Source organism: Acomys minous (genome assembly GCF_964271855.1).
Source record: "Acomys minous genome assembly, chromosome: 4".
In the NCBI taxonomy this organism is placed as follows: domain Eukaryota; kingdom Metazoa; phylum Chordata; class Mammalia; order Rodentia; family Muridae; genus Acomys; species Acomys minous.
In genome coordinates, this window is record NC_140486.1 from 21,743,258 (window position 1) to 22,015,074 (window position 271,817).

The 271,817-nt window shown below is 44.0% G+C and overlaps 1 protein-coding gene and 1 pseudogene across 3 annotated transcripts; one reads left to right on the top strand and one right to left on the bottom strand.

Annotated features, from left to right (window-relative positions):
- The first annotated feature begins 3,906 nt into the window (after nt 1-3,906).
- Nucleotides 3,907-242,133, top strand: CCBE1 (collagen and calcium binding EGF domains 1). Of its 2 annotated transcripts, none has more exons than XM_084779950.1 (11): nt 3,907-4,907; nt 5,352-5,432; nt 203,884-203,936; nt 216,354-216,488; nt 218,684-218,836; nt 226,398-226,504; nt 230,359-230,479; nt 235,823-235,986; nt 236,096-236,131; nt 236,797-236,832; nt 237,576-242,133. In XM_084779950.1, the coding sequence occupies exons 1-11, from the start codon at nt 4,774-4,776 to the stop codon at nt 237,807-237,809; spliced, it is 1,254 nt and encodes a 417-aa protein (XP_084636076.1). In that variant the 5' UTR covers nt 3,907-4,773; the 3' UTR covers nt 237,810-242,133. The 2 variants fall into 2 exon arrangements, with proteins under 2 accessions (XP_084636076.1, XP_084636077.1); XM_084779951.1 differs by having other exon boundaries at nt 3,909-4,907; nt 235,823-235,962.
- On the bottom strand, nt 146,931-152,508 carry LOC311595745 (alpha-actinin-4-like; annotated as a pseudogene). Its single transcript has 3 exons — nt 152,475-152,508; nt 150,238-150,509; nt 146,931-149,084 (listed from the first exon to the last, which is right to left on the bottom strand). The product of its transcript is annotated as an alpha-actinin-4-like (transcript).
- Nucleotides 242,134-271,817: the final 29,684 nt, after the last annotated feature.

Consider the following 271,817-nt stretch of genomic DNA (forward strand, 5'->3'; position numbering starts at 1 on the left):
TCTGTGACTGTATTTCTGGTGTGTGCAACAGTGATTGGTTTTTGCAGTGTGGGGGAATTGAACCCGGTACTTTGTGCATACTAGGCAAGCATTTTACTACTGGTGAGACTTTCCCAACCCCCGCCCCCCCAAGATGAGAAAGCGCTGCATCAGCATTCTTGTTACCTGTCAAATTGACTTGATACTTTGAGAATCCTGTAGGGCTCAGTAAGTGTTAAGTACTCCTTTTAAAAAAATGAATGAAAAAACAGAAGCACGGGGGTGGGGGGGTGGGGGGGTGGGGGGTGGGGGGGTGGGGGGGGTGGGTCAACTCTGTAAGAGTGACACAGTGGTGTCGCTATTGGCATGGCAGATCCTGGTGTGATGCTAATGCTGTTTTCTAGGAAGCCACCAGACTTTACAGCGCGCCTCTGCTGTTGCCTCCTTACTCCTCCTTGTTTATACTTCTGTGAAGCACATACCCCAGTTACGCACCCTGCAGCTACAATTAGTGGATAAGGAGCTGCAGACTGCAGACACTTCTTAAAACCGAACTCCCTGTTCTGGTCCTACAGCTCTGACAGGCCATAAGAGCCTCTGACCCTTATAGCAGCAAGGTGGTTTTCCCGTGGAAGCAGCTTTGGGCTCCTAGACATGAGATGGTACAGAGTATATGTGCATGCATGTGTACATGTGTGTGGACAAGAATAGATACATTGAAGAACAAGTATGACACATGAGCCACTGTTCTTAATATTCTGAAAACTAAAGCATAATTGGTCTCTCGCTCGCTCGCTCCGCCCCCCCCGCCCCCCCCCCCGTGTCTACAATTTTTTTTCCTCTAGTGGTCTAATTAATATTTTAAACATTTTGCTTCAAAATTGGCCAGTAATTGGTTCCATCATAGACAGAGGAAGGTGGCATTTCTTTCCATTTTTGGAGAAGCTTCCAGGCTTAGCGCTTCAGTAAACCTTTAGAGGCCATGCAAGTTAAAACAGAGGCTGGCTTAGTGCAGGGAGAACGAACACACCCCAGACCAGGGCTCCAGCATTAAGTGTGTTCTGGCTGTTCTTGCCCCAAGCAATCCCTCACAATGGCGCGTAGACAAGAGCACTTTTACACTTTTAAGGTGTAACCCCAATTCTCTAAGTAGACCTGGCTGCATGTCAATCAAAACCAAAACTGAAAGACAGCTCTTAGGGCGATGTGCCTGTCCTAGGCACACCTCATCCTATGCCAGTTGTTCGTAGTACACAGTGAACCTTACTTTTCTTATTTTTTATTTTGTCTTGTTTCTATGAAGGAGTCTCCACCTTATAGTTAAGTCATCCCTGCTCCATTTCAGGGAGACATGTGTTTGTGTGATTCATTGTTTTTTTTTAATTAAAATTTATTTATTGGGATTGTGTTTCTGTGTGGATGGAGTTCAGTAGCCAATTGCTGAGTACATTCCCTCTTTCCTCCTTTGCAAGGGTTCTGGGGGAAAAACACACGTCTTCAAGCTTGAATAACAAGTGCCTTTATCCCATGAACCATCTCTCCAGACCTGTCATTTTCTTTAAGCGTTTCCTTTCCGTGACTCTTACAACTTATCACGCAAGCACCCTGACTTGGCTTCTGGGGGCCCAAGGCTTACTTGTGATCTGAGGTAGTGCGGGGCTCTCTGTGGTTGCTGTCTTCTGGTCAGCATTGGTCCAACTTCATTTTCAGTCGCAACTTTTCCTTTGCCTGAGCAGCTCCTGGGCAGGCATACAAGGAGAATACACACACCTCTCTCCAATGATGGAGTTCTATCCTCTGTAGGAACGTATCTCCATTAGCAATGCCCCATTCTAATTCTACGTTAGTTGTGTTTCCATAAGATGTTGGGATTCTTGAAGACTGACTCCCATGGCTTCCTTTGAAAGAGTGTGCTCTGCCTAGCTTTTCTTTTCTTTTCTTTTCTTTTCTTTTTCTTCACATTCAGAGTGCTGTCCTCTTTATTCCGCAGTTAGAATCGGCTCCCAGGACACTCTCTGCTTTGCTGCTGAACAGATACCTCTTCTGCCTGAGCCTTGACCTGTAGCACAGAGTGTACTCTCAAGCTTCCTCGCCGCCCAGGCCCCTAGGATATAGTAAATTGTATAACTCTTCCCTTTCTGGTTTGCTTCAGGGAGGTTGACAGGTCTGTATGGGAAGCACTGCCAAGTGGTGCGCTGAGAGAAACAGCCACACAATTTTCTCCAAGGTACATGAGGGCCCCATCATTAATCTCTACAACGCTCCCATGTAGGAGGCCATGGGCAAGTTCTCTTGTGCCAGCTGTGTGCAGATGAGGGAATGGGGCAGACCAAGGGGGGGGGGAGGTTGGTGGGGTGGGGCGTGGCCTGAGTTGTGCAGGGTGGTGGAAAGAGTATGAACCCGAGGAGAGAACACCTAAGACTCCTGAGCTTCCCGCCACTTGCAAACTCAGTTCTGAAAACTTCCATGCAGGCAGGCTGCAACCTGCACGAGGCCAGGCTTGACTTTGGCAGGACCGTTCAACTGTTCACGGACTGGTGTTCATATATGGCCATCCGTATGCCCCTTCCCGTGACCCAGCACACCAAGCTGGACAAACTTCAGGCCTGCAGGGAGTGTTTGAAAGGTCTCGGCTACAGCTTTTCTCTTGGAGAAATGTTCTGACCACATACCATGACATTCTCCCCCAGGCCAGCATGCACTGTGTGCTTGGCTGGCATCTTCTCAAGGCTCCTCATTCTAACAGATGCCGGGGAGCACGAGGTGGTAACAGCATAGGCTCTGCCATCGGCATAGTGCATACAGCGGACACACCTTTGACTTTTTCTTTGTTTGTTGTTGTTATTGCTTTGGTTTCTATATTTGAGACAGAGTTTTGCGCTGCAGGTAGCTCAGGCTATCCTGGAACTGAATATATATATATTCCCCCAGCCATCCAAGTGCAGGGATTACAGGTATGTACCACCACACCTAGCTGTTTTTGTCTTTTTAACATTCATTGCCTTCCTTGAAAAGCAATTTGCCTATGCTTATGGTTTAGTACATGCTATTACATACAGTAGCTGACCAATCTCCTATATGGTAGTCTACTGCTTGTGGAACAGCATCCAGGACGCAACAGTGGAAATGTCAAATGGGTAGAGATGAGAAAGAAAACAAAACAAATGATCAAAACAGAGGACTTGGTAAGAAAATACAAATGTAACCTTCTACCTACAGCTTGGCTCTTTTCCTTCCATCTGATTAATGTTAATGATTTTGCATTCACCTTCTTGCCTTTCTTAACTTATTTTTGGGCCACAACTTCTTTGGCCTTGTAGTTCACATTTCTGTGAACTTAAAAAATGTTATTGGGGTCCCTTTCTTTTTAGTGTTGTGGTAAACAGGGCATCAGGAGCTAGTGGGTGGATAGCCTCGTGATTTACACGTCTTCTATGCAGTGTCAGGTGACTTCCCTGACCACCGAGACACATGGACCCAGGTGTTTTCACTGATTCCCCCAAGGAATTTTCTGCTCTGACGTTGTGTGCTGCAAGGAAAGCAAATCAGACAATAAGACAAACATCCTGGCAGACAGACAGATAGGGAAAGGGGCCATAGGTAAACAATCAGATGACAAACTCCTGGCTTCTTCATAACCCAGAATTAAGACTCTCCTCACACCCCTGCTACCCGGGAACCCGCCGTGGACAGGGGCTGCCTTCTGGCTGACCTGGGCATCTTTTCCTTTGCATGAAGCCAAAACCCTGTCAGCCACCCCCTCCCCCTTTTAAGTTGACAAATGGGAAATGATGCGAGGAAGACCAGACCCGCACTCCCATCCTCCCCCACCCCCACCCCCACCCGCCACAAGCGGTTCGGAGAAGCCACTTGTGGGGAGTCATCCCCTGTGGGTGTGTGAGTGCTTCTTCAGTTTGAACGCGATTGCTGCCTGCTGCGCCTGAGATTCTTCCTGCTCTGCTCTTTCCTTAACTGGCCAAGAAAACGAACCTAAAGACCCCCTGCAGAGTAGTAGTTAGATACAGGCAGCGGGGTTCAAAACCCTCAGGTGAGAACTTCTCACTTGTCCTGAAACTGCACTTACCAAGAAAATCACAGCAAGGATTGGAGGAGAATGAAACGACCGAATTTCCTCTAAAGCGGGTTAGGTAGGATTGACTACACTTTGCGGATTGAGCTATTTCACGTTTGGAAGGGCGACACAGCAGACCCCCAGTAGCCGCTCTTTATTTCCTCATATTCTAAGAGGAAACCGGGGTAGAGGAAAAGCACGCAAGACGGCCCCCACGAGCGAAAAGCAAACATTGGCTTGACCTTTCGCTGTGGAAGTTAACTGACAACAGGAAGGAAACTATTAACCCTGCTCCTCTCCTCCTCTTGCCCTGGTGACAGCCGGCAACTCCTCCTCCTCCTAGGCTGAGACCTTGGAGCAAAAAAGCAAAGGGGCGCCTGGCTGCCTCAATTCTGCGCTTCTCTTCCTGGGGAGGAAGAGGGAAGAGGAGAGGGCGCAGCCTGAAGCCAAGTTCAGCTTGTTTGTGACTTGAGCCTGAACGTCCAGAAGAAGAGATTTCCAGGACTCCAGCATCCTCCCCGCCGGCAGCGCAAGGCAGGAACCCGGTTGACAAGCTTGGGTCACCTCCGACTCGCCCCAAGTTTGAGTGCCGCCCGCAGGTGGTGCAAGCGCCCCAGCTCTCCGGCGCCCCCTGCTGGCGAGAGGTAAGGAGGCCGCGGCTGCGTATCCTCTGGGCACAGCGCAGGGAGAGCTCTGCCGGGGAGAAGCCAGGAGCTTCCTCGATGGTGCCGCCGCTTCCTCCGAGCCGGGGAGGAGCAGCCAAGGGGCAGCTGGGCAAGAGCCTGGGGCCGCTGCTGCTACTCCTGGCGCTGGGGCACACCTGGACCTACCGAGAGGAGCCCGAGGACCGCGACAGGTAAGGGCCACCTGTCCCGGGGGAGGACGCGCTGGGTGCGCTCAGGGCTGGCTAGCGGGGTACAGACTGCCCCAGGTGGCGGATTCACAGGTCCCTGCTCGCAGGGTCACCGGCAGGGAGGTTAGCTGTTCCAGGTGATTTCTATCTCTTGCGGGAACCGCCTCGGGAGCTCCCAGCTGTGGGTCGGGACGCTGAATGCCCTCCTCCCGGCTTTCCTGGCGCGCTCTGGTGCCGACGTCTTTGGCTTTTCTTGTCGCTTGGTCCTGGGATCGCCTGGTGCTGGGACGCTCTCCTGTCTCATTCTTGCTGCTGAATCCTCCCGGGAACAGTAGCAGTCGGTGCGTCTGGACGCAGAGCCCAGCGAGTACTGACTGCTCTTCACTCTCTCGCCGACCTTCAAGGGGGTTTCCTCTCCAACTTTTCCCCCACTTCTTCTTTCCTTAGAGAGGTGTGCTCGGAAAACAAGATCACCACGACCAAATACCCTTGTCTGAAGTCTTCGGGCGAGGTCACCACGTGCTTCAGGTAAAGTCGGGGCTCTGCGGAGTCTGAAGGGACAAGGCGTCGCTGTCAAGTAGGCAGGGCTGTGGAGACACGCTGGTGGAGCCCGGGGTGTCTGTGCTCGGGTTAGAGGGGGGGGGCGCGGTTGGGGTCGTGCTGAGTGCTGCGCTCCTCTGTGTGAACAGTTGTACTCTTGGGCCAGAGCAAAGCCCTGAGCAAACTGAGTTTGCAACCAGCGTGTGCCCGAAATCTGTGAGCGTGTATCGTTCCGCGAAAAACGTGCACGGTAGAGGTTAGAGTGAAAAGGTTTTCAAGTTGATGAGAGAGGATTGGATTGTGGGTGTAAACTTGGTATAGAGGAATGGTTTCCTGCGCGTTTGCGTTTTGTTTTGAAAATAGAGCCGGCAACAAGGAAATACTTGGCACTCGGCTGGCTTTTGACCTTGTGTTGGGACAGAGTGTACCACTGTCATGGTCTCTGTGGGCAAAATTATAGCAGGGAGGACTGTGGGTAGCTGGGATGGTTGCCATGAGTGAAAACGAACGACAAGGTTATTAGACTCAAGAAAAGCAATCGTCTTTAAGAAAGCATGTTCATTCTACCTGGGGGATTGGCAGACACTTGGGGTCTTGTTAAAATTAAACACACGTAGGAACAGGAAATGTCGTTTTAAAATGTTTCCCAGGTGAGTCCTTTGCAACCGGGCAATAAGGACAGGTGGCTCTTATCCCTCAAGGAGAGGATCAAGGCTCCCTGCTTGTGGGTAACAATTGACTTGGGTTTTGAATTTGGCCTTCTGCTCCAGTCTCCCACAGGATGGAGGTGACACCTATTCCTAAATGTTTGTTGCTCATTTGAGTTTTTAAGACACTTATGCAAAGCACTGGGTTAACAATTTTACCAGACTGAGAGCCTACCTGGGTGCTACAAAAGAAAACAAATCCCAGAAAGAACTCAAAGGGAGTTTGTCTTCGCTGTGCCACGGCCAAGCAGCTAATCCCAATGCTTTCTGTGCAGCAAACTTCCTTACATCCAAGGCTCAGGTGTGAGGTGCTCCCAGGGCAGGGCAGTTGGATTCTATGGACGTACCATCAGTTGTATCATGCTTTCAGACCAGCCATCGGCAACCAGGATGGACTGGCGTCAGCTGCTTCCTTATCTGAGCTCCAGAAAGGGCTACCTCCTCCTACGCATGGTGGTTGGGAGAGCTGCACAGTAGCCTAGATTTGAGGGACGCATTTCATTGGCAGGCAGAGTCTTTGGGAGGTGCGGTGGGTGAGCGAGCTCATCCGCCTGGTGAAATTGCTGCAGCCAGTGTGGCTTGCCTGGTTCCAGTCTGGTGTTTCATCCACGTGACCACATGGACCTGCACGGCCGAGGACATGCTGTTTTCCTATCACCGCTGTATAAAGCTTCTAATTTAACATGGAGCGTGTTCCTAAGATGGTTTGCTCGTTTGTTCAGTCCCCAAAGGTCAGATGCCGCATAAATCAGTGACAGTTAGGGAACGCGTGTCCGGCTTTTAGAAACCATCGGCGGCTGATTATTCTATTTGTTACGCTCTTTTTGCCAACTTTTCCAGATTTCTTAAAGTCTTGCGGTGTTTCAGAGGCATTGGCAGTGGCTCTGGATACATGTGTTCGCTAGCCACTTAACTCCATGAGACAGCCTGTTGGACCTAATGCTCTACCAAGGAAAAGAATAAAAATTTTAATTTGTATGCTGGGAAGGGCTGTTTCAGTTTGAGAAATCGACATCAGTCTCCGAGTACCCTAATAGCATTGCTGTCCTAGTTTTGTTTTTAAGGCAGGACCTCACTGTATAGTCCAGTCTAGTCTTGAACTCAGCACCTTTCTGCCCATCCAAAGTGCTGGGATGGAGGTGTGTAAAGAGCTACCTATGCATGGCTGACAGGGGTTATAAATTTGTTCATTTCTTTATGGAATTCAAGAGTTCTGTGATTATTCTGTTAGCCTCATTCTACTTTTGGGCTATTTGAGACAGGGTCTCCCTCTGTAGCTCAGGCCAGCCTCTACTTTCACATTCACGCTATGTTCCTCTTCCAACCGCCTGGGTGTATGCGCGCCGCGGAGGCCAGATAGTTTTATAATGGAAGTCATTTGGAAGTTTCCTCATTTGTCTCTTGAGCTTCAAGAGTGACAGAATGCTGTGAGACCTTGGGGTATGGCCCTGGGGTGTGGCCCTGTAGTTCCTTTTGCTTTCTAGAGTTGCCAGCCAACTCTTATGGCATTGCCTAGCCATTGGGTACACCAGACCCCCCTGATGTCCTTTGAACTGGATCTGTGTCTTAATGAGATGTATGTTGAAGTCTGAGGAACACCACATAGAGCAGCAGGGTCTTCAAACCCCGGTGTAAATGAGTGGTGTTCTCTTTCTGTGGGTCTGTGATGCCTTTGCTGGGCCTCTATCTCATATATATATATATAGCAAAATTACAGTTGTGAAGTAGTGACAAAAATGGTTTATGGTTGGGGACACCACAACATTAAGAACTGTATTAAAGGGTCACAGCATTAGGAAGGCTGAGAACCAGTGGCACTGTAAAACATTTTGCTAGATCCTCAGGGGCATGGAGGCTTCTGCAGCTGAGCAAGCATCTTAGCGCGGCACCCTAAAAGGAGAGACATCACCACCCCACCTGGAAAGCACACGCCCCAGGCTTTCTGTTAAGCTACAAGCACTGTGGCACCTATTGGGAAAATACCAGTTTTCCAGATGTCTAGTGAATTATTTTTAGCACATGAAAGGATTCAGAACTTGCTGAGGGTTTTTTTTTTTTTCTTTTCAAAAAAATCAATGTTGGCATGGGGAGTAGATCTGGACATATACAAAACAAACAGAGGTATGAGATAAACTTGATTGGTCGCTGTGAAATTTAGAGATGAGGTGGGCTCAGAGGAGTTTTTGTTTTGGACACCCATGTGTTTTTATGACTTGAGCTAAGCAGCACTAATCTGGTTCTCAGCATTTGATGTCAGATATTAAATAACAATAATTTGAAGACTACTTTGGACTTGGCACGATCCTGTGAACTTTGTTTACATTGTCTATGATGCATAGAGCCACCTGTAGCTTTTCTATTATTTCAGTTTTGCAGAGCAGGAACAAAATAACCAGAGTGTCACGCCACCCCAGCTCTCACGGCTAACACACACAAGCACCATGATTTGAATCCGGGTTTGTCTGACTTCTAAGCCCTGGGCTGTTTTATTGTCTTGGAGAAGTAGACAGGTAGGAATGTAAGACTGGACTCCACTGGCTGGATGTTTCAGACAGTTCAGGGGAACACTAATACCCTCAGTGACCTTCATGGAGCCCGTTGCCCTTGATTTCTAGTTTTGGACAGTTGAATTTAAACAACCACATTATATACAAAACGGGTTCACGCACGTCTAGCTTTCCTTCCTTCTAGTACCTTCTCTCAATGTTGGGTCCATGTTTCTAGAATTTTTGCTGTCAATGTGCATACTGCCAAGCACCCGAAGTTTAAATACTTTTTTTTTTGTTTTTTTGCCTGAGTGCCAGTGACAGCTTGATGAGTCTAACATTTGCCCAGCATTATAATCAGCACAGGACAGTCTCTCACCAGTAGTTAAGCTATCAGAGCCTGGGCACGATTTATCTGAAGTAGGGGCTCATGACAGCCAAGGCGAGCATATAAAACAGGCACAGCAAGCCATTATGGCGTTACAGTCCTGGAGCTACCATTACCACCACCCCCCCTCACCTCCACCACAAGTTGATTTTCCTTTTTCCAACAATGCCGTTAGCATTGTTTGTTTGTCTTTCTTTTGTTATGTTTCCTATCAGTAAAATGATGTGTTAAAATGTATATATGTAGAAAAAAAAAAAACAAGCCAGCCTTTATTGGGTGAGGCTGTGCCCAAGAAACATTAACTATTTTGATTCTTTAGTCAAAGATTTACATATTTATTAAGAACTTAGAGCCCTTCTAGAGGATATTAGCGTATATAAAAAAAAAATAAAATACAGATAGTCTAACGGCTTGATTTTGGACAAAAGCTTTTGTAACCAGAGCCAGTACAGAGCTGTTCAGATGGAATCCTGAGCTGTGTCGTTCACACAGTGCCAATGAAGGGAAGGTACAGCAGCAGCTGGGAACGGTTTCTCAGGCAAGAGAAGCCTTGGTGTTGTTTCTCAAGGTGGCTCCTTACCACAGACTGTATTCCTGAACACAGTTGAGAAAACCATCTGTGATTTTGGGTCTTAGCTCCCTGAAGCTCCAAACAGAGTGCGCTGCTGTGGACTCCCAGCCTCCCTGTCGTTGCACGCTCACTGGGGAGTGCTCTAGCTTAAGGTGGCTCAGGTTCCCATGGGAAAAAAAGGGACATGGGCTGCAGGAACTTCCACTTTCCTTCCAGATAGTACAACCCACGTTGCCAAAGCCTGTGGGAATGTGGGGGTCCATGTGATATTTCCGCAGATGTGTTTACTTAGAACTTGTAGAGCAAGAGGGCCACTTAATTAGGGTAGCACTGAGGGATTGACAGTGCTGAGGTTTTGGCTGAGGATCATCTGCAAGAAGGCTGCAGACAGCATTGTCCTGGCAGGCTGCCGATTTCCCACTGAGGGCCTTGGCAGTGTCAGAACACACACGGTCTCCCAAACTCCTTGCTCCTCTTTGAATCTCAAATCTCAGCTCCATTCTTCCATTTTTTTTTTTTTTAATTTTGACCTTGAACCACTTCTTAAGGTCCAGGCTTTCATTTTCTCTTTTGGAATCTCCAGATCGTTTTAAGGATGTTTAGAGCTGCTGTGGGCTTCGCAAATGAGTTAGCATGTGTGATGTGCTTTGAGAAGTTCAAGATCCGAGGAAAGTGCTGAGTCAACGTCACTTCCTGTCTCACACACACACACACACACCCTCCCCACTTCAGGTGTGACATGGAGGTGGCTTGAAGAAGTTGTGCAGTGGAAGCTCACTGACTTCTGTGATTTTTATAATTGAGATTTATAAAAAATATATGTATTTTAAATTCATTCTTGATTTCTTCATGTCCTGTGACCAAAATGTGTGGTGTCACTAATTAGAGGTTATCAAGTTCTGGAAGATAAACCAAGAGCCATGATAAGTGCCTGTATTGTTGTGGGGATACCTCTGGCCAGCAACTCCAGGGGAAGCACCCCATACTTGGCCGTGGAATTTTATTGGGCAACCTATGGCTCCTGGGAGGAACCAGTAGAGATTTTTGAAAGTAAACCTAGACCAGACACACCAGTGGTGTTTCTCTACCGGTCAACATGCCTTGTTTCTAGATGCTTCTCTAAGTGTAGGGTAGACCAGAAATCTAGTTGATGTGGGAAATGCCACTAAGCATCTTGCAGCCCCACCCCACCCCCACGCCACCCACCCCCACCCGACCACCGAAGGTTCTCTGCTCATGACTGCAGATGCACAGCACATCCAGGTTGAATTGGATGCTGACATTACTTTAAATGACTAGAGAAGTTTGCTTTTGGCCCAGGGTCATGCATGGTGGTCTTTGCAGAAATAAGACTTGAGGTTCTTACCGTGTTGGGTTTTTCTTTCTCATGTGTATTTTGCCCCTTCCACTGCCTCTGTCCTATGGCCTCCTCGCTGAGGAGGAGGGAACAGGAGAGCCCTGAGAATGACTGTGGCGCATCCGGGACACGTGGGTCCCCTTTCAGGAAGCATGCTTTCCCAGCCATCATGAGCCGTCATTTGAGGAAGAAATGGAATACCACTGGCAAGAGAAGAGCAGGGCCTGACTCCCACGCAGGGAAGGCAGTCTCCCTTTCTGCACGAGGCTGTCTTTAATCCTAGGCTGTCAAGGCTCGGAGGCCATGGATTATCTGTTCTCACACTCACAGCCGTGACCCCACAGGTTAGCTCCGTATTGGAAAGGAGCGGTCCGCCCATATGTTCTTGTTAAGTGACCAAACGAATGGCTTAATGTGAAAAGGAAAAGACCAAACTTCATTTAAATGTGTTGAGTGTCTCAGGATTCCTCTTGCTCCTCACGTATGTGTCCCGTGCCCTTTAAAAGCTGGGTGAGGGGCTGACAGATGGCTCAGTAAGTGGACAGCCCTAACGACCTGCGTTCCACTATTGGGACCCAGATAGTATGGGAGAACCCATTCCTGCAAGTTGTTCCCTATCAACCACACACGCTGTAACACGAGCATGCCCTATGCACGGGTGCGTGTGCGCGCTTACACACACACACACACACACACACACACACACACACACACACACACACTTAAACTAATAAAAGCTGAGAAATGGAAGAGTGTTTTATTTAACCTTTTCAGGAGAAGGGTTCATCTCATTGTATTATTTAGCTCAGGCTGGCCTTGAACTCACTGACTTCCTACCTCAGCCTCCCAAGTTCTGGAATTCCTGGAGTGTTGCACCAAGCCTGAACGGAAGGCTGCTGTACAGAGGAGACAACTGCTGCTTTGAAGCGATACCACTGTCTTCATTGGTTCCTGGCCAGACCTGCTTCTCTGTCCTTGTCCTGTGTTAGGCATGCGGGATCTGGCGATTACAGTCTCATTTCCAACTTGCTATTTTAAATTATCCCCCAAAATGACACATGGGCTACTTTCCATCCCCATGTGATGCAGCCAGTGGTTTGAAGGGCAGGGAGGCAGCTTTGAGAGGGATCCCTTTCCTTCCTACAGGGGTGGGTAGCAGAAGAGAGGAGGCAGAGGCGAGTGGTGGGCAAGGTGAGATTTGTGTATCGCTTTTCACACCTTCTGGGCTCACAGTAGAACTAGCCCGCCTCCTGGCTACGCTTTCATCACCTCGTCCTTGGAGATCCGATCTTCTCACTACTGCTTGTCGCTGAAATGGTTGCTCCCTGGCTTCCTGTGGTCCAGGGCACTTCATCTTTTTCTAAAAGAGGTTGGGGGTGGCACGCCCTCTTTATTCTAGCGGCTGTGTTTTCTCAGGAGAAGGTTTTCGTTTCGCTTTTTCCAAATCCACATTCAGCGTCCCCAGATCTCCGGCTTCCTGCTCAGCTGGACTGGGATGCTTTTATGAATGAGAGGCTGCTGCTGCATTGTCAGAGCTGCGCAGTGGGGCTGGGGAACAAAGCTCTCATTCTCTTCCATGGTCTCGCCTTTACTTTGGGAATGAAAAAGCAAGCGGCTGTAACATCTGCAAGGCCTCTTCTGCCAAGTTAGGCCCTTCCTTTTTTTTTTTTTTCCTATGAATCTGTTTGCTAATTTTAAAGTCTTAGCACTTCTTATTTAGCCAGCCCATGTCAGTTGGGTGGTTATGTTGTGCCAGGCTTGATTCTGTACATGTAAATTACATTTGAAGGGAATAGGCAAATTTCTGTTCTGATAGAATTTGCGAGTTTTCGTTTATTTCTGGGAAAGAACGTTCTAATATATTTTTGGTGCACATCTGAGTAATGTCATATTTTTAGGACTAAGATCTTGAGGTTTCTCATAGCCTATATGTATCTTTTCAGAAAAAGCGTATATCATAAGTTTCTTTCTTATTTCTTTTTTTGGGGGGGTTGTTTTTGTTTGTTTGTTTGTTTTTGAGACAGGGTTTCTCTGTGAGTCCCTGGCTGCCCGAGAACTCACTCTGTAGACCAGGTTGGCCTTGAAGTCATAGAGATCCACCTGCCTCTGCCTCCTGGGTGTTAGGATTAAAGATGTGCACCACACTGCCTAGCACCACAAGTTTCGTGCACCTAACAATTTCAATAATGGAAAAGCATTGTGGGCTGTGTGACTGACAGGTGAGGTGAATGGCAGCAACTGAATTATACAGCTAGGGGCAAATCAGTATATTGTTACCTTGTGGAAGGTAAAACCCAAGCCAGACTCAGCTATGTCCAACCTGTAGTCTGCAGGCCACATTCAAACAAGGACAGCTATGAATTTGGCTTGAGACAGAATCATGAATTTGCTTAAAACAAGAGGTTTTTGTTTGTGTGTTTGTTTGTTTTTGTTCTCTTTCTCTTTCTTTCTGAGTGTTTTATGGCAAGACTTCCCATATCGGGTAGCTCTCACATAGTCTGTCCAGGTACGTGTCAAAATTGAGCAGTAGGATCAGGACATATATATATATATATATATATATATAATATCATATCATATATAAGATATATATGTATATATCCATATATATCTCAAAGACAGTATATATATATATACATACACACACACACACACACACACACACACACACATACACACATATATATTAAAGATGTGTGTGTATGTGTGACATTTACTTAGTGTGGAAGCTTTTAGCCTGGCAACATGCCTGTTTTAACTGATTGAGCCACAGTAGAAGATAGAGTTCAGAAAGGGTGACAAATTTACAAGCATGAAGTTATGTAACCCTTCATGCTTGCCTACTACTGTATCTTTAATTTTTTGAGATTATGTACATGAATACTATATTTTTATCATTTCCACCCCTCCCTTTCATCCATCTAACTCCTCCTGTGTCTTCCCACCCTCTTGAATTCATGACCTTTTCTTTCTTTTTACTCTCTCTCTCTCTCTCTCTCTCTCTCTCTCTCTCTCTCTCTCTGCGTGTGTGTGTGTGTGTGTGTGTGTGTGTGTGTGTGTGTGTGTGTGTGTAAAGCCTAATAGAACCATTCAGTGTTGCTTGTACGTTCATGTGTTTAGTGTTCACCTGTTGGGAAAGGATATCCTATAGGAGCGGCTTGTCTATGGGAAACTGACTCTCCCTAAGCAGCCATTGGTTGTTTATCTAGGAGTGTGACCTTGTGAAACTTCCCCCACCCACATCAGCATGTCCTAGTGTCATTGTGTGAGTCTTGTTTAGAAAGCCACATAGAGGTTTCATGGGTGCAGGTGTCATGGCTAGTTGTGCTGACTGAGGCTGGGCACCCCAGAGTCACTGACCCCTTGCATTTTGGCCTACTGTGGATCTCTGTGATAGTCTCTATGTGCTGCAGAGGGAGCCATTCTTTGGTGAGGGTGAGAGCTACACATATCCGTGGGTACAAGGGTAAGAATTTAGAATTTAGTTAAGGATAATGCTGTTCTAGTAAAGTAATGGTAGCAGGTTGTTGTCTAAGGCCCATGACCTTACTAGCCACGTGTAATTGGCTGGGTTTCCAGTACCAGGAGTGGTTTCCCTCCTGCTGAACAGGCCTTATATTAAGTCCTACTAGACAGCTGTTGGCTAGCATCAAGATGCAAGTGATAGTACTGCACCTTCACAGATATCGTACCAATGGTGATTGCTACTGTGGCTCAGAGGCTTCAGATCTGGGAGGAGCTATGCGTTGCTTCCCTCCCTTGGGACTCTGGCTGGGACTATGAAGGCTAGACCTCACAGGTTAGAACCAGCTTGGATCTTCTGCATTCTTTTTTAAATTTTTATTTATTTATGTTTATTAATTTTAACACGTACATTTATATTATTACACATGAAAAAATAAACTATATACAGCAGGAAGAACCATGAGACAATCAGGAATTATATAAACGTTACATTCATAGTGATTTGGCCATTTGTATTTGTCAAACTTGAAGAAAGCATATTTCCTATCTTGTCGGGTCTAAATTTCTGAATGAAAAGCAGTATCTATCATATCTCATCTCTATTAACTTAAGATATCTATCTTGATCTAAAAATAGCTTAACCCCTATCTAACTAAGCTTAATTGTAAGACTAAGCTTTCTGGTCTTCAACACTATTAGAGACTTGAGAAAGGATAAAACTTAAATACCTGAGTGAACCGGAAGTGTAGGTTAGCAGCTTCCAAAATGAAAAAATGACTGAGACAGTTTACTGACTGAACAGTCAGTCACCCAACACTCTAAAACATTGGAGTATCATCTTTGGCCTTCTAGCCCAATATCTCTGACAGACTTATTTTTGGGGCAGGAACTATTGAGGACTTGCTTACCCTGTCTTGGTAGAGTTCAGCCATCGATTCTACCTGCATCTAAGCTTGACCATTTTTAGGCAGAATTCTGTCTGTGGCAGAAATGAGGACATTTTGCCCAGTGGCTGGTTTGCTATATTTGAAGCCAACTCCATAAGGAGGTTCTTTGATGTTGATCATCTTCTTTGAGATAGGCTGGGTGTTGCCAAGGGTTAACTTGTCTTGTCAAAGAATCTTTAGAGTAATAAAAACATCTTTAAATGCCATTTTCTATAGGTCTCTGAGGTGTTTGAAGACCTTATTTAACTATTTTATGTGTCTATGGAATCATATCTATCTGTTAGACCTAGGCTATATATTCTTGTGATAAAATTATGCTAGTTTTTTATATGACCATGATTTGCATCAATATACAAAATTCTATACCAATGAACTAAAAAAACCCCTCATTTGTGAGCAACAATTAGGGCTTGAGTTGAGGAGTAAATTCAATAATCTACATTATGAGCTATCATCCCTCTATATTTCTATATCCCCTTTTTTAATTTTCAGATCCTATCTCCTTGTCTATGAAAGAAAGATAAAGGAAAAGAGAGACATCCCTGAGTACAACCTAGTTTTTAATCTCTGTCTAAGACCAATAATAACTAAAAACCAACTCCCGATGAAAATAAGCATCTGTAGCCCAAGAGAGCAAACAGAATCATATCCAACCCCCTTAGAGGAACTGGGATATTGTTCTCTTAATCAGTTTCTTCAGGCTGATTTAGGGTGAATAATATTTTTGAAGGCCCCCCAAAAATTGGGGAAATGATTAAGTAAGCCAGGAATAGGATTTGTGGTCCAGTTTCTAAATGTTGAGAAATTCCAGGCTTAATAAAAGTCCTATGCGGACAGTCAGAAATTCAGGACCAATTGGGATCAGATGCTTTCTACAACGCTGTCCTGGAAGCTGTCCAACTCTGATGGGTGACAGCAACTGAGGCTCCTGGGGCTGGAACCTGGAGGATGCAGGATGTCAGCATGCAGCAGGCTGAGAGGAATGAATCCTGTCAGGTCTGGTCCAGCATCAGTGTGCAGTTCTTTTGTTCTGAAAACATAATTTCTCACAAGCATTATACAGTTCTAGCATTATAATTGTATGAGGTTTGCAGGATGTACAGAGTAATTAAGGCCGGTTCTCTGCTCATACAATGAGCAGAAGTAAGATATCTGTAAATCTTCCATCACGGCATACTAAGAATGGGCTCTAATGATGTCATAGAGAATCTGTGACCAGCAAGAGGCCTTGTCTATGCATAGACATTCATGTCTCAGCCAGTCTCAGAGCTATTCCCATGTAGTGGGCTTAGCAATATAAGTTGCCTGCTTGTTCTGCAGTTTGAATTCTTTACATCCTGATTGCAGCCTTCTCCCTCATCACCTCCCGATCCCATCCCCTCCCTCATCCCCTTTCCCTCCCTCTGCTAGTTCTTAGAAAGGGGAGCCCTCCTCCCCTAATGCCTGACCTCAGTTTATCCAGTGTCCTCTGTACTACATGTAACCTCTTCCTCTGTGGCCTGGCAAGGCCATCCTCCAACTCTCAGCATTCTGACCAGTGTCCAGCTTCGCGTCACAGTAACTGTCCCTCTCCCCCGCTGGGTGGAGTCTCTCAGAGGACATCTCTGTTGGGCTAAAATCCATTTATAAGTGAGTATATACCATGTGTGTCTTTTTTTGCATCTGGGTTATCTCACTTAGGACGGTCATTTTTAGTTTTATCCATTTGCCTGCAAATTTCAAGATTTCCTTGTTTTGAATAGCTGAGTAGTATCCCATTGTGTAGATGTACCACAGTGTCTTTATCCATTCTTTGGTTGAGGGACATCTAGCTTGTTTCCGGATTCTGGCTATTTCAAACAAAGCTGCTATGAACATAGTTGAGCAAATGTCTTTGTTGTATGGTGGAGCATCTTTTGGATATATGCTAAGGAGTGGTATGGCTGGGACTTGGGGTAGAACTATTCCCAGTTTTCTGAGAAAGCATCATATTGATTTCCAAAGTGGTTGTACAAGTTTGCAGTCCCACCAGCAGTGGAGGAGTGTTCCCCTTTCTCCACATCCTCTCTGGCACGTGTTGTCACTCGAGCTATTGATCTTCACCATTTGTATAGGTGTAAGATGGAATCAAGGTCGTTTTGATTTGAATTTCCTTGATGACTAGAGATGTTGAGCATTTCTTTAAGTGTTTCTTAGCCATTTGATATTCCTCTATTGAGAATTCCCTGTTTAGTTCTGTACCCCATTTTTAATTGGATTATTTGGTTTGGTGGTGTTTAATTTCTTGAGCTCTTTATATATTTTAGATATTAGTCCTTTGTCAGATGTAGGGTTGGTAAAGATCTTTTCCCAATCTGTAGGCTGTCACTTTGTTCTGTTGACAGTGTCTTTTGCCTTACAGAAGCTTTTCAGTTTCATGAGGTCCCATTTATTAATTGTTGATCTTAGAGCCTGAGCTTTTGGTGTTCTGTTCAGGAAGTTGTCTCCTGTGCCAATGAGTTCTAGGCTCTTTCCCACTTTTTCTTCTAACAGATTTAGTGTGTCTGGTTTTGTGTTGAAGTCTGTAATCCACTTGGACTTTAGTTTTGTACAGGGTGATAAATATGAATCTATTTGCATTTTTTCCAAGTACACATCGAGTTAGACCAGCACCATTTGTTGAAGATGCTGTCTTTTTTCCATTTTATAGTTTTGGCTTCTTTGTCAAAAATCAAATGACCATAGGTCATTATGTGAATTTATTTTTGGGTCTTCAATTAGATTCCATTGGTCAATTGGCCTATCTCTTTCTTTCTTTTTTCTTTTCTTGTTTTTTCTTTTTGGTTTTTTGAGACAGGCTTTCTCTGTGTAACCTTGTCTGTCTTGGACTCGCTTTGTAGACCAGGATGGCCTCAAACTCATAGTGATCTGCCTGCCTCTGCCTCCCGAGTGCTAGGATTAAAGGCGTGCGCCACCACACCCATCTCCAACTGGCCTATTTCTGTGCCAATACCATGCCATTTTTATTACTGCTGCTCTATAGTACAACTTGAGATCAGGGATGGAGATTCTTCTGGCAGATCTTTTTATTGTATAGGATTGTTTTAGCTATCCTGGGTTTTTTGATTTTCTATATGAAGTTGAGGATTACAGGATGTTGCCAGATGTTGGAGAGTGTAATCTATTCTAGCCACCTCCAGCCAGATAACACTCATAGAGATGAAGGCACTGGAGTCCTGGCCCCAACTCACTGAGTCAGAATTCACACCTGGACAAAGCCAAGCAGGCTTTAAGGTGCTAAGTTTCACTGCATCTCCCACTTGGCAGTCAAATTGTACTTGCAAGGCAGGGGTGGCTCTGCATGCACACTGGAAAGACTGGAGATGAGTGAGTATCCCAGCATCCAGGCTGTGGCCCAGAGGAGCTCTTTTATTGCACAAACTCTGGAGTGGGTAGCAGACCCAACTCCGCTGCATACCACAGGTTGACCACCATGGAACTTGGAGCATGCAGGAATAGCATGCCTACTTCAGCAGACACCGGGGGGCTAGTCTAGTTCTCATTGGTGTGGGCATGAAGTCTAGGTCCCTCTCATTATTTTATCAATGACTACAAAGTCTAGAGCCCTCAATGGAAACTGAGGCTATAGCATGTGCTAGTACCACCATGGTGCAGTCCCTTGTCTCCCGTCATTGGGTCTGCTGTGGTACCCCTTGCATCTGCTTTCTGCCACCAGCTGGAAGGTTTGTGGGTCGTCAGGGCTGTGCATTGAGTTGAGGTGGATCAACTGGAGAGCATTCTTTATGAGATCGTCTGAGTTTAAGCTGATCAGATCCAAATCCCATGCTTCAAATTCCACCCCTTTCCATTTTATGTTGTGGCTCTTGGCTCGGGGTCTGCAGCTACTTGGTGACCTTTGGTGCATTAAAAAAAAGTTTTGCTTTGTTGCTGAGCTGCATGAACTTTCTCAAGATATAAACACAGCTCAGAGTATTATAAATGAAAGCTGTAGTGTCAAGCTGTGTTATTCTTTCCTTGTGAGAATCAAACACAAACATTTTCTTCCATATAGTACATGCTACTGCCATTCTCTCTCCACTTGTCTGTAACCACACTGCTCTGAAATCTTCCCTTCTGACGGAGGAGCCCAAAGCCCTCAGGCCTGACAAACACAGGGCTGGCTGTGGGCTTTAGTTAATGTCATACAACATAAAGCAATACAATCTACACTCTGATTGGGTATTTCAAATGCAAGCTCTACTCACTGTTGGTTTTGAAGACAGTGCCCAAGAACACAGCTACACAGCAAGTGCTTATGCATGTACAATTACATCATCACCTTTTTTTTTTTTAGTGTTGTAAGAGTGATTTTTTTCTGACAAAAATTATAGAGATAAAAATGATTTAAGTCAAGAAATAAAAGAATGTAGTTATACATTTTTATAGAAGTGTCTAAGATTCTTCATAAGGGATTTCTTTTAATTTGAGGCTGGAGAAATATGGTTCCTAAGTGACCTTTGGGTTTTTAAAAAATGTTTATTTTCCTACTTATATGTCCATGTGAGATGTTAAGACTCCTGGAATTGGGAATACAGATAGGTGTGAGCTGCCATGTGAGTGCTGGGAATTGAACCCAGGTCCTCTGGAAAAACAGCCAGTGCTCTTAACTGCTGAGCCATTTCTCCAGTCCCAACCTCTAGGTTTTAATACAGCTTCAGAGTTTAGTATTCACAGTACATCATTGTAACAGATGCATAAAGTAAAGACAGGAAGGAACTCAAGTGCATGTCTACATTAGTCAGTGTTCTCTAGAGGAACAGAACTGATGGATTGGATCTGTTAAATTTATCTATCTATCTATCTATCTATCTATCTATCTATCTATCTATCTATCTATCATCTATAGGAGATTAATTAGAGTGTCTTACAGGCTATGGACCAGCTAGTCCAACAATGGCTGTCTACCAGCAGAAAGTCTAAGAATCCAGTAGTTGTGCACAGGACTGAGTGTTTCAGCTGGTCTCCTCTGGAGTCCTTTAGAAGGCAGCTTTAATACCAGTGAGGGGATGAACTTTTTAGCCAGAGTGAAGGCAAGCAAGGAGAGAACACGAGCATCCTTCCTCCATGTCCTTTATATAGGCTTCCACCAGGAGGTGGCCCAGATTTGAGGTGGATCTTCCCACCATGCAAGATTTAGAGTTAGGGTGGGTCTTCTCACTTCAAACAAGTCAATCAAAAAAAATCCCTCATGGACGTACCCACCCACTTGCCTTTTGGTTAATTCTAGATGCAGTCACATTGGCCACCAGGAATGGCCATCCCGATGTCAGACAGTCTCATGGCTATCCTTGTTAAACTCCCAGCTTTTGGTCCTTTCCCAGAGGCCCTCAACTTTGGGGAAGCACATCTGCAAGTCTTGAAACATCTGTAGATCCTAATTGGTGGAACTGACAATTGAAGTCCATGGAAAGGGGCACCTGGCCTGGGTGGAGGAGATCTGGGGGTCCTGCTGCCATCCTGCCATCCTGGGACAGGGGACCAGGAGCTGCCTCTGTATTACAGCTCTTGTGGGGCTGGCTGAGGCGAAAGTTTGTTTGTATGCTTCTCGTATGAGCTCTCCAGCATTCCCCACTCCTGTCTACCTGCTTATTATCCCCTCACTGCACATCTCGAATGCCCCAGCATACAGCTTAGCAGATGACGCTCCTCTGTGATCTCAAACCACCAGGTTAACATCTGTCAAGGGGTTGGGTTTTGGCTTTTCCTTCCTGGCCTTGTCTATGCGCATATGGGCAGGCGCACTTAGTAAATACTTGTGAGTGGATTTTTTTCCCTGCAGGATTAAAAAAAACAATAAAGAGGGGTTAGTTATAGTGTGGAGTGGGCTCCACATTATTCTAGCCTGACACCCTTTGGGTAACGTGGTAGGGCTGCACGATACGTCATCTGTTCAGCCAAGAACTGTAAGGAAATTAGCAAATATTAAGAGCACCATTTGATTCTTTAATTTAAAAAATTATTGTATTGTAAATATATTTTTATTCCTTGAGAATTTCACACATGTTTAGGTTTTAAACTCAAGTGCCGATTTCACGTACAGTTAGAACATCACAGCTATAGTTTTGGCTTTACTATGAGTTAAAAGTATTCAGGAAAAAAGTTTACCTGTCCTGAAAATGTAATTTTGTTCCTTGAGCCGAATGGTGTGACAACCATTTATCTATAGCATTTTCATTGTACTAGGTAATATGAGTTATCTGGATCACTTACAATACACTTGAGGTATACAAGAAGATGCACTGCCTTATCCTCATGTGCAGATGCTATCTCACTTCTTGCCAGGAACTTGAGCATCTCTGGGTTTTGACTCTTGGAGCAGGGATGCTAACCTTGTCAAGATGAGCCATGAGACGACCTAGTCTACTCAGATCACGACTTGCTGAGCACTTGGGAGGCACACTGCTAGTGTCCCACCCTTTCACTCTGAGAGGTTTGTGGCTTTGTGGGTTCTCTGACGCCCTTGGTCTCTGTCTCTGAACCTCAGGGGAGTGTGGTGGGTGGAGTTTTAGATTTATTTCTAAGGCTGACAGTCTGACTGATCACTCCCTCCTCCTCAGAGAGCAGCATGAACGGAAGCAGGCTTCCTTTATAGCACCAGGGATTAGCTGGATATCAGGGCGAGCCTCTTGCCTGTGAAGATACTGAAAGAGGCTCTGACACAGTTATCTCTAGACAGCTTTAAAACAAGATACCATCTGCAACTCTCTCAGATGCTTTTGACAGTTTCTTTTTACCCTAATTGGATATGTAGAGAGAAAAATGAAGGAAAACAACAGCAAGCAAAAACCAAAACCAAAACCAAAACCAAAACCAAAAAACCCCAAACCCATGCAAAAACCAAAAACCAAATCACCACCACCAACAAAACCAACAAAGCAGCCTAGCTAACTCTTCTGGCATCTGCGTTTGCCAGTAGGTTCCACGCCTACTGCAGGCTGGTGCTTTGTGAACAGAGGCTTAGCTCCTTCTCCGTGTGGATGTCCTGCCTTCCTCATAAAATCCCCTTCCTGTTCTTTATCTAAACTACACATTTACTTATTTTTTCTTAATTGCAAACTGACATTTCAACATGTGTAAAACGTTTTGAATTTATTTACCTTATAGGGCAAAGTAACTGGCCATTGATCCAAGCATCTCTGGAGAAGCCTGGGCACACAGCAGAACCTGCAGACTGCCCCTGCTTCCATTACTGCCCAGTTTTTTTGAACCCTCAAGGGAACTGGAGAAACAAGACAGTTAGCTATGCCATTTTGCTACATGGGTTTTTGTTTTGTTTTTAAAAAGAAAGCTTCCTTTCTTCCAGCCAGACTGCCAACATAGAACAGGGCTACTCTCCACTTCCCCAGATAGCTATCAGATTTTCTTTTCTTTTTTGAAAACAGCTTCCTCCAAGCACTCTGCTATCTTCAGTCAAGTTTCTCATTTAGTCAACAGTTTGCTCCCCTGGAAGTATTTTCACTGCTTGGGGTTGTACGATGAATGATGGAGAATACCCAGAATCCTTTGCTTTCTGTATGTTCTTTATATACCTCATGGTCATAAGGACTATTGTGACAGCAAAGAAAAGGCAGTCAGATTGTCTCTCACAAGGCAATTTTTTTATTTATTTGTATTTGATTTTAACTTGGCTCCTCTGGAGAGCAACTAACATTAGAAATCTTATTTATATATACTTAAGGCATCTATAAATATCTTCAACTGCCTATAGCTCCTCTCCTAGGGGCGTGGCCATTGTGAACCCTTCTCCTATAACTGCTACAATTTTGAGTGGTTTGATCTTGTGTGGGCAACAATAGTAGCAGAACAACAGTTGTAAACTCCTTACTCCTCCTTTGCCCTATGACCTCCCCAACCGTGGGCTTTTGAGCATATTTATACCAACTGTTTGTTCTCTCTCTCTCTCTCTCTCTCTCTCTCTCTCTCTCTCTCTCTCTCTCTCTCTCTCTCTCTCTCTCTCTGTCTCCCTCCCTCCCTCCCTGCCTCCCTCTCTTTCTCTCTCTCTCCCCATTCCCCGTCTCTTCATCTCTTGTTTTTTTCTTTTCTTTCTTTCTTTCTTTCTTTTCTTTTTTTTTCAAGACCGTGTCTCTCTCTGTAGCCTTGGCTGTCCTGGAACTTGCTCAGTAGTAGCTCAGGCTGTCCTCGAACTCAGAGATCCACCTGCATCCGCCTCCCAAGTGCTGGGATTAAAGATGTGTGCGCCGCCACCACCTGGCTCCCACTGTTCTCTTGGTTTGCTGATGTTCTTAGACCCTAGTCTCATGTGGCAGCTTGTGTCCTCTTGACCTGTACAGCAGATGCCCTATACCTGACCCATACAGAAAATCCTCTCATTGCCCTTTAAACAAAACCCACACCTCTACCTGCTTTGTGAGATCCTGCATAACCCGGCTTCTGCTGTCTCTCCCCCATCTGTGTGCCATCCTTCCTCAGTGCTTCGTCCTGTTGTCTGTACCAGACTCCTTCCTGTCTTGAGCTCTTGCCCGTTCTGTTCCCTCCATGTGACGACCGCCATCTGAAGTAAAGACAATATAGCCACACGTCTTACTTACTGACTTAAGACTGCCTGGGTTTATTCTAAACATGTAGCACAGCAAATATAAAGTAGCATAAGTTAAAGAGGAGAAAAAAATAAGGGAAGATAAATAAGGCAAGAACTGCTGGTAGAGCCAGGATCAAGGCTAAGAACGCATACTGTGCAGAGCCATGGGCTCGCCATGGGTGGGCCATTTGGTGCTGAGTTTTCTAGTATCCAGTGAGGAAGGATCAGTTACACACAGCCATATGGTAAAAACAGCACGATACCCCCTGAGAACAGCAACTGCTCTCAGAGAACAAAGAGAAACGTCTTTACCTGAGTGTGGCTGTAAAAAGAATGATGTGCAATGGGAGGGTCACCCCATAACAACATGGCAAGTCCCACGGGAGCTATTCTTCCAGTGACCTTCTAGAATATGGCTGCACCCTGCTGGGAACAGCTGGTTAATTCTGATGTACAGGGCTGGGGTGGGGGCTCTAGGGTGCTGTCCAGCACAGGGTTATCACTGCCGCTGGCTGGGCTACTGCACACTTTCCTGACTTTATGGACCCAGGCCTGGGCAGGGCAGGCGTGCTTCCTGGCTTTTGATATAACTCTCGGTCTCTGTCTTAACCAAGTGCTGCTGACTTTCTGCCATGGTGCTGTTTCTCTTCGCTGCTGTCAAATTCTTCAGAAGCCCTGCTTTCCTTTCATTTCTCTTTCAGTCTCTGCTGTTAATTCCTTCTCTCTCACCTCTGGGTTTGATATATTCTCCCTCTATGAGCAACTGCTGGGACAGTGGGTTTTTTTTCTACCTGTGGCTTGTGGCCCCTCTGGCAAACCTCTGTCTGCAAAAATATTTATATTACAATTCATAACAGTAGCAAAATGACAGTTATGATGTAGCATTGAAAATAATTTTATGGCTGGAGGTCGTTACAACATTAGCTGTATTAAAGGGCTGCAGCATTAGGCAGGGTAAGGACCCCTGTGCTAGGTGAAGGGGGCTGATTAGATTCCTGGGGGCTATTTTGGGAATGGCTAATCCTTGCTTGTGCTCAGTCAGTTGGGTCCAGTCTCGGCCTCAGTTGTCTTTGTCTGTGTCTCTGTCTCTGCTACCCTCCCTTTTCTTGTCCATCTTCCTGGAGGACAGGGTCCTGACACATACCTTAGCCTGGCCTGGACCTCATGACGCTCCTGCCTCATTCTGTCAAGTGCTGGGATTTTTGGTGTGCACCACCACCACACCCAGTCTCCTTACGTTAACTGGAGTGATTTTCTAACCTCTCTTATGCTTTTCTTGTTTACCTCCTGCATGTCACTTGGCTGTCCTTTAACTCAGCAATGTGTAGGTGTTTACAGTCACTGGGAATTCTAAAAGGAAAGGAGCCAGGAGACAGATGTTGTTTTCCTTAGCTGCATAGAAAGTCTCTTCTTGTGGGAGCTGTCCGCTTAAAGTAGCTGCTTCAAGCAAAGCTGACTTCACTGACCACAGATTTCCTAAGGGCACAAGTGGTCCTCTGTCTGTACATGTGTGTGACAGGTTGAAGTCACTGTGGGCTTCAGTTATGGCTCCTTCCCGCCCCTCCTACCCCCTATATGTAGCGCCAGGTGAAAACAGTATTTAATGCACCAATCACGGTTAAAGAAGACATCCAAGCTCATGGAATTCACTTGGTACCACACTCAGGCTGCGGTGTGGGTGTGTCTTCTGCAGAGCCCGTTTCCTCACCTCCACCATTTGGATCTGGTAGAGATTACAGACCATGGTTTCCTTGAGCCCCACTGATAACAAGGCTTTCATCACTGGGCACTGGCACTGCTCATGGGGACAGAGGTCACGGGTGTGACGCTCAGCTTGCGCAGTTGACAGATTGGCTTTTGTTCTTCCTTGCAAGGTTCTCTCTCCTGATCCCGGCTACAGTTTTATTTGAATGCCGAGGTTTTTATTAACCATCCTGTTTCTATTTTGTGCTTTATGACAAGCCATGGGTGATGAAGATAAGGGTGTGGGCAGCTGAGCGAAGGTTAGCCTTAGAGGGGCCAGAAAGCGAAAAGCCTTTCGAGCAAAACCTGGATATGATTAACTGCTGGGTTTGCCCAGGGATATTTAGTTTTTTTTTTTATGGCTATTGTTGTTTATTAAATTCTTGCAGAAAATAACTTTTGTGATAAATCCAAAACTTTATAGGTCCTAACCCCCCTTCCCCCAGGAAGGCACTTATTTTTATAGTGTAGTTGCCAATTACACAAGATTCTTTAGAAGTGTAAATATTTTGTAAGGGCAAGAGAGATTATGCCTGTTAAAAATTTCTGGGAAGTGCCAAAGGAGCATGTAATAAATCATTGATTTTTGGTTGTGCTAAAAATATTCTTATTGACTTTGTTTTTTTAATAATAGTTATTATAAGTGCACATCGAGCATTCGCGACATCCTAGGCTATGCGTTAGCAACATATAGTACAATATTATCTCAAATCTGGAATCATTTTAACCCTCGTTTTGTCTCACAGATTTGCCACTCAGCTTTCTTAAAGTCTTACAGCTTATGCATTGGTAGGTGTGTGTCTCCGGCTAGACTTGACATCTTTATTAGAATTTTGCCCTGATATCTGCAGCTCTCTGATAACTGTATTGGTTAAACTGGTCTCTTCCAGTCCTAGTGTCCCCATTTTGGGCAGGGTTGAGGAGGACCTCAACTGGCAGGAGGACCAAACTGGCCTCATTGTGATAGTTTTGGCTTTTGTGTTGGCTGCCAACAGGATGTTTCATTCTTCTCTGACTGGCCCTTTCCCACCTTGTCTCAGCATCAGCAGTCTGGGTGGGACTTCCTTTCATGGTGGTACAAACCATTCAAGAATCCAAGATGGAAGTAGTCACAGGGAGAGATTCTCAAGGCCTGAGACTCACAACGTCAGCGCGGCCATAGCTCTCCAGGCAGAGTGGCACAGGCCAGTTTGGTATCCATCAGATTCTGTCTCAAAACCCACAAAACAAGACAAAAAAACTAGCACAGGAAACTCTCTCTCACTACATACTGCTGCTCAAAATAAGAAGCCCGGAGAAGTGGTTCAGTGGATAAGTACTTGCTGCTCTTCCAGAGGACCGGAATTTCAGAACTCATGGTATATGGCTCATAAATAGCTGTAACTCCAGCTCCAGGGGATCTGACAGCCTATGGCCTCTGTCTACATACCCTCATGTGTATACACACACACACACCCACACACACACACGTAATGGCTTTTCTTTTTTTCTTCTTTCTTTCTTTCTTTCTTTTTTTTTTTTTTTTTTTTTTTTTTTTGGTTTTTTGAGACAGCATTTCTCTGTGTAGCCTTGGCTGTCCCTGGAACTTGCTCTGTAGACCAGGCTGTTCTTGAACTTAGAGATGTGATGGCTATTTTTGGTTGTCAACTCCACTATATCTAGAATGAACTATCATCCAGAAATGGAGGGTACATCTGTGAGAGATTTTCTGCTTGGTTTCAAGTGGGTGAGTCTACTTCTAGTTTGGACTTTTGAGGCAGGAAGAAACATGCCTGTAATCCAAATGTTGAGGGAGGAAGACACACCTTTAATTTGGGTCATACTTGCTGCTAGAAGTCTGTATAAGGGCAGAGAAGAAGGAAGTTTGCCTGCCACTTGTTAGCACATCCATTCCTTCACTGGCATTAGATTCCTGCTTCCTCAGGTTCCAGCATTCACTGAGGACCAGCTGAGACATCCAGCCTTGTGGACTGAGTAACTACTGGATTCTTGGACTTTCTGCCCAGAGCCAGCCATTGTTAGATTAGCTGGACTGCAGCCTGTAAGGCATCCCATCAAATCATGTGTGTGTGTGTGTGTGTGTGTGTGTGTGTGTGTGTGTGTGTGTGTGTGTGTGTGGTGTGTGTGTAAATATCTATGTATATCTATATATATATATTCATTCAGTCTATAAATTCTGTTACTCTAGAGAGCCCTGACCAATACACACACACACACACACACACACACACACACACACACACACACACACGAAAGAGTGCTGCTGTCACCTCACATTGGGATGACATACCTGTATTGCCACTCCCCACTTTCACGGATTCTAGGGATTTGAACTCTACTTCTCATGCTTGTATAGCAAATGTTTACCCACTGAGCCATCTCCTAAGCTCCTTTTTTTTTTCTTAAAGACTGGGTCTCTCTATGTAGTCCAGGCTAGCCTGGAACCTCCTGCGTCAGCTTCCTAAATGCTGAGATTACAAGAGACATTGGTAACATTTGATTTTTCTCTTTCACTAAAAAAATTTTTTAACTTATTTTTTGTTTTTGTTTTTGTTTTGAGACAGGGTTTTTATGTGTAGCCCTGGCTGTCCTGAAACTTGCCCTGTAGACCAGGATGGCCTTGGACTCAGAGATCCACCTGCCTCTGCCTCCTGAGTGCTGGGATTAAAGGTGTATGCTACCACTATCAGACTTAGCTACCTGTTTTTTTTTTAATTTTATGTATATGAATGCTCTGCTTTTCATGTACACCAGAAGAGGGAATCAGATTCCATTACAGATGGTTACGAGCCATCATGTGGTTGCTAGGAGTTGAACCCAGGACCTCTGGAAGAGCAGTCAGTACTCTCAACTGGGTGAGCCATCTCCCCAGGACCAATAGTTGTTTTTATTTTATACACATTAGTGTTTTGTATGCATATACATCTGTGTAAGGGAGTCAGACCCCTGGAACTGGAATTAAAGACATTTGTGAACTGCCATGTGGGTATTGGGAATCAAACCTAGGTCCTTTGAAAGTGCTATTAACCACTGAGCCAGCTATTAACCCATAGCATCTTTTTTCTCCTTGTTTCATTGAGCCCTCTTCTTTTCCAAACAAACACCTCTGAGTACTTTAAAGCAAACTCCTTTCACTTCTTCCTCCTTTATTTCTGTAGGCAATGATTTAAAGCCTTTATCTCTTCGTTCTAGTCCAGTGTTACCTATTGACTCACTTCTTGTGAATAAAGACAAGAATCGGGCCATCAAGAGGGCTCAGCCGATAAAGGGACTTGCTGCCAAGAATAAAGGCCTGGGTTAGATCCCTCGGTTACCACATGGTAGTAGGAGAGCATCAGCCCTCCCAGGTTGCCCTCTGACTTCTACAAGTATGCCACTGTATGCATGTGCACACACAAGTGCGCACACAATAAATAAACATAAAATAAAAACTGAAGTTACAGTGTGTTTGCATGTGGAGAAGGGTAAAGGCACCACGGCACGTGGAGGCCAGAGGGCAATTTTCAGGAGTCACTTTTCTCTCTCCTTGCTGAGCCATCTCACTGACTCCCAATGCTTTTCAAATAATAGAAAAAGACGCCCCTCAAACCCAACTTATGCCCTTGCCCTACCTCTCTTTTCATGAAGTTAGCAAACATTTTGTCCTTACTGTGGGGAGCTCATTGCTATCACCTTGAAACTAGCATTTTTTTCCTCATTTGCCACGTTCTCCTGGAATGAAGCTGACCCTTTTCCTACTCCCCAGCCTCCCTGCTATTTTTCTCTCTGATTGGATGGAACAGCTTTGAGCACACTTCTTCTCTTCCCTGAATCCCCACGTTCAGGCCTGTATAACCCCATCCTTCACATGATAGGACCGTTCAGAGAGGCCCCTCTCCCAGCCTTATTGCTTCCTGCTCCTCCTGGTCTTTCCACAGCAGCTGGTCTCAGGAAATTCCACTGAGAAGAAACCTACATCTGTCACTTCCCTAGGAGATCTCTTCCTCCTGTCCTCGCTGCTCACTGCTGGGACCTTGAACCCTTGCACGCCTTTTTGGCTTCCCCCAAACTCAGTGGAATATTAATGAGTCTCCTCCAATGTAATCATAAGCCTGCTCCCATGTAATTGTGAACCCCCCTCCAGTTTGACTATGGAAGTGAATTATTCATGGCCCCCCACCCCCACCCCACAGAGCTCTGCTTGAGGCCAAATTGTGGCGGCTTTTACAAGCCAGTCTCAGGTTAACACCTTATTTTGATGAATTTAAAAAAATACTTTATCCAGTGGAGTGATTATAAATCACACAGGATTATAGGGTGGGTTCACTCGCTAGGAGGGAGCCATCAGGTCATCTTGAAAGCTCTGCTCCAGGGCGTGGTTGTGCAGTATATATTCAGTAAGATGCGGGCTTTCTCATTATTGGGTGTGAATGTGTCCCTGCTGTACAGAGCATCATCCTGTCTCTCCTGATACCAGGCTGGGCTCTTAGGGTCCTGCTGTGGCAAACCCCTGGGTGCCTCAGCCCTGTCTCGGTTTCCCTAGCCCTTTGTAAATAGCCCTCACAAAGCATTCCTCTGGGTCCCAAACGAATACATCTGTGGATTCTAATCCCTCTGCTGGTGACCATGTATTGCTTACAAAGTCGAGAAACATGCTTTGTGGCACTGTAGGAGACACAACGCCAGTAGCAAACCCTCTTTATACATATGGTGATGCATCTTTCATATGCTTGGTGTGACACTTTTCTGAGCAATCACAGTGGCTAGTCATGCTGCCAGGCTATTTCTCGCAGCATGCCATTGGCTCTCAGCTTGTGCCTTTTGTCAGCCATTAAAACATGATCTCCCCATGGGTAACCTGGGCTATTCACTCCCCATCATTCTTCAGACTACCCCCTCCCCCAGCTTATTCATGAATGCTTTGCACAGTATATAATCCCACCATGCTGGGGCTCCCACGGTGCTCCCTGCTTGGCGAAAGCCAAGCTCCTCAGCTGATAGTAATAGAGAGACAGACAGACAGATGTTCACTCCACACATGCACTCTGCTGCCTGGTGAGCAAATTGCTTTTCAGCGGGGAAACGCTTAATCAGCAAGAAGTTGGCCTCAGGTTTATGCATCAACTTGGATCTATAAACACTGCTGCGCTGGAGTTCACTGCTTCCTGACACGAGATGCTGTTAGCTTTTCTTTTGCCTTCTGAGGAGAAACATGCTTTCCTTTTATTCACACATACAGTGAAGCTGTTTTTATGAACACGGAGGCATCTCAACCGGAGCTAGAAAATGTGAATTGGTGATTCAGATTGTGTGCTTTCCCCTTATTTTGCAGTTTCACACCACCACGGCTTCCTCTAGTAAGCTTAGGAATGATTATCTAACCCCTAAAATGGAATTAAAAGAAATGCTTTCTGGCTCTTTGTCCTGATACCTAGTCTAGCACTTCAGGTGCCAGGAACTATCTGGGCCTTTAATCATATACACAGAAGAGACCATCACCAGTGGAGCTGCGGTTGGCATGTTGTGGAGGTGAACCTTCTCTGTCACCTGGAGATTCAGCTTGTAGCTTGTAGCCTGTTTGTTTGTTTGTTTTGTTTGTTTTGTTTTTGTTTTTTGTTTTTGCCTATGCCCCTAGAACTAAGTTTCTGTCTCAGGAGAGTACCCTGGATGATCGTGGTGCACAGCAGAGGGCAGGCCTCTAGGAGCAGACCTGGGTTTGTAGATGATCACACATGCAGCAGAGAGATTCCAGCTGGTACAGGTAACTTCGTTGGCCTCGGTGAACAGTCCATACAGACGAGGGCAGGGGCCCTAAGCAGTAAGCTGCAGTGTGACGCATCTAAGTCAAGGCTGCCTTTTGCTCCTGGACCTACAGAACGAAATGTAGCTGCTGTGTGGGAGAATGCAAGAAGGGCAGCTGTGTTGGCTTGCAAGAGAACAGCTTCTATAAGCTCATATATTAGAATACTTGGTTCCCAGGAGGTAAAGCCATTTGGGAAGGATTAGGAAGTGGGTAGCCTTGTTGGAGGAGGTTTGTCACTGGGAGTGGGGTTTGAGGCTTCAAACACCCATGCCATTTCCTGTTAGCTCACTCTGCAACATGCTTGTAGATCACCATGGATACGCTCAGCTAGCGCTTCAGCACTATGCCTGCCTGCACTCTACTGTGCTTCCCACTGTGATGGTGGTAGACTCACCCTCTGAAACTGTAAGCCCCAAATAAACTCTTCTATAAGTTGCCTTGGCCATGGTGTCCTATCACAGAAATAGAAAAGTAACTGAGGACACTGACCTTGCTTGCTTGCTGGTCAGCCACTTGCTTCTTTATCAGCTAGAGCCTTTAACTGGTTCAGTCAAGGGACAAGTAACTCCTAAACAGGATGAGGGTTTTAGCTGCGGCAGCCTAATTTAAGGGGCTGGTGTGGAGTTGGCTGGTGGGTTCAGGTTGAGGTGCTGTTAATGTTAAATGTTTATGTTCTTTGTAGGGTTGCATGCTGGATGGGTCTTGGGGGACAGCTAACGCTCAGGGTGTAAGAGTGGGTGTCTTCTTATTTTGGCTGTGGTCACCTTTGTTCCCACTTATCTTGTCTCAATTGGCAGATGCAGAGGGGCTGTTGTGTTCCCTCTCTGATGCTCTGTCACTTGCTGCCTGTCTCTTTTTAGGAGCCCTTGCTAACGGCTGAGTATGTGGTCCAAGTTCAGGTGGTGGAACTGTCTGTAAGGCAATGGTATGAAAGGACAGGACTTTGGGAAATAATCAAGGCTCTACCCTCATGAGCGAGGTTGGCAAATGTCCTCACAAGTGGACCCCAGAGAGCTGTTTTATTTATCTTTCCCCACATGAGGACTGCGAACCCGGAGACTCTCACCAGAACCTCACTGACCTGTCACTGTGAAGTTGAACTTGTAGCTTCCAGTCCTGAGACACCAAAGCTCCTGATACTATAAGTTTCTTGGTTTATAGTATGTTGTGATAATAGCCACATAGCCTGAGACAATGGCAAAGCTTTACACATACCTTCCTCCTGCTCTGGGTACCGGTCCATTCTGTATCGCAGTTCTTGGTTCCTGGCTTCTTGTTAAAGTCCCAGTCTTCTAAATACAGCCCTGGGAGTTATACTTCCCCTGTCTTTCAACCTCCACCATATCTATCAGGTTGATTGCCTGGTACTTCAGAGCCTCACAAATTAGGCCTCTTCTCCTCTTGCCCATTGCCCTTCAGTTTAGTTATGGCCCTCCATAACATGCTATGGTATTTGCTGTATATTCCTAGAGCTTTTAAAATATTTTTTGTTTTATGTATCTATGTTTGCCTGCATGTTCATGGATGCACCATGTGTGGGCCTGATGCCTAAGAAGGCCAGCAACCCCAGGTCCCCTGGAACTAGTGTTATAGATGCTTCTGAGCTATGTTGTGGATGTTGGGGACGGAATCTCGGCCCTCTGCAAGAGCAGCCAGTGCTCTTAACCACTGAGTCTTCAGCCCAGCCCCTGTTTATAGAGCTTTTACGTCATGCAGCAGTCACATTCAGTAGCAATGTTTGTAGTTGATTATGAGTTTAGCTTCCCCTAGGGCCTATTAGTACAACAGGGGAGGAGACATCTGGATATCTTTTGTTCCCCAGTGGTGGCATTGAGATAGTAGATAGCAATTAAAGCATAGTTGATTTTCATTATTTGTAGATTACTAATCATATGTAAAATTGTACATTTGAAAACTCATCCACTTGGAGAACTTAATCTGTAACCACTTGATGTCTTGTAGTTACTTAGGGACATGTGTGTAGCAGTGAATGGTTTAGCATCTTTGTGTATGTGTCCCCAGCTGAAGGGGAGGAAGGCAATGTTCTGTTTCATTTTAACTATCATACTGTGAAACGGTTTTTTTTTCTTTTCAGTCTGAATAGCACTATGCTTTTTGTGTTTTTTTATTTTGCCAATGATGTTACAGTTTAAAACAGCCCCTAAGTGTAGCATGAAATCTTTCAGTAGTGTTTCTTAGCCCAGAAAAGGGTGTGACATGCCTCGCAGAAAAGGCTATATGCTCCATAGGTCTTGTTGACTGTGGCTTTGACATTAATGAATCAGCAGTGCCTGTTCAATAAGGTCTTTGAATGGAAACATATATAATGAGGTAATGGATTGAAAGTGTTATGACCAGAGCAACCCTACTCAATTCCATGAGTATTTGCAACATTATAATTACTTGGATAATGGGGATTGACTTGATATAATGCCTTTTTATTTAATTATGAATATTGAAGCTTCAAAGATTTTATGTTCAGTGTATGTGTACACATATGTGCACATGGAGGTGAAGGACCAACCAATCTCAATGTTGTTCCTCAGGTGTTGTTCACCTTGTTTTTGAGACAAGGTCTTTCCCTCAGCCCAGAACTCAGATTGGATTGGCTAGCAAGCCTTAGTTATCTGCCTGCCTCAGTTTCCTCAGTGCTGGGATTGCAAGCATGCACATCATGCCTGATTATTTTATGTAGGGTTTTGTGGGTTTGTGTGTGTGTGTGTGTGTGTGTGTGTGTGTGTGTGTGTGTGTTCCTCATGCTTGCACAGCAAGCTCTTTCTCTACTGAGATATCTTCCTACTCTCATTTTGGTCTGGTTTGTTTTTTTTGGGGGGGGAGGGGAGAGGTTGGGGGTTGGGTTTGTTTGTTTGAGGCAGAATCTTACTACTATGTTGGCCTGAAAGTTGGGACCCTTCTACCTAAGCCCACAAACGAAAGCTCCAAGGAATTGAAGGTCTTGCAACAGAGCAGTTGGCTAATGAGCGTTAACTGAAACTCTCATTTGTTCAACAAATATTTATTAAGCCTCTACTTTTGAGCCAGGCACTGTGTACATTTGGGTCTCTGGATCCTTAGCCTCCAAACCAAATGCATGTGAGCAGAATCCTGACGTCTCTGGTGAGTCGTTACAAATACACTCAGTTGTACAAATCGTCAACTCCTTTTGAGTTTCACCAAAAATATTTACTGTGTGCTTTGGTCTCCGGTCTGCAGGCCCATAGAGGCGTCTGTTAGATGTCTGGGATGTTTTCTTAAGTTGCAAAATTTTCCAGATGAATTCCACAATGGGGATATGTTAACAGTATATTGTTGGAACATCTCCAGGGAAAATAGCTTTGGTCAAGGAAAAAAATACACATTAACCCACGCCCCGCCCCCCAGGCCCACTGAAGAACCAGACCCCAAAACTCAACCCAATCCATGGTCGTAGGAGGAAATATTTTGCAAAGATGTATTTATTTATATTTTCCTCCTCATCCCAAAGTTTGCTCTGTGGTGGGATGTCTGGACAAAAAGGGCATTTGTAAATCTGTGGTTGACCTTTTGGCCATATAAGAGGATTGCTCCAGCTAATTACTTCTAAGAATAAATTTCCAAATATTCCTGGGTTACTTCACATCATCTTTTTTTTTTTTTTTGCAAAGAAATTGTGTTGGAGGTTCATTTACTTGAGCCTTTGCGTTGAGTGGACGTTGTGGTACATATTTTCTTCTGAAGGAAGCCGTGGTAAGAGCAGAGACTGTAACGTCAAGGCTGAGCGCGTAGCAGTATTTGTGTAGCGTGGTTCAAATACATTGTGTAGACCAGATGCTTAATTTAGGCTCAACAAGTGTTTGCCCTATGCACAGACATGCCCAGAATATCACAAGGGGAGGATGTTGAGAAGAGTAATTAAAGTTGATGTCTAGGAACTGGAACACTGTCTACTGAGAATGACGATTAGGGCATGTCTCTTTCCCTTGGGAAACAAGACCGGTTCTAGTGTAAAATGGAGTGATTTGAGTTCTATAAGAAATCAAGCCAGGATTGATGATGCAGTCCTATAACCCCAGCAATTCAGGAAACTGAGGCAGGAGGCTACCAAGTATGACATCTGCCCGGGGTTGTCTGCAGAGGGAGTCTAAGGTGGGTCTGGGAAACTGAGAGATGCTTGTCTCAAAACTCAGAAGGCTCTAACTCGCTGGAAGAATACTCACCTCGCAGGCACACCATCCCAAGTTCAATACTTAGTGCCATTTATCAATTTAAAGAGCATTTATGGGCCAGAGTGACAGCTTAGTTGGTAAGTTATTTGCTGTGCAAGCTTGTGGGTCATGACAGTTTATAAAAGAAAGCATTTAATTGGGCTTATGCTTTTAAAGGGTTTCAGAGTAAAGCCGTGGTGGTGGATACAACACAGAGCTTACAATTTGATCCACAAGTAGCAGGCAGAGAGAGCTAACTGGAAATAGTGTGAATCTTTTGAAACATCAGAGCCTGTCCCTCAGTGACACACTTCCTCCAAAATGGACACACTTTCTAATTCTTCCCAAACAGTTCCACCCCCCGGGACCAAGTGTTCCAGTACGAATCTCTGGGGACCCTTCCCATTCAAACCACCACAGAGACCCTAAAAAATAAAGTGGCCAGCAATCGAGAAAGACACATCTAAAACAAGCTTCTGGCTTTGCACACAAGTAAACACTCGTGTGTGTGTGTGTGTGTGTGTGTGTGTGTGTGTGTGTGTGTATGTGTGTGTGTGCGTGCGCACATGTATACACATACATACACACAAAGCATTTACTTTTTCTTTTATAATTTATGGGTTGGACTGAATTATCTTTGGCCGACTTAGTTTTATAGCCTTTGAATTTGGGAAAGGCTCATGTCCTCAGGACTGCAGCTGGTACCAATGATGCTTTTGCTGGCATTGAGGAAGAGTATCCCCTTCTCTTGCCTGATCTTAATCAGTGCACACATCTTTGTGTGCCCCCAACGAGGGAAAGGCTACATCATTGTGCATAGAGGTTCTGAGCTCTGAAGGAGCCATAGAGTGATCATCTGGACAACACTCAAGGGCTGTTGTAAGCTTTTTCGTCAGTGACCTGCTGTAAGAGCACAGCTAATGAGAAGCCATTTTGCAGGGAGTCCTAGGGATAAAAAGACAAAGAAATGTAGAGCTAGGAGGAGTGTCTGTACTCTGCTCTGCCTACGCAACCTTCCTACTTCACATACGAATCAACTCTGCATGCTTACAAGGCTTCATTCTGTGTATCTTATGCAGCTGAGTAGTGGTAAAACATCTTTGCCTTATTCAGCTCAGAGTGGGCTTTCTCTCTCCTCCCTGTTCTCCTCAACACAGCTTTATGTTCATGGGCTAGGTGGCATAGCCCAGTTGTGTTTTAGAAATTTTATTCTTCAGCCAGATACAATCCTGGCATTGCTCTCCTTTCTGGATACACATTAAGGAGGCTTGACAGATTTTTTTTTTAACTCAAATGGCTAAATCTTTGACCAAATCAATTCTTGCAACCACTTTGGAGTTGTAGGAACAGGTTTACACCTTTCCCAACTCTCTATCTTCTGGTGTTGGAGGGAAGGCATAAGGTAGCATGTCTAAGAATTAGTCACTGTGTGTGTCCTGTTTTTTTGTTTTTGTTTTTGTGTTTTGGGTCAACCTGATACAAAATAGAGTTATTATCTGGGAAGAGGAATCTTAATTGAGAAAAATGTCTCCATCCAGATTGCCTATAGGGCATTTTCTTGATTAATGATTGATTTGGGAGGTCCCAGCCCATCTGGATGTTGACTGGTACCACCTTGGGTAGGTAGTCCTGAGTTGTGAAAGAAAGCAGGCTAAGCAAGCCAGTGAGCACTCCTCCATGGCCTCTGCTTTGGTTTCTACCTCCAGTTTCCTGTCTTGAGTTCCTGCCTTAACTTCATTGATGGTGGGCTGCGATGTGGAACTGTAACTGGAAATAAACCTATTCTATCCTAACTTCCTTTTCGTCATGGTGCTTTATCACAACAATATAAGCTCTCTCCAAGACAGTATGAATGCAATAGAGGCCATTTATGCTTTTAGAAGTATCAATGCCTGTCCTGGATTTTCATATCCAAATTGCTTCATGTAAATTATGAGACTACATCCTCCCGATTTAGATATAAGGAACACTTATGAAATGCTTCCCAACTCCATGGTGGGAGACCCTGTTTTCTTATACATTTTTTTTTCCAGTAACAATCCATACTACTGAACTTCTTCAAGGAGGTGAGAGCACTTCCGGTCTTTACGTCAGGATTCTGCAGTTATGATGTAGGTGGAAGCCCCTCAGGAGAACACATGGCAGGCATGGGATACACTCATCTCACTCGTTTTGAAAGACTATTACCTGCAGAGGGATGGGCACCAATACAGTGCTGGTGGACATGTACATGGCCAAGGCTCTCTGATGATACAGCCCCAAGTCATGTTTTAATGGTATAAGAAAGCTAATGGTCTCCAGTAATAACCCCTGAGTGCCTGTGTCCCTCATATTACTCAGCAGTCACATCTAACTCACTCAGCCTTCACAGTAACCATGAGTGCTCAGTGGTTCTGTCACACTGTTCACCTTCCCCAGATCATAAACGGACAGAGTTTTTGATTTGTAACTTTTTTTTTATAATAAAGTTTAAAATAAAATTTGAAGGTTGCCTTTAATATTTCTATTATTTGAGAATTTTAGAAATTGTAGTGCATTATATCCATGCTGCCCATCTCCTCCCAGATATGCCTCCCAGATTCTCTACCCACCAGACTTTGTGTCCTCCTTTAAAAAAAAAAAACCCACCAAGTCCCATTAGCGCTGGCTGTATACTCTTAGATGTGTGGCATTGACTGGACCCTGTTAGCCCTACCAGGGGCCATGGCTGTAAGAAAGCTAACTCTCCCTCTCTTGTTATCAGTAGCTCCTCAGCTAGGAGGGAGATTGTGCCTCCCTCCTCCTTCCAGGCTGGGATTTAGTCTGGCTGGAGCTTTTGAAGGCGCCTGAAGCCCTCGTTACTGCAATAAGACAAGCGGAGGAGGCGAAGGGGGATGCACAGGAAGGAATGAAGTCACAGTGTCCCTATCTGAAGGGACTAGGACTCTACCCACAGATGACCCTAAAGACTCCGCTGGAAAACTCCTACAGCTTTATCTTTTGCAAAGTCACAGAATGTGAAGTTAATACACAGGGCTAGTTTCTTTTCTTTTCTTTTAAGAAATAATTTCTAGGTAGAGCTTTAGGCTGTGAAAGGCTAGGGATGAAGATGTTTGGGCCTATGATCTATATATTCCACTGGCTGTGGGGGACAGTCTATGAAGCTACTTAAGCCCCTATCCATTTTTTTTTTTTGCAGATATAATCACTTTTTCTCTCTTCTGGGATCTCTCAGCCAATGAGATGACAACCCATGGTCCTTTGGACACTTGCGCATCCTGATAGATATTTTGACCTTCTCTCTGGAACCAAAATTTGTCTGTTTTAATAAACCAACATTGAGTAGTTTCTATAGAGGGAACATGCAAAAAAGAGCATTTGGTTTTATTAAAAACTTTATTCTTTAGACAATAGAATAAGCCTTGTGTTTACAGCTCATCACTAAAATGCTGCCCACTTAAAATAGATCAATTAGTCAAATAACTGCCCACTAGATACATATGGTGGTAATTAGGCCCAGCTGCTGTACTTGCCTATCAAAAACCTAAAGCTAATGACCTGGAATTCATATGCTTAGAGCTGTTGTGTTCTTAAATTCCTTAGGCCAATTTAAAGCACTGGCTGTCTGGAGGCAAATTAACCTCCTTCCATTTAAAATATGTTATATACCAGCAATTACCACATATGCAAGAAAATAACGCAGTGTTCATGTAGTCATTTGTGCCCCTAAAAGCTTAGTATAATTCAAAATACAGAAGCCATTTTTGAGTGACGTGAGACCCAACTATGAATACTTTCTAGAGCTTTAAAGAAACAGCCCGTATGTTTATAAATAGTAGAAAGTATATATTCCTTTTTTTCATTAGGTCAGCTAACTCATGTGCTAGAAATCCTACCCCATCCTTCTAAAGTGAGCACTCTTTTCTCTAATTGACCAACCCATTCACAGCCTAATTGTAAAATTATAGTGTGCCCGTATTCGCCTTGGGCAGCAGTCATTAGTCTTTTGAGGGACTGACAAGTAGAGGTCCTGTCCGAAATACCTTTCGTTCTTTGCCTGGCCCCCTCCCCCACCCATGCCTGAGCAACCCTGGTTATTGTGTTCACAATGAAAACACCACATAGAATAAATTGTCAGAGCACGTACAAGTGTGTACAAACACCCCAGATCTGTCTCAGGCCGCGTGAGAAGTGTGCATGGTGCTCTCTTGGCTTTGTGAGAGGTACCATTCATCTGCTCCTCTCACTTAGAGCTTTAGTGCTGGGTGTGTGGCAGCCGGAAACGCACCAGTATAAACTGGGAAGCCGGGGTAGCCGAGCGAGGGTGGACTTGCCCAATTGATGCTGTCAGTGGGTTCTGCAGCCCTCTCAGCTTCCTGCAATCGGTACTGCGTGCAAAGACCCCCACTCCTGAGAGCTCACAAAGCCAGCTCGTGGGCTGAGCCTGGCCATGCCCGTTTTTACATGGAGTTTCATTGGAGCACAGCACATCCCTTCTTACCCTGGCTGCCTATGGCGGCACTCCCCCATGATGATGGCTAAGTTATTATTACCAGAGACGTCATGGCTGTAAAACCTAAAAGGTTTGCTGTCTGGTCTTTCATGGAGCATTCACTGAGAGAACCCCATTCAAATTGTTTTGTAACATCTTCCTCCTAGCTAGTCATGGTGCCTGCTTGCTTTCTGAAAGATGCAGGGGTAGTAAGAGGGAGAGAAGCTGGTCAGGGTCACATGACTAGGTTATTGCTGGCAGGTTTCCTTTGGATCTTCTTCTCAGAGTAGGGTATTTCTGCCACCCTTCTGCGCATGCCCAGACAAAACAGTCTCAGTAAGCTTTTATTTCACAGTGTGAATATACATATATATATAAATTTGACATTAATTAATAGAATAAAAGTTTTAAAATTACTGAATATTCATCCTGCATTGTTTATCCAGTCAGTTAAATTAAAAACATACTGAATATTCTAAGCTGTTTCTCTCATTATTGTTTATTAGTCATCCCTTAGCTACTGTGCTGATTGTTTTTTGTTTGTTTGTTTTTTTATCAACTTGATGTAAACTAGAGACCTAGGAAGAAGTAGCCTCAATTAAGGAGTTCCTTCCATCAGATTAGCCTGTGGGTGTGTCTTCTGGACATTTTCTTGATGATTGATTAATGTGAGAGATCCCAGACCATTGTGGGCAGTGCTACCCCTGGACAGGTGGTCCTGGGATGTGTAAAAGAGCAGGCTGAGCAAGACATAAGGAACAAGCCAGTAAGCAGCATTCTTCTGTGGTTTCTGATTGGTTCCTGCCTTCATTTCCCTTGATGATGGAGCATAAAGTAGAAGATGAAATAAACCATATTCCCCAAGTTGCTTTTAGTCATGGTGTTTAGCCCAGCAATGTAGAAGCGAACTAGGATATCTACCACAGAGTAAGATGTGTAACACTTCTTGTCAACAGTTATAATGCCTACTAGGTAGCGTTAGTGTTAAATGTTGTGACAAAGCATTAGGCTTCTTTAGTGGTTATTTTAGCAATATTCACAGTCATGTTTATGTTTGTAGATTTCACTTTTATTAATTACTGTTACTCATTGAAATTTTGCTTGTGGTATATTTATATGCATTTTATGTTTTGGAAATAACATGCAGTTATCACATAAGCCATATTTGATGTGATTTCCCATTTTCTCCTCCTCAGAGTGATCACTATTTGTAACTAACATTTAAACTTTTATTAATAATTCAAAATCAAATCTTAGAGTAGTTTAAAAAAAAAAGACTATTTGGTCTTGTGAATTTTGTCTGCAATCCTGTTGTCAGCATGAGATCTTTTACCCCACTGGGCCCCTAGTGCTGCTTGGCGTGCAGTGGAACTGGCGGATTACTGGTTGACCTCGGCATTGTCATGCCACTCCCGAGCTTATCCATAAAGCGGAAACAGCGGCACTAACCTCACAGCGTTGTTGAGAGGAAAATCAGCAGAGCCTGCAGCGAGCTCACAGGCCCCTCTCTCTCTCACACACAGGACACATCACTAGAAATCCTGGAACATTGTAATTTGTGAGTTTTGTATAGTCAGCAGTGAGCCCTTGCATGTGTTGGTATTGCTAAGCAGGATTAAAACAATAGTACCGGGTTAAATGGACTCATTTTTAGGTCTAGAGTGTTTGCTGTCACTCTGCTTCCTGGAAGGAAGGATCATCAGACGTGGTCTGGATTCATAGAAAGGCCTTATGAGGCTCTCTCTGGACCCCCAGGGACAAGAGGGACATGTGCCAGCTGTGGTGAGGGAAGGAAGAAGAGTAGCCTCCCTGAGAGACGTGGAGGACTAAGATGCCAGCGGGAGCGTTTTGTCAAGGCTCCGGCCACAAGCTTACTTGAGTGTTTTGGACCATAGCTGAGGAGCAGCAAAGTGAGGTCATTACAGCGAGACAATGCTGCTGTATGGGGCACTCCTTCTAAAGGCACTTTCAGTGCAGGCTGGTATTCAGCTACACTGACTAGACAGAGGTTGCTCCCTGCAACCAGAGAACCTTCTTTTCCACTTGGTTCTGAGTCAAAGATGGATTCTACATGATTTCAAAGTAGAGACTCTCTCTCCTCTCTTTTATCCTACTTTTAAAAAGATCCAAGCTTCTAAAAGGGATTATAGCATTTTATTCTAGGTTATAGCCCTCATTTTAAAAGAGTCAGGGCTGCAGAGATGGCTCAGTACTTAAGTGCACAGCGCTCTTGCAAAGGGCCTTGCAAAGTTTTGTTCCCAGCACCAAGGTCGGGTATTTGACAACTGCCTGTAACTTCAGCTCCAGGGGAACTGATGTTTTGTTTCCAAGTGTTCCTGTACTCATGCAGACATACCCTCATATATAAATATATATATGTGTGTGTTAATAATAATAATAATAATAATAATAATAATAACAACAACAACAACAACAACCACAACAATAATAATAGCAGCAGTATACGCTCAATCCCTGTCAATTGCTCTCCATCTCAGGAATAAGCCCTGTGAAAGCATGCTGAGTCATGTTTAGGGTTTTTGATTCTCAGAAGGAAATTAGCAGAGCAGAGAAAGCTGGATTTCACTCCATGGCTGATTGGAGCCTAATCACTAATAAAAGTGAACTGCCTTCTAGGTAACATCCTAACTGAAGAGGCTGTGGCCATTTTCCTCTTAGAAATGCAGAGTTTTGCTTCTGAGGCGTGCTCTTTCCTGGACACTTGAAAGAAAGCCCTCCTGGTCTGTCTCCGCGTATTACGTTGCTCAGAGGACTCAATCTGATGGGAAGTTGGGGCAACCATAGGTCTTCCCTTTCTGTAGCCTGGGTTGGACTGATTTGTTTATGTCTTTGGAGAAAGAGAACAGAGTCAACCCATCACACTTTGGGCTGATGTTAAACCCGTCCTATGTTCAAAGTCAATGGCTGGCCATAACCTGGAACCAGTCTGACCATGGTAAAAATTCTTTAGCAGATTGGGTTTCTTTAAAATTGTTACTTTTATTTTTATTTAAAGATTTATTTATTTATGTATGTACATTGAGTGCTCTATTTGCATGAAGCCTGCATGACAGAAGAGAGCATCAGACCGAAGAGGATATCAGAACCCATTACAGGTGGTTGTGCATGCTGGGAATCAAACTCAGGCCCTCTGGAAGAGCAACCAGTGCTCTTAACCTCTGAGCCATCTCTACAGCCCCTATTTTTATTTTTTACGTGTATGGCTGTTTTGTTTGTACCACAAGTATGTCTGGTGCCAATGGAGGCCAAATAAGGCACACCCTGGAGCTGGACTTACCAGTGGTTGTGAGCTACTATGTGGGTGCTGGGAATCAGACCAAAGTCCCATGGACCAGCAGCCAGTGTTCTTAACCACTAAGCTATTTCTGTTTCCTTTACTTTTTAAAAACCACACTTATTTACTTGCATCTACACACATGCATGCATGCTATAGTGTGCATGTGGAAAAGAGAGGACATGCTTTCAGGAGTCTGGTCTTCCCACCATGTAGGTCATAGGGGGAGGGCTCAGGTTTGGTCTCAAGCACCTTTGCCTTCTGAGCCATCCCTACAGCCCATGCGATTTGGCTCCTGGACCCATTTCCTGGGTGCTTCTCTCTGGCGTCTGTCTCTGCTACATTCTCAGTTTCTTTGCAACCCGTCTGTTCCCATTGCCGGTGAACCACCCAGGATGAGCCCTTGTCCTGCAGCAGAGCTGTTTGCCCAGACAGCTCCAAGCTGTGGTGGAGAGGCATGTGTTTTCAGGTGAGACTCCCAAGGCAGTGCAAGTGCAGAAAGCTACATCACCTGAGAAATATGTCAGGAGGAGACGAGTGGCTCTGGAATGTTGGGCAAGTTTTCCCAGAGCATCAGAAATGCTTGGCCACTCAAATTCCAGCTGGGATAATAACTTCAGAGGAAGTATCATGGAGTACAAGCTGGTGCTAGGTGCTGGTGTTCTCCAAAATGATTATCCTTTGCACTAAAAGGATTAGGCATCTTTTAGCATTTTTGGGACACTCTGAAACCTGTTACATCAGGGAGTAAGAAAAGGCCAGAGGAATGGGAGGATAGTGTGACCCGTACAGGGGAACCTGGCTACTCTGGAGGTGCAGAGCCTTTGTTTTGCTTTGAGTACACTGGGCATGGTCTGTCCATCCACTCAACTTGGTGTCTGGGCAGAGGTGGACACCAGGCCTCTTTGTCTTCCACTAGGCATTTGTTTTGTTGTTGTTTTTTGTTTTTAAACCAGGTCCTCCAATGTGCAGAGTGAGAAACCGTGGAACCCTCAGTTCTAAATGGGTAAATGAGCTGTCCTCGCCAGATCTGTCTCCTCTGCAGAAGAGAAGGTAGAAAGATTGTAAGAGCCAGAGGGAATGGAAGACACCAAGAAACTGTGTCTTCCAGACACACTAGGACCGATTCATACATGAAGCCACAGTGACTGTGGCAGAGTGCACACGGCCTGCGCGGGTCTGGCCAGACAGGGTCCTAGTGCTGAGAGAGAAAAGTGAACATGGGCCCCCACCTCTAACTCAGAAGCTGCCTCCAACTGATAACTTCTGGTAAAGGAAAAATTAGTTTTCTCTGATGGAGTCTCATTGGGTATACAAACCATGCTTAAGAGCAGGTCCCATACCCAGCAAAAGATGGCCATTATAAAACAAACTCAATAGTATTTTTCGAGATTTTTTTTTGGTCTCATATTGCTTTGTTTGGACATTTTTTAAAACCGCTTTTTTCATTTTGGTTATTTATTATGCTTTCTGATTTTGTGTTTTTAGGTTTTGTTTGTGAATATCTTTGTATTCCTTTCTTTTGCTTTTTTGTTTTGTTTTATTCTTTTTATTTTTGTGCCTGTTTATTTCTTTTTTTCTGTTTCCGAATATTTACTTATCCATTTGCTGTTTCTACCTGTCACTTTTATTGAATGAATAATTTGTTTTCAAATAAAAACATTATACTAATTGCTAAGCATATTGATATTTTTATAACCCAATAAAATACTAACCCGCAAACCAATTTTTAATCTGAAATGCATGGAAAAGTGAAATTTCTGATTCCCCAGGTCCCTCATGAACCCACCCATTAAAACACAGGAAGCAACTGTGATGCATGCTTATTTTTATTTTCTGTTTCACTGAAGCAAACAACATTTAAAAATTACAGATGCTTTTGATCTATTTGGATGCAATTAATATTATTCTCTAAATGGCAAAAGTTTTCCTTTTACTGAAAGTGGACTTTTTGTTTCATTCAACAATGTACCATGATTGTGGTTTTCCCTCCCCTACTCCTGGTTCCCGCCCACCTCTCCTCCATTCCAGATCCACCAGTTTTGGTCCCTCATTAGAAAACAAACGGGCCTCTAAGGAAGAATCATAAAATATAAGGAAAAAACAAACAAGGAAAAGAGCCCAGCAAAAGAGCAAGAAATATAGGTACAGAGACCAATTGGCTTACACATTCTAGAATCCCATAAAAACACTAAGCTGGAAGCTATAATACACATGAGACAGAGCTATAGGGTAAAAGTATAGAAAATGAATAAATGAATAAATATATAAATAAAATAAAATACAAATTAAAAATAAGACAAAATGAAGAAAAAAATGTCCTGCATGACGTTATGTGACAAGAACCCTCCAAAGATGCCCTGGAGCTCATTTGTGTTGGTCATCTACTAATGTTGGGCATGTAGCCTGACCTTAAGAGAGGTTTGTTTCTCTACTGAGACTCCCTTGGGAAAAAAAATTAATTTTCATTTCCAAGGGGTTATTAATTGTATAGAGCTTCTGGGTTAGGGATGCGGTTATGTGCCCACTTCACCTTTCAGTTCTAGGCCCCTTTCTGGTGCAGAGATGTGCAGGCCTTGTGCATCCTACCTCGGTCTCTATGGGTTCATGTGTACATTGATTTTGTTGGCTTAGAGCCTTGTTTCCTTGGTGCTCTCCATCCCCTCCATCTGCCTCCTCTTCGGCATGATTCCCTGAGCCCCGAGGGGAGGCGTTTGATGGAGACATCTCAATTAGGACTTACTGTTCCAAGGTCTCTCTCATTCTCTGCACATTGTACAGTTGTGAGTTTCTGTATTTGTTCCCATCTGCTGCAGGAGGAAGCATCTCTAATGATGACTGAGCCAGACACTGATCTATGAGTGCAGCAGAGTGTCATTAGGAGTCATTTTATGATATGTTCCTTTAGCAAAACAGTAGCATTTGGTTTTCCCTTAGATCCTGGGGCTATCTTGTCTCAGATTCTTGGCCTTCTAAGTCGAGGGTGGGGTCCATCTTATAGAGTGAGCCTTAAATACAAGCAGAGAGTGCTTGGTCACCCTTAACAAGCTTTGTGCTATTATTGCACCATTGTATCTTGCAGACAGGTCACCATTGTAGATGGTTTGTAGCTGGGTTGGTGTCTGCCTTTCTTCTCTGGTAGTGTTCAGAGTGCCTTCCAGTATCATGAACCAGTACAGGTGAAGGCTCTGGGTAGGCAGCAGCTCTTCTTTGTTGTGTTCAGTGAGACTCGTAGATGTTGTCTTCAGTTTTATGGAGCGCAACTAATAGCCTTGGCAATAGCATTGCTTGGAGGCTCCCATGAGGTCCCTTTCACCACCAACTGGATGGCATGTAACTCATGCCCAGAACTGGAGGCTTCATCTAGTGACGAGAGATTCTAGTTGGGGCTCTGTCTCCCCCCATTAGTTGGCTATTTTATTTAGCTGCCCTTCACATATGTATATATTTTAGGAAGCTTCTATTCTTTTAGGTTTCCATATAACTCCTCAAATGGTCTTTAGTTTTAACTGCTCTTTCCTGAATTACTTTCCCTTGCCCCCTTTTCCCTCTCCATTTGATCCTCCTGTTCCAGTCTCCTGCCACCTCCTGCCCCTGGTTCCATCCATAACTACCTATTCCATTTCCCTTTTATAGAGAGATCCATCCCTTCCCCCACACCTGTACTCTGTACCTAACCTCTGTGGAAATACAGGCTATAACCTCTTCTCAGGACTTAACAACCACACATGCGAATATGTACCATGTTTGTCTTTTGGGGTCTGGTTTACCTTACTCAGGATAATTTTTTTTCTAGCTCCCTCCATTTACTTGTAAATTTCATGATTTATTTTTCACAGCTGAATAATATTCCTTTGTGTAAACACACCACATTTTCTTTATTCATTCACCTATTGACAGATGCCTAAGCTGCTTTAAATTTCTCTCTATTATGAACAGAGGCCATAGAAACCCTGATATATAAGTCATAAAAAGACCCAAACAAAGAGACAGGATTACAGACCAATTTGCCTTGTGAACATAGACCCTAAAATTCTCAGTAAAATATTTGCAAACAGAATCCAAATGCAAAAGATCATACACCATGGTCAAGTAGGTTTCATCCCAGAAATGCAGAGATGGTTCAACATACGTGACTAGATAAATGTAATCCACCATACAAACAGACTGAAGGACAAAAACCACATGATCATCTCATTAAATGCAGAAAAGGCTTCTGACAAAATCCAGTACTCCTTCATGATAAAAAGCCAGAGAAAGATTAGGGATACAAGGGACATGCCTTAACTTGATAAAGGTTATTTACAGCAAGCCCACTGATGGCATCACCCTGAATGGAGAGAGACTCAAAGCATTTCCTCCAAGATCAGAAACAGGACAAGACTGTCCATTCTCTCCGTACCTATTCAGTATGGTGCTTGAAGTCTTAGCTGGAACAATAAGACAGAGGTCAAAGTATCTTCCTTTGCAAATGATATGACTGTATACATAAGTAACCCTAAAAATAACCACCAGGAAACTCCTACAGCTGATAAACACTCCTAGTAATGTAGTGGGAAAGAAAATATAAATGACAGATATTCTGAGAAAGAGATCAGGGAAACAATACCTAAAAAAAGAAAAAAAGAAAAAAAAAAACAAAACCCAAACCAAAACACTTAACTCTAACCAAGCAAGTGAAAAACACGCATGGCTTCTTCTATTGTGTCTTCAGTGCCTGAGAGTCTCTCTTCTCTCTCTTGTCCTCTGTTGGTGAGGCGTGTCTCTGAGGCTCTTGTCCGAGTTCCTAAATTTTTCATTTCCAGATTTCCCTCAGTTTGGGTTTTCTTTATTAATTCCATTTCTACTTTCATGCCTTGAACATCTTTTTCATGTCATTCCAATGTTTGCGTATTTGTAGAGTTCATTAATGGATTTATTCATGGCTTCTTTAAGGTCCTTGAGTATATTCATAATAGTTATTTAGGAGGCCTTATCTTGTGCTTTGGCCACCTTGCATTTGTCAGGGTCTACCGTAGTAGGGTTGCTGGGCTTTAGTGGAGACAGCTGTCCTGGCTGTTACTGATTGTGCTTTCACACTGGCTTCCAGGCATCTGGGTTTGGACTGATTGTTATTGTCAGTTCTAGGTGCTGATGATATCTGTCCCTTTTTCTAGGTGGGTTCCTTGGTTTCTGTTGCCCTTTTTTGTTCTTAGGAGAGGGTGGTGGCTGTGGGTTGCATGGTATGGCTTCTGAGGGTCCCAGGGAAGAACTTATTTCTAGGTATTGGAATCTGATTCTCAGGGCTAGGAATGTGCTAGAAGTGGTTTCAGAGGATCTGTGCCATGAGGATCTGTGTAGTCCCCTGGGAATGGGGGTAGATGGATGAGGGGTTGGGGGGAGGTTGGGGGATTTGGGGGGGCAAGAGATCCCAGCAGGTAGTCTGCAACAGGACTGGGGATGAGCCTGGGCAATTTGAATTGGAGAATGGGAGGACATGACAAAGAGTAAAGACAGCCTGCCCGATTCCTGGACCCAAATGGCCAGTGGGTTTCCAGGGAGTCCCTCAGGGTGTTGGCAGCTGAGACAAAAACAACAAAACAAAACAACCTCATAAAAAGGCTCACACGATGCACTCTGATCACAGTTTCCTCTCCCTCCTTGCCTCCCAACCCATCCAGCTCCACACCGTCTTTAAAAGGAAAAATCCCAAACAAATTAGAATAGAGCAAAACAAACAGAGGAAAAAATAAAGAAAAAGCACAAGAAACACATATACATGTAACATATGTGGACACACACATGTAAGGGGGCAGAGGGAGAGGGGACAATGTACAAGCAAAGACCAGTAAGGTTAAAACAACAACAACAACAACAACAACAAAAAAAAAAACAAGAAAAGCATTATGAGACAGAAACCAAACCAAACCAAAAAAACCCCAAACTTCTAAAAATACTATTGAGTTTTGTGTTGGACATCATATACTTCCGGGAATGGAACCCACCTTTAAGTGTGTACCAGTGTGGCACCACTGGAGAAAACTCATTTTTCCTTTGTGAGCATTTGTCAATTGGATGTAGCTTCTTCATTAAGGGTGAGAGGTCATGTCCACTCTCCTCCTCCTCTCAGTGCTGGGACCCTATCTGGCACTGAGCTGTGCAGGCCCTGTGTGTGCTGCCACACAGTCCCTGTGAGTTCACACGATGTGTCAGTCTGTTTGCTTGGTGTCTTCCATCCTCATTGGCTCTTACAATCTTTCTACCTCCTCTTCTGCAGACTTCCATGGATGGCGACATCTCATTTAGGACTGTTATTTATTTATTTATTTTTTTATTTATCTTCTCTCATACAATGCATTCCGACCACAGCTTCCCCTCCGCCCCTCTCCCCCAGATCCACTGCTCCTCTGTTTCATTCAGAAAAGAGCAGGCCTCCCAGGAACATCAACCAAATATGGCAGAATAAGATGCAATAACAATAAGACTGGGCATAAATCCTCATGTCAAGGCTTGGTAAGGAGGAAAAGGGTCTCAAGAGAAGAGAAAAGAATCAGAAATAGTCCACACTCCCACTGTTAGGAGTCCCATTAAAAATCCCAAGCTAAACAACCACAGTGTATATGCAGAGGACATAGTGTAGATCCATTGTCACTTCAGTCTCTGCGAGCCCCTATGAACCTCTATGAGTCCCCATGTACCCTGCTTAGTAGATTGTGTGGGCCATTTTCTCCTGGGGTAGGACTGGCTGTTTTAGGCCTCCTACTTCCTGTATATTTTTGTCAGGCAGATTTTAAACAGCATCAGCAAATGAGAACAGTGGGTACTGATTTCACAACTTGCACCTCCTCATGTCTGAGAGGTGCTGAACTTGGGGATGAAAAAAAGAGAGGGTGTAGACCAGAACTTGATCTCCGATCTCTGTTGTGGAGTTGTTTTGTGGTCATCAAAAGTAGCCCTGTTTCAGCTTGGTAAACTTATTAATTATTTTAATTACTGTGACCAAGTACTTGGCGACAGGGAACCTGAGGGGAGGTGTGAGGCTCATCCGTCAGACTCGGTGTTTAGAATACAGTGTATCCTGCTTGCAAGCATGCCTGTGTAGCACGAGACAGGGGCGCCTCGCTTCTTACATCCTGGTAGAAAGGGAAGCAGACAAGGGAAGATGCCACTGCTCAGATTCTTACCCACGCCTCTCTCCCGCTCTTCTTTAGTCCTAGACCCTGGTGCCATGCGCATTCAAGGCAGGCCTTTGCTCCTTACTTAATCCTCCTGGAAACACTTTTGTAAGCACACCTCAAGATTTGCTTCAGTGATGCTATAGCCATTTCTCTGTTAAAAATAGATTTTATTTATTATCCATGTGTGCATGCAAGTGTGTGTGTGTGTGTGTGTGTGTGTGTGTGTGTGTGTGTGTGTGTGTGTCCCCGTCCGTGCCACAGCACATATGTGGAGGGCACAGGTCAACTTTGTAGAGTGGTATTCTTCTACAGTTACATAGGTTCCAAGCACCTTACCTTGCTGGTTTTACTCTAAGTGTTTTATTCAGTTCAGATTGATAATCAGAATTAACCACCACACCTGGATTTACAGAACCATTTGCCAAGCAGGATCTCAGCCTGGATTATCTTCTACAAGGTTCCATGAGGCCCAGCCACCTGTTTCTCCCAGCATGTGCACATTAAGGTCTTTAAGAGGTCTTCTTTCTTTTTTTGTTTTACCATTGAAATCTGTCTGTCTGTCTCTGTCCGTTTCTGTCTCTCTCTGTCTCTCTGTCTCTGGCGCGCATGTGCATGCATGCGTGTGTGTGTGTGTGTGTGTGTGTGTGTGTGTGTGTGTGTGTGTGTGTGTGTGTGTGTGTCTAAGCAGATGGATGTGGCTGGAGTAGTTCCAGGTGTGTTACAGCTTGAGTAGCTTCTAGCTTGGGCTGCTAAGTGAGCTGTTCTCAGTCAGGCTGTCTGGGTTGTATAGTAAGAGCAGACACAGGGCAATCTAGATTTCCCACTGTTCCCACATTCATCTCACTGCGACTCCTCTTTGCCTACACTCAGTCAGTTCTTAGCTACCCAGTTTTGGTGCAGGGACCTGCTAGTCAGCAAGTGAAGATTGCAGTACATGTTAAACTCAGAATACTGTGTGGCCTTTGAGAACAGCACAGCGATGCCTTTGTGTCATGTGTGGATGCACATCTCACACGTGCACAGTGTGCGAAGACTTTTGGAAGTAATTTTATACTCAAACCATTGAGTTTGTACACAAACCATAGAAAACTTTATTTGGAACATTGAATGGCAACAAAACAAATGATCCATGGAGCAAGCAATGGAAGAACGTGAGACTCCTGTCTGTTCTCACAAACCATCAGATAAAAGCTCCTGAATTGGGCTTGTTTGCTGGGAAGACCAAACAAACAAGATGAACTGTGTATACTTTCTTTGACTCCAGAATCCGTGCTGAGGTGAAGGGTTTTCTGGTAATTCAGTTTGTCCATAGCCTTTTAGAAAAAGTAAGAAAGCTTTATTTTTTGAGGGGGTCTGTCCTCAATGCAACATACTCATTAAAAATAACTGTATATATTATGCATTATTGGATCAGAATAAACACATATCATCAAATATTTATTTATAGTGAAAATATTCAAGACCCTTTCTTCTAAGTGTTTGAGCTGCACAGTGCACTGTGGGCTGTCATTGCTCTGCCGAGCTAACGCACACCAGAACGTCCTACTCTTGTCTAATTGCAGGTAAGTGCTCGCTGGTCTTTTGTCTCAGTTCCAGTTATGTGGTGGACATTTCCCACACCACTAATTATAGTCATTAATACTTATATTTTGGGATCACTTTTAATAAACTTGATTGCACATTTAAAACTTTCGAGGCAGGGTCTCACTATGTGGGCCTAGCAGGCCTGGAAGTCACCTTGGAATCCAGACTGGCCCTAGATCCAGAGATTTGCCTGTCTCTGTCTCTCAAATGTTGGGATTAAAGACAAGCACCACCATTGCCTGTCCACTGCACATTTTATGGCTCAACTGAACCTATTTTTTGTCGAGTCCACATGAAGATATGACATAAAGGCACACATCAATAGAGATTAAAGAAGTGAAGCCTGGGAAATAGTTTCCAGGGTTCTTGCGAAGACTCTAGTATGAGGTGTTTTTTGTTGTTGTTGTTGTTTTTGGTTTTGTTTGTTTGTTTTTTTGTTTTGTTTTGTTTTGTTTTGCTGTAGTCACCCTTTTTAATATTAGCTCCAAGCAAGTCAGCACATTCCTTCAGCCTGGTTACCCCTATCCTGAGGCCCGAGGAATGACCAGAGAGCCTGCTGCATGCTGGAGGGCTGGAGGTCCCCTGTGCCTGAGCAGGGGTTGGAACGGACTTGAAACCAGCCATCTGGAAGGAAATGTTTCAGGGCCCTGGTCATTGTCTTGGGCTCCTCTGTGTTCACTGGACACTAATGGTCCCCTTCACAGCTGGACTGATGTGGGAAACAGATGGGCCAGTGCTTCATCAGCGAAAGATGGGCTGTACATCAGGACCTCATCAGGCCAGGTCACTAGGAAATTGTTGCCGCATTAAGTCTTGTCCGATCTCAGAGGAGGGGTTATTTATCCCTCTTAGGGCAGTAGTTTATTTTTCTGTTTGCTTATTGTTAAGAAAAGATTTTGCTATGTAGTCAATCTTAGCCCCCAAACCATCATCTTTTTCCTTCAACATCTGAGTGCTGGGATTACTGGCATGTGCCTCCAAAGCTGCCTATGGTAGCTATCCCTAACCATGTTGTGTTGAAGGGCTTTTCTACAGTATTGTCTTTTTCCTTTTTAAAATTAAGATTAGGCCTGGAGAAATGTCACAGTAGTTACAAGCTGTTGTTCTACCAGAGGACCCAGAATTCAGACTCCAGCATCTGTTAGGCAGCTCATACATGCACATATGCACACTGACAAATAAAATACATCTTTAAAACCAGTACCACTGTTGTATTTTCTTTCACTCACCCTCATATCCAGTATTGGTTATTGGGGGCCTCTGCTCTTCGTAATTTCTCAGAAGCCCAGATTGTTAGAGCCACCACTGTCACCAATGCTGTTGGTCACCATAGCAGAAAGTAAGCAAGCACAGGTAAATAATGCAATGACTCTTTACATTTCCACCTAGACACAGTCACCCCTGCATCTCACACTGGCCGCACACTGACACACGTGCAATGGGGAAAGGTATGATTTGATATTTGCATACAACGTGTAATCATCAGATCTGGGTAATTAGCACTTCCATTCCCCCCATTATCATTTCTTACTTAGGAACTCTTTGGGCTCTTTGAGATTCTTCGAAATATATGACAAGTCACTGTAGCCTGTAGTTAACTTGCTGTACCATGAACACCACAGCAATCCCTACCTCTGCTTCTCCCCTTCCCAGTCTCTAGTGTTGAATGATTCCCTTTCTACTCCCTTCTGCCAAGGCTTTTTTTTTTTGAGTTTCCACAAATGATGTCTTTCATTTTTCTGATTCATCAATGAACACCCTGGTTGATCCCGTGTGAATAGTTCTTATTATAAAGGTGCTGGATCTCTTTGATATGAGGCTTCCCCACCCCCACTTTTTTTTTGCATTTATTTCTAGGAGTGGGATTATAGAGTATTTCTATTTTTACAGGTTTTTTTGTTTTTGTTTTTGTTTTTTTTTTTTACAGTGGTGGTGATCGAACCCAATGTATTGTGTGTGCTAGGATCATGGTCTACTGCTGAGTATACACAGCCTTAATATTAGATTTCTTTTTGAGGAATCTCCATACTGTTTTGCATAGTAGCTATGATGGTTTGCTCTTCTATCAAGAGTGTGCAGGTATTTGTTGCTGGTGTCTGTGGGTTTGGTCTGGTCTATGGCATTAGATTGGGTTTGGTCTGTGGCGTTAAGGATCAATCTCAGAGCCTAGAACGTGCTGCCAAAGCACTTGACTACTGGGCCACATCTCCAGCCCTGTGTTATATGTTTACTATTAATTAATTGATTTAACTTATTTACTGGTTGTAATGATTATGCTGAGGTAAGCTATCTCATCATTTGGGTTTGCAGTTTCTTGATTGTTTCATACACATATTAGTCACGTGTACATTGTCATTTGAGAAGTTATACTTGAGATCAATTGCACATTTCTTGCTTGGCTCACCTGATCTTTGAATTCCTAATGTCCTAATCACTTATTAGATGAGAGGCTTGTTAAGTGGGCCCATTGAGTTCTCTTCACTCTCTTTTTCACTGCACTGTGACATTTCTTAGTTTGACGTAATGTTTGTTTATTTTTCCTTTTGTTATCTGAGCGTTTAGGATCTTATCCTTAAGTTGTTGCCTACACCGTCTTGTAGTTTCTCTCCTCTGCTTTCTTTAAGTCCCTCTATTGGCTGTGTCTTTGTTTGAGTCTAGTTGCATTATTTACCATATGTGCACCCAGTTTTCTCAGTACCATTTGTTGAGTAGACCATCCTTTCCTCTTGTTTCCTTGGTACCTTTGTCAAGAATTGCTACAGGGAGTGGAGTCAGGGGGCACATGTGGAAGGCCAGTGTGGGAGGAAGATGATTTAGGACAAGGTGTAATGGCATGTGCATGATGATGCCATAATGAATCCCATTACTTGGTATGCTAACTTGCCAAAATAAATTAGACAACGTCATCTGGCTGTGTGTAAGAGGGTTGCTTTCTGAGTGTTTCTTCCCTTTCCATTAGGCTATGCATCAGTGTTTGTGCTAGTATCAGTGTTTTGTATTGTACAACATTCTTGCTTATGGATCTTCTTGGAGGCACCTGCCTTCCAGAGACTGTGTGCTACAGGTTTTCTAGACAGAGGACATTGGGGCTCTGAATTCTAGTCCTTATGCTTGTGTGGAAACTGCTTTTACCAGCTGAACTCTCTCTCCAACCTTGATTTTACCCACCATGGATTTTCACACTAATACATCGTCAATGTATATGTTAGAGACTTATTTTCTTAGAAATTATTTTTAAATGGTATGTTTCTATGTTTGCCCAATGCATATGTGTACATGCACTTGAGCACTTGAATGGAGGTACCCATGAGGCTTAGCTGCATCAGATCCCGCTGAAGCTGAGGTTATAGGTGGTGATGAATCACCAGACATGGGTGCTGGGAACCAAACTAGGGTCTTCAGGAAGAAGAGCAGGACACACTGTCAACTGCGGAGGCATCTCTCCGGCCCCCACAGAAACTTCTCTATGTTGTATTTCAGTAAGGAGCGTACAGTTTTAACTAGGTTATAAATGCTTTGATTTATATGTTTCGTCCTAATCCCCATCTGAGATAGCTCCCAAAGCTTTATAGTTTTGACTTTTTAAACCCATCTGGCATTTATTTGTATATAACATGAGGTATGAATCCAACCACATTTTTCCTTTATGGAAAACCAGTTGTCCTGGCCTTTAACATTTCATCTGTATGTCATATCTCGTAATCAGGTTTTTATGTGTATGTAAATTGAATATGTATATACATGTGTATTTTTTGCAAAATGTTGAAAGCTCTTTTGTTTGATTTAGTTACAAAAGATTAATATTTTTGTACTATTATTTATTAAGAATATATCTTGAAATGGTGAGTTGTAATCATCCTTTCTTCAGTTTTGAGATACCATGATGTTTTAATTTAACTCCTGTATTTATAGTGTGGAGCCAGCCTACATCATGACTTATTTTTCCAGGAAACTGCAAGATTCAGCTTGCAATATATTGCAATACATATTGCTAATAGATATATTTTTATCTATACTATTCAGTAAGGTTTTCCTTAATTTTCTTTCCTCCTAGGATCATCATTTGATTTTATTTTCCAGGGTATTTTCACAAACATAGTTTGAAGCTGTTACTACTTTTTATGTTTCAGAAGAATATGAATTTGAATGAGCGGTCTCTCGCAGGCTCTCTATAACTTACTGGAAAGTATCCAGGCCAGCTTTTCATCTTGTGAAAAGATTCCTTATTGGCTTCAGTTAACTTCATGGTTATAAAAATACTCAGGTATCTGTTTTAGGATAACTTGAGTTATGTTTCACAAGGATTATATTCATGTTACACTCAATGTATAGGCATAAGCCAAGTGTAGTGGCTTTTCCCTGTAATCCTAGCACTCAAGAGATCCAGGGAAAGGCTAGTGTTCAAGGCCATCCTTGACAGTGGCTGTCTAGCATGAACTATTAATGAGACTTCCATCTCAGAAAACCAAATATGTATTTATTTTTCATGAGATCATATTTATTTTTAAAATCTGTATCTGAGTTTATAACAGATTTTTCTGTCCTGGTCTTGTTTGTCTTCTGTCTTGCTTCCTCATTAGTCTCGACAGAGGCTTCTGCCCTTTGTTTTTTGTTTTTGTTTTTTTTAAACAAAGAACAAAGTTTGTTTGCCTTAAAAATGTCTCATTTCATTTTCCCCTTTTCTTTTCCCATATACATATATATCTATCTCTACATATATCTGTCCGTGGTCTAATTTTGTGATGCTCTCCTTCTGTTTTCTTTCCCCCTTTTTACACTTTTCATACTGGTAGATTTAGAAATGGAAAAGTCCATTAGCAAGCATTAGTTTTTATACTTGTTCTCTGTGTTTTGCGTTGGTGAAACTTGTTAATTTGGTTAGGCTAAAAGAATAAAATCATTAAATATTAAGGTACAAGAACCTACATGCCCAAGGAGACAGCTAAATAGCATTAAGGACAGATAAAGTATCATGAAAAATTAAGGTCGGTCTATACTGTTCGCAGTAGGACAGGTATAGCTGGTTCACAATTGAATGGTTAATTACAACTGTTACCAGGATTTAACCTTGTGAGTTGTGTAGGCCTGGCTGTTTACATAAACTCTGCCCTTCATTTTTCCTTTTAAAAATGTGTCAAGGATTCCAATGTATACATGTACCGAGGTCTGATACCTACTAACAATGAGTAAATTGCTTTTTTTTGCAATTAAAAAGATTAAGCGTGTGGGTGTCTTGCCTGCGTGTATGCCTGGTGCCTGCAGAGGCCAGATGAGGGCACCTGATGACTCTGAAATCGGAGTTACAGATGGTTGTGAGTCACCATGTGGACGCTGGGAATTAGAACCCAGTCCTCTGCAAGAACAGTCAGCACTCTTAACCCTGAGCCATATCTCCAGCCCCATGAACAAATAGTTATTTCTCTTTCTCAATAATGCAGAGAATTGTTAGACTGTAGGAACTTGGTAATCCCTTTCTAGTATATCAGCAATAATCAGTACTTTTTACAACATCTGTTCCAGTCTCCATGCTAAGCACATTTGTTGAACTGTTGATAGTATTTTGTATTACCTTATCAGTTCTCCGTCCTTTCTCTCTTGTTCAAGACAAGGTCTCGCTGTGTAGCCTAGGCTAACCTCAGGTCTCAACCCTCCTTCCTTAGCTTGGCAAGTGCTGGATCACAGGTGTGTGCCATCATGCCTAGCTGTTTTACCTCTTCCTCCCTGCCCTCCTCTCCCAATATCTCTTTTGATAATTGACTTTTCTGATGAATTCTATCATTGAGAAATTCCCTTGGTGAAGCTGTTCACATTTAACTTTCTTACTTTTGTTTTTTGGTTAAAAATTATAATTTGCCTATTTCTTGAATACCAGATTGGCCATGTACATGATTCTAGATTGGTGATAGCTATGGCTGCTATTGTGAACTAACTGATCAGAAGCTTAACGGTGAAGTAGTTTCAGTTGGTCTTAATAAAATCATTAGACTTGTATAACAAGCCTGTGCAGAGTGCTGCCCTGTCCCTCAACTATTGTTTAGATCCACCATTGTCAGTCATTTCTGTCAGTTATTTAGAAGGCCTTCTACCTGATGTCTTGAAGAAGCACTTTCTCCTATCAATGACATTATTTAAGGACAGTATAGGTCAGACCAATTTCAAAAACTGTAATTTTCTTAGTTAGGGTTACTATTGCAGTGATGAAACACCCTGACCAAAGAAGCTTGGGGAGGGAAGGGGTTATTTGGCTTGTGCTTCCATATCACTGAAGGAAAACAGGACAGGAACTCAAACAGGACAGGAACCTGGAGGGAGGAGCTGATGCTGAGGCCATAGAGGAGTGCTGCTTACTGACTTGCTAATTACATGGCTTGCTCAGCCTGCTTTCCTATAAAACCAGGACCACCAGCCCATGGGTGGCCCCACCCAAAGTAGGCTGAGCCCCGTCATATCAATAACTAATTAAGAAAATGCCCCATAGGCTTGTGTATAGCTGACATTTATGGAGGCACTTTCATGTTAGAGGCTTTCTCCCCTCTCATGATGACTCTTGCTTGTGTCAAGTTGACATAAAACTAGCCAGGACAATCATAATCTCAGGAGTGAACGTCTGACTTGGTCTTATGATCCACCCCTTGGCTTTCTCCATTCCTTTGTGTCTTGTAAACTTGTCCAGTCACATCCCCCAACTATATCACAGAGAACTATTAATCATTGCTCATTTTGATGTGCTATGTAGTATTTGAGACTTTGTTTTTCTTAGTGAATGGCTGTGGATGACTTTTTTTTTTTTCCAAGACAGGGTTTCTCTGTGTAGCCTGGGCTGTCCTGGACCCGCTTTGTAGACCAAGCTGGCCTCAAACTCACAGAGATTCCCCTGCCTCTGCCTCCCTGAGTGCTGGGATTACAGGGGTGTACCACCGCGCTTGGCTTTGCAGGTGGCTTTTATAGTGCTAGGTCTATAAGGCATTCCTACTGTCCTTTTAGTCTGTGGCACACAGAAACACAACAATTCCAGGATTGAGTTTTTCATTCTATTGTATTCAACCTTAAAGTTTGTATTCTTGCTTCTCATTAAGATTGAAAGACTCTGGGCCTGTGTGATGGCTTAGTGGGTGAAGACTTGCCACTAAGAGGCCAATGATCTGAGCTTGGTCCCTCGCGGGTACACATCACACACACACATATTCACTCACTCACTAAATAAATAAATGTGATAAAGATGTGAAGAGTCTTATGGATATGTATGATAATTTTAACTGTCTCTTAATGACAAAGCTAGTGTTGAATACATAGTAGTTACTAAATAAAGAATGCTATCCAGGTGTTTGCTGTTTACTTGCACTTCTTATTTTTTCTCTTTCTAACATTCCACCCATCAAGAGTCCTAATTCTTTTTTAAAATATATTTTATTAATTTATTCATATTACATCTCAATTGTTATCCCATCCCTTGTATCCTCCCATTCCTTCCTCCCTCCCATTTTCCCCTTACTCCCCTCCCCTATGACTGTGACTGAGGGGGACCTCCTCCCCCTGTATATGCTCATAGGGTATCAAGTCTCTTCTTGGTAGCCTGCTATCCTTCCTCTGAGTGCCACCAGGCCTCCCCATCCAGAGGACGTGGTCAAATACGGGGTACCAGAGTTTGTGAAAGAGTCCTAATTCTTGCCAGCCTCTTTGGTAACACATTTCTGCCTCCTTGATGCAGTGGTGCCACCTAGTGGGAGAAGCTGGAAAACTGTAGACTGTTTGGCACCCATGAGCTTTAACCCCTTGCAGTTCTTTGGTTTAAGGAGGCGAGAGTTGGCTGAACAGCTGGAGCAAATCCACAGGAACCCATAAGGCTAAGGCAGATATCACAGAATGCTCAGTACCTGGTGTGACTGGAAGGAGGCCAGGCTGGGCACTACTCTTCAGCAGTCCTTATCTGGGAGGTCTCTTATGTCTAGCTTCAGAGGTCCGTCCATGCTGCTTGTTCTATAATAGATCCATTAATCAATATATTATGTTTTCTTGTCTCCTGGGTTGTGATTTTTAGAAGCAAGGTGAAAGAAACCCAAGCAAGATCTTTTTCAATCAAAAGAGGACATTTATTGTTTGATATACCTGGACATCCCAGAGGTAGGTTGGCCAAGGTACATAGCAAACTGGAGTCCACCTCACTCACCTCTGCCCCCTCTGATCACTTTTACTCCTGCTCTTTTGCTGTTGGCCAAGGTACATAGCAAATTAGGGTTCAGTTTAATCACTCCCCCCAGCCCTTGACTCTCTCTGATTTTCTCTCACTCTGCTATTTGATCAACTTCCTGGTTCTGTTCCTTATCCTTTTGGACCCTCCACTCCATCCTGTATTCTTGCTGTATGATTCTTCAAATCATATAAAAGTGCTGGGATGTATGCCTTTTGAGCAGTGGGCCAATGCTTGACTCACTTGTGATGATGAGGTGGAGAAGTCATTATATTTTAGTTGGCCAGCTCTAGGTCACAGACATGCCTAAGACCTATGAAATGCAAGAGGGAGGATAGACCTCAAGTAAGTTGGAGGTTCCATTCCCTGGAGAAGGAAACTCTAATGTGTGTGAGACAAGCAAAAGCATACTTGTCCATCACCTTCATCATTCTGTTTGTCAATCCACTGCAGGAGGCATGCTGTTTGCTTTGATTTCTGCCAGCACTTGCATATTGTCATGCATGATTGAGAAACTGATGCAAAGGCCAGTAAGCACCACAAAAACCACCGGGTACCCAAGAGAAGCGTGGGCAACTTGAAAATTTTGTGGTTGCACCTAGAAATGATGGCATAGCAGTTTTAAAAACGTGGCTGCAACATTTTGAAATTTCTACTGTTGAGAGGCAGAGATCCGTGGTCCTGTCTCTTTAGTCAAGGTGGGCTTGCAACTGGGTCAGCTGAGGAAATATTAAAGAAGTAGTACTCTGAGAAGTCAGGAAAGATCATGCAGCCTCCTCCACTGGGATGCTCGGTCTTGGACCCTGGAGCCACCAAGTAAGTTTAACATGATTTTACCATGTTGAGGGGCCACAAGAAGAAGGCTCAGATAGACAGTACCAGCTGATCCTTGCGTCCTAGCTATCCTTGTAAAGAATCATCAGAAGAAAATCGATCTCATCCGCAAACTGAGTGGCAACTTGAAACCTCTACTGATGCCACACAAAACACAAGAGTGGTCGTGCTAAGTCCTGTGTGAAACTCTGAAACACACAAGTGTCAGATAGGATAAAATAGTTGTGGTTGTAAGCCATCAATTTGGGGGCATTCCTATGGCAAACGGCTATCTCTTCAATGCCGTAATAAGAAAGTGACGATCACACATGTTAAAAATTACTCTGGCTATGATCTCAATACAAATGTGTTTATATAAAAGATCTGTTTATGAAGAAAAATTAACTGATATTTTCCCCAAAGGCTTTCAAATGATAAATCTTCCTCCTGCCAGCAGCTGTTGGCAAGTTCTCCCTTTTATCTTAGGGAGTCAAGGCAGGATAAGTAAGAGGCAGAGGCCAGAGTCACTTGTCACAGCTTTGCTGCACATGGTGGCTTACAGGTCCTTGGGGATCTGAAGAACTTCTGTTTCCTCATGGAGACGGATCTTGGCAGGCCAGCATAAGTGCGTTCTATCAACGGTATGGCAGGATTAGAAGTAGGCTCCCTTTCTGGAAATTTTGTTCTCCTTTGTTCTGCAGATGTCTTAGCAGCTGGGGAGAGAGAGAGAGAGAGAGAGAGAGAGAGAGAGAGAGAGAGAGAGAGAGACAGACAGACAGACAGACAGACAGACAGACAGACACAGAGAGAGACAGAGGGAGGGAGGGAGGGAGGGAAGGAGGGAGGGAGGGAGAAGCATGCTACACAGCCCCCTGGCCTTTTCTCTATATCCATTGGATCTTCCTCCTACTCCCAAAAGCTGCCCAGAACAGCCAGACATATCACACGCATATGCACATGCATTTTTGAGAACCAGCAGTTGCCCCAGGATCTGTGCCCCAGCCAGGGCTCACTGAGACTACTCCTACAATGCTGCATGATCTAAGTTAGCAAGAGTAGTGACTTCTTTCTGGAAAGAATATTTGGAGCGGATATGATTTGCTTAACTGCTCCCTCTTCATCTAATCAGATGCTCATGGAGGTTATTCTGTGCTGGATAGTGGTCTAGATTCTGGGAGTGTGTGGAATTAACCCTGTAATGGTGACAGAGGCAATGGATTATAAGCACAGCCAATAAACAGAATGTGCCATATATAAGAAGGCTGTGGATGAAATGAAAAATAGAACTGAATTAGAAAGGAGAGAGGCGGGTGGAGATGCTGGTGTGGTCTGAGGAGGCTTCCTTGGGACTATGGTGTCTGATTAAATAAAAAAGAGAGAGTCAGCTACATGATGTGATGGTTGATATTGTCAATTTGGCAGGATTTAGAATCACGTAGGAGACAAGCTTCTGGGCACCGCCTGTGAGGGAATTTCTCGATGAGTTTAACTGATACATAAAGACGCTGAGAGGCTCCATCCAGCAGCGGATCCAAACAGATGTGGAGAGTCACAGCCAAATACTGAGGGATGCAAGGGGAGTCTTGTAGAAAAGTGGGGGGAGGACTTGGAGATGACAGAAGACCAACAGAACCAACTAACCAGGGCCCAGAGCAGCTTGTGCAGACTGAGGCACCAACCAAAGACTAGGAATAGAATGGGCCTAGGTCCCCTACACAGATGTAGCAGATGGGCAGCTCAGGCTTCATATTGGTCCCCTAGTAAGAAGAGTGGGGGCTTTCTTGGACATGGACTCTGTTGCCTGCTTTTTGATCACTCCTCCCTGCCAGGGCTCCCTTGCCAGGCCACAGGGGAAGAGGTTGTGCTTAGCCCTGATGTGACTTGAGCTGGGGTCGGTGGGTGGGTGGGGGTGGGGCTCCCATTTTCTAAGCAATAGGAGAGGGGGAATTGGGGAAGAGGAGGGGAGGGTGGGACCAGGAGGAAAGGATGGAGGAGGCTACAATCAAGATGTAAATTAATTAATTAATTATTAAAAGACTCACTCTAAATATAGGCGGCACTATTCATGAACTGGAGTCCTAGCCTGAATTAAAAACAAAACAAAACAAACAAACAAACAAAAAACAAGCCTAGCACCAATACTACTCATTTTCCTGTCTGCCTGCTGACTCTGGGTGCAGTGTGCCCATGCTCCTCCCTCAAATTGGGAGCTCCAATATGCCTTTCTTTGATTCTTGTCAAACCTTCTGTCTCCACGTGGTATTTCAGGAAAGATCAATTTTTGAAAGAGGCTGCCGTTAATGGAAAGGCCTGAAGGTGGACACCAAGCTTGGCTGGGCTTCTCAATGTCATGAGAAGATGCAGTCAGAGCAATGTGAGGGTCACTGCTGAGACATCGCACTCAGAGAGTCTTGGAAACCATTGTACAGTTTGAGCAAAGAGATGGTAGGATTTGATTTATCTCCTAGACACATCTCTGGCCACATTGGAAGGTGCTGGTGAATCCAATCCTGGGGGACTGTTATAGATTGACTATGAAGTGTCCCCTATGAGATCATGTGCCAAAGAGTTGGTGCCCTGCTGGGGGTGTTATCTTGGAAGTGCTGGAAACTTTAGAAGGTTGGGCCTATAATCATGACGTAGGTTTGTGGGGGCTTATTCTTGGGTAACTCCATCCTAGCTTTCTCACTGCCATGAGGCAAGCAGCTCTGGTTCACTGTGTTCTGCTGCCATGATAGGAAACAGTAGAGCCAGCTAGCATGGGCTGAAACACCTGAGACCATGAGTTGAAGCAACCCCTTCCTTGAGTTTGCTTTCTCAAATCTAAGATGAGACAAAAGTGTGAACAAGAGATCCCATAGATGAGAGATCCATGAGAGAGAATGAAGACTGGGCCACAGGCAGTTGAGAGAAAACATGGCTGCATTTTGAGTGCATTTTCAAGGTACAGCCAATAGGATCAGCTCATTTTGGCTGAAGAGGAGAGGAGAGGTCGAGGATACCTTCTGAAACCTTTGGTATGCTACTGGAGTGGGGTGACTGACAAAGCAGAATTGGGAGGTCCACAGTCAATGTGGGGCCGCATTATATTTTAGGTGTGAATTAGGCATCAGAAGAGAGGTATGGGTAAGATTAAGGACTTGTGAGTCTGGAGTATGATGGAGACCAGACTTTAATAGGGTAGCCCCTTTTGAAGGTTGTCAGCTTAGCTTAGGTGGCCTGACTCTGTGTGTGTGTGTGTGTGTGTGTGTGTGTGTGTGTGTGTGTGTGTGTGTGTGTGCATATATGTGTGTTGCACAGCCTTTTGCCAGTATTTGAACCATGTTTCTGTTCACCATGGCTGCCATGGATTCCACAAAGTTGTAGGCATTGTCACGGTGACAGAACACAAGAGGTTGTTCGGTGCCATCAAGCATGGTTCATGGCAACGTTATTGACCTGGAGCATGGACTGGATTATCGGCATCATTTGGCAAAGGGCATTTTATTTGATGTTGTGTCAATGTTGGAAGGCTGTGAAGAGTGCTTTCGATCACCTCTTGTCTTGGGGGTGGGGATAGAACAAGAAATAAAAGCCACATTTTGCACATTTTGTTCTAGGGGAACAGTAAAAGAAGAAACATCTTCTGTTTTATTTTTCTTCCAAATGAAAAAATAGTAACTTTACCCTTAGACAACTCTTTTATAATGTTTATTAGTAGAAACTATCCCCAAAGACAGAAATTGGAATCTGGGAGAAGGACGTGAGAGGGTAATAGGGAGTAAATGTGGCCAAAATACATTGTGCACACGTATGGAAATGTAATCATGAAATCCATTATTGTGTATAATGAATATTTGATAGTAGATTTTTAAAACTTGCCTCCAATTGGGTGACTTAAGAAGACAAATAGGGTGGTAGGGCATCTGCAGGGCCAGGCTCCCTCTGCAGGCTCAAGGGGGTTCACTCCTTGCCTCTCCCAGCTTAGGGTGCTTGCCAGCAAGCCTTGGTGGTCCTTCCAGATGAGTCCCTCCAGTCTCTGTTGTTGTAGTCACACGGTGGCCTTGCTGGGTGTCCAGATCACCCTCTTGTGTAGACACCAGTCATTGGATCAGGGCCCAGTATAGTCTAACATGATCTCATCTTAATGTGAGTGCATCTGGGAACTCCCTGTTCCTAAATAAGGTCCCATTTCCAGACACTGGGAGTTAGGATGAGAACGTGCTCCCTCGATTAAAATAAGTAGCTGCAGTGTAATGGATGTTTCTTCCTTACTCCTGTAAAATTTAGATTTCAAATCAGCTTTAGCTTTTGTCAGGCTTTTGACATTGAAATTTAAGATTTTGATGGAATGTAATTAGGCACAGATAGGCACTGTGTTGGTGCAAGGGTTCCTCTAGACATTAAGGAAGGCTGGGGACTTTCAGAACATGCTTAAAGAGGTGACTTTTTCTAAGATTCTTCTGTCAAAGCTAACTTTACTGTAGGCCATCTGTCATGTGTTTGAATGTGAACCGTCCTCCATAGACTCACATATTTGAACACTTGGTCCCCAGCTGGTGGCACTGCTTGTGAAAAGTGTGGAGCTGGAGCCTCGATGAAGGAAGTAGATCACAGTAGGCGGGCCTTGAGGCTTTAGAGCCCAGCTCCACTTCCTGTTTTCAAGGGCAGATTCTGTGTGATCTGCCAGCCTTCTCGGGCTGCAGCCACATCTTCCCCGACATCAGGGACTGTATCCCATGTAGACCTAAAAACCCCTTTTCTCCCTAATTTGCTTTTGCTGAGGTATTTTATCACAATGATAGAAAAATAATCAATGCACTGTCTTTTGAGGGATTAATTGCATGCATAAACTGGAATCGAATTAGAATCAACATATTAAATGTCTACTGCTTTTTTGTCCATTGTGTAGCTTGGACCCCTCTCCTCCTCCTCTTCTTTACAGTTATTATTTCTTTTATACATGTGGTTATTTGGCCTGTATGCATGTGTACATACCATTTTCCTGCCTTGGGCCAGCAGGGGCCACAAGAGTGTGTCAGATGCCGTGGACCTGGAGTGCTGGGAATCCAACCCAGGGATTCTTCTATTCAGCACTATAGCCCACAGAACCTCCTTGCCCAGTATTACTGCCTTGGTCTGGTTTTGATGCTATACTGAAATGCCTAACACTGGGAACCTTTGTTAATATTACTATCTACCCATGACAATAGTTTCCTTTTTAAGGTTAATTATCTTTCTAAACAAGTAGGTAATACTCTGAGTAGTTTCAGGAGTGATTCAAACTGGGTGTTTGGCCAAGGTAACCTGGCCAGTCACTACAGTGTCTCTGAGTTGTTGAAGGCTCATTGCTGCCTTTTCTATGTAAGGATTCTCCTCGGTAGCTGAGGAGGTGGCTCAGTTGGAAAACGTTTTAGTGTGTAAGCAGGAGGACCTGAGTTCACATCCTCAGACCCCATGAAGAAAAACCAGATGCAGTGGCATGTACCTGTAAGCCCAGTATTGGGGAGGTAGAAACAGGAGGATTCCGGGGACTTGTTGGCTAACCAGTGAGGCTGGATCAGTGGCCGCCATCTTTAGTGAGAGCCTCTGCCTCAAAGACAAAGTGGAAAGTGAGGAGGACACTTGATGTTTACCTCTGCACCCCTCCCCCAAAGATGCTTCTCATCCTAGCATCAACTTGTGTGTGTGTGTGTGTGTGTGTGTGTGTGTGTGTGTGTGTGTGTGTGTGGTGTTTGTGTTAAGAGGAAACTGAGGCTTCTTTGGATCTGGTCACCATGTTAATCCTCAAACCTAGGAAGCCTGGACTTTGTGTTTTGTCATCCCAGACCCTGGGGATTGCAAGCTTGGAAAGTAGTGCTCACTAGATATCTACAGTTCCAACCATGACAAATATATCTTAAAACTTCAAAAAACAGCTTCAAATTATTGCATGCCCTGATGTCTACCTTTTCCAACCCACCTCCCATGGTTTCCTCCTTACACCTCTGAGAAGCCCCTGCCCTGGCTGTCTGCAGAGCGCCACTGTGCTCACACAGTCTTAGCCTCAGAATGCATTCAACTGCAGGCCGGAGCAGTGTAGGCTGACCTGTCTCTGGCTAGCTAATTAGGAGGAAATAATACTAGAGCTCCTGTCCAGTCTGTGGCCCTGCGGGGATGGCAGAGGGAAGCCCAGGTGAAAAAAAAAAGTTCCTTCACTAGAATTTAGGCTCACAAAGCAGGCGACAGCTACAGGTCATCTAAAATCGCATTTGGGTGACCTCAGTAGGCACCTGACCAGACTACCCTCCTTTTTGTCTAGAAAAGTAACGCTGTTGCTAAGTTTAGTCTTGCCCTCCCCTTATCGCTGGGAGGGGTGTATTCCTAGTGGCCTTGTGGTTTGGGTCGCTGCACGCCCACGGATCATCACATTTAATGAGAACCATACACCTTGATGGTCTTGGCCCCCTTCTCTTGAGCTGAGAAGCTGTTTGTGACTTTTACCCCCTACTTTCAGGGGTTTGGTTTTTTTTCTTGCAAGATTGGGGATTCCTTTGCATTTCTGTGTGTCCTTAAAAGCAGAAGAGCTGGGAAGCAAGAGGCCAGTGCTCCCACTTGGCAGCCAGTGGGCTCAAAAAGTCTTGTTGCTTCAAGACAAAGGTGTAGCCAATCCCCCAGCCCCAAGGGTACTATTTTGCTGCAAAGGTTTCTCAGCTTGAACCAAACGTGACATGAGAGTTTGGAAGCAAACCTGTCCTAGTTTGTCTATGGTCTCACCTCGGTTTTGCGTCCCCAGATGTGGTCTGGAAGGCCATCACCCAGGAAGGCATCCTCTATTGCATCTTCTCCTTAGTAAGTCCCAGGCTAAGCCAGGCAAATGGCTTAGGGAATCTGGTAGATTTGCTCTGCCACCTTAAAGTTCTGTGCTTTGGACAAGTGTCTTGGCCACTCACCATGCTGTGGTTTCCCTTTGTAAGGTGAGAGTGACAATCACTGCCTGCTTGACTGGAGTGTGAGGCAGTTTTCAAAGGACCAGGTGTGGACACTGGCTCATAGCAGCTATTAGTGGACAGTAGGTGACTCACATTAGTTAGCCAGTCCGGAATCTAGTTTTAGATTCATAGAGAAATTGAAAAGGCTTAGGGGAATTTGCTTCTAACCCTGACCCCATACACATATGCACATGCCCTGCCAGAATGCAGTTCTTGTTAAACTTGTGAATCCAAGAATGAACCCTGACAAAAAAAATATGGACTCTGCCATGGCAGCATGACACAGGTTTTTCCTTTTTCAGGCTGCTGTCATATAGTTGACGTTATCTACTATACGTCGGATTTGTGCCACTTTTTACCTCCCAGTCAGTACTGCATACTCATCCATTTCCCCCCTCACTAAATTTGGCTTCTTGTCTTTTACCAAAATGTTGGAATACATCTAAGTTTCAGGGGCTGAGGTTATTTAAAAGAATGTCATCATGTATAAGAAATCCCGGGAGACAAAATCATCATAGTCCCAGGGAGGAATTTTTAATGTACACACACAGCTGCTTAACATGGCTTCTTGGAAGAACAGGATGCTTGTGTGGGTGGAGCAGCTAAAGCAGTGGTTCTCAACCTGTGGGTCACGGCCCATTTCGAAGGTTAGAATGACCCTACCTTGGGGGTAGCATATCAGATACCCTGCATATCAGATATTTACATTGTGATTCATTTTTTTGAACTTTTTTCTCCTTTATTAATTTATTCTTGTTACATCTCAATGGTTATCCCATCCCTTGTATCCTCCCATTCTTCCCTCCCTCCCATTTTCCCCTTATTCCCCTCCCCTATGACTGTTCCTGAGGGGGATTACCTCCCCCTGTATATGTTCATAGGGTATCAAGTCTCTTCTTGGAAAGTAGCAAAAATTACATTTATGGAATAGCAGTGAAAATAATTTTACAGTTGGGGTGGGCGTCATCATGACATAAATTGTATTAAAGGCTGGCATATAGCATTAGAAGGTTGAGAGCCATCAATCTAAAGGTCTCTGGCAATTGTTTAAGCCATGCAGGACTTAAAACAGGCAGCCTGGCATCAGCCCTGCAGGCAAAGGCTTCTCTAACAGGCAGGGGAGTGGGGACAACAGATGGAACGTGTCCTGTGAAGAAGGATGGGCAGGTGCAGAGATGGTGGTACCATGCTGAGAGAGAGAAAGTGGCTTTGAGAGCCAGGACATATTTGGGTCAATTTCTTTGCACTATTGTTTTTGAGGATGTCCAGTGGTGCTGGGCACTCATTTACACAGATTGTGAGGGAGAATAATTCCACAGCTTGACTCCAGCCAATGGTGATGCAATGCTCTGGTGAAGCAGCCCTTTCCCAAGGCAGTGAATTTTTTTTTGAGGGGGTGTGTGAAGGGGGAAGGGATTGGTTGGGATCTAATGCAAAGGCAGATAATGAAGACAGTGGCTACATGCTAAAGCAACAGGCCTTCTCTTTCCTCCTTTGGGGTCACAACTATACATGTTAGTTGCTTTTGCGTTGCTGTCAACACAATGTCTGACAAACATGGTGGGGGATGGTTTGTGCTAGCTCACGGTTTTGGATGGTTTTAGTCCATCTGGGAAAGCATAGCAGAATAGCTCAGTTCATGGCGACATGAACCCATACTAGAGGCTGTTCACATCACTGTAGTCAAGGAAATAGTACTTCAGGAGCCAGGGGCTAGGCATAAACTTCAGAGGTCTACCACCCTGGTCCCCTCTTATGATTTGCTCTGTAGTGATGAGGGCCAGATGCACAGATGATCTGCTACCTGGGTATGGGCGTCTGGCTTGCTGCTGTTTATCTCCGCACCTGCACGGAATAAGAATGGACGGCTTTCTGCTTCAGTGATGTAGACCATGAAGAGTCTGTGAAAACAACTCCATCAAAGACAAATCCAGCTGGAATGATTTAAGGCCTCCCCATTCCTTGTGAAAATAAAGGCGGTTTAAAAATCTATGGTTTTAAAAACAAACCTAAAAGTCATTTGGCACCATAAGCCGGTGAGACTGTGAGAGAAAATTCCAAATGAGAATTATGATACACAGATAGTCTGACCAGATAATAAAAAAACACGGCACTAAAAGCACTTTTCAGTGTGTTGGCCAAAACCACGTATGTGGGTCAGGATAAATCAAAGGAGGGACCTTAGGTCTGAGACGTCATTATTACAGAAAGCAGGTGTCATGAGTTCTTTATGGTGCTTAGAGCAACAGGCTTTGAATTTGAAAAGAGAATCCGCACTCCTCCTCCTATGATGCTTCACACAGTTAGAAGTTGAGGAGAAGTAACATTTTAGGATCTAGGTGCACGTATAATCCATGACACTGCCACTATTTTGGGAGTTATTTCCTATTTTCCACTAATATTTTTAGGTGAATAAGAGAAAAGTTTAATTTCTAAATGCTTTTTAAAAATCTGTATAAAAGCTTGGTAGATGATCTGTGGTCACAACCACTTATTTAACAGTCCTAACAGAACATTGAAGTACAGTTAACTACATGGCACATAATTCAAAGGACAGCAAATGTCCCTTCCCTGTCCTTTCCATCATTATCATTATATGTGTAATTGTGTAGTGTTTCTCGGCCTGAAACCTGTGGTCTCTCTACTCAGGGGGCTGAGTCAGAGGATCAGGAGTTCAAGGACAGTCTGGGCTGTGTAGAGAGACCTTGTTTCAAAACATCTAGAATCTGGGTCTCTCTCTCTCTCTCTCTCTCTCTCTCTCTCTCTCTCTCTCTCTCTCTCTCTCTCTCACACACACACACACACACACACACACACACACACACACACACACACGACTCCTGAGAGCTTTGTTTACCTCAAGCAATAGAGACTCTTCTTCCGCCTTTTAATGGCCTCTATGTTTAATTTCAAAGATGGACTTTTATGAGGAAAGTGTCTTAGGTGTGTGTGTGTGTGTGTGTGTGTGTGTGTGTGTGTGTGTGTGTGTGTGTGAAGGTCACCCTGTTAATTTATTGGGAGTTACTTCTCTGGCTAAAAGTCAAGATTTTTACATCCTTAAACTGCACACAAACCACCATAAATGGTTTTTCTTTTGTTAAAAACAGACTTTTCATGCAATATATTCTGATCATGTTTCCCCCCCTCTCTCCTCCTCCCAGTTCCTCTCCATCTCCTCTTTCATCTGGACCCACTCCCTTTCTGTCTCTAGTTAGAAAACAAGCAGGCTTCTAAGGGATAATAATAAAATATAAGATAATAACATAAACAAACAAGCAAATCAGAACAGGACAAAACAAAGAAGCAGAAGGAAAAATACATAAGAAAAGGCACAAGAAAAAGATATAGATGCCAAGATCCACTTGTTCTCACACTTAGGGATCCCATAAAAACACAAAGCAGGAAGCCATAAAATATATGCAAAAGACCTGCAGGGTAAAAATAAATAAATAAATAAAATAAGAAAATAATAATAAAAACCCTTATATGACATAGCAAGAGCTGGAACCTCTATAAAGATGCACATTTGTGTTTATTTTCTGTTCAGCTTCTACTTAAGAGTAGGTCATTTCCAGAGGGAGCCTCCTTGAGTGAAAACTAAATTTTCATTTGCACCTGGTTATCAGTCAGAGACAGAGTTTAGGGATGGGACATGCGTCTACTTCTCTTTTCAGCTCTAGGACCCCATCTGGTGCATACCTGGAGGAGCTGCGCATGCTGCCTCAGTCATTGTGCATCTGTCCTGCTGGGTTTAAAAGACCTTGATTTCTTGGTGTCCTCTGTCCCTTCTGACTCTTATATTCTTTCTGCCTCCATTTCCACAGGGTTCTGAGGAGAGGGACTTGATGGAGACATCCCATTTAGGGCTGAGTGTTCCAAGGGCTCTCACTCTCTGCATGCTGTCTGGCTGTGGGTCTCTATTTGTTTCCATTGACTGCGTGAAGAAGCTTCTCTGATGGTGACTGAGCAAGACACTGATCTGTGAATATAGCAGAATGACGTTAGGCCATTATTTCATTTTGTTGCTCTGACCCTTTAGGGAAACAGTGATATTTTCTTCACCCCTATGTCCCTGGCACCCAAGTAGTGTTGTTCTAATGGGTTCTATCTCCTGGAGTGAGCCTTAAGTCAAATAATATATTGGTTGGATACCTCTACAGTCTTCACGCCATCATTGCACTAGCATATTTTTGCAGGCAGGACATCACTGTAGATCAAAGCATTTGTAGTTGGGTTGGCATTTACATTTTTTCCTTTGGCAGTGTGCAGAACAACTCCTGGTACACTAGCCCATAGAGATGAAGGCTCTAGGCAGGCACCAGCTTGACTTCTCTGTGTTTAAGGAATTGTGTAGGTGTCTACAGCAATAGTCCTTGATGTCAGCTTGTGGAGAGCAACCCATGATGTTTGTAATAGCTGGGGTCATTTGGGGGTTCCCATGGTACCCCTTAGGCAAACAGTTCAATTAGATGTAACTCATTAGCCATACTGAAGCTTCAGTTGGTGGCAAGAGATGGCCTCCAGTTGGCTCTGTCTCCTTTGTTTGGTGACTTCATTTAAATTGCTTTCATATTGCTATATATATTTTAGGAACATTTTACTGTATTAGGTTTCCATTCTTACATTCAAATGGCTCTTGATTTTAACTCTCTCCTTGTATTCCCTCCCTTCACCCCCCCTTTCCCTTCCCTTCACTGTTTGATCACTGTTGATCACTATCCTATTTCCATTTCCTAGGGAGATCTATCCCTCCTTCCTAGTCAATTACTCTATACCTAACATCTGTGGTTCTGTGAATTGCCTATCACTGACATAACAGCTAATATCCACATATCAATGAATATATATCATAGTTGTCTTTCTGAGTCTGGGTTACCTCACTCAGGATGATTATTTTTTTTTCTAGCTCCATCCATTTACCTATGAAATGATTTCATTTTTTAATGGCTGAGTACTAATCCATAATGTACCACATTTTCCTTATCCATTGACAGATGTCTAAGTTGTTTCCAATTTCTGGCTATTATGAACAGAGCGGCAATGAACATGGTTGAGCAGTGTCTTTGTGGAGTGATGAGGCTTCATTTGGGTATATGCCCAAGTGTGAGGTAGCTGAATCTTGAGGTAAATCAAACCCTAGCTTCCTTAGGAACTGCCACAGTGATGTCCATTGTGGCTGTACAAGTTTACACTCCCACCAGCAGTGGATGAGTGTTCATCTTACTCCACATCCTCACTAGCATGATCTGCCATTTGTTTTATTGATCTTAGATATTCTGGCTGGTGTAAGATGAAATATCAAAGCAGTTTTAATTTGCATTTCCCCAATCACTAAGGATGTTAAGCATTTCTTTGAGTGCTTCTCAGCCATTTGAGTTTCCTCTTTTGAGAATTCTGTGGTTATAGCTGTGCCTCATTTTTAATAGGGTTATTTGTTTTCTTGATATCCAGGCTTTTTTAGTTCTTTGTATATTTTAAGTACTAGCCTGCCTTAGGATATGTAGATGGTAAAAATATTTTCCCATTCTGAAGGCTGCTGCTTTGTCCGAATGATGGTGTCCTTTGCCTTACAGAAGCTTTCCGGTTTCATGAGGTCCCATTTATCAAATGTTGATCTTAGAGCCCGTGCTATTGCTGTTCTGTTCAGAATGCCTTTCCTATGCTAATGAGTTCAAGGCTACTCCCTGAATCCTGCTTTTATCAGATGTAGTGTATCTGGTTTCATGTTGAGCTCTTTGATCCATTTGGATTTAAGTTTTGTAAATGGTGACTCTTCTACATGCAGCCATCAAGTTTGACCAACACCGTTTGCTGAAGATGCTGTCTTTTTTCCCCTGTGTGCACTTCTGGTTCCTTTATTTAAAAAAAAAAAATAGCCATAGCCACATGGCCTTATTCTAATCCATTGAAGAATATATCTTTTGTTGTTGTTGTTTTAATACCATGCTGTTCTCATATGGTAGCTCTATAGTACAATGAGGTCTGGGATAGTGATACCTCCAGCAGTTCCTTGATTATTCAGGGTTGTTTTGGCTATCTTGTTTTCTTTTCTTTGTGTGTGTGTGTGTGTGTGTGTGTGTGTGTGTGTGTGTGTGTGTGTTCATATGAAGCTGAAAACTGTCCTTTCAAGATATGTGAAGGACTATGTTGGAATTCTGATTGGGATAGTGTTGAGTCTGTAGACTGGTTTTGGTAAGATGGCGTGAGATATCTCTCCATCATCTGATGTCTTCTTCACTATCTTAAAGTTTTATCACACAAGTCTTCCACTTGCTTGGGTAGAGTTACCCCCAAGATAGTTTATATTTCTTGAGGCTATTGTGAAGGGTGTTGTTTCTCTGAATTCTTTCTCCATCTGTCATTTGAATTTGGAACAACAACTGATTTTTGTGAATTAATTTTGTATCTTGCTTCTTCGCTGAGAGTACTTATCAGCTCTAGGAGTTTCCTAGTGGAATTTTTAGGGTCACTGATGTATGCTACCATATCATCTACAAATAAATATACCTTGACTTCTTCCATTCTAATTTGTAGTTTTATTGCTGTAGCTCAGACTTCAAGTACTACACGGAATAGGTATGAGGAGAGTGAACAACCTTATCTTATTCCTGACTTTAGTAGAATTGCTTTAGTTTCCCTCTATTTAAGTTGGTGTTGGCTATGGGCTTGTTGCAAGCTGCCTTTATTGTATTGAGATATATATCCCTTGTACCCCCAATCTCTCCAGGACTTTTATCATAAAGGCAAACCACCATAAGGTTAGCATATATGATTAGTCTATAGTATAGGACATTTGATTTTAGTATGGAAGTAGGTACAGTTAGATTACCCCTTAGAGCTTCTGGATTTTAAAACTACTTTCAAAAGGTAGAATGCATCCCAGATCCATACTTTCAAATCTTAGTTTCTAAGAAGTGGCAGAACTTACTAGTTAGTTCACAGTGAGCCTGACGATTCTGCATGGCATGCGAGCTACACCTCGAGCTGAGCAGTCCAGGCACTGCATTCTGCTCTCCCCAGTCCACAGGGCTTCAGAGAAGTGTTGCCGGTGATGATGAGTGTGGGCCAAGCCTGGCCTCAGACTCTCCGAGGCAGGTTAATTGGCTTGAAAAGTGTTTCTGTGAATTCAGATGGACAAACCTGAAAATTACAGCTGTTACGGTAAGAGCTCCAGGCAAAGGTGCCAATTGGGAGTCAAAGGCCAGGCGGGACAGCGCAGGCTTTGCTTTCAACCCAAGAGAAGTCTGAAAATGTCGCCCGGAGCAGCCCCTGCCTTCTGCTTTCATCCCCTCCCACCCTTACCTTTGCCCTGTGACCTGTTCCTGGCCAGACAAAGGCCAGCAGTGGCGGCCCTGTTGGAAATTGCATTCTCCCCATTTCAGTGCAATTGCAGGGCTCACATTTCCTGTCCCGGTCCTCTGAAGCTGACCTTTGGGTTAAGAAGGGAGTTTAAAGATAATGGCTTAGTCGTGGGCTGGGCTCGTGGTCCTGCAGGTACCATCCTCAAAGGCAGTCTGCTGAACAAAGAATCCCAGGCTAAATTTGGGAGCATTTCCAATTTCCCTTTGTCATCAAAGGAGGTAATGAATGCATTATGTAAATGGCATTTAATGTTCACAAGCGGTATAAATGTTCAGCAGAAAGCAGTAATGAGCAGAGGGCCAGAAACTGTTTTCTTCTTTCTTTGCACAACACTTGGAAAACACTCACTCAACTTTTTCCCTATTCCATAAAATATATGATGTTTTCCTGGTAGAAATTAGGGGCTAAATAAATGCCTGCCTCCCAAAGACCCATCAGTCTCAGAACTTAAGAACTTTTCTGGGTTCCTACATGGTGATGGAATGTGTACACGTTTTATTTTGCAAAAGAAGTTTTTCCACTCACCTGATTTTTACCGTTTAATGTACTGCTGGTAACAAAGGAAAATGCAGGAGATATGTGCTCTGTGCAGCTACAAAGACTCAGACTAATTCCAAGCCCCCAAATCGTGTGAGTCACACATGATCCTGCCATGATTTGTGTTGACTGTTGTCATCTTTGTCATATTGTGAGTTGGTGTGGCACAATGGGCCCTACTTAGACAACTTATTCTAGTCTTTGGGAAGCTTTGTAAAAATGAAATGACTTATTTATTTGTATTTTATGTACATTGGTGTTTTTACCTGAGTGCCTTGTATGCATGAGGATGTGGGATGTCCTGGAATTGGAGTTTCAGACAATTGTGATCTGCCATGTGGGAGCTGGGAACTGAACCCCAACCTTCTGGAAGAGCAACCACTGAGCTATCTGTCTCTTCAGCCCTGGGAAACTTTTTTTTATGGCGGCTGATAGTTGGGCCCTAAAGAGTCAGATGAAATTGGATCAGGATGAGACATGGGAAACCCAGTTTGTACCATCAAGGTTGGGAACCAGGAGTTTCACGGTACCATGTGAGACACACGCGATAGGCAGTAGTACTGGTCCCACTTCACAGCTGGGAAAGTCAAGGCCTGGAGTGATCACAGCATACTTGCCCAGCATGGACATGGCCAGCCATCGACAGAGCTCACCTATGCAGATTCAAAAGGAAGTTCTGGTCACTGTTTATCACATGGTGGGCATTGTGGGAAATCTTTGTTTAGTACATTAGGGATCTGTTTCTGGGGAATGTAACACACACTTAATCATGGAAATGCTCCCCTGATCCTCCTTAGAGACTCTTGTCTCTGCACCCAGATTTCTGGGGCTGTATGGAGGAAGATGAAGGTGAGTGGGTTTTGGAGCCAGGACTGAAAGAGTGGCCTTGGCCTTTAGTCTGATCTTTCATGAGAGACGAGTTCCAGCCAGGAGAACACTGCCTCCTTCCAGCTTGGAGACCTGTTTCCTTCCTGGGGAGGCACATTCTCTGAAAAGAAAGGGAAGGGGTAGATTCTGAGAGTTGTGTTCTTCATATCTGCTCTTGAAGTCAGTCCAACTTTCTGCATAGTTCAGATAGTACTGTTTAATATGACTGTCTTACCTCAGAGTTTGTATCAGCCCATTTGAGTGGAGTGGGGGTGGGGAGGGGGGAGGTGTCTCTTAAATCATGTACCCTTCGTTTTGCAGACCCTCCTCTTTTATTTTCTTTTTCTGTTCTGCCAGCTTCCCATTTAAACCAAGCATTTCCCTAGGCTGTTGTCTGTTTCTTGGTTTCTTTCTCCCTTCATCCAGGACTGAATGTTCTCACTCATAACACTGCTGCACCCTGGCTTGTTGAATGAAGGTGTGCACCCTTGGCACCTCCTCAGAGGGTCTCTTCTCTCTCCCACTGTCCTTTAGCACATTGATCAGGGCGGGATGGGAGATAGGGGTTGCGGTTGCGGTTGCGGTTGGGGTGGGGAGATCTCTGGAGCATGCACTGGATGGTTGGAGGCCTGTGTGCATCTCATAGGATCGATGACTTGTTAACAGAGTTTTCTCTGGCTTCTATGATGCTTGTAGCTATTTCTCTGGGTCCTGAGTTTTCTTTTCTTTCTTTCTTTCTTTCTTTCTTTTTTTTTTTTTTTTTTTTTTTTGGTTTTTCGAGACAGAGTTTCTCTGTGTAGCCTTGGCTGTCCTGGACTCACTTTGTAGCTCAGGCTGGCCTCGAACTCACAGTGATCTTTGCAACTTATCTTTAATAGAAGTCTCATTATTAACTATTCCCTTTTATCAGTACAAGTTTGCTTACTTTTGTCTTACAGTTATCTTTCCTCATTTTCTGCAAATATCAGGCACCTGCCATGTACATGGTTCCTGCCACCAATGAACACGGCAAAGTTCCCTCAAGGATCTAGAGTTCTGGAGTTGGTGGGGTCTTTGGGAGGCAGGCATTTATTTAGCACCTAGTTTCTGCCAGGAAAACGTCATATACTTTATGGAAGAAGGGAGAAGTTGAGTAAATATCTTCCAAGTGTTGTGTAGAGAAAGAGGAAAATAACCTCTGGCCCACTGCTCATTTCGAATTCAGGAGAAATGAACTTGCACTGTGGTGAAATGATGGTGCCTACGGGTAATGAAGAGACAGTCTTCTGTTCTGCCAGCTGGGCACGACGGGCTTGGCATAGCACACTGGAGATGACCTTGTGTGGTAGATGGTATCTGATGAGTGGCCAAGGAGAGGAGTGTAGGCGAGTATCCTGGGCATGAATTGTTCCAGGAAGCAAAACAGATCAAGGGACTCTGGCTTGGAATGAACTAGAAGTAAAGTCTTGAGAAAGGGTCATTGAAACATACTCTGCGGACCATAGGGAACCGTCATCTAAATCTTAGTGACTGATGCCATCTGAGTTGTGCGTTCACTTGGAAGAGTAGAGGACACATGTGGGAGAGGTTGGGTAGGATGCCGAGTCACTGAATCTTCTAATTAAGACTTAAGATTGGACTCCAAGGATACCATAGAAGAAAGAGGAAGTGTGAAAACTGGACAGAGGTATGACATGTTCGTAACTGGATGTATTAAGAGACAAAGAAGTCGAGCTCTCTGAGGTGTCTGTCTCAGACACCTAGACACACCTGTCACTGAAAAGTAGAATGTACTGTGGCTTGTTAAGGAGGTGCCAGGGAGTACAGCTTTGTTTTTAAGCTTTGTTAATTTTTATTTTATGTGTGTAGGTGTTTTGCCTGCATGTATGTCTGTGTGCCATGTGTGTAGAGTCCTGGAGGTCAGAAGAGGGCATCAGATCCCCTGGAACTGGAGTTGCACATCGTTATGGACCATTATGTGGGTGCTGGGATAAAACCTGGGTCCTCTGAAAGAGTAGCGAGTGCTTTTTAACCACTGAGCCTCCTTTTCCAGCATCATTCTCAAATAACCTGAGATGCATGGAGGTGGCTAATGTCACCATGTCATGCAGCAAGTGAGTGTCTTCAGCTCAGATTTAGAACTGTGACCAAAGAGGCGAAACCTGGAAAAGAAATGGGCTAAAGGCCACAGAAATGAGAACCACATCCTAGAGTGAGGGCTTGTTAGTGGCAAGTCCAGAGTTCAGACTCCTCAGACTAAGATGTGTGCAGCAAGCCGGAGTGAATGTGGGGGTGTAGTTCTGGATGCATTAACTTGAAGACCATGACAGGAATCTGAGTAAAACTGCCCCAGATGCTGGCAAGTGTGCAAATGCAGCCAGTTGAAAGGGGTCCTCCCAAATAAGCTTGGATTAGGCACTCAAGTCACCCAGGAAGGCTGCTTTCTTTAGTGGGCAAGTGCTTTAGATTTAAACTAGGTTAAATTTAAAAGGTAACTTGAGCTCTATTCTTAGATTCATAGATTCATCTATGTGCATTTATATTTAAATACTAGTGCTACTTAACATTTTATAGACAGTTTCACATTGAGGAAATATTTTTATGCTTTAATTTTTAAAAATTGAGAATTTCAGGTATAGGAACATGGGAGACACTAAAAAATGAATCATGTTGATAAAATTCATTACAATGCCATTAAATCGTTCGGCAATCAAGTACTTGAAAAATAATGGAGTATTCAGAATATCTTTTAAATGTGTTCTTCACTTACCGGGAAACTGAGACAGAGGGGAGGACATTCTAGTGGGACTCTAGATGAGAGAAGCATGGGAGAATGGCAAAGTAGAAGGATCCAGAGGGTCCTAGAAGCCTACAAGTAGAACATTATGATAGGCAGATTTGGGCCCAGGGATCCCGCTCAAACTAAGGCACCAGCCAAGGACAATACAGGCGGTAAACCTTAAACCCCTACCCAGATCTAGCCAATGGACAGAACACTCTCCACAGTAGAGTGGAGAGTGGGATATTACTTTCTCACATACTCTGGTGCCTCACCTTTGACCATGTCCCCTGGAGGGGGAGACCTGGTGGCACTCAGAGGAAGGACAGAAGAGACTTGATACCCTATGAACATATACAGGAGGAGGTAATCCCCCTCAGGAGGAGTCATAGGGGAGGGGAATAAGGGGAAAATGGGAGGGAGGGAAGAATGGGAGGATACAAGGGATGGGATAACCATTGAGATGTAACAAAAATAAATTAATAAAGGAGAAAAAAATAAATGTGTTCTTTGGTTTTGGCATTTTTATTTGTTGGGGGCCAGGGATATGCACACCACAGTGCAGCATGTGGAGGTCAGAGAATAACTTTCAGGAGTCCCTTCCTTCCTCCTTCTATTGTATGTGCTCTAGGAATTGAACTCAGGTCCCTAGGCTTAGTAGCAGGTGTCTTTATGTATGTGCTTCAGCATGGACTATTTTAAACTTCTGAATGCAGGTTTAAAGATGTTAAAAATTTGCTTGACACCAAGCATTGGTAAGTTGAATTTTAATTTTAAGGAGGAAAGTAGAGCTCTGAATTAATTTTAACTTGAATCCATTGAATGAGTAACTTTTAAGAGAAGACTGAAAGTAACCTTTGAATAATTTCTCTCTATAAGAAGCCCCCTCAAAGGCATTATAAAACTGCACCGTGGGCACTATATTTTATTCTTTGTTAACATTACTTAGAGCGCAGTAGACCCCAGTGCCTTGCTGCTACTGTGGCTCTCTGGTCATCCTCACCTAGCACTCGCACATGTACACACACACACACACACACACACACACACACACACACACACACACACACTCACACTCACAAATGAGTACACATCTGCATTCACTTCAGTTGTTTCCCCGCTAGTGCGAAGGCTTTTACCCTCCCTCACCCACCCCACTGCTTGCCTCCAGCCCCTAGTTAGGGAGCTTCCTCAAACCCTGTGTCCTGTCTGAATTCCTCAGGCTCTAAAGTCCATGCCTTGCAATTTAGCACGTAATTATATGCTCCCTTGTCACAGTCTCTAATTCTTCCAGGGTCTTGTTTTCCAAGCAGACCAGGAATTATCTCTCCCTTTCCTCCCCACATCTTGATTCCAGATCTCTGATGGCTGTGCTCAAAAGGAAAGCAAGAGATTACCTCTCAGCCTGACTGGCCTTGGTTTACATTCCCTTCCTTAACCACCTTCAGGGACAGGAAGTCACAAGCGTGTACCGTAAGGATTCCCGTGTCCCATGGTTCCCAAGCACAGCACAGCACTGAGCTGGAACCTTGGAGTACCTTGGCATTCACAACATCTAGCTGTGATCCTGGCTAATTGATTTCATCTGTCCCAAGCCCAACCCGTAATATTCATGATCACTGGTAAAGTCAGCTGGCCAGAAAGTTTCTACTTTCTAGGGAAGAAAGGAATAGCTCAGTCTCTAGCTAGGGCTGTTTTTTTTTGCCTCTGAACACTCTGGATATTAGAGTCTTGTGTGGAGCACGTGGTCCTTTTCCTTTCTCAGTCTCCCTAGTCACAACCAGTACTCTTGTTTTTAAAATCCTCCCTCAGTGTGTGTGTGTGTGTGTGTGTGTGTGTGTGTGTGTGTGTGCCCCAAAGAGATCAAAGAGATATTGGCTCCCTGTTCTAGCAGCTGTGAGCTGCCTTATATGGGCGCTGGGGAGTGAACTTGAGTCTTCTGCAAGAACAAATGTACTCTTCTTTCTCCAGCTCCCCAACTAGTAAGTACTCTGGGCAGCCCGAACAGAAGCAGGGGAAATGCTCAATGTCATAGCAGAGTGACACATGATTGCCCGCTTAAGATGTCAGGATGTCTGCTCAGATGCTACTGTTTGCACACTGGAGGAGGAGAGCCAGCCGTGAGATAGGCCAGCAATGGCTCACTACTGAGCTGGAATAGAGAACCCCTAGTTTCCTGTGAACAAGCAGGTGGCTCCTCCCCTGGTTGTCTCTGTGCTGCTGCCTAAGGGAGGTCCCAGGCAGGGACAACAACTCAGCAGGCCAACTGAACTGACTCAACGGGTAGGGATGTCTCGGTTGTTGATGGCCATGCACAGGAGAGCTCTGCCCACAGCAGACTTGTGCCACTTACCTGGTGGCAGCCAGTGGGTCCTCAAGGGTTTTGGTGGAGGAAGGCGAGTCTAGACCTTGAGATTCACACTGGTCACTCGCTGAGGAGACAGTGTGCCACTTGCCCTTTGGGTGGCGTATAGAGCTCAGTTAGGTATGTGTCCCTCTGGATGTTGGTTTCATGTTTGGAGAGAGCTTTGGAGCACTCCTGGGAAGGGAATGGAGGTGCCAGGGTGCCCATCTCAATTTAAAGACAGGTTAAACATATGTAATTGCATAAAGTGTACATAACAAGAACTCCTCTAAAAATGAGAGTTCAAACAGTCTTGCCAGAGTGCTTTATGTTCCCATGGATCCCAACATCTTGTACCGCTTTAAAGCATTCTTCATCTGTAAATTCCAGCGGCCAGAGAGTCTGGGCTGCATAGGTGCCCAATTTGCTCACAGCTAAGTGAATCAGGTGAAAGGTTGAGTCAATGAACGAACAGGAGTGTGAGTACACTGGTGTCCATCCTTGGGCACCAGGGCACTGAAGCCTGAGTTCCTTAGGCATTAGGCAAAGTTCTTACCTATACATGGTAAATACTTGGTTTATGTTAAAACCTGGAAAAGCATACGGTCTAGTCTTCAAAGTTTCGCTGGAATCTTTAAGTATGATGACTACTTGACAAATTGAGCATTGGATGAAGAAATCCTCTCCAGAAGATTCTATGGCCAATAAGACATTTTTGAATTAAGTCACACTCTTGTGCTCCCCTGGAACATGTCTCTGAGGCAGGGCAAACTCCAGTGTTAGCTCTTTTCTTAGGTGCTATTAAAGCAGGAATGCTTTTGCGTTGTTTTGTATCAAGTATATTAAATAGCACCTTTTGGGCCGGTGAGATAGCTCAGTGGGTAAAAGAGCTTGCCACCAACTGTGAAGACCTGAGTTCCTCTCTTGAGACAGGGTTTCTCTGTGTAGCCTTGACTATCTTGGAACTCACTCTATAGACCAGGCTGGCCTTGAACTCACAGAGCTCTGCTTGCCTCTCCCTCCTGGGTGCTGGGATTAAAAGTGTGCGCCACCATGCGCAGCATGGCCTGAGTTCTTGATACTTTGGGTCTGCACGGTGGAAGGGGGGAACCAACTCCTGCAAGTTGTCCTCTGACCTCCAAATGAACACCCAAGGCACGTGGGCACCCACGTGTATACACACACAAAACTAAGATACAGATGTAATAACATGTTTAAAAACTAGTCTGCTTATGGTGTGTCTGAAAGGGGTTTTGTAAATAAGAGCAGTTTATTACACACCACGTGTTAAACACTGTACTGACTGGCACTTTTTTTTTATTTTAAAGAGGAAGCTTCTCCCAGACACATACCACCATCACATCCATTTTGCATATGGAACTCGCACCCTGGGGGCAGAGGCTATTAATAACATCTCATGCAGTGAATGGTTGGAACTTGAACCTGAGTCAAGCCCAGAATCTATCTCTCCATTTGGTCACATTAGCTCTCAAGTCCCAGCGTGATGCTGTGGGTGAAATCTGAGGTCATGGGGGGGTGGGGGGAGGAAGAATGTGGACATTCATTTATGGGCAGATTTGGGTCACCTACAGAGCTGTGAAATTATAAATATAAAGTCCCGATTATGTAAAATCTGGAATGGGCATACGGTAGGAAAACCCAACAGTGGTCAGGTCTCCAGGCTGCTCACCTGAGTCTATAACTTGGCCTGTATCTTGCTCATGGGCCATTAGATATTGAGAGTCTAAAAATGCTTTCCTGCACACATGGACTCTGTGCCTTTCATCTGTGTGCCAATCAGCACACACACAGCTAAGTAGGAGCCTAGAGCATACAGACTTAAAGGAAGAATGCTGCAGTTTAAAAAGAATGCATTTTTCTGAACAGAACTTTTTTGGAGGGGGCAACCCCCTCACCCCAAGAACAAGTACTATGCTTTTCCTTTGTCAGCCTGATTAATACAGTGTACGTGCTTGTGGCTTTGCACTTGGAATGTGGGCATTTATCAAAACTTTCCTTAGCAGTGGGGGAAGATATAAAGCGAGATAAATTCGTACACAGTGGTTCTCAGATAAAGCTGACTGATTTTTTTTCCCCCAATCTAAAAATAGCTGGGGTAACCAAAGATCCAGGATTAAGGCACAGCTACTAGAAACTGTTCCTGGTGTGTCCGCTGACACCCTCCAAAGTTTGTTGACGTGACTGGCGCACAGTGGGAAGGCTCAGTTCATTAACGTGAGGATGGCAGGGGTTTACATCTGGCTCCTATCTCTGAGGAACAATCATGTATGCTACTTCATCCCAAGACAGTTTGTAATGAGATGTCATAATTGGCTTCTTCACTATGTAGATAATGAAAACAGAATCTGACATATAAACAAACCCTGGGGTGGGGTGGGGGGTGCACCAGGAAGTCAGCATTTTGCGTGTGCACTTTGTGGTTTGCTGTGTTGGACATTTCTTTTGTCACAGTCAAGCGCCTTTCTGATTTCCTTGACAGGGTCACAGTGTCCCTGTTATAGCTGAAAAATTCCATCCCAAGGAAATTTAAAAAAAAAATTAACTTGTGGCAGATCTCATCCGAGGGCTGTCAGAGAGCATGCAAAAGATTCAAGTGTGATCTGTGCCCCCGGGGGCTCTGGAAGTTGGCTCAAGTGAGCAGTCAAGAAAGATTATGCTACTAAGAAAACAGAGCATGCGTGACGGTTGTGTAACTTGAGGGTAATTGGGGGCTTAGCCGGCAGCACCATGAGTGTTGTCAGCATCACAGTGAGTGTCTATAGTAATGTGCTTCAGGTGGGGAGCTGGAAAGGTCATTGCTAGAAAGGGTGATAGCTCATGTCCACTTCATCTTCCTCCCAAAAATCCTGTCTAGGGAGAAGGATCCCAAGCCTGCCTCTGAGCAGTTGTCCTTGGAAGCTTTCCTTGGCTCTTCTGGTGACCTGGTCTATTTTAGAATTCGGTCTGAGGGTGCTGCTGGTTTGATTGTGAATGTCCCCCCACAGGTTTGTGTATATAAACATCTGGTTCCCAGCATTAATCACAGGATAAGCTGGTGGAAATAGGTCACCATGGACAGGCTTTGAAGAGTATACCCACTCTTGGGGTCTGGTTGAGTGCCCCCCTCCACTCCACCCCCCCAGCCCCTACTGGTCTATGCCATATAAATAGCTCCTGCCACAATGGGCCACCAAGTGGTAAATTACCTTCTCTAATAGCAGCAGGACACTACAACTATGAGGCAAAGTCTATGGAGGCCATGGTCTCCAACCCCAAACCATGATATAGGATCTGACAAATTAAAGATGGAGCTCAACACTTAAGGAACATGACTGAGAATAAGTGATGTGCTTTAGGAGACAACTAGGCCAGCACAGTTCCATTAGAATCAAGCATCTCGTCTAATACGTGTCAAAAGTATCCTTATAAAGAGTAGCAGCTTAAACTGACCACAAAGTAAATGTATACTAAAACAGTCAAACAGAATGCAGTGTGTGTGTGTGTGTGTGTGTGTGTGTGTGTGTGTGTGTGTGTGTGTGTGTATGTGTGTGTGTGTGTGTGTGTGTGCAGGTGAATGTGGAGATGAGGAGTCAACCTTGGATGTCATTCCTCAGGCACCACTTACCTTGTTCTCTGGGACAGGATTTCTGACTGGTCTAGAGCTTGCTGGCAAGCCCCAGGATCTGCCTGTTTCTACCTGCCCAGAGCTGGGATTACAAGTGCATGTTGTCATGTCTGCCTCTATTTTTTTCCCCCTAGGCGGATCTCAAGGATTGAACACAGATCCTTATGCTTGTAAGGCAAGCATTTTACCAAGTGAGCTGCTTCTCAATTCCCTGTAGTTTTCTTCTTTATTAACTCTCCCAGATCAGCTTGTTTTTCTTTTTACCAAAGTAGATGAGGGAGTTGTTTCTTCTCCTTTTAAGTACAAGTGACTCTAATTGTTCACTAGTGTGTCAGCTGATGTGGAAGGAATAGAGTGTGACCTTCTGTTGTATCTGCCCGGTGCCAGATGTGTGTGTGTGTGTGTGTGTGTGTGTGTTCGTTCCACCCTCATCCACTTGTTTCACGTCCCACCCCAGCTGGATGCTGCAGGGGCCCCTCCTGTGATTCCTTTGGCCATTAGCTGTGAATCTCTTGCAGAAAGGAGGAGTCTTATCCACTTTTTCAGTTTCTTCTGTCCTCTTGCTCCATAGGAGCCTTCTCACTTCTCTGCCTGTACCTTGAAGTACTGGAAAGGTCCTAGAAACCTATAAAAAGAACAGATGGATCTAGACCCAGGGAGTCTGCTCAGGCTACTGCACGAACCAAGGACAATATATGCAGTAAGAATTGGACCCCTGCGCAGACCTAGCCAATGGACAGCACATTCTCCACAGTTGTGTGGAGAGCAGAGGCTGACTCTGACATGAACTCTGGTGCCCCATATTTGACCACTTCTCCTTGGTGGGGAGGCCTGGTGGCACTCAAAGAAAGGATAAGCAGGCTACCAGGATGAGCCTTGATAGGCTGTGACCATATGGTGGAGGAGGAGGTTCCCTTCTGTCACAGGCCTAGGGGAGGGGAATAGGGTGAAAAAGGGAGGGAGGAACAGGAAGATATACGTGAGGGGATAACCATTGAGATGTAATCTGAACAAATTAATAAAAAGAAATGGAAGGCATCTCTTCATCACTTCCTATTTACATAAAAACAACATCACATCCATTGAGTGCTAAGCATCCTACTTCATTCCCACAATAGCCCTAGAGGATTGTGTCTTTGTGACAGCAGAAGCCGAGGCACGCAAAAGTTGAAGACCTCCCACCCACCTAGAGCAGGAGATGCCGTGCTCAGGCTCTGGGTCAGACTCCAGAAACCCTTCCGGTCTGAGCTGCCTTTCTCTCTTCTGGTAACTTACTGGCTCAGTCGACCGACAGTAATTTCGCAAGGCTGAGGGGTCATGTTTCTCCTAAAACAGGACCAGTGTGTTTCTTCCCAAAAGATAAGCATTTCCCGGGTGGGAGTGAGGACCAATAACAACTTTGCAAAAGGGAGAGAATGCTGATTTCATCCCATCCTCTGTTTCTCCTGGACTTAAAGGGGGTGGTGCAAGCACAGTAATCAATTCAGCAGATAATTGCATAATTACTTAAAGTTGAGCAAAACCTTGCAAGGGAAGGTTGTGGAGCAGGGTGCTAGTCTCCCTGGAGGGAGATGGCCAGAGACTCTTTCTGTCAGTTGTTTTGACTGAGAGATGAGCTGTCCTTATCTCTAAAGGCCAAATTCTGCCTCCTCCTCAGGCAGAGTCAAGAAGGATTATGTTAGAAATAGTAATAAAACCTTTATTTGCTAAAACCTCTTATCCAAGGACATTTCTCTCATTTCTGTGACTACTTCCTTGGGGACCAAACTTTGTGCCCTGACATTGGAAGCTGCTTTTTTTCTTTTTTTTCTTCTAGTGGTCGTTCTGGAGTTTTCTGAATGACTGGTTAACATTGCCTATAGTAGACTGTAAATTTGTTTCTTAATTGCTGTGACCAAATGCCTAACAACAAGTTTAAAGGGTGGGGAGTTTTCTCTTGGCTTGCTGCAGGGGGGATGTGGTCTATCATGGTGGAGAAGGTGTACCTGCAGGAGGCAAGATGTGGTCACTTTTTATCTGTACCAGGAAGCAGAGAGAGGTGAATATCAGTGCTTTGGTTAGGGTGGGGCTTGGCCCACCTCCATTAGCCTAACCTAGAAACCCACTCACAGGCACGCCCACAGATGTGTTAGACCCTGTCAGGTTGACACTATTAACTATCACATACCCTAAATCTGTTAAAGGATAGCTTCAACACAAATGTTTTGTCCTATTAGTCTTCCATGGATCCTGATTGCTTACAGGCATAAGTATTATTTCCTGGAGGCATGTGAAAGAAATTTCAGCTTTGTCGACTTTAGGTCCACATTGTCCCCATGAATAATAATTATCATCACTTTCTCTCATGGTTCAAGTCCATAAGGCCCAGAGAGGGTTGGCAAGCCACTCGAGGGCAGTAAGCCTCTAAGTGTGAATAAAGGTGGAATGAGATCCTAATTCTGAGGAGACAGGTATACCCTTCTGAGAGCACTGTCTCTAGTGACCTGAGGCCTTCCCACTGCTCCCCATCTTCTGCAGGTCCCACAGTCTTCCATTTCTGTCACCCTGGGGACCAAGCTTTCCAACACACGAACCTTTGGGCAGGAAGGGAAGCAACAATATTCAACCCATCACAGCAACTCACCCAGTGTGTTCGTTGAATTTATACTCTGCACGTGGGTCATAGGAGTGCAAAGGAACCACAGAAAAGAAGGTAAAGCCAGGGCTTTGAATGGTTAGCCTGGTCCTAATGGGCCGTAATGGATGAGGAAAAGACTACCCGTGGGCGCTGGAAGCTGCTGTATGCCCGCTCCTGACATGGTAGTTGACAGATACAGACTGAGGAAAGATGGATTCACGAAAAGCCATGAGTGATGTTTCTCCTCTTGTTCTCCTGGTGTTTTCTTGTTTTCCTCTCAAACTTAGGGGGTCTGGATGGCAGAAGTTTGAACATTTATTTGGTCCCCTGAAACTCCTGAAAAGCTGTCTAGCGGTGTTTGTGAAGGACACCAGCTGGGACCCACATCTGTAATAACAAATACCCTTGCAACTGGCAGGCTCTCAGGTGATGCAAGTAGGGCCCCTCCCGAGACTTTTTCTACAATCTGCCTGTGTCACTGTTTGTAAATGGTTCCTGTCTGTGGAGATACTTACCTTTCTACACAAGCAACGTGACCGGTGGTTGGATTTGCTAATAATCTGAAGAGTGGCAAAGCGGAAGTGAAAAGAAAAATCTCAAAGACTGAATTGAAATACCTGGCTTAGCAAAAATTGAAGCACCGCTAGTCTACCCCTAGTCTATAATGATTTGGACTAGACGTAAACTTCCTTCCTATACTTTTTGCTATTGGACGAAGGACAATTAGAAGAAAATCAAAGCACAACTAATGAGATGGGCTCTTGTTTAAAAGAATAGCAGCTTCTTTTCTCTCTTTCCACAGGGGAAATTGGCTGGAGCAGAGATCAGCACAAGTAAATAGCCCCTTAAGGCAAGGAAGGGAGTCAATTGCTGGGGCTGACCTTTCTGCCAGCTATTTTGTTTATTATTCTTTAAATAGTTCATATCTGTGTCTTTGTCATATCCACTAGATCCCTCTCACCACTTCCCCCATCCCATAATACATCTCCCTTCCAACCTCATGTCTTAATAGTTTTTAAAAGTAACCCACTGGGTCCAATTAATCTTGCCTATATGTGCATGGGAGTGGGGTTAAGCCTGCCAGTAGCAGCCTCTCCAGAATAACAGTGGTGCTCCATCAGCAGCCATCAGCTTTAAGTGGATCCTCACCTAGGGGTGACAGTTTTGACTGTAGAGCTGACACAATGTACAGTCATCTAGGAAGGGTGTCTCAGCGAAGAATTGCCTGGGTGAAGTTGACCTGTGGGCATGCCTGTGAGGGATTTTCCGAGATGGGTCAAGTAGTGGGGAAGACCCACCCTGAATGTAGGCAGCACCATTTTATGAGTGTTGCCGTGGACGGAAGGAAAAGGTGTGTGCATGTGTCAGTGCACCGTGGTCTGTTTTTGACTGGACAGAGTGCACGAAGCCCTGAGTGAATGTGTGCTGTTTGACAAGGCCACCATCACGTCAAGGACCCCAGTGCTTCAGTCACACAGGGGTGGCAAAGCCTTCCTCCAAGGTCTGAGTCTGAATATTGACAATGAATGCAGAGAATGTCCGCCATAGCTTTTCCTCCAGATGTTTAAGGCCTAAAGACTGCTTCGTTGCAGAGATGTCTCCTAGCATATAGAGATTAGCTCAAGCTGCCTCCTTGTTCAGTTGTGTACCATAAACCTTGGCTCCATATTTTTCTACATGTGATAATCATGTCTTCCTGATCAGCTGTGGAAAACCCCTGCTTCTCTCTTCAATTGTGTATCATAAACATGCTCAGTGTCCAGGGTGCTGTGGTTTCTCGATCAGAGTGCTCAGTCTAGCTCCTCCTCCATCCCAGTTGTTCTGTGCCTGTGTGTCCATGTGTTCAAGTTTTTTTTTTTAATCATTCCCTCATTACCCAAGTGAGGTCAAATCTGTGGAGCCATGCAGGGACCCAGGACTTGATTGTGGATGTCATGTGACCAGCAGTTTCAGGTTCCTGATGCTTTGGTTTTCCCACAATGGTGAACTGTAACCTGGAATTGTGAGCCAAATAAACCCTTCTCCCTTAAGTTGCACTTGTGGGAGTATTTTATCAGAGGAACGGGAAAGGAAGCCATGATGGCTTATCTTGCTTGTCAGCCTGACTGCATCTGCAGTCAACTAAAACCCAAGCTGTTGTACACCTGTGAGGGATTTTCTTTGTTGGATCCTTGGATGTAGGAAGACTCACCCTAAATCAGGGCCATGCCTTCCGGTGATGGCTCACATGAAAGGACATGGAAGATGGGATCTTCTTGTCTGCTCTCTCTAGCAAGTTTATCTGCCTGCTGCTGAGACATTCCTTTGATGGCAGTAGAACCTGCTTCATAGAGACTTAAGACCAACTGAGACATCCAGCCTCAGGGAATGAAAATGTATCCACTTCTTGGCCTTTCCACTGAGAAAGAGCCTTTGTTGGATTAGTCAGACCACTGTGTGTGTGTGTGTGTGTGTGTGTGTGTGTGTGTGTGTGTGTGTATGCATGTGTGCATGTGTGTATGCATGTATGTAAGTGTACATACACACACATATATATGGTCTTTCTCTGTACCTCCCACCTCTTTTCTTTGTATACTTTATTCTTGCTTCTTGTATCTACTGTGTCACCAAGGGGCTCACAGAGCTAAGGGAGGAGAATGGGACTAATCTATGACATCAGACAAATAGAAGCAGAAGAGGGTAGATGGGTAAATCAAAAGAAGCATGAGGGGAACAGTGGCAGTACAATGTCACCCAAGTAAGTGGATGATCCTGCACGTCTGGCTGGATTCAAAGACTCAGCTAGCATCATCAGGACATGCTATTCTATGTCTCTGTCTCTATAATGGCATCAGTCACAGGTCCATTTGGCACATTCTTATAGATTCAGATAGAGCGAAAGAGTGGCTTCCTAAGTATCATGGCATTGAGCATAATCCCTGGCTTGGTTCAACTGTCCATCTAAAAACCTGTCATAGAGTCCGGGGGTGTATGGAATGAGGGTGGCCATGCATGGATCACATGCTGCCCTTGACTGTAGAAGCTTGGCCATTCCTGCCTCAGCAGCCTAGATAGACCAGCATGCTGCTGGATAGACTGGCTGGCACAGCAGGATGACTTCAACTTTCCCTTCTTCCAGCTGTTGGACACAACATCTCCAGGTGCCTTCTACCCGGGATCCTGCCTGGGCTTTATATCCTGCATGTCATCTGCATAAAGATGACATCAGGCGAATGACTGAATTCAGAGCAGCTGATGCAGGCCAGTGTGACTCAAGATCCAGCAACTTTATAACACGTAGCTTCTATCCGCAGTAGGTCCCTGTCTAGAAGAGGAGGCTTGGACAACTGGGGAACACCACCGTCTGCCTGCCCATGCCCCTACCCTCCACTGCTCTGACTCTGTCTCCTCTTTCTTTAATTACATTTCACCCCAAACTCCTCCATTCCATCTAAAATTTCAAAGTGTGACAAGTTCGAAGAAGCACGCTATCAGTCACTTTCTTCAAGGTTATTAGATACTCCAGACTTGGTGCCCTGTGGGCTGAAGGTCTTGTTCATATAAAAGTAGAGGGGCCACCCCAGCTCCACCTGTGGCTTTTGTTGCAGCTGAACTCTATTTTTAAAAATTATAATTTTTACGTTTCTCTGTCTTCATTTTTATTTTTATTATTTCTCTTGAGCTTATAATTACATTATCTCTTCCCCTTCTTCCTTCCATCCCCTCCCCCCCCCACTGTCCTTTTTTTCTCCTTTTCAAATTCATGGCCTAGTTGTACTTAAGTTTTATTACATTACATTATATATATGTATATATGCATGCATGTATGTATGTACACAAATATTCCTGAACAGAGCTGCAGAACAACTCTTGCAATCTAAGGCTCAGGGATCATTGAGGACAATGGAGCAGAAAGACTGTAAGAGGCAGAGGAGTGGCGAGTTTGCTGAGGTTGTGCCTCCTAGGAATGTCAGAAGCCACACCCATTAAAATCTTACCAACAGGACTCTGCACGAGGGCAACCACAAAGGAGGTGCTAGCTAGGTCGCAGAGAAGCCCCAGGGGCCTCAACCCTAGGCAAAGAACTATAGGAATTTAAGGAATGCTGAAAGTGGGAGAGAGAGTCTTCCCCCGGGAAAGAGCACATCAATTGGCTATTCAGTAACAAGTCTTTAGCCTTGAAAATGTACATACAAGTAACACTATTCAGACTGGGCAGGTTATATGTATATATGTAATACATTTTAAGTTAAAAATATAATTACATCACTTGCCCTTAACACCATCCAGTCCCTTCCATGCCTCCTTCTTCACTCTCAAATTGATTGCATCTTTTTTCTTTGATAGTTCACACACACACACACACACACACACACACACACACACACACACACACACACAAATATGACCTGCTGAGTCCATTTTTTGCTGTGTGTATATGGTTTTAGGGTTTACTGTTTTGTATTGAGAAACCAATTATGGGTTTCTAGGGATGGAACCCATGAGATTGTGCCCCTTCTATATTAGCATGCCTATAGATATTGTCATTGTTCTGAACTTGTTCATGCATCCATTTGATAAAAGATTTTCACATGAGACATCTTGGTACTCTGACTCCTACAACCTTTCTACTCCCTTTTCTGCAATATTCATTGAGCCATAGATTCAAGAGCTGTGTGATGCAACCATTAGGGCGTAGCTCCCTGCTCATCTGTTGACTTCTGCACTGTGTCTGGTTGTGGTTTTCTGTGATGGTCTCCATGTGCTGGAGACAGAAGCTTCTTTGATGATGATGTGTGTACATATGTATGTATAAATAATATTATGCATGCAGTTGTGTGCACTGTGTGTAATTTAGGATAAATATTAGGTTCCTTGAGGCCTTACCAAACCATCTTGATATGAGACACAAAATCCCATAGCATTCTAGTTGAAGGCCTCAGCCCCCTTTTAATTCATTTAGATTTCTTTCTGTTTGTATTTTGCTTTGGGGCCTTGGGCCCAGGGCCTCAGGGGTATGAAGTATGTAGCTTGTGCAGCTGAGCTCCAACCTTTCACCCCACCCCAGTGCTTGGCAAACAGTGGTTAAAAGATGATTAAATTAACCTAAATAGCTGTGATTTATCCAAAGATACCCTTCATGTCTCTCCCTTATGTCACGGAGAAAAAAAGCACACACTATCAACTTGTGATCTGGTCTTCCTAAGTGAGGGGCTAGGTAGCCATTCAGTGTGTTGGCACTGCGGTGTAAGCATCATCGCCAGCAATCTCCAGATGTTTCTGATTCTTCCATCGGACACTTCATACCAGGAAGCAGTTACTGAGGAGCTTGAAGCCATGGACCCCACAAGCACCATCCTGTTTCCTGGGTTTTAGGCAGTTGACTTATCTCTGCCTTTTACATTCTGCAATTAATTTTTTGTTTGTTTGTTTGTTGCATTTAACACAACGTTTCAGGCTCCTCGTCTGCATGCCCCACATTTGTAGAAGTTAGAGGAAAGTGGCAGGGCAGACCTGGGGGAAGCAATTCTTGCCTTTCGAGCTACAGGGCTATGAGCACCACGAGTGGGGAGAAATGTGGTATTTTTCCCAAGGTCACCTTGCCCGATGAACATATAAATGGCTCTGGAACTTTCATCTAGATTTCTGGACACTTTGGAAGACGGATGGAGCAATTCTGCCATTTTTTTTTTAAGGTATTCACGTTCTGAATACACAACGTGAGCGATAATGAATTAGGCTGTCACCCTTGGGACCGGAAGGCCCTGTTGGAACACGGAACCATCCAGGCACTCGTTAATGTGGCTCCTTTTTCTTGTTGTTCTGAATCAGGGCCTCACACTGTAGTCCAGGCTATCCTGTAGCTCACTATGTATCTCAGGCTAGCCTTGAACACTCAAATATGCCCCCGCACCCCAAGGGCTGGAATAATAGGCATGGGCCATGAGGCCACCAGGACCTAAGTGTGGTTGCCCGTGTAACCAGACTTAATCGGTTCACACAATTAACTGATCGAATCTTGATAATATGAACAGTTTTGATTTTTACTTCCCCTTCCCCAAGTTAAAATACGTACAGAAATCAAACTTAAGGATAGTCAAGCCAAAGTTGCCCTTGGCTAGTATTATAAAGATTACAAACATGTCCAGGGAATTCACTAAACTTTCAGAGCTTTTTATACATAAGGGCAGAGAGCTACTTTCCCTGCATTGTAGATGTTTCCTTGGCATAATGGGGCTCTACTTTCACTGTGCTACTGGGTGAGGATGGCAGTGCAAGATAATGTGAAACAGCCCGTGGAGCCCACAGCTTAGGATCTGTGCGTGGTGTGGAATGCATTACCAAAGTTATTGTTGGCAGTACTTAAAGCCTTCTATTCGTGTTTCCCTTAAGCTAATCTGCAAATTAGAATGCATTCTTTGATCCTGTACATCTAATGGAACATGTTACGGAACTGGGCTGAGTGGCAGGAAAAAAATGCTAGCTCAAGATTTAAGGTATGTGTCTGCCTCTTAAGCCCAACAGGGCAGCGAGAACTGGACAGAGCGTGCCAGGTTTTCCATCTTCTTCCTGAAAGTTTTGTGCCAAAGTGAACGCTGTTCCAGAACAACCCCAGAACAGCTGCGCAGCTTTGGAATGCCGGACACATTTGGAATTAGCACCCGGGTCAGATGCTCAGCTTTGCCAACGACCCAGGGGTCTTTCCATAGCTACATAGTTTATCTAAATAATTAAAAATATATAGAGTTTTATTTATTTAAAAGCATCTGTGTGTAGGTGTGTGTATATATGGGTATATATATATATATACACACACACATGAGAGAGACCTGTGCCATGGTGTGCACTTGGAGTTCTGAGAACCATTTTCAGAAGTGGGTTCTTTCTCTACTATGTTGGAGACTTTTGGACAAGTGGCTTTACCCACTGAACCAGCTCACCAGGCCCAGAAGTGTTATGTTTAAAAATACACACCATATCTTAAAACACAAATGTTCCATCCTTTTCAAAGCAACCACCCTTTTGATTACCTCCTTGTATTTGGTAATTTTGTCACCTGTATGTACATCACTGGCCACTAGAATTTGCCCGTCTTTTCAAATTCATATTGTCTTCCAAGATCTCATTCAGACCTGCCTTCCTTCTGCTCTCACTGTGACTGCCAAGATCCTTGCTTCTCATGTTTGTAGAATTTCCCGGGGTTTGAACTCTGTGGATGGCGCATCATTATGGAGGGGATTTTTGGATGTGAACCACTAATATGGTTCCAGCAGGCAAAACTGCACAAGAGGCAAAAGCCACACAAGGAGGGACTCCACACTCAAGTTTCCTTTCCCCAGTTCTATTTTGTTGATTATGAGTCTTCCTTAGGGAAAAAAAAGTAAATATCACGAATCTCTATATAGCTATATTCCTTTCATCCTCAAGTTAGAATCTGGCATTCTCTTACGACATGCTTTCTGCACTTAGTGCCATCAAACCCATCAGTATTTATTTTTATTTTAAAATTATATTTATTTATTTTGTGAGCATGCGTGTATGTGTTTAGGCACACATATGGTCACTTGCAGTCAGTTCTCTCTTCCCACCATATGGGCCCCAGGGATCGAACTCAGAACATCAGGCTTGACAGCGAGCACTTTTTAACTTGCTGAGCCATCTGACCCAATAGGATCTTTGGGTTTGGGTTTGCTTATAAATAGCCACAGAATACACTGGGCATGGTGGCACATACCTTTAATCCCAGCACTCTAGGAGGCAGAAGCAGGCTGATTGCTATGAGTTCATGGCCAGCTTGGTCTACAAAGTGAATCCAAGACAGCTATGGCTACAAAGAGAAACCCTGTCTTGAAAAACAACAACAACAAACAACAAAACAAAATAAAAAAGCCACAGAATGCCCCACTATGTAACTCTGCTGTATTTGTTTGCATGCCCACTGGTTGGCATGCCTGGTCGCTAACAATGACATGGCCTAACAAAGACATGCTTTTTAGCTCTTTAACTTTTCAAATCTGAAATAATTACTGGTATTTCAGGAACATTTAGTTTACTTTTAGATAAATTTAGATCTCTTTTAACATACTTAAGGACCATTTGTGTTATATATGGTCTCTTTATGAGTTTTATTTATTATCTTATGAGATTTTTCTTTTTCTAATTTTAAAGTTTTATGTATGTAGATACAGTACACACACACACACACAGGCACACACACACACACACACACACACACACACACATCCCTCCCATCTTTTCATTCATCATTTGTTACATTATCACAGTATATTTCTCTAAGCAAAGGTTTGTAGGTGGTCAAAATTCTTGATCCTTTAAAAACTTGTATCTGGGTGTGTGACTTATTCTCTGATCTTAGTACTTAGAAAGCTATGGTAGGATTGAGTTGAGAGGAGCCTGAACTGTACAGATAGACACAGAAAAAACAGCAGCGCAAGAAAAACTTGTACACAGAATTTGGTCATACTTAGACATGTTCTTTTCATGCCTGGGGTACAGAGAAATCACCTCATGCTTTCTTCTAGTACTTTTGTGCTTTAAATATTTCCCAGTGTACCTGAGATCCATTTGGAGTGTGTCTTGCATCGAGTAAAAGATACATCCACTGTTATCTTTTTTTTTTTTCAAATGGCTGGAATACCATGTTGAAAACACATCTCTGCCCTGTAATTTGACATAGCACATCTTCCAAAACTATGTTTCCAAGGTAACCAGGTCTCCGCCTGAGTTTCTGATTCTACTGCTGTCTGTGTTTGTGTGCTAGCACCACCCTGTTTCAATTTAAAGAGATGCTGTGCTGTGCTTTCATTTCTGGCAGGGCTGTTCCCCGGTTTTTCTTTTTTAGTGTTTTCTTAACTATTCTTGTCTGTTTGTTTTTCCATATGAAGTTTAGTGTCACGCTTAGCTCCATAAAACCTCCAGAGTCTGCTGTTTTTATTGGAGTTGGTAATTTTATTGGAATTTATAAATTAACCTAATCAGAAGTGACACCTTTACGATGCCGCCATACTATCCAGGCAAGAACATGACACAGCTTTGACTTTGTCCTCATCTGTTTGTTGTCCCTTTAATAGTTTTTTAAAGATAGTGTATCTACAAGTTTTACAAGGGTCCTAGGCTCACTTCTAGGTATTCTCTGTTGCTGTTTCATATACCACTTTGGGGAGTTCTTCTACCGAGGACATACTTTGTCCATTGGTTCCTTGTTTCCCCGCCCCCACCAGGCCTTCTAGCATCTTCTATACAGTTTATTTTTCCAGTTCCCTTTTGCCTATAATCGATTTATGTTGCTTCACCAAGTTTGCTAAGGAGGGTAATGTTAAGTAATGATGAATTACATAATGGCAGGGGTGTTGTATTTTGTCCTTAACTGTATTGGCTATGTCTCTATTGCTGTGACTGAATACCCCAAGACAAAAACAATGTAAGGAAGAGAGGCTCTATAATCTCCCCAAACAGTACCACTCACTGGAAACTGAGTGTTCAACTACAGAAGCCTATGGGGGACATTTCTTTCTTTCTTTCTTTCTTTCTTTCTTTTTTTTTTTTTTTTGTAGTTCAATTCATTTACCTGTAAATTTCATGACTTTATTTTCTTTAACATCTTTTTTTGTATTTTTTATTAATTTATTCATATTACATGTTTTATGTAAAGTTTAAAAATCAATGTGTCCAATCCCAACAAAAATTTTATTATGGATTAATGAAGTCTGAAACAAGCTCAACAGGAGAATTGGAGGACTGCTGAGTGCAGAACACGGGGCACCCAGCTCATTTCCAGGGGCTCTGCATCATCACACTTTCGATGTAGCTCAGTGATTTCTATTTTCTTTGCAGAGTCATCTTCTCCAATTTAGCACTAGCCATCTACTTGGCATTTTAACACTATTTAAGCAGTGTCTTTACAGCTTTCATCCAACTAGATACCTCTTATCAAGACACAGATTTACACTTCAGAACTGCAGTAAACTCGCTTTTAATGCTAGTGACCTTGGGGTGACTTGGATTTTGTCTTATAGTCTTATTTTGATTAATGTATTTTCTTTTGGGCAATTTCCACATCTCTTATTGCTTTTTTTTTCTCCTCCCAAAAGTCAGTAGCCAAGACTTCTAGAAAAGTACTGAAAATCTGTGTCACTTCTTGGAAGTGAGCTGCACTTGAAAGGCCTGTAGAATCCAAGCAGACTTCTCTCAGGCACACTTGTGCGTGTGAAGTGGCTGAGTCTCTTTGAGGTAGTCCTTCCTGGAGCCCATCCATCATCTTCCAGCACAATCAGATGAGAGCCATGCTGTGCCTCGCTTCTGAAGCATGTTATCACTCATCAGTGTTGACTCCTACCCAGCACATTCTGGCACCGGAGAGGCTTGTGTGATTTTTTTTGTTTTCTTCTTTAAACTATGACTTCGACAAGTTACATTCATTGTTTGCAATGTTGTGACAAATCTCTGATCAAAAACTCCCCTGAGATGGTCTTGATATGGTTCTTTCTGTTTGTTCCTGGGCTTGGCACCATTAGCATGTTGTCTAGAGTTTTCCACACTGATGGCCCTGCTTCCTATTGGGCTCCACTCTCAGAATTTCATCTTTGCCAGTCTTTATTCCGAGTGTCCTAGGGAAGTATTTCATCTTGGTTCCCAAAGCCTCTGTGCACTGGGAGCCAACAAGCTCTGTTTGCATTTGGGAGAACTGCCCTCTACCCCCAACCCTATCACCCAAGAAATATACTTTATTTCAGAATTCTTTATTATTCCTTCTTTACCCACTTGTACCAATGACCGCCTTCATCTTCTGGATCTATCTGGTGTTTCTCGTGGGGTCTTCTGCTAAGCTTATTAGTTCCCAGGCAAGCTCTCTTTACATGCTTCTGTGGCTGCCTCTGTCCAGAGTATAGGGTCGTACACTCCCTATGTACACACACTAATCGATGGTTCTAAGCTTATGCACGAAGTATGGGCTTCCTCATCCAAAAAGAAGTCTATGAGGCTGGTGTTACAGTATTTTGTATCCATTCGGCCTACAAAGCAAATAACTGACACAGAGAGACTAAAACATACTTTAAAGCTGCCAGCAATTCACTGGGCAGAGTCTGAATGATTCTAAGCTACTCATAAACTAAACAAACTACTCTAAACCTTATAACATACATATATTCCAAACACTTGCCACTATGACCCCTGGGCCGGTCCGCGTCCAGTTTCCACCTCCAACCCTCCTAAAACCCTCTCCTCCAACCTTCAAATTTTTCTCCTCCCTTCCAGGAAGTCCCGCCTTCCACGTCCTGTCCTTCTGCCCAGCTGATTGGCTAAACAGTGCTTTACTGATGGCTGATATATTCACTTAGCATTCCTCCACAGTTGGTGATAAGGCTCAGTTGGTAGAGTGCTTGCCTAGCGGGGGAGGGGGGAAGAACCCTGGACTTGATCCCCAGTTACTGCATGAGCAAGGAATCGTATGACTCAGGAGGTGGAGGCAGGAGGATTAGAGGTTATAGGCCACCCTTAGTAATACAATGAACTCAAGGTGATCCTGGACCGCATGCATTAGGGGAGAAGGAGAGCTCCATGCTGGATACTGTGACCCCCTTCTGTGTTGGGCACACGGCTACAGCATGTTCTTAGTGGAGAATGTTAAATCTGAACATATTGTAGACCTAACGCAGCCTGCCCCTGGCTCATTACTGAGGAGCCAGGCTCTAGTTGCATCCTGAGGTATGACTGGCTGTGTTTCCTGACTACAGGGGAGTCCACTGGCTTTTTACAAGTTGTTTGTATCCACTAAACTTTTCACTGTAACTAAGATATGAGCTCCATCTCCTGGTTTTCAAGTATGCTTGTTCCTGGTTCTGTGTCCCCTCTCCCCATACAACATTGATGTGTACCTGTGTTCCCTGTGAATGGAAGGACAGATATCACCCAGGAGCGCTCTGTCTTTATTGGCATCATGTGACTGTCCTTAAAACTTTCTGTAGTGTAATTGGACTCCAAACAGAAAAGGAACCTTTTATCTAAAATAAAACATTAAAGTTGGATGAAGCATTTCAGTTTCCACAGGAGTTAGATTTCTTGTGTCACTTGAGATACAGAACATTATTTCAAAGTTTAAGTGAAATTACTGGAAAGACAATAGTGAGCCACTGAATTTCCTCTATTTTTATGTCCACCATTCAATAAATAAAGTTTATGCCTTTCAACTCAGATTTTTTTTATTGCTATGTTTTTAAATATTATGGGTATTAGGTCAGGAGTATTAGTTGGAATACAAGTGTACAGTTACAATTTTTCAATGGGAGTACATACCTATAATCCTAGCACGTGGGAGGCAGGAGAATCAAGAACTTGAGGTCTTGCCTCAGCCACAAAGCAAACATAAGGCTACATGATATAGTCACAAAAATCAAAATATGACACAGTCTTCTCTTTTCTCCCTTGCCCCCCCCCCCATTCTTTTAGACAGGGTCTCACTATGTAGTCTTGGCTGGTCTGGAACTCACAGAGTCCCTCGGCCTCCTGAGTGTTGGCACTGAAGGTGTATGCCACCATGCCCGGTAAGACAGTCTACTCTTACTAAATGCTTTTCTTCCGACAATTTGTAAAGAATAGAAAGTCCTATGCATGTGCTGCGAGCCGTGTGACCTGAAAAGTGAGGGTATGGCCCTGGGTGAGCACTGACTCCAGCTGTCAGGCATCTTCTGCACTTATGTGTAATTTTCTCTACACACGGATTTAAAAGACCCAAAAAGTTGTTTTATTGATGTTAAAGAAAATGTGATATCCTGCCTCTGGAGATGCTAGATTTTGAGGTGAGTCTAGGCAATTTCTAAAGGACTTGCTTCTTTACTCATCTTCCAGCTGTTCCCTGAGCTTCTGTGACATGCCAAACCCTCAACATAGTGCTGGCAATTTACAAGTGTTGACCCACCACAGCTGGCAAATAACCCACAAACAAATGCTTCTGAAAAGCACTGAGGTGCTGTAAGGACATTCCATGGGACAGAGTGGGCACTAGACTGGAGTTTCCTGGTGAAAGGATGTGGCTGAGATAAGAAACATGAGTAGCGCCGGGTGTGGTGGTGCACACGTTTAATCCCAGTACTCAGGAGGCAGAGGCAGGTGGATCTCTGAGTTCGAGGCCAGGCCAGTCTACAAAGTGAGTCTAGGACAGCCAAGATTAAAAAAAGAAAGAAAGAAAGAAAAGAAAAAGAAAGAAAGATGAATAGGGGTGTCTATGTTGCAGGCACAGCATGGAGAAAGGCGCTTTATGACATGTGGGGGACACCACACTGGAGATGTCACAGGAGGACCTAGTGGATGGCCAAGAGTGGTATATGCCACAGTGCATCTGTCAAGACAGAGGGAGGGCCCAATCTTCCTACTGAGTGTTGATCCTTTGCTTTTTAGCAATAGCAGGGAGACAATGTGGTCAGAGTTGCCTTTTGAATGGATTTTTCTGGCTACTTATAAAGGTCTTGATTTTTATTCCAAGGGTCCCACAGAGAATGTGGCCAGGCATATAGTTGGGACCAAAGAGTCTCTTGCTCTTGTCTGTGTGGGAAGGTGTCTGCTTTTACCAAGTAGTCTAGAACCCACAAAGGGCAGCGAGGGGAATGAAGTCTGTGGTTTATTTTTAGGGGAGAAACATTTCCTTTACCAATAAATCATAGGGATTAAAAAAAATAAGAATGAGTATTGGCTGTTTAGACAAGGAAAACAAAAACACAAAACTAAAACCAAAGAACAGAACACATTCCTGTCTTCCTCTGTATCTCAGCTTGGGATAGCTCTGCCCTCTGCCCCCAGGAATGAGTTATGGTCAGATATGCGGAAGAAATCTCATAATAGACAGCTCTAAAATAGGCAGCAGGAGATGCCTTGAAGCTCCCTTTTAAACCCCTGGGAATCACGCTTTTTATATCTCAAAAAGCTTAGGAAAAGTTGTTCATGTATTTTTTTATTCCCTCACCTCTCCCCGACACACACAGCAGCCCCCGGGGCTTGTAATCAAAGCTGCAAGCATACCTTTCAATTGAGGTAAAAATGCTCAGCTGAGTAAAAGTATGCACGTGCTGACCTCACGTGACAAATCCAGGCTTAGAGGCCAGCTTAGAATGTGATTAGATGCTAGCAAAAGCTAGGCCGTTTCCCTTATAAAGATATGTAACTACTTATCTATTGGAGTACTAACTTCTACTTCTAGTAAAAAACTTTACTTTGCCCCAAGAGCGAGCAGAAGATCAAGCTGAGGCAACCTGAATCCAGAGAGGGCCACTGAGCCACATTGTCTGGTAAAGGTGCTGTGGTCCTTCCAGGGCCGTGATCTTGCTGCTGTCTCCCTGTGAATCTGCCCTCTCCCTCCATCCCTGGCTGGATGAAGAACTCCCAGGAGCCAACAGTCTCTCTTGCCTCCATCTGCGATGACAGTCTATGAGTAATCCCTCAGGGACTGAATATACAGCACATAATTAAAATTTAGTTTTGTTTTTAAAGCAAGCGTTTAGCACTGATGATGAGATGGGCTGGTTACCAGAAGAGCGGAACCTCGGAGGCCGAAGACGTTGGAATCCTTTAGTGAAAAGCCAGCAGGGACTGTGTGAGCTCTGGGCCTGGCTTCCTTTTTCGTTCTTTGTAGGAGTTTAACTTCCTCTGTAAGTGAAAGGAGAGACAGTGCTACAGTTTGGCTCTCAAATGTCAGCTGGCCAGTCAAGCTCAAGGGGTCTGTTTTTGGAAAACCCAAAACATGGGGCTGACAGGGCTGATGAGGCCTCATCACATACGAAGCCTTCTCAGAACACCATGAGCTGGCTGTGGGGGCGCACACCTCTAGTCCTAGCATTCCGGAGGTGGAAACTAGGGCACTGAAGGTCTGTGGTTGTTTGAAGTGACATAGTGAGTTTGAGGCTGGCTTGGGATACATAAGACTGTCTAAACTACCCTTCCCCCAAGAAACAAAATGCAAACTATCGAGATGAACAGCAAATGAAGATGGATAAAGCAGAGCATGGTGTCTTTCAACCAGGACGTAGGGACCATTGGTCCATTCAGGGGACATTTTAGCCCCCACAACATAGGATGGACGTTTTGACATCTGGTAGGGAGAAGGCAGTAGTTCTCAGCATCCTACAGAACACAGGATAAAAGCCTCCACCTACAAAACAAGTGTTTGGCCCTAAACACCCATAGTTCTGAAAAGAGAATGCACTCCCAATTCATGTCCTTAGAGGGACCAGGACACCTCCCTTTAGTCCTTGCTGTTTGAGTGACTTAAAGATGAGCAACCATGAAATATTTCTAAGCCTAGGAAGATGAGAAGACAGTGTTGCTTACACAGTGACTCCGCCAGCTGCTGTTAAGCAAAGCTCTTACTCCCATCTCCAATAGCTGCCCCTCTGGGGCTTTTCTTTTCATGAGAGTGGAGGGCAGCTGAGAATGCCTTGAAGTGCTTCCATAAGAAACATAATGTCTGCCCAGTAACTTTGCTTTTTCTCCTGTCAACATATACTCTTCTTGGCATCTCTTGTTGCTGAGCCATATGAAAATTTGTCACTTCTTCCTCAAACACCCTGGCAAGTGTTGCCCCAATTAGAGGAAATAACTAACACGAACCAAAGGAGATGGCAGAGCTCTGGTCTTCTGCTCACCCACCGGGGAGGTGGCGTCTGATGGAAGGATGCTGAGGTGGGGTAAGCCTGCAGGCTGGGCTTGCTCAGCATGTGCCAGTTATGCTGTGAAATCCCTAATCTTTAGCTGAACCATGATATCCCAGCAAAGACAACATCTCTTCTTCCTACGGGTATTTGTTCTCTTCCTTCAAAATCAGATGTGACCCATTCCCTATGAGTTCAGGGCAACAACGGTGCTTTGGAGCAATTCTTGCACTGTTCTCCTCCCCCCTCTCATCCCAGAAGCACGCCACCTCCACAGGTGCTCAGCATCCCCAGCAGTGAAAGTAGTTGTAATCATGGATTCTATTTTGATGGGGGAAAGTGTGTATTGCTGAGACATCCTGGAACAGGGAATACAATGCTGCTGTTGGGGACAGGTGTGCCCCCCCCCCCCCGCCACTGGCAAGAACACTAATGCCCATACAGTTCTCTCTGCTGGCAGCTTCCAGGGTGGTGGATACCATGGAATAACGCAAGTCCTCTAGAATTATGAGATTTCTGAGATGGACATGCTTTTGCGGTGAATGTCAACAAATCCATCATGAAGGGGGGTCCAATTAAAACTGTCCTCAATTGGAACCAGAAGAATGTTCACCATTCTCAACCCTGCCAGCAAACAAATGAGGGGACATCAAAGCACCCAGTGCCCCAGTAACACAGGAGAACCTCTCAGTGAAAGGCACTGGCTCCCTGGAGTCTAATTGCATGAGACCCCATGATTTCAGGGTTTAGCTGATATGGGAGATATCTGCTCTCGGCAGGTATCTTGTCAGATGTGTGATCTATCTCCAATTTATATAAGTACGGCTTTGTAAGCCATTGCTCATTTTATGTCCACACTGTATTTCCTTTCCTTTTGAAAATGTTTTAATAAATGCAGAGCTTAATTAATGGCATTTGTCCAACAGGCAATTACAGTGATTGCCAAAAAGAGATTAAAAAGTTACCAAAAGATAGCCCACACAGAGCCTCATCAGAGGATTCCTTCCTCCCTTCAATTTAGCTAGAGTCTGACTGTGTGGCCATGGATGGCCTCTCTTTACTGTGTAGTTGAGGCTGACATTAAACTCATGATGCTCCTGCCTCAACCTCCTGGGTACTTCAATCACAAAATGTGTAAGACCACACCTGGCTTGGCCATAGGGTCCTTGTGTTCTGAAGGAAGGTGAAACAGCACAATATTTGTCTCTGATGTCAGTCAGGGCAGCTGAAGCTGACCTGCCTCTAAGCTGGCATCGCCGTCCTATGGTGATGTTAATACCTTCATGTTCTTGGTAATAAAAGCAAGCCTCTCTTTAAGCTGTTCCAGCCCCATGGGCCAGCTCTCTCCCCTGGGATCAGGTCACTTGGCCAAATAAATCACAGACTTAAAAGAATTATGTCTTCTCCTAGCTCAATGCAGTAATAGAACCATTGAGTTGATACGTTGCTCCATCGCTGTACATGGCTGTGCATCAGCGCCTGCGCCCAGGCTTGTGCGATAGCTCTGCTTACTAAGTCAGAGATCCATATGGGATTGATTCTTCAAAGCCCACACATTCTTATTAGCACTTTTTTCTACTGGAAAACACATTTCATCAAATGTGATGTACAGGGTTTGAGGGAGACTTTGTTATGACTCAGCTTGAGGAATTGGGGATCGCAAAGGTGCCGTCAATCAAGGCAGTCAGTCCCCCCGTGTCCTTCCATCAGGCTTTCCTTTTACAAAAATTAATCTCCAACCCCCCCCACCCCCCACCCCACTGCACTGACAGACTTGGCTCTCATTGGAGAGAAAACCAACTCCAGCTGGGCCTGCAGCACGGAGGGGGATGCAGGGCTGCCTCCCACATCGAACTGCCACGTCTCGTGACCCTGGAACCACTGCTCGGCCAGAGTGTGCCTGGCCCCACGTGTGTCCTGACTGCTCACACTTTCTCAGACATTATCCCTTTCCTGTCCTCTGACAGATCCACAGCAAGCATGGCTAAGTTGAGTGACAAGTCCCACCCCAGTCACTGCTGCTTCCCCCACAGTTATGAGTTCACATGAGGACCCTCCTGAGAAGAACGCACAGTCTTGTATTCTTTTCATGTGCAAGCCAGCAAGCCCTATAGCTTGCTACCAGCAGCTCTGTTGGCCCTGAGCATAAAAGCATATTCATGACTGGTATTAGGTTTAGAGAGAACAGAAACCAGGGAGAAGCCAAAGAAAAGACTTCTTTAAGGGGGCTGAGGAGGTTTCCCAGTTGGTTAGATCCTTGTTGTGCGGGCAAGAGGACCTGAGTTCCTCCCTCAGCACCTATGTATGTAATGTAGGGTGTGGTAGCATGTGCTGGTAATCTCAGTCTTGGGGGAGAAAACGCAGGAGGATCTTAGCTGGGGGAGTAGACGCAGGAGCATCTCAGCTGGGGGAGTAGACGCAGGAGCATCTCAGCTGGGGGAGTAGACACAGGAGCATCTCAGCTGGGGGAGTAGATGCAGGAGCATCTCAGCTGGGAGTAGACACAGGAGAATCTCAGCTGGGGGAGTAGAGGCAGGAGGATCTCAGCTGGGGGAGTAGACACAGGAGGATCTCAGCTGGGGGAGTAGACGCAGGAGCATCTCAGCTGGGGGAGTAGATGCAGGAGCATCTCAGCTGGGAGTAGACACAGGAGAATCTCAGCTGGGGGAGTAGAGGCAGGAGGATCTCAGCTGGGGGAGTAGACGCAGGAGCATCTCAGCTGGGGGAGTAGACGCAGGAGCATCTCAGCTGGGGGAGTAGACGCAGGAGGATCTCAGCTGGGGGAGTAGACGCAGGAGCATCTCAGCTGGGGGAGTAGACGCAGGAGGATCTCAGCTGGGGGAGTAGACACAGGAGGATCTCAGCTGGGGGAGTAGACGCAGGAGCATCTCAGCTGGGGGAGTAGACGCAGGAGGATCTCAGCTGGGGGAGTAGACGCAGGAGGATCTCAGGAGCTTGTAGGCTAGCCATCCTAGATGATGAAAGACCCTATCTTTAAAAGCAAAGTGAATGGGTTCTGAGAAACATCCACGTTTGTCCTCTGGCCTCCTTATGTATATGCCTGCACATGTGCCTACACATACCTGAGAACACAGACATGTAAAAGAACTCCTAACTAGGCAGACTCACTGGCGTCCCGACTTCAACACTGAGCAAACATCACGGGGGGAAGGTTGCAGTCTGAATGAAACCCATGGATGCGTTTCATCTCCTCCGGGCTTTTGGAAGCCATCACTCATTTGGTATGAAAACAGAAGCGTGGAGGAGGCACTGTGTGGGAGAACAAGTAGGAGGGGAGGAAACTGGAGCGACGTGTCCAGGGAACCATGTCTTGGCCCCACTCACAGCTCCTAGCAAAAGCGATTTCGATCTCACATCTAATCGGAAGCAAAATAAACATAGGAAGAGGCAAGCTTTAATTGTAACTTCAATGTCCTCTATAACTTAGCTGCACTCTTTTGCCTTACTCGTAGATAAATATGTTTATGACAAGTCAGACATCTTTGCAAGTAATGTTGGTCTTTCTGGTGAAGTCACCCATTAGCTGACTTACTATAACCTTTCCTAGAAACTGTTATAACACAGTGAGGGAATTACACAGCTATATTATGGCATAGTCGGCATCATTTTAAAAATTGAAAATCTATATTTTTTCCATACAGTATATTCTGCTTACTCTTTCCCCTCCCTGTACTCCTTGCAGTTTCTCCCCATAAAAAACACAAAACCAGAAGCCATCATATATGCACAAAACTTTTAGGGTTAAAAAAAAGTTAAATAAAATAACAGTAAAGGTAAAAATAAAACCTGCCCTGATTATGAGGCAAGGAATCTCCAAAGATACTGTTGAGTTTGCTTTTGATTGGCCAGCTACTGCTGGGCATGAGGTCTGCCCTTAAGCGTAGATTGTTTCCTCAGTGGTTTTCTCCAGGAGAAAACTAATTTTCATTTGTAAGTGCTTATTATCTAGAGATCACTTCTGAATTAGGGATGGGGGGGCCTTAGCTCTAGGACCCCGTTTGGAGCTGGTCTGTGCATACTTCTCCAGTCTCTGAGAGTTCGTATGTACACCAGTCCTGCTGTGTTTAGAAGGCCTCATTTTATGGGGGAGTCTGCCATCTCCTCTGGCTTTTTTATACTCTTTCTGCCTCTTCTACAGGATTCCCTGAATCCAGAGGAGAGGGATTTTACACCTGAGCGTTCCAGGGTCTCTGCATAGTGTCTGCTGTGGGTGTCTATTTTTCCCATCTATTGAAGGAAGAGGCTTCTCTGATGATGACAGAGCAAGACACTGATCTTTGAGTGTAGCAACACATCAGTAGGAGTGAATTTATTGCTGTGTTCCCATTCCTTTAGTAGAACAGTAGTATTCAGTTTCCCCCTAGGTCCCTGGGCTATTTAGTCTAAGGTTATTGGTAACCCAAGCAGTGTCATCAGTGGGTTCCAACCCACGAAGTAGGCCTTGAGTCAAGTCAGATATTGCTTGGTTACTCCCCCAACCTTTGTGCCACTATTGCACTAGCATATTTTTCAGGCAGGACAACATTATAGATCAAAGGGATTGTGGCTTAGCTGGTGTTTACGTTTCTTCTTTGGTAGCATGCAGAGAAGCTTCCTGTGTTGAGAACATTATCCAGTAGTGATGAAGGCTCTAAGTGAAATAAGAATTGTGTAGCTAACTCCAAGGTACACATTTAACACCTGGCTCCCTTTCTGCAATACTTTAAAGTCTAGCTATTCTTTGAAATGATCATATTGTACCAGATGAGATATTACTTTCTAGTACTATGTAAAAGTCTTGACCACCAATTGCTGAATACTATACTACTGAAGTTACTTTTATAAAAATAAATTCTGTTGGTGGCTGCCAGTAACAACCTAGGAAAGGCACACCTGATTCCTTTGACCATATCTGCTCTTTCACCTATGCATGTTTTGGAAGCATAAATATGCATTAATTTTGTAGAGATGCCATGACAAAATGCAATGAAGTAGGTCACTGCGTAAGAGGCATCTGTCATTTGTCACTGTACAGTTCTGAAGCCCAAGTGTGGTTTCTCCTGGGGCAGAAATCTCTATAAGTTTTATTTTACACAAGTAAAAATGACAGTTGCAGTTTGACTAACCATTTCTTCAAAAATAGGGCATAGAGCCATAAAGGTACATTTTTGAGGAATCAATATGTATAATTGAGATGAAAAAAAAACCCACTCTTTAAAGGATGTTTGTGAAACCTGTTTTTGGTTTTGACCCAATTTTAACAAGCTCTGTTTGAGTGGTAGAATTCCTGCAACAGTGTTTTAAATACAGACCTGTTTCCTGACACACAGCACCGGAGACTCATTTCTTGCAAGTGTGAAATACTGAGCAGTGAGATGGTTTATGCTGTAACTGAAAGTGTGTGCTCCATAGTTCAGTTTACTTCAACTCAAGTCCTGTCTGCTGCAAAGAAATGACTCTGGGTAAATCTTTCTGCTATAAATTCTGATAGTGTCACACCTGGGATCGGGCTCAAAAAGCACAGTGGTTCCAGACTCCCTGAAAGAACCATCCATCACTACTGAAATCAGATGGCTTTGGTGACACTGCTGAGGTCTGGGGGATACTAAATTCTGAAGTTAGTTATAGGTCCCTATAGGCTCTCCCTCATCTCAACTGATGTTTCATTTCTGCCCAGAGGCTCAGATAAAGCACACTGAACTTGGAGAAGGCTATGTGTGAAGGATCAAAAAAGGCATTTGAATGGCTTTCACTTGGGAGATTTTTGGCTATTTGCTTAGCAAATGATAGCACATACTAAATTAATATTGTAAAAATAGCTCTTGTTCAGCCTGCTCCTTGACAATTTTATACATGTGTGTAACACATTCTGGTTACGCTCACGTCCCCAGGCCTCTCTGATCTTCCTACCATCTCTGCCATCCTCCCTCCTCCCTGCAAGTCCATTCTCACATTCATGTTGGGTTTTTTGTTTTGCTTTTTTTTTGTACCCACTGTATTTACCTAAGGTGGCTGTGGAATCCAGATTTGAGCTAGCCAATGGAATCTGGCTCACGCATGGATGTTTATATGATTGAAAATGATGACTTCTCCTCCCCTAGGATCCATTAGAAGCCAATAGCTCAGTAGGGAAGAGTTGGGCCTGTGAGCCCCTCCACAACTCATGATTACTGTTGACAGCCCCAGTCTTAGGCAGGCCCAGTGTGGCCACCATAGTACCTACGAGATCAGGATTGAAATGTCTCTGTCATACCCAGAAGACAGTATCCAATAGTCCTTTCCCATATCATCTGCCTCTTACATTCTTTCCACATACTTTTCTGCTGTGTTCCCTGAGCCCTAGCAGAAAGCTGTAAATGTCCTGCTTAGGGCTGAGCATGCAGCAGGCACTTATTCTTAGCGCCTTGACCTGCTCCGAGTGTCAACAGCTCCTCATTGCTAAGAGGAGCTTTTCTGAATAAGACTGGAGTAACATTTGTCTGTGGATATAAACCTAAATATATAGAAGTCTAAACAAGTTCTGTCTATAGCATAAGCCTTCTTTAGCAATGGGCTTTTTATTAGGCATGAAATCCATTTTGTGTAGCAGACCTTAAATCCAGTGAGAACATTGGTTACTCCCATAATAGCAGTGCCACTAGTGCCACCTTTGCACCAGGAGTCACATCTCGCTTGGTCTTGTAGTTCATAGGGTTTATTGTTGGATAAGATCATTGTTGCTATTTTCTCTTTCATCAACTCTCATCTTAAGTCCTCTGTATCTTGCAATGAATGTATGTGGTGTCTTCAGCAATAGGCTCTTTTAAAATATTTATTTTCCATTATGTACATGTATATCTATGTCTTTGTGGGATGTGCACGTGTGAGCGCAGGTGTCAGCAGAGTCCAGGAGGAGGTAAGGCCCCCTGGAGCTGGACTTACAGGCAGCTGTAAATAGCCTGATATAAGTGCTGGGAACTAAACTTGGGTTCTGTAATAGAGCAGCCAGTGCTCTTTTATCTCTCCTACACCCTTCTTTCTTTTAATGATACAAATTTTATCTCTAATTTTGTTTCCTTTTTTAATTAAAAAATTAATCATGACATGATTATATTGTTTTCCCCTCCACCCCTCCTATGGCTTCTCCTGCCAATCGCTTTCGTTTTCCCCTATTCGTTCCCTCTCAAATTCATGGCCTCTTCTTCTTTATTATTGTTACACATATATGCATATATAAATGCATGGACATAAACATAACCTGTTGAATCTGTTAGTGTTGCTTGTATGTATGTAATTTCAGAGCTGACCACTTGGTATTGGATAACCAACTGGGGACTCATCCCTGGGAAAGATTTATTCTCCCTCTCTTGAGACTCATTAGTTGCCTTTAGTTCTTTTTTTTTAGGGCTGGGACCCTTGAGATTTCCTCCATCCATATTAGCACATTTTTTGGTATTGTCACTCACTGTTCAGGTCTTGTTGAGGCCGCCATCTTGTAGAGGTTTTTATGGATGTAGCATCTCTTTGATTCTTAGGGGATGAGCTCATAGAAGACATTCTGGTCTTCCACTCTGTCTTTTCATACCTTCAAGTTCAGCTAGACATCTGCTGAGTATCTAGACATCAAGATATGAGTGCCACTGTTGCACTCGTCTTGCCATTTTTAGGGCTATCTTGCCACACTGGTCGTTGTTGTAATTCATACGTATCATAGCTGGATAGGACTATTATTATTTCCCTGCCTTGCCAGCTTGCATAGCACCTTCTGAAAGCTGGACCTCAGGGCTGAAGCTTTAGTCAGATCCAGCTTGAATCTCCTGAGTCCTGTACCAAAGTGCATGGTGTCTTCCTCAATAGGGGCTTACTTCAACTTTTGGGAGGCAAACAAATGTAATAGCAATCGTCTATTGTGTTGAGAGCATCTTGGTTGCTTCTGATCAAGAACATGAAAGGAGGTTTCTGATGTCTGATATAGAGGTTTTGTAGATAATCTATGGCTCTTGGGAAGTGGCATGACTTCATTGTAACTTTCTCATTCTTGTTTTTCTCCCTCCCTCTCTCCTTCCCTCCCTCTCTCCTTCCCTCCCTCTCTCCCTCCCTCCCTCCTTCCCTTGCACTTTCTTTCCCTCCCTCCCTCTCTCTCCCCTCTTCCCTCCCTTCCTCTCTCTCCCTTTCTTCCTTCCTTCCTCCCTCCCTTCTCTCTCTCTCTCTCTCTCTCTCTCTCTCTCTCTCTCTCTCTCTCTCTCTGTACTTACATAAGTACAGCCATCTGATATTTGACAAAGAGGCCAAAACATACATTGGAGAAAAGATAGTTCATGCTACTTGGATATGGGACCATCCATTGGAATGTGGTCAACCTATCAGGGCCTACATCCTTAAAGATAACTGATTCTTCTTCCCACAGAAGCCATCAAGTGTTTACAGTTCCTCAGTTAGGGCCTCATGAACCACTTCCCACTCTATGCTAGCATGTTGACTGGCTTGCTCTTGTGCAGGCAACCATGAGTTCATGGCTACAACAGCCATGTTGATTTCTTCAAACACTATTTTGCTCTGATCCTTCCTGACCTCTGGCTCCTACAGACTTTCTGCCTAGTCTTCTTAAACAGTCCCTGTGCTGGGAGTGGGAGTGTAATATGGATGTCTTATTTATTGCTGACTACTCCACTACTGCTTATTCTTTGCACTCTGGTCAGATGTGAATTTTTGCATTGTCTATCACACAGAGAAAGTTCTTGGATTAATTCTGAGAGCTACACTCATCTGTGAATGGAGGGATCTGAATTCAGCAAGCAGTCTGATAGTATGTGAGTTCATTAGCACAGTGGTCCTAGGTTCATCCTTGAGGTGAACTCCACAACCATGGGTTGCTGGTTAAGTTTATAGTACCAGGAATGTGTTTTCTCCTATGGAGCAGGCATTAAATCTGATTAGAAAGCAGTTGGTTACCCCATAATATCCATGCCCCTATGGTCCTCACGGGTGTACCTTGTCACACCATTGGCCAACAACTCTTAAGGAAGTATCCTACATCTAGTACTGGGTTTTTGTTTAATAAGCCATGGCTTTCTGGAAAAAAAAAAACAGTAACCCTTCTACTTTGTAAGACAACTTAAATTTTTTAAAAAAAGATTTAGAAGGTAGATATTCTGCATGAATATGTTTTATACAATTTAGACATTTCCCTGTCTTTTAGAATAGCTTATTTAAATGTAGTAAAATGAGGTAGTAAATAGGTGACTTATGTAAACTAGAGTATAGATGAGGTCATGTGAGATACTGGTAAATGCAGCAGCAATTCTGACTTCTTGTGATGACAGCAACATGTTATACTTGAGCTTACAGCACTTGGGATTTAAAATAACTCTTAGAAATTCATTGATTTGTTTTTTATCTCTGCAATTTGAGCCATAGTATTTCAACTGGAATGGTGAGAATAAAAAAACTAATGTGAATGTTTTTTTAAAAAATAATTTATAATTGGGAGGGATTTTCCGACAAAGCCAGAAAACCTGCTAGACAAATTCAGAAAGAGCTGTAACACTTACTAATGTGGATGTTACGAAGACTCTGACTCAGAAGTTTAGGGCTACATTGGTCCAGGTTCCTCAGTTAATTAGGGCCACCAGCATACGATCATCTCTCCGTACCCTCGCGGCTGTTGGCTTCCAGATTCCTGTTGATACTCAAGTCTGAACAAAGCTCAAATCCCTTACATAATATGGTACAGTATGTGCATACAACCCATGCCTATATACTTTAAATTATCTTTAGTCTCCATGTAACATCCGCTACATTGTAAATGTTATGTAAACACTTGTCCAACTACATTGTTTAATATTTTGAAACGTCTCATAAATTCTGTGTAAACAATTGTCATTTTGTATTCCTTAATGTTTTGACATGTCTCATAAATGCTATATAAACAATTGTCCAACTGTATTATTCAGGAAACAATGGAAATGAAATCTCCTGTAAATGGTCAGTGCAAATGCAATTTAAAAATATTTTTGATCTGTAGCTTGTCAAACCCCCTAACATGGTACCTGAAGATGTGGGGGCTGACTTGTTATCTAGAGCAGAGGTTCTTAACCTGTGAGTCATCACTCCCTTGGGGTCAAATACTTTTACAGGGGTCACCCAAGAGCATGGAAAAACACAGATATTTACATTATGGTTCATAACAGTAACAAAGTTCAAAACAGTAGTTATGAAGTAGCAAGGAAAATGATTTATGCTTCCCGGACACCACAACATGAGTTACCGCATTAAAGGGTCCCAGCATTAGGAAGGCTGAGGACTGCTACTCTAGAGGGAGAGAGAGGATGAAAGAGGCTGCATTATTGGCTCATAATATTTTGGAGTGGTGAACCTGAAATCCATACCCATGGAGGTGAAGACTGCCAATAAATCTCGCATATGAAAGCAAGAATTGTGTTGACTTTCTATGCTGCAGTCTGAAGGCTGAATGCGTTCTATAACAGACCGTGAGTTTTCTCTGTAGGAGAACAGCAGGTCTTCCCTGATTATGTAAGACCTGTCCTCATCATTAAACATAATCTGCTTTGCTAAGGGTCTTGTTTAGACGTTAATCTTCAAAACTGTCTTTTAAGCAACAGCTAGCCAGGTATCCATCCATATATCTGGATGCCATGACCTAGCCGGGACAACACATGTAATTAACCACCTAGAGGCACATACATGTTTACTGTTCACCATCTCGAAGACCTTGCATCCTAAATGAACAACAGGCCTTCAAAGGTCATGGTCCATGTTCCTGAAAGCTTGGATTTTTAGCAACCTGTGATGATGGCTGTCAATCCACAAGATCTGTGGGCCACCTTGCTCTCTCTGCAAGTGAATAAGGTCATACTAGGCAAGCAGTATAAATGATGGAGATCAGCTTACATATCGCAGAGCAGACATTTTTGAGCAAGACGGTGTAATAATAATGAGGATATTAAAGCGGGGAACTGGAAGGGACTTTCCTCTTTGACATGTGTCATTTGGAAGCATTGTCAAATCAATGAAGTAAACTGTACTGAAGTGTTTCACGTGTGTTTAATTATGATACAAGAAAAAAGCCCCACATATTATTCTAGCATCTCGAAAAAAAATCAATCTGTAATAACAGGAAATCCGGGGCCTTTTATTTAGTCTCTCTGTTACAATTGGTTCCAGCTTCACAGGGCAAGAGGAAGGGGAAAAAAAAAACCATAAAACTTGTGACAGCTACAATAATACTCCCCAGCTGCACTGAGCCCAGGCACAAGCTGATTGGAAGATTGATTTGATGCCGAAAGATGTTTAAAAAGCATGCTCATACTGTTGTGGGCATCATAGTTTCTTTCTTTTCACATTCAGCAACCAGGAAGATGCCAGCAAATGCCGAGAGGATTCCAAGCCATAAAGTTCTTTTCATTTTTCTTTTACCCCCCAGAACAATTGCCAGCCACAATAGACCGAGTTCAGTGTCAGTCTTAGAACTCTGGGAAGGAGGTAGAGTGTTAATGGGTTTCTCTCATGACTAAAGACTAGACTAGTCTAGACTCCTCAGGAGTGTAAGAGTGAGCTGTGTTCAGTGTCTAGACAACATTTACACCCAGCTTGTTGACATCCACAATGCTGAGCTCCACCCTGGTTCAGATTCAGTAGTTCTGGGAGGGAGCAGTAAGAGCCCCATTTCCAGCCCATTTTCAGGTTGAGACCAGATTTTGAGATCCACGTGCCTGTATGCAATCAGTGACAGAATATGCTAAGAAGTCATTGCAAAGCGTTATATATTTCTGATTGCTTTTCCATCTGTTAATTCACTTGTTTTATTATCTAATTGAGAGTTATACACACACACACACACACACACACACACACACACACACACATATATATATATATATAAAACTGCCATCAAAGGTCTTCCAAATTGACTTTTAAATTTAAAAATAAAAGAAAGCTATATAACGGCATAAGGTAATGATATATATCTGTAAGCCAAAGATCTCAAGGCTTTCCAATCCTGTCAATAACCCCATCTATAAATTGGAAGGGAATTAATGTACGCTCCCCTGTACACCAGGAACAAAGGAGCCTGTCTACTGGGGCAGCCTGTCACTGTCTACAGAAGTGCAAGGGTGGGTTCCTGGCTCAGGCTCAGACATCGTAGCGTCGTAACTCAGCACTCATCTTGCTCTTTTGATGGAGCATAAAATTGAAGCAATATGGCTCCCAAGCTGGAGGACCAGATTTGTGGGAACTGGGCCCAGGACACTGCTAGGGGACCATGTGAATGGAGAGAGGCCTGGATTTTCATCCTGGTTGGTGGGCGGCCTCAGCCTGTCAGTTCTCCTGGAGCCAGTGGGCTGGGGGCTCACTACAATTCCAGGCCCAGTGGCAGTTGCACCCTTTGTCCTTTCTCACATGCAGGGCTGCCTTCATCCCATATGATGGCCTGCCTCAGGGCCCTGGGAGGGAGGTTCTGGTCTCTCAGCACTCCCCTTTCATTTTTATGGAGGTCATTGGCCTGGCCATGTTACACAGGACTTTCCTGCCTTAGCTATGATCTCAGGGAGCCTAGTAACAATCATGTTGACTGCTTTTTGAGTTTCATCCAAGAGAATGTATGCAGAGCCTTCAAGGAGCCAGAAACACTTTGACCACCAGTGTGAGGCCAGGCACGCCTTTGACTTCCTCCATCAAAAACCTTCAGCTCACATGTGCTCACACAGAATGCCCTCCCGACCCCCAGGATGGTTTTTAATGCTGGATTTATGGCCTGCCCTCTGAAGTCATCCGCCCCTGCCCCTTGGAGCTAGTGAACTGTTCCTACAGAGAGCTCTGCTTTGCCTGGATGAATGCCCCCTCCTTTGTGTGTGCTCAGGCCCCAGCAAAACAGTGCTCACTCCTAGCAAAGTCATGTTCAGTGGATGTGTTGGTCAAGGGCACACAGGTTCCTCTCAACCCTAGATCTCAGTGGAGTGGGGAAGAGGGCCCTTTTGCCCTGCTAGGGTCCTATTTTCCATTGGAAATGACCACACTTTGCCCTTTGCTGGCTCCCTCTACACTTGCCTCTGGGCAGGGCTCAGATTAAGAGCACAATAACTAAATACTTCAGTGACAGGACCAAAGAGTAGTGACAGATGTTAAAGTGAAATTGAAGTCACTCTACCTGGCTTGCTGGAGACTGAGAGGTTTTGGAGTCTGCCATGATGCAGATGGTTGCTTTGTAAGAAGAAAGCCAAATTGCTAAAAAAAAAAAAAAAAAAAAAAAAAAAAAAAAAAAAAAAAAAAAAAAAGAATAGCATTGTATATAACTGTTTGTAACACTGTATAAGCGAGAATTTGGGCTTTGCGTTCACTACCAGAGTGATTTTTAATTTATGTTATCAGGTTACTGTTCCATCATTTGTTACATGGCATCCCCCCACCCCCACCCCCAAATAGTGGCACTGGGGAAATCACAATAGTAGGCAACTCACTACTTTCTAGTAACATGTTAGTAAGCTAAGAACACACCCAGGCAGTAGAAGCCTGTGGAGAGCTTTGTCTTTGGCATTCTAGGTACAGCAAAGGGCTGAAGACTTTTCCACCGGGCACAATGGAATCAGCAGGTTCTACAGTGTTTGGGACAGGATTGCTGGCAGGGGAGAAGGCTTGGTAGAGAACTACTTAGGCAAGGTGTGCCTCTTCTAGAACAAATGGAAAACAGAGAATCAAGCATCATGAGAGATGACCCAAATTGAAGTGCCCCACGGAGGAGAAGACAGCCAGTGAAGGAGGTCTGTCACGTAATGTTCGGGGACACACAGACATTCCAGAGTGTGGTGACAAAGGAGTGGTTTAGTTTGTGACAATGTCTCTCCATGGAGAGAATCCATATCCTGTCTGAGAATCAGTGTCTGTGAGGAGGGGGCAGTCAAGGATGCCCCAAGAGCAGGTATCTAGTTCACCCTCTTCCATAGGGGCAGAGATGTGAGGTGCCCATCTGCTCCGCCTGCCTAGGCCCCACTAAACCCCTCCCAAGAGGGAAGGAATTTTTCCAGCAAGGGGTTCAGGGCAGGTCCAAACTTCCCACAGTGGGCACTATTTCTGTCTGTGTAGGTGAGCCAGCAAAGTTCCACCAGTCTTCCAGACCAAGCCTGGCTCTTGTGTTTGGCCATCTTCTTGGTTCTCATGGTCAAGAAAGGGAGAAATTGAAGGCTTATATCATTAGAGATTTTCTTGAACCCTTACAAAGTGAAAACATGAGCTTGGGTTGATTTTGTTGCTGGCCACATGGGTAGGGAGGCGTGCTCAAAAGATGGTCCATCCAGGCTCTATACTAGCTCCTTTCAGGAGGATCAGTCCTCCTGCCCACCACTGTCCCTGGCTGCTTTCACTGCCTGCGCAGTCACCTGTCATTGCCCAGAGTGGATCTGGGGACTTGAGAGCACCATCCTTGTGAGTGGCTTTAAGAACACAGCACCATCAAAGAAGAACCAAGTTGGATGTTGTATGGGGAATAAGGACCTCTTGGTTCTATCAAACAGCTTGGGAAGTCAGCATTAGGAGTTTAGAACATGTCAGACAGACAAGGGGATGGACTTTTGTCTTGAGAGGGACTGTTTTCTAGTTTTAGGTTTTTTGCTTGTTTGTTTGTTCTGTTTTTACATGTGAATTTAGACCTTGAAAGTTAAAACTACTGATATAACAATTCTTTAAAAACCTACCAGCAAAACAACAACAACAACAACAACAACAACAACAACAACAACAAAAACCAAAAACAAAAACTATCGGCAGAACATTAGAAAATACCTTAAAAAATAACAGTAATGACACAGGAGGTGTGCGTACTAACAAAACCATCAACAATGGCTTTTTATGCACTATGCTCTCCATCTCAGCTGATCTGAACAGTGCTGACACAGAGATGCAAGTCTAGAAACTTCCAGAAGGTTCCAGGCAGAATCTAGAATAGCAACAGCCCTAGAAAGTGGCAAGTGGAAGGGTTACTGGTGGCCAGCAGGGACATTGTTCCTGGAATCCCATGCTTCATGAGTGATCTGCTTGGATGGCAGTACAGGGTGGGTCTCTGCCGAAGTCACAAAAGTAACTGGAACACAGTCCTCTGCTTTCTACCCTGCGATGCACCTGTTTGTGAATGGGAAGATGCACACAAGCACGAGATGCTCCATGGAATAAAGAGTGAATGAACAGAATGTATCTGATATCTCCATGGTGATTCAGAACACCAGAATGAGGAGCCTTAGCACTCAGCCATTCTCTCACCTCTCCAATTTCACGCCACAGGACCATTCACAAAATGATTTATGGTGTTATGGTAGTAGTCTTACAAAGCTCTGTTCTCTTAAGCATCAGCTTGTTTTAACTTCTCATGTCATTTTTTTTTTAAATCTTCTGTGGTTGTGTCTGTGCACATGCAAATGTGGATGCACAGGAACGTGTGTGCACAAGACAGGATCTGCCTGTCTCTTCTTCTCCAGTGCTGGGATTACAAGCACACACCACCATGGTCTTTTTACGTGGGTTCCAGGCATTGAACTTGGGTCTACGTGCTTGCCTAGCAAACACTTTATTGACTGAGCTATCTCTCCAGATTCTCCTATTATTAATATCTAATCAAGCTTTAGAGACAATTTAGTAGCTAGGCATTGTAAGGAGGAGACTTTTTTTTTTAAGAGTGGAGAAGGAGGGGAAGGGTGGTGTGTTAGGATTACTGTTTCTGCAGTAAAACACTCGATCAAAAACCAAGTAGGGGAAGAAAGGGTTTATTTGGCTTACACTTCTATATTGGGTACTCTATCACTGAAGGAAGTCAGGGCAGGAACTCAAACAGCGCAGAAACCTGGAGGCAGGAGCTGATGCAGAGGCCATGGAGGGTGCTGCTCACTGGCTTGCTTCTCATGGCTTGCTCAGCCTGCTTTCCTCTAGAACCTAGGACCGCCAGCCCAGGGATGACACTACCCACCGAGAGCCTGGGCCCTCCTCTCTCAATAACTAATTAAGAAAATGCCTTATATCCAGATCTTATGAGGCATCTTTTCAACTGACCCTATCTCCCTTCATGTAACTCTTGCTTGTAGATATAAAACTAGCCAGCAAAGGAGTGATGACATTTCTTGAGAAATGTCAGTCAATATCAGTGGTGAGATCTTCTATTGTGAAGAATTCATTAATATGTTCAGGTACAATTAGCAGTACCCACAAACAGGATCCATTGCCAATCTACAACAAGCCAGAAAAGTTCTATTCCTGTATGAAAAATTCTTATGAACTCTTTTTTTTTAAACAAACAAATATGTGAAGAGACTGGAGGTTGTAACGAACACGAGATAGCCAGTTATTTGATAACATACTACTCCAGTTTTACAGAATCTCTAAGAACTACTTTAATTAGTGATAGGTAAATTATTTATTCAACCAATAATCTACTCTATTCTGCTTTATGACTTTTTAAAAAGTATTTTCATTAGTTCTTTAAAAATTTTAAGCTGGGCAGTGTGACATACACCTTTAATTCCAGTACTCAGGAGGAAGTGGCAGGTGGATCTGTGAGCTTGAGGCCAGTCTGGTCTACAGAGCTAGTTTCAGGGATTACACAAAGAAACCCTGTCTTGAAAAACCAAAACCAAAAAAAAAAAAAAAAAAAAAGTAGATGTTTGATCATATTCATCTCTCTGCCCCAGCTCCATCCAACCTTCCCTTCCCACCAGACCTTGTGTTATTTTTTTCCTCTTCAAGGCCAATTTATGCTGCATAAATGTTCTTGGATATGTGGCGTCCCACTGGAATATTGGTCAACTAATCAAAGGCTATGCTCTGAGAGAAAACAGATCCTTCCTTTTCTATCAGCTAACAATTGCTAACAGCTCTTCAGCCAGGAGTGGGACTTTGTTCCCAGCTCTCTCTCTACATGCTGGAATTTTGTCTGGCTTGGGCTCTTCTGCATGCTGTCACAACCACTGTGAGTTCATGCATGTAGCTGCCCTGCTGTGTCTAGAAAGAAGACACCTTGTTTTCTCCTAGAAAATTGTCCTCAAAGATGATCAGAGAGACCAAAGGCTGATTCAGGAGCCCATTTAAAAAATAATAGAACAAATACATCAGGAGTGGGCCTGCAGGGAGTGTTAGGTGTGTGTTGCCAGATGAAGAACACTTGATCCTTATGAGACCTCCTAGCTCTCATAGCTGTGGGTTCATGTCCTGGATATTGAGTAGGTTGCTAATTAAAGCTTTTTTCCCCTATTAGTCAAGACAGAAGAATCTGCTACTGTGGCCTTAAAACTGGGCTCTTGGTCGACCAATGGTCAGAAGTAATGACTGAGAGGAGAGCTAGGTTAGGAGGTTCCCTGGGCATCAGCCTAGAAAGTTCACCTTAGGTGGCTTTATGCATTCAATTGATATTTGTATTTGATTTTCTTTGAGGAGAACTTTTGATTGTCCAATAATCTGTCAAAGAGTTAACAAGCTATGTGGTGGAGGCCGGCAGTGTGTGGGGGGATCCAGTGTCATTACTCCGCCTTCCCTTCTCTGCTGGCAACGGTTGTCCTTTAGTACAGACACTGTTGGCCCAGTGGGGGTTCCTTTCAGACAGTAGGTGAGTCTGATGGCCTCACACTGTAAAATATCAACATATGGTAAACAAACACAGACGACTGCACATGTATGATGCTTCATGTGATCTCACGTACATATAACTTCATGTCTGTGCACAGTGTGAACTCCTGGGGAAAGTCTCATCAAATAAATGGCGACTATCCTTTCCAGATGAGATTAAAGAGTATAGGTTTATTTAAAGTGGGAATTTCACGTGACAATGAATAAAGTTTGTAATAAAAAAGAAACATCTTCCAAAGAAAATGTTAAGAAATTAAGACCCAATGAGATGTTTGTTAGAAAGATGGTCTTTACCGTGACAGTGTGGTGCCTGGAATCAGCCCTCTGTTAGGAGGGTGTATGGCCACCTAAGGTTTTTACTGTTCATGCATCTCTGTTTAATCTTCTGGCACTTGCCACTCAGCCTGCAAAAGTTCACCATTTAAGGCAGTTGTTTCACCGCTGGCATGACTTGTGCTCTCCCCTCGTGAGGGGCCACTTCCTCCTCTTCACTTGCTCAGGCCCATTGTTCGCACTTGCTGCTCCCAGGGGTCTGTCTCACCTAAATGTGAAGGGACGTTATGAACACAAAAGCGCCTGATCCTGTAGCTTTGCAGAACCGTAGCTCGTGCTTTACTCTCCGTGAAATTTTCAGCTCCTTTGTTGGTAAGAACTAATTTCCATTCTCCTTAATGTCCTCAGGAGTAGGAGAATTCCACATGCCTAACAGGCAGTGCACGGGGACTTGGGGGCTGGAAGTGAAGTCTGCGGGATGAGGTTCTAGGCATCTCTTGAGGTTCATCCATTTCATCCAGGACAAGCAGCTGCTTTGGAGCCTGATTGATACCTTTGGAGTTGGGCTGTTGAGTCTGACGCAATGGCTCAGTCTCTAGAGCAGTGGATCTCAACCTTCCTAATGCTGTGACCCTTTAACACAGCTCCCCATGTTGTGGTGACCTCCAACCATAAAATTTTTGTTGCCACTTCATAACTGTGATTTTTCTACTGCTAAAATCATAATATATTTTTGGAGAAAGAGCCAACCTACAGGTTGAGACCAGCTGCTCTAGAGCCATAAGGTGTTTTGTCTCTGCTTCTTTCTCTCTGTGCTGGCGCATTGCCTGTCTCAGAAGACATGGCTGCTCCTCCCATGCTGGACACTGTCCTCCTCCTTGGCAACATCTGAACCATATCCCTAAATATCTTAGGATTTTGAAAAGACAGATTCTGATCTGTTCCTGGTTTGCAGATGGGTCAGGTGACACCTGAGTCACATCCATAATTATCATAGTTAATATTGTGGACTTAATGGAGGTGTAGGTTTTACAGAGTTTTATTCTTTTAATATATCCTTAAGTCTTCCATGTCCTTTAGAGTAATGGATAAACAGAACACAGACTTACAAATTACACTGGCTCAGACTTGCCCCTGTCTTCTCTATGTATTGCATTTAACCTAAGACTTCACAAGTAAGTTTATGAAAGCTCTCCTGCCGGCCTTGTCCCTGGGGTCTGACTTTCAGCCATGGATGTAGTAGAGCAACACCGCGCTGCACGAGGAATCCAGCCTTTCTGCCTCAGAACTGTCATCAGTCAAGGTGGCTGCTGAATGGGAAGGTGGCTGTTTTCATATCCCGTTACAAAGCAGACTTGGATTTCTACATAAAATGACGTTTGCTGGCTCAGTAAACCAGCAGGTCAAATGTACTTTGGCAAGTAAATTGGAAACAGTTTTGAGAAGGTACCTTGTGCTCTAGAAAGGAGACAGAGGATGCCCTTGAACCAAACTATAAAGCAGTCATCAGTTCTTCCATAGAGGAGTCTGGAGGGGTTTTCCTGCCAGCACTTTCTGTGACATAAAAAAAAATTTTTTTTTTCTCATCAAGTCATATCAGGACTGAGCATGTCCTCTTCTCCTGTGGCCTCCTGGCAAGTCAGTCCTGCCAGGGGGAAGTGATCGAAAAGCTGGCGAGAGAGTCCATGTCAGAGAGAGCCCCCACTTCCCTTACCAGGGGACCCGCATGAAGCCTGAGCTGCCCTTCAGTTACATCTGTGTGGGAGGCCTAGGTCTAGTCCGTGCATGGTCCTTGGTTCGTGCTTGAGTCTTGGCAGCCCCTGTGGGCCCTGCTTAGTTGGCTCTGTTGGCCTCTTCTTGTGAGGCTCCTGTCACCTCCAGATCCTTTTCTCCCCCCTACCCCTGCCATGAGAGATGAAAAGGGGGCTCCCCTCTTCTGAGGAATAGGGAAGGGGGATGTGAAAGAGGGAGGGAGGGTGGGTGGGGCTGGGGGGTGAGGAGGGATGGGGCTACCACCAGGATATAAAGTGAATAAACAAAATTTTTTCTTTTTTTTTTTATTAATTTGTTCATATTACATCTTGATTGTTAGCCCTTCCCCTGTTTCCTCCCATTCTTCCCTCCCTCCCACTTCCCCCCTTCTCCCCTCCCCTATGTCTGAGATTGAGGGAGACCTCCTCCCCCTATATATGCTCTAAGAATATCGAGTCTCTTCTTGGTAACTTTCTATCCTTCCTCTGAGTGCCGCCAGGCCGCCCCATCCAGGGGACATGGTCAGAAAAGGGGCACCAGAGTTCGTTTGAGAGTCAGATCTCACTCTCCACTCAACGGTGGAGAATATCATGTTCGTCAGCTAGGTCTTGGTAGGGGTTCGAAGTTTACTGCCTATTTCTCCTTGGCTAGTGCAAGGGAATAAACAAATTTTAAAAAATTAAAATTGTGTGTGTGTGTGTGTATGTGTGTGTGTGTGTGTGTGTACACAAGTGTCCATTCTGCCACGGTCCAAGTGCACATGTGGAGGAAGTCAGAGAACAACCAGTGAAAACCAAGTCTCTCCTTTCACCTCAAAGATTTGAGGGATCGAACTTACATCATCAGGCATTCAAGTTAAGACATCTTGCTTGCCCTGTGTCTTGTTTCTGTCATGAGTGGCTGTAATAACAACAACATAGTCACCAAAGTATAAAGTAAAATATAAAACCCAGCACAGCAAACCCTTCCACTGTTCTGTGTGTAACTTAGCAAAGATGTGTTAAGAAAGAATCAGAGTTGTGTAGCACTGTGCTATGGGTGCTGAGGATTCCAATCTGACCTCACAGCATCCTGCAGTTATAGTTTGGGGCTCAGTGGTCTCTCTGAAGCCATTGCCTTAATACCTGGTAACAAGCATCAGGTGGGAAACAGCCACACTCAGGTGTGGAGATCTAGCACAAGCTGGACAACAGGCCAAGCTAGCATCTCATAGTTCCATTCTCTGCCATGCAGGGGAGCTGAGCTACTTAAGTTCAGGGATGCTCACGATGGGATGGTCCAGAGTGCAGAGAAGTTGAAAGGAAAGCACAGGAGGAGTTGCGGGGGACACGGGGTCTAGCTGCGACCCCGTGACTGTGACTGGTGCTCTGAGCTGACCCTGGGAATGTACAAAGCAGGCCGCTGCTGCGTGCCTTCTGTGTTGTGTGCAGGGTTTCCTGGGCCAGGAATTCTGAGAAATGCATTGCAAGCTCAGCTCAGCTAAGCAGGAAGGCAGCAGAGCCTGGGAGTGAGTGAATACACAGCCCCATAAAGAATGCAAACAACTCTGTCTTTGTTTCTGGATTAACCTGATGACAAACTTTGACTTGTATGGAATAACCCCTGGGCTTTATTGAAAGTGACCTTAGGGTGGGTTGGGCAAGTTACTGTCATTTTGTGACAGTTCTCCACATAACTTGTTAATTTCAGAACTGAGCGGAGCCTACAAAAAGTGGCTGGCTCTCTAAGCAGAGGGCACCCTTTTAATTAAATTTTGCCTTTCCACGTGTGCCCTGGAGTTGGGCCTCTGTATCCAGCTGCCTTTAATATTGCATAACCCTTTGTGTCCTGCAATTGGGTCATATTCAGTAACCACTTGCAGTGCATCTAAGGAAGGTCCTCCTGGAGCTCCCATTAATCATCTGCAGGAAAGGATGCTGGAAGGAAGTGTTACCACAGGTCATTTTCCCCTGCTGAGTGAAGCCCTCCTCGAACTCAGTACTTGATCTTGGTGCCCCCCACTTGAATCACTCCTATAAGACAGACCACAGCTGGGCCCTGTGAACCCTAGGGTTTTTGGCCACAGTTTCAATTTGGCTCCACTACCATCTAGGAACTGTGTGAGGACAAAACGCTTTATCTGTATTTCCTAAAACAGTACACACAGCAAAGCCAAGGCAGATAAGTCACCAGATAAAACAGTGGGTACCAGGAATCCAGGCAAAGCTTTGAGCATTTATACAGCTCACCTGACACTTGTCCAGCCAAGAACACCTGGATACCTTGCTTCAGACCACAGAGTGGTCTTCCGGCCTGTAGGAAGATATTTAATTACCAAGGTTACAGACAGCAAGACTTCTAGTACTTTCCATAAGCTCTAGAAGAGAGGCCTTGCTACCCAAACAGCACTTCATAGCAAATGGGTTTAGAGTGTTTCTTTAGGACAGCAGGTCTCAACCTATGGGTCACAACCTCTGTGTGTGTGGGTGTGTGTGTGTGTGTGTATGATCAAATGACCCTTTCACAGAGGTCACATATCAGATATCCAGTGTACCAGACATTAATATTACTATTTATAACAGTAGCAAAAGTACAGTTATGAATTGGTAATGAAAATAATGTTATGGTTGGGGCTCACCACAACATGAACTGTATTAAAGGGTCACAGCATTAGGGAGGTTGAGAGCCACTGCTTTTGGATGTTCAAATAGGAACAACATTGGTTTCCTTTTCTGCAGCAAATAGAATGAAGCCCAGCACATCCACACAGTAGGGCAGTACGTGTTTTACACTTTGGCACACTCACACCAGTGGGTGCTTGAGAATGACAGGTCCTGTGTGAGCCCTGTACCTAGGTATTAAGAGAACCATGTGACCTGCTCAGGGCCACTGTCTTTACCTTTGTGGTGTAGAAGCCCAGGGATCTGGTCCAAGAACAGTCTTGAGTTGTGACTTCTGAACATGGGCTTCTGAGGCAGAGAGTGAGGGTGACACCTGTTTCCAGACCCAGCAGAAGGTGACACGAGCTCAGGGTCTAGGTCATAAGGAAATTGCACAGCTTTTGCTATGGGACATGTATCTGTTTCACCGTTCCATTCGATTCAACCTCCCCCTCCTAAGAAAGAACCAAGCATCTGAATCCTTTAAATGCCTATCCTCTTCTCTCTGAGTCCTGTGAAGTCAGTGTTTCCTCCCCTTGAGGGATGTTTAAAATGTCCTCTAAAAAGCTATTGTGAATTCTTAATGGTTAAGAGCACTTGCTGCTCTTGAAGAGGGTCTGTCTCTGGCTTTTAGCACTCGAGATGGCACACAACCATCAGTAACGCCAGTTCCAGGCTATCTCAGGGACACCAGGCACACATTTGGTGTATGCACAGATGTGCAGGCAAAACACTCATACAAATAAAACAAAAATAAAATAAATCTTTTTTTAAAAAAATCACTCCAAGTTCTAAAATGGTTTGTTTACCACTCTACCTTTATTAGGGTAGATTGGGTCACAATTTTAACTTATGTTCTTTGGCCTGTTCATTGAGCTGTTGGGAATACAATGAATGTCTGAATGAGGAATTGGGGCACACATGCCCCCCCCCCCTGCTGCCAAATGGCAAAACCACTGCCTGCCTTAATCAGATCCGCATGGTCACTGGCAGAGCCAGATGTTCTGTGTTCTGAGTTCCCATCCCAGGTCTTTCCCCACGTATTCTCTCTGTCTAATGGAGCTGTCCATGGGACACACAGGGTCCAGTCAAATCCCCAGGGAGTGACTGGGACAGGTGAACAGGGCCATGCCATGCACGTTCACACCGCCTTTCCCTTGAAATAGCCTCCACAAGACTGTTCTGTCCAGTTTGAAGGAAGATTGTGATCCCTACTAGACTCCAAGAACTTTCTCATCACCTTCTTATGAAATACCTCTTGTAGAGGAAGTAGCAAAGAACCTAACACTATCTATGGCTATCAATCTTATGACAAGGCTGTTGTGGCCTTATAACTCTTCTATAGAACTCATAGAAGTCCTCCAGCCCACCTACAGCTTAGGACCAGTGACCCAAAGAGGAGTAGTCAGTACAATAAAATTACCTGGGTAGCCTGAAGGACCACTGGCTCACAGGGTAAACTAAGAAATGCCTTGTGTGTGTTGGGGAAATCTAACATAGGAGCCATTCTGTTGTGTGATAACACTTAGTACATATGCAATTTCAAAATCAGAAATAAGGGGCTGGAGAGATGGCACAGAGGTTAAGGGCACTGGCTGCTCTTCTGAAGGTCCCAAGTTCAATTCCCAGCAACCACATGCTGACTCCCAACCATCTACAATGAGATCTGGTGCCCTCCCTCTTCTGGCCTACAGGTGTACATGCAGGCAGAGTACTGTATGTATAATAAATAAATAAATCTTTTTTTTAAAAAATCAGAAATAAGCAATAAATCATAGAAATGACAACGAGCCAACCTCTCACCCTAACGCCTTAGTGCAGGCTCATCACACGAAGGCTGGAGGACAGTGTACAGCATCATTCCTAAGGAATACAACCTACCTTAATTTGGGGAACAGGGTCTTCTATTGGCACGAAGCTCACCCATTAAGCTAGGCTGGGTGGCTAGGAACCCTTCGCAGCGTAGGGATTACAGGTGTGTACCACCATACCCAGCTCTTCTACATAGCTCCTAGGGCTCAATCTCTGGCTCCCGTGCTTATAAGGAGAGCACTTTGCCAAGCGAGCCATCTCCCCAGCCCCTTGACAGTAGCCATCTAATCCACTGAGCACTAATTGGTACCTGGAACTCTCCTCCGGATGGTAGGTGACCATAGCAATGTTTGGCCTAGGATCCGGAGGAAATAAAAAGGTCCAACACTATTGACCATGTTTACACCACCAGCACTCACACGTCTGAAGCCAGAGGCCTCTAAGTCACCATGGGGGTGATGGCTGCCCTGGAGTTGGAGGATATTTCTGAAATCTGGCTGTACAGTGTTGTAGAGTACAGGACCATAACACCGCAGGTCTATCTCTCTCTTTGGAGAGTTGGGGGGCGGGGAGTAGGGCTTTGTAGTAGGAAGCTGCCTAGAAGGCGACGTCTGCCTACCTAAAAAGCACATTTCTTTTCTCAAACAGAAGTGGTTCTGTGCCTGGCATGAATTTTTTTTGTCTTAGACTTTCTCCTTCTTCCTCCTCCCACACAAAGAGAAAGCATTAATGGCTTGAATTTATGGTGCTGTTGAGAAGGCAGTATCAGCATCTCTTGGCAGCTGGAAGTCCATAGCCACACAGGACCCAGCAGCCTATTGAATTCATAACTGGAGCTACCACTACATAGGGGTTTCCTAGGCATGGCTTGTGCAGTGGTGAATATGACTGTAATGGCCTCCCTGGGCCTCAGCTGCTTCATCACTCAAACAATAGCGTCCCTCTTGTTTCTGGGGTCTGTGATGCTCTATGTGTTTCTGAGTCAATTGCTCTGGAATGCATACTCCTCCCCTCCTAACTAATGAGTGTGAGTAAGAGCAGACACGGCCTCAGAGTTAGACGGGCTGTGCTGGCTAGTTTTATCTCAACCTGACACACGCTAGAGTCACTTTAGAAGCGGGCTCCTCGATCAATAAAAACACTCTCATCGGATTTTCTTGATTGTTGCATGATATGGGAGGGCCCATGACACCGTGGACAGTATTCCTTCCCTGGGGAGGTGGTTCTGGGAACTAAAAGAGTACACAGTGAGCAAGTCAATCCTCTGCAGCTTCTGCTGCAGTGCCTGCCTCGAGTTCCTACTATGGCTTCCTTGGTGGAGGCGCCACAAACCATAAGCTGAAATAAACCCTTTCTTCTTCAAGTTGCTTTTGGCCATAGTGTTTTATCACAGCCATACAACCCCTAAGGCACTGGCTTCAGGTGAGTGGAAGAAGGCGCATTTTCTTTTTTAAACTTGTGCAGGGCTTGCACGTCCTCTCTTCCTGATCCTAGGACCAGGATAGTGAACTCAGTCTGGTCATAAGCTGATTGCAGCACAGCTAGTGGGAAGTCTTCTAAAGCCCAGAGGGGGAGACGCCCTACAGTGGACGTGTAGGGTGTGGTTAGAGGAGACACCCCACATTTTGTTCATCTTATCCCCTTAGTGGTTTTATCTTATGCCTTTTTATGGATGGGCATTGGCATAGCAATGTGGTAGATGAGTGGGGGGTTATCTTTACAGTTTGGTGAGTGTGGGGGTGCTTAACAGAATCTATTTCAGAGTTGTAGATATATGGTTTCCCCCCCTAAAATAATTGATGGTGGGAGTCTTTTCCTGACAGAAGCAAGTGAGCGTACTCCCAGCACACGCCCCCCCCCCCTTATAGGCTGCCACTTTGGACTATTTATCATAATAAATGGATGTGACCAAGATTTTTTTCTCTTTTATTTAAACAACTTCCCATAGTAAAGTACTCTTTCCAAGTCAGATTTCCTGATAAAGAGCGAGGTTGAAATTATTACCAACTTCTGACAGGGGGGGGGGTAGGATTCTTTTGAATTATTAAGTGAAGCAAGTGGATGCTTGGGATAGCTGAATTCTAAGATGTTGGACTGGCTCCAGTGGAGTACAAATCAGGATGAACATTAGCAGGAGGAATGTTTGTAAGACACATAATTTTGACAAAAACTGGATGAAGCATAGAGACGTTCCTGCCCCAGGAAGTTCATGAACTGACCTCGGATGAAACAGTCAGCATGTGTTGTTTCGTTCCATAATCACAGCAAGCACAAAGGCATGGACGTCCTGGAGGAGGCGAGGAGGCCACAGCCTTCTGCAGCCTTTCATCAAGTCATGGAATCTGTTTCCCAACCCCTTGAGGTTTTCCTAGCAAATAGGATATGGCAGAAGGGATTCTGTGCAAGCTCCAGGGCCTGAGTTATTAGAGGGCAGCCCCTCCCCCCTCTTGGAATGTTGCAGATGGAAACCAGGCTAGACTTCTGAGCGATTGAAAAAGGCCCAGGGAGAGGAAGGTTCGTTCGCTTGTTGGCCAGATCTCTTGCACCTGCATGAAGCCGTTTTAACACCTGCCAGCCCGAGATCAGGCAGCGAATGCCTAAAGTCATGAACTAGAGCAAGAATCGGGGAGTTGAGTCTGCTATGGAGGGTGATGAACAATGAAGCCGTGGCTGTTTTAAGCTCCTAAGGTCTGGGGTGACATGTTACACAACTACAGATTCTTAATATATGTCCGTACAGCAAGGGTAGAAAACCAAATGCAGTCAACTTGTCCAAGGTTTGGAGAAGCAGTAGGCAACCATCATGTTTGAAGTGAATCTCTTTGCCTCCCATTTCTTTTCTGCTTATCATTAATCAAAACTACTCCACTTCAGCATAAAACTCCCAAGGTGCTGAGAATGCTCAGATTTTGTTTGAAGGCCCAATCTCTCATAAACGGATGAAGGCAAAGAGGTAAAAATACAATATTGCCCAGGATTTATCTTTCTGTATTTACTCTCTAAGACACGTTTCCCGAAGCACTTTGGAGTATGTACCAAATGCCCTCCATGGCTTGTGTTTACTGAACTCCTCAGATGTAAATGTTCTCACACCTCTGTGCTTACGGCTCACCACAGATACAGGCCGACTTTGCCTTTCTTGAGAAAAAAAAAAAAAAGTATCTGCTTGAGAAAGGAGAGCCAATTCCCAGAGAGACTATTCCCTGTAAAGATGGCGGTCTGAGGCGCGCGCATGCGCGGATGTGTACGTGCCGAGGAAGCCCTTTTGGAAGAGCTGTGCTGACAGCTAGACAGGCGCCTTGGAACCTCCTGTGAAAGGCCAGTATATCTCCTAAACTTTGAAGGCTTTATGGTGTGTCGTGGTTAATGAGCTCTGAATTGTAGCTCCGTGGACACAGGCTGTAAGTAAACAAATAAGCGTGGCTATGTCCGAGAAGATCTTATTTGGGACTATCAACGGTGGAGCCAATTTGGTTTGACCAACTCCTGCTTTAAAAGAAGAGGCCATGTGCTCCAGAGTCTGTGGCTGTTCTGGCCTGACATCTGGAGGAGTGAACTAGCCACACAGTTTGTAGCTTCTGTTGTGTACTCAAGCTACCATATCATGCGTCATAAAATGGCTTAAAACAACCACCGCGTATTCATTTGCTTATTGTTCTCCATTGGAGCTAGGCTTAGGTAGCAGAGTCTCACTCCGGCTTCCCGATGTGGGTAATTACAGCCAGGATTTCCGGAAGCTCCCCTTCCAGTACTGCCATCAATTGTTGGACTGCAAGCAAAGCAAGTCAGAGGGCAGGGGAATGGCAGATAGCCTTCTGGCAAAGGCAGGCATCCAAGGTTGTCCTGGACAGATTGCTGAACCTCAGCTGGCTTTTCAGGGAAGTAAGGAGGGTAACGAGCAGCCGACTCAACAACATGGGTGGGCCACTCGTGCCAACCTCGTGTCCTCTTTCTACCTTGTCAAGTCCAGGACTATTTATCACCCGTTGTGGTGAGCAGCCGTAGATGATTCAAGTGAATTTGTAGGAAGTTTGGGAACAAGCTGATTGCCTGGCTGGCCACTGGCTCTCTGACACCGTCGCTGGCAGGACCCGCCTTAAGTGTTGTCCTACAGTCTGTCTTAGAATGTCCCTTGTGATAAGCACTCAGATGGGCTGCTTGGGATGTGGTGCCTGCTATTCCCTTAGGGGTTATTGCCTGATCAATAGAGGTTCCCTCTTCAGCGCAGGCTCACCAGATGGAGTTTGTTTGTTTTAAAAAAAAAATCAGCCTCAATCAGTGAGATCAGATATTACATGCTTGTAATTCAGTTTGCTGTTTGGAACTGTTTTGCATCCTTCAGTGGGGAGGCCATTAGCATCTGCTCCTTCAAGTTGGAGCTTGATTTATTTTGCTGGAACACTTTTTGGAGATGGCAGAGTAACAAAAAAGAAATGGGAACGGTCTCACTAAAATCAGTATCCAACATGATGGATCGCTTTCTCCAGTGCTCACTCATAGGATGCTGCCATGTTTGAATAGCATGCTGCTATCTGTGAGTACGGATTAATTCTAAGCATCTTGTGTAAAGCACAGGGTGGTCTGTGTTCCCATGTGAAGCGAAGAGCCTCACGGTATGAAATGTGTTTCTTTGGAAAAGTATTTGGCTTTAAGGACCTTCTGCAAATGGCTGGTTTCATTTACCGTTGTGGCAATTGAGTGGCTCTGTGTGGGGTTCATTATACGGCTTTCTGAGCTTTTCTGTCATATATAATTGTTCTGTGTCAATCAGGAAGAGGCTAGGAACTTAAGTAAGTCCTGCAATCTCCAGCCACCCTTTTCTTCCTATTCATTTCCCTCTTCTTCTTCCTCACATGTTCTTCTCCCTCCTCCTCCTCCTCCTCTTCCTCCTCCTCCTCCTCCTCCTCCTCTTCCTCCTCCTCCTCCTCCTCCTCCTCAGATGTGTGACCTGTGAACCACTGGTGTTTTTAATGAGCTATTTGTCATGAGACATCATCTTTAATTTTGGGTGCTAATTTAAGTTGCTCCCTTTATATAGTTGTTGATGCTGTAATCAGAGTCATTGCCCTCCCGTAGGGCCAGGTTTCTCACTGGTGCTGACATCTTGAAAACCAGTACCCTCAATTCCCAGATCAGCTTACTTTCCTACTTTTAGAGTCTGCCATGAGCGCTGCCCTTAAGTTAAACTTTAACTTAAAATCTAGGACTTCTCTGTCCTACTTTTAAGTTAAACACCCCCCCCCACACACACACACATGGCCACCACTACAACCATTTCCCATCCATTTCTCAGTTCTTACTCTCAGAACATTGGCTCTCCTGTGGACCAAGCTATTTGCTGTGCTTAGTTTTCACCATGAACCTAAGCCAAACCATAGGAAACCATAGTGAGGCGCACTTCTTGCGTGCCCATCACAGTGTTTTCAGAAAGTATTAACTGAGGAGGAAGCCCACTCTAAATGTAGATTGTAGCTTCTCACAGACAGGAGCTCAGTGTGAATAAAATAGGAGGGGAGAAAGAAGAACCATAGCAGGAGACAGACCTGCCCTAGCCTCCCATGGTGTGACTCAGGATTCCTCCCTGCCTCCCGCGCTGTGATGGGCTGGACTTCCTGAAACATGAGTCTGAATAAGCCTTCCATTAGGTTGTTTCTGTTGGATGGTTGACCACAGCCATGAACATCTTACCATCTTGCTCCTTCATCCACTCTCTCCTACCCACTTACATGGAATATGGTGTTCAACGCCTTCTCTTTAAATTCTCTTCAGCTCCTGTTCGAATCCTCATGTTCTCATTCCCACCTAAGACATATATTTAGGTTTTAAGGTCTTGAGTGTCTCTATATTCTTTCCTGGTCTAGTGGAAGCATGCATCTGGCTGTGGCCAAGAATATCATGGAAGCCATGATATTCATTGTCACTTCTGTGTGCCGATTTTTATCCAAACTCCCTTCTGCTCATTTGCAGTCACTATCTCCAGCCCAACTTGATTTGCTGGTAGAATGATTTCTTGTTTGTGTAAGGCCTACATTGTCTAGTCTTGTTGGCTGCATATATAACATGGACAAGCATTCTTGGTGCTAGGTTGTAATCCAAGAGGTACTGTGACAGTATGCAGCTATGGGACAGCAGCAAGCACCACCACAGAAGTCTTTCCCTTTCTGCCATTGGCCCTGAGAGCCACAGAAGCTTGTTTTGTTTCTTCTGGCCATCACAGGACTTGCGCCTATCTCTGCCTTCCCAGAACACCATTCCTCGATTGATTTTTGGCCTGAGGGGGTCTTTAAAGTTGGGCTAAGCTGATTGTAGATACTAAACAAAGCCACAGGTTTTCTTGTAGTCACAGGCCCCCCCGAGTTGCTTCTCGTCATTGTGGTCCATGCTTGGATGGATACTGCCAGCCCCCTGCCTTGCCTTGGAGTACACCCTTCAAAGAGAACAGCCGCAGGGCTGGACATTGTGAATAATGTTTTAATAACCACGTGTGTCCGTGTTGTGAATAAGTACAGAACTGAGGTTTCAACTCAACCATCCTGTCTCTTCCTAGGAAACATAGGATGGCAGAAAGAGGTGAAATCTGTAAGGAAAGGAAAAAAACTCAACAGGAGTCTAAACAGGAGACCTCAGATTCCCACTTGTGTCTTATTTGTCCTTCATGCGTCTCAGAGATGAGATAGAGATGACTACTGCCGATCACTAGGACATTGTCACACCAACTAAAAAGTCTGTTGGAGATTACAAAGGACTGACCAGTAAGTTAATTGGCCCTGTTCCTTCAAGACAAGGTGAGCTGATTTTAAATACTCACACACAGAGACACATCACAGACACAGATGCACACAGAGACACACAGACAGACACACACACACAGAGACACAGAGACACACAGATAGACACACCCACATACACAGGGAGACACATCATATACACATCAGACACACACTGCTGCCCCAGGTTGGCCTCTCTCCTCAGAGAATCCGAGCACCTTGCACACCAGGCTGGCTGGAGGAGAGCTGGGGGAAGATGAGCGGTGGAGTGGGGCTGGGGGAGAAGGGGTGGGAGGTGCAAGCAGGATCTCAGTCGGCATGAGCACAGGAGAAACAGTCATCTTTGGAGACAGTTTTCAGTGAAACAGCTCTCTTTATTGAGGAAACAAGGGTTATATAAACCTTGGGGAGTGGGAAGAGGTTTTTGGGGTAAGTGGACATCATTGGCTGGGGCTGGGGTGCTGGGAGTGCTTCATTTGCATGAAGAGGAATTCCAGGCGCTAGCTGGACATTTCATTATAAGGAGGTAGGAAGTTTAATCTGAACCCTGACCAGCAGGCTACATGACCACCTCAAGGGTAGCAGAAGCGGAAGTCACAAGGAGTGCACTGGGACATGTAGGCCCAGAACAGGGAGGGGATAGTTCTACTCCTGCCAGGCTCAGGAACAGATTTTCAGGGTTTGGGCGTGTCTTGACCTTACTCTTGCTCTGGGATGGCTCCCCGGTGGCACAGCTCACTTGTTCCGCAACACACAGAGACACGTCACACAAATAGACACACACATAGGCACAGGCGCGCACACACAGACACAGGCACACACACACACACACACACCATAACCTCAGCAAAATGCTTAGCCATTCCTTGGCTTTAACCAAGTTTTGGCCAGCAGCATCTCAAAGCAGTGTCGAGTGTCCCTGTCTGGGAAAAATCTCAAATCTACATATGTCCCCACCTCCCCACCACCACCCGAGCCACTTACACTCTCTTGTGGACTTGGCTAGCCTTTTTGGCCTCAGCATTTCACCTGGAACTGGTTAGTACCATGACAGGTCTCCAAGAGGAAAAAAAAAAAGTATGTGTGTAGCACCAGGAACCATCTCAGACTGTTGGAGGAATAAGCTCCCCAAAGTTATGCACTCTAAGACATGGGGATGAATAACCACCCCTCTGATTCTGAGATCCTTCTCTGGACAAGGATGCGTGTTGCAGAGTGGGGCGCCTGAGGATGACACATGCCGAGTCTTCTAAAGGTATAATTGAGTTTTGAATCTGCCATTCATTTCATAGTGTCATTTTGCATGGGTGTTACTTCCCAGCGTTCTGTCTGGTAGGCGTAGCTCACCCGGCTTCTTCTCCTCAGGAAAATGGAGGCAAAGAAGATCAGAGGCAGAATGGTGAAAGTAGGCAGATACCCACCAAAACTAGGACTTTTATTGCTATGACTTTCAAAACAGTACAAAGTGACCCCTATGGCCAGTTTCAGGAATCAAAATGCTGTGGAAGCTACAGGCTGGTCCAGATGAAGTTTCTTATCACAGATGGAAATTCCTGAGATGATTGCTGTTGTTCTCAGATAGCACAGGCCTCTTTACCAAGCCCTTCTGATTCTCTGTGGAAACTTCACTCCCTCCCTTTTCTGAGCCCACTTTCTTTTTCCCCCCTGCCCTTTTCTCCAGCATCAACCTCACTGGTCCCACATTGAACCCCCCATTCTTCTCATCTGGAACCTTCCAGTACTTGACTAATAGCCTTACTCCCTTCTCTTAATCAGTGTTACTCCCAGGTTTGTAACAGATCTCACAGACAGCTCCCAGCTAATGAAGGCCACACTCTTTAATCTGGTGTCAGATGCTTCTCCACCACAGTGACCTTTATGACAGCTTGCTGTCAGGCATGCGCACACACTCACACAACACCTTCCCTCTAGGACTCTGTGCCTAAAAGCTCTTTCTTCCTAATGGCTCACATATGTGCCAGCTTTATGTTCAAATTCCACTATCTTGTGGGCTCAACCCGCAAGCCAACCCCTCCCACATTCCAACTTCCGTTTCCGGCCTTGAGTTATGACTGTGATCACATCTTTGTTCGTATGGAATGTCAACTATCCATGGCTAATGACTGTGTGTTAATGCTTTGTGTGACTGACTTTCCCAGTATAAGCGTTTTTGCTTAGGGTAGTGGTAGTGGTGGTTGGAAAGAGCGTCTTGTAGCCCAGACTTGCTCTCAAACTTGCTACGTATTGAGGATGGCCCTTAATTTCTCATCCTTATTCTTCAGCCTCCAAAAATGCTGCAATTACTATCACATGCCACCATGCCTGACTAGGAATTGATTATCTTATATTTTAAGTCTATTAAATTGTTTTCAGCATACTTTAAAGAATCATTTATGCACGTTAAAGATGTTCATATCTTAGTAATGTATTTAAACACATATTTTATTTCTAATTGTGTGTATATATGTGTGGAGGAGGGCATAGACACATGTGAGTTAAGATGCCAAAAGAGACCAGAAGGAGCTATCAGATTTGGTAGAGCTGGAGTTACAGGTGATTATGAGTCGCCTTCCATGGGGTTGGGAACTGAACTTGGGTCCTCTGCAAGAGCAGTGTGTGCTCCTCACTGCTGAGCTGTTGCTCCAGCCCCTTACATTTAGAGATGCCCACAGATTATGGAGCATTGACTTAAAATGGACGAGGATGGAGTTCTTAAGTTAGAGAATCATGCAGGTTCCCCAGTAACTATGAATTGTAGTCTTCCAGGAAGCAGTCTTTCTTAGAACGTGAAGGGACCAAATTCTGGAGGATGGGAAAAAATGGGACATCTGTGGGAAACTCAAAGCTCCATTAATTTAAAATACTTATTATATGCGTAAAACCTGGAAAACTGACAGGTTTGACTTCTATACTTTTTTTTTCCTTCAGAAGATTAATGTGTTTATATTCAAGTAACAGATTGGGGGAAATATTTAGAGAATGTATAATGGACAAAGGATTACTATTCCTCAAGTAAGAATTACTACAGGAATTGTAAGGATTAAAATTAACAAAAATAGATCAAAGCTTTTGTTTCAGGGTCAACTGCTTTCGAACGAACTGCCTCAAATGTAGCTCAGATAAATCCCATTAGGGTATAATCTTGGGGCACTAGGCTCAGTTGGGTGGTTTTCCTTTTTATTGTGTTCACAGGGCTCAGTGGTCAAGATTGCTTCTTCATTTACATATCTGGGGTTCAGCTATGGTAGTTGGAACAGTCAGCCCTTTCTTTCTCTGTGGAGGTTTTCTGAGAAAAGGCTGAGCTTTGTATGGTAGCTTAGATTCCTAAGGGCCAAGCTACTCAAGAAAATAACTCACTGTGACCGTACTTATCAAGCCTGTGAGAAACTCCTAATTTCCAACCGGCCAGAGCAAGCCATAAGACCAAGGCCATTCCCAGAGCCCAAGTAGGACATGAGGACACAGGAACATAAACCTGACATGTGATTCTGTAGAAGCTGCAGCAGCTGCAGTCCCAAAACACACACAGACAGACGATTTGCTGAATAAATGGGAAGCAGTAATGAATGTGAAAGAATAAAAGCTTGTTAAAGAAATGCAGATAAAGCTGAGATACTATTTACATTAGGACAAGGGACCGACCACACACTTAATCCATACATTCTCCAGTGTGCAGGTAACATCTAGTGTTTACAACCTTATGGAGTGTGTAAACCAGCATGAATTGAGAAAAGGGTCACTTGACAGAGCATATCCAAATTAGGACGTGCACGACTGAAATTCCATTTCCCCATATGAAAGCATTGCCACAGCTTTCTCAGAGTGCATTACCTATAGATTTATTTTTAACTTTTTGAGAGCTCCACACACTGAATCCAATGAATGATGTTTCCCTCTTTTACATCCTCTCCAATACTTGTTGGTTGTTTTCTTGATCTTTGCCCTTGTGACAGGCGTAAGATGAAACCTCAAAGTTGTTTTGACTTGTGTTTCCCTGATTGCTAAGGATGTTAGACATGCTTTGAGATATTTCTTAACTCCTTTTGTTTTTGTTTTTGCCATTTGTGTTTCTTTTTTTCCTCTTCTTCTTTACTATTTTTCTTTCTTTCTTTCTTTTTTTATATATACATATATTTTTGGTTCTTAATTTGAAAACACATTCTTCAAATCTGTAGCCCGTTTCCTTGTTGATTTTGCTTCCTTTTTGAGTTCCCTGTGTGTTCTAGATATTAAACCTCAGTCAGATGTCTGGCCGGCAAAGAGTCTCCCATTCTGTGGGCTACCTCTTCATCAGGTTGATTGTTTCTTTTAGCTGTGCAGAAGCATTTTAGTTTTATGAGGTCCAATTATTGTTGGCCTCAGTTCCCCGGGGCAACGGGATCCCATTCAGAAAGCACCTTTCTACCCTCACATCATATAGGGAGCCACCTATATTTACTTCTAGCAGCTCCAGTGTGCAAAGTTTCCCATTGAGGCCTTTGATCCATTTGCAGTTAGTTTTTGTTCAGGGTGACAGATAACGGATCAGTTTTGATCTTCTACATCCAGATTTCTCAGCACTATTTGTTGAAGATTCTGTCTTTTCATTGTTGTTTGGTTGGGGTTTTTTGTTTGTTTGTTTGTTTGTTTTTGTTTTATCTTTGTCAAATGTTAGAGTTCTGTAGTTACATATACTCAGGTTTGGGTCTTCTGTTTTAATCCGGTTCGTCTATGTGCCTGTTTCTGTGCCAGTAGTGTGCTGTTTTTATCGCTACAGCTCTGTAATACGCCATGAGATCTGGAATGGAAATCCCTTCAGCATTACTGTTTGTGCTCAGAATTGGTTTAGCTATCCATGGTCTTTTGTGGTTCCATACAAATTTTGAGATTTTTTTTTCTATATCGTAATCAGTGATATAGGGAATTATATTGGGATTGCATTGACTCCATAAATAGTTTTTTGGAAAATGGTCATTTTAAAAAATTACTACCAACCCATGAACACATGATGGCTTCCTTTTTTTTTTTAAGCATTTAAACACTTTTCTGCTTTTAAAGTTGGTTCTAAACACTTTTCTGCTTTTAAAGTTGGTTCTGTATCCTCTCACTTTACTGAAACTGTTGCTCATTTCTGGAAGTTTCTAGTAGAATTTTTAGAATCTTTTAGGTATAAAATCATATCATCAACAAGTGGGCATAATTTTACTACTTCTTTTCCTATTTGTACTCTTTTAGTTTCTTTCTCTTGTGCAATTGCTTCATCTAGAGCTCTGAGTTCTGCTGTCAGTGGGACTACTTATAATAATGTTGGCCACAGGTTTCGCATATGTCTTTATTATTTTGAGTTATATTCCCTCCAGTCCTACACTTTCTAGGACCTTTATCATGAAGGCATGTTAGATTTTGTCAAAAGCTTTTTCAGCAGCTACTGAGATGGTCATATGATTTTTGTCTTTATATTCTCTTGTGTGAATTTACTACATTTATTGATTTGTGTATGTTAAACCATCCCTTCATCTCTGGAGTACAGCCAACTTGGTCATGGTGGATATCATTTTGATTTGTGTCTGTATTGGTTTGTGAGTATGTTATTGAGGATTTTTGAATCTATGTTCATCAGGAATGTCGGATGGTAGTCTTGTTTTTGTATGTGCATGTGTGTTTAGATGGTTTGGGTATTAGAGTGGTACTAATTCATAGAAGAGGTTTGGGAGTATTCCTCTTTCTCTGTTTTTCTGGAAAAGGTCAGAAGGGTTGGCTGTAGATCTTATTTGAAAATCTGATAGGGTTCTGCTATGAACCCATCTGGGCCTGGATCTCTTTCAGTCAGAAGACTTTCTACTGCTGTGTCAATCTCTTTTGCTCTGTTAGGTTATTGGTCTATTCTTGATTTGATGTTGACTGTTTGGATGAGTCTAGAAAGTCATTCACTTCTTTCAGATTTTCCAACTAACTGGAGTATAGGTTTTTAAATCTATAATTTCCTCTTTAATAGTCAGCACTTCTTTGGTGTATGTCTGAGTGTTTCCCTGTTTATTTCTGATTCTGGTAATTTATTTGGTTTCTCTCCTTCTTTCATTCTGTTAGTTGGTCCAAAGAGTCTGTTGATCTGATCTTTCCACAGAACCACCTCTGAGCTTCATTAACGCTTTGTATGTATTATTTGTCTCTATTTCACTCATTTTGTTCAGACTTTTATTATTTCTTATCATCTTCTGGACTCGGGTTTGGTTGTTCTCCTTTTTCCAAATTCTTAAGTTGCATCATTAAGTCATTTATGTTTGTCTTTTCTGATTTTTTGATGGAGGCACACTGAATTAAAATTTTTCTCTCATGATACTGCTTTTAATGTGTCCCAGAGGTCTTGGTGTCTTTTCAGTTTTCATTTAGTTTTAGGAATTTTAAAAACTTTCTTTCTTGATTTCTTCTTTGACACAATTCATTCAGTATGAGTTGTTTACTCTCCATGAGTTTATGTGTTTACTGGGTATTTGTGCACTGCACATTTTAAGTTTTATTGTATGATGGTCAAATAGAACACATAGAGATTTTGAATTTTCTGAGTTTGAAAAGATTTGTTTTATGTTCCATGATATGGTCTTACTTTAGAGAAGCTTCCACGGGCGGCTAAGTGGAATGTATGTTCTTTGATGTTTAGATGGAGTATTCTGTAGATCTCTGTAGGTGATGTATGGAGATCATTTAATTTAATTTAATTGTTTTTCTGCTTACTTTTTGTCCAGATGAATTGGCCACTGGAGAAGTCTGTATGCTGAAATCACCAGCTTTTAGTGGGTTGATGTTAATCTGTGTCTTTAATTTTAGTAATATGTCTTTTATAATATTGGTTGTACTAGAGTTTGATAAGTATATGCTTAGCATGCTAATTCTTCTTTCCTAAGCATTCTCTTAGTTAAAATGAAGCTAGAATGAAGTGTTCTTTTTTGCCTCTACTGTTTTGGTCTGAAGTCTGTTTTGTCAGATATTAGGATGGTAGTAACTGCCTGCCCCCTGGTCCCCATTTGCTTAGAATTCTTTTTTTTCCCCATTCTTTTACATTAATCTGATGCATATCTTTAAAACTAAGGTGATTTCTTGTAGACAATGGATAGATTGATTTTGTTTCTTAGTCACTTAGCTAACTCCTGTTATTTGATTGAACAACTGAGAACATTAAGAGTTCATCATTTTTGAAAGATGTATTGCGTTGGCTGCAGTCATTTCATTTCCCCTGTGTTCTTAATTGTACTTTGTGTTTCAGTAATATGGCTTCATTTGTTTTCTCTCAGCTATTCTTATTTCTCTCATTAGTCCAAAGTATTGCTTTCTATTGTCAGTTTAATATTGACTTGCTTGGCATAAATTCTTTTTTAGGTTGTTTGTGTCATAAGTTGTTTCCCCTTTATCCTTCAACTATGGCAGATAATTTTGTAGGTACAGTGGTTTAGGCTGGTAGTTATGAACTTTCATAACTTGAAGTGCATTAGCTGCAAGCATTTCTGACTTTGAAAGTTTCCTTTGGAAAATCAACTATGAGTTATGTTTTTTTCTCTTAAAGCTTTTAATGATCTTTATTTCTTTGGAGTATAACTTAGTGTGTTAGCTATGGCATATTGTGAGGAGTTTCTTTTCTGGTCTTATCTGATGCTCTGCAAGCTTCTTATATGTGTGGATGTGTCTTTCCTTAGTTTGTGGAAGTTTTCCTTTATCATTTTGCTGATGAACTGGTCTGTACCATTGACCTTGGATTCTCCTTCCTCATCTATGCACATGATTCAAATGTTTGGTGTTTTTATGATGATCCATATCTTACATGTCCCCTGAATGTGTATGTGATTTGTTAAAAAGGTTTTTAAAATTATTCTTTGCTTGTTTGGTCTACCTATTCATGATCCATTCTACTAGTAGTATTTTCCCTTGAGTTTTTGAATTGGATGTTCAGTTTCATTTGAAAATTCCATTTTTGGTTCCATCTTCATTTCTTCTTGCATTCTCTTCAACATCTCTATCTTCTGATCTAAGTGAGTTTTTAAATCCTGGGTCATCATCTTCCTTGTTTTATTTATTCTTATATGTGTGTTTTTCTTGGGCTAATTCTTTACATCTTCTTTTAACTCCTTGAATTCTTTGAGTTTATGATTCTGTTAACCTCTATGTCCTGGTTCACCAAAGTAATTCTCTTAGGAGAACATTTTCATAGGACTGTCAATCTTGGGCTTGGAGTGAAGGCAAGGGTGGATATTGTCTTGATCTTTCATATTATTTTTGTTTCTTGTAACAAGACTTGGGCCTGTTTACTTCTTTTATAGACATGGTAGGCTGGGACAGAGCACAGGAGACACAAGAAGAGGATGTAGAGTAGGAGAAATGAAGGAAGTAACAGGGACACAGTAGTCTGAGCTGGTACACAGGATGTATATTCTGATCAAAGCCTGAAGGTTGGGGGGCAGCACGGGTGGGACTGACCAGACTAGACCAGGGCCCTACATGTAGATATAACTAGGAGAGGGTGCTTGGAAAGGAAGCTCTGGTGCAAGGTAGGAAGGCCTGGCTTCTGAGAGGTTGGATATGACACTGCTTTTTCTTTTTTTTTATCAAGGTCTGGATAGCTGCCCTTGTTGTCTCAGAACTCACTGTGTAAACCAGGCTGACCTCAAACTCACAGAGATGTGCTTAACTCTGCCTCCCAAGTGGTGGAATTAAAGGCATGTGATGCCACACCCAGTGATGCCCAGTTTTTTACAATCTACTCACCTGTGGCGCCCGCACCACCGCGATACCAAGTCGGGGGCAAGGGACTGTGGATTTAACTCATGCACACACGCGCGCGCACACACACACACACATACACACACACACACACACACACACACACACACACAAACACAGTGGGTCCTTCGTGCTAAGAGAGCAGCAGCCACAGCAGCAGCCGCAGTAGCGGTTTACTATTCTCGTGCCAGAGTTCCAAAGAGCCTTCTTATAGGCAGCAAAACAGGAATCCTCCTCCCAGGTGAAATCTCTCAAGAGGTGATTGCACACAGGAGGAAAAGTCTGGAGGAAGGGAGGGGCACGTTCTCAGAGCAGTAAACATGACTAGCTAACCAAGATAAACATAGACATGGAAGCTGCTAGAAACAGGACATGAAACAGCAAGACAGGCAGGCAGCCCAGTCGGGCCTGGTTCCTACACTCACCATGTTATTTAACGCAGATACGGAAATGAGCTCATATCAAACCCAAAGCTCCTGTCTGGGAGGTGTAATGTAAAAAGCCGAGTGTTTAATACCAAGACTACATCAGTGGTAGGAAGCCAGATCTGTGTTTTTTTGTCAAAGGTTTCCTTCTGCTACATAAACACATCACTGTCATCCAGTTTTCCTCCTCCTTCCCACATCTTCTTAATAGAGACAATGATATTTTTTACTTTTAGGGCTGGAGAGATGGATTAGTGGTTAAGAACGCATACTGCTCCTGCAGAGGACCAGCGTTTGGTTTCCAGCCCTATGTCAGGGGGCTCACAACCACCTGTGACTCCAGCTCCATGGAGAGTTGATACCTCTAGCCTCTGCTGGCATACCCCCCAACCCACATACACATAACTAAAAACAATTTTTAAAAATCTTCAAAATTTTCACTTTGTGCTATGAAGCTCTTTATGTGACATCAGCAACAAGAGCAGTAGGGGGTGCTAAAGATGGGGGAAGAAAAAAGGACCGAAAAGGGAAAAATCTATCTCACACACACTCTCCAAGATCCCACACACATATAGAATCTGCAAAAGCTATTCCCCCTAGAAGCAGAGGAGGAAGGGGGGCGGGGGGTTTACCAGAAGCCGTGGGTGGAGATGGGTTAACTAGTACAAAGTTAGACTTCCGTAAATTCTAGTGTTCTGTTACACGGGAGGGTGATTACAGTGAACAGGATCTCGTGGTATAAATCAAAATAGCCAGAGTAGAGCAGCCTGATGCTCTCATCACAAAGACATGAGAGCGCTGGAGATGACAGATGCCTTACCCATGCTGAGTCAGCCCATGCTCAGCCTATGATGCACCCTACAGAGCTGAATAGACCTGCCAATATAAGGCCATGTGTAGAAACCTAAAACAACAGACTTGGAAGAAAAACAGAAACGTAAACACCCCTCCCCCCCATCCCCAAAACCTCCTGCCTGAAGCAGAGGGATGAAGGGCTGTTGGTATGCATGACTCCTACTTTCCACATGTGTTGTGAAAGCCCGTTTTCCTTTGTCTCTATAAAGAGTGCATTCCAGCAAGGCACTCCTGTGTCTGCCTCGTGTCCATCATGATGGAGGTTGCTGAATAAGCTGTGTGGGCTGCTTAAAAACAAACAACAAAAATCAAAAGAAAACAAGAAGAACTTTCTGTCTGAAGGTCAGAGCCAGATGTGTGTGGGGTGCAAGGATGGGCCTCAGTCAGTGAATCTCACCATTTTTATAAGGAAAGCGGTATGTAGCAGTGCATATGCATTTCATAGTGGAGAGTTGATTTCTTTAAATCTCTTAGTAATAGGCGGGGGTGGGGGTGGGGGGGTAGATGCTCAGTATTTAAGAGCATCTACTTACTGCCTTTGCAGAGGACCAGAATTTGGTCCACAGCATCTGAGTTGTGTGGCTCACAATCACTTGTATAGCACATCTGACACACATACTCCAACATACACATACACACTAATAATAATAAAAATAAATCTTTATAATATTTTAAAAGATGGACTTAACGCAACATATTTGTAGCTGATAAGGGCATTAGAGTTATTGTTAATATTACTATGGAGAGGATCAGTGACATCTCATGAAAGATCAAAGGTAGGACAAAGTCAGTTTGACCCCAACCATCCCCATTTAGGGATTCACCCACTAAAGAACTAATGCCATTTATTAAAGTGACAGTGTTCTTGCAAGGCATGGCATTCATCTGCCTGATACAGTCTTTGTATTGTATATATTTTATGAATTTAAATCCATGTGCAATATTTTATTTCCTAGCAAGTTATTTTTTCTATTCAAATCCTTTATTTTATTTTAATTTCTTAAATTTGTTGTCTTATAAATTACATCTCAACTGCAGCCACCCAAGCCATCCACTCCTCCTCCAATTTCATTCAGAAAAGGGCCGACACCCCCCCCCCCCCGGCATATCAAGCAAACATGGCATGTCAAGTTGCAGTAAGACTAGGGACCTCCCTCATATTAAGACTGGATAAGGCAACACAGTAAGAGGAAAAGGGTTAAGTTATTTTTATAAACTGAAAAAGAAAACCATAACATCTACTTTCTATGATTTTGTATTTTTATAAAAGATGGGTCTATTTATGACACACGTTGAGATACCTATCACAGTCTGACCCTGTGTTCTTGCTTGTCGGATAATTACATGCTACTTTCAGATCTATAAATTTTGTCCTTAGCGTTGGTCTTAACTATTTTCACATTTTCCCAAGAAGATTCACCTAGTTTAAATACACAGCCAACGGTTTCCTCATTACATCCCTTTCTTAGATTTTTTTTTTTTTAAGTTAGGTGTCTATGTGTGAATGGCATGTGAGTACAGTTACCTGTGGAGGCCAGAAGAGGGTGTCAGAGGGCGAAGTTACTGTTGGTTGTAGGTGCTAGGAACAGGACCCAGTGTATGCTCTTGTAACTGCTCAGCCATCTTTCCGGTCTCTCCTTTTCACATCTTAAACTATTAGCCATAGTGAAACTTATTTCAAGTCCTTTCAGGGTAGGAAAGAGAAACCTACTTTAATATTTCATTTTTACTTAAAGCTCTTCCCCGAAACACTGTTAGTGTGAACCTGGCAGAGTTTTAGATTCTTTAGCTTGGTTGTTCATGTTGCCCTCACAGATCATCCATGTCAAATTCTGCAGGAAGTAACTCCTGTGGAATTCTATGCTCCTGCCAATCAAAAGCATGGGTCCAGTTTTCATGTTTTAATCGGCTTCTGGGTGACTTTAGAGCCCAGTGGACTATGAAGCCAAGGGAGTCTTTCTAAGACGGAATCCAAAATGAATCCTAGATATGTTTGCTGGTTTGTTCTTTTTAAAAAAAATTAAAATAATGTTTAAACTACTGGGTGGCCTGAGTTTGGGGGGAATCTTGGAACAATCAGTCTTTCCTTAGTGGGCTTTGAAAGTCCACTAGTAACTAGCTACAAGAAGAGGGGCGTGGCCAAGGAGGGCACTGGAGGGCTGAGTTCCATGGGGCTCTTTGTGAGGACACTTGGACAAGGATGACTATTCAAGGGGCGAGAGTGTTACCCGAAAAGCAAGCGTTCGCTGTTGCAGAGCACCCAATGCAGGCCTCTGGTGCTTTCTTGTATTTTCCAGGCCTGGCTTTGTTTCACAGCGCTGTTACACAAATTCTTTCCGGTGAGGATCTGGTTCTCCACCTCGTTGACGGTGTGGGCAATGGTGGTGAGCAGCTGCTCCCAGCCCCCACGCATATGCTCCACGATGTAGTTGGTGTGCTTGTTGTTGAAGATGAGGGCTTTCTGTGTGAGCTGCTGCTGCTGCTCCAGCAGGTCCTGGTTGGGCTTGTAGTCCACAATGCTGTGTTCATACTCCTTCAGGTGGCTCTGCGAGCCTTCCAGAGTCCCCTTCATCTCGACGGAGATGCGCCCGATCTCCTCCATCTTGGTCTGGATCCAGGGCCCCACCACATTGGCCTGGCTAGCAAACTGCGGGCGGAGGTGCTCATGGGATTGCGGTTTGCTCTGCTCCTCCGGGAGTGTGCCGTCCCATTTTGGCACCAGCTGCCACATCTTCTCCCACTTGGAGTCGATGATCTTGGGGGGCGGGGGGGGGGGAAGGTGGTGATGGCGGTGTAGGGGTTGCGGCATGACAGCTTGATATGGTTGCCCTAGGCGATCCTGTGGGCCTCTTTGTGGATGGCTAGAGTGGCCTCACGCTCCCTGTGAGCATCGGACAGGATAGACTTGAACTGGTCATGGGCTAAGACCAGGCCCTCGATCTCCTCGATGGTGTGGACGATGAACATGTCCGGCAGGTCCTCCCTCCATGCCACTCTCCATCCAACCGGTGAAGGGTGCGGCCTATTTGGTGTACCCCAAGTGCAGGTGGTCGACGGTCTCTAGCTGTTTCTCTGTTTTCTCCAAGGCTTCGCGGTAACTATGGGTCAGAGAGCCCAGGACATCCCACTAGTCGCAGATCTCCTGGCACCGAGTGTTGACGTTGTGGGAGTCATAGCAGTGCAGCTCGTTGGGCTCCTGGTCAATTGCAGCAATCCGTTCCTCTTGGTCCTCGTGTGCGGCCAGGTCACTTTCAAAGGCCTCGTGCTTGCACATCAGAGCTTTGATGTCGGCAGGGTGGCTGCCTCATAGTCCTGGTGCTTCCACATGGCCTCCTTCCTGTCCATCCAGGCCTCGTGGATGGGGTTCTTCTGCAGGAAACTCTCATCCAGGTGGTCAAGTCGCTCCAGCCTACAGATTTCATTCAACAGCCGTTCTCCATAGCCCTTCTCGGCCTGCTCCAGGTGTTGCCAGCCATTGTTGATGCCCGAGACCATGCTGCCCTCTGAGAGTCACCCAGGTGCTGAGCCGCAGCCTGTTTTGTAGTATATTAAAGTTGGTCTTCAGCTGGCACTCCTGCACCTTGGGAGGCTTGTGCACACACAGATAGTCTTGGAGGTCCTCGGGCTTCTGTTGTATCTCCTGGATCGCCTTCTGAGGCACATGGTCCTCCAGCCAAGGGATGGTATGTCCGATCCACTCCAGGAGATCACTCACTGGCCGGATGTCCATAGTCTTCCATCAGGCGCTCATTTTCCTGGTTCACAGCCAGCACCTTGCAGATCCGGTTGGCGGCAGTCTCAGCCTTCTGTCCTCCTGAAAGGGCAGGGTAGAAGCTGGGCACAAACGTCATTATGGGCTTCTTGTCCAGTTGGTCTGTGTTCACGATGTCCTCAGCATCCAACATCTTGGGGATATCAAGGTTATTTTCAGCCACTTCGAAAGCGCAGTTTAGGTTGGTGACTAGATCATCCATCAGCTCGGGTCTGTGAGGGTAGATGAGGGCATTGAAGGTGAGACCATCCTTCCAGCTGATGTGGATTTCTGGACGTTGACTTTTTTATATGGGGGCATCTTTCTCAGGCACCAGAGGAGGAGCCCTTCCTTGGCAGAGGTCTCTTCCACAGAGATGTCCTGGATGGTGAACCTGAGGGTGATGGGCAAGATCATTCCCAGAGTCATCTTTGCATTGTCATCCACAATCTCTTCTGCTCCAATGGACTTGACTCTCTTGCTGGCGATGAAGTCTAGGACTTTGTTCACGTTATTGGTCTTGCGCGCTCGCATCTTCCCGGGCTGTGACCTTGGCAACTGCTCCCCTGATATGACCTGCGGCAGAGGCATGCGCTTGAGCCTATCCCGGAAGTCCTTGTCCATGTTCTTTTTTTTTTTTTTAATTTATTCATATTACATCTCAATGGTTATCCCTTGTATCCTCCCATTCCTCCCTCCCTCCCATTTTCCCCTTACTCCCCTCCTCTATGACTGTGACTGAGAGGGGCTTCCTCCCCCTTTATATGCTCATAGGGTATCAAGTCTCTTCTTGGTAGCCTGAGTACCACCAGGTCTCCCCCTCCAGGGGACGTGGTCAAATATGAGGTACCAGAGTACGTGTGAAAGTCAGTCCCCACTCTCCACTCAACTGTGGAGAATGTTCTGTCCATTGGCTAGATCTGGGTAGGGGTTTGAAGTTTATGGCCCGTATTGTCCTTGGCTGGTGCCATAGTTTGAGTGGGACCTCTGAGCCCAAATCTGCCTGTCATAATGTTCTTCTTGTAGGTTTCTAGGACCCTCTGGATCCTTCTGCTTTGCTATTCTCCCATGCTTCTCTCATCTAGAGTCCCAATAGGATGTCCTCCCCTCTGTCCCAGTTTCCTGGTAAGTGAAGACTTTCATAGGACATGGCCCTTGGGCTAGTATGCAGATATAAGTGAGTATATACCATTTGAGTCTTTCTGCTTCTGGGTTAACTCACTCATTATGATCATTTCTAGCTCAATCCATTTGTCCACAAATTTTGGGAATTCCTTGTTTTTAAAAGCTGAGTAGTATTCCATAGTGTAAATGTACCACAGTTTCTTTATCCATTCTTCTACTGAGGGACACTTAGGCTGTTTCCATGTTCTGACTATTATGAATAAGGCTGCTATGAACATGGTTGAGCAAATGTTCTTGTTGTGTGCTGGAGCATCTTCTGGGTATATTCCAAGGAGTGGAATAGCTGGGTCTTGCAGAAGCCCTATTCCCAGTTTTCTGAGATAGCACCAGATAGATTTCCAAAGTGGCTGTACTAGTTTGCATTTCCACCAGCAATGAAGGAGTGTTCCTCTCTCTCCACATCCTCGCCAGCATGTGGTGTCACTTGAATTTTTGATCTTAGCCATTCTGATGGGTGTAAGATGGAATCTCAGAGTTGTTTTGATTTGCATTTCCCTGATGACTAAGGATGTTGAGCATTTCTTTAAGTGTTTCTCAGCCATTTGATATTCCTCTGTTGAGAATTCTGTTTAGTTCCAAGCCCCATTTCTCAATCCTTGATCTGAGTGCCGGCCTTCCGCAGGTGGGAGTTGTACCAGGCTGTGAAGGTCTTGCACTGCTGCTTCTCTCAGACCAGGTCCAAGAGCAGGTCCCAGCCCTAGTCATCCTCCTGAGCCATGTAGTCACCCGTGCTGAGGCTGCCGCCCGAACCATTGCTGCAACTACTCAGGCCTTGTGGGTATGCCTGGTTTGCCACGTGTACTCCATCATACCTCTGCCTCTTGCTAGCCCGCTGGTCCACTCCTGCCTCAGCTCCTGGCCCTGTGCCTGAGCCTCAGACTCTACAGGCTGCCACTTCAGCTGCTTTCAGCCTGCCCCTTTTTATTCATTTTAACATCCCATGTGTAGGCCCCTCCCTCCTCTCCTCCTAATCCCACCCCCCACCCCCTTTCCTCCTCCCATATTCAGATACTTAAACCGCAGCACTGTTGAGGTGGGAGCAGCGTTGAACTTAGAGGTTGGAGGCCACACAAAAGTGGGGCATGGCAGTGTCCTGGATGAAACAGGTGGAAGGATTCATGTTTTTATTTTTTATCATAAATTAGAAAATAAACTTCTGTGGTGTAGATAGATTGAGTTCATCTGCACAAGTGCTGCTGTGGGGAACTTCATCAGGGAGAAGAGGCCATTTTGGCACTTTACCCTAAATCAGTTTAAACAACTGGAAAAAGACCTACCCCTTCCATCAAAGGGGAATGGTGGCTTATGCCTTCCACTTTCCTATGCCCACCCACAGCGCTGACCCAACCACAGTCCAGCTGGAAGAGGGACAGAACCAGTACGTTCATTGGAACCTATCTGATCCTTTGTTATCCCAAATTATTTATGAGGCCGAAAATACACTGCCTTCTTGGTCCTGTTTATAATTTACTCAATTAATGATGTTGAGATTGAGGTGTTGGCTCCTTTGGGCTAGACCTAATAGAAGGACTAGAATAAACTCAAAACAACCTCAGATGGCCTGTAGCACTGGGTTTTTTTTTTTCCCTCAATGGAAGAAATATTAAGGACTGGTCATAAAGTCATCAGTTTCCTACAGATGATTAAGTATAATACATTAACATTGTATAAATATTTTCTTGTTCCCCTTGCCTCAGAACTCAGAACTGAGAACTGTATGGGTTCGGGTTATGCACTAATCAAGTGCTTTGAGGAGAACTCTAAAGAGAAGACAGGGGAAACTACCACGTACCACCACCTTGGGTGGATCAAAGGCATGCAGAATTTGGGGGAAAAAATCCAAACCCACTATTGCAAAACTTATTTTTAAAGCAAAGAGACTTATACTGTGTTCAAACCATAACCTATAAAAAAAAACCCTTAGCAATCATAGTCCCTTAGACTATGATAACATATAGCAGACATTATGGTTTTTAGTGAGTATGCTTCGAAGGCTGTGTAGATAATACAATTTCGGGGAGAACAAGACTTTCCCTTTAGAGTTTCCAAAGGGAGAAGAAAAGGTGATGCATTCGGGGGAACTATGGGTATAGTCAGATTTACCCGCCCCGGAGAATTAGGGGTGATGTTTATTTGACTTTCTGCCTGCTTTTTATCACTAGATGGTGGATGCTGTTTTTAATTATGCGCATATGTCTGTGTGTGCATATGTGCACATGAGAACAGATGCCTGTGAGAGCTAGAAAGAGTGTCAGATCCCCTGGACCTGGAGTTACGGGCAGTTATAACTGGAGATGCAAACATGGGTGCTGGGAATTGAACTTGGGTCCTGTGAAAAAACAGTGCCCACTCTTAACCACTGAGCCAGCTCTCCATACCCAAAGGTTAAAGACTATGTTAGGTATCAGTTGCTGTGTAGCAAATTATCTCACTCCCTGACAACTTAAAACAGTACATGTTTTCCTAGTTAGTCTTTGTTGGTAAAGAATTTGTGTACTGTCTTTGAGTCCCTCCTGGGTTATGGTATGTGTCATCTCAGTCATAAGGTTGAGGTTGCTTCATGGTTCACTCAAGGAAGAAAGAACTTTCAAGCTCCTGTGGTTATTGGCAAGGTTCAGTTTCTCATGAAATGCTGGACAAAGGGCCTCAGTTTTTCACTGGCTCCTGGCCATCCCCAGTTGTTTGCCAAACATGTTTCTACTGCATAGCAGCATGCTTCACCAAGGCATGCAAACCACAAGACATCGGCGACAGTTGGCCAGTGAGTGGAGGCCTTGAGCTTTTGTAGCTGAAGGGCAGAAGTGGCATCTTGTCACCTTTGCCATATCTCACAGCCTTCAAGGGACGAGGGTTCCATGAGGCACATCGCTACGCACAAGGAAGGTGAACTCAAGTGGTCAGCATACATACCTGTCTTCCAAAGACCTTGCAAGTCCTGCCAGGCCACGCCTATCCTAGTCACCTGTAAATGTTCGAAGTGCTTCCTGAATATATGGCATCCTTAGGGCTGCTCAGTTTTCACTCCTTTCACACAGGACGTTAATATGTAAGGAGTTTTATCCAGTTCCCTTTTCCTAATATTCACCATAAGTAAACACGTCTATTACAGTGTTGTTAAATTGGCCTTTGGGGAATTTGATATTTAGCATGACAGCCAGGCAACATGTACTTTGTGTGAAGAGAAGACAGGAGTAATGGGTGTGGAAGACACTGGCTATAGCATTTGGTCTGTTGGCGCTCTTTCATTGTTCTTGGCCATATCATGATAGTGCATGGAAACCTGTTTGTGATTATGCTTAAAAAATGGGCTTCAGCTTTTCTGACAAATAAGAACTTTATCAGAGATGACTCAGGATGGAAATTAAGAGAAAACAAGGGTGGGTGTGTATTTTGGCAACTGAAGATGCATGTTCCCTTGAAGTTCTTTGAAGCTTGGGATGCATCTGAAATTTACTACGGACTTTCTGAGAATTAACCCATCCATTTTCTAGCTATTCTATATTAGATTTAAATGTGCTTATATTATTCTTGGCATCCTTATTTTATGAGGCCATAAATCTTTAGGGATGTTATTGACTTGCCCTATTTAATGAAAATCAAAATGCTTTGCTGAAGAGTACCTTATTTTGGCAGTATTGCATATTTATAAGCACATCTATTTAAAATGTATTTTGTGGTCACTGTATTACAGGCATTCTTCATTTTCTAAGAAATAGTTCAGAGTCTATCACATGTCTAGAAGGAAGCTCTATCAATACTTCTATTTATAGATAAAGTAAGTAGCATCTACGAGATTAAGTGACCTGCCCGCCCAAGGGCACACCAGAAGGAAAGAGTATATTGTGAGTCATATTTTTATTGAGTTTATCGTGTTGAAGCGTAAAGGGTGAGATAAGAAAATATATCAAAAGCAGAAAAAAAAAAGATTAGCCACATGCTTCTTGAGTGGACACATTGAACACTGAGTCCTTTATTTACGAGTAGAAGAGAAACACACTTGGACTGGCTAGCGTTGTGCCCCCAAAGACTGTAATATGCACTATCCCCAGAAGCTGAGTTTAAAACTTAAGAGACAAGAAGTGGGCAACAGTGTTCTTGGAAACGGATCAGAACTAATGTGAAAAGGATGTACCACTCATTGTGGTGTTTTGAATGTGAAGTCCTTTCACGCACGGTCTTGGGCGCTTGTGTACTAGATCCTCAGTTGTTGGTGGTGTTTGGGTAGGCTTAGAGGGTGTGCCAAAGCAGCTTGGAGAGGAAAGGGGAAGTCAAGGGAGGAACTCAAACAGGGCAGGAACTTGGAGGCAGGAGTGGATGCAGAGGCCATTGTGGAGTGCTGCTCACTGGCTCAGCTTGCTTGCTTTCTAGCACTCAGAACCACCTCTCCACAGTGATCTGGATCCTTCCACATCAAACATCAATCAAGAACATGTACCACGGGGTTGCCCACAGGCCAATCTCTGGGGACATTTTCTCAATTGAACTTCCTGCTTCTAAAAGGACTAATGTGTCAAGTTGACACAAATCTAGCCAGCACACATGGGTTTTTACCCAACAGTTCAACCAAGCCTGGCTGGGAAGTATTTGGGAAATTGCACCTGTCCAAACTTGGCCATTTTTCTTGACATTATTCCAACAATACAGTTTAGCAGCTACTCACAAAGCATTTGCATTGTGTTAGATATTATAAGCATTATAGAGAAAACTAGAACACAGGAGACTGTCCATGGGTTTGATGTCAATGAGTCAAGCATTTGTGACTCTTACTCTCCCAGGATGTCCTGGAACCAGGGCCCTTCACTGTTCAAGAACAACTGAACACACTTTCCCAGATTTGAGTTGAATGTTTCCCGTCGTCTTATTAAGACTTGCATTCTTGACGACAACTGCTATTCTCTTTGATATAAATTGTATTCTGTCCTTATGCAGCTCGTTTTTTTAAATCTGGTGTTGCTTACTACAGCATGTTATTTTTCTGTACTTACATTTACATAAATGCTATCTTGATGGCATTTTGGGGTACTTTCAAAGTTTTCAGCTCTTAAATGTGCTACTGCAGAGCCTTGTGGGTAAAGTGGTCATGTTTGTCCTCAATACACTTCAGAGCAGAGCTGCTGGGACTAATTGAGCATGTTTAGCAAGGCCAGGCATTGCATGCTGTTCCTCAGGGCTCTACTGTTTTCCCTGTAAGTAGCATGGGAGTCCCAGCTGTCTGCATGTTTACTAACACTTGCTAATTCTGGCCCTTCCGGTTTGTCACCCTTGTGGGTGTGGACTCTTTCTTGGAGCTTTTAATTTCTATTTTTGTAGTTATTACAAAAAAGAAAGAAAAATAAAAAGAAGCTATGAGCAAGTACTCTAGACCAAGGAATGCTGTCCTGTTGTATCTCCAATATCTGCTGGGAGGTGTAGGACAGTGAGCTTTACCATGAGAGTGGCCTTGGGTTCAGTTCCTAACACACAGAGACACAGACACAGACAACACAGTCTGTGTCACCAACACTAACGGTCTTGTTTCTTTTCAGCAGTAAGGTTTAATTATACTGCTGATCTCGTGTTTGAGAGTAGAACAGTAGCATGAAGAATTGTTTACCCTGAGGGTTAAGAATTCATGGTATAGTTTTCACAGCTCTCTGAACTATAGAGGCTTAGCTACTTCTTGGAGGAACTAAGAATTAACAACCACTTCCTTTAAATGTAGGGGATAGGATAAAGGAAAAAAAGGCTTTTTATTCCCTTCAAAACCTGGGTGCCATGCCTTACTCCCCACTTGGGCTACAGTGTTTGTTTCTTTTCTATATGCATGGAGTCACAAAGGATGTGTGCTGGCTGTGAACGTATTATACAGATCTACGTGTGGGGCAAGCCTTGATGTCGGTGGCTTCGAGATGGGTGTCTGGACTAGGCCAGGCCACTGGCTGTAAGGCCTATGCTAGATATAGGGGATTGAGAGGGTGCAACGAGGGGAGGACCAGGCAGATCCACCTGGATTCGCCCTGGTACAGGAGGAGCAGAATCTGGCTGGGTGAAAGGTTGGGATATTAACCTAGATGATGTTTACAAAGGTCACAATAAGTTGTACCGAATATGGATCTCATATTCAATGTATGTTGATACATGTTGGGGGAGGGGTGGTTTCTACAGCGCCCCTCCCCAAAAAGCTTTAGATATAATAAAATTAAACCCAAGCTATTTACTATGTTCCTTCTATGTTGCTTGGATGTGGGAGGAATTATGCATAGTTAAAACTATTAGGGGAATATAAGCATGTGTGACTATAAAATCTGTGCTAAAAGTAAAATAAGGTTAAGAATTCTGCATGATCTTCAGTCTTGTGCAGGAGAAGCCAGTTAATCGATTTTAAGACCTCCACGGAGGATGTTTGCTTTGGTTCAAATTCCATTTTTGCTTTTTTTTATTTCAAAGGACAAATCCGGTTACATAATTGAAGTGGTTTCACTTTTTTCAAGCACTTCCAGAATCATGCATGAGTGCTTTATCTTAACCTAATAGAATCCCAACACTCAAGTTCTTCAGAACTTACTGTGTTCATAACAGAGTGTAATTTCTGCTCATAATCTACTCTCTGCTTTATATGGAAGAATTATGTTTGATCATATATTAAATGTAGTGGAATGAAAGCCAAGAATAGCTTGGGGAAGGGGGGAAGGGGGCTTGGGATCAAGGTTTCAAAATATTATGAAAAGGAAATAATCAAATGCAACACTTCCCCTTTCATGTTGGCCTCGCTCTGGCTCCTGACTCTCCACCCTCATTACAGCGCTCTGAAGTCTGTGGCCACTGGAGAACTGCCAGGCAGCCACCAGGCAGATGCTGTCTTCTAGCATGTCATTGATGGTATATAAGAAAAATGAATAAAGCCTAGATATATCCCCCACCCCCAAGTAATTGCATGTTATATAATTATTATTCCAGGAGGAAAGTTCCATTGCAATCTCTGCATTCCAAACTCCCAAGTGGCTTCCCACGGTCAGAAGGACATGAACTTTGAAATCAGATGTATACAAACTTCCTCCCATTTGTGACTGGCGCACTTGGTCCAAGTCCTGGAAACGGTTCTGCAGTGCATAGGGCAGTTGACACACTACATCACGGGATTCTGAGGATAGCACAAGACAGCAGGTGAAGCCATGTGAGGCAAGCTACTGATGCTCAGAGTTATTCACCACTATTTTACCCTATCTACAATGATCCTCTTTGCAGGATGTCAGCAACCAGGCAGCTCAGCAGATCACTGGTGCCATTGCTGAAAGAAATGAATTCAGCATACTATTACTAACCTTGTTATGTCCTATCTTGTACAACATTCTACATGCATGCATGAATGCACGAACGCATGCACACACGCACATGTGCTCTCTCTCTCTCACACACACACACAATAATAATAACAACAACAAAAGCTTATGAGAATGGCTTTGTAAATGGTCATTTCTGAATTTATGAATCAATGTTTGCTGGAGATAGGAATGCTGTGGCTTTTGGAAAAGAATGTATTTGAAGGTTTTAAAGGCATACTTAAGTGGTTAGGACATGTGTTCATTTGGGGACTGAAATGAGAAGTGACACTTTTCCAATTGATGTGTCCTTTTAAGTACCATCCAAGTGTTGACTTTTCTGGGGTGTTAAAAACAGCAGTGAAAGCCAGGCATAGTGGCACACATCATTAATCTCAGCATATTGTTTTTAAATTATCAGTATTACCAGCATGATCAGTAGGCCCAGCTAACAATCAATTAAGACACAGACACTTGTTATATTTTAAAATAGCCTTAGTTAACCTGTGCAGGGCAGATATCAATCCTCTAAACAACCTCCCGTAGCAGGACAGGCACGGGATCCCTGCCTCAATCCCATGCCATCTGCTTCTAATAACCTCTATCAAGCTACCTCCCATCCATCATCCCAAATACTTGCTAATGTTCTTCATCTGGGCTGGATTCTCCATTCATGCCAGCCATGTGTTTCTCCTCCATCTAACCCATGGCAGCCTTCTTCTCTTCCCTTCAGGGCTCTTTCCTTCCTCCTCCTGGTGGTCTTTCTTCTTCCCAGAATTCCTCTCTCTCTCCTAGCCTCACCTATCTCCTTTGCCCTGCCCAGGTGGGATGGCTTTTTATTAATCAAAAGGTGGGTCACAGAGATGGCAAGCAGTAATTAGCATCAAAATACATTAGACCATCCCCCAACATCAGCATTTGGAAGACAAAGGCAGGGGCATCTCTGTGAGTTCAAGGCCAAGCCTGGTCTACAAAGTGAGTCTAGAACAGCCAGAGCTACATAGTGACAGCCTGTCTCAAGAGGGGGTGGGGGGAGGCAGTGAAATCTGCTGTGATGTTTCACTCTAATTGTCAACTTGACACAGCTTAGACTCACCTGTGAAAAGAGTGTCACTAAGGAATTTTCTACGTTGGGCTGGCCTGCGGGCATGTCTGTGGGGGATTGCTGCAACTGTGGGCAGCACCATTCCCTAGACAAAAAGGTTCCTGAACTTTTTCCAGCTGAGTAGGAGCTACAAGTGAACATGGCTGATTTCATTCCTCTTTGCAACTGACTGTGGATGTGATGGGACTAGCTGTTTTGAAGCTTTTGCCTTGGTTTCCACCACAGTGATGGTCTACAGCTTGGAGTTGAAAGCCAAACTAGGCCTCTTTCACCTCTGAATTGCTTTTCTTTTAAAAATAATGTTTATCATATTAACAGAAGTGAAACTGAAACACCCCACAATGTCTGAGATGGAGCAGTCTGTCTTTGTACTTCAGTTTACAGTGAGAAAAGTTTTATGTTTTTTTTTCCCTAGGTGAACTCTCAATGTTTAAGGCTTGTAATTCAGATCTGTAAATGAACAGATGTCTATTGACTCCTTGGTTAACTTGAGTCACATAGTTATGTAAAGCAACCAAATACTAAAATAATCTACATTGAGAGCAACTTGTATTTTCCAGTGGTTATTGCACACCAGGTTTTACTGTGTGTTTTACATACCTTTGTGATTTTTGTCCTCAGAATAAACTATGAGACAAGTGCAGTTACATGAGAGCCTGTATGTCGGAAGTGTCAGGCACAGATACTATGACTGTGCTTGACTCCCTTGCTTTAATGAGGAAATCGGCCGGCGTGTAGCTAAAGTGAGAAATCCCAGTGCCGGAAGGTAAATAAGCATGGAATTGGGACCGAGACACACATATCTCGCCAAGCTCCAGAGTTACTTCCATACCACATTGTCCTTGAGTATTTCTGGGGACCTGTTTAGAACAAAGTAAACAGAATAGGACATTAATGACAAATACACGTGAGCTGTTAGCTGTCATTACTGGACCACCACACACTACTACATGCTGCTGCAGACTACCACACACAGACCCCACATCGCACCATCCTAAATGTCGCTTTTATGATCCCTGACGTGCTCCGTCTCCCCAACTGTATCTCCTCTACTCTTCTCTAGGTAGATTTTTCTCCCCATAAGCCTTGGAAAATGTACCCTGCCCTAAATTTATTCCTTATTGTCCTGCGTTGTTTTCCAGAAACATCATCCACACAGCTAATTCTCATCCATTATTCAAGATCTAATTCTGATCTTCCAAAGACTCCTCCTAGCAATTTTTCCTGTTTTCTTCCCATCCTAGACTCTGAGAGTTGGAGATAATGTGCCCTGGCTGTAAGCTAACTTAAATGGTTTGCCTCACATTACTCTTGTGGATCCTGGTCTCCTAACAGCTATCCAGTTGACGGCAGCTCATTCTAAGCAGTAGTAAGGATTTTATTATTTTCTTTTTGTTCCCAAGAACACATATTTTGGGTTTTGTCCCTCTCTCACATCCATTTTTTTTCTTGTTCTGTCTCATAAAAAGCCTGAGTGAATAGCCAATGAGATTCTTGGACAGGAGACAGAAAAAAGCAGTCATGTGACAGAAAATCAATGTGGTTTTTATTTTTATCTTGAATTGTCCCTTCTCATCTTTCACGCTAGCTATGGCATGGATGAGACAGTACTTCTAGTGTCTGGGTCATTTTTTTTTAAATGTTTGGCATTCCTTTTATTGAGGAATTGCATGGCCAGCAAGTTGATTTGGGGGAGATCAGATCATTCACCTTGCCCTGTCATCCCATGTTATCCTGGAAGAACACCGAGTACTCGGATGTACTTTTTTTTTTTTTTTAAAGGGGAGTCCTCTCCAGGGTGCTCCAGTTAGGAATTTGATATTTTAATAATTTTGAAAACCTCAGCTCAGGGCCAGCACTTAGCAGATGCTGTCAGAATGAAAGAATTTGTTCCTTGTTGCAAAGCATTCTATTGAAACATTGTGCACAAGAAAACAAATTCATTAGCATTCGAAAATGCAGTATTACCGTAAGGTAGTGTGAAACTACTTTGGTAAGTTATCTTCCGCAGTGATGAACACTAACACCTGTTGATGAGTTTTGACAAGAAAATTATATAAGAAAAACAGAAGGTAAGATGAAGGGAATTCATTTTCAGTATTTGTGTTTATTTTCACGGTCTTCACTCTTGTCCCTCCATTTTATACAGTAAACTGTAGTTTAAGTCAGATCCTCCAGAGAATTACAGAAGCTCTGTCTGTCATAGACACACCTCTACACAGCTGTGTTTGAGGAGTTCTGCTTTTCTCATGCTGAGACAGTTCATAAAAGCATAAAAAACACCTGCAGTTGGCTTAAAAAACGGAAGTGTTCCATTTCTTGTATGTGGTGGGCTGTCTTGTGGTGTTATGGGTTGGATGTTCTGTGTGTAAGATGAAGTTTAGAGTGAGGCCCAAGGGGGAAAGGACATGTAAAAATACTAATAAAATAGCGATGTGCCTCGCACAGAGTGACTATCCAAGGTCCAAGGTTACCATGGCAACCCCATCATGAAAGGGTTATTAATGTCTTGCCATGATTTATAAGGTAGTTCAATCCCAGTGATCCTTTCTGCTTTTTCTAGCCAGTCAAGAATCTATAAGGCATAATTTCGAATGCCTCGGTGCAGGGCCAGGGTGCAGCCACAATTCCTTTTCCCCAGTCCAGACTCTTCCTCCTCCTGGTGCTGCCTCCTCCAGCCTCCTGCACATTTCCCTGCCAGTGGGACTAGAAACAGAGAATTATACTTTAGGCACAGCTTTGCCCAAAATCTCCGTGTGAGGTAGCATCTTGCCATTAGGTTGTTAACACAGCTGCCTTAGAAAATATAGGTTGTTAAATCTGCTTGTTTATAGTTCTTTGACATTCACTTAATTGTACAAGTTTTAAAAAGTAATTTTTGTTTCTACTCCCTAGTTAGAGTCTACAAATATTTCAAGTTTCAGAAAACTTAATGCAAACAAAGTATAACTAGCTTCTGAATGTTTTTTTAAATAAAGTCTGTGGCACTTAACATTTCTGAAGTTACTGTCTCACACATCGTGTTAAAGTACAGCCCTAAAACATCACTGGGACTATGACATTTGAGCTTATTTTCCCACAATCCCATGCTAATAAATTATGTGTTATTCATCTTCTAGCTTGAAATAATTTCAGAGAGGGACCTGTTTCTTAACAGAGAGGGGGTAATGTTTGCTTCTAGGGTCTAGTTCTACAGTGGAATTTTTTGTATTAACCCCACCTTGCTCTAAGCTCATCCTGACCTCACTTGGTGGAAGCCAAGGACAGGAGGAACACAGACACAAATGTGTAAATCTGGCATATAGAAACAGAGAAAACAAAGAGGATGAAAGAGATGCCTATGACTATCCATCTGTAACTCCCGGTCTCTCTGTCTGAAAGGTCCATCTGTGGGACAGGATCACAGCTGCCATCCTTGGAGTTTGCATCTCAAGATGACAGAAGCCTTGCTTATTCCTCTGGCTTTGTGGTGGCTTGAATAGGAATGGCCCCCAAGGCTCTGATACTTGGAGGCTTGGTCATTAGGGAGTGTCTCCATTCCACAGGGATTAGAAGGTGTGGCCTTATTGGAGGATGGGGGTTGGAGGTGGGAGGAGCTTTGGGGTTTCAAAGGCTTAATGCAGGCCTAGTTTCTTTCTCTCTGCTACCTATGGATGGATACAAATGTAGCATTCTCGGCTCGGTTACCTCTGTAGCACCATGTCTTCCTGCATGCCCCATGTTTCCCGCCATGATGACAATGGACTAAACCTCTGAACTATAAGCCAGCCCCAATTAAATGATTTTCTTTATAAGAGTTGCCACGGCCATGGTGTTTCTTCATGGCAAGAGCACTGACTAAGACAGGCTTAAAGCACAAGGAGCCTTCATAACTTTCAGAACTAATCCCAGATCCATAGCGCTAAGCAGGACGTGAGATAACAGAAGTCAGTCTTAACCTGGGTGGGTTAATTCTGTCAATCAGGTAGAAAGGTCATTCTTTCCTGAATGTTTCAGAGGCTGCATGTGTTTGTGCTATAGGTGACATGGGGCAGAGCTCACAGCTAGCTAGCTAAATGTGAGCATAGCTGCCTGAATACAAAGAAGACAAGTCAATTTCGCTGCCTGGACTTAACAATGAGGCTGAAGAAAGGGGTCTGGCTGCTTTCTGAGAACTAAGAGGTCCGTTTTCAGGCCAGGGACCAGAACAGATTGGTTTTTAACCTTCCCTTGCTGTAACTCATAAACACAGGGCCAAAGCTGCCGCCCTTCTATCATCTCCCACAGAAGAGCAGAACCAGCTTCCAGCAGCCTACCTATCTAAAGCTGGGCCCTGGAAACAGTGTCAGTTCTGTGGGAATGCCTTTGCATACAGCTATATCTGGCTGTAGTCTTTGGTCACCAGCACAGAAAGCTGTCCTGTAAAAACCGTGGCAATGACTGGTGCAGATGAGCAGCTAAAGACTTTATCTCCCTCAGCCCTTGTTTGCCTTGGACCCTTCCCCATCTTAGCCTCATGCATTCTTTCTTTTACAGGAACTTTACCTTATCACTATCCATGCTTGTCTTTGGGAAAATGGAATAAATAAATGCGAAATCACTTGACAACGAAGCCTAATTGGTTATAAGCATATTATTGTCTTTCGATTCACGTTTTACAACTATAGTAATAGGTGACTAGGTCATTAGTGAGCACGTATTGTGAGTCATTAAACCTCATATGCCTTGAGGTAGGTAGAGTGGACTAATGAGCAATGCAAAAGGGTGACGTGGCTTACATATGACCAACCAGTGAGAGACTCAGGCTGTGGACACAGGTCTGAGCCTAAAGGCCACATCTTCACCAGGACACAGATGCCCATAAGTGCCAGGCCAGCCTGGGCTATCAGACAAGGTTCTGTTACAACTCCCATCAAAAAGAAACACCAACATTCTTGAACTCCTCATTTTTAAAATTACATATAGTGGTTCTCAACCTTCCTAATGGTGTGACATTTTAATACCATTCCTCACGCTGTGGTGAGCCTCCAACCATAAAATTATTTTTGCTGCTACTTTGTAACTGTAATTTTTGCTACTGTTATGAATTATAATGTAAATATCTGTTTTCCAATGACCTTAGATGGCCCCTGTAAAAAGGTTATTGTCTCTCAAAGGGGTTGCAACACACAGACTGAGGACTACTTAAGATACATACATCTTACATAATTAGTATTTTTGAGAAATAGGTACCATTTATTCATACCTAAAACTTTCAAATTTGCATATCACAATCTAATAGTTACTTTTCAAAAACTATGACTTTAAACCTTTTTCTCAAAAAAAAAAAAGTTGACTGAGTCTGATGAATTCACTTTTTGGAAGTGGGATTTCTCACAAAGTTTTCCTTCTGCAATGCACGCAGATTGCCTGTAGCTTTTTCTCCACATTCAAAAGTTAACAACAAAACCCCAAATGAAAACAGATCTTCCTCTGGCATGATGCCTTGGCTCGTGAGAAAAGGCCAATGATCAGATCAGATTCCTTTAGAAGCTGTGGGATTTTTCACCTGAGCCCAGACCGAGGCCACCACGGAAGAGGGTGACGGTGGCTGTGGGGAGTAGGGCAGAGAGGGGGCCGTGGACATGGGCTCCGCAGAGGACACACTAGGTTCTGCACTTTCCCAGATCCTTTTGGAATTCCTTCCTGAGCTCCTGGTGGTTTGGGAAATGTTTTCTCGAGAAAGAAAGAAAAAGAAAATGATATATTTGATCCAGTGTCTTCCGCTGTCCACATAATTCATGACTACATTTCTTGATTTCTCATCACAACCAAGAACCAGAGAACTCTGTGCTGAAGCCATGCTTGTGTTGAAATCATGATTGAGATCCAAGCTCACAGTTCTGATACGTCTCAAGATCAGAGTTAGGGGGTTTTTTATGTGTGTAATTCTTCTCAGAATTTGGCTCTCAATCATGAACTTTGTAAAAAAAAAAAAAAAGAAATCCTTGCGTGCTTAAAATAGTCTTCTCCACTCTTTGTTGGGCAATACTTGAATGCAAATGCAACACAGAAGATCATTGGCAATGATGGTTAACGAGTCCATTTTAGGTCTGTAAAATCTGCGCTGCTGGCCCGGGACTGAGAACAGATGGATTAAGTAGCTGGAGGCATTCAGCCTTCAGTGAATATGGTTCCAAAAAAAGAAAAAAGCTTTATAGTCGTTTTGACTGATGAAAATAAGCAAAACTCTATATTGAAGAGCGCATTCAATGCGTCTGAGTTACTTTTGCATTGCTCTGACTAAAACAGCTGATAAAAACAATTTCAAAGGAGAAAATAACTTTGGCTCTCAGTTTCAGGGACAACTCAGTGTGTCATGGCAGGGACGGCATGGCTTCTGGACAGTGTGGTGGCAGCTAGCCCCAGCGTCCAGCTTCACTTCTATGGTACCAGCTGAGGGGATAGGTGTTGAAGACATGAGCCTTTGGAAGGCATTTCAGATCCTAAAGTAAGAGAAAGACCTGCTGGCATTGGCTTAATGAGTGTGCAGTAGTTCGGGCGCTCATTTAGATTATTATCCGAGGCCATTTCAACTCATCCTTCTGGAAGCAGGGTGTGCATTGCCCGGGTGGAGGAGGGCCTAGTAGGAAACTTGGGTTCTTGTATTCTGAACCAACTCTGTATATCTTGTCAGTTACTCAGCCCATGTGACAGATGTCAACACACAGCCTCTCTGTGTGTGAATCCTATTCTCCAGTGTTCAGCTAAAAAGCTCACTGCAAGATGTCACCTAACTAATGCTCAAAATGATGCTCTACCTTAAAATTTCCCCCTTAGCTCATTGTCAAAGCAGATACGCTGAGCTTTACAAAATTCACTTATTACAAATCTCATGTCTGTTAACTCCAAAATTTTTTATTTCATATCTATTAAGAAATTTTGTCAGTGGAATGTTTCTGGCAAAATTTGGAGCATGGCTTCAGAAAAGGCAAAACATTTCCTGTAGAAGCTACTTTTCTGGACATATCCAGCAATATCATTAATTTTAGGGTACCTTGGTCATACTAAAGTGGTGCTTTTATATTGACATGGGGCACCAACTGTTTGTCTAGGGGTTGGACTTCCACATGCTAATGACAGCCCTCAGAGTACCTCAAAACCATGTTGAATATTAACCTGTAAAGAAGAAAAAAATGAGGCAAGAGGTTAGGACGGGTTCTATTGATACAGCATGGAACACAGTAAAAGTTCATCTAAATATGAAAATGAGAGTTTTTTTCAGCAATTAGAAATTACAATAAAAGATGAAAGAAAACATCCTGCAACATTAGGCCAGAAAAGTATAATGGTATGTCGCATGATCTCAAATAGTAAAAAAAATTTTTAAATGTATTTTATAAAAAATAATTGACATAAGCTTATAGTCTACACTTATAAATTATGGACATGACCTCTTATGTCATCCTATAAATTATAATATTTTCCATATTTGGATTTTTAAGCATATTACTTTTTATAGAGCTGTGCCATTCCTTTATCCAATACACAAATTTTATGTATTTCCAGTTTCCCTGCCTTCCTTATTTCACCGTCCTCGCTTCTAATGAACCTTGGGTCTTCATTTGTGTAAATGTTCATTTGGTATAATCTACAGATTTCAATTTGCAAGCATTTCCTTGTTCAGAGTCCAAACAAAAGCTAAATGGGAATATTGAGGAAAGTCTTCAGCTTAGTAAAAGAACCACTTATAGATGTAATTATAAATGTTTAAGTTTAGTTATCTTTTTTAGTTGAAACAAATTTTATACAACACATTCCAATTATGGTTTTCCCCTCTCCTGCCCCTCCTAAGTCCCCCCACCCATGCAAATACACCGATGCCACGACGCACACACTCGCTCGCACACATAGGAGGCCCTTCTAAACAAAACCAGAAACCATAATATCCAGATAAAAGGTCTGTAAGGAAAAAATGCCCAGACAAAGCATTATGAGACAAAAGCAAAACAACAGCAAATACAAAGAAACAAACGCTCCCCCAGATACTCCTGAGTTCGTTTTGTGGTACTGCTAGGCACGAGGCTAAATGGCAAAGCTATTTAGATTTTTTTTTTTCAGAGTTAAAAACAAATAGAACAAGGTGCCACAGAAAGTTCTTCGTTGTCATTGTGTATGCTGCCTCTCATCCTATGCTGTGTGGACAAATACTGCACACATTTCCTGGCTCTAACCGGTGTGCATGTAGATGTGTCCTAGAAAAGTGTGGCTGGTCACTCACTGAGTGTGGAATGTAAAGTAAACATTAGATAATTTCATTTTTCTATCTCATTAATTCTTATCAAACTTAGTTTTAATTCTATTTTACTAGTGTTTTTTCTACTAAGAAATTCAATAATATATTTGATATATTCCAATTAATAAATGATACATTGGACATGAGGTTAAATAAACAAGTAAACAAACAAAAAGGCAAAAAAAAAAAAAGAAGAAGAAGAAGAAGAAGAAGCACATACACAAAATCCCCTCTGTTTTAAAGAACTTTTCTTTTTCTCTGACCAGGTAAGAATATTACATGCTGCTTTACAGAATTTCTAAAAAATTCCTATTTATTTACAACTTAAGGAAGAAAATGATCATACTGTTATTCTACAGAGATAACATTAACATTCAGATTGGAAGTTTTTCTAGATCTCAAGTGAGATTATAAAGTAACTTGTGTGTGCTGTTATTCCCACCTTCCAGCTCGTTCCATGCTGTGTCCCTGCTATCTCACTGTCCCCTTTTCAAACCACACAGTTCCTCACTACACATCTTACAGCCCTTGCTTTAGCAACGCTGCACAGTTGGCTATTATTTATTTCCTTTTTAAACCTTCTAAGACCGTTCAGAATAGTCTCATTCGGACTTCCACGATCATTTTGTTGGAATAAATTCCTAGATGTTGGAATTCCCTGGGCCCAAGGGACAATCAAATTTTAAGGTTTTTCTCAGACATTTCTCTCTAGAAAATGGTACCAATTTACATTCTGACTGGCACAAGGAGGTTTGTCCTGTTCTCGTCTGCTCTGGACACTAGCGTTTGACCAGAGTTCCTTTTACACAAGCGCTTTTAATATTGGGTATGACTTAGAATCACCCTCTCTTTCTGGACTATAAACCCTGGGAACAGGCTTAGCCAGCAGCCAGCACCTCCCACAATGCCCACAGAGCGCGCACTCAACAAGTCACTAGAGCGATGAGTACTGGGGGAAATAGACAAAGTCAACTGTCAAATCTGTTGAGTTCCTGACAACATCTAAACCCTTCAGACTACTGAATCCTTAAAACCAAGAGTCAACTCCCCAGCTATAAATCCTGACTGCTGCTATGTGCTGATAGGTCCCTGTCACCACAGCTCAGCTTTTTAGGGACAATTAGAGCTGATTTGGAAAGCTCTGTGTGCACTATCACTTTCTCCTCTTTCTATTTGTTTAAAAAAAAAAATCCGTATTCAAATGAGAGAACTACTGGATTTTGTTTTTGCTTCAAGCAAAGACCCTTGAAAGTTGCATGTTGCAGTCAGGCACATTTTCTCTGGCTCGTGCACAAAGCCCAGCAGAGATGCTAACACCCAGAGGCCCAGTCCCTCACATATTCTGGATACCTGTGCCTACAATATCTCTCCACTGTGGATTTTTCGCCTTTATGGCAACACAGATAGGTACCCACACAATCATTTCTAGCTTTTTGTTTCAGCCTAGCGTTCAATAAACAGAGATGCTCAGGACTGTATTATAAGCCAGGCTAATTCATGCAGGATGGTTTTGAGCAGCCATAGGCTTCACGGAGCTCCTCTGAGCACCTGCGTCTTGGTGTTGCATAGATTTTTTAGGTGTGTTGCATGTATTCTTGGCTTTTAAGGAGGTAACCTCACCACAAAGTAATGACGCCCATGACAGAAGCATCTGAATGAGGAAAGTGCATCTGAAGGGAGGAACCAGGGGAAAACAGTATTCAGGTATTCAAAGCAAAGCTTAATGAGTATTTTGCTTATCTGGGGATAACCTGAGCCTAAGCATGGAATTGATTTGAAAGAAGGGCATATAGTGCTTTCTAAGGAAGAAGACGTAGAATGTTGCATTTTGACGTCTATGACACCACTCCTACGCAGCTTACCATGGCACTCTTAACCGATGCAGCCTCCTGGCTGCTCTGCTGAGTGTCCCACACTCCTACCCAGTTTGCTATAGCCCTACTGAAGAGTGTGTAGACTGGCCTCCACAGAGTGTTGAGTGTGAGGATCCACATGAGTGCAGATACCGCTAAGTAGAAGTTTGCCTAGCAAGCCTGGGTGGTCACAGTGGCGAAGCAAACAATTTCTTAGGAAGAGAAACTGCCCCCCACTGGTGAGTCGGGACAGAAAGGGTAAGCAAAATAAAATGTGCTGACAACCCCTCCTTTCAGCACAAATCCCTTTGCCCCAGCCAGCAGAATGTTAAAGACTAATTCCTATCCCTGGGCACCAAGGGAGGCACCTTTGCAACAACAAACACCAGCAGCTCCTGGCCCCATGTGGCACACCTGCTGGCCTTTCTCATTTGCACTGGCTTTAAAAAAAAAAAAATCTGCCTCCCTTGATGAGGAGTTGGAGATATTCACATCCGCAGCAGCAGAGAGAAGAGTAGAGGTCCCCTTGGAGGAGAAAATCTGTAGCCCCTTCCTTTCCATAATGGCTTCTATGCATGAGGACAATTGTGCTCTGCCAAGTTAATTAGAAAAAAAAAAGAAAATGTTTATTAAACATTAAAATGTGGCCAGCACTGGGCATACATTTTTCTTCTTCTTCTTCTTCTTCTTCTTCTTCTTCTTCTTCTTCTTCTTCTTCTCTCTCTCTCTCTCTCTCTCTCTCTCTCTCTCTCTCTCTCTTGTGTTTTGTCCATTATCTTAAAGGACTTTCTGTCCTTTGGGGATACAGCTAAACAAACAGGAATTTAAAATGTAAAACACACTCGAGGGTTTCCTGTCTCTTAGTTTTGCCAACGGAAGAATGGAGCTGTGTCTCTGAGCGTGGCCCCACTTCCAGCAGGTCCAGGCACTGGCTGAACTACGATCAGGAAAGCTGTAGAGAGCAGAGCTTTACTGAAGGCTGCTGAAAGACCTAAGTAAGGCCAGTGCCTCAGTTAGGGTTTCTATTGCTGGCATGAAACGCCACGGCCAAAAACAAGTTGAGAGGAAAGGACTTATTTGGCTAACACTTTCACATCACTGATTGGGATGGCTGTTGTTCTTGGATGTCAGTTTGGCTGTCAACTTGACCACATCTGGAATTAACTAAAATCCAAACAGCTGGGTATGCAGGTGAGGGACCTTTTTCTCAGATAAACCATTTAAAGTGGGATGATTCCCTTTCCATCTGGATCTTTTGAAGTATGAAGACCCACTTTAATCCTGATTTTTTTGAGGTGGGAAGATTCACCTTTAACCTGGGCCACACCTTCTGTTGGAAGCCTCTATCAGGAACATGGAAGAAGGAAGCTCGCTTTCCCTGCCTGCTTGCCCTCCCTCTCACTGGCAGCAGAGCCTTATCTTCAGGACTCAGGTGTCTACTGAAGACCAGCTGAGACAGCCAGCCTCATGAACACTGAACAACTACTGGGTGCCTGGGCTTTGTTGGTAGACAGCCATTGTTGGACTAGCTGGACCACAGCCTGTACGGCACTCTAATAAAGTCCCTTTTTAAATCAGTTCTGTTCTTCTAGAGAACCATGAATAAATACGCTGCGCATCACTGAAGGAAGTCAGGACAGGAGCGCAGACAGGGCAGGAACCTGGAAGCAGGAGCTGATGCAGAGGCCATAGGGGAATGTTTATAACTGGCTTAATTCTCATAGCTTGCTCAGCCTGCTTTCTTATAAAACCCAGGACCACCAGCCTAGAGGTGGCACCACCCATAGTGGGCGGGGCCCTCCCCCATCAACCACTAATTAAGAAAAATATTCTACCACAGTGGTTCTGGAGCTATGGATGGCAACCCTTTTGTGGGTTGACTGAGCCTTTCACAGGGATCACACACATATCAGCTATCCTGAATATCACATATTTACATTGTGATTCATAACAGAAGCAAAGTTACAGTTATGCAGTAGCAATGAAAATATTTTTATGGTTAGGGGTCACAACAACAATGAGGAACTGTCTTAAAGGGTCACAGCATTAGGAAGGTTGAGAAACACTGCCCTACAGACTTGCCTACAGCCTAATCTTATAAAGATATTTTCTCAATATAGGCTCCTCCTCCTTTGAAGACTCCAGCTTGCTTTAAGTTGAGGTAAAACTAGGCAGCGCCTGCCGCCAGCCAGTACATCTTGAAGCAGATCTGCTGAAGCTCATGACCGGCCCCTGCTGTGTCTTAGTGATTGAAATAAAAAAGGCATTCTTTTTCATGGCATGCTTTTTAAAATTAGCCATTGCCTCTCCCAGTTCTAGCCTGTTGTTGTTGTTTTAATTTTATTCTATTAATTTATTCTTATTACATCTCATTGGTTATCCCATCCCTTGTATCCTCCAATTCCTCCCTCCTTCTCATTTTCCCCTTACTCCCCTCCCCTATGACTGTTCCTGAGGGGGACTTCCTCCCCCTTTATATGCTCATAGGATATCAACTCTCTTCTTGGTAACCTGCTGTCCTTCCTCTGAGTACCACCAGGTCTCCCCCTCCAGGGGACGTGGTCAAATATGAGGCACCAGAGTATGTGTGCAAGTCATACCCCACTCTCCTATTGGGACTCGAGATGAGTTTTGTTTTGTTTTTTCTTTAATGTAGAAACTAAAAGAAATGGGAAAGAAGAGGAAAATAGGTTGAATCCCTATTGGGCATCTGTATTTCACAGAAAATGAGATACTGGACAACAGCTGTCCTTACACACACACACACACACACACACACACACACACACACACACACAGCTCCAAGCCCAGAGCTGAGCCAACAACATCTCTCAGTGAGACCTGGGATGCACACACTGGATTAGGCTGGCTAGCTGCTGAGGCCCAGGTCTCCTCCTGTCTCTGCCTTTCCAGTCCTGGTTTACAAGGACACCATGACACTGGGATTTTCATGTGAGTTCTGGCAATCAAACTTAGATCCTTGTGTCTGAGCAGCAAGCGCTTCACCAACTGAGCCATCTCCCCGGCTCCTGTTTTTCTTCCTCTTCTCTCTTTTCTCCCAAAACTCTTGTCACAAAGGGGAGCAGTAGTTCCCATCAGGAAAGCTGTGATTCCTGCCCATTCAGTCTCTCCGCTCTGGGTGCGAGATGAAGTGTGGGTGGAGGTTGAAAAGAAATGGCTACTGTGTTTTCAACCTTTGTCCTCCAGTGAGCTCAAAAGTTGCTTTCTTTCTACCACCTAGGGCTATTATTCCTCAATAGCAGACTTCTCCTTCCTCCACAAAGCAGCTTGAACATTGTTTCCATGAACAGAATTCTTGCAAGTTTCTGGGTGAGGGCACCTCCAATTTTGGGCTGAGGTATTGTTACTGAGATCCTGTGCGCATGCCCAGGATGCCTCTGAGGTCTGTCCCTCTAAGGGATGAGGTCAGGAGATCCCAGCTCCCATGCTGTGTCTCTTGATGCTACAAATATAATCCCAGTACTCTTCTCTTGGGTGAAAAATGGGGATTCTTTGGAAGACTGCAAAGCAATCACTAAACCCAGTGACAAAAAGTGTGCATGTGAGTCTCATGGGAGCAAGAACCAAGGGCTAAAGCAGTTGTTTTGTGTCTCTCTAAACACCTGCCTCCTGTGGATCTGTCCTGGTCTCCGTTCTGCCTTCCTTCTCTTCCTGTGTTTACTAAGTTATGTGTGTCCCCAAATGCCACCCAATCATATAGCCAGCCAGTGCTCAGCTCTGTTCTCCACAGCTGACAGGTGAGATCAGTCTCTTATTTCAAAACTCTAATCAGTTCCGTTGCTCTAGCCCAGCCATGGGTTCAAAGCTGGGTTCGCCCTGGAAGAAGGACTTCTACCTTATGATGCACAGAGGAGGAGGGGAGCCGTGCCCTGAGGGAAAGGTCAACTTCCCTAGAACTAGAACAAGATGTTTATCTTTATTCTTTCCTGTCACCACTTCTCAGACACGCAGCCTTTTGCATGTCAATATCTATAAAACTGCTGCCAGCCAGTAGTGTTAGGACCCAGTTTACATGGCTTGCACCTATACAAAGCAGTGAGTATAGCAACATCAACACTGTCATTATCAACATTTTGGCTGCCAGGAGAAAAGTCCGGAAGACACAGTAAAGCGCTCTGTGGCACATGACGACAATCAAACAGTGCTCACAGAGAGGGGACAAAATTGACATCTTCAGAAGCATTCTCCCAGGAGGAGTCGCAGGCCCACCCTGAGTGCCCATGGAGTCAGGTTCCACAGATGAAAGTGTTTCAAGATTCCCTCATCTCAGCACTAGGGAAGAAGATGCAGGCAGATCTGTGTGTGAGGCCAGCCTTATCTATATAGTGAGCACCAGGCCAACTAGGGGAACATACTGAGACACTGCCTCAAAACAAAACAAAAGACCTTCTGAATCTGTTGTCCATCCCTGCATGTGTGTGTGTATATATATATATATATATGTATGTATGTCTTATGATGTTGTAACTTATCCTACTAAGGTAGAACAGTGTGACCTTAGATCTTCAGTGAGTATCAACTATAATTGGCAATTTGAAGAAAAAAAAAGCCTATTGCACAGAGTAATGGTTCATCTCACTGTTATCTGTGGCCTCAGGTCTAGTGAAACATCACAGTACCGTCCATAGTGGAAGCAGCAAGTGGAGAACCCATCCACAGGGCCAACATGGCAGATGGTCCAGCATTCTCCAGTCTTCCTGGAACAGCAGCAGCAGGTCCTGCTGAGCAGACTCCAGTGTGCATTTGTCCTTCAAGGTTAAAGAAAAGGATGTTTGCCACCCTGGACTTCTCAATGTCAACAGCATTTGGATTCTATAGTGATGAGGACTCATATTTCAATATTGGCTCTCCCTGCGTCACCCTATCCTGGAGTATGGATGCCATTGGCTTTGGGGCTAGCTTCCTGCCTCTGACAGCCCAGCATCCTAGTCCAGGAGCTGTAAGCACTCCCCCTCCCATCCTTCCCCTTAAGCCACCCGCACCCCATCCCTTTGAAAACACGTTGGTTGGCTGACTTTTAATTATTATTCCATTTCTCACCCAGAAGAAATGATATTCAGTCAGTAAGTTAATCCTGTCTAAAAGTACTTTTCAGAGACAAGACTCTACCTGGATCCAGGAAAGTTAATAAAAAGCACTGAGAAATTATTGTTTTTAATTCCTTCTCATATGAAAATGGCACATTTCCACTGAGTGCTAAAGTCTCTCTGCCATGCGGTGTACTGCTGTGAACTTCAGAAATGTGCTAGATTCAAAATGGGTCCAAAATCTCATTGTTTCAGTGTGTGCTCCTGAGGATTTCTGGTTAAGGGAAAAATTCTCTGTTGGTTTGCCTTTTTTTACTTTGTCTTCTGGTATTAATTACATTCAAAATAGAAATGTTAGTATTTCCTTAGTATTGGTCTCATGTCTATGAATGCACTGTAAGAATAAAGAGAAGTTCTAGGACCTTCCTTCATCTGTTAATCATAGCAATTGATTTGTAGGCAGCACCTCTAAGATCCTAGATAAGCCAAGTGTGGTGGCACACACCTTTAATCCCAGCATTCAGGAGGCAGAGGCAGGTGGATCGCTGTGAGTTCAAGGCCAGCCTGGTCCACAAAGCGAGTCCAGGACAGCCAAGGCTACACAGAGAAACCATGACTCAAGAAAAAGGCCCTAGATAAGAACCATGACTGCATCACAGCCACTGCATATAAGCATTTGCTGTTCATCCCTGTTCACACCGTCATAGAGATATCTTTCAGATTGGCTTTGATTTTAATGGTTAGTATCTACAAGAAGCAGTGGACCTTGCTAACAAATGTGGAAATAATATGGTGGCCTACACCTATTGTGGACAGTCTGAAATAAAGGACATGGGACACTTTGTGAACTACAATAGCAGCAATTCTAGGCTATTTTTCAAAAGTGCTATGGAGGTTTATTTCTGCTTGCCCCCAGACCTGAAGAAGACAAAGCAAATGATAAAGAAGACGGTGTGATGCACCCAGCAAGCAACTATTCATATCTGGGCCACACGTAACTTAGGTTTGACTTCATTATTTCTGGAAGGATTATGTCACTGGGAGAGATATGGTCCTTGGGAGTATGATGTCTAGGAACATCTCTGTCTGTTCCCACAGACAGTAAGCCACTCTGTGTAAGCCGTCCTTCCTTGAAGTGTCTTCATCCTAGCATGCCCTCTACTGCAGGACTGGGGATCTAACTGGGTCTCTCTGACTTCAGTGCTCAAGATTGTGTCACAATGCTGTAACTTTTCTTTGTCCTACAGAAACACTAACCAATATAATAATACTTTACTGAAAGATTTATCTTAAAAAGAAGGGCATAAAGAAAGGCCTACGGGTTCACATTTAGGTCGATAATCAGTAGTAGTCACAAGGGAAATTCTAGCTGCACATATAAAGTTATGAATGCATTCAGGCCCTTGGGAGGCAGAGGCAGGTGGATCGTTCTGAGTTCGAGGACAGCCTGGTCTACAAAGCGATTCCCGGACAGTCAAGGCTACACAGAGAACCCCTGTCTCGTAAAAACCAAAAACAAACAAACAAAAAAAACAAAACAAAGAATGCATTCAGTTTAGTTGGATGTGTAGTATCTAAAGTTCAGGTAGCTGTTGTCATCAGATGGTAAATGGATCTGGAATAACTGTAGTGTGGGGAGAGGGCAGGAAAGCAGCCTGCTTGCGGAAGGTTCACAGCGACGCACATGGGGAAATGGGTCGGAAAAGCAGAGTGGAGTTGAAACGTGAAGCTCCCCAGAAGCCAGGGTATGGATGCTGACAGGCCTTGACATGCGGAAACAGTGAGTGTGGACCAGGACCTACGCCAAGGCGGTTTAAAGAAACAAGACGAGCAACTCTGAAGATGTTGGTTTTGGAAAAACACAGATGGCTCCTTTTCAGATGTTTTGACTTTGAACAGTTTCGGAGATCCCTGGGTGATGATTTCCTGGGGTCATTGAAAAAATGGAGTTGGACTGCATCAGGAGGTCAGACTAAGGATGCGGGTACGGGAATCAGCGATTCCGGTAAGTGCCACAATGAAGGCTGCCTGTGCATACAAAAGAGCAGAGCAAGAGAAAGGCTTGAGGTCAGGGAACCTCAACTAAAAGGGGTTGAGGAGAAATGGACCTGACGTGGGAGCAAGAGACTGACTGATGCTTACCATCACTTGAACCTGTGGACAGTGATAACCCCTATACTAAAAGCAGAGATGTAGGTGGCTAGTCTCCAGTGTTATCTTCTCAGAGGGGATGGCTGTTAAGTTTGATCTTCAGTCTTCCGGTTCCTCTCATGGGAAACCACCCCCTGTGTCCATGTGTGCCTGCCACTTGAGCTCCCTCGTCATCTCGAAGGGTTGCTGTGTCCTGGCTTCACCCTTTCTCTGAAGCTCATTGCTCCAGTTAAGGTTGGCAACTCGCTATGCTCCCTCACACTAGGATTTGTTATGTTTCCTCTTTATCCCTTTAGGAAGTGGGGTCATATCCTAGTTTCCCTGAGCTGCTACGAGCAATGATCATGGACCAAGTGGCTTAGGGCATCAGAAATGGATTATGATTGCAGCCTAGGAGACCAAAATTCTGAGATCCAGATGTCAATAGGGCTATGTCCTTCTAGAGAGCCCGAGGAAGGGACTCTCCTGTACTTCCCTTCACCTGCTGCTGCTGGTTGCAGTAGTCCTTGGTGGGTTGTTTGTTTGTTTGTTTGTTTGACATGTACATAACTCATTCAAATCCTTGCCTCCATATTTACATGTTTACTTTGGTCCACCCTTTGGGGTCTCCCATTAAAACATGGTTATTAGATATAGAGCAATGCCCTTACCTCTGTCCTTACTCACATCCTCAGAACTTTCCAGTGAGATTATATTCTGAGGTTCCTCAGGGGACATGAGTTTTTGGAGGTGAATGCTACTCTGTCTTATGTCTCCACTGTGCTTGCCTATGAGAGTTTTTCCTCTATACCACTACGGTCATCCAGGTGTTTGTAGTTTAGTCTCTGTGCAAGGAATCTCTCCTTGAATTATCATAGTTATTTGCCCTCCTCCTTGGATTAGGATTCACAGTAGCAGGCAGGCTTTCTTTTTATGATGTCTTAACTCCCATGTAAACCTGCATGCAAACTAGTTCATCTCCCTTTTAAAGCCCAGTATCCAGGAGAATTCGCCTTAAATCTAGTGCTCTGCTGCAAACGATCTCTGAGGCCCAAATTTCTACTACTGTTTATCTTTTACTCTGAATGACTCTTTTGTTTTCATCTTAACATTCCTGTATTAATTAGTTCAGAAGGTCTGAAGTTGGGTAACTTAGTAAAGACAAGCACTGGTTCTCTGAGCCTTCCTTTCTCTTGCCAAATCAGATTTGTGGGTCCGTTTTTTCACGTTCGGGGGTGGGAGTGGGGGGCGCACAGTGGCTAATCTAAAGCAGGATGTCTGTGTTCACACCGCTTGGTGGTGGCTGAAAGGCACGTTGAAGTAGTTTTCCCCGGGAGCACAGTCCTGTGTCTGTACACAATTGTGATAACTCAAGTTTAGCATAAACATTTACTAGCATAGCCAGCACAACCTATGGCATCAGGCCCAGCAACGGCCCCTCTTATCCTGATGGGCTATCTCTGGGTCTCATGTTTAGTTTGAATATGTCATCATGTGGAGCCCTTGGAAAAAGAAGAGGAACCTAGCAGCCAAACCGTTGTTTTCAGCTGTTAATGGTTTGAATGTGGCCCAGAGTTCTATACGGTCCCACTTCTCTTTCCATTTCACTGGCAAGCTTCCAAGCCTTATCAAGATAATCTGGCATCGTTCATACAGCCTGGGAGCTGGCGGGGAACAGAGAACGGCATCTTAGCCAGCGTAGCCTTCTCATTCTGCAATGGGGAAATGACCCGGAGAAGTGAGTCTGCCTCCCGGTGTTCCAGATGCATTCCTGCTACAGCAAGGAGGAAGTCAAGGATTTTACTCCCCTAACAGTGACCTCTCCACAGTGATTTGCTACATGACCTTGACACAGTCAGAGTGGCACACACAGAAAGCAAGTGCTGCAGGCAGGGGTTTAAGAGGGAAGAGGCCACAGCCTGAGTAGCTTAGAGAGCAAGAAAGACATCAGAGAGGCAGAGAGACGGGAGGTAAATCCTGGATGGTGAGCGAGGGTGAGCAAGGTTCTAGTCTCTGTGGGGCAGCAGGAGGGACTCAGCCTCCAGAGTGGTGTCATTTGAGAAAATCAAGCGGGCCTGGAGTCTGCCTAAGGGTACTACTTCTAAGACATGCCTGGCTTATTTTGCTAGTCAGTGTAATCTAAGCTTCCAATCTTTAAATAATCGAGGATAGTGATGGCTAGTAAAATCCCTAATTAAGAAAATTCTTTTCAGGCCAAGAAAGAAAAGGGTGGATATTCTAGCCTCAGATACTGTTATCAATAATGGCTGACTTCTGCTAAGGAAAATACTTCTGAGTGGAATAAAACTGGATTACAAAGCCAAGAAAACATGCATACAGCTAGAATTTAATTATTTAAATCTAGTTTCTCGGAATTATTCCAGAGATACGTAAGATCCAAGAATTCTAGAGTAGAACTGCTTAGGTCGATTACACCAAGGCCCCATGAATATATATTTAGTTGTCAAAAACTCAATGATCTTGGTAATTTTTTCCACCCCTGGGATTCTTTTTAGTCAGTGGGTTAAAGGACTTGGGTGTCTAAGATATGTTTAGCCCTTACCTCTGCCAGAGCCTGAGGAAGTGGCAGAGATGAACAAGATGAGAATTTTGCCTTCTAAAAGCTCCCCGTGGACACAGGGAATGATGAATGTGTTAACAACAGATCTGAAGGAGGAAAGAAAAAGTGTTGTGCAGAGGGCATCTCTGTCCTGGGCCAGTAGGTAGACAATAAGCTGTGGAGATGGGGCTCTCCCATGAAGAAGAGCTACTTATCAGGCTAGTAGATATGACTGGACCAAAGTGTGTGTGTGTGTGTGTGTGTGTGTGTGTGTGTGTGTGTGTGTGTGTTGGGGGGCTGATGACAGAGAAAAACTAGAAATAGTGGAGTGGGGACACTTGTGCTTTGTGAGATATTTAATGTGACTTTCAGATGGTAGATGCCAAGAGATTATATTGTGCAGTGTGTGTGTGTGTGTGTGTGTGTGTGTGTGTGTGTGTGTGTGTTGGGGGGGCTGGTGACAGAGAAAAACTAGAAATAGTGGAGTGGGGACACTTGCACTTTGTGAGATATTTAATGTGACTTTCAGATGGTAGGTTCCAAGAGATTATATTGTGCAGTGTGTGTGTGTGTGTGTGTGTGTGTATGTGTGTGTGTGTGTGTGTGTGTGTGTAATGATTGCCCTTGACAAAGTAGAGAATAGATGTGGTGCAGGAAACTCTATTAAGAGACTCTAAAAAGGGTAAGGATTGGAGACTTGAAGGTCTGAATTAAGACAGCCAGCTGCAGCGGTTATGGAAGGTAGAACCATGTTCAGCTCTGAGCTCTGATTGTTAAAATCTAGGTTTTGGAGTCAGGTAAGACTGGGCACAAAGTCCAACTCAGTCACTTGCTGGCTGCATGAGCTGGCCAAGATGCACGGCCTCTCCTTTCCAAACCTCAGCTTAATAATCCAATGCCCTTCCACACTACCATGCTGTGGTTTGGTGGGCTGACACGAGTGAGTGAATTCATAGCATACACTCAGTGGAGAACAGCGCTGTTGCCGGTACCCTCTGCCCGGGTACCCTGACTTCCAGGCTTCCTTTCCCCCACTGCCAGTGACACTTGATGGTATATTTGAACTCAGCTTCCATCCAGGAAGGCCAGATTTCTCATACCACTCAGTACCAGGAGCTGAGTGGCTGGTGTCACGGCCTTACCACAGACTGGTCTCTGAAATAGGCACAAACGCTTTCCTATAACGAGGGAAAGCAGGGCAGAGCATAGGTCTGAAGAAGCCCAGAGTCTCTCTGTATGCGATAGTCTCCCTTCTTGCTACCTTTGCAGATCTGTCTAGAGGTCTCTGTCCCTTCGTAAGGGAATTTGTTGTTCACCGGGGACGTAGAATTGTTATGTGTCTTCTGATGGGAGAGACAGCTCAAAACTGGCATAGCTTCAGCGGGGCTGCCTCCTTGCCAGCGAGTTAAGACTGTTTGATTTCAGCCTCCTAGCAACCAGATCATGGCTAGCAGACCAGCATGGCGTTTGTATAGCTCCCCTCTGGCAAGGCTTCCCTTTCAGAAATGGAATTTATGGCTTTGTCCCTGATGGGCCCTTTTCTTCTGTCCCTCCCCTGGAGGAAATTAAATCCACAATGCCAAGTCATGTAAGCTCAAGAATTCCAAGGCCGCAACTCCAGTTCAAGTATACTGGGCATGTGTTTGCAGCCGCCAGCTGCCCTCTGGCTCACCTTTGTTTAGATAAATAATTGAAAGCGTGCCATTTACAAGGCCGGGGGCCCCTAGAGTCACACACTGGAATCTGCCTGAAGCCTTCTTAATTGGAAGCAGGAGATAAGCAGGGACACAGCCAGCTGTTCTCTTGAGATGTTAATTGCAGGAAAGGCGAATGTTTTCTTGGAGTTGTCAGTTGCCCAAATCACAGGGTGACATTGGTCGGACCCTCACCTTATATAAAAGCAAGCCATGTTTTCAGATCCCACAGGGAGTGGCCAAGAGTGTAAGATACGATGTAGGGTACGGACACGGACTGGGGTCAGGCTGAGGCTGAGGACGGCACAACACGAGGCCTGGCATCCATGGCACCTCCAGCCCTGTTCTAAGTGTTGGGTGGTTTAAGAGATGTTCATGTCTGGTTCCAGCCCTGAGATTGTGACTTAATTATTTCACGCTTGAGCCTGGGCATGGTTTTATTTTCATTGAAACTTTTAAAAAGACAAATAAAAATAAATAAATTAAATTTTTAAAAATTAAAAAAAAAAAGTTTATTTCTCAACTTTCCCCTAGTGGGTTTGAGCATGCAGGCCAGACTGAAGACACTGCTCTTGCCCTCCTCTTTACTAAAATCCCTAAACTAGCACAGACAATGAAAAAGAGGAGTTTCTGAGAAGAAAGAAGCCTCTTTTTGGGGAGCAGCAGTTCAGGGAAGGCTACCAAGAAGAGGCAGTAGAACTGAAACCCAAATAACAGCAGAAAAATCTGTTTATCCCTCACCTGAACAGGTAAAGGTTTGAGTGTGCCCTTTCCTGGCCCACTCATCTCGTCTAAACAGCAGATCGAGTCCCCCCACTTTAAACACACTTGCTGTGGTAACTGCCCCATAGTCCTAACTTATGTTTGAGGAAGGACCAACTGGCTTTTATTTTATTTGTTTGTTAGCTTGCTTGTTTTTACTTTCGTGTGTCAGTGTAGTAATGATGGGTCCCACTGCATTACCTTGAAAACCACAGGCATGGAAGAAAAGAAACTGACCTTGGAGGGCAAGGGGTAGAGCCTCAGCCAGCGTATAGTACCCAGAAGCCTCACCAGCCAGCTGTTCCAGCAAAGCACCCTTGGCCCATCCCCACCAAGTAAACTTGGCTAGTGAAGGCATTAGCAGCATCCCTATTTGTATCTCTTCTCACTCAAAACCAGACATAGCTTCACACCTGGGCCACTGAGATCCCGGTCTAACCATATGATCTCCTCACTGTATGATCTCAGGCAAGACTCAGAAGCCATCTAATACATTTCTTGTCCCACACAATATAGATAAATGTGCACCTTACCTTGTCTATGGTCCTGAGGACTCTGTGAGATGACAGCATCCTGCCTCCATGACTCAGCCCTGTGTACTGCTGTCAACAGAAGTCATCCCCACCCTCTCTGAGTTTCCACTGATGTCAGGCTGAGGGATCTGATCATGAGAGACCCCTGTCTTCAGAAGAAGGAGAGGAAGGCCCAAAGACGGGATTTCCCTTTTGCTTCTTGACTTTCTTCTGTCATGAAGGGGCCCAAACAAGGAGCACAGGGAAAGAAAAGAAGTGTTTCCCATTTTGGGTACTGTTTCCTTTACCACTTGCCTTTGAGTGAGGCTTTTCCATCTGACCCAGCCTTGGCAAAGCTGTTTCATTAGGAAGGCTGGATGGATACTTAGGAAGCACCACTGACCTAGTGCAGAGGTGCATGCCTGTAAATCCCAGCAGTCGGGAAGGCAGGGGCAGGTAGACTTCTCTGTGAATTTGAGGCCAGCCTGGTCTACATAGTGAGTCCTGGATATCCAAGGCTGCACTGAAAAACTCTGTCTAGGAAAAAGAAAAGAAAAAGAAAAAAGAAAAAAAGAAAAGAAAACCTACCATTGACTCTTTGATAGGTGAAAGAGGTTGCCATCTCTGGGCCTACACCTGATGAAGACTACTAGACATTCAAGAGATGAAGACTAATTATAGTCGCTATGCCTGTGCACAAAGAAAAGGATGCCAAGCCAAAGTAAAATGCCATGCCTTGGTCCAGCCTGATCTTGACTAATGACCATCCCCACTGCTGGGCAAACACCTTCCCTGTGACAGTGGAAATACAGGAAAGCATTGCGGAATTTGCTCATGGTGGCCTCTCGCAGCTGAGTCACAAAGAGGGAAATTGTCATTTTCAGAGCTCTGCAAGTCTCTGCAGGATGGCATTCTCCTGTAACTCCAGATGCTCAGGATGTGATCCATGAAGACAATTTCAAAGCAAGACCCAATTCTGATCAGCATTGTTAGGGCATCCTTAGGCCTGTGTGTGGTCAAGGCGCTCCTCAGAATAGTGTTACAACTTTCCCTGAAAGTTGTCTGTTCACTCTAGCAATCTCTGCTGGGGCACTAATCCCTGCCTTGTAGAACTAAGTCATGTGAAATAGACCATGACTTTATAACACACACACACACACACACACACACACACACACACACACACACACACACATACACACACACATACACACACAACGGAAGTCTCTAATTCAGTGGTTCTTAACCTTCCTAATACTGGGACACTTTAATACAGCTCCTCCCCCAACCATAAAACCATGTCCTTGCTACTTCGTCACTGTAATTTTGCTGCTGTTATGAATTATAATGTAAGTATCTGATATTCGGGACATCTATATGTGGGACCCTTTGTTGAAACACAACAATGGCTCCTTTAAGAGGCTTTCACTGTATATACCTGCACTCAGGCTGCCAAGCATGAATAAACTTCCATCCCTGGAGTGCTCCCAACATCTTCCCAGTGCTGATGTGGCACCTTAGGCACAGTGGACCACTGTTCATCTGACAGAGGGCAGAGTCTCCTTAGTGTCATTAATCACACACCGGAAAGTACCCCTTCCTTTCTCCCCTCCTCTCAAAATATCACCCCACCACAGTATTTGAGATGGTGATGGAGGTGCCAACTGCTCTGCTAAGAATTTCAATAGTTGGGATCCTTCATTTTATTATAGTGGCCAGGGTTCCATGCATAAGTTATGCCTCTTAGTTGAAAGGCATCCTAATAGCTGATAATAAACAGTTTTGGCTCTTCTGGCATCTGTCTCTCCTCCTTGACTCTTGCTTGGCTGGTTCTTAGAATTTAATAAGGGACACTTCTGTTGGCAGGCTTGCTGGCAGTATTCGGAATGCGTAAGTGAACAACACTGAACCCATCACGGTCAAGTTCCAAGGTTCCACGTGTCTTTGAATCACACAGCACCATTTGCTCTTTGTCTTAAATGGCATACTTAGGTTTGGGAAGCAACGCTGTTCTCGCCAAGTTTAGGAGTTACTTGGCCATAGAATACCCCAGAAGACCAGATGGAAAAACATTTCAAATATCTGGGGGAGGCAAGACGGTTAACAATATGAAACAGGCCAACTCTGTGAAGCAAACATGTTGTTTACCAGTATTAGTACTCATTTTCCCAGGAAGCCCAGGGGAGCATTTCTTTGGCTGGAGAAAACCACCAGCAAAGTCAAACAAAAGATAGAGGGTAACAGGGCATTGCCAGTGAGCCACGCATGGAAGTTACCATGGATGAAAGAACTTCCGCATTACTTAAAGCAAGCTCACGTTTCTGAAACATGGGTTTCTGACTCTCCCCCCTTGCTTGGCTCTGCTTAGTACGGAGGGGATCTTGCTTAGACGTGGGCTCCAAGGCTTTCTCAAGGCCACGAGTAAATAATTCACTAGTGCTGTAAAACACTCGGACATTCAACTGTTCTTAGTAGAAGTGAGGTTTCCATATGCTTAGGAAGGCTTCTGTTTGAATTCTGAGTGACTTTTTCTATGATTAAAAAAACCTAGCTTTTGATAAAACATAGCTCACAGAAGACCACCTGGAACAAATCCCCAATTCACGAGACCTTTTACAGTTATTTTTCCAAATGGAGATTTATATATAAACCAGTGTTTCTCAACTTGTGGGTCATGACCCCTTTGAGAGGGCCAAATGACTGTTTCATAGTGGTCACCTAAGACCATCAGAAAACACAAATGTTTATAGTATGGTTCATAACAGTAACAAAATTACTGAAGCAGCAACAAAAGCAATTGTATGGTTGGGGGTCACCACAACATGAGGAACTAACTGTATTAAGGGTCAGAACATTAGGAAGGCAGAGAACCACTGTTTTAAAGCTTATGTTGATAAGTACTTATGATGCTGTCCACGGTATAGCATCTTTTTGCTTTATAACTCTCTGTATTTCTCTCAGGAATCTATCAGTGGCTTGCTTACGGTAAACATTCACTTATTTGTTATACTGTTTTCTCTCTCTGTCTCTCTCTCTCTCTGTGTCTCTCTCTCCCTCCCTCCCTCCCTCCCTTCGTGTGTGTGTGTGTGTGTGTGTGTGTGTGTGTGTGTGTGTGTGTGTGTGTGTGTACAGGCACACTGATGCATGTGTATATGCATGCATTTGGAGACCTCAGGAATTGTCCACTTTAGTTTTCTTATTAATACATCTTTGTTCTTTGATAATTTCACACATGTATGTAATATATTTTGATCACCCCATACACCCCCTCTGCCCTCTCTTATCTTCCTGACACCTGTGCCAGGCCCACTTTTTCCCTATAAATTGCTTTCAGTATTCATGACATTTTGCATTTTGTCTCACAGTGTTTCGCCAGGGCTGGCTGGCTGGCTATGGGTTCTGAGTGGCTTTCCCATCTCCCCGAATCTATAATCTGCTGTTGGTCAGTTGTACTCATTGTTTAACAGTAGGTGGTAGGGCCCATGAGCCCCTCCTCAAGCGATAGCTGACTATTGGCCAAGCCAGTCTTAAAAGTCACCTAGAGCCATGATTTCATACAACATCTTCATGATTTTTACTTTTCAGTGGACTTGATTCATCGGGACTCCTAAGGATAGACGTTACCGTGAACAAGGCTACAGAATAAATGTCATGGGGTGCCTTTGTAGCCTAGATAAAGTAGCCTAGTTGCCAAACAGCCCTAAGTTCTGGGTCCAGCTGCATCACTGTAAGTAATATTGGACAGCTTGCCTGACCCTTGTCAGCTCCAATTATTCATCAGAAACAGCAGAGTGGATGGTATTCACTCCAGATAAAGTGGAATGTTTCTATCCCCACGAGGCAGAAGATGGTAGAAGCAATCCATTTGTCATTGTTTCCTACAAGGAGCATTGCGGAGGCTATACCATGTGCCAGGCAATTTTGAGTCAGTCCTTTACTCCTGCCAGTCCCTGATTCCTTTTATCCTCTGTAATACAGAAAAGGAGGAAGGAAGGGAAAGTGAGATCCCACAGGAGACCAGAAGAGATAAAATGGGGGTGGGGGGGGGAGAAAAAGAGGAGAGAGAGCCATGAAGTCTCCTTTTATAAATAGTATCTAAGGTTCTTTCCAGAAGGAGGAATTCTAGCCAACTCTAATTCAGTAAAAACAGACTGAGCATCTGTGATCATTCAGACACAGGGATTAAGTCCTTGGTCCAGTTGGGATTCGATCTCTGCCCTCTTAGAGTTCTTACAGGTAAGCAACACCAGAGATGAGCATACTATCCCCCCCAAAATAGAGCATTCTGGAGGACGTCACTGTCCTAGCTTCCTTTCCACATCTGTCATTAAACACTGTGACCAAGCCGGGCGTGCTGGCACATGCCTTTAATCCCAGCACTTGGGAGGCAGAGGCAGGCAGATCGCTATGAGTTCAAGGCCAGCCTGGTCTACATAGTGAGTCCAGGACAGCCAAGGCTAACACAGAGAGACCCTGTCTAAATAAATAAATAAATAAATAAATAAATAAATAAATAAAAACACTGTGACCAAAAGCTACATAGAGACTCTGCCAGTGTGCTATGCAGCAAGTCCTTTTTGCTTTTTAAAACAGAGTTTCACTACATTTTCCAGGTTGGCCTTTGGCATCGGTTTCCCAAGTAGCTGCAAGTGCAGGTGCCTGTCCCCAGGAATGGTTTCTCTGGCTTCCTTCTCTATTCTTGGGTGCCTATAAAAGTTTTTAGAGCTCATCTTCACTTTTTTTTTTTTTTTTTGCCCTGTCCATAGGCAGGAATATTTCAGTTGCCTTTTAAACAGTTCTGTCTATATTCATTTTTAGGTAACCTCTAGTCATGACCTGTGGCTCTCATGACCTCCGAATTAAGTAAATTTGACCAAGGCTGTCTCAATTACTGGACATTATTGTTTATAGAGGATGGAGGGAAACATTGCCTGGAGGGAAGCTGAGACTCCCAGCTGAAAAGCTACTGGGTTTGAGCAAGCTAGGAGTGAAGCTGGTAGTCAGTGTGTTACCCGCCTCCCATATATAACTCCTCTAAGGAGACCTCTGCCATCTATGCCTCTGCCATGTATTCTGCCATGCCATGGTGGCTATAGTGACAGCGACATCACGCCTGTATTCCTCTGTCCCCTGAAATGGAGTGAATGCTCTTCCCTGTGTGCTGGCTGCTGTAATACTTTTGTTTCTGCCTGCCCTGGTCCCTTGCCACCTGTGTATGTCTCCCATGGATTGTCGCTGGGGACAAATGCCCAATCACATTCATCCCTTTGTCTCCTGTGTCACTAGCTCATGGCAGAGGCAGCCTCTACTCTCCAGCGGCCTTCATTCTTGTCCTAGCTCAGCTAGTGATGGACATTACAGGCCTCTGTTGTCTCAGCTCTAAGGAAGGGTTGTGAGAAACACCTAAGTGATCTATGGGAAATCCATAGCTTGCTGTAGAGTTTTTGACTCTGATATTATGTTGTTGGTTATGAAGTTCAGAATTTAAATTAAATAGATGCCTGTTCCCACATGTAAGTGATTTGAAAGGAGAAGTTCTGCTTTGAGATGAAATTCTCCCTCCAGTGGCATAGACCTAATACCAGGCGTACTTCGTTTTCCTTCAGGGTTGGATGTACGTGCGAAACAGGAGATGGCATGTCACAGTTCCCTACCCCACAAAAGGTCTCTAACCTGTTCCTCTCTCTGTCTTTTCATTGTAATTGACACATTTAGACTTCTTCGTTTAATTCCCACATGACCAACTTGTGGGCAGCAAGTTGAATCATCCAATTGTGGCTGTACGTTATTGGACTAAGATTTCTGTGGAAGTTGCCCCATTTACGTGGCAAAGTGTAAAAGAAGGCCTTGGATGCCAAGAGAATTCACCCCACTGTGTGAGGAAAGGACCCAGTGCAGCCCCATCATGGCAAAACATCCTCAGCTTTGGATAATTTAGAAGGAAAGCTTCAGACATTGGCATTTCAAAGATCAACAGTTTGTAAGGTTCAAAGGGGCCCCATGCAATTTGTTTCTGGAGCAAAGTAAAGGTTTCATGTTCTTTGGGCCCCTTTCTGCTCACTAACCTTGCATTTCAGTAGCCTTTCTCCCGGGCATCCAATTTGTTTTGTCACTTTGGCTTTGAATGTGTGTTATGTTCCAGTAGCCAAAACCAAAAATGGATCTTTTTTTGGTCACTTGCACAACACTGTCAGGTGTCTTGGCTCTCTTGATTACTGCAGTGTCTTGGACTCAGCGTCCTTGGGTATTGATTTACCTGCCACACAATGTATTAGTTAATTCTTTCATTACTGTAACAGGCTATCTGACAAAATCAGGCCCCTAGTTGGAGGATACAGTTCATCTTGGCAAGGATGCCATGGTGACAGGAGCAGGAAGCAGAAAGCAGAGATTTATACACATATTTTCTCCTTTCCTTTTAGTCTAGGCCCACAGCCCATAGAGCAGTGCCACCCACATTCAGAGATCTTCTCACTCAGTTAAACCTTCCTGGAAATGTGATCACACATGGGCTCAGAGGCACATCTGAGCCTTGTCATGTAGACAAGAGTAACTATCACAGCAGATACTAACTTCCCACAATTACCACAATTACCCCTCACCCATCTCATGGGAAGATGAGAAGGGAAGACAGAGGGGGGGGAGGGAGGGAGGGAGACAGAGACAGAGACAGAGACAGAGGTGGTGGGGCAGTGGACGGGGGAGAGATGTACCCTGCTGCTGAAGGATGCTACCTGAAAATCAAACTCTTATGACCTCCAGCATCTTGTTGGCCAACTGTAAGTCACATGATCATCCCAAGATGGAAGAGAGGCTGGGAAACATGGTTTCCTGCTGAGACCTTACAACCCAGCTAAAATTTGGGTTTCAGTAAAAAGGGGACACAGTAGAACTTGACTGCTCTGAGCTCATTGGTTGAGTAGAATCAAGCTGTTTTCCCTTTCACTTAGCATTGTCTCTTCAAAGTTTATCCATGTTGTAGCGTATTGGGATAGCTCTGATAAGACTGCATGATTCTCTTTCTCTCTGTCTCTGTCTCTGTCTCTGTCTCTCTCTATGTCTCTGTCTTTCTGTCTTTTTGTCTGTGTCTGTCTCTCTCTCTCTCTCTCTCTCTCTCTCTCTCTCTCTCTCTCTCTCTCTCTCTGTGTGTGTGTGTGTGTGTGTGTGTGTGTGTGTGTGTGTGTGTGTATCTTCCCATGGGTAAACATTCAAGTTCCTGTGAGCACTGATGTGCAGTGTCTGTTTGGACAAATACATAAATGCATTCTCTTCTCTTGCAAAGGGGTCATTAGCATATATGGTAAATCTGTTCACTTCTTTTTTTTAAGAAACCACTTTAGCATCGTCCTCATTTGATCTTGAGCAAAAGTAGTTGTACACATACCAGTAAGCTCGTTATGATTCTTGTATTTTTATTGTCAAGACTTGTATTTTTGCTGTCAAGACTTGGTAGTAACAAACTTAACAATGTAGATGAATAAGTAGGCAGATTGAGGGTGTTTCTTGGTTTTGGTCTGTGTTTATGTGTAACAACCACAGACTGTGACATTGGCTTGGGAGTGGCACTCTCTGGTTAAATCCTGTTAAAAGGCTGAACCAAATATGCCCAGATGGGAAGTGAATCGTTTTATTTGCTTCTGTTCTCAGGGCTTTGCTGTGAAAAGAATTGTAGTGGGGCTGCATGGAGTTAGGCAAAGCACAGTAAAGATTTCAACAGAAGGGAAAGGTTAGAAGGGAAAGGAAAAACATCCCTCACCTCAAGGAATGGTACAGAGAAATTCAGACCCACTTTAAAACACGGAGCCCTTAAAATGAGCCCCAAGGGACCCTCCTGTGTACACTCCCTGGCCACAGTTGTTTATATGATTTCTTCTCAGGCAAAGTACAGCCTGGTTGGCATGAGGAACATTATGCAAACTCTTGTGGTTTGTATTTTGCTAGTGTTTTTAAGGTTTTGCTCTGCTTTGGGTTTTGTTTGTTTTTTCTTTTGTTTTGTTTTAGGGCTCATCTGTCCTCATTTAGGACAGAGGAACTGTGAAGAAGGCCTATCTCTGTTGCCTTTAGAAGCCATTCCAGTATGGCCATCAACTGGGAAAGAATTTATAGACTAAAGGAATTCTTAAACACTTGGAGATCCCGGGCCTGGATGGTGTTACCGAATCATGGGGGCTTCCACCTGGCTCGCTGGTTTACCGTCCCAGAGTCTTGAACTTCTTGGTACAATTTTTCCAAAATGAATATACTTCTCCTAGAAGTGGGCAAAGGAGATGCAGTAGACTCCCTGGAGCCTATGAGGGCACAAACATAAACCTTCTCAGAGCACTCTCAAGTCATCTTGCCTGTCTTCTGGCCTCAACTTTCTTCACTAGCTGATGGAAGCTTTGTTAAGCCTTGCTGAAGTTCTACTGAATCAGTGAGATTGGCTCTTTGTTGTGACCACCTCTGAAAGCCACTCACCATCACAGCCATCCTCTCATCAATTAGATCCATCCCATCCTGAACTTTAGAGGGAACATGGTTTCCTAAACCCTTGGTATACAGGGTTGGAAGTTTGCTTTTTATCATCTTGGAATAATTTGTGACAGAAAGGGTGGATAGAAACTATACTTTGCTGCCCAATCCTTTCTTCAACTCCATTTTGGTTTTGGATAAATAAATATGTCTGCCTTTAAAAAGTGGGATGAAGGTCAGGTGCCAATACCTAGAGGTACTCATTACCCAGAAGCCTCCTGGCCACACCAGCCTGGGAATCAAGTTGGTGATCTCCACACTCTTTCCTGTCCTATATTTCCAATTGTCCAGTCTCATCTCCAGCCCCATAGCAGACCATCTGAACAAGTCTGTCTTCCCTTTCTGCCTCCATCTCCTGGGGAATCCTCAAGATCTAAGGGTTTGTCCCTCACCCCACCCCTGTGTGTCAGCCTTTAGCACTGGGAGGCTCTCTGACCAAGTAACCCCCTAGAAACACTGCCCTGCAAATCAGGTAGATGATCTTCACTTTCATCTCTGTCTTCCATCTCCAATTACCCAATTTCACCCTCTATACTATAGCAGACCACCATCAGGGCCTGTCTTCTGACTATATTACCTAGAGAATAAAAAAAACCAACCAAACAAAAACCTCACAGAAAACCCAGATTTCCTCCTTCCTGTGGATCCTTCCCCCTTCTGTCCAATCAAACAACCAATATCTAAAAACAACTTTAACCTGGGACCACCAAGGACAAGGACTCATAAAACATTACCTAACAGGAAACCCACACCAGCCACATTCTCCTAAGATCCAGAGAGGGCAACAGAAACCAAGGAATGGAATTTCCACCCAGCAGAGACAAGACTCAGATATCAACACTCAGATCTACGATCATCCCAAATCAAGATGGCTCGACAGCATAACACACACAAACACTAACATCTAGGATAATATGTCTCCAGAAGAACCCACCAACCCTGTTACAGTGGCTCCAAGAAATGCAATATAGTGGAAGCTCAAGACAAGGATTCCAAAATAGCTATTGTGAATATGTTCAAGGACCTTAAAAGGATGCGAATAAATCAATTAGTGAAAATAATTTTTTTAAAAAACCTCAATGGAATGAAATGAAGAAAGCAGTACAAGATGTGAAAGTGAAAATAGAACCAATAAGGAAAACTCAGACTAAAGTGAAACTGGAAATGAAAAATTTAGGAACTCAAACAAGAACCTCAGAGGCAAGCCTCACCAACAGAATACAAGAGATAGAAGAGATACGCTCAGTCATTGAAGACAAATGAGAAGAAATGGTATCCAGTCAAAGAAAATGTGAAACTAAAAAAAAAAACAAATACAGACACAGCAGGGCATGATGGTGCATGCCTTTAATCACAACGCTCAGGAGGCAGAGGCAGGCGGATACCTATGAGTTCAAGGCCAGCCTGGCCTACAAAGGGAGTCCAGGACAGCCAAGGATACACAAAGAAACCCTGTCTCAAAAAAACAAAACAAAACAACAAAATAGAAAAGAAAAAAATCCAGACAGAAAGCATCCAAGAAATTTGGGGCACTGTGGAAAGAACAAATCTTAGAATAATAGGAACAAAGGAAAGGGAAGAAACCCAGGCCAAAGGCACATAAAATATTTTCAACAAAGCCATGGAAGAAAATTTCCCTAACCTAATGAAGGAGACGACTATTAATATACAAGAAGCATACAGAATACCAAATAAATAGAACCAGAAAATATATTCCCTATGACATGTAATAATCAAAACATTAAAAATACAATACAAAGAAATAATATTAAAAGTTAGGAGGAAAAGGCAAAACAGTAGGCCTATTAGAATTACACTTGATTTTTATTAGAAGCTCTAACATCCAGAAGGACTTAGATAGATGTTCTACAAACTCTAAAAGACCACAGATGCCAGTTCCAACTACTATACCCATTAAAACTATTAATCACAATAGCATAAGAAAAAATTCATGATAAAATTCAGGGAAAAATGTAAGCAATATCTATCTACAAATCTTGGTCTACAAATGACACTACAAGGAAAACTTCAATCTGCAGAGGTTAAGCACACCCAAGAAAACACAAGGAGTAAGTAATACCAAACCAGCAAATCAAAGGAAGGCCAGGAAGAACTCACACGAGAACAACAATATATTGAGAATCAACAAACCCTGCTCATTGATAACTCTAAACATCAATCATCTGCATTTCTATATTTTTAAAAGCACCACAGACTAACATATTGGATTTTAAAATAGGATCCATCCTTGTGCTGCACCCAAGAAACACAGCTCAACATCAAGGATAGACATCACTTCAGGGGAAAAAGGATGGAAAAAGATATTTCAAGCAATTGGACACAAGAATCAAACGGCTATAACCATTTTATTGTCTAACACAAAAGACTTCAAAACTATTCAGAGGAGATAGAAATAGAAAAGAATATTATGTACTAACAGAAAATTTCACTAAGTAGATATTACTATCCTAAATATCTAAATATCTATGCACCAAACACAAGGGCACCCATGTTAATAAAAGAAGCACTACTACAGTGTAAATCATGTATCGATCCTCACACTGTGATGGTGGGAGATTTCAATACCCAACTCTGTCAATAGACAGGCCACCTAGTCAAAAACTAAACAAGGAAATTCTCTAGCTAAATGACATCATAAATCAAGTGGACCTAGCAGATATTTACAGAACACTTCACCCAAACACAAAAAATATATCAGCATCTTAGCACCTCATGGAACTTTTTCCAAAATTAACCACATACTTGGACACAAAGCAAGTCCCAAAAGATACAAGAAAGGTGAAATAACACCTTGCATCCTAACTGATCACCACAGATTAAAACTGGATATCAACAACAACAACAGAGAGCTTACAAACTCATGGAAATGGGAAAACTCACAACTAAATGAAAAATTGGTCTGGAAAGAATTTGAAGACTTTCCAGGACTGAATGAAAATGAAAATACAACATATTCAAACTTATGAGACACATTAAGGTGGGTGCTAAGAGGTAAGATCAGAGCATGTAGGACCTACATTAGAAAATTAAAAATGGAGAGCTCTTTCTACCTGAAAATTCTGGAACAAAAAGAAATAGCACACAGAAGGACAAGACAGAAAGAAATAATCAAATTCTGGGTTGAAATAAATAAAAGAGAAACAAAAAATTACAAAGAATCAATGAAATGAAGAGCTGCATTCTTTGGAAAAGAAAAAAGAAGCCCTTTGCCAAATTAATTAAAAGGCAGAGAGATCAAAATTAACAGAACTAGGGATGAAAAGAGGACATAACAACAGACACTGGAAATCCAGAGAATCTTAAAGATATACCTTAAAACCCTGCACTCTACCAAATGGAAAAACCTAAAAGAAATTGATCAATTTCTTGATATATACCACCTACAAGGTTGAATCAAGTTCTATAACCCTACTGAACCAGAAGCAGTAATTAAAAGTCTACTAATCCAAGAGGGAGAGGGAGAGGGAGGGAAAGAGAGATGGGGGGGGAGGGAGAGGGAGAGGGAGAGAGAGAAGGAAGAAGAAGAGAGGGAAGAGGAGAGAAGAGAAGAGAAGAAAGGAGAGAGAGGAGAGGAGAGGAGAAGAGAGGAGAGAGGAAGCAGAAACAGGAGAAGGAAGAGGAGGAGGAAGAAGAGGAAGAGGAGGAGGGAGGAAGCCGAGCGACAGTAGGATTCAGTGCAAAATTCCCCCAGACTTTCGAAGAAGAGTTAATGGCAATACTCCATAAATTACTTCACAAAGTAGAAAAAGAAGGAACATTGCCAATTCTTTTTATGAGGCCACAATTACCCTATTACCTTAACCACATAAAGACCCAACAAAAAAGAAAACTACATAGCAATTGCAATTTTCCTTAGTAACATAGATGAAAAAATTCTCAATACAATAATTGCAAACTGAATCCAAGAACACATCAAAAAGATCATCCACTATGATTAAATAGGATTCACCCAGAAATCCAGTGATGACTCAACATATGTAAATCTATAAAGGTAATCAAACACATAAACAGACTGAAAGACAAAACCGCACAATTATCTCATTAGATGTAGAAAAGGCCTTTGAAAAAAATCCAACATTCCTTCATGGTAAAAGTCATGGAGAGACTGGGAGTACAAAGACACACCTCCACATAATAAAAGCAGTTTACAGCAAGCCCAGAGCCAACATCAATTTAAATGGAGAGAGGCTCAAAGGAGTTACAGTAAAATCAGGTACAAGACAAAGTTGTCCACACTCTCCATATCTATTCAATACAGCACTTGAAGTCTTACCTAGAGCAAAAAACTGGAGATCAAAGGAATACAAAAATGAATGGGAGAAATCACCAAGTCTTTATTTGCAGATAGTATGCTCATCTACATAAATGACCCTGAACAGTCCACTGGAAAGCTTCTACAGCTTATTTACATCTTCAGCAAAGTAACAGGTTACAACATTAACACAAAAGGCAGCAAGCAAATGGACAGAGAAGTCATGGAAACAACACCTTTCACATAACATCAAAAAACAAACAAAAAAAAAACAACAAAAAACTGTGGGGTAACTCTAACCAAACAAGTAAAAGACATGTATGACACAAAGTTTAAGGCATCAAGGAAGGAAATTGAAAAAAGATGTCAGAAGATGCAAAGATCTCCTGTGTGCATAGATGAATAGGGTTAGTACAGTAAAAATGGCCATCCTACCAAGAGCAATCTACAGAGTCAGTGAAATCCTCATCAAAGTTTTAACACAATTCTTCACAGAACTTGAAAGAACAATTTTTGCCTTCATATGAAAACAGAGAGAGAGAGACAGAGACAGAGACAGAGACACAGAGACAGAGACACAGAGAGAGAGGGAGGGAGGGAGGGAGGGAGGGAGGGAGAGAGAGAGAGAGAGAGAGAGAGAGAGAGAGAGAGAGAGAGAGAGAGAGGAGAAGAAGGAGGAGGAGGAGGAGGAGGAGGAGGAGGAGGAGGAGGAGGAGGAGAAGGAACCACCCCAGGATAGCTAAATGATGCCTGAATGATAAAAGAACAGCTGAAGGCATCACCGTGCATGATGTTAGATAGTATTACAGACCTATATTCATTTTTTTAAAAGCATGGTATTGACACAAAAGTTAATCAACAGAATAGAATAACGCACCCAGACATAAGCCCATACAGCATGGATACCTGATTTTTTTTTTTACAAAGAAGCTTGAAATAATGTAAAAGGGCAGAATCTTCAACAAATGGTGGTGATCAAGTTTGATTGCTGCATATAAAAAATGTAAATAGATCCATACTCAATTACCCTGCACAAAACTTAGCTCTAAAAGGATGAAAGACCACAACATAAAACCAGATACACTGAATCTGACAGAATAGACTTGAATTATTGACACAGGAAAAAACTTTTTGAACAAGTTTTGGTTGCACAGACACTAAGAACAGCAATTAATAAATGAGAGTTCATGAAGCTTAGTAGTTTCTGTACGGTAAAGGACCCCATCATTTGGACAAAGTGGCAGACTACAGAGCAGGAAAAGATTTTTGCCAACTCCACATTCAATAGAGGGCTAAATATAAATTATATAAAGTACTCAAAAACTAGACATCAATAAAACAACAAAATATTAAAGTGGGTTACAGATCCAAACAGAATTCTCAAAAGAGTAAACTCAAATGTCTGAGAAGCACTTAAAAAATTATGCTCATCACCCTTAATTTTCAGAGAAATGCAGTTCACAACTACTTTGAGATTTCATCTTACAACAATCACAACGGCCAAGATCAGTAAAACAAAGGACACCTCATGCCAGTGAGGGTATGGGGTGGAACAATCATCCTTTGCTGGTGGGAGTGCAAACTTGTACAGCCACTATAGAAATCAGTGTAGTGGTTCCTCAGGAAGCTGGGAATTGATCGACATCAAGATCCATTTATACCACTCTTGGGCATATACCCAAAGGATGCTTCGCCTTACCATAAATACTTGTTCAGCCATGTTCATATCTGCTCTACCTCTTATAGACAGAAATTATCCAACAGTTGAATGGATAAAGAAAATGTGGTACATTTATACAATGGGACATTACTTAGTTGTGAAAAATAATGAAATTCACGGTAAGTTGATGAAGATAGAAAAAAAATCATCTTGGGTGAGGTAACCTAGACCCAGAAAGATAAATATGGTATATCTCCACTTATATATGGATATTAGGTATTAAATCAATGATAAGGAAGCTATAATCTATATAATCAAAGCTTAGGTATAGAGTAAGGGACTGGGGTAAGGGGTTATGTCTAGGAAGGGTAAGTGGAATAGATAATTATGGATGGATGAGTGGGAGGAGGGGATTTCAGCAAGATGATCAAATGGGGAGGAGTAGAGAAGAGGACTAAGGGAGGAAATGCAGATGGGAAGGAAAAGCTAAAACGATGGTTTATTTGAGGGGCCGTATAAAAACCTAATATAGTAGGATGTGTGCGTGTGTGTGTGTGTGTGTGTGTGTGTGTGTGTGTGTGTGTGTGTGTGTGTGAAGTCTAAGTGGGATCACCAAAGAATGTGGGAGACAAAGCTACAACTAGACATCTCTTGCAACCAAATGAAAGCCCCAGCGGTGGAAATGCATTACATGTAATTGAGTTGTTGGCTAAAAGACCCCATGGAAATCCCCAACAAGCCCAGGCTGTTGCTTAAGCTATTGGTCGCTCTCTATGAACTTGTTATGGAAAGGCCTTGTTGTTAAAGACAACACCTACACAATTCACTGAACACAGAGGAGCTGAGCTGCTGCCTACCTAGAGGCTTCACCTTCACTGACTAGTAGTGTTCATGGCATGGGAAGGGTACTCTGCATGCTACCACGGGAGAAAGGTAAACACCAACCCAACTACAAGCCCTTTGACCTACAATGTTGATCTGCCTGGAAGATAAACTGGTGCATTAGTGGTGCAGAAGTTGTGTGAGTAACCAAACCCTATCTGATTTGAATTAAGGCCCACTCTGTGAGATGGGACACATACCCAATGCTGCTTGTATGGCTAAGAAACTGAGACTAAATAGGCCAGGGACCTAAGGGAGAACCAAATACCACTGCTCTGCCAAAGAAACAGTGCACTAAAATGACTCTCAATGATATTTTGATACACTCGTAATAAGATCAATATCCTGCTCAGACACCATCAGAGAAGCTTTCTACTGCAATAGATGGAAACAAATGCAGAGACCTATATACAGTCAGATAATGTGCAGAGAGTGAGAGACTGAACGGAACACTCAGTCCTAATTGGGACGTCTCCATCAAATCCTCCTTTCAAGGCTCAGGCAAATGTATAGAAGAGAAGGTGGAAAGATTATAAGCACCAGTTGGCGTGAAAGACACCAACAAAAGAAGGCCTTCCCCACACACATGGCTGAGGCACATATGAAGTCACACAGGCTGTGGCAGCACGCACAGGGCCTACCCAGGTCTAAGTCAGATGGGGTCCCAGTGCTGAGAGGGAAGGTAAGACTCAAGCACCAATCCCTAACCCAGTGTCTATCTCCGACTGACAACCACTCACAAAGGAACAAGCAGTTTTCTCTAGCAGAGTCTCACTGGGTATACAATCCATATTTAAAGGCAGGCCCCATGCCTAACCATAGATGAACATACAAATGCAAAACAGAACAAAACAGAACAAATAAAACAAAAATAACAACAACAAAACCCAAAACTTAGTGGCACTTTTAAAGGTTTGTTTGGTTGGTTGTTTACCTTACAGATCTTTTGCTTATATATTATGCTTTTCCAATTTTGTTTTTATGGGTTTTCTGTGTGTGCAAATGTGTGTGTCTCTACATCTGTGTATGTTTCTTGTGCTTACCCTTGACACTTGATTTTTGTTTGTTTTTCCCAAATTTTTTTGTTTTTATTTCTATTATTATTATTGTTGTTGTTATTATTATTATTATTATTATTATTATTATTATTATTATTATTACTGACTTTTTGTGCTCTAATGAGAGAGGAAAAAAGGGTACGATTTGGGTGGGTGGGAAAGTGGAGTAGACCTGAAAGATGAGGTAGGGGAACCACAATCAGAATATATTTTATGAAAAAATCTATTTCCAATAAAAAAAAGATGCAGAAGAAAGATGAGTTTCAAGGTGAGAACAACTGAGAAACGTTATTTTTGCTGTTTGCTTAATGTACTAATAAAGCTGCAGCATAAACACTATTCTGTCCCCAAAACCAGAGCTCTGCTGGGCATCTTCATGATACTGTCCGTGATCTCTACAATGGTCCTTTGAGGCCGATGTATTCATGTTTATCCATGAGGAAGCTGAAACCAAGCAAGTGTAGGAAGCAAGCCTAAGTCACATCCTTAGTTCATTAAATGACAGGCAGAATGGTAAAGTTGATTTTCCTGGATGTCAAATCAGTTCTGCATTCTTTGTAGAGCCTGACACTGAGGACTGTAGAATGCTGTCAAACACAATTCTCCATTAAATAGAAAAATCTGTGTATCTGGTATATCAGTGGGCAGTATGCAAGAGAAACAGCAAGCAGATCATGGGGAAATTACAGTTAGGGCTTAAATATCTGTCTACTGCCTTATTTGACCCTTCAAGGTCCTGTCTAGTCTTCTGACTATGAATTTTTCTAAATGTTCTAGGCTAATGCAATGACCAGCAAACAGCCTATCTTTATCTTATAGTTTCATTTTTCCTTTCTAAAAGTGTGAATACACACACATGTATACACACACTTATACACACATTCATGCACACACACGCACATATACACATTCACATATACATGTACATATACACATAAGCACAGACAAACAGAGACACACACAGATACACAAACATGCACACACATACATGCATACACATACATGCATACACAAGTACATACACACATTCATACACACTTACACACAGCACATACAAACAGGCACGTAAATGCATATACACATACACACAAACATATATACATACAAACACACACACAGCTGACTAGTGGGCTCTATTTCTGAGTATCTAGTTTTTACTTACAATTTTATGCATGTGCTTACTCCCAGGGACACCCAGGGGAGCCATCTTTAGGCCTTCTTGATTAGCAGACATTGCCCTTGCTGTGTAATAACAATCTAATCACCACTTCCTCTTGCCAAGAAATGAGAAAATTATCCTCATTTGGAAGCCCAGCTAGAACACACGAAGTGGATTAGCCAGGCTGCCTCCTCAGCGTCCCTGTGAACATTCCTCATCGTAGTTTGTTTTTCTTAAAGATAAAAATTGCACAGCAGTGTTTGGCGTTCAGTCTAACAAGTGCCTTGCTTGCATGACAAGATTTCACTTGGGCTATCTCAACTTCAGTACGTGTAAATTATGTTGTAAGAAATCTTTGGCGTGGTTTGATGTATGTAGCCGGCGTTTATTTTCCTATAGATGAGAACGTTTCATTTATTTTTAGATGACAATCTGTGGTTGGTGGGTATTTAACATGCAAAGTAATGATGTGTTCCCAGGAACTGTGGGGAAAGTAGAAAGGTGGCCTCACATCTGAGCACCTCTTTGCTGGAACAGAGAGCTGAGCACAATGGCGCAATTGAGAAAAACTCAAAGTACATGTTAGTTCCTAATTAAGCCAATTTAAGTGATGTGCACCCAGCCTGCAACTCAGAGCCTCTTTGGGGTTTTTTGAAACACATCAAATCACTCTGGCTGTCATTTCATCTTGTAAAAAGTTAGCCAAGAAGAAGCTTCACACCACAGTGTGCGTTTGTCACCCGAGTGCATCTGTCACCCTAGCACGACAGGGTAGACACATGAAGGTTCCTGGAGGGCAATGGCCAGCCTGTCAGCTCAGCCCATGAGCTCCAAGTTCGGTAAGAACCTATCTATGAGGAAATACATGCATATGTGACTAGCATGGAAATCAGCCAAGGGAGACACTTAGTGCCATCTAGCCTCCATGCATGTGTGCACACACAAAACCAACCCCCCTTTTTCCCCCATCCTTTCCCCACTCTCAAAAGAATAGTGGAACCAGGAAAAAAAATGTTTTCACAGCCTAGAGCCTTTGAAATGCTTAAAACATGGACAGTACCTGAGTGTAATGTATTGAATGGAGAGACAGAGAGTGAGAGAGAGAGGGAGAGAAACAGAGAGGGGAGGAGGGGGAAAGAGAGAGATAAAGAAAGAAAGAGAGAGACAGAGAGAGAGAAACAGAGAGAGGGGAGGGGGAAAGAGAGAGATAAAGAAAGAAAGAGAGAGACAGAGAGAGAGACAGAGAGAGGGGAGGGGGAAAGAGAGAGAGAGAAACAGAGAGAGACAGAGACAGAGAGAATGGTACCATTTATTACGATTGTGTGTCTTGGAATGTGTCAGGAGCTGCGCCTAAGCCTTAGCACTTACATAGAAGTAGAAAGAACCTCATACTTGGATGACGTTAGAGTTAAGTATCAAGAACGTATGTCTTTCTATTCAACCTTCCCGTAGATCACTTGAGTGTCAAAGCAGCCAGAGCTCTGCTCTTCCTCTCAGAACATTCTAGAGAATAGCCACAAGTACCTCAGTAGGTCATAACCATAAAGGTGTAACGAACTGCTCCTTTCAGTTGCAGGCAGCTCGGACTGTTTTCTAAACTGTGAAAAACTAGGCCAGGCTTCAGTTCCGTAGAAATGTCAAGGTGGAAACTCTAGTCATCACCGCTAATGTGCTCCACATGGGCTTCCTTTGGAGTGAGATAGCTCAGTTGGAGATGTTGGGAAATTATGCCTAATTATGTCATTCAGACTGATGCTGTAAATTGTCACTGTGGAACACTTCTGGCACAGTGGCCATTTGCTGTTTACATAAAGCGCCACTTCCCTTAATGAAAGAGCCTCGATGTAAGCCCCTCTCATATAGGCTCCACTGCATCATGGCAGGTGGCAGTTACCATCTGAGTAAGTAGTCCTCAAGCCCTCCTGAGTCAATGGTCGTCATGCTGCCCAAACATGGGGGTAGCCTGTTAACCTTAATGGAACTGCTTAGATAGTGGGGAGAGGGCTATCCCAAGCCTACTTATTAGTATTGTGTCAGGGTAGGGATTCAACACTTTTCAGGGCCACTCGCACAAAAACAAAGACATAGTCACATCACCTCACCATGAGGGGGGGGGGGGGAAATGCCTACTTATAGTGCCAAGCTCTCAATGCATGGTTCTGATAGGAGGATCCACATGAAAGCTAGTCAGCTGAAAAAGTTGCTTGCTCACTGAGTTGGTAGATGGTTTCCTTCTAATAAAATCAATTAAAGAAGGAGTTAAGTTCATCTGTTTTGGGAGAACAAGACAGGCAGGAAAAAAATATGAATAGAGAAGGTGAACATTTCTCTTTTGGTTCAGATGTGTTTCAAGAGTATCCTGACACTGTTTGTGTGTGTGTGTGTGTGTGTGTGTGTGTGTGTGTGTGTGTGTGTGTGTGTGTGTTTTGCCTGCATCTGTGCATCATGTGAATGGTGAATGCTTGGTGCCTTTAGAGGCCGGAAAAGGGTATGGATCCCCTGAAAGTGGAGTTATAGCTGATTGTGAGTTGCTCTGTGGATGCTGAGAATCAAACCTGGGTCCTCTGGAAGAGCAGCCGGCGCTCTTAAACTCTAGCCCAGCATTTGTCTTCACCATGGCAGCTCACAGGTGTGCTTCTGAAGTGAGACTGCCACCACAGCTGGCCTCCCTGTGAGGGATGCTGCAGGATGTACCCAGCCCAACTTGAGATTCTCTTACATGACTTTGTATGACTTTTAATACATTTCATAAATATTGACATAGTAGGCACCTACTAACATTTTGTAAATCTTCTGTTTTTAGAAGAGATTACTAAAGCTTCCCACACAAACAGTAATTTACTTGGCAGACAAGTCATGTGTGTTGATTTTAACCAAATTTATAGACTGTACATCCTTATTTTCCTTTTATTGAAAATAAGTTTTTCATTTATTAACATGTTCATATTCATAACAATTATTCTGGTTATGACTTCCTGCCCTCCCACCTCTCCCAGTTCCTCCCTCCTTCCACCTCCCTTCCTATCCAGAACAATGCCCTTTCTGTCTCTCATTAGAAAACGAGCTTCTAAAAAAAATCATAAAAAAATAAAATAAGACAAATAAAAGTCAAACAAATCAGAAAATGGCAAAGCAACTAAACAAGAAAAAGAGCCAAAGAAAAAGCGCAAGAAGTGCATATAGATATAGAGGCGCATGGGTTTGCACACTAAGGAATCCCACCCCCAAAAAAATTCCAACAGAAGCCATAATATACATACAAAGGCCTGTAGCATTAAAAAGTAAAAAGAAAAAAATGAAAATCTCTGACAGCATTATGAGGCAGAGGACCTCCATGGAGTTTGTTTTCTGTCATCCATCTCCTGCTGGACATTGGGTCTACGCATAAGAGTAGTTTGTTTCCCCCAGAGAAAACTAATGTTTCATTTGCAAGTGGCCATAAATTAGAGATAGCTTTTGAGTTGGGGTATGGGCATATGTCCATTTATCTTTTCAGCTCTAGCATCCCATGTGGTTCAGACCCATGTGCATGCTGCCAAGGTCACTGTGAGTTCATATGTGCACCAAACGCTGTTGTGTCTAGAAAGCCTTGGTTCCTTGGTGTCCTCCATCCCATTTGGCTCGCATGTTCTTTCCACATCCTCTTCCACAGGGTTCCCTGAGGCCTGAGGAGAAACAGTTGATGGAGACACCCCATTTAGGATTGGTCTTTCACTCTCTGCCCATTGTCCAACTGTAGGTCTCTGTATCTGTTTCCATCTGCTGCAGGAAGAAGCTTCTCTGACAGGGCTGAACAAGGCACGGATCGATGAGTATAGCAGAATGCTGTTGGGAGTCATTTTATTGCTTTATTTAGCAGAACAGTAGTGTGTGGTTTCCCGTGGGTTCCTGGCTGTTGAAGTTTCATGTTCTTGGCCACATAAGCAACAATGGTTATGTGTTCCATCTCATGGAGTGGCCCTGATGTCAAATACTGGTTGGTTACTCCCACAAGATTTTGCCATTATTTTTACCAACATGTATTGTAGACAGGTCACCATTGTAGAATGGTGGTTATCTTCATCCTGTGATAGCTGTACCTTTCAGTACCATGAACCTCAAGAGAGGTAAAGGTTCTAGGAAGGTACCAGTTGGACTTATCTGTGTTCAATGAGTTGTGTAGGTTTTGTCTTCAGCAGTAGGGCCTTCTTGTCAGTTCCTGGAGAGCAAACAATTGCCTCGGTGAGAACCTGGGATTTTTGGAGGTTCCCATGGGACTTCTTTGGCCAAAAACTTAAGTAAATGTAACTCCTTCCCAGTACTGGAAGCTTCACTTGGTGGAGAGATGTTTAGTTGGACATCAGTTTCCCCCAATATTTGAGGATTACTACTAAATGGAAAAATGGGTCAATAAGCTCCTCAGAGAGTTCCAGCCCATCAGGACTTGTACCAGTGGCTCCATTCAGATACCTGGCAAGGGAAGCGGTGTTGCAGGGCAGGAGGCTGCATTTGTTCTTTTCTTCTGGCAACCTATCTGTGGTGTCTCAAAGCTGAATTACCAAGACAGTGCTTTAAAGCTGAACATTAAATATCTCTATTATAGTTCTTTTGTGAATTTCTTTTTAATATTTAGATACATTTTATAGTTTTATAATTTCATTTTGTATGATTTTCTTTTATTTATTATTATTTAAGAGGGGAGGAGAGGTCACATAACGTATCACACATATAGAGGTCAAAGGACAACTTTCAGGAGTCAGTTCTCTCCTTCAACAGTGGAATTCAAGAATCGAACTCAGATCTTCAGGCTTGTGCGTCAAATGCTTTAACCCACTGAGCCATCTGGCTAGATCTAGAATTTCTAGTCATAAGAGTTTCTGTTTCTTTGCTAAATTTTTTGTTGTTGTTGTTGTTGTTGTGATTTTTAAATTGATTACAGCTGTTTTTTTTTTTCCATTACATCTTTAAGCCATAGATAAGCAGCTATTTGAAGTCTGATTGTTCTGACATCTGGGAGTTGAGTCCCTGACAGATTCTTTACGGGGGGGGGGTGGGGGGGGGATGTCACATTTGTATAGGCATCTATTAGCAACACTGAATCTTATACTCATTCAGAATGTACTGGCTTTCCTTGAACAGGCAACTTAGTTGATTAGATGTAAAGTGGAAGAGGGGCTGTGGTAGGCAATAGCTCAAGAGTCATCTAACCTTGTCTGTGGTCCTCCTTGTATACACGAAAACTATATTGCTCTCCAGAGGCAATTTATCTACTTCATAGGACCCAGAGGGTTGGTTTTATATAGTACATGGCAGATCCTGATAGTTAGAAGATGCGGTCATCTGATTTTAATATTTTTCATTTTAACCTCAGATTCGTTTAAACATGTTCCGCCTTTATGTCTTTTTTTTTTTGAAGATGTTGCTTTATTCAGTATTAGTAACTATGAATAACCTTATTTTCAAACTAACATCACATCTAAGATGGTTTTTGTTTGTCTCTTAGGAAAAAATGCTGCAAAGGATATAAATTTGTTCTTGGACAGTGTATTCCAGAAGGTATGTAATTTAACAGATGATTTCACATCCTCCCTCTTTCCGTGACTGAGGAATGGAGTCTACAAAGTTTGGGTGCATGTGGAATGTGGGTTAACTACACATATATATGTCTAGTTATGGATGTAATTGTAATTCTCTCCTCCAGTAATTGGATTCTATGTTGTGTGCTCTGTGTGAGTCACTGGCATGCTCAGACTTGGGGTCCGTGCTCAGCAAGCTGTAACCCCCTTCTCCAGCATCACAGGCATGAGATATAACATGTCCTCTCCCTGAACACTCTGCCTGCTCTCCTGCACGAAACATCAAGCCCTATTAGAGGACTTCCAGCGATGCCAACCAAATACACAGTCCAGCCCTAAAACCAGAAAGGTTTCGGTCATTGGCTGACCGTCCAGGCACATGCTTTGGAGCAAAGAGACAGAGTGAATCACGCTGAACACTATGAACAAGTTTTAATTGTGTTTTTGCATGCTACTTGATAGAACCTTGGGCAAATTACTTTCTAAGCCTTGGTTTTTACACTTAGGTTTGCTATCAAGTCATACCAGCCTTTAAAGAATTTTTCCATATTTAAAGTACTTAAGCCATGGGCTGATTCTTATAAAATACTTGATGAATGGTGGTTACTGGCTTCATTGGGAGAGGATGCATTTAGTCCTACTGCAACATAATGTACCAGGGTGGATTGGTACCCATGGGGGGTGGCCTTTTCTCTGAGGAGAATGGGAGGGGGGAATGGGTGAGGAAGGTGTGAGGGTAAGAATAGGAGAAGAGAGAGGGGGCTGTAATCAATAATAAATTAATGAAAATAATTTATTTCATTAATTATTAATTTTCATTAACTGCTTAGCTTTTGTTAACTTCATTAATGAATGAATGGATGGATAGATGGATGAAATTAATGGAAAAAAACTTCAATAAGGACCATAAAGACATTTTAGTACAGAGACATTCACAAGGGACACAACACAAAGCATCAATGGACAGAGGCAGGCTCAGGACAGAGAGACTAGAGCCAAGTCATCAATCAAGGAAGGCTGCCCAGGGCTTAGGTAGGAGAGAAATGCTGCAAAATATTCCAGTGTATTGACATGGAAGACTGTCTGAAGAGCCATGGGTTAATTTGCTTGGGCTGGGGTGGGGACAGGGAGTAAGGCATATGAAATAGCCTTCTTCATTGTTACTCTAGAAGCTGTCTCTTTCTAGAGCAGTGCTTTTCAACCTTGCTAATGCTGCAACCCTTTAATATAGTTCCTCATGTTGTGGTGACCCCCAGCCATAAAATTATTTTCATTGCTGCTTCATAACTGTAATTTTTCTAGTATTATTAGTTATACTGTAAACATTTGATATTTCCAATGATCTTAGGCAGTATCCATGAAAGGGTCATTTGACCCTCCACAGGGGTCGTGACCCACAGGTTGAGAACTGCTGCTCTAGAGGCCTAGGAGCCCAGACAAGCTAATTCTGTTGCATTATCTCATGGAACCAAATGTCTCTATCATCTTGAATTCTCTGGATAGCTCCCTCTTTCCGGTGACTTCCTACAGAAGGATGGAAGAATTGCTAACCTGTAGGGACAGTCATGGGAAGGCTGTCAAGAGACAGATCCACACACACTTCTCCATGTGTCTATAAATCTCTCTAAACTGAGGAGCTTTGAGCCAGTTGAGTCTATGGCTGAGAACCAGGTAGAAGGAATAACCATGAAAGCCGGAAGAGTTCGTGACATTACAGCTCTTCTCGGTCACCAGCTGTATCATTTCCGTTTCAGCTTGGCAAAGAGCAAAGAAAATTAGGTTTAGGCCTATCAACTTAAGATTTTTAAATTAAGATTATGTTTAACCTAATTAAAAACACATGGATGCTATAGAGTTGGCATTTCTTTTAAATGTTAAGTATTACAGTTTCAAATGCCTTGACCAAAATCTAACCTCCCTCACCTTAAAAACAACAGTGCCTATGATTAGTGACACCAAGGACAGCATATGCGCAGAGACAGTAGGCCCTAACATAGCTGTATATAACTAACTCTTTGCTCTATTGCTTTCCACTAGAACAGCACTTAATGTTTATTTATTTTAATCTAAGGGAATAACATGGTGATTATTTGTTTTCTTTACTAATGATACCATTCGTAGAGGTTTCTGTCATTCGAGAATGAAAAGTAAAGCCGAGGCTGGTGGCACAGTCTGTTATCCCAGCACTCGGGAGATAAATGACAGGAGGACCAAAAGCTTAAGAGCTGGGCCTGGAGAGGTGGGTCAGGGGTTAAAAGTGTGGACTGCTTTTTCACAGGACCTGAGTTTTGTTCCCAGCAGCCACATCTGACAGCTCAGCATCACCTCTAACTCCAGCTGCAGGGGGTCATATATCCACTTGTGGTCCCTGTGGGCCCCTGAATTCACATGCACATTTCCCATACAGATACGCATATGTAGATACAGAATTAGAAAACAAATAAAATTGAACCTTCTGTCTTAAAAAAGAGTTCTAGGCAAACCTGGGCTGCAGAGTGAATTCCAAGCCCCGTCTAGACTACAAAGAGAGACCATGGCTCAAAAAGGGAGGGAGAGCAGATAAGAAATGCAGAGCGCACATACAGGACTTGAGACTAGACACGAGGCTAATAAGTGTATGTGTGTCCAGACGTACGTACGTCTAGAAATTGAGTGTAGTTAATTTGTCTCCTGCAAGACTGACTTGTGAGCATGTAGAGCTGCAAGCCTAAATGTCTAGTGAGAGTCGCTGGCTTCATGTTATGGTTCAAATCCGAAGGCAAGTTACTGGCACCATCCCTATTCAATAAGATTGGTCAGCCTTCCAACAGCTGGGCATGGCTGACCTTCAACATGGAGTTTAATCTGATTTATTCAGAGTTCACCTAGTCTAAATGTTAATCTGCTCCTAAAAATACACAGAAAATGAGTTAGGCATGAAGGTCATGGGCAAGAGGATTGCACCAAGGCACCTGGGCTACAGATTGAATTCCTGGGCTACAGTGTAAGACCCTGTCTCCAAAACAAAACAGTCCACACAGAAACATTGTAGAATAAATATTTGATGGGGTATTCTGGTATCTGATTTTCAAGCAACAAGGCCATGACATATGACACAATGATATTGTGTAAAAATAGCCTAAACATTTCCCTGAGGAGCATACAAAGTAATGCTAAAATTTCTCCTTGATCTTGTGTAATTCAAACACTGTGGTGTTAAAGTCAGTAATCCTTAAATGCTACAATATGAAGGCAATATGAACAGTATGAAAGGGAATAAAGACAGCTGCACATAGATGTTTAAGGATATTCATAAGAGAAGAAATGAACATCCAGGACAAGTGTAGACCTCATTTTCATTACTGGCCCCATGGTCATACCTTTCATTCCTATTGCTTTTACCCTAATAAACACCTCACTTCACCTACTCACAGGTCTCATTACATGGTCAGGTGACCCCAATCCTCATTCCTAAAGCATCTACAATATTGATCCTACCTGAACTGACATAGTTTTCTGTTGACTTTAATCATGGTATTAATAACACTGAGAGGCAACCAAGGGCCCCTTGTATTACACACACACTTGCTCAGCTTATGCAGAATAACAGAACAATTTCTCCTTGGTGTTTAGAATCAGTTGACTATGGGTCACAATGACTTCTTTCTTTGCCTGGGCATAGGCATGAGGAAGCCAGGGCCCCAGCAGGAGACCAATGGAATCACTCTTCTCTTTCTTAGAGGGAGCATGTTCCACTTGAAGTTGAGGCAGTTGGGCTAGCAGAACATGAAGCCACAGAAACAGCAGCACTAAGATCACAGAGAGAATCTTCAAGTTGGCTAGACAGGGGAGTACTCAGGAAATGTGGTAGACTCTGTTAGTGCAACAGCTCCCTTTCTGTGTATTTCTAGGATGAGATTAATCTTTAAGTCAAATTTGAATAAAGCAGAATATACTCATGGTTCAGGTCAGCCTCATACAACTTAGGAAGGCTTAATATAAAAAAGATTAACCTCCTTTCTAATGCCCAAATTTTGAGAGACTCCCCAAACAGACCACTCAAGAGCCAAGTCCAAATGCAATTGTAAGGATGTCTTTATTGCAGGTTCAAACGCGGGCCACACCTCCAATGCACTGACATGGAAGATGCAGGGCAGTGGCCTCGAGTCTCAATTGAGAGGGGTTTTTAAAGGTTTTAGACAAATAAGTGGATTTTTACGGTATATTATTGGATGGCATTTGGGCAGAAAAGCTGCAAGCAGGGCAGCTTGGGTAATAGGTATAGGGGCAAGTTGGCCTATAGAAAAGATTGGTTGAAGCAGTCATGGGGGCATTAGTAACTTTGGCCTGGCTTCTCCTAATTGGTTGTTGCTATGTGCCAGACCACCTGCTGATCAGATTGACCAGCAGAGAGTATATTTAGACTTTCCCAAGGTGAGGTGATTGTGTTGCTAGAGAATATTTTTCTGTTTAGACTAGTTTGTGGGTTTCCTGGAATCTGGGTTCAGGCCTTGGTCAGGTTTAACACAAACTGGAGTTTCTTTTTCAAAATGGTGTTTGTCTGGTCCTTACACTTTAGCGAAGGGAGGACACTACTAATTCATGGAGAATTGTATATATTGAACACTGACTCACACAATACATACAATCTCTTGAGACATATGTATTCGCCAGACCAACTATTTGAGTATGTGGCCCAGCCAAGCTGCCTTCTCACAGAGAGCAATAGAGGACTAGAATGTCTAAACTAACCTGCCGCTGACAGAAAACACAGGTGTTAGGCTACTTCATTTAGTACTCTAAGTCCAGGACACTGAGCTGCAGCCTATGGGCCAGTCTGGCCACCTAACTCTGCAAATGAACTTTTGTAGAAACCCAGACCTAGCCATTCTCTTACGTTCTGCCTGTAGCCTCTTTTCATGGTAATCGTAAGGTTGAGTAGCTGCAAGCGAGGACTGTAAACCCAAGGTCTGCCCCTTCCCAGAAAATGCTTGCTGACTCCTATCTTAAGTGAGGTAGCAGGATGATTGGTCAGATTTATTCTGGCTAAGCAGTGGTGAATTGAGCATCAGCTGGAGAGGGAACCACACTGTTTCTTCCCGTGGATATTGTCCCCTGATGAGTGGCCAAACAGTAGAAAGGACTAAAAGCAAGAAACAAGAGAAGTAGAGAAAATGTCTCCTAGTCAGACACGCTCCCTCAAGAGGCATTTAATCTCACTATGAAAACACTGTGGTGTATTAATATTTTTGTTACCAATATTTTATAAGAGAAGAAATCGAAACTTCAAGACCTTGAGATGAAGCTGAGGATAGTGGCTTATACTTGTAATCCCAGCACTGGAGAATCTGGGATAGAAAAACTAAGCTAAGACCATGTGCAAAAAACAACAAAATCCCTAAGATCACACTGTGAATGTTCAAGTTGAGCAGGTGGGGGAAGATGGCTGCTCAGTAAGCATGGCAGAACATGTGACTGAAAGAGAATAAGAGCCTTGTGGGGGTAGTGATGACATAAACTAGACTGTACTGAGCGTCAAGAAAGACTTGGCATTGGCAAGGTCACTCGAAAACTGTTTAGATTATCAATTGTATAGCACTGGGCATAAGTGTGAATGAGCTGACTGGACTTACTTAGAGGTGAAAACTTGTGTGGCTGTAAGAGATATGACTGTGACACCGGACAAAGAGAGAGTTTAGTCTTTTAAATTCTAAGAACTTAAAAATGGCTGGGTGTGGGGAGGTGCACACTTTTGATCCCAGAACTCAGGAGACAGAGGTAGGTGGATCCTGTGAGCTCAATGCCAGCCTGGTCTACAACAAGAGTTCCAGAACAGCCAGGGCTACACAGAGAAACCCTGTCTTGAAAACACCAAAAAAACAAACAAAAACTTCATAAATGACTCTGAAAGTTGGAAGTCTCAAGGGCTATTATGCCAGACCTCAAATGCAAGACTGAGCAGTGGTTTAGTGCTAATGGCTGCAGGCTGAGGATCTCCCATCTGAAATGCTCAGGGCTATAAATGCCTCATATGTCAGAGACTTTGGACTGGAGAATATTTGTGCAGACCCTGCTGTGTAAGCATCCCTAATCTATAAATCTGAAAAGCTCCAAAATCCAAAAACATTATGGCACTTAGAGTGTATGAGGTTTTCCAATTAGAGACTCTCTACATATATAAAAAGCCTGGGTTAGTTGAGCAAGAGCTGACCCACACAGAGCTCCACCTTTGTAAGGATGACCCAGCAGCATTATATACAGTGGATTTGAAGGTGAAGGACCTTGGGGAAGATACTGTTTACACGAGAGACTCCGAGTCTGAATTAGAATAACGCCAAGAGAAACAGAACCGAGACAACAGAAAGTTGATAAAATTTAAAGATAGAAGCTGCATGACAGAAAGTGGGTGGGACTTGGAAAGCGAGCACCAAAAAATAAAGAGCTGAATCAATTCATTACCTTTGCTCCCTTCAGAAACCTACAAAATGGAAAAGACATAAACCCTCAAGAGCAAAAGGAAAAAAAAAAGAAAAAAGAAAAAGAAAAGAGCAGATCTCAGCAGCAGGATACTGGAAGCTAGAGAACAGACCAGGGAGTGGGGAGAAGCTTAGCAAAATGGGGACAGTGAAGCCTTAGCAAGGACCAGGACAAGCCAAGGACAACTGACGTCATACCAAAACAGTCAAGATCACTACAAAAGCCACGGGAGCAGCCCTGTAGGCAGCACTCCATGGCCTCTGCATCAGCTCTTGTCTCCCATTCCTGCCATGTTGGAGCGCTCCTATCCTGACTTCCTTCAGTAATGGACAGTGGTATAAAACTGTAAGCTGAAATAAACCCTTTCCTACCAAAAAGAAAAAAAAAAGTAACCAAACAAGAAGGGGATGGGAGAAATAAGTATGAGAACCTGAGTTCAAATTCCCAATGTCCACATTAAAATGCCAGGAGGCATATGTCTGTAACCCAGTGTCTGCAGGGACAGAGATAAATGAATGGGTCACTGGCCAGCAAGTTTACCAGGCTTGAGGAACCTCCAGGCTCAGCGAGAGACCTCCCTCTCTATAAGTGAGATGGAGTGTGACCAAGAAAGACCTCCAGCATTGATCATTGGCCTCCACACACATGTATATACAAACACACAAAAACAGAAAAAGAAGAATTGCCTACAAGTGAAAGAGGCTGGCCTCCCAGATCTTATTCTGTATCGTACAGACAGACCGCTAACCCTGGCATGGCAAGGCAAGAAGAGCCAAGATGGTTCTTCTGAGAAGGTGAAGCACAGGCTTTGGACACAGTCACCTGACCATAAGAGTCCAATACTTAAAACAATGTGTGACGTTGCTCATAGTCACACATTGCCTGTTCAAACACCCAGTCTTCTCTGTTCATTTGAGTTCCAGTGACTTAGTCTCAGGCTAAGATTTCAAAGTGTTGTCTTTGGGTATACCAGATGTCTCATGCAAAACGCATGACAGAAATATTCTAGCCAGGTCACTTATAGTGAAGCCTATATGTGACACAATCCCATATACAAAGAGCTGCTGCTGAGGTGTCAGTCATAAGTAGAGGTCCTCTGAAAGACTCCACCCAGCAGGGGATCGAAGCAGATGCTGAGACTCACAGCCAAACCTGGGGGTGGAGCACAGGGAGTCTTATGGAAGAGTTGAGGGATAGAAGGACCTGGAGGAGACAGGAGCTCCACAAGGAGACCAACGGAGCCAACAAATCTGGGCTTTGGGGGAGGGGAGAAAGGGAGTGCTGCAGAGACTGATGTACCAACTAAGGACCATGTATGGTGAGGCCCTAGACCCCCTGCTCAGATGTTGTCGATAGGCAACATAGTCTCCTTGTGGGTCCCATAATCTGGGGAGTAGGAGCTACCTCTGACACAGACTCTGGTGCCCACTTGTTGCTCACTTCCCCCTGGTGGGACAGCCTTGTCAGGCCACAGAGCAAGAGGATGCAGGCAGTCTAGATGAGACTTTGTAGGCTGGGGTCAGATGATAAGAGAGGAGGATTCCCCCTCTCTGAGGAATAGGGGAGGGAGAAGGTGGAGGAGAAGAGGGGATGAGGCAGGGCAGGTAGGGCTGGGAAGGGACATGGGAGGGGACTACAATCAGAATGTAAAATGAACAAATTAAAAGTTAATGGAAAAAAATAAATCATAAATAAGCTAGAGTAGAACCTAAGTGTCTTCAGACATTAAAGGGGAAGTCTTCAGAAGAGCCTTAGAGTAAACACAGATTTACATAGAAAAGAACACTTCAAAATAGCTACCATTTAGTCCTGGGGAGGAGAGAGGCACAGCATACATGATTCAGAAACATCCTGTTTCTAAAAAGGAACAGAGGAGAATAAAGAGTTCTTAGAAATTAAAGACATGTATTCCATACTATTCAGCTATTAAAAACAAGGAATTCCCGAAATTTGTGGATAAATGGATTGAGCTAGAAATGATCATAATGAGTGAGTTAACCCAGAAGCAGAAAGACTCAAATGGTATATACTCACTTATATCTGCATATTAGCCCAACGGGCATGTCCCACGAAAGCCTTCACTTACCAGGAAACTGCGACAGAGGGGAGGACATTCTAGTGGGACTCTAGATGAGAGAAGCATGGGAGAAAGGCAAAGTAGAAGGACCCAGAGGGTCCTAGAAGCCTACAAGTAGAACATTATGATAGGCAGATTTGGGCACAGGGGTCCCGCTCAAACTAAGGCACCAGCCAAGGACAATACAGGCGGTAAACCTTAAGCCCCTACCCAGATCTAGCCAATGGACAGAACACTTTCCACAGTAGAGTGGAGAGTGGGATATTACTTTCTCACATACTCTGGTGCCTCACCTTTGACCATGTCCCCTGGACGGGGAGACCTGGTGGCACTCAGAGGAAGGACAGCAGGTTACCAAGAAGAGACTTGATACCCTATGATCATATAGAGGGGGAGGTAATCCCCCTCAGGAACAGTCATAGGGGAGGGGAATAAGGGAAAATTGGGAGGGAGGGAAGAATGGGAGGATACAAGGGATGGGATAACCATTGAGATGTAACAAGAATAAATTAATAAAGGAGGAAAAAAAAAGAAAAAAAAAGAAATTAAAGACATGACACAAAAGTTGGAAGGTGAAACTAAGGAAGGTGAAACATATTAAAGGAATGAAAGCTAGGAAGAAAACACGAAACTGTTAGAGCAAGATCGAAGTACCTAAGAATTCCACACGGAACAGGGGGTGGGTGTCAGAGACAGGAATCCAGAAACGTCTCCAGACTGGAGGGCAAGCTTCTAGATCAAAAGGGCCCTTTGAAGACTGCCATAGTCCCACATGTAATAAATGCATTATGAAATTGCAACACACTACAAGTAAATAATAAAAATCCTAAAGTTTTGCAGAGAGGATAAAAAAGAAATTCATATGAAATATAAAGACTAGGATTGAGCTGTCAGAAGACGAAAGAATAGGGCACAATAGAGTGATGCCTTCGAACAACATAAAGTTATCCAACCTCACTACATATTTCAACTACCATCACTCCTATGTATTGACAGTCACTTTTACATAAGTGTGAGCCCAGAGTAATTTATTCTGTGGCCCTTTTCAGGAATCCACCTGCTGTCAGGCTCTGCTGAATGAAGAGAGTAAATCAGAAAAGAGAAGGCAGGAATGGTGGAGGGGAGGGGTGCCCCTCAAGAGGCATCTACACAAAGTCTTAATGGGAAAAGTCAGAATACTCCATTAGGTGTGTCCAACCTTCTGACAGTGTGGCATGATGTCATCTATAACTGTATCAGATTATATTCATAATTATCTAGGGACACATGAGGCCTGGGTAGGGACTGAAGGCTGGGCGTGGCTGTTTGGGAAAACCTCCCCAAGATGAAATCACTATGATATACAAACACCTTAGACATTTTAAGAGATTTTCAAATTGGAAAGCATCTCTGGGCATAAGTTAGTAACAACATTGAGGAAACTGAGTCGCATGGGTCAAACTTTAGGCCCAGAAGGAGAAATATAACTGATGAACAGAAAAGGTTTGATAGGAAAAATTTCTGGCTGGACACTGACAGTGGAAAAACAACATGAAAACATTAAGTATCTCAGAGATAAGAGGTGCAGGCAGCAGCTACCAGCTCTATGCAGAAAGCACTGAGAAATAGTGGACCAGTTCAGATGTGTAAGCTAAGAGGGAGGGTATCTGTGCTGGCTAGTTTTATGTCAATTTGACACAAGTTAGCGTCATCAGAAATGAAGGAGCCTCAGTTGAGAAAAAATGCCTCCATAAGATTGGGCTGTAGGCAAGACTGTAGGGTATTTTCATAACTAGTGATTGTTGTGGGGGAGGCCCAGTCCATCATGAGTGGTACCACCCTGGGTTCATGGTCCTGGTTTCTATTAAAAAAAAAAAAAGCAGACTGAGCAAGCCAGTAAGCAACACTCCTTCATGGCTTCTGCATCAGTTTTCGGCCCCAGATTCATGCCCTGTTTGATTTCTGGTCCTGACTTCCTTTGATGATGAACTGGGATGTGAAAGTGTAAGCCAAATAAACTCTTTACTGCCCCAACCTGCTGTTGGCCGTGGTGTTTCATCACAGCAATGGTGACCATGACTAAGATGGTATCACTGCATAGATCCTAGACCTCCGTGAGCTAGACAGTCAGAACTGTTGCTTTCAGCTCAGAGAACATGACTGATGGATTTTGAACCCACACTTTGGGGGATGGCTGGTGCTGGTGACTACCAAAATAAAAATATCCATTGACCCAAGTCAAACATAGCCCACAGAAAAGGAGATGGGACAGATTTGAAACCAATAGCAACCCCCCCCCAAAAAAAATGTACACTAGGGTTATCTTAAGTCTGAGGAAGTAAAAGGGCGGTCCTCCAGAAGATAAATGGTCGAAGTATATGTCTAAGCTCAGAAGAGAACAGTGTTCATTATTTTGTTTTGTTTTAATATTTATTATGTATACATTGTTTTGCCTGCATGTACCCCTGCATGCCAGAAGAGGGCATCAGATCACATTATAGATGGTTGTGAGCCACCATGTGGTTGCTGGGAATTGAACTCAGGACCTCGGGAAGAGCAGGTGGCACCCTTAACCTCTGAGCCATCTCTCCAGCCCCCATGTTGTCATTGTTTTAAAAACACTGAAATCTCATTAAACTAAAATTCCAAAGAAGTCGCTGACTAGATGGAGAGACTAAGAAGTGTGTTGTCCAAGTGCAGGGAGATAATAAAGAAGCTAAACACATCTTTTACATGACTGGAAATCAGTAGGGAGTGCTTAAAAGAAAGAAGTGATGTGAGCTGCCCATTGCGAGCTGCAGAGGAGCACGTGGGAAACACACTTGACTGGAAAGGGTAAGAATGCCACCTGGGAGAGCGAGACTAGAAGGGGACACAGCAAGACCTGCTGGGTACCACAGCTGATGCAAGTTCTTTAGGCAGGCAATCTTGCCTTTCCTCCAAGGCCAGTGCCCAGTGATGGTGGCCATTGGTGGAGAAGGGTGGCTTGCCAGCCATGCTGCACCCTTGTCATGCTGACCCAGCCCGCATCAGGAGCTGACAGCACACCTGTTTGGCTTCATATACACCAGAGCAGAGCAGAGCCAGGCTCTCTCTGTGTCCAAAGAGACTGCATCTGTCAGCACGTGAGGAGAGCAGTGGTGATTAATGAGATGTTAAATCTGGGCTGGGAGCAAACCCTGAGCCGGAGCTACAAACTTAGAGCCAAAAGCCTTTCAAGAGATGCATTAAACACCAGTTCATTGGAGCCAGAGGCGCATATGCCCTGATTCTTTGGGTAATAGAGAACCCACTCTAATTTACACGGGTTTCAAGCTGGTAAGACATTTGTAGCTGTGTCCACGTGCTCTTCTCAGAATGCAAGATCAAGCCCCCTGTGCGTACACCTGTAAATGCTTGTTCATGAGAGTGCAGGACCCAAGAAGTCTCCACAGCCCCAAAGTATCCTTGGTACTTCTCAGAGCCTGCCCGGCTCCAAGAACTTCCTGTCACAGCATAACACTCAACTGTCACCAGCTCTGGCCTGTCTTTACATTCTGCTAGAAGGAATACACTTTGTGTGCCATTTGGACACGGAGGTTCCCCAGGATGCTGTGGAGCCTGGATGTCTAAACAGCTTTGCACTCTGGATAGTGGTGAAAACAGGAGGGCGATGAGCTGACCAAGGGAAGAAAATCCGAGTAACGTTTGCTTTCAGTCATGGAGATGCTGTGCATTAAACCGTTCACTGTGGCACTCTCGGGAACTTCGAACGGGAGTTAATAGCCCTCTAAAAGTGGCCAGTCAGACTTCTCATTTAACCCTTTCTTAGCAAAGAGCACGCCCCAAAGCTAGCCTGGGTCACCCACACTCACAATTAATGTTAGTAACCTTCTTCTCTTCCAGATTACGACATTTGCGCCCAAGCTCCCTGTGAACAGCAGTGCACGGATAACTTTGGCCGAGTTCTGTGCACGTGTTACCCAGGGTACCGATATGACCGTGAGAGACACCAGAAGCGGGAGAAGCCGTACTGCCTGGGTGCGTAGGAAAGTCATTTCCAGTTTCTAGGCACAGGCCGTGTTCTGATAGATCGGCTCTTCGTGGGACAGTTCAGAGGAGCCATTCTAATCCTTGATTTCTCCCCAGAAGTCCTTGTACTTGTGAGGAGCAGTGTTTTGTCTTAGCGCGTGGACCACCCGAAAGCTTCATCATTATTATCAAGACAAATAATGTACGAGGATACCTTTGGGAGCTGGAGCTAGTCGGAGCTGAGAGAGAAGGGTGACAGAAGAGGGACAGTGTCCTATGTAAACTAGAATGGTATAAGGCAGAGAATAGAGGATCAGAAGTCAGGAATCCCACACTCAGGGGACAGAGGCAGGCAGATCTCTCTGAGTTCAAGGCCAGCCTAGTTTACATATCAAGTTCCAGGACAGCCAGGTTTACATATAGAGACTCTGTCTCAAAAAAAAAATCATAGATGTAAAAATCACAGAACAATATGAGGGTAGGTAGCCCCAGAGTTCAAGCGAGACAACAGAAGTGTTGGTGTGTTGAGCAGGTGGGAAGAAACTTGGAGAAAGCTGAGGCTGGCTGCATGGACTGCAGCTGAGCAAACAGCCCAGCTATCCTCAGTGGCCACCAGCCTGTTAGTTTTGTCATCATGGACTGGGGTTTCCCACCATCCCCTTCTAAGAAGCCTCAGACTCATTGTCCCAAGGGACTGTCCATCAAAGTGTGATGATCGTTCTGTGTTCAACCTGTGGTCTTGGCCTTCCTCCCACCCCACTGGGGCTAATGAGACACAGCTCTGAGCAGCGGACCCAGGAATGTGCCTTTTCACAAATGACACTAAGTGACTGACAGGTTTGGTGATGACATTCAAGAATCAGAAGATGAACCGAGACTGTAATAGAACCAAGTGGGAACTAAAGTCATCCTGATGAGCTCGGTTGAGCAGACTCTAGGGAGAACATTTGGGGAAAGATCTAACCATGGGCCATCTGCAGCCTCCCAAGGATGTCTGGAAACAGTGTCCCACACTAACAAAATGGAGGCATGGGGAGCAGGGGAGGGAGGACATGGGGGGATTGATGCTCTCAAGTAAATAGAGCAGGAGGCCATGACACCACCTACCTAGAGCAGGGGCTGTTCCCAGTAGCTCAATGCCACACATGAAGGCTAATATGTCAGGGTCCCAGAACCTATTTCAACCTGCTCCTTCCTTCTGATGACCAGAGGAACTTGGGGTCAACAGAGAGCCTCTAAATCACCACAGCTTCACAGTTAGCATCAGGACAGGGACACCTCCATGTAGGCTCCAGCTGCCGCCTCCGCCCTCCAGAGGACAGTGTGCACTGCCAGGGGACACCTGCATTGCTGCACTCTACTTGGTACCTTCAGCTCTTATCAGAGCCAAGTGTTCAGCAGCTTGCCCAGGGAGGGGTTGGGAAACTGTCAACTGCCCGCTGCTCAGGGCTGGGCTCTGTCTCTCACATGTGTAGAGTCTGAGGTTGGGTCCCTGTTCCCAGCCACTTCAACCCAGTGTCTTCATTCCAGTGAACAAGCAATGGAATGCAGCCTTCCTCTCTTTCCTGTGGTGAGAAATATTTTTTTTTTGTTTCCACCCCATGCCATGGGGAACAGAGTTGGTTTCATGTACACGGTCCATGCGGACTCTCTTAGGGTCCCCTGTTTGATGATCTCATGGCTCATTTCCACAGCTCACCAGGGGTCAGCTCAGGTCAATATGAAGCAGGGACTGCCCCGGGGAAACTTCTCTCCAGGACTATTTACTTTTGTTAGAAGTAGCTTAGTCCAGTTACTGCCATGTCTGTTAACTGCGGAAGAAATCATTCCTAAGTGACCTTTGGGTCAATAGCATGCTGTTTGGACCCTCCCATTCTAAGGGGGGAAGTTAAGCCTCAACCCACCTAGCTTCCCGTGAGAAGTCAGCTCTGTTGCTAGTCATCTTCCACGAAGCCCTGAGGAATGCTTAGGGCTGGCCTCACGGTCATGCTCCCACAGGTGAGTGAGTCTCTGAGGCACCGAGCCACATGACAGACAGCAGCTCTGCCACTCAGTCTATAATGACAGGTGCATGCCCAAAGTGAAGTTCTCATGCATGGCCTGCATTCCTAGCCCTTGTCTTTATTCCACACTTGTTTGGTCCTAGTCTAGAAGTTTCTCTCACTGCCGTGTTGAAATTGTTCTATGCATTTGGTTCAAACCAGATATTGACGAATGTGCCACCAGCAACACCACTCTGTGTGCACACATCTGTACCAACACCATGGGCAGCTACCGCTGTGAGTGCCGGGAAGGCTACATCCTTGAGGATGATGGGAAGACATGCACCAGGGGAGACAAATATCCCAACGACACTGGTGAGCAGGACAAGCATAAGTGCCCTAACTGTGTGCATGTTTCTATTAGATATTGTATAGAATGTCAGTTTGGGAATTATATACATATATGAAATTATGTCTTATATATGTAATTTTATATTCTATAAATGTAAGCTTATATGTATAATGCATATTATACATTTATATATATATTATGATATGTACACATCATATGTAATAAAACATACACACTATTATATATAAAATACAACTAGGTATAATCTACAGTTCATATTATGTTCTCATCCTATATATAGTAAATGTTATTTTTAGCGTTGTATATGTGTTGTTTATCCCACTTTACACATTTATATGTAGTATACATTATATGTAACATGTAAATTATAGGTTCTTGGGTGCCCAACCACTCCTCTGGGGACTTTGGGCAGGATAGGACATTCACAGGTGGGACCTAGGTGAGAACCAAAGATGAAACTCATTCTAAGGAGATCTGATGGGATCAGTGCCTGTGTCAGCTGTTCAAGCTGGCATATGCTGGAGGAAGGTGGCATGCCTGTGGAGAAGTCAGTACCAGTTGCCTGTGAGTTTTCAGAAATCTGGAATGAACAGGGAAGAAGTCAGATGTACTATGTTCTCTCAAAGAAAATGTGCTGAAACATGGATTTGTATAATTTCCGTATATTTTGTATAATTTCCAATCTATTTCAGCACAACTCAAAATGCAGTCCATATTGTGTGCCCATCTGTGTACTAGTCGTTTGATTCATAATCAGATAAAAACAGGAATTGAGAATATGTATGAATTTTCACACCAAGTTGACAGAGGAGATTTATTTTAAAATCCAAATTTGAGGCTTGTATTTCATGTATTATCTTCCAAGCCACTCATTTCATATCAGTCCGCTCCACTGTCAGCTGCAAAATCTCCACCAGATGGGGCTTCTGAGTGGAGCCATGAGGCTGCTGGGCGTTGTCATGGCAGCCAGATTCAGCCAAGGTGGCTGTCTCTGGAGCGGAGGGTCAGCCTGGGTGCTGGGTTTACTTCTTTGAGTTTGAAGAAAAAAGACAGAAAGAAAGAAAGAAAGAAAGAAAGAAAGAAAGAAAGAAAGAAAGAAAGACAGACAGACAGACTCAAGCAAACGAGGAAGAAAGGGAAAGAGAAGAAAAGAACTCCCAGATTGGTGGGCAAACGCTTCTAATGTTCACTTCCGAAGTACCTCTGATACCACTGCCAAACACCAAGCTGGTCATTAAAATTTAGAATTTTAGCCCGTGGAGACCAATGCCAATCACCTTCCAGCTGGAATGGACTTTGAGGCAAAATAGTCTTCGCTACCAGTGTTGGCCAGACCAGTTCCCTCAAGACAAAGTCCTTAGCCATCAGACGGCCAGAAGTTGAGTTCTGTATCATCATGAATGTGCATGCTTGCACATGCGCAAGGGCACACAGAAAGAACCGCAGTCACAGTCAAGAGAGGTTGGAGGGTCTGAGCTATCCCTGGGAAGGAAGGGGGCTCCTAGGGTGAGTCACATATACCAAGATGTGCAGGCAGATGAGAAAACCAGAAACATCTGGGCGTTCAAGAGATGGAGCCTCAGCTTCAAAAAGGGCCGGGAGGCAGCAGACAGCTGGAGACCAGCTGCCTCACAAGGAACAACTACAAAGGCAGATTCTGAAGGGCAGCTAGGTTGAGTCATAGAGGAGTCACCATGTGCAACAAGTAAATGCAAAATAGCTACTTGGAGGCAGCTCAGGACAGGGCATTTAGGGATCCCGGGCACAAGCTATAGCATGGGGCCACCTTTGAAACTCTGAATCATGTGGAGCCTACACATCCAGAGAGCACCACAGATCAAGGGACAACAGTCTTTGGGGAACAAAATTTAATCGGGAAAATAACTTACAAACCATTTTTTTTTTATTTAAAATTAAAATCCCTGAAGTTGTCCCTGGTGACAAAGAGGGTGAAAGAAAGGCAGGGCAGTATGGAGTATGTCTTAGGTTTTGTTATTTATTGAAATAAATGTGTTCATTGGCAGTGGGTGCCACCTTTTAGCTACCAGTCCACTAGTATGCAGGACCAAAGGGGAAATCATCATAAGAAAGTAGCATTCTAACTTCTCACTGTAGAGCTGGCTTTCCAGCTGCCTGTGCACAGTCTGTGGGTTGCCTGAATTGCTATAGAGATGACCTTCTTTACATGGGAGTTACGGAGCAAAACCATCAGAACAGCAAACGCGTGTTTCTGAGTGTCCTGGCAGAGCTCCCTTCTAGGGAGCGTTCAGATACCCATATCATAGATCAGGTCCCTCCCCCAAGAAGTCCCTGCCTGGTGGGGCAGAGTGATCGTCAAGGACAGAGACATTCGCAGCAAGAAGAAGAAAGACCAGATGGGAGTTGCGGAGACCTGCATAAGACTTGATGTGCTGGGTTCACTTGTTCTCTGGTTTCCAGAACACTCCATCCCCTGCAGTCATTCCCAGCTTCTCCACACACATTTCTCTTTGGTCCTCAGGGCATGAGCCCCTATAGTCCATCAGCTCAGCAACAGGATCTGCCTTGGTGAGAAGCCCTCGCCTGTGCCCCACCTTCAGAAAAATGAGCTCAGCAAGGATGAGAGGCGAGGCTGACAGATCTCACTGCATCTTTTTGCTCTTTTTAGGTTTTTGTTTGTTTGTTTGTTTGTTTTGAGAATTTCATATAGTTTTATATACTCTGTACCTTGGCCAGTTGTAGTCCTACAGTGATAATCATTTCTAGTTCCATCCATTTGCCTGCAGATTTCAAGATTTCTTTGTCATCCTCTACTGCAAACAGAGCTGAGAGATGCCCTAATCTATGGGCCTGATGATAAGTCATTAGGAGGTGATTCAACCCTGTGTCTGAGTAATAGAATAGTAGTAGCTTCTCTCCTAGTGTCTATGCTGTAGGTTCTCAGCCTCATAATGGTGTATAGGTCTCATCTTGTGGAAAAGGCCTCAAGTCCAACCAGAAAGTGTTTGTCTCACTCTCTGGCTTAGTCAGCTCTCAGGGATCGTCCAAGGACCACCTGTTGAGGGGTAGTGCTGCCCTACGGAATCAATTAATAATTGGTACCATCCTTACAAACACGCCAACAAGTCAATCTGATCTGGGCAAATCCTCAGTTGAGGCTTTCGTCTCAGATGAGTCTAGCCTGTGCAAGTTGACAATTAAAGCTAACTGTGACCCTTGAATTTCACATAATTACTTAAGCAACTTTATAAACCATCTAGCAGGTCTGTAGAGCTGGCACAGTGGGTAAAGTGCTACACAAGCATAGGACCCAAGTTCACATCCTCAGTGCCCACATGAAAGCCAGATGGAGCAGCACACATCTCTGACCCCATAGCTAGTGGTTCGGAGACCAGCAGATCCTGAGGCCTTGTCAACCAAATAGTCTAAGCAAAATAGCAAGCTCAAACTCGAAAGTTCATGAGAGAGCTTGTATCAAAAAAAGCTGGTGGTAGGGCTGGAGAGTTGGCTGGGTGGTTAAGAGCTGAGCTTGGGCCTAGCATCCACATCAGGCCTCTTAGAACTACCTGTAACCCCAGTTTCAGGTTATCTGGTGTTCTCTTCTGGACTCCTCAAGCACCTGCATGAACATGGTGCGCATACATATACTCCATCACACACACACACACACACACACACACACACACACACACACACACACACATACACACACACACATACACATAAATAAATGTTTGACTTTTTAAAGTAAGATATGTTGGAAAACACTAGCAGTAGACACCGCATGGACATGCACATCACATACCCACACATGCGTACAAAATAAGAATTTGTAAAAGGAGATTTATATTTTTAGTTTATGTTTCTTCTATGTGCTTGGGTGTTTTGATGCATGCATGTCTGTGCACATGTGTGCAGTGCCTGAGGAGGCCAGGAAGGGGTATTGGATGCCCTGAGACTGGAGTTACAAATGGTTATGAGCTGCCATGTGGGTGCTGGGAACTGAAGCTAGTCCCTGTGAAAGAGTGACCAGTGCTCTCAACTAATGAGCCATCTCTCCAGCCCCAAAATTATAAGTTTTAAAAGATCTCATAGGTGATGATGTTCTGGACAGCACAGACTGGAAACCATCTTATGTCACAAACCTAAGCTCTGGGACTAAACTCAGTAGGAGATCTGGGCATTCTCAGACAAAGGTGTTACCAGCAGATGGAGTGTCTCAAGTGCAAAAAATAGTGATTCCCTATACAGGGGCTGGCACCTGCACAGAGCAGGTAGAAACAGGGCAGACCTCTTGAATTGTTCCATATACAGAGATACTTGGTTTCTCTAACGGTGGCACAAATAGAAAATGTCCTTGTCGTTTGCTAGTACAAACCATCTGGTGATCTTACCACCAAGCCTTGCTAAGACACAAAACCTAAAAGGACCTGCACTGCATTGCAGGTTTTCTCCAGTTTCCCTCTGACTCTTTTTCCACCCTCTCCACATACAGCAATTTTACGTGTTTTGAAATAAATAAAACACACTAATTAAATGCCACCATCAGGTCTTTCACACTGCCCAGAAGTGTAATCCTTACAAAATTATTTCACGATATTTACTCTTAATTTTCAATTTACAGTCTCCACTGAACACAACATGTATGTGCAGAGAAATTTGATTTGCTTCCATATTTTACAAAGAAGCTCTTTGTTTTGTTTTGTTTTGTTTTTTGAAACAGGGTTTCTCTGTGTAGCCTTGGCTCTCCTGGACGCACTTTGTAGACCAGGCTGGCCTCAAACTCACAGTGATCTGCCTGCCTCTGCCTCCCGAGTGCTGGGACTAAAGGCGTGCGCCACCATGCCCAGCTAAGAAGAAGCATCATTACACCTGGGATCTGGGGTGTCCAGGGTAGAAACTGAGAAGTCATTCATACAGATAGTTTCAAGAAAGGACAGGCTCTTCGTGCACCTAGAAGGTCCCTGTCTTTCAATTGCTTGGCCCCAGTGCCACCGCTGTCTCAGGATGCTGTCTCCTGCCTCTGATGACTCTGCGGACAGAGAGAAGAAAGGGGGGTGGAAAGGGCCCTGCAATCATTTGTCTCACAGCCATGATGCCACAGAAGTTCCTTGCCTGGGAAGTTAGAGCCGTTGACCAGGGCTGGGTTAACGGTTCGAGACTGGTGTCTGGGAAGTTTTCCTCGGTATCTGCGGACACTATTGATGTCCGGCTCCAGGACCCCTTAACTTTTAGAAACCTTTTCAACATTTGCTGGGCTACAACATAGCAATGCAAGTCCTACCTGCCATTGTCATGTCCTTGTCCCCTAGCTGTGCAAAGACTCAGACTTGAAAGCCTACCCAGCTCTAACACCTTCTGTGTAGGGAACACTCCTCAGAGTATCTCAAGGGTGAGTGATTTCACATCTGAACAAGCAACTCAATAGTAAGATGCGCTCACGGCCAACAGAGCCTTCCAGGCATGAGGCAGCTAAGCATTTCCATCTGCTTTGGGCACATAAATTAGCCCAGTATTTCACCACTCTTTTTTTTTTGTAATGAAGATAATGATTATTAAGTATAAACACGTGATCTAAAACCACCTCTCCCTGTCTGGTATATGTTTTTGAGTTTGAGGGAAGTTCTTCAGGAAGAGATATTTCTCAAGCTTTTCATTGTCCAACGTCTACAATGTTAGAGTCGGACAAATGTGAAAAGGAAGTCCAGGGTCAGTGAGCTGCTCATCATACAAGCTTGATGGCCTGAGTTTGATCCCAGAACCTATGTAGAGGTAGAAGGAGGGACCCAGCGCCCCAAAGTTGTCTGACCTCTGCATGCATACCTTGGCACACATGTACAGGCGCATGCACGCACACACACACAGTATAATAAACTTTAAAACTAAAGTAATAAGATGGAAGGCTAGCACACAGAAGGGGTCTGGCCCCAGGACAGCCTCCAATGATTTGAAAGATTATCTCCTGGTCCGGTGATACAAGCCACCTGACATGACAACTCAGTGTTCAGTCACTTTGATTTTTATCTTTGAAACCCCAGAGCTGGAGCCAGTTGGGACACAAGGGAGTCTGTGTAGCACCACGGGGAGACGGTGAAGGAAATGTTGGCTCCGTCGTGAGTAGCTTACTCGCCTTTATTTTTCAACTTGTGTTTATTTTTTGATAAAGTTACCGTGACCCCAAGTGTCAATCAATACAGTTCAAAGACTCAGAAACCACCAGGTGTTTCAAATAACATTTAAGCTCTGATAATACGTAGATTAGGGAGCTCTTAACATGGGCCATGTTAAAACATACTGATACTGTCCCTTGCTGCCACCCGCAGGTGGGTGGGTGGAAGTGGATTCCAAAGGAGTTTTCAAAGCCCCCTGGATGGTTGTAATGTACCAGGGCTGAGTTCACAAAACAGCACAATCAAGTTTTGGAACTCAAATGCTTTGTTCAGTTGTGGCCTTCCCATATGAAGGACATTCTTGGGGTTTTCTGAGTTTACATGATAATGTTTATTATCTAAGCTGTTACATGCTCAGCATGTTTAACCTGACTCTGATTTAAAAAAAAAAAAAATTATAGTTTCATGCCCCCGTGTGGCTACTCAAGAGTACTGCATCTTTAAAATCTGGAAAGTCAGCAGAGTTGAGCTCAGGGCATATTTAGACAGAGAATAAGTTTAATACAGTAGCTTCCTGGACCTGTCTGACCACATCTGGATGTTCTCAGCAGAAACTCCAATAACAGGCTCCCTTTGTGCCTACCCCATGCCCCAAAGGACCAATTGGGCCTTACAATTGTGTGGCCTGCACACAGCACTCTGGGTAATCAAGTTACCCCCACCCTGATCTTATTTTTCTTATCTGTGAAAGAACATACATACATACATACACACACACACACACACATACACACACACACACACACACACACACACACACACACAAAATCAGTTCTAATATTCCATGGTCCATATAATATGAGTCCAGAGCCAAGTGATGGGGTAGCTTTATTTTGTCATGCTAATGTGCAATTGCTCAACCACATCAACACTTGGAAAATTCAGCCAGGAATGTGAAAATAGGGATACAGCAATGGGCTTTTCTCTCCTGTATGTGTGCCCTCAACTGATGGCTTGGCCTTATACCAAGGTCAGATATAAATTGTGAAGCATCCCCAACACCTCCCTTATGCAGGGCATGGCTCTACAGAGGCAGAGGGGTGGAGTAAGGATTGGTGTGAACAGTCAACTCCACACACTGTCTCATCTGCAAAGACTCTCAATGAGGAGTTATCCCAATTGCCACACATGAAAGATGCTGATAACAAGACCACAACACGTGTTCTCACACATATGGGATGTATAAGAACAGCTGGCTCCTTCTCTATCCCTCCACTCTCTCCTGACCTTGGGTCATGAGGACCCTGTCAGCATGAGAAGCTGAGAACCGCCAAATTGTCAACACCTATCCGTGACACCCTCCATGGTCAGCCTCTCTGTGTCCCGTGTCCAGGGACTGCCCCACCGATGCCATCTCTCTAGGCATGTGCCCGGACAGCCTCCCAACTGGATCTGAGCCTGTCTCCTTTCCCAGGTCACGACGAGGAGAAGTCCGAGAATGAGGTGAAAGGCGGGACTTGCTGCGCCACCTGCAAGGAGTTCTCCCAGATGAAGCAGACGGTGCTGCAGCTGAAGCAAAAGGTACCGTGAGCTAGGCAGGGGGAGCCGGGGGTGGGGGGGAGCGGGGAGTGTCCCACACAAGGGTTTGGGGTGAGTGAAAAAAAACCCAACAGGTCATTCTAGCTGAGCACTCATTGTAACTGATGTCAACTAGATATGGATTCTGGATGTCGCTCCCACTCCAGAGCTGAGCACCTAAACAGCAACAGAATACGAGGCAAAGACCTGAGGAGAAGGAGGAGCAGGAGGAGCAGGAGGAGCCAGAGGAGCAGGAGGAGCAGGAGGAGGAGGAGGAGGAGGAGGGTTACTATAGCAGGCCCGAAAGAGTAGAACCAGTAGTGTCATGATTTCTTGCAGAAGGTATAGATTCCCAGCCCTAGGCAGACCTTTGCAAGACATTTTTTTTTTAATCTGTTTCATTCATTGAGAACATTCACTCTTAAAGCTTCTGCAAACTGATGTCATTCTGCGGTGCCTTTATTTTCTCGGGTAAACTTTATGGTCTGGGGGGGACTCTGAGAAAGCAGTCCTCTGAGTGCTTCATGTCACCGGAAGTGAGGACCAACTCCCTTTCTTAAAGACTCTCCACCTGGTAGAGGGGTACCAGGGAGCTGGTAATGTCATCCAGCTGTGCGGAGGGGGGAGGGGCCTCATGATGGATGCCGAGGCCTGAATTCTTGGGTCACTGTCCTCGGCTGGTGTTCATTATACCTGAGGTCAGCACACTTGCTGGCTCGTCAGCCACTCTGAAATGGCTCTTCAGCTGCCCAAACATAAACGTACGGCTTTGTTTGTTTAATCACTTCCACTCAAGGCTCTCGGGAGATCAAAGCGGTGTGTATAATCTGTTTAACTTTGGCAGTCAGTTATTCTAAAGGGCAAAGGGGTAAACATGAGACGCTATCTCTTTGCCACAGCCAGAAAAACTGGCAGTCGCCCTAACGAGAACCCCGGCTACCAGCTAAACCGTCGAAACAACAGGCTGAGAAGAGAGGCAGCGTTTCCTTCCTCTGATGCATGGCTGATGAGGTCATGATGGGCTTTAGCAGAGGCTTGAATGTCCCTGTATGTTATATACTTGCACAATCACGAGTAAAACATGGACCTAATCATAAATAGCTTGTGATGCTGTAGAAAGGCAGGAAACCTCGTCTGTGTGGCAGTATAAACAAAGTGAAAGGAAGAACTATTTCCCATACAACCATCCCCAGGTGACACTTGAATTGACGTTAGCATTGTTTAGAGGAAACCCCGAAGGCTTGTAGAAGCATTAAGCTCGCCTTTCATAGGCTAGTGCATAGGCTTGGGGGAGGGGCCTGATTATGGTCCCAGGGCACAAAGCTGCCCTCGCTTTCCTTCCCTGGAAGTTACCTATGATCTTACATCAATTGTTTCCAGCTGGGATGGTTTAAAGACACTCAATATTGCAAGCTGTTCGCGCAAACTCGGCTGCTGGCTCTGGGCCTTGCAATAGTGTGAGACCCATGCAAGCTGAGAAATGTGAAGACGCTGAATGACTGATGAATGAGACACATGTGACCCTCAGGGGTTCACTGACACTTCTTAGGAATCATGAGTTTGTCTCAGCCCTCCACTAGCTCCCCAGGTGCTTGAGTTGAGCAAGAATCGCTCTACCTTATACCTCACTGTCCCCAGGCATGCAGCATGAATTCACACTGGCATTCATGGGCCATTATGAGAAGTGACAGGGGGGAGAGATGTGTGCGGAGACCGGAAGTCAACATTCATTGTCTTCCTGCATCATTCTCCAACTTATGTTTTGAGACAGGATCTCTTGCTGAGCCTGGAGCTTGCCATTTTAGCTAGACCGGCTTGCTAGCAAGTCCCTGACATCTGACTATCTCCATCACCCCCAGTGCAGGGCTTAGGATGATGTGAGCTTCCATGCCCCACACTTACATGGGAACTGAGGGTCCAAGCTTTGAGCAACCACTTTGCCCACTGAACCTTCACCCTTCCCTGTTTCTTTTTATTCCTTTCTTTTCTTCCCTTTCCTTTCCTTTTCCATTTCCTTCCTCTTCCATTTCCTTCCTTTTATCCTTACACTCTCTTCCCTTTCTTATTCCTCTTCCCTTCTTTCAGACAGGTCTCATCAGTAACCCAAGCTGGCCTTGAACTAGCTATGCAGTACACCATGATCTTGAACCATAAGACACAATCTGAAATGATGCATGCTGATTTTTGGATTACACAAGACTGCCTGCACCCATCTCTTCTGTCAGAGAGGACATTAACTGTGTAGTTATTAGGTTACCACCAAAGCTTTCACAGAGTCATAGGCTACCCAACTTCAATAAATATTAATATCACTTGTCCAAGTGATCCTCCGGCTTCCTCTGGAATGAGCAATCCAAGAGAGCAAGCAGCACCCACAGGCTCAGAAGTGACACACGGCCACCTCTGTCCCCTAGAAGCAGATAACCAACCCAAGAATGAAAACAACCATCATCGTTGGAAAAAAAAAAGAGTATTGAAGAATTTGTAGATTTTTTTTATTAATGTATTCATATTACATCTCGATTGTTAGCCCTTCCCCTGTTTCCTCCCATTCTTCCCTCCCTCCCACTTCCCCCCTTCTCCCCTCCCCTATGTCTGTGATTGAGGGAGACCTCCTCCCCCTATATATGCTCTTAGAATATCAAGTCTCTTCTTGGTAACTTGCTATCCTTCCTCTGAGTGCCGCCAGGCTTCCCCATCCAGGGGACGTGATCAGAAAAGGGGCACCAAAGTTCGTGTGAGAGTCAGATCTCACTAAACCACAAAAGTTTCTACTGTCCATGTGTTCTGAAGATTTTCCCTGAATGTATTTTGATCAGTCACCCACACTCCTGTTCCTGGTTCTTATTTTTTTTATCTAATGAATTTTTAAAATTATTTTTCTTTTTTTTACATATACATTTATATTATTACACATGTATACAATAGACTACCTACAGCAAGAAGAACCACAAAACAATCAGGAATTTTATATATATATAAATATATATATATATTTATAACCTTCATAGTGGTTTGGCTATTTGTATTTGGCAATCTTTCCTATCTTGGTGAGTCTAAAATTCTGAATGTAATCAATATCTATCATATCTCATCTTTATCAACTTCAAAACATCTATCTAGACCTAGAAACAACTTAACTCCTAAACAACTAAGCTTAATTATAAAACTAAACAATATGGTCTTTAACCCAATCAGAGACTTGAGAAGGAATAAGATAAATTACCTGAGTAGACAGGAAGTGCAGGTTAGCACCTTCCAAAATGAGAAAATGACAGACAGTTTGCTGCCTGAACAGTCACCCAAAACTCTCTATAACACTGGAGCATATCTTCAGCCTTCTGGCCCAATATACTTGACAGACATATTTGAGGCAGGAACTATTGAGAACTTACCCTGTCTTGGCAGAGTTTGGCCATTGACTCTGCCTGCATCCAGGCTTGTAGTTCCTGGTTCTTTAAGGAGAGGGGCCATGTCTTGGTCACCACTGGATCCATAAAACAAAGCACAGGTCCTGACATATTATATATAATGAATATGTGTTTGATTTATAAAGTAGTTACTTGAAAGATTGGAAGTTCAAAGTTAGCATGCTTTATTAGTCATGGTAACTGTGTTCTCTGGATGTCCCTGTGCCCCTAGATGTACCTGGCTTTAACCAGTGACTCACCAGACACCTCATGCAAGAAGTCGCACAGCTCCTTGGCCACAAAGGAGCTGGCCCCTTTGCCCTCTGACTAGCTACAGTTAAGAGCAGAATCGTGATAAGGCCTTCCAGCCTCTGCTGATGGCTCTAACACAGGCTTCCTCATGGAGCCTCCCTGGCTTTCTAACCCATGTCTGCTTTGCCTCTGTAGATTGCTCTGCTTCCCAACAATGCTGCTGAACTGGGCAAGTATGTCAATGGTAACAAGGTGCTGGCCTCAAACACCTACCTTCCTGGACCTCCTGGCCTGCCTGGGGGACAGGGCCCTCCTGGTGAGTATGAAAAAGGAGCCTAGGATGCCAGTGGCATCTCTGCCCTCTCCACCCACTAGACCATAGGCCGTCTGAGAGTTCACACTCAGTGAGGTCGGGCAGGATTCTCACAGGCAAAAGTGGATGTGCGGAGCAACACACCTATACAATGAGAGGCCACAGGAAGTTGGGTCCTATAGCTTGGGAAGAAGGGGTGAATTTTCTGGGATCAGATAAGACTCCTGATGATTATTTTTAAAGCAGACCATGATGCTACACAGCTGAACTCCCACTACTCAGGACTTAGTGGAAGAAAGACCATGAGTTGGAGGCTAGCCTGGGCTACATAGTGAGATCCTATCTCAAAAGCGGTTATTTTAAGTTCATGAGAAGCACCGTGAAGACTATTATTTAAGTTCACTCTAGGGGAAAAAAAAAAGAACTTTAAGATAGAGTAACAGACTCAAGATTATTCAGGTCTACTGAATCACAGCCAGCCCCTCACTACTGGCCTTGGTTCTGTCTTCACCTTCTCTTATTGCTTAATGCATTTTTAACTATATTCTTACTCCTGTCATGTTGTGGGATTTGTTGAGGGAGAGATCATACAGTGAGGTGCACCACTCCAAGACTGACTTTGAGTTTTGACAAGTATAGACTCCACACCAACCTCACAGGACAGGAAGCTTCCACCATCCAAAAAGTCCCCTTGAGACATGCACCACCGTGCTCTCGCCATACAGGCTCGAGATTTCTACCCGCTGCTTTGCTTTACCATTCTAGGGCGGCATTTCAGAGAGCTCTTTTAGCTTATGTTCCATATGACTGGCTTCTTTCTATCAACATACTGTTTCAGAGATTCACCCTTACATCACTAGAAGACCCCAATGTCCTGTCCTTTCACCAGGAAAATATAGTTCTGAGTTGTTTTTTCACTTTTATTGTGAATCTCTCCATCCATACCTCAGCAGTAGAGAAGAAATGGCATCAGTGTGCGACTCTAAACCATGGCTGTCTCATCCCTGGTTACCAACCCAGCAGTGTGATGGCTCTAGCCTCTGATGTTCTATCTGAGAAGAGGTGACACACTCAGTGACTACAACCAGAGGAAAAGTAGGCCAGACTTCCACCTGCAATCCCAGCACTAAGGAGGCTGAGGCAGAAAATTGCTGTGAGTTTGAGGGTAAAGAATAAGATCCCATCTCAAAAAAATAAAAAACAACATACAAAACAAGAAAGGCTCCAGGTCAGAGCACATGAGCTTCTTTTCTGAAGGCTGCAGGCAGATAGCGTGTCGCTGGCAGCCAGAGGTGAGCACTGGAGGAGTGAACTGGTCAAGGAAGATTGGTAACGTAGCACAACAGGAGAAGCATGGCTCAGAGTTCTTTCCAAAGGATTGAGTGCTTTCTGTCTATGTAGGTCTTACTTAATCCCCTGGTCTCCATCGTTGGCCTGAGGCTCAGTCTACACAGAAGAACTGACCAAGGACTTTGACTTATCTTCTTGTTCATCCAATGGCCTGAATAATCTCTGCACCATGGCCATTTTGTCAGGCAGACACGTCACCCTGGCATCTTGCTTCATCTAAGTAGGCAGGGCTCTCTCCTTACACACTGATTGATTGCTAGCATAGTGGTCCTAGACCCTCTGTAAGTGCATGCTCTTGCTTTGCCTCTCAGGCCACTTGGTTTTCCTTAATGAAGGACTCGCTAGTTTGCCTTCCATTCCTGCCTTCTGCTTTCTCACATGGTTTGAGCTGTCCAGGGTCCTTGAGGGAGAATAGCCTGACTGAAGATGAGTGGGCCTGTGCAGTGCATGAAGAATTTCTCATTCTTTTCTAGACTTGGGTGTCTTTCCTATGAAACGTATTGTGGTGTCCAGAGAGCTCATGAAGGTCTCACTTTCCATTTGCATATCAAGGTCTGTCCAACATTTTAAAGGCACTTGACACACAATGGCCTCTGATGTTTACTGATTAGGTAATTGTAGCTGACATCTCGCCTCTAGCTTGTCTTCCTGCCGTCAGAGAATAGTTACAGGAATGTTCTGTTCCCCCTTCCCAAATAAACTCTTCCAATATGTACCCAGAATGGGAATTGAGGGTTGGGACATGAGACATGTTTGGGTGGAGCACTAACTGCTTTCAGCTTCACCTCATTGTTAAATGAACAATGGAACAATAGAAATGGCTTCTCCAAATATGAAAAGCCTAAGATCTTTGGAGCTTTGTTTTTTTTTTTCCAGAGTCTGGAATCATGCCATGTTGTCACTATGTGCTGTTAGTAGGAGCTAGTTACCAGTGAAAATCTAACACACAGGAGACAGTGTGGCGCAGTGATCAGTGCAGCCTACTGGCATACACCCGTCTGGGAGAGTGCAGATGAACAAGATGCACAAGGCAGATTTTCTGAAGTGGGCTCAAGCTTGCTGATCTCCCACCTGCAGGATAATGACCTGCCCTTCCTCCAAACAGACAAACCTAACTCAAAATTAATTAAAGACCTAAATGTAAAACACCAAAGTCATAACAAGTAGCATGACCATGGATCGTTCAGTGATTTCTTAGACACATTCCCCAAAGCAGAAACAAACAAAAGTGAAATTATGTCAAACATAAAAGCTTATGTGTATAAATGAAACACTGAAAGGGGTCAAAGGGCAGCCTATAGAAAAGGAGAAAATGTTTGGAAGCCATTTGCCCAATGAAGAGTTAACATCTAAAATATGCTTTAAATATAATAATCCAACAGCAATAAAAGCCAAACTGATTAAAAGATGGGCAAGAACCAGTAACTTGAATACCCTTTCCTCAAGAACATACACAAACAGCGAACAAAACCATAAAAATCACTCAATTCACAAAGCGTTAGAAGAAAGCAAACCCAACCTATAGAAAGATAGTCACTTATGCCCAGTAACAGAGGAAAATGGCAAGGGAAAGTTAAGCATTTGTCAGTGTTGGGGTTTGGCTATAAAGTGTACCTCCCCAACGTCCTCATGTACTGGGGCGTGGTACTTTGCTGATGGCATCCTTTGGGGGTATGAGATCTGGAGCAAGTCCCAAGGGCCATGTCCTAGGATCTGACTAGTCCCTGGCACTTCCCTCCCTGGCTTCTCTGCTTCCTGTCCATCAGCTTGTGAGCCCTGCCTTGTTCCCTCCACCACAGTGGGTTGATAACCCTGAAAGCATGAGCCGAATTAAATCTCCCCCTTAGGTTTTTCAGTCAGTATTTGGTTACAGCAACAATAAAGCTAACTGATGTAGAAAGACTATAGAAAATTACAAAATTATAAAAATTATAAAATGTAAAATAATATAGCCACTATGGTAATATAATGAGGTTCATGTCTGAGTCACCTCAGAGTCTGATTCTGATCACTCCATAGCTGCGTGCTGAATTTCCTCTTGTTTATTTATGTGTGTCAAAAAAAAAATTTTTTTTTATCAAATGCTGCACATCATTTCTAGATAAACACTAGAGCCTGAGAAACTTGGTAATCACTCTTAGAGACAGGCCCCCTCTTCCTTTGTCAGGTTGATAACAGGAAGTTGAGTCATCCTGACAGGTAGTTGAGTTCCTCTGGAGCTTTGTTGTCACTACGGTTGCCTTCATGGCTTCCCCATCTTGAGTTGTTTAAATCCCTCCAGAGGTCGGATGCTACTCCTTTGTGCTGAGTCAGCATTGGTGGATTTTTTCTGTTTGTATTCCACTCTTAGCTTTCCGAAGTTCCTACACAATTCTCCACATCCTTGTCCTTGCCTCAATAATAAATTCCTTTTACTTTATATTTCATGCAAGAGTTGTGGGCAGAGGGACAGTTTCACTTTTCTTTGTCCTGTGTTTCCGGGCCTTGAATGAGCATGAACTCTTCTTCACACTAATCCCTAGCAAACCATGGAGAGACCAGCATTTCCTACCCTTCCCTCACCAGAAGTAGGTGTATATATATAATGCTTTCAGGAGAGGGCACATGTTCCCCATCTTGGGGGACTGAAGATTTTATGATGATGGCTAAAGGTAGGAAAGTTATATGTAGAGATAGTATCTTGTGTATTGTGTGGATGCGTTGCTTGTCAGTTAAAAAAAAATCTATGGCCTATAGAAAAGAGTACAACAGAAGGTGGGACATCCACCAGGCAGAAAGGATTCTGGGACAGAGCCAGGCACAGGAGACTCATCAGGGAAGGTGTGAGGAGGACAGACACATAGCACCTAAACAGAGGTAACCAGCCACGTGGCAAAATGTAGATTAGTATAAATGCTTTATTTTTAGTTATGAGCTAGTCAGAGAAGAGCCTACCTATATGGCCTAGGTGTTTGTAAATAATTTTCTTGAGTCTCATCAGTGTGTTCTGGAGCTTGGGGTTGGGAGGAAAAGCACGCACCCTACTACAGTTGTGTAGTTAAGGAACACTCCATAGAGCTACAAAGAATGGCTAAGGGGTGAACAACACTGGCAGGAGGCAAGCATAGAAAAGTGGAAGCTTAGCAGAGGTTTAGTGCTTACTGTGTGAGAAGTAGTAGTCCATGTAGCATGTGTGTGTACCTAAAATTGTGTCGAATACAGCCACAGAGTACTGGAGTTTTGTTCAGATTTGGAGATAAGAGACTAAAGTTCAAAGAACTAAAGCAAATTGTCAGGGATTCAAATGTAGGTCTCTCTGATGCCAAAACTTCTACTATCTGTGTGTGTGTGTGTGTGTGTGTGTGTGTGTGTGTGTGTGTGTGTGTGTGTGTGTGTCTGCGCATGCACATATGTGTAAGCCAGATGGAAACATTTCTGTGTCTTTCTGTATCACTGCCTGCATCTCACATTTCAGAGAGACTGGATGGCCCCAACCCCCTAGGATCTTTCTATATCAACAACCCACTCACTGCCTGAGATTGGGTTTACAGATATGTACTACCACACCAAACTTTTACATGGGTACTATGCATCTGTGCTTGGGTCTTCATTCTTATGCAGAAAGCACTTTATCCACTGAGCCATCACCCTATCCCCAAAACCATGGACTCTTAAGTACTCTTTAGATAACATGACATGCTACTGTGGTCCAAGGGTAGAGAGAGGCGCAGAGCAGGGCACGCTTAAAGGGTAAAGCATGTAGATTACTGACTGAGTAGGGAGGTTGTGGGACTAGGGGTCTACAACAGGAAGACTCTCAAGTTTCTAGCTTGAGCAGGTGGGTGACAGAGGGAGAAAGGTGAAGTCACTTTTGTGTTGAGTTTAAATTCCCATAGACACATTAATATAAATGCCACAAGCAAAGAGCAGAGTTAAAAGAAATGTCTACAGTGACCCCTAGATGCTCTCGTTGTCCTTATTATGGGGTAAATGCTAATAAGTGCTTCTTAATTGCAGGCTCACCAGGACCCAAGGGGAGCCCTGGATTCCCTGGTATACCAGGCCCTCCTGGACAGCCTGGCCCACGGGGCTCAATGGGACCTATGGGACCATCCCCTGACCTGTCTCACATTAAGCAAGGCCGGAGGGGTCCTGTGGTCAGTGTCTTCTCTGAGAGCCATGTAATATTGGGAGGGGGGTAATCTGTGTTTTGTCCATTCATTTGTTTGTTTGTTTTGCATTTTTTGTTTGTTTGCTTCAGTTAAATCATCAGATGTTTGTGTCTTTTAGGGCCCACCGGGAGCACCAGGAAGGCATGGCTCCAAGGTGAGTCTTATAAACAGTCCTTACCAGCTGCAGGTCTGTTTCTACCCACTGTTGTGCATCCAACAAAGCTCAGAAAGCCCTATTTCCCTTCCCCATGTTACATAGAGCAAAGCTGAAACACAGATACACAGGCTGAGAGTGGCAAACCACTCAGTCCTAGAATGCTTGAAAATCCTAAACTTTTGGAGCCCATGTAACACGGTGGGGGGAAATTTTAAGCCTCTGTGCAGTGATTTGGGGTTCTCACTACTCACGTATTTTAGAATGGCCTCCCTTGTTTAAGGGGAGAACCACACACAACTCCATGTACACAAGTGGTGGCTTCCCTGTAGAAAGTTGACTGTTGCCTGGCTCATAGAGCATTCAGTATGCCTTACTTCAGAAATGCTGGTGTCTCACATATTGCCTAGAAAAACAAGGTTCCTTATCCGATCTGGCTTGAAAATAGATAGTCTTGTGAGAACTCAGCAGCTGAGCCACTCGACCCAAGCTTGCCAGTTCCAATAAGAGGCCCGCTGAGCCCAGCTTTGACTCCATATTGATTTCCTGTCCACAAAAGCCTATTTCCTACAGGAGGGTGGTTGTGGGTGGTGGGTGTCTAGCCAGACACTGTGGTATTTATATCCGCGTGATCCAGAATGTTAACCTTCGCCTATTGGTTTTAGGGGGAGAGAGGAGCACCTGGGCCCCCAGGGTCTCCGGTAAGTTGCACTGTCTGTCCTGCTTACCCAGTGGGTGTGGCACTCATAAAATGGTAGATTGGGGCTGCTGAGATGGATTAGTGGCTAAGGACACTTGTCACCAAGCCTGATGACCTCTTCTCACATATGAACGCTGGTGACATTGTCTTCCTTTCTCAGGGGACTTTCCAAAAAAAGCTAGAAGTCAGAGTAGTGGTCAAGAGGTTAAGGTCCTGCTGGATTTGAACCAACTTCTCCCATACTGTGTGACCATGGCAAAAATCCCTGATTTTTATGAGTTTAAGCTTTCCGTCTGTAAAATGCAGGCGCAACATCACAGGTTTCCACTGGGCTCATAGGTAGACATTTAAATGGAAGGCAAAGGGCTTAGAAAGAACAAATAGGTCTAATGTTTTCTGTTCTTTAAAAAAATGAAACTATTAATATGTTTATATGATGAACAACAGGGGCTGGAGAGATGGCTCAGAGGTTAAGAGCACTGGCTGTTCTTTCGAAGGTCCTGAGTTCAATTCCCAGAAACCACATGGTGGCTTACAACCATCTATGATGAGGTCTGATGTCCTCTTCTGGCCTGCTGGCATACATGCAGACAGAATACTGTATAAATAATAAATCTTAAAAAAACAAAACAAAACAAAAACCAAAAGATGAACAACAGGACGCATGGGTGGCAGGACTAGGCAGGATGCTGCTGCTGTGACAGGTAACTGATTTCATAGCTCTCGTTCCTCCCACGTGCACAGGGACCACCAGGGTCTTTTGACTTCCTGCTGCTTGTGCTGGCTGACATTCGAAATGACATTGCCGAGCTGCAGGACAAGGTGTTTGGGCAACGGACTCACTCTTCTACAGAGGACTTCCCCCTACCTCAGGAATTTTCCAGCTACCCAGAGACTCTGGACTTTGGGTCCGGGGATGACTACTCTAGAAGAACTGAAGCCAGGGACTCTGAGGCCCCGAGGGACTTCTATCCATAATGCATCCCATGTCTTCATGCCCGCTAGAAGAGGAGCGAGCCTGCGGCCAGTCATAGCATCTGAAGAAAAATACCACTGGAGGCCGGAAGCCTTTGTCTTCACTGTCTTTCTGCCTCGTCCTTACTCTGCTTCCAAACCCTGTTTTCCAAGTATCCTGCACATTGCACTAACTACAAGAGGGCGTGATGGGTTAACGTGCTGTTCTTGAAGAGACAATGGGTGGTTTTCATTAGGGCTTTCCTTGACATCGTGGTTTCTCAGGAGCTTTTGGATTTCTGAGTTAATTGCACCCACAGATTCTTAAACTTTGGCAGAATGAGTGAAAAGAAGGGGAGAAATGGCAAAGTGGGTTCTTAGAAGTGTAAGGTCCGTGCTAAAAAGAAAATTATGTTCAAAATACTGGACTACTCATTCTCTGCTGTCAGGAGTAAACTCTTCCATTGGCAAGGTGGAAGGCGCACCTCCTTATCAACATCACAGATTTCAAATTCTGCATCCCATTTTCCAGCCGCCTTTTTCCAATTTGGTTATAGAAACAAGAGAATAGAAGAGAATGTGTTGGGAGAGACAGAGAATTAGCCTTATATTTCCTGTAACGTAGATTGTTGCCACAATTTCAAATTCAAATATGACAGTCAATGATCCATGCAAATCCTACTGGGAGAAGGAAGTTCCTTTGGTTGTAGGGCCAAATCACATTGTCTAAGGCCTCGAGGTGATGAAACACCCTGTACGTACTAGAACAGGAAGCTCCTGGTGGCCAGGACATTTGAAGACTATTTGATCAAAAGAGTTGTCCTGCTCCATACATATCAGATGATTTGTTAAATAAGGTGGCTGGTCTTCAAGAAGTACAAAATGCTTGGACCCTGACCATGTGGCCAGATGTGCCATCAGGCCCTGATCCAGGAAGAATGGAGGCTGGAGGAAAGTTGCTGGCCTGGACTCTTGGCCAAGGATGACAGGGGGACAATGAGAAAGGCATCACCGAAGCTAGATTACAGTGGCAGATTAATCTGCTCTGAGATGTTTGACATTCTCATCCAGAGCCAGCCAAGCTTACAAACACACTTGGAAGAACATCCAGCAGAGAGGTCTCTGACAAAGAGAAGGAGGAGACGTTTCTTCTAACTTGACATAATTTTCCACTATTTCCCCCCAATTTAGTTAAAAATCCCTGTTGTTCTAGGTCTCCTTGAGCTTTTTCTCCTGGGAGGGAAGCACATCTCCCAATGTCTGCCCGAGTCCTTTCTTGGCGCACTTCTAGATCCCCAGGGAACCATGTGCCTGGAAAGGAGCAAGAAGCCAGGTTCCTTCTTGATGTCTTTGGTCCTCTTGTTTCAGGGATCATCTACCAGGTTCCTTCATGAACACTCTCTCCTTGGGCGTGCAGCACACTCCTTAGCATTTTCTGGCTAACTCCGCCTTTCTCTTGAGCTTCCCATGGGATCTTGCCCACATGCTCACCTATACCAGGGTCTCTGTTTGCTATCCTGCAGTGTCCCCTTGTATTTCCAAGAAGTTTGTGTTTATCTTTTCCCCGTGTCCTTTTAACCTCCACCATCTTCTCACCCACTACTGTGACAATTTGTTGAAAGAAAACTGTCATTGGGTTTGCATGACACTGTATCATCCATTCTTCTTCCTGAGCAAAGAGTCTACAGAGCTTGGGAGCCCGGTGGGCTTTTGCTTCCTCTCCCCTGTTTCCCTTCCACTCTGGTATCTCTCTCCTGGCCTTCTTACCCTCACTCTCTTTTCTCTCTTCTTCCTTTTCTTTGCCCACTCTCCTTCCTTCCCTCCCTTTCTCTCTCTCCGCCTTCCCCTTCAATTCTCTTGCTTTCTTTCCTCCTTCCTTTGTTCCCTCCTCCTCTTCCTCTATTCCCTGTCTGTCCCTTCCTCCCTGCTTGCCTGCCTGTCTTCCTGTCCTGTTAGGAAGGCAGGATTCCCACCCACTCGCGTCTAATCCCCCAGTGGCTGTCCACCAGCAGTTCACGATGAAGACAAGCACACACTTGCTCTGTTTGATTGCTGTCTCTTCACCCACACCCTCTCAGTCTCTTCAGAACCCAGCATCATCATAGATGGCCTTGCCAACCAAGGGTTCCTAAAGAGATGGATGAAACTACAGTCAAGTCCCACCTGGAATCTATTTAGTGCTCCTGCTTATAGAACCCACCATTTACAGGGTGTGGATGGATGAATTCTCAAAACTATGCACAGTCTCTGTGAGCAATGATTATGTCCATCTTTTTTATGAGGAATTTTATAACTACTTTCTATGTCTACTCTTTCTAGACAGTGAACTGTGTGTAGAAATGTAATCTTTATTGCCAAATACTGGCAAAATGCAAGCACACTCCAAGCTGGCTGGAGGCCAAGACAATGTAGTAAAAGAATGAAGTAAAAGCCGTAATCTCTGGGGTTTGTGAGTCTGCTCTAGATAATTATCTCAAAGAAAATGTACAAGAGCCTGTATTCTGTAACCTTGACCTGCGGGACCACATCAATTTAGATAATCATTACTCCTCAGATTTCCAAAACTGGAACTACGAACTAAGCATAAGACCAAAGTATGTCCCCTTCTTGTCCAAATTATAGTTTTTTAGTGGCAAGGCATTGTTGCTCATCTGTCTTTTAATTGTGGGTAGAAAAATCAATGCTTTACTATCTAAACAAACTTCTGCTCAAAATTCCATAGGAAGGTCTTTGGGAGGAAGCACAGTTCAAGACAGATTTACTGAGTCACTTCATATCTTGTGGGGAAAATGTTTTGGTTTTCTATGCCTCCCCCAATCCTTTAGAAGAAATGTTCAGTTTTTTAATATCCCCACAAGTAAGCCTTGGTTATACATTGCCTCTGTGTTTATAAGGCAATGAGAATAAAAAGTCCCTGGAAATAATGTAAGGAAGATGTGCATTTTAGATCAGGGAAACTGAATTTCCCAGTTCCAGTGGGGAAAATAATCAGCTTTCCTGTGCCAAATAAATATTAGGAGGCAGATGTGGCAGTGTACATCTGTAATCCCAGCACCTGAGAAGCAGAAGATAGGCAGGTCAAGAGTTCAAGGTCAACCTTTGCTACATAACAAATTTGAGGGTAGCCTGAGCTATATGAGAGTCTATCTCAAAATAATTAATAATAATAATAATAATAATAATAATAATAATAATAATAATAATCAGGAGACTGGAGAGAGATGGTTCAGGAGTTAAGGATTCTTGCAGTTCTTCCAGAGGACCAGAGTTCAGTTTCCATCTCCTGCATCAGGCAACTCATAAACTCCTATAACCTCTGTGCCAGGTGCTCTAATGCCATCTTCTGGCTTCCATGGCACCTGCACTCAGATGTACATACACATGCACATAATTGAAAATAAAGTCTCCTTTTAAAGAGTGGGTATAAAAAGGCTGCTTCCTTTCCTTGTTTTCTATGCTGCTCTCCAATCCTTGCTACAGAATTAACTAAAGTCATATTGATATGTAAAATCCTTTGTCCAGCAAGTAAACAATGAGTGCCCATTGACCTTGGAGGGAAAAAAGGGGCATCGGCCCCACAAAAGACCAGGTGCTGAACACCCAAGTAGATCCAGGTAAGTCATGTTCCCTTTCCAAGGTTCTGAACAATCTTGGCCTTGGGAGTGTCGCTATCAGGCATGTTGGGACAGAGCTTTTTCATGACCTGGCATCATACTTCACCTTGAGGTCTCAGAAAGCAACTCCCTATCTTAGTTTGAGCATCACATTCCTTCTCTTCTTGCCTTAGCCACGCTGCCTCACAGAGACAGCTGCAGCGAGCAGAATCATCTTCCGGGAAACCGTTCTAAAAGGGAACGTCATTTGCTGGGACCTGAGCCAAACAATTGGTAGAACAGAGCCTTCTAAAGTCTTTAGTCATGTATTCAGGGAAATACATGGGTTGCTTCCTGACACAGTAATCATGTATGTCTACAATATGTCAAAAATAATTTTCTATTCAGATTTTTTTAAAAAAATACTGAGAGTTGTAATTGTTAAAGCTGAAATGGTATGCTTTATATATTCCTCCTACTATAAATGTTACTGTCATAGAGAAACCATGGAAAAGGACGTTTGGGCTACACATCTCTTGGGGAGCTCAGCATGTTTTGTCTAATTCCCAGAGCTTGTTCCCTGAAGGGTTCATGAGTCTGTTTTTATTTCTCAGTGACTGGTCATATACATCAACATCTCTGCTCATTATTTATATCAGGTCTTATAAGAGTCAAACTTATATTCCAACAGTCATGGATACTATGAAGGGCGTTTGTATGACTGTATATGCTTAATAACAAAGTTATTTTTCTTATGTGGTTCTCCTGTGTTTTGTCCTGGCACTACTGTAAAAGTGGTCACCCTGTGACCAACTGAATATGGTTTATCCATTACTTTTCTTGTTGTATGCCAAAACATATGACAAGAGAAGCTTTAGGAAGTCCCCCATGCACGCACTTAGGGCTTGAGGAAAACTTTATAACGGTGAGAAAATCATGGCTGAGGGTCCATGGTGGCTAATGGCATTGCATTTGCCATCAGGACGCAAAGATCCATGCTTCCCTTTGATTGTTGGCCCCTCTGAGAACTAAGTACCTATCTGTCTGCCTCCTTTCTAAACTAAGGAGGCCTGGGATGGCTGAGGAGATGCTTTAGTTGATAAAATACTTGCCATGCAAGCATGAGACCTCAAATCCAGATCCCCAGCACCCACAGAAAAAGCCAGGAGCTGCAGTATGCACCTGTAATCCCAGCACTGGGGAGGTGGAGACAAGAGCAGCCTTGGGGCCAGCTTCATGTTCAGTGAGAGACCCTAATTCACAAAATAATATTGCAAGTGATTAAATAAGATACCCTTTATTGACCTTTGGCCTCTATTTGCAGGCATGCACACACACACACACACACACACACACACACACACACACAAACTTTCTTTTCTCTATTGGTGGTATATGTCACAATCCCAAGGATATAGAAAGAGTTGAATAAATTAGATTTAACTAACATTTATTTTTCATGGAAGCTCTAGGGTAGGTGCCTTTGTTATACCACACATCCTGAGAGCTAAGGTGTCTTGTCTAATGCCACAAAGCTAAAAACATTTCTAAGAAAGGTGTACATCAGAACACTCAATAACTCACTGTGTTTATTGATTCTGTGAGTGTAGCGCAGACACACATAGATTCTTTCCCCACTTAGGAATCACATGAAAGGCTGCCATGGTGCCCAGGATAAAACAAAGAAAATGTGTCTTTGAAACGAGACAACACAGGGCCATTTGCTTCCCAATGCTCTAATCTACACTGGGTTTACAATCTTTCTGCCCTTCTACTGTGAGGCAACTGAGAAATGCATAAGGAAGGCTGCTAAGATTGTCTTTAGTAGCAAAGAAAAAAATAGCAATATTACTACAGTTACTCCCCAAAGGTAACTTGAAGTCAAGATTTCAAAAGGGGAAGACTCAAAAGGGGAAACAGAATAGACTTAAGAAATAGTCTAATACAAGGAAATATGTAATTGTTTGGAATAATTTCATGTTGATTCCTGACTAGTAGCCATTACCAGCATATTTCACATGGGACATGAAGCATGCTCCGATTCGGTCTCTGCACAGGGCTCTTTCTGAGCAGATAGTGGTCTGATAAGTTAACTTGATGACAGGATAAAGCAAAGAAGTCCTGGAGGAGTGGCCAGCCAGATCATAACTTCAGTGGTTTTCAAATGCTTCTGAGCATGACCCACTGGGAGAGCATGGTTTACACAGTGCACGAACACATACACTCACATAATTGAAGCAAACATTTCACAGTGTTTACTCTAACTGTATAGACTACATTCTTGTGTTTTTCTCTACACAATTGTTAATTTGGATCACACCCCTGAGTTGTCTTTATGACTTACTTTATGTAACTTGAAGACTGCTTGACTAGATCAGCGCCCCCCTCAAACTTAGCTGTACACATAATTTTCTGCAGATCTTTATGAAAATAAACACTGACTCAAAGAGTTTGAGGTTTGCATTCTTGCAAGCTCCAGAGTGATGTGATGTGTTCATGAAACGAGTTGTATGTCTCCCTCACACAGGAATGTATGCCCTGAGCATTGCACAAAAGCAAGGCAAAATAATTAATATGCAACTCTGGCAGGAGTTGGCTATTATATTCTGATTATTCCATCTCTTCTACCACTTTTTAAAAAAATAAAATGTGTGATTGGTCCCATGTCTGTGGATTCAACCGAGAATCTAAAATGTTCAAGAAAACATTTTGCATCTGTACTGGATATACACAGACTTTCTTCTTGCCCTTCCCTGTGCAGTACAGCTATTTACACAGCATTTTACTGTGCTGGTTGTACACATAGCCTGGAGAGACCGAGTCTGAGGGTGGCTATCTGCAAGTACACCACTTTTTAAGAGTTACTTTCATCTATGCATGTGCATGGGTATCTGCGTGCCTATATGCCATGTGTGTACAGTGCCCTCGGAAGCCAGGAGAAGGTCTCAGATCCGCCTGGTATAGGTCCTAGGAACTGAACTCGGGTCCTCTAAAACAGCAGCAAGCACTCCGCTGTGATACCTCTCCAGCCCCACATATGCTACTTTTTAATAAAGCGCTTGAAAAATCCTCAGAATGTGTTAGCTAAGAAGAAGGGGTTGTTGAGGCCAATCCCTTGGGGAGGAAACTTGTTGGAGTATGATCTAATGTTTTGTATTTGTCAATTGCTCGCCCCTCCCCAAGAGTCTTACTGAAGACTCTCATGTACCCCAAGTGTTGCCATTTAACCTTGCCTCCCTGTTGGACTACTGAAGTAAGGCTTTACCTGAGCAGGGCTGGAGGAAGGTAGGCATGGTGAAAGTTCACAGGCTTCTGGGAAAGAGAGATTCTTGAGAAAGGAAGAGACCAGGAGAGGATCTTGGGAAGGAGAGAGGAGAGGAGAGGAAGGAGGCTCCTGCCGTGGGTTCGATGGAATAAGAAACACATGGCCAGCGTGGATGGAGGATTTGGCTCAAATGAAAAACATTAGCAAGCATTTGGGAATTATGCATGCAAGGTGGCTCAGTAGAAATTATTAGAAGCAGATGGCAGGGTATGGGATACCTGCCCCAATATGGGAGGTAGTTTAGGGGATTAATAGATGCCCTGCCCCAGGTGAACCAAGGCTATTTTAAAATCTAACAGTTGTCTGTGTTTTTATTGATTGACAGCGGGTTAGAAAATACCACCCCAGTAACCCTAGCCTAATAATGAACATGTATTAGACCATATCTTCAAATTAACAGCAACAGAAACTGGCCCATCCTAAGACACCAAAATTAAAACTTCTCCAGTAGCCTTACATAATAACACACACCTTTAATCCCAGAGTTCAAGACTCAGAGTTTGACAGATCTCTGAGTTTGAGGCCAGTTTGGTCTATAGAATGAATTCCAGAAACAGGCAGGGCTATGTGGAGAAACTCTGTATCAGAAAAAAGAAAGAAAGAAAGAAAGAAAGAAAGGAAAAAAGAAAGAAAGAAAGAAAGAAAGAAAAGAAAAAAGAAAGAAAAGAAAAGAAAAAAAGGAATCGCCTTCTCAAGTAACATTTTATAAATAACTACAGCCAGCACCAGGAAAGACGGTGTCTGGAAGGGGAAAGGAGACCCTGAGGGGGAAGTAGGAAGATAATAAACATGACCCTTGCCCTGGGTGTTGACTCTCTCTCCAGCTCAGGCCCTGGCCTTGCCACAGCCACTAGTGTTTTAGAGGCTGGCTCAGAGTTAAAAGGGCAGTAACAAAGTCCACAGAGCAAGCTGACCCCTCTAATCCTGATTTGCTCACTGTGCCTGCATGGTGTAAATTCCACCAGCTTCCCCAGGTGATACAAGTTCCTGATTCCATTCCAGGCCTAGGAGATGGCTTAGATTCTGGAGTAGCACTGCCCCAATGTACCCCCCTGCTGCTTGGTACCCTTTTTTCTCTCTAACATCACCTGGGAAGGGAGCCAGAGGGAAAATGATGAAGCCAGAAGGAAGTTGGCATCTGCAGGGTCATATTTTGCTATCATTTTTGTGATGCACGGGAATGGAACTATGTCCAAAGCCAACTTTTGGCTGGTTTTGAAGCTGTCTTTGGGAATGTCCTTGGCTCTGTCTCCCTGATGGTAACATAGCAACACTCAGCTCCTTCCCTGACTCATCTTCATGTCTGTAGCTGTGGACCTTTCCCTGTGAGTCTTCTGCAGAGTGTACAGTCTTCTGCCCCGTGCCATGTAACAGAGAAACTATACCACGTGGAAGAAATGCTTTGCCCCTGTACTGACCGGATCACTTATCTACAATTCAGTAAAAATCTCAGCCAAAACCAGCTGATGACATACATAAACTCAAAGAACCATCTGCGGACAATTTTTGCCTTCTGGAAAAGAAAAAGGTGCCACAGAGTGAATTAGACCAGATTATTCAGAGAGGAAACAACAGCTGGAAAACATTTTGAAAAGAGTTTCCTTCCAAACAGTCTTCCAAAGCACCAGGCAAACGCATCCTTCTTCCAGGTTTTGTTCTATCAGCATCGTTGACTGCCGGAGACCCAGTGCCACCAGCCATTTGTGACACAAGCTTTGTCTACAAATAGCTCCATGATATGGGATGAAAGCCTTTGATGTGATTTGATCTGGGCCCTGTCAATAGCTATCTCAGATATGCAGGTACTATGACAACAAGGATGACCCTGGGCTCTGTGTGAAAATGGTGCTTTCTCTTACGAGTGATAAGCAATTTGGTTGCACCTACATCATCATTGACTTACCCCACGGTTACTACACCTGAAGTGACCCCTCAGTGGCGGGCCCATCATCAGGTGGAACCAGATGGCTGCTGCTCGGGCTTTGTCTTCTGCACTAAGTGACCAGACAGGCTTAGCAAACTCCACAGTGCCTGTTCAGGAAACAGAATTGCCATGTTAAAACAAAATTGTGTCGTAGATGCAAAAAAAAAGGGAGCGAACGCATCAGGAAGCCCCACATTCTAAAGGGCACTTCAGGGGATGGGGGAGGGTGCTGAAGGCAGTGTTTTGTCTCTCTCTCCACCTCATCCACCTGCAGGCTGCAGAGGAAACAATCAGGAGGAAGGACATCGAGACAGCCACAGTGAGATCACCATGCTTTTGATGACAAAAACTTTCCTTTTTTTTAATGTATTTTTTTATGTGCATTGGTGTTTTTGCCTGCAAGTATGTCTGCGTGAGGGTGTCAGATCTTGGAGTTACAGACAGTTGTGAGCTGCCATGTGGGTGCTGAGAATTGAATCTGGGCAGCTAATGCTCTTAATCACTGAGCCATCTCCCCATTCCTCAACAAATGAGTTTTTACCTGTTAGCCCTGCCCATCCCCATAGCTAAGAGCAGTGGTTCTCAACCTGTGGGTTGCGACCCCTTTTGGGGTCACATATCAGATATTTACATTATCATTTATAACAGTAGCAAAATTATAGTTATAAAGTAGCAATGAAATAATGTTATGGTTTTGGGGTCACCACAACATGAGTGACTGTATGAAAGTGTCACAGCATCAGGAAGGTTGAGATCCACTGGCTAAGAGGAAAAGGGTAACGATGTATCACTTTGTCATTTATTTTTATTTTTATTTTTATTTTTTAATTAATTTATTCATATTACATCTCAGTTGTTAGCCCATCCCATGTATCCTCCCATTCCTCCCTTCCTCCCACTTCCCCCCTACTCCCCTCCCCTATGTCTGTGTCTGAGGGGGACTTCCTCCCCCTGTATATGCTCATAGGGTATCAAGTCTCTCCTTGGTGACCTATTATCTTTCCTCTGAGTGCCACCAGGCATCTCCATCCAAGGGACATGTTCAAATATGGGGCACCAGAGTTTGTGTGAAAGTTAGATCTCCTTCTCCACTCAACAGTGGAGAATGTTCTGTCCATCGGCTAGTCTGGGTAGGGGTTCGAGGTTTACTGCCTATTTTTTCCTTGGCTGTTGCCATAGTTTGCGGAGGACCCCAGGGCCCAGACTCGCCTGTAGTTTTCCAGGACCCGCTGGATCCTTCTATTTCCTCTTTCTCCCAGGCTTCTCACACCTAAAGTCTCAATAGGATGTCCTCCCCTCTTACCCACTATCCTGGTAGGTACAGTTTTTCATGGGGACGTACTTACATCGAGACACTAGTCCAAGGTGTACGTCCCCACTTTGTCATTTCAGGGTGCCAGGTGCCCTTGCTGGGCAGGAGCTAAGCTGCAGAACTCCTCACAGGTCCCTGCTGTGTGCTTTTCAGGCTAGGCATGAACTTTCCCAGGAGGATGATGAAATAGTCTGTGTGTCTGATTGGCTGTCCTGCAAGGATGGAGAAGGGTGCTTGGCAGAGGTGCTAGCAAAAGGAGACACACTTATTCATAAAGGCTAACAGCTGCTCCTGTGACATTGGAAGTCTGGTAAGAGCAGTCTCATCTCAGGGACTGTAGGTGATGGCCCAGCTGTGAGCAAAAGAAAGTGCCTGTGTGTGAAAGGACAGAGGTGACAGGAGAGTGGAAGGCCAATGCCAGGAACCTGCTGCCTTCCTCTGGGGCACAAGCAAAGCTGACCCTTGAACTCCTACCACTTGCCTGCCCCCACCCCCGGGGAAATTTAATTCCTAGAATGAGATGGCTTTTAACTGTCTTTACTTGTCCTCGGAGCCAGGTTTGAGTCAGTTTGTCTGGTTGGTTTCACCTTTTTGTCCAACCACAACCCAAGCAAAGGCCATGAAGCTGTGGGTCTGAAATCCTGGGCTGGTCCTTCCTCTTGTTGACATGTAGCATCTTGTCGCTGTTGGCACCGTTCCTCAAAGTGGCCCCCTCTGTGCATGAGAGACCTGTGCTGGAAGGAGCCCCGTATTCCACAGCCAACGTGACCACAGGGAATGCGAAGAGAGAATCCAGACCTGGCAAAGACCTACACAAGTGACAAATGGCGAGTCAAATCCAGAATCATCTGCCTTCGAAACAGAGGCAAGTCATGTGTGTGAAGATCTGTCTGCAGAAATTCACAGCCTGTGGCCTCGGTCATAGCTGGAGTGTGAAGCTGGGCTAGAGAATACATCCAAATAGTCCCGTGATTACTTCTGATTGTGGTGACTCACTTGGCTGTTGGATGGAAGAAAGAGAAGAAAAATGGGAGAAAAACATTTTTTGCCTGAGTTTGTGAAGTTCTGACCTGTGAGTTTGTGAAGAACAGTCTCAGATACAATTAACACACTTATTTTTCCATAGATGAAAAAAGGTAAGATATGGTCTCACGTAGCCCAGGCTGGTCTAAAACTCACTACATAAGTCAGTATCACCTTGAACTTCTGATCCCCCTGCCTGCCTCCACCTCTCAAGCACTGGGGTTATAGGCCTGCGTACCCATGCTTGGCCAGTAGACACTTTGAGTGGTCTTACTGTTTTTAATTGTTTTTTCTATTTGTTGTTCATTTTTGAGGTTGTATTGTGATTACATTTCTCCCTTCCTTTCCCCCTTTCAAGCCTTCCCAGATACCCCTCCCCACTCTCCTCCAATTCATGGCCTCTTTTTTATCAATTCTTATTGCATCCATATATTTATTTATACATACGCATATGTTCCTAAATACAACCTGTTGAGTTTATATAATGTTACATGTATGTGTGTTTTTAGAGCTGACAGTTTGGCAGAGAACAACCATTAATGTGCTCTTCCTTGGGGAGGATCATGCTCCTGTTATCAGCTTTATTCAGTTGCCTGTAGTTCTTTGTATAGGGTTCCTTTGCGTAGACCTGATGCAGTTTCCTGATAGTTTGGCATGTCCGTTGGTGCCCTCCTTGTTCATCTCACATTTGGGCAGTCATATTGGTGAGGCTTTATAGCTTCTGGTGTTACTAAGAGACATAATCTCACAGCAAACCCCATGCTCCTCTGGCTCTTAGAATCTTTCTGCCCCCCTCTTCATTTTTACAGTAGTTATTTGTAATAGTATAAGGCCTGAGAGGGGTATGGTGGTACATGCCAGTAATCCCGACACTTAGCAACTTTGAATAGGAGTGTGACAAGTTCAAAGACAGCCTAAGCTACATAGCAAGACCCTGCACTCCTATCCATAAAAAAGTAAATGTGTAATGCCTGTTACATGATACCCTTATTGGGTAAATGGAAAGGCTATATATCAAATATATATCAAACAATATTGTGTGTGTGTTGATACATTATTGATCCTTATTCGTGTGATGACTTGAACTCATGTGATAACTCCCAGAGTGTTGGAATTAGGAGTAAGGCCTTTGATGTGTAGTTAGATCGTGAGGAAATGTCCTTCTAAGTGGGATTCATGCTAGTATAAAAGAAACCCCATATGGTGGTGTAGATAGTCATTGACTCACGTGTGTGAATGCTTGGCCCATAGGGAGTGGCACTATTAGGTGTGGCTTTGTGGGAGTAAGTGTGTCACTGTGCAGGGGAAGGGGGGTACTTTAAGGGTGTGTGTGTGTGTGTGTGTGTGTGTGTGTGTGTGTTGTAGAACAGGCTGGCCTTGAACTCACAGAGATCCATCTGCCTCTGCCTCCCAAGTGCTAAGTTCAAATCTTGCCAGTGTACCTCAGTCTCTGCCCGCAGATCAAGATGTAGAACTCTCCAGCACCACGTCTGTTTGCACACTACCATGTTTCTCTCCATGATAATAATGGTCTAAACCTCCGAAACTGTAAGCCCCAGTTCAATGTTTTCCTTCATAAGAGTTGCCATGGTCCTTGTGTTTCTTAATAGCAATGTAACCCTAACTATGACACCTCAGACCACATGGGACACAGCAATGGGGCTCCGCCCATGCACTACAGACTGACTCCTCACCAAACATTGAACCTGCCACACATGGCTTCGTCTTCAACATCCAACCTCTAGAACGTGAGAAATAAATCCCTGCTTATGAGCATTCCCCTTCATAGAGTTCCGTCACAGCCATCTGAACAAGCTGAGATTATTATCATAGGCTCCTTGTCTCTGTACATGTTTGCCAAGGAAAATCTCTATAGAAGCTTTTCAAAGTTGCATGACTGGTAGGAAGAGAGAAATGGCATATGGGTGACTGATGGTCCTTAAAGTTGGGCTGGGGCAGAGATTGCTGATTAACCCCAACTCTCTCCCTTAGGAAAACACAGCAACAAAACACTCCTGGTTTTAGTAGGGCTCCTGGCCATCTAAGACAGACACCCTCTTCTGCCTCCCCTGCAGCTGGTGGTGGTGGTCGTGTGACTGTTCTCCCTTCAGTGAATGCTATGTTTAACTTCCAGAATGTGTCCTTGAAGGAAACTGGCTCCTGAAGTCATGTCTTTCTTGCTGACTGATATTGGGATGTCATATTGAAAACAAAAGCAGTTGTCAATGCCATGGCTTGCTCATTGGTGGCAACAGAGGGAAGAAAAGGGATGCAAAGGTCCCTGCGGATAATGAAGCCGTTTCTCCAATGAGGCTGTCTGCCTCTAGCCTAATGTGAGAGAAGGCATTTCCTTACTTTCAGCCACTGGGATTATTGATGTTTTGAGGATTTCATAATGTGTAATCAAACCTGGTTAAATCTGGTTTAAAAAAAAAAACAACTCTCAACCCACTAGTGCCTGGCTAGTGAAGATTAGCCAGTTCTCTGGCCCCAATTAGAAACTCAGCCACAGTTCTGGAATGGACCATCCAGTAGCTCATATTGGTGGAGGAAGTAGTCCTTCCTTCCCTCGTCTTTGCCATTTAACACACTTCAAAAAGTGGTAGAAGATGGGACTGGAGAGATGGCTCAGAGGTTAAGAGCACTAGCTACTCTTCCATAGGTCCTGAGTTCAAGTCCCAGCAACCACATGGTGGCTCATAACCATCTATAATGAGATCTCCTTCCTTCTTCCAGCATGCAAGTGAACATGCAGGCAGAACACTGTATACATAATAAGTAAATAACATTTTTTAAGTGGTGGGAGCTGATTGCTCTCTTTAGCACGGCATTGAGTAGCTCTGAGGCTGCTGACTCTCAGGTTAGTTCTTCTTCTTAAAAGAGGAGGCAGTTAAATGTTCAAACTTACATGCTTCCATGCTTGTCTTTCAGAATTATGCTTTTCTTAGGGCCTACATTTTAATAGAAGACTCTGATGCTTGTTAGCACCACTAGGGGAACCTGGATCAACTGTGTATGTGTACATGCACACATACAGGCACTGCACACACACACACTCACACTCACACAAATACACACACACACTGCATCAGAATCCCCAGGGAGAAATGGTCAGTGGTGACTCTGACACTAGAGTCCGAGCCTGGGCCTGACTAGGGTCAAACTGGGACATTTTGCGTTTTAGTCCAGCAACCACCTTTGTTTTGTTTTGCATTTGTCTTTCAGACAGGCTTTTAACTATCACAGGCTGGCCTTGGCTTCACTATGTAGCTAAAGATGACTCAGAACTTGTGCTCCTCCTTTTTCCACCTCCTGATTGATGGGGTCCCAATGCCCAGTTTCTGCAAAGCTGGGAACTGAGCTCAAGAATTTCTGCATGTCAAGTAAGTGCTCTGACAACTGAGCTATATCCCCAAGGAGCTACATTTTGAAAACCCACACATTTTTCACCAAAAATACAAATAATAAATGGGTGGTTTATTTCTTTTGATATTGGTCTTCTCTTTGACCATGGTGTAGGGAGGGCACGAAAGGACAAGAGTAATTAAGTGTCGATGTGTTCTTTCCAAGTGCGGAACTAGAAGAGAAGGTGCAGATTAAAGGGAAAGATGCCTGCAGGGTGCAATATGAGTTCCGCAGAGGCCCCACGGAAGACCTGGAGAAGATGGGCGGTGGAGCTGGCGGGGGAAGGAGGAGGTAGAGGGAGATGCTTGGAGTGTGTTGTATGGTTGGGAAAGAATAAAATCCAAATTTCAAAAATGGCAGAGTTCAGTGAGTCCCCTGAGGAAAGAATTAGTGAGAAACCACTATCTAGGTGGAAGCAAACACAGAGTATGGCTTGACATGTAAGCCAATGGGCCTCCCTGTTCAGACCTACTAGGAAATACAGTGTCTTCCTGGTCTGGACTTGCAGGTTGCTACTGAAGGCTTTTACTGAAGGATTTGCATCAAGCTTCTTTTAAAAGCATAAGAGCAAAGAAAACTATTGTGAGTGGTTCCAAATTCATATCAGCGTCTCACCAGTGCAAGCAATATTCATAATACCAATAAATATTTTCTTTTTCTAAGCATGAAATTCTACCAGAATTCAATTTTTGTTCTCTTATCTTTCACATCTTGTGTTATGTTAAATGGAAGAGTATTTGGAAAGTTTATTCAAAAGCACTGGTCACAGTAAATGAGTGATTTAAAATTACTTCTTTTCAAGGGGAAGTTAGGTAGGGCTTTTGCATTCATTTTGTCCCAAAGAGGTTCCCATTTACAGGAGTAACTTGGAATAAATACTCATTTTTAAATCATTCTCTTTGTGGATCTGAAGAGGTGTCTAAAACTTTCCAGATGTCTTTTTAGGTGCTTGTTTGACTCGTGGAACACTAAAGGGACAATTTGGAGACAAAACATGACAAAGTCCGAGAGGTAAGCAGATATGTGAGTGAGATTTATCCTCAAGCACCTGCTAGTCCCTTGTCACCTGGGACCTCCATGTCAATAGACCATGCACATGTTGACAGCAAGGCGGGGCATGATTGCTTGGACAGCATTCCCACAAAGTTTATATATTAAAAGTCTAGCCCCCATACATAAGAATGTGACATGATTTGGAAATAGGGCCACTGTAGATGTCAGAATGAGGTCATAGGGCCAGCATGATCGAGGTACTTAGAGGAAAATTTTGGGACACACACACACACACACACACACACACACACACACACACACACACACGAGACGGAGAATGGATTGAAGTTAGGGTGACGTTCCTGTACAGCAGGGAACACCAGAGACACCCGCGCTCCCCAGATCCTTCATCACAGCCTCAGACGAGCTCAGCCTCACCCACACCTTCCTTTGTATTGAGTTTCCAGCCTCCAGAACTCTGCAGCCCTAGAAACAACACAAGGGAGGAGACTAGACCACGCCTAGCTCCGAAGTCTGGGCATCCACCCAAAGTACTACGTGTTCAGAAGGTGAACTAGGGAAAGAAAATAGTCACAAAGGACCCGTCCAGGTAGTGCCAGCCCTCACCCCCTTCAAACTACTTCTGTGGCCTGAACATGCCAAGGGCACACTGCTTTTCACGTGACCCACACCTGATAGTATTTCTAGGTCCCTAGCAGAAGGAAACAAATCCCTCCAAATGAATAGACTTTGTTTTCAACCCAGGCCTCAAGGAAATGTCTCCCAGGTAAATTTCCAAGAAACACGAGCCTCTGGATAAAAATCACAAGAACCCAGAGTAAGACCACGGAGACAGTGGCATGCCGAAACAGAGTTGCAAAGAAAACAAACATGGACTTTTACATACAAATACATATATATAAACAGACACCCTTAACATGATTTAAGAAAAGTCACTGAAAATATGAAGCTGAACGTGAAAACCAGGCAGATTTAGAAAAAAAACTAAAATACTGTGATGAAAGAAGAGTCTACTCGTTCTTCAGTAAGAGAGGTGGCCTGGGCAGCGGGTAAAGCTGTAGCAGAAAAAGTGAGCCAGAAGAGAAGGGAATGGGCAAAGTAAAGACAGAAACAAAGTATAAAACTATGAAGGAAGTGGTATATGGGACAATATGCAGCAGACTAGAATACTGTGTCAGAATAGACGCCTTAAAAAAGATGGTGAACTCCTGGAGAACAGCAGACGGTTTTCCTGAATATTCACAGATGATGGCTCTCAGATTTAAGAAGCCAAAGTACGATTAAGATGAAAACAACAACAACAAAAACACCACACACACACACACACACACACACACACACACTATAGCCTACCACAAAAATTGAGCAATATTGTTTTCAAAGACACAAGCACATAGTTGGGGTTTCCAGTCAGTAAAGCCGTTGCCATGCAAACACAAGTGTTTTAGTTCATATCCTCATAGTCCGCATAAAAATCCAGGCATAGCGGCACACCTACTCAGGTGACAGGAAAAATCCAGGCATAGCGGCACACCTGCTCAGGTGACAGGAAAAATCCAGGCATAGTGGCACACTTACTCAGGTGACAGGCAGAAGCAGGCGGCTCTCTGAAGCCTCGGGGCCAGTTTGTTTGGGATATGTGGTAAAGTCTCAGACCAATTAGAAACCCCGACTCATCCTTGAGGACCTTACACGTGTTCACCAGGGCAGGCACAGGGGTGCTCAAGCTGGTGGTGTTTACAGTAGTAGATACAAAAGGCGAGCCCAATGTACATCAGTGAGAAAGGAGTGTGAAATTAGGATGTATCCATTCCACAAACTATATTAAATAAACGAAATGGGCCAACCTGTCTGCTTAGGTGTGGAAAGAGCTCTACAGCATACTGTTAAGTGGGGTGACAGGGAAAGCAATTTAAGGCCTTCATAGTCTTAATGTAAAGGTATGGACCCCAAAACACAGGAACGCATCCTCCAGATAGGAAAGTGAGTGCACAAAGAATAATGTTGGCTGATGTGTAGGACCTGTCCTAGTTAGGGTATTGAGGAGAGAAACCCTGAGAAATGTGTCAAATAGTTAATTCTATTTTCTACTTTTTATTTTTATAATAACATGAATATAAATGTTATAATAATATAAAATTCTCTTAATTGCAAAAAAAGCTTAAAATATGAAACTCGCTTTTTTATAAAACAACAACAGTACTAAACTACAGTTTTATCTTCTCTACACAACACGGTTTATGATGGAGTTTTCCAAACATGAGCTTTCTGGGTCCTTTATAAAGCTCATTTTTACCATTCTCTCTCTCTCTCTCTCTCTCTCTCTCTCTCTCTCTCTCTCTCTCTCTCTCTCTCTCTCTCTCTCACACACACACATACACACACACACACACACACACACACACACACACACACACATTTTCCCATCTAGATGTGCTAGGAAACTACCATACATTTGCTCATTGGACAATAAGGAGGCTGCGGTTTGCCCAGACTTGCTACTGGGCTTTAGTTTCTGTTTGTAGGTGTGGTGTTGCTTTAGCTGTGTGTGTCCATCTTCAGCCCGGCTCAAGAACTAGATAGAACTCAGCCAATGTGGAACTTTAGGCCACAGAAAAGACACCGACGGTCTCTGAGTTCTAAGTTCCACGTTTCTAAAGCTCAGGATAGCACCTGCTCTAGCGGGCTGGATGCTCTAAGACTAAAAGTGAAGCTGCTTAATGCAGGCTGTGCTCAATATTAGCCTTTCCTACTATAGTGTAGTGTTATAGAAGCAAGTGTGCCTCTTAACGTCGATATGAATTTGAGCCAAGAAATCCACCCCGAAGTCCAGGATTTCTCATCTGAAATAAGGATAATATTTTCCTTGCACACATCCCTCTTAGTCATAATGCGGCAAGAAAGAAGCACCATTCATTGACCACCTGCCGCCATTGATTGGTTGCCTTCTATTCTTTTGCGGGTGGGGGGATGGGGGTGGAGGGGGAATGTCTCTTGCACTTCCTAGAATGCCCAGCAGGTGGAGCAGGTGAGTCGCCGTGGTTACTCTGGCAGGAGTTCCCAGACTACTTTGGTTCAAGGCAAACCTGTTTGTCCTGGATGTCTTGGAAGGCAGCCTTCCTGGTGGAGAGCGGCCACAAAAGCTTCAGATACAGCAGAAGGGCCCTGGATAAGCCATCTGTGCCGTCCATCTGGCAAGCTGATCACCTGGCCCTTCCGGGCAGGCTCTTGGGCACACTTGGCCTGCACTTCTGCAGACCCCCGGGTTTGGACAAGGTAGCATTCTATCTGTTCAAGATGGTGCTAATAACGGCCTAGGCTTAGTGAAGATATTTTAGCTTTCAGAATACACAATGCATTGGCCCTGTATCGTTTTATCTGCTGGATGAAGGAAAGCTGATTTTCTAGGTTGGATGCAAGACTGGGATAGGACAGTCACACACAGCTTTTTACAGAGGGAGTCTTTCCTACAGCAATCCTCTTAGGTCCAGCACCCAACTTCTCGGGGGGGGGGGGGGGTTCAGACAAATGATCCATCTACTCTGTACTCTGCCAACACTTCACCTATGTGACAAGCAGGTGCGGGAGGGAAGGGGCACCCGCATGACAGACAGCAGCTCCACGTGGAGTTCATGGCAAGGCTCGGCCGTGTGCCAAAACAGAGCCCAGAGCAGTGGTGTTCCAGCACGCAGCCAGTTCCCATGGTTTTCAATCCACATATCAGCCAGCGTGAGCCACAGTTCTCCACTTTGCGTTAGAATCCTGTCCCTCTTTCCTAATAGTGTGGATTACAAAACTGACCACCACGCCCACAGGAAATTATAATAAATTACTACGTATCTCAATATGTAAATACTCAGACAGCTACTAGAGAATACTTGAGGAGTCTGTCCTACTCAGGCCACCATCCTGAATATGCCGGCCGTAAACAGTTAACTATTGGTGAACTACGTTGTGTAGGTGACTACTTAATAGTGCTCCCACCAACTGAAGCGTAACCTGTCATTGGCTTTAACTGTAGGTTAAAGTGGGTTTTGTTTTGTTTTGCTTCTTGTTTTTTGTTTGTTTTTACTGTTTGTTTGTTTTTTGTACGTTGCATACCTATGTAAAACAGTTAAGTACTATGATTCCCAGTGATTGTGAAGACTTCTCTTCCGTCCTCTCGCCTTCTTCTTCTGGCTGTCTTTTTTGTGAGCAACCACCAGGAGGCAGTAAGTACCGCTACTATGAAAAACGACTAGCAGAGCGAGACAGACAGGACTTGCTGCAGGGGTCGGGTAGGAGACCCTACCCGCGTTAGCCGCTTTCCGGAACTCTTTGAAAGAATCAGGTCCTTTGAGGGATTACCTAAAACCCCTAGAAGTGCCAAAACCTCTGCCTACCTGGCGCCAGACTTGACGGTGGCTTGCCCTAGATTTCAGTATGACAACGCAGCTGTTACGACACTGAACAACACTGTCACCAGAATCAGCCTATGAAATGCAGGCACAAAGGGACATCTGGTTCCTTTGCTGCAGTCCATCTGGACAGGCTGCCAGAAAGATCTAGAAGCCAGGCCCGAGGCAGAGCTCCGGTCCACAGTTAGCTCAGCCCTGTTTACTGCGGTTATTTACGAGCTAGGGGGGGCTCCACCGGCTGCTGGAGTAGACTTGAGGTATAGAATATTCTGGTGACTTGACAGCTACACTCTCGGCTTTGTTAGTCAGAACAGTTTGGTTTTAATTCTCAAATTCACCTGTCATCAAAACAACAATGATTTAATTGACAAGATTCCTTTTTTTTTTTTTTCTTTTTTCTTTTTTCTGTCTTGAGTTTTCTATAATGGGATTGCTGTGCTTTATATTAATAGAAATTAATTAAGTAAATACAGGCATCCAGTTTCCTTAGTAAGATGTATAAATAATGAGGAGGGTGCAGGAGAGATGTTGAGCAGACTCTGTGAGCCTGCAGTCTGAACACATGCAGAAAGGTGGAAGGGAGCTATTGCCATAAAGTTAGCCCCTGACCTGCACGTACCTTCCACGGTGTGTACACCTACACCCATCTAGAAGAAGAAGATGAAGATGACGGTGATGGTGGTGATGAGGAGGAGGAAGGAGGAAGAGAAATTACTAAACTATTATGCTCCAAAATGCTGGAGAGTACATTTGGGAGGTTGAGGTAAGAAGCTCATCTGAGCCCAACAGTTCAAGGCCAACACGAACAACACAGGGAGAAAGCCCATCTCACAGAAACGAAAATCATCTACTGAAAGGCTCCTGGCTCCTCCTCTCTGTTCACAGTTCTCGCTACAGAGAAGGAAACTGTGGGTGGCACATGTATTCTCACCTCAGGATGAGATGAGCTTAGTGGATATTTTTTTCCTGACAACTGTATTGTGCAATATATGAGCTGGAGGTCTTCCCTGGAGCAGATGGAAGCTAAATTCAATACACACAGACACTAACCAGGACATGGGAAGGAGCCAGGACAATCACTGCTATCAGGCAATGCTGGCATGGTGCCAAGTCATAGTGCAATTACAGAGGTAAACACTCACCGGGGCTATAAAAGTGAGCTCATTAAAGAAACTCTCTTCGGTCTATGCTGGCTAAGTTAAATACTTTGAAGAGGTGTGGTATAAAGACGTAGCCACAAAAACATCGCTTAATCAAGTCAGAGGTGGCCAAGGTTACTATAAATGTTTTGGTGAAAAATCAAATTTAATCACTTCTACTCTGTTGCTGTATTACAATGTCTCTGGTGTTGAAGAAAACAACTGTAGACAATTGTCCAAGGTTTAAAAGTGTGAAATATGACCCATAGAAGAAAACAAAACAACAACGAAGAGATCTGGGATGGATCGAGCACATGTAAAGACAATAAACAGGCCTGTATCTCACAGTTGGTGCAGATAAATAGACATTTATAGCAAGGTAAGAATGCTTACTTTTTTAAAAGGTCTATGAATTGATAAGTTTTCAGTTACTCAACCAACTCCTCTCCCGGAATGACCTTAAGAAGCGTGCGAGCATCTTCAACAGCCTCACCACTAATATGTGTGGGATATAATACTGAGCAGAGGCTCTCCTGGGACGGCAGCCAGTGTAGGCTTAGGGCAAGGTGCTTTTGTTTGACAAACATTTACTAAGAACGGTTTTACAACCTTGTCACATTATAGACAGCCTGCTTTGATTGACATCTGTGTTTGACAAGTGTGTAAATACATATACCCTTAAAAAAAAAACAAAAACAAAAACAAAACACTATATCGTACATGTGGGGACTACTTGAGATAGTGATCATCTCAGCCAGTGAGGTTTTTCCTCTGTCCCCTCGGCGCTCTATCAAAGGTGCTAAGGGACATTCAGCAAAGGGCTTCCTTACATCGCAGCTGTTTTTCATTTGCTTTTTAGACACAGATGTTGCAAGGGCCTTTCAGATCTTGTCTTCCCAGAGGAAAGAATTCAGTCAATGGAGACAATGATTCAGCAGAAGATTGCTTAGCGAAGCAAAGAAAGCACTCCAAAGAGATTGGCAAAGGCTGCCTCTAGAGGCTCTTAGCACTGTGGGTTCTGGGCTGTGGAGTCTTTTTAAGGGTTTATGAATATTTATGAGGTGGTTGACATATTCATGTAAACAGCCTCAGTGTGCCTGCAGAAGCCTGAGGCTCCTACAGTTGTAAGCAGGGCCAGGAATGCTGGTGGCCACTGTGTTTTGTTGTTGTTGTTGTTTGTTTGTTTGTTTGTTTTCTTTCCATCAGTCTGGAAGCCCAGCATATATTAGGATTAGGGTGGGCCTTCCATCCTCAATTACAGCTCTTTAGAAACACTCCCTGACGTGCCAAGACACCCCCACCCCCACCCCCCACCCCTGCCCTGTTTCCTAGACCCTATTGAGTTGGCTGACTTAACTGATACACAGACGATGCGGGCCTTTTACTGGGGGCTGAACCGTCTGTCCTGATAAGCATGCTGCCCTCAGAAGCTAAGAGAGGCATCCAGTGTGTGGAGCATTAGGACTCTCCAGTTTGGAAAGAGAAAGCTTAATGACAGAGGAAGGCAAGGGACAGAGAAGAGTGTGCTTCCAAAAGCAACATGACCTACAATCCTCCAGGCTAGGCAGCCCCTCTGCGAACTTCAGGAGGAAGCATCCGCACCAAGTAAAGCATTAAACTGAACACGTGCAGTGCTGTGTCTGGCTATGGTGTTTATGGGTTCTTGAAGTTTCTGTTCTCCCATCTGGGCCTCTGGAGTGCTGTAATAACATTGTGTGCCACCATACCTCCCGTGGGCATGGTCCTTTAGCCTTATCCAGGGTCAGAGCCACCTGTTGCCTCAGCGAAGCAAGCTCTTTACCCTTCCCTGGAGCGTCCAGGCTGAAGTGTGTCGAGGAAGAAGAGCCTGACAAGCTGCATTTTCACCAACGCTCCATGATTTGAACAACACTACCCTGAGATGGGAACGGCTGGAAACACGGTTGTCCTCGAGATTTGAGATTATTAAGTAAACGAGAGCTGCACATATGGACTCTGTAGTTCATAAAATTGATTTTTATTTACCTTTAGGTCTGTGTGTATGACGTATGTGTGCAGGTGCATATGGGGGCTAGAAGAGGACACTGGGTCCTTCCGAGAGTCACAGGCAGTTGTGAGCTGCCAGATGTTGATGCGGGAAACCAAACTGGTCCTCTGAAAGAGCAGAAAATTCTCTGAAACATGGAGCCATCTTTCCAGCCCCACATATGAGCTCTGTAAATTTTGTTACACGCACCATGAAACTTGCACAAAAGAAGAAACTTGAGTATTATAATTTAGACCTTACATATTCCCCTAAAGGTCCAGATACTAAAGGATGCATTGCCAGCCAGTCTCACCATTGGCAGGTGGGGACAAAGTCACTGGGGCATGTCCTTGAAGCCTATCTCTCCTCCTCCTTCTCCTCTTCCTCCTTCTTCTCTGTCACAGCCACCGTTAGCTAAGCAGTTTCCACTACCGCTTCCACCATGGTGCCTTGACAATAGTCTGAAGGCAATGTGGCCAAGTGACCAGGGAACTCCCAGTCAAAATACATTTTTTTTTCTGGATGTTGGGTTAGAACAAGAAACCTGACCCCACTGCATGTATAGAAACTCTGTAGTCCACACCACCTGGCTCTAGAAATTGTCCTTTTACAGACCAGCTTTCATCCATATTCCCAGGAACTTGTTGGGTTTGTTTGTTTGTTTGTTTGTTTGTTTGTTTTTGAATGAAGCATTTTAAAGCCTATGCCAGGTACATGATTTAATCCGTAAACACTCAGCAGTCATTTCTATCACCTCCTCACTCCCTTTAAATCTGTTTACTTGTCTCAGGAGGCTAGGATGTTTGGGATAAATTCCTAAGGAAAACTGGGCAGAAGGGACCCTCCCTTCCTGCTTGGTGGGATGCAATGTTTGCTTCTGCCCATTTCTCTGATCCCAGATCATTCTAAAGCCTGAGGCCTCCACTCCACCCTCATCAGCTTTGCTCTTTTCACATAGCTCACATCAAACCTTTAAGACACACCTTTTTCTACAGCACCTTCCACTAGCGGCCAGTCTATGCGTCCCTCCACATTGATGCCAGTCCATGTGTCATTAGAACAGCAATACGGAACTCTCTGCCCGCTCTTCCCCAGGATACATCTTTTATCCCCTGGGTACCATATATTCTCTGAGAGTACAGTGGAGAAACACACACACACACACACCTTCCTCCCCAGTGTCTCGCCGCCCCTAACAACTGTGAGATCTACATCTTTACTTTTCTGCAACCGCTATCCCTTAGCCCCAATGTAAAAGCTGCTTCACAAGGTCCCTCTGAGATCAGATGTATAAATTAGGTTTCTATGCTGTGACCAACAACAACTTGGGGAGGAAAGATTTCATTTCACTTGGTATCTGTAGTTCCTCGTGAAGGGAAATCGGGGCAGGAACTCAAGGCAGGGACCAAGAGACAGGAACTGAAGCATATGTCCTGAAGGAGTGCTGCTCACTGCCTTGCTTCCCCATGGTTTGCTCACCCTGTTTTCTTATACTATTCAGGGCCACCTGCCCAGGGGTTGCTCCATCCCTAGTGGACTGGAGGCTCCCACATCAATCACTGATCAAGAAAATGCAATGCCCCTCCCCAGAGACTTGCCTATAGAGGACATTTTCTCAATTGAGGTTCCCTCTTCCCAGATGACTCCAGCTTATGTCAAGTTGGCAAAATGACTAACCAGGACATATAGTCACTAGGCCCGGCTCATGGGCCCACTCTCTTAGCCAGGTGTGTCCTAAAATTCTTCATTCCCTTTATGGTCTGTACTCTCATCACCAAGCATGCCGGTGCCACACTTAATCAACAACTTAATAACACACAAGTTATCCTACACTCAGTATCCTACAAACTACAGGTGAATTATAACTGCCATTGACCAGTAGACAGCCTTGCCTGGTGGTGGTATTCACCTACAGATCTGCACACACCCCACTGCGGTTCACATTGTCACCACTTTCACAGGGCCATATTAGCTGCCCCCTTAAAGTGCTTTAAAGACATCGCTTCCTCTTCCAGCAGCTCTTTGCTCTAGACATCAGTTGTCTTCACCAGCAGGGTTGAAACTCCAGGTTTAACAAGCATTCCTGGTTAATGGATTTCCAGGAGGGGGAAATTCTTCCATGGTCTTTGGAAGAAATGTGGCTTGTATCGCCCAGGTGGCTTGTGTTACTTTCACACTCAACATCAACTGCAAAAGTAGCTCAAAGCCAAAGCCTATTTGTCTTAACCCATCCCATGAGGAGATGAACAAGCTTGGAAAGCTACTTCTCCCTCCTTCTCTGAAGCTCATTGCAGTTCTTATATTTGAAGATGAGGCTGAAGCCCTCTTGTCCAAGCAGAGAAGCCTGGGTACCAAATGCCTTCCTTAGTTCCACAGTTATCTCAGCTTTGAATACCACTCCAAGGCACAGTGCAGGGAGTCAGAGGGTAAGGACTAGGCAGGAGTAAGGTGCTTTGCCTTATCACTGCTCACTGAAGGTTATCAAAGAAAAGCTCAGTGGCATAGGCTAGATCTCAGGAAGGGTTTTAGGAGCACAAAGAGAAGGAAATTCTGAGAACAGTGAGTGTTCAGGATAAAGTAGCTTGGAACTTCTGGTCTTTTGAGGAGCAGTAGTAAGTGACTGGGTGTGGCAGAGCAGTTTAGTGTTGCCTAAGGCTAACAAGTTTTAGAAGAGCTCACCCATGAAGCACCCATGACGGAGATTTGGACTGGCTGAGCATCACCGTCTTGAGTGAGTGGATGTCAGGGGCTTGGGGGAACCTAAGTGTTACCTAAAACTGTTATCCTTGGCATGGGAGGCATGGTTTTGAGCCTAAAAATCTACTAACTTTGGCAAGACCTGGTGTCTGAATAGGGCAGTATGGAAAACCACACACAGACTTGAGCCTAATTCTCTTCGTAACTAATGTATGGTGAATCACAAGAGAGTTCCTGTTAGAAAGTTTCACGGTACTGTCACGATAAATGACGGATTCCACTTTGGAACAACACAATACAGTTTGAACACATGGTTTTCTGTGGCTACAATGGCCGTCCATCCAACAGCTTTGCTATCGCCGCAGCAAAGCCACCTCCCTCCTTGTGGAGCAGACAAATCACCCCCTGTGGTCTTATACCCTGCCTTGCCCCCTCCCTCAAAAAACCTCCTTTTTTATTCTTTCCTTTTTTTCTCTCTCTCTCCTTTATGTGCAGCTTGTTCCCACAGGCTGCTTTTATCAATATTTCAATTGGTTGTTGCTGACCTACACTTGAATCCAAATATTTGCCCTATTCAGTGCGAATTGCCCATTCAGCCCCGTGCCTGATTATGTCTGTGCTCTTTTGAGCAAGCTGAATGGGCTACTTGACTATGTAATGCCGATATAACCTGGTCATTAGTAATGTTTGTCCGAGTCGGCCACATACATGCAACAAGGAAAGGCGGGGGGCTGGGCTTGCTACTTCCTTCCAGCGCAATCAGGGTGAAGGAAGTGAACCACACGTACTACAGCATATGTACAAACTACACCCATGCCCTTCAGAATGAACCTGTACTCTGTGAAGAGTCAGATAGGTCATGAATCAAGGATGGGTAGTTTTTAAGACTCACAGTCTTATGTCCTCCCTGGGAAATTATCCCTCATAAAACTAACATGGTATTTTTTTTAATGGTGACCCATTCTTGTCTTCATTGTTTTGATCAGACATGAAGTTGAGTGAAGTGGTATGCACGAGACATACACACACACACATACACACACACACACGCGCACACACACACACACACACACACACACACACACACACACACACACCACCCCTGGTTAATATCACCCTATTTTCATGGTCTGACATTAACATTTCTTTCCAGAGTAAAACTCCATATTTGTGACTATCAGGCAGCATTTGTCTGTACAATGCTTCCTCTTGCTTGCCTTACTTTTGTCAACTGTACAGCCTTAACCATCACATGCCAAACCATAGTCCACACTATCAGTGAGGGGGAGCCTGCTCCTCTGCCCTTTCTGTGCTGTGACTGGTGCTCTGTACCTAGTTGGTTTAGACTTTGTGGTCCTCAACCTGTGGGTCACAACCCCCCTTGTGACTGTATATCAGATATCCTGCATATCAGACATTTACGTTGCAATTGAGAACAGTAACAGTTTCTTAAATTGGCTGTGATGATGAATTGTGAGTGTCCACTTGTCGGGCTTTAGAATCACCTGGGAGACACACTCCGTGGCCAGTGTGTAAGGGTTACTAACAGAGAGAGTTCTCTGAGTGTGGAAAGACCCACTGTGCAGGAGGGCTGCAACACTCTAAGACCCAAAGTCCTAGGCTGGGTAAGAGAAAAGAAAGCCAGCTAGCTGCAGCAGTCATGAATATCCTGACATCAGATACAATGTGACCAGCAACCTCACACCTCTGATACAGTGGCTTTGCCACTACCGTGGAATACACACTCTCAAGCCCTTCCATCCTTACGTTGCTCTTGCTAGACACTTTGTTAAAGAGGAAAGAAAAGCACTCAATACTGTCTTTATTACTTCACCGCTAGGATTACTTCTAAAATCAGACAGTGAAAATCCTGTTTTGCCTCTTCTCTGAGCTCGTGTCCTTTTTGAGGCCTCTTCCTGCTTTTCCGTGTCCTGCAAGCAAAGCCGGTCACAGCCTGTTCCACACATTGTTCTCCCCAGGAACGAACTTCACGGCCACTGCCCTTGTGTCATTTGAAAGCACACTCAGCCTTTCTCCTGTCTTGCACAAAGCCCTGCAAAGGGAATGCACTTCAGATAAATCTATTTTAAAAGGCAGCTCTGCTGGTCACAGGTTGTACAGCCTTTAGAAGTCTTGCTCTCAACACATGTAAAAAGAGATATACTAGTGCTCCTCGCTGGGCTGCCAAAAAGCATGAGCAGTGCCAGAGGTCCAAGAATGCCACCCTGCGTTGCGTGCAGGCAGTATTCTGGCATCAAGACATGAATCTGCTGATAAAAGCAGGCATGGCAGGGGAGCTCGCCTCCAGCGCTGCTTTGTCTGAGCAGGAAACAGAAGGGAGCCTGTGCTTCTGGGCCTCTCTAGGCCCCAATGCCACCCGCACTGCTGCTGGTGCCCCGTGACCCAGAACTGGAACTCAGCACGTATGTCCTCATGTCTAAAATGCATGCCTATAATCCTAAATACAAAGGAGGCTGAGGCAAGAGAGCAGTGGTCAAGTTCAAGACCTGCTAGGCTATAGGCTGAGTTCAAGGCCAGGTGAAATAAGTTAATGAAATCCTATCTCAAAATAAAAAAAGGAAAAAAGATGAGAGTGGCAGAATGTTTGCCTAGCATGCACAGGGCCCCCATTTCAAACAAACAAACAAACAAACAAAATAAATAAATAAATAAATAAATAAATAAATAGAGAGGCTTTATAGAATTTTGACAATCAAAGTGAGGAATTATGAGTCCATATCTTAGTGTCCAACCACACTTGGGTGATATGGGAATATAGGGGTGTCTCTGAGAATAACAGGGCCTTTCTTGGTTCTTAACTTGGAGGACTATGGTTCCCAAAACTTGATTGCCACCCAAGCCACCCAAGTCAGTGATGTCTGAGCTCTTGTCTCTCAAATTTGAAGAGTGAAATTCACAGACCATGGAGGGTTAATTTTAGAGAGATGATTATTGTGTGTAATTAGACATTTATGAGAGAGGGAGGGGAGAAATGAGAGATGAGGAAGGAAGCAGGATGGGAGAGAGAGAGAAGGAAAGAGGGAAGGAGGGAGGGAGGGAGAGAAGGAGGGAGGGAAGGAAGGAGGGAGGGAGGGAGAAAGAAAGACACCTGTATTGCAGGAGTGGGTCCTAGGAAATGGAATACCATTGAGCCGTTCATGGAGGGCTTCCCCCCCCCCCCCATGGAGGGCTTTTTTATTCTTGTTTCAACTCTTGTTTTTGTTTGTTTGTTTCGGGTTTTTAAAGACAAAGTTATGAGACCCTGGCTGTCCTGGACTCACTTTATAGACCAGGCTGGCCTCAAACTCAGAGATCCACCTGCCTTTGCCTCCCAAGCTCTGGGATTAAAGGTGTGTGCCACCACGCCCAGCTGGTCTGGGGCTTTTAAAGGACTTATAGCAGACACTTCGGTGAGGTGCAAGGAGGGCCTTGAGCTGGTCAGTCCTGATGGCCTGACTGTGAGGTGTCCAAGTGCTTGCTCTCAGTTTGTCTGAGGTGAGTCCTGACATACAGCCTCTGGGCAGAGGTGGAGAAGAGGTAACAGGGAGGCAGAAGTCTCTTCTTCATCCTTGGCCCCCAGCAAGGATACTCTTAGAGCTGCCGCTTTGGGGTCCTTGCTCTGCCTGACCAGTTTCTACCCCTGTTCTCATCAAGCGCTTCATTGAATTGCCTTACAGTTTTTGAGAAGGTGCATGTTGTCTTTATTTTAGCAATAAGGGATTGACGTGACTTCCTATTACTAGTGACAAGATTGCCCTGAACTTTAGACTTTTCTCTATGGTGCAGAACAGTCCCAAAGGAAGCTGTCTGTAGGTAGACCACTTGACTGGTGAACAGTGGGACTGGGGAGAGAAGGAAAGCATGTCACAGGAGTGCTTGGGCAGGTTTTTTTTTCTAATGAATATCTATTAGTGATCAAAAATCACATGGAGATCTTTGGAGGAAAAACAACTGGTAAACAATTAAAAGTATACTGCTTGAAGTATATTTTTTTAAAAACCTACTCTATTCATCATGATATAAGAGGAAGCCAAATTACTAGTAACATTGTTAAATAATTCTGAAATTATTTGTGCAGAATGTGTGTTCATTATGGGGGGCGGGGGCTGTCAAAGGCAATTACCGTTAGCTGGGTGATTCAAAGACAGAACAATGTTACCCCCCAGTCCTGGAGGTAACAAATCAAGGTGCATGGGAACCACTTCTTCAGAAGGAATGGATCTGTTGCAGTCCTTGCTCCTGGCATCTGGGGTTCAGTTAAAAGTCCATCACAGCCCAGCTCTGCTTTCAAGGCTGTGCAGCCTTGTCAGTCTCTTCAGTTCTCCAAGTTTCTGTTCCAGTGCATGACCTGGCCCAGCATCCTTCCAACTCCCCCTGAGGCAGACAGAAAGACAAGGAAAACTATGAGAGAAAACAGTGCCTCCTGCTGCAGTTGGCTGCAGGGCTCTCACCAGCCAGGAGTCAGTTGGCACTGGCTGTGAAGGGTACAGAGGCAGGCGCTTCCACAGATCAAGGCATTGCAAATAAGAATGTTCAGATGGGAAAATTCAGAGTGGGCATGGTGGCACACACCTCGGCATTCAGGACGCAGAAGCAAGGACATCTCTGTGAGTCAACCTGGTCTTCAGAGTGAGCTCTGGGCCGACAAGGACTGCGTAGTAAGATCCTGTGTCTGTGGAACAGACAAGGAAAACTAAAAGCTGAGACAAAAATGAAGAGCAAAGATCAATCAGAGGTGGGACCCACACAAGACTGCATCTCCCACACATCCCATCACATCTCCACAGCAATTTGCTGAGTATTTCAGTCCTCCAGAATAAGCAATATTGTTTCTGTTGGCTTTTTCTCTCTAGTTCTCTTGTCACTGGAGCTCTGTCTTGACTGAGCCATTCTGAAGTGTGTACATTCCTGCTTTTTCTCTCCCCTCCCCCCACACATCCTTTTCTTCCTCTCCTTCCTCCTCCTTTCTTTTCCCTACTCTCTGTCTTCTCCCCCTTCCTCCCCTCCCCCTCCATTCCTGCCTCTTCTCCATCTACTTGTGCTTTATAATTAACTGCCGCTTTGGGCTCAGAACGACTGTGCCGCATATTTCTGGCTCTTGGACGCTTCATTACGTGTCCTGTATCACTTATACATAATATAGATATCATTAGCACTATACCGATATTGCTGGTAATGCTCTCTGCCTTCTTCAGCCACAGATTGAATCTGAGCCAGTGTAAACGCACTTGACCTTTCTAGGTATTACCAAAAAAAAAACCAAACCAAAACAAAACAAAACAAAAAACAAACAAAAAACAAAAACAAAAAAAACAAACCAGTCCTGCCTTCCGAACTAAAAGTATAGCGTTTCACCCCAAGCTTATGCTCTGGCAGCCTCTGGAGGAGCTGCACTTGCCCTAACCATAAATCTGAGTCACTCTCTGGGCCGCAGCCCGTGAAACGCTGCCTTTTTGTTAACACTTGACACTTGCATCTTCCCAGAACTGTTGCATCAAATAAGAAAAGACACACTGGAGGTTGAGTTCCCAAGGTTTACAACACCCACTTGCTCCTGACTCAGGGCTCACCTTCCTGTGTCTGCCCCCCGCTGAGGTGCTGGGCCGGCAGCCCAGTTGCTCAATATACGCACTCACCATTCTGTTTTTCCCTGGAAACAGCGACATGCACGGCGCCCTTCAGAACTCGTGTTAGAAAGCACAAATAATAAATTATTAGGGGAACAAAGATGGAGCTCATGGAGAGACGATCGCTCTGTGGGTAAATAGAACCCCACTGTGTATTAAACAAAAAGTAAACCCCATTTTCTTTTGGATAGTTAAGTTGCCATCAATTCAAATGGAGAATAAGGCCCTGGACATAGTTAATAGTCCACAGACTGGCCAGCCCCGGCTTTGAAAGCATTTCAGCTTTCCTGGAGTGCTGCTTGTCCCCAATTATAACTCACTACTCACCATCTTCATAATTTAAATCTGTCCGCCCCTCAGGGGGGAAAATTTTTTGCTAATCAAAGCCATGAATGCACCTTTTTCTTTTTGACAGCATTCAATTAAAGCTAAATGGTTGGTTTTGAATGAGTTACTGTGAAGAATAAAGGCATTAATGAGGTAATTTCATTATGGAGACTCGTCCAGGCCTATGTGAAAACGAGGGAAATAAATGGAGGGGAAAGCTGCTGAGGAAATTAGGGTTTCTTCCACCCTAATTAATGTTTGGGGGCATTTAGTACAGGCACCAAATTAACTGCTCCAAAGAACTCTCATTGAAAAAAAAAATACATTGTTACTCTCTCCTGTAATTAGAAGACAGTACAAGGAGATCCCTCTGGGAGTATAAAGCTGGCCTTTAACTTATTCTGAGGGCCACCGAAAACACACTATTAGGGATCTGGAATTTAAGGAAGCGGGCATACAATACGGGATTGTTTAGGTCCTTGGACTCTCTGAGAAGTAAACAGGTAGCCTCTGAAGGAGGAATTATGAGACTCCTGGGGGGCCTGTCTTCCCAGGCAAACAGTCTTAAATGCATCCAAAAGGAAGAAAAGAAGGTGAATAGGCCCAGTGTGGGTCGCCCAGAGAATGCTCAATGCCTGTCTTAAGTGATTACATGATGTTGCGCCCGCCCCTCTCACTGAGTTATCTTTACACTACTTTTGTCTGCTCTAATTGGAGCTGATGAGGTGCTAATTGGAGGCCTTTTTAAAGAGCCCACGACTTTAATCACTAGGAAAGCGAGGGAATCCGAAGGAGTGGAGTTAATGAGATGGAGCAAAGAGAGAAACCGTATGTTGCTCAACAAAAATAAAACTGGGTTTGTGTGCGTGCAGAGGGAAGTTTTAAGGAAGGGAGAAAGGAGTCCAGGGCATTTTACAAGCCTTTCCAGAACATCGTCACAGAGCAGAAGAGGCATCTTGTCAGTGCAGCAGTTTTTGCCTTTCAGTTTCCATCTTGGGCCTGAAACGACAGGTCCCAACTCCCTGGTTTCCCTTCAAAACCCGCAGACTAATACAAGCTCCCTGTTGCCCAGCGTCTTGTTTCTCAGAGAGGAAGTTTCCCCGAGATCTTTAGAAGCAGCTTGCCCTCCGCTGTGGAAAAGGTGTCTCCAGCAAATTTCCCCCATACTAGAAGCATGAGGTTTGACAAGGGGAGGACAAGGATCCAGGCCACCCTTAACCAAGTGACCCTGAGCTGGGTCTATTCTGATTTGGAGTTTGTTTGTTTGTTTGTTTGTTTGTGGGCTGCTGTTTTAATTGAGCTTCTTTGTTTTTTATGTTGTCCAAGTCTCTACAAGAAACTGTATACTTTTTAAGAGAAAAGTAAATGTTTAGCATCTATTTGCATTCAAGGAACCTTCGATTGTTGTGCTTCTTTGTTTGTTTGTTTGTTTGTTTGTACCACAGATGGAGTGGCAAGCAGAGAGGAGTCACTGTGTAGAGCAAAAAAGGGATTTTGCAGAACCATCGTTTAAAAGGTACTGAGTCTGACCTCCTTGGGGAAGTCCGGACACCATGAGTTTGAGGTTTAGAGTGACGCCTGCGCCTGCGCACGCTTTTTACCCAGGCTCCCTCCCACAGTCGGCTTCCTGACCTCGGGAGGATTTGATAAGTGTTTGTGGAGTATTTTATAGGATTTTCAAAGCATGCCACGGAGTTAGCACTTCGTACAGTATTTCACACTTGTGGTTAAGCCGGTCTTGAAGGTTAATTTCCTGACACACTGTGACCCACTTGAGGCCAGCGACCCTGCCATTTGGCTTCTCTTCTCACCGGAGTAGCTAACTGTTTCAGTCACGTTTTTCCAAATTGCCTTAATGTAAAATCCATGCTACGGGACACCAGTCACACAAATGCAAAACTGACTTAACACGATACAGGTCAGCCTGTGAGTTTGAGCACGTGATGTGTGAAGGGTTCACTACGTTTAATTTTGTCCTTGGGAAATTTGGAGACGCCTGTGAGGAGCTTAGAAACCATGCCCGAGCTGCCCCCTGGGAGCCAGTAATCCAGACTTTACACAGCCGACTGAGAGGAAAGAGGAAGCTGAAGAACAGAGAGTCCCAATAGGTGAAAAATAATTTGTGCAAAACAAAAGATGAACTACATATGGAAACGGTAGCTCTAAAGAAGAGAACTGAGAAGGGGTGAACACTGGCCATGACCCTTAGAGACTCAGTGTTAGAAAATGCCCGTCGGGTGCTCT

Bases quoted from the DNA above. Each gene is read 5' to 3' on its own strand.
- CCBE1 (XM_084779950.1), top strand. From the start codon at position 4,774: ATGGTGCCGCCGCTTCCTCCGAGCCGGGGAGGAGCAGCCAAGGGGCAG. The intron at 216,489-218,683 runs GTGCGTAGGAAA...GGTTCAAACCAG, and splicing joins GGAGAAGCCGTACTGCCTGG to ATATTGACGAATGTGCCACC. The intron at 218,837-226,397 runs GTGAGCAGGACA...CTCCTTTCCCAG, and splicing joins CAAATATCCCAACGACACTG to GTCACGACGAGGAGAAGTCC.